Source organism: Netta rufina, assembly GCF_964035555.1.
Source record: "Netta rufina genome assembly, chromosome: 1".
Taxonomy (NCBI): domain Eukaryota; kingdom Metazoa; phylum Chordata; class Aves; order Anseriformes; family Anatidae; genus Netta; species Netta rufina.
In genome coordinates, this window is record NC_140123.1 from 109,140,094 (window position 1) to 109,428,451 (window position 288,358).

Genomic DNA, 288,358 nt, shown 5'->3' on the forward strand with positions numbered 1-288,358 from the left:
CAATAGAACTACTTTTTTATACTTATTGCTGAGAACCTGGCTTTCAAAATCCAGTCTCATTTTCAATTACAGCTCTTGAATTCTGAATTTCATTCTATTGTCAGCTCAAGTAAGAATAAAATATACTTTATTCATTTTTCCATCTGAGCTTATTCTTTTTTGTTTTATTTTTTATTTTTTTTTTTAAATTAAAAAGGTATCAAAAGGAGCTTCATCATTGCCTCTTATCCCTTTTCCCTTGTAGAACACTCATTCATATTTTGTACCAACTGTTTAGAGATAATATGGCTTTTCTTTTCTAGTGAACAAGTCATTGCTGTAATATTCCAATGAGTCTTTATCAAGGAGTGTAGTGATAGGACCAGGGGTAATGGTTTTACACTAGAAGAGGTTAGATTTAAATTAGATACAAGGAAGAATTTTTTTTTCTGTGAGGTTCATGAGGCACTGGAACAGGTTGCACAGGAAAGCTGTGGTTGCCCCACCACTGGAAGTGTTCGAGGCCACGTTGGATGGGCCTTTGGGCAACCTGGTCTAGTGGGACTTTTCCTCCCCTGCAGGGGTTTGGAACTCGGTGGTTTTAAAGTCCCTTCCAACCCAAGCCATTCTATAATTCTATATAACCAGGATAATATTTTAGCATGCCATTAAAGATAACAAAAAATGTTTTTATAAATACATCAACACAAAAAGGAGGACTAAGGAGAATCTCCATCCTTTACTGGATGCAGGGGGAAACTTAGTTATAAGAGATGAGGAAAAGCTGGAGGTGCTTAATGCCTTCTTCACCTCAGTCTTTAGCGGCAATACCGGTTGTCCTCTGGATACTCAGTACCCTGAGCTGGTGGAAGAGGATGGGGAGCAGGATGTGGCCCTCACTATCAACGAAGAAATAGTTGGTGACCTGCTACGGCACTTGGATGTACGCAAGTCGATGGGGCCAGATGGGATCCACCCAAGGGTACTGAGAGAACTGGCAGAGGAGCTGGCCAAGCCACTTACCATCATTTATCAACAGTCCTGGCGATCGGGGGAGGTCCCAGTTGACTGGCGGCTAGCAAATGTGACGCCCATCTACAAGAAGGGCCAGAGGGCAGACCCGGCAAACTACAGGCCTGTCAGTTTGACTTCAGTGCCAGGGAAGCTCATGGAGCAGATCCTCCTGAGAGTCATCATGCGGCACTTGCAGGGCAAGCAGGCAATCAGGCCCAGTCAGCATGGGTTTATGAAAGGCAGATCCTGCTTGATGAACCTGATCTCCTTCTATGACAACGTGACGCGCTGGGTGGACGAGGGAAAGGCTGTGGATGTGGTCTACCTTGACTTCAGCAAGGCTTTTGACACCGTCTCCCACAGCATTCTCCTCAAGAAACTGGCTGCTCTTGGCTTGGACTGGCGCACGCTTCGTTGGGTTAGAAACTGGCTGGAGAGCCGGGCCCAAAGAGTCATGGTGAATGGAGTCAAATCCAGTTGGAGGCCGGTTACTAGTGGCATTCCCCAGGGCTCGGTGCTGGTGCCTGTCCTCTTTAATATCTTCATTGATGATCTGGACGAGGGCATCGAGTGCACCCTCATTAAGTTCGCAGATGACACCAAGTTAGGTGCGTGTGTCGATCTGCTTGAGGGTAGGAAAGCTCTGCAGGAGGATCTGGATAGGCTGCACCGATGGGCTGAGGTCAACTGCATGAAGTTCAACAAGGCCAAGTGCCGGGTCCTGCACCTGGGGCGCAATAACCCCAAGCAGAGCTACAGGCTGGGAGATGAGTGGTCGGAGAGCTGCCAGGCAGAGAAGGACCTGGGAGTGATGGTTGATAGTCAGCTGAATATGAGCCAGCAGTGTGCTCAGGTGGCCAAGAAGGCCAACAGCATCCTGGCTTTCTTAAGAAATAGTGTGGCCAGCAGGGCTAGGGAAGTGATCGTCTCCCTGTACTCGGCTCTGGTGAGGCCGCACCTCGAGTGCTGTGTTCAGTTTTGGGCCCCTTGCTACAAGAATGACATCGAGATGCTTGAGCGGATGCAGAGAAGGGCGACGAAGCTGGTGAGGGGCCTGGAGAACAAGTCCTACGAGGAGCGGCTGAGGGAGCTGGGCTTTTTCAGCCTGGAGAAAAGGAGGCTCAGGGGTGACCTTATTGCTCGTTACAGATACCTTAAAGGAGGCTGTAGCGAGGTGGGGGTTGGTCTGTTCTCCCACATGCCTGGTGACAGAACGAGGGGAAATTGGCTAAAGTTGCGCCAGGGGAGTTTTAGGTTGGATCTTAGGAAGAACTTCTTTACCAAAAGGGTTGTTAGACATTGGAACAGGCTGCCCAGGGAAGTGGTGGAGTCACCATCCCTGGAAGTCTTTAAAAGACGTTTAGATGTAGAGCTTAGGGATATGGTTTAGTGGAGGACTGTTGGTGTTAGGTCAGAGGTTGGACTCGATGATCTCGAGGTCTCTTCCAACCTAGAAATTCTGTGATTCTGTGATTCATTATTATTTTAAGTGAATAAAAGCTTCATAATTATATGGACCATTTTATTTTCTTATGATATAAATTTCCTTATGATTTGTCACTAAAGCTTACTAAAGTCTATACAAGAATGTAACATAACTCAGTGAGGATATTTGAAAAGTTTATTGCTCAAATTTGAATTGCTTGCTATAATTCTACTATTGCTCAGCTTTACTGAATGTTGTTTATAGTTTGTTCCACTTTTATTGTATTCTTTCATCATAAATGTGATGACTGTTGTCACTTTCAGGATTAAAAGTACTAAAAGTAGACAAATTATGTTAGCAATGACAGAAGACCTGGAGCTGTAAAGGTTTTTGTGACTCAGTTATCGTCTTTGGGTAGGATGTGTTTAGTTGTGTTTTTTTTTTTTTTTTTTTTTTTTTCATCTTTTTATTATTATTATTATTATTTTTTAGAACTTTAATATTTCAAGCTTATTCACATGTCTTCATGTTCATACAGTGATAACAAGTTGTCATCAGTATGAGAAAATATTTGTATGATGTACCTGTTGTGGTGGTTTTACCGTGCTGGGCAGCTAAACCCCACAACCGCTCTCACTCCCCCTCTTTTTAGATGAGGAGGGGGAGAAGTAAAGCAAAGAACAACTCACGGGTTGAGATAAGGATAATTTAATTAAAAGGAAAGAATAATAATAATCAAATAAAGATTATTATGAACTAAACAATTTAACTAAAGGGAAATAAAAAGGGAAAGGGGAAAAGGGAGGGGGAAAGGGGAAAAAAAAAAAAAGGAGGAAAACAAATAAAATGAAGGCTATGTGGAAGTGCAGAGGAAATAAATTACTCTCTATTTCCCACAAATAAGCGATGATTGACCACGTCCTTGAAGCAGGGCCTCAACACACGTAGCCAGTATTCAGGAGGAGGACCGACGTTTTCCCAACGAGAGCCCACCCCTCCCCTCTTCTTCCTGTTTCCACCTTTTATTGCTGAGTGTGACATCACATGGTATGGAATATCCCTTTGGTTGGTTTAGGTCAGCTGCCCTAGTGATGTTTCTCTCCTCACTTTTTGCCCACCCCCTAGGAGGGTTAGAGAAAGGCCCAATGCTGTGCCAGTGCTGCTCAGCAGTAGACACAACACTGGTGTGATAACACTGCTGTTCCAACTACAAGTGCAGAGTACGGCACTGTATGGGCTGCTGCAGGGAAAGTTAACATTACAGCCAGACCCAGTACAACCTAAAAAGACCAACATAGCTGGCTTGGACCTTACACTCTACTGTTAACTAGCTGTCAAAATGCCTGCTTCACAGTTCACTTGGATTAAGAATGAAGGCTATTTCATAGGCTTTTCCAAAGTTTTATTCTTTCTATGGTATGAATGGTACTAATGTACATCAGTTGAAAATGTTGGTCCTGGATGCACTCAGGAACAACGACTTCATTCTTTTTTAATGATTTCAATGACTTTTATGTTATCAGTCAATTAAACTAGTGTGACTCGTTATAACTTTATGATAGTAGCAGCCATTGTTTTGACAGAAATACTTGCTTATAAATAAAGAGAATATAGGAATATTTTCAATTTATCCTTCTTAATTGAGTACTCTGCACCCTCATTTATCATCTGTACTGAATTTAAGCTAGCTTCCAACATTTGTTTATTTAAAGATGAGATAAAGTTATAGTTCTACAAAACAAAATTCTGGAGGGACTATACAAATTCAGGTATTCTGTCTTCATAAATACACAAACAGTCTAATATTAATATGAAGTGCAAAAAGAGCTGCCCTTCCTCCTTTTTGAAGATAGCTCAAAAAATATTTTAACTCATTTGTATACTTCTTTAAAAGTCCCCACAATGATGATTAACAGGAGTGTGAAATTTAAGTTAACTGGTGTTGCCAAAATGAAAATACCAGCTCATATGGCATCTCTTCCTCTGCTATTAAGAGTTGCGACACTTTCTGAAAGTGCTATTTTGGTCAAAGGCAAGGACAATGCAGAATTATAAACTGGTCATGGAAAGCAGTATCCCTTTCCTTTTTGTTTGTTGTACATGGAGCAGTTTCCAGCTCAAGCATCTCTGCTTATTCCAACCCTGTGTCTAAAGATACACTGCATCAACTGTCTACATCCTATAAACTTGAGATCTGTGTGGCTCAAAACTGCATCCTTTCTCTCATATGGAGATTAGCATAATATGGAGAATAGCTAACAAACAAGGGGATTCCCCAACAGTTAAGAGCAATCCAGGTTAGGATTTCCAAAGTAAATCAAGTGCAGATTTATTCAGTATGATGCTGGTTCCTCCTTAACCTCCTTTTAACGTGTATGTATCATACCTTTGAAGCATAATTTTAGCATAACCGGTATCAATGAGTAAATATTGTGAAGTCTATACTGCAGAATAGTATGTAAAAAAGCCCCATCCTTTCATATTGTTTCTTCACGATCTCTTGGACTGCAACCTGCAAGACTGAGAAAGCCTTTTAGCTCCCTCTATTCTACTAGAAGGTGCAATCCTGGTGACATTATCTCAGTGCTCCTCTAAGTGTTCTGCCTCCTCAGTTCTACCTTCCTGGAGCTACAAAGACAGGAGCTCTGCATTCGGGTCCTAATCCAAAGAACAGGTAAGGTATTTGGCGTCAGAAGTTAAACTAAGCAAGATGTTAAAGTTTTGCTGAATGCTCTTCATGTAAAATGCCACTGTGCTGAGTGAGTAGATTTTTGTCATTGTCACTGATGTTAATAACAAAAACTGGAGCAAAGGTATTCGTAAATTAATAGGAGTCACATGTCCAGAGTTTGTACCTCTCGATGCAGTAAAATAGTGTAGTTATACAGCTTGTGGGAGGCAGCAGTTTCAAATTTTCTGAAGATTTGTATCAGTGGTGTGTTACACATCCCTGGACCTTGAATTCCCCATTCTTTGGGAAAGGTCTGGAGATACGGGCCAAACATCCAATTTGCTTGCTAAGGGGGTTATATAGGAGCTAGGAAAGTGACTGTGAGCTTCTTCATCCCGACTGTCATGGTCTTCCCTAGCAATTAAGCTGCTCTCTTACAGTAATTGTACCAAAGGCAATTTTTTCCCATAAAAAGTAGATTTAGGGAATATGAAAAGAATTCATTGTTTCTCTTCCCACGTTGTGGAGCACTTCATACAAGAGAATGAAGAGATGCTAACATATGCATCAAATGTCACCTCTATTTCACTTCTCCCATCTGCTTGATGCATAATACTTATCATTATAGAAATCATTAGGGAAAGGGTTGAATGTGTTGAGATGGACTTTTTCATCTTCTTTCATTTGGCAATGTGGAGCATGAATGCTTGATGCCCAAGTGTGTCATTCATTTGACAGTTTTTGCTGACATAGAACGAATCAAGGCTGTTTTTTCACAAAAGGATTTTAGAGGACAGTAGATCATTCACTGTTCTGTAGTTCCAGTGTTTTCTTTAATCACATTCCTCATTCATGCATTTGTGTAATAGGTGTATATGATAGACCATCCGGGAGTCTGATGCGGATTTCTGTCACCATAGTCCGTCTGTCAGTATGACATGACTTGAGGCGACTACACAATTCATCTGTGAGAATGACTATCGATTCTTGACCCCATCTTTTTTGCATAAATTATACAATTTGTCTTGTGATGTCTTATTTTAAAGAACCATAGGCACAAGAAAAATTGTATTATATCAAGTAATTTTCTTTGATGATCTTAGGCCAACTGCAGCCTAAGTTGAGGGTATACAAAAGCAAAAAGATTTTTATGCCATTACGAGACACTCTTGTGAGGTTTGGTAAGACTAAATACTTTGTTCACACAAATTTAACAGTTTGGTATTCAGATAAAAGATAATGAATCTCTTGCTTCTTTGAAGATCACCTCATTTCTGGTTCAAGATTCTTCTTTTTTGGATATAGTTTCCTAGCATTTTCTTCAGTTTAATTTTGAAAGTTATTTACAAAATATTATCTTTTTTTTTGTTTGTTTGTTTTTTTGGTTTTTTTTTTTGTACAGAGACCGTTCTGTTGTCAGATTCACTTTGCTTTTAGGAAAACTTTTATTCTTGCATATGCTAAATATATAGTTCTTCCAAGTAAACAGTTCTCTTTTCAACAATGGTTAGCTGAAACAAAGAACTAGCATCTATCTGTCTGTCTGTCTGTCTATCTGTCTATCCACGCAGATTACAGTGAGAGAGACATTATCAGTTGGTCATTTCATACAATCTCAGTGTCATCAATCAAAAAAGACATCCATTATCACACATAATGCCTTGTGTATTGTGGACTTAGGAAAACAGACTGAAGAATCAGCTGAAAATGCATCACTTTACCAGAAGGCCTGCTGAGCCCATCAATTCTTACACAATTGTGGAGACAAGCAAATATTTTAAGGGAGTGAATATGAAACAAGTGTTTATTTTTACTCTAATAGAGGAAGTCTAATTTATTTCTGATTAAATTATGCCTGATTGAGTCAATAAGAAAAATCCGATGTGATTGGCCCAGAACATTTCAAAGATAGCGTGTTATGATGCAAGATTTTATTTTCATATGCTCAGTATGTTCCAGTAAATTGAAGGTGTCATTTGTTAATAAGAGTTTTATTAAAAAAAAAAAAAAAAAAAAAAAAGTTAAAAGGTTGCAGGGGGTTATTTATGATTTTGTTATAGAGAATGCTTTTTGTCTTTTTTCTAATATACTTAAACTCCATAAAGAAACAAAAAGAACAATTTGACAGAACATGCTGTTTTCATGACATAACATAATTGCATAACAATCACAGAACAGGAAGAACTAATTAGATTACTAGAATAAGTATCATCAGAAATAAGAAACTTGTCAATTCTCATAACATCTTGAGAGTAACTTTAAAAAAAAAAAAAAAGAGAAAAAATGTTAAATACAAGAGAGAACTGGGATTTTGCCTCCCACAGTTATTCTGAATTCTGATGGGAACTATGGAGTCATAACAGTAACAAAATAATTATCATCAGAAAAATAATAGCTGGGAACCTGTAGTCAAAAAAACTAAATCAACTGTTTCTGTAAAGTGATTAATACTTTTTTTTTTTTTCTTCATGATTTGCTAGCTTAAATACGGATTGTGGAATTGTACCTCTGAGATGGTGTTATTTTGTTATTGAAAAACAGAATAAAGAATGTGCTACTTCAGCTGCAACTTCATATTTATGTATAGACATAACTGAATTACTTGTCACTCAGTTTTCTTTTCATGTCTACATGAGGTCTGATCCATGTACACAAATTATTTAATGCGCAGCCTAGAACTGAAGTGTATTTGGAGGGGAAAGGGAGGGAAGGAGAAGGACAGGAGGGAGAAAGCATTCATTAAAACACCTGCCATGCAATGATTTACCCCCATTCTTGTTGCCAAATAGCTAATTCTTGGCTTTTGTTAATTCTGAAATGAGGCGGTTTTAGGGAACAAATTTTGTTTGTTTGTTTGTTTATTTATTTATTTATTTATAAGTAATATTAGCTATATCTCTTTAAAGAGAAAAGTCATCATTAACACAGGTCTACCAGTTGCATACTTCCACAGGGAGCAGGAAACTGTCTTCCCTTATTGTGACATCACTCTGTCCACATCTCATGTAGGCAGTGTGACAATGATTGCAGTACTCCATAACCTTCCTATAGCATGTAAGAAGAAACATCTTCTTACATGCATTCAGATTAACATCTGAAAGCATGCAGTTTAAATTCCATCTGAGCATGTGTTAAAGACTATTTCCATTAATTTGTATTTTCAAAATAAGTAATAAAATAAAGGGGGGGAAAAGCATGTGAAAGTATGACGACAAAGAGGCAGGAGAGCTGAGAGATGACAGGTTATACGTTCTTCAAATATTTTTAATATTTAATGCAAGTATCTTAAGAATCTTGTGGAGTAATTTACTATTTAGTTCTCTTCATGATATCTTTTCTTGTAATGTGTCTATCATCCTGGTGTGCTCAAACAGCAGTCTGCAGTTTATTTAGGAGGGAATGTAAGCCATGACCATCATTGCGTAGTAAAGCAGGAAAAAGTTTACAGGTCTTACAATGATTAGTACAAAGAAAAGGCTAATGGAACAATATTCACTCCTGGTTATAATGAGATGTTGGAAGCACAATTGAATAATTACCTTGTTACTACAGAAATAAAAAATAAAAAATAAAAAAATCTGAACCCAGATTTACTGTCTATTCATTCCCCCTTACATTCAGACACACTTCTTAGAATGCGTGGTAGCTTCACTCTTACTGTGTACTTCAGCATACCATAACAATACACAGATGTGAAAGAAGACAAAGGGGAAAACAAAGGAATAAAAACTTGAATGCAAAAAAAAGACAGCATAAAAACCAGACTAGTAAAACTCTGTAAAACAAAGTGCATTTATGAAGTAAAGTGACGTACGAAATGCAAAGAGAATGAAAACATAAGACAAGAAAACAGTATGTGAAAGGGAATCTTGCAACAACAGAAATAATCATAAATTTTTTAGGGCTTGATTTATCAAACCCGAAATGGTGTGCAAGCTACAGAAAGAAAAGAGTAATAGGAGAAGGAGCTTCATTATTCAAGAAGAAAGTAACTTGAAAGATTTTGAGCAGCATAAATTGGACTGGAGTAGAACAGGACTGCACTAAGTTTATTGATAAAGGATTTTATGTCACTGACTTCCTATTCAATGAAAATATTATAGCCTAGTATACCTCTGAGATGTGTTTTGGAAAGTTTTTGTTTGTTTGTTTTGTTTTTTTGTTTTGTTTTGTTGTGTTGTTTTTTTTTTTTCAAAATCAGTGGTACACCAATAATTTATGTGAACTGTGAAAGTCATGACAATAACTTCAAAAAAACAAGTTGTTGAATACACCTACAAATATTTGAGTGTTTTTGTTTTGTTTTGTTTTTAATGTATTTATAAACCATCTGAGAGATTTCATGTCTACCATGCCTTACAGTTGGAAAGATAATGTCATGTATACTCTTGGTTTTCTCTCCGAAGTGTACTGTCTGCTACAGCAGACCTGCAAATTTGCATTGCACAGGTCTCTTTCTCAGATACAAACTAGATAGATCTTGCAATTCTCTTTGTTCATCAGTTATTCTAATTACAACTCATTATTATGGTGCCCTTGTCCTAACCATAATAGAAATGATGCAGTCTTCTCAGTAAGTTTACTACTTCCTTTTGGCTCAAGAAAGGAGGACATAATCTTGGCAGCCACATGAAGATCTACATAGGCTCCCATAACCATCATGTCTAAGTAAATGTCTACTTGCCCCATCTCTGCTTCTCTGTAAGCTAGGTTAAGAAAGGGAAAATCATACACAAAGCTACCTGTCATGGTTCTGAAAGGAAAAGGGATTGGCTACTAGTCCTTGAAAATAGAAGTTTTCTGAAGTACCATATTCTCCTGAATGAAGGCATCCCTCTGAGTCAAATTGTGGCTCTCTTGGACTGAAGACTATCACAGTCTGGAATTGCCTAGTAATTGATTGCACTGGGGCTTCCAGCCGATTAAGACAGTTCTCAGTGTGAATAATAGTGACAGATGCTGTCTTGACTGAGAAAGAGTTTCACTGTAAATCTCAGATGTTGGTTTTAAAGGGCTCTTACTAATCCTACTCTTTCACCAGACCTAATAATGTGAAGTAAAAAGACACCTGTTGTAACAGTGCTAATTCTGGAATTGTTACATTCGGTAACGTGCCTATGTCTGGTAGAATTTTTGTAAAACAACCATGTCTGAGCTACAGTATTGCAGCAATCAGTTCTGTCTGCTCATGTCAGGTCACTATGAGACCTGTCTTGTTATTTCATAGAACTGTTTTCTTTCCCCTTTGAAAAGTAATTAAGTTTATCTGTGATATGTATTCTGTGGGCCAAACAATCTTTTATGGTGGATTGACTCTGGTAGTCTGATTTCACTAAAGCATCATCTTGCAATGAAAAAAAGAAAAAAGAAAATTTCTATTTTATATTTCTGCTTATAAAGTTAAGAGCCACTTTTTATTCTCTCAATAAAAAGAACTTACTCAAAGAATTCAACTCCCAGTATGACTTGCAGGCATAATGAGCACAGGATAACTGCTTAAATATAGAGTAAATATCTCAGTAGGTGAACACTACATACTGATCAAATATTAACCTATCAATGGTTCTGTAAGTCATTACTGTGAATTCTGATGCCCTCTTACTATTCCTGATGGACAAATCGTTATTATCCAACTTCGTAACGGGATCGTATAGTATGCAAGGTAAAAATTGCCCTTAACAAGTTACACCTTATAAATTAAAAGAATGAAAAAAATCTCCATTTTGTCTCTTTTGTTGTTGTTTTGTTTTAACAATCAATGTGCTAGGAAAATCAGGTTCATCTCAGTTGATAGAAAAAACTTGGTAACTTCCCACGGACAATTTCAGCATGGCTATGTTAGGGAAAAATGCTGCTTTTAGATCACTGAACACCAACAAAAAGTTAGCAAGAAGTATTGAAAAATATCTGCATCTCTATCAGTATTTAGAAATAGTGATTGAGACAAGCAGCCAAGCAAACTACTGTGCAGAAATACCAGCATAGGACCCCGGAGTAGCATAGCCACATCATTGTTCTTACATTGCTGGTTCTGCACCCAGCTAATGCAGTTGTACAGGTTTCAGATAGCTCTGCACTATGCCATTAGATGAATGCTAGTCCTCTTATGGTCCACATTATCCAATGCAGAATCACCTTTTGGGATAACTATTCTTCTATTCCTTATTACAACGCACACTTTGTGGCACTTTACTTTGAGAGAAAAGATCGTTAGTTCAAATAATGACTACCAAGAAAACATTTGCATATAGAAGTGCATTTTCATTGTGCTTTATATTCTGTTTCCACTTAATTTCTGGATAGAGCTTAACCTAGCTTTCTTTTTAGTTCAGCTTCCCACTGTGACATCCAGCTATGTTCAGTGAGATCCTGCACTTGCAGTGGGTGTCCTCCGTGTGTATCCATATGGGATCTTGAGATGGTATGTGGTTTGGCCAGATAACAAAGTGACAAACTTCTTCTCATGTGATGTTCCTTCAAGGTCATCACCATCTCATTATTTTGGGGGATTTCACATACCAAACCTGCCCAAACTGTTCAACAACTGTTCTCTGGGACTATGAGTATATGCTATGGGTAGGAAGCAGAAGATAGCTGTTCCACCAAGTACAGATGGGTTGCTCAGATTTAACAGCACTATGCAAGTCTGTGGCACCAACCATTGAATACTGGAATACGGATGTTGCCCATGGCTGTGGAAACAAATCCCAGTTTTTGTTAGAAAAATAATAGATTTGCAAATCCTTAATGCTAAATTGTATTTTGTCTTCCATCTTTCTATTTTGACCTGTGAAAAAAATAAAATGTAGAACTCTGAGATGAATCTGGTGCTATTATTCTGTCTACTTAGAGATTGTTCTTGCTAATTTATTTGATTTAAAATGTAGGATTTTATTAATAATTCTGTTATTTATTAGTGAACTCAGTAACTCTGTGCTATTGCTAACTATCATCTGCATTTCTGAAATAAAAGGTGAAAACTTTACCTGTATTATCCAAGAGGGGGAAAAAAAAAAAAAAGAGGTTTATATGAATTCTGTGGTATGCATCTGTGATTCCTGCCTGCTAGACCTCTTGCTCATATCTTATTTTTCTCTAAGATTTTTTTTTTTTGTCCAGTTAAGAGCTATTCTCTTGCCAGAACCAGTGTGTTTTTTTTTTTTGTTTTTTTTTTTTTTTTTTTTGTCTGTAGCATGTGACTGTAAGTGTATAATTTACATTTACTATCTTAAAGTTGTGAGCATATTACTTCGGCAAAGCACTTAAAATTTTAAGGTAGAAATTTAACTGATCCAGTGTCATCTGATAATCTGTTTGCAGCTAGGAGTGTTTTAGAGCAGGAATTACATCTGAGGAGTTCTGAGTGCTTTCCTTCATTGTTACTTCAGTCAAGATCATACTCTTTTATAGTCAGAATATAGCTACTTTGACAGGAGGCTGACATTAGGGTTTTAAGAACATAGTGCTTTTAGGACGTCTTATAGTACTTTTAGGCTGCCCTTGAAACCATAAATTTGTTTAAATACCTCCATGTAATTGTTGCCGATTTTCAGTATGGAGTGCAGCATGGAGAGAGGAGCAATGACTGTATATTTAAGTGACAGTAAATGTGTCATATTACTGGTTTAAATATACCAGACTGAAATGATACTATGTTATTGGATGATTTTTATTACACTGTTAACACTAGCAAGAAGTCACTATTTTCTGAGAAAAAAAAAAATCAGACAAAAAAAGAGCAGATTTTTGTATTAACATGCAACGATTTCTATATAAAATTTCTAGGTAAAAGGTACTGATCACTTTAAGAAGGTTAACAGCAATGCTGCATTAGGGAGCAGCTGTTCAGCTAATGCACACTTCAGTAAATAGAAAACCCACGTCTATTCCACTCATATTTAATTCACATATTTTACTCTTATCCTGCCCCAAGGAAGACAAGATGGCTGAAACACTGGCAGATTCCTGCTACTGAAATTATAATAAATTACTCTGTTATCACCGGAAACACGTGAGTGAAATGGAGGGCACAGGAAAGGAAGAAGTGATACCTGCTGCTAAGTTCACTGGCTAGACAGCTTTTTTATATTACTCAAGTAATAAGACATGATAGGGTGGACATTTCTGAGCTTTTGGGGGATTCAGATACTAAGACGTGATGCCAAATCTGTCTCCCATGTTTTTAATAACACAGACTTACCCATTGAATTGCTCTGTAGAAATCTCAAAAATACTTCGTTCATTTGAGGTTGTTTTGTACAAACTTATTCCTACAGAGTAACCTGGGCAATAACCAAGTAAGTTACTTGTTTTCACCACTTCCTCACTACGGACTGTTCCTTGTTCTCTTTCTTTGTAGATTTCTAAGATTAATGTGCTAGAATTAAATGACGCTGCTTTAGTATTACGCTCTGTGTAGACCTGTGTCATTTTCCATTTTTAGTAGATACAGCGAGGTGCATTTAGGCTTTGTTTCCTAAGAGAGCTAGCATTAAAATGTTTCATAATATTGCATTATCCACTGTGATAATATCTAAGGGATTATGCAAAACTTTTTTGTTGTTTATTTTGTTTTTTTCTGACACTTGTCCAGAAGCTGATACTGTTAATAAATTACTAGAACAATGCAGTATCAGCAATTATAACTACTAATCATGAATTTTAAAAAGCAATGATAGCTTTAAGAAAGTTATATCAAAAGTTTGAGAAAGACCACAAAGGTAATGCAGAAAAAGCAATAACAAATAAGCCACCCCTAAAACCATCAATACATTTTTCAAACAGAGTGCAAACCATATGTCTAGGTCTGTGCCCATGTCTTCTCTGTCAATCACCAACCTCCTTTTATTAGTCTTAGATAGAAGATAAACAACAAGACTGACAGCTTTGTGTCCTTTGGCATTTTTGTGTCACCATCACAGAGTAAGAGGGTATTATGTCATCACTCAAGTCTGTCAGGTTTAGTTTAGTCTGCTGCTTGTCTTAACGATTGTTTTCCTCATTTTTTCTCCTAAGTTGATACACATACCCAGTATAGATTGTATATTGTTGATGTTACCAGAATCCATTTTTCAGACTGAGAGATGTCTTTAATTTCAACCATGGAAATGTCACCCTTTTTGCCTGTACACCAAAACAGAAATTACAAAACTAAGTGTGCTTTTCACTTGGCCAGTTTCAGGCTACGTAGAACTTTTCATACCTCATACATTCAAACATAAGTCGCATCAATATTGCAAGTAACAAGAACAATGAAAGATTTTTATTTTTTAAAAAAAGCTTTGTTTAAGTAGATTCACTATGTGCACCTCTTTTCTAAAAGCTGTATAGATTTTGGCACTGTGCATTGATAATTAGTACATGGTACCTAGCTTTAAATATATAATTTATTATATGATGAAATAAAAGAGCATTTTACCTAGTGTTTGGCTTCTGAAAAGAGTCTAGTAGATGTGATGGAATGTTGAAGAGACAAAACTTGACTTTTGTTTAGTGGCATATCATCGCTTAATGAAAACTGTGGTTTTTACTCACTTTGGAAGCAACAGGCTGGCTCCACAAAGACACAGGAACTTATATGAAATGCTTGCCTCAAATTAGCCTTTAAAGCTGCCTAAGAAATATCTGGAAACTGCAAAACAAATTAGAGTCAGGTTCTCCAAAGACAGCAAGCTGAAGCAGCAAATAGCTAAACTAACTATTAGGAAATCCTAATGCAAGGGAGTAGAGACTGGAAGAACAACTTTAGGCTAAAGTGAGGTATTTATTATTTATTGGGATTCTTCACGTCTTCTCTCTAAAAGATGGCATTTCAGCCAAATCAGAACTTCCTCATACCAAAACAGACACAAATGGAAGAACAGCGAAGAAGTTGCTTATTCATATAGCTAGTAATCAGGCAGTTAGAGCAGTCAACACTGAGGGGTGGATAAGGGAGAGACATTTTTTAACTGCCACAGTCTATAATATGAGCCTTTGGTCTACCAACCTTCTCAGAGAAGGTTGTGCTTTTTTTCACATATTCACTTACTGAAGCTATTCCACTGCAAATATTCACAGTTGGTAGCAAAAGAAAGAAAGAAAAAAATGTTTACTTTATGACCTACTGGAGAGGCAAGATTATTGTTCAGTTGTCTTTGCTTCAATTAAGGTGTGTTTATATGTCCATAGGGTGTATGCATACAAAATAGGATGCCTTCAAAGGAGACTTTTTTTTTTTTTTTTTTTTTTTTTTTTTTTTTTTTTTGCAAATGCCCAAACATCCAGTAGCTAGGTTATGTAGCTAATCAACTGAGTTGGAAATTGTGGTGTCTCCTACTTCTGAGGAGGACTCTCTAACCAGAAGTTTGGGGGTGACAGTGAATATGCAGGTTTGGGGGAATGACAGTTTGCCTGCACTTCTTGTAATAGAGGAAATCTAGTAAATAACTATGCCTAGTGGATTGGGCTCAAGAGTAAAATAGATGGGGGACCTTGTTTGTGAATTGCCCTGATGTAGACAGTATCCCAGCAACCAGGCAGTTAAATGACACAGGAGAATTCAGGCAGTTGCCCTTATGTATCTATAGGTCCTGAAAGACTTTAACTCAGCAACTCAGCTAGGTATCTGTCATTGCATAATTGAAGGGTTTCAGCAGCACCCAAATGTTTTCCTTGGGCACAAGGATTCATGTTTATGATGTTCACTATAATTTTATGTGGTAAGTTCACACACAACTAGAGGTAGGCACTGTTCCTTAGTAAATTGACAGAAATTTCAAAGACCAAATAGTGCAGAATGCCAGTGAACTTCCCTGGTACTGTTTTGGCACTTTTGACATGTCTGACTTAGCTGCCAAATTTATTCCAGCAACGATCACCTTACAAGATGACACTTGATTTACGTTATCTGATTTGTTCCTAATGGGGAAGATCAGAGTAGAGTCCTTGATTTCATTTTCACAGGGAACAATATATCTTTAATTTTAAAATGGATGATCAGCGACTACATTCATAGAATAATTTAGGCCTTTACTTTGGCTACATCAGTTCACATTGCAGAGCAGCGTAATCATCATTCTTGTCCTACTTTGTCTGTCTCAGTCAGTAATGTTTCATCTAGGCTCTTCTGTAGCTGTCTGTCTTGGATCTAGACAGACACGCACAGTCTGTACAGAAGTACACAGTCTTCCTCCCTCCTCCTTTTTCTCTGAATATTAGCAGTCTCCAAGGAACTTCATCCTCTGAAGTGCACATCAGAGAGACAAAGACTTTTTTGCCCCTCCTTGGTTTATAGCCACTTAACATTTCTTGTCTGTAAGTAGAATTGGGAAGACAGATTTTCTTATGAGAATTTCATTTTTTCTTCTTCCCCTGGAGATCCACCTGGTTGCAGACTACGCTAATTATTGGTGTAAAGTTCATAATCTAAATTTTATAGTAGGATCTTCCCTATGGTCTCCTACAGAACTTTGCCGTATCACTGAGTTATTCATTCATAAATTCTGATTACCCTCTTCTGCCTGACTATAAAGTAAAATCTGTATTCTTATATTAATAGGATTGGATTATAGTTTTCTGTGAGAGAACTCTGTTGATCCTTCCTTCCTTCCTTCCTTCCTTCCTTCCTTCCTTCCTTCCTTCCTTCCTTCCTTCCTTCCTTCCTTCCTTCCTTCCTTCCTTCCTTCCTTCCTTCCTTCCTTCCGTAAAGATGATAGGAGATTATTTTTCTGTCACTGTTTCCAGGATTCAGCTTAAAAAATAAAACTACAATGAAAGGTTCAAATTCAGCAAACACTAAAAAATGTACTGTCTCTAAGCATTTTTCTACAAAATTATTGTGGCTTTTTGTTTGTTTGTTTTTAATTCAGATTTTTATATGGCGGTTAATAAGTGCTTTATGATCCAATCTTCTCTTTCTTGCTCTTGGAATGGATATTTTGGAAATAAAGCAATTCAGTACGATTCTTTTCTATTAGGCATAGAGGGTTCAAAAGCGTGACGTGAAAGTTAGCATTTGTAGGTACTTCATGACTACATCTTTAATAACTGGATTATAGAGCTCATATTTGTTCACTTGGGATTTTCTTAAATATATTTATTTGGCTCTAGCTCAATCACAAACACAAAGGGATCGCTGGTCAGAGGCAGAAACATTTTAAGCAGCTGTCCAACAATAACAGGCTTTCTCAGTGAGGAAATAAATCTTCAGAGGTAATTTGTTGGGCTTTTCCATAACTCTGAAGATCTAAGTTGCCTGAGGTCCCAAAAATGTATCACTTATTTCTGAATAGGATGCTGTAATTCAGGGTTGATGTGAAAGTTTTCTTGGGGAGACTCAATCTTGTAATATCCTACTGTTAACAAAAGCAGATAAGAACAGATCACAACCACACAGAACATGACTCAGGAGAATTTGCTCTTGCATCCATACCTTCTAGGAACTTCTGGCAGGCTCCATTCTCTCCAGCTCTTCCCTTTCTGTTGTTCTAACAAGAAACATTTTCATTGATGTAATCAAAGATTTTTCAATTCCTAGGTGTTCTGGGAAAATACATGTTAATGGGAAGGTCTACTTGTAATAGCACTTGTTTCCAGAGGAGCTCACTTTAATTTGTCAAGATTTTAACAATACCAGACAAGAATTATCTCTATGGACTGATAGTCCTTGAACAATTGTATTCAGTACGGTTCAGCAGACCACTGTTCTGGACATCAGTTGCTAATTATAAGAAAATTTAAAAGCCAAAAAGAAGAAAGCTTGGAAACTATTTTTTTCTTTTATTTTTCTATGATATTATGACACAGGTAAAATCAGCATGAATCAGAGAATCACCAAATAGCTAAGGTTGGAAGGGACCTCTGGAGATCCACTTTCCCTGTTCTAGGAGGGGCAGCCAAACCAGGCTCCTTCAGACTGCATCCAGTTGGGTATTGAATATCTCCAAGGACAGAGTTCTACAACCTCTCTGGGCAGAATTGAACATGGTACTTCAGGTGTAGTCTTACCCATGCTGAGAGATGAGGAAGAGTCAACTTCCTCCACCTTCTGGTGATGTTCTTCCTAATACAGCCCGTGAGGCTGATAAATGTAAAGTAATTTACATTAGCAATTACTAATTTGTACATTTCTGTTAAAGAAAAAGTGAAGCGTGCTTTAGAATTTATGGTAGAAAATGTAAGTGTTAATTAGTTTTATGTGTTCTTTCCTTTTAAAGAGTCAATAAATCGATATTCCTGTCAATTAAATCAATATTCCTGATATACATTTCACACTTAATTCATTTAGCCCATTCTTATTTTCTAATTTGTTTCAGTGGCCTCTTTCTCATAGATAAATTATGTCACACAGAGGAAACAAAATTATTTACTATAGGAAATGGGAAACATGTTACAAAGAGAGATGCAAACAGGTGTTCTTATGAATTAAAGATTGATGGGGAGAGGAGTAAGAGAGAGTAGACAGAGGATCAAATGGATTCAAAGTTTATTCCAAGGGTGGTTGACACCTACATATGTATGTAGTCAGGAAAGATTTCAAAGGATAAGAAGGAAGAAGAAAAATAAGAGGAATAAAGAATGAGGAAAGGGTGGGATGAGTGAGGCAGGAAAAATATCAATTGGAAAATAAAAGTACGTGGAGTAAATCAAATGCTGTTATTGGGAAAATAAATTAAATAAAGAATTTGTTTTAGCAAGTTTTTATTGAAGAATTTGACAACAGCCTGATTACAGAAGGGTAAGATCTTACAAATGCATCAAACTTGTCTGAGTTTGCAAGTAAAAATGGAAAACAGAAGAAAAATACTATATTTATTGAAAATGATAGTGCTATTATTTTGTACCAGAGGATGGGGATTTGATTGCTGGAAATTTTCCAGAACTATTGAGTCTACGAGATGAATAAGATGAGATAGGAGATTCAGGTGTATGGACAAAAGCTTCATTTTTCTAAATACTTTTAAAAATTGAGGCACCTTTTGTGCCTGTAGAAGGAGACAAAGTAGTTGAATGCTAAGTAAAAAGGAGTTAAGCAGATCATCTCTGAAGTTAAGGGAGAGGAAAGAGAAAGAGGAATCAAGGACAGTACAATTAAAAACTGGATATTAAAAAAGGAACCAATGCTGCAGTAACAATCTGCAACACTGAATACATGAATGTTTTGGTACCAACAGCACCACTTATTACATCTGATGTTGTGAAGATATTATCATCCAAATGTACAATTAATGTCCTTTCACAAGCACTTTGCTGATAAGTCTAGGAAACAGTATAGTTGCATTCCCTACCCTGAAGGCCAAATACCTCCTTTGCTTGTGCCATGTCTAAGGCAACTTGAGAAGCAGAATTGGAAGTCATTCTTGATCCATCATATACAATTCAATAGTACAAGGTAAATACAGAAGTTGTTCTTAGACTGCATCTCCAATATTTAAGTGATTTAAAGTCTATTAAAAGCAACCACAAAAAGCAGTCAACATTGGAACAGCTTGATTTTTTTTTTTTAAATGTTCAATACTTCTTTCATTTGAAAATCATGATATGCAAATCTGTCCTTCAAACATAATTGAAGACAGGTTAGTTATAGAGGTATCTTAGTGAGTTTTCAAACTATACCAGTTAAGAAAAGTGCAGAATAGAAACCACTATTACTATTTATCTATTGCTAGTGTGATGGGTAAATAGCATTCTCTCTAGCTATGTAGCTTTAAATTGTATTTACTGTTTATTCTGAAGAACTCCAATCAGAAGCCCCCATGAGGGACAAAATTACTTAGGAAAAGCTAAAGAAAAATGTTTGTGAATATCCACCAAAGTTTTATTGTTGTTGTTCTATATTGATCACATTCATGAATTTTGTGATATGCAGATTCTTAACGAAAAAATGTCCAGAATCATGAATCACAAAATCTTTCACATAAGAGACCTCCAGAGACCTCTGGAGGTCTCTTAGTCCAACCTTGTTCTCCAAGTATGCCCAGCTAGAGAACATTGCTCAGAAAATGAGAGGTTTAGAAAGTTGTTCTGCATGATTTTTTTTTATTTTTTATTTTTTTAATTTGGATTAAGTTTGTATTTTGCCTTGTCTTCATGATAAACACTGCCAGCTCTGTTAGCTCCTACATGTATCGGAGATGTTCCAATCCCTTAGTTATCTATTTCCATCACCATTTCTCACTGATGATGTTCTTCAAAGCACACCTGCATCTGGAAAACTAAGGGTAATCCCACAAAAGAGGAAGCATCTGTGTACTTGTGGTTCAGAGGCAGGATATCTGCTGGAAGGCTATGTGAGAGACATCTTAAAACTTTAAAGAGCTCTGTCATAAAAGCTGTTAAAACCACCAAAGAGCAGTCCTCTCTGGAATTGTACCAGACTCATCCCAGATCTCTCCTGATACTTCGTTCCATATTTCAGCTCCCTCAATAGTGAAATCTGCAAGTCACCACTAATCTTCAGTGTTGACATAGACATTAGGATTTGACTTTGCAGTGGTACTGGAATCAATTGCTAGATTGATTTCAGATACAATCATCAGTCATTGATGATTTCTTTGTTGTTTTGCTCAGGTTCTGCAATATTTTCAAGGCAATGACCTGCTCTTAATTGATGTCTGGAGGAAGCTGTCTTGTTCCACTGGCTGAAGCAGAATTTTAGGTAGTCTGAGTTCGTAATATAGTTAGGAAGAATGAGTATTCCTACTGCACATCTAGTCAATGTAGCCATCTGCTTCAAGAAGGATGATGTTAATTTATGTATCTACATGAATGATCGAGAAGTACAGAAAGATAACAGGGGCATCTTAGAGCTGTTCTCACATTTATATCATTAGTAAGTGAGAAAGTCTCCAAATTCTCCTGAATATGTTTGCACGCAACAAAACTCTTTAGAAATTATAAGACTGTGACTGTACAAGAAAGATGAAGCAGTACTATTAATATAGCTCTACCACAATGTATTGCTCACTTGTATCGCTAAAAACATTTTCAATATGATGGAATCAGTAACGTAGCCAATGAATGAGCAAAATTAGATTTACTGTCTATGAGGTTAGAGAAATACAGGTGTCATTCAGTTCAATGGCTTCATTAAGACATGGTCAGTTGCAGACACATGGATTGCATGTTTCATATGGACAGGTTTTCAGAGAAATTAAGTTTCCATCTGTGCTAACAGTGTAAATTTTGGCCAAGTTGTTCTAAGTTCCCTACCCTTGCAACCAAAGCTGACTAAAGGCAGTGCATGAAGGTCACCAGCGGTGACTGTGAAAGATCAGTCTCTTGAAGAGGAGGAAGTGGGTATACTGTAACTGATGTTCTTTGAAATACATAGACTGTCTTGGTAAATCTCTGTGCTGTTTGGCTAGGCAGTTTTCAAATTGTAGCCGAGCTTAACACTGTCATGGTCAGCAATCATTTAAACAGTGTTGACATAATGATTAATATCAACATCAGTAGCATGAGAAATTGCCTGGTCTGGTCTTCACAAAAGAACAAACTTGAAAATCTGTGTATCTTTGTTGTAGTGTACTTTAATAATGTCATTTGGTCTGAAATATACTGTTGTATTTTCAGTATTACCCCTGTAGAAAAAAGAAATTATTTTTCTGGCTTCTATTAGTATTTTGTTGGGTAGGTGTGGACTGTTATTACAGCTCTCCATTATATTATTTTCATTTTTATAGAATTACTTATGCAGTACTATTCCATCAGTAGACCTTCAGAAATTACCTCCCCAACTGAGAGCCTGTTCCTATCTGTAATTTACAATATATGGCACAGTGTGATATATGTAGTTCTGGACTACCATATCATTATTTTTTCCTTTTACCATAATTGACAATATCAGTAAAACCCAGAATAAGATTCATCTTTTTGGAGTGGTTCTGCATTTGAACATACAGTTAAATAATTTCCTCTGTAATCCTCTGTTGTCGACGGAAGGAAGACACAGACGCTCAATATGAGTGAACAGTGAACTTCAACTTTAATGGATAGCTCAGTCGCCTTTTATCTAGTTCGAACATAATCAACTCATACATATTGCAAAAACTAAGCTTAGGATTGGCTAACACTGCCCGCTCTTTTCAGTTAGTTCCTCCTTCTTTTAGCTACCGTCCTGCCTTAGGGACTTTCCCAATCGCTCAAGGGCATCATGTCCTTGAGCCTGATTGGCTCTCAGCCAGCTGCGTACGTGCCCAGACTCATGTGAGTTGAGTACGGTACTTCACTAGCCCATTGCCTCCTAACTGCCCAACATCCACATGTCCTATTTCACTTAACCATTCCTCCACAATCCTCAGAGCTTCTTTCCTACATTGCTGTTTCAAAATATAGGTCTTCAACTTGGTATATAAGATAATCATTTCTATCAATTACTTGTGTCCATTGAATCTCATTTATTTTAACTGTGACCACCTGTAACCTTGCCAGATGATTTTGCAATTTTAATTTTTGCAGCTGCATATTTGAGAAGTAAGATTTTTAAAGATTTTCAAGGCTACCGTGCTGTGGCACATGTCTAGTTGCATTAGTATAATAGGAAATCTTCTAATTCCCCAGTGCAGAAGGAACCAGATGAGCAGATCTTGTAAGATAACAGTTCATCCTGACTAATGTGATTTTAGTTTTATTTTTTGGAGGTACAGTTAAACGTTTTTCCAATATCATAAAATATCTTCATCATTCCAAGCCTGTATGTTTTGGAAGGATTTGATATTTATATTTCTTGTTTGAAAATGAGGGAGTCCTCATACTTCTTAAGATATTAGAACTTATCCTTATGATTCTGGACAGAGAAGCAGACCATACATACAGTGTCTCTTTAATACCAGAGATAGGCATTGTAAACACCCTAGAAGGCAAGTTGTTCTCTTTTAGCATATTGCCATGTTTCTTGAATGCCCTGAAAAAGATAAACTGAAGAGAATACAGAAAATGATTGTGAGATAAAATGTAGCTCAGTGCAGCAAATCTGGCAAAGAAAGTTTTACGGTATTTATTTAATTCATGAAGGTCATGTAATCATCCAGGCCTTCTATTGTCAGGTGGCAACAGCTGGCAAAACCAAACTAACAGATGTTCTCAATATTGTAAGTCCTTGTAAGTCACCTTAAACTGTCTTTATCCTGTTCAGAATGCAGGTAACTGAGAATTGTAGTAGTTTCACTGAAGAAATTACCTAGCTGTTTGGATGCTTCTTATAAGCATCTAAGACTTGATCTTAAGATGCAGCTGACTTGGATAAATAATAGATAATGTTGTACTGGTAGTTTCTGGGTCCCAACTTCTTCAGCCTTTTCAAGGCATTAAGCAAGCACAGAGAAAATGCCTCTGTTAGTGAGACTGTCAACAGCTCTAATAATGGAGTTTGCTCTACTTCTTGGCACATGCATTATCCAAAGGGCAAGAAATCTGAAAAATGTAAAAAGTCAAAAGCAGCTTGCTATTGAGCATTGTTCTCTAAGTAAGCTAATCAAATACCTTTGCAGTATTTCTCAGCTGAAAACGATCTAGTCTTTTCTTGTTAGATTGCAAGCCAGAGCATGAAGGAGAGTAGTTATGACTGATTCTGGAAGATGACCAGATGATTAAAGGTAGAAGAAGTGTATTTCTACTGACACCATTGTTTCTTCCTTTGATTTGCTTTAGCAGGGTTCAAAGAGAAATAGAAATGCACTGGAATGAAGGTAAAACTAATCTCCAAGGATTGTTACATTTTTCTTCCATTTTAGAAACCTTACTAAGCACATTCTATGAAATCCAATGATACCTGAATTTATTCTATAATTACATTAATAGGTTGGAAATTCAGCGAAGTTGAATTATCCACAGCATCTATGTGACACAGATGTGAAAGATGCTGCTTAAGATGTCTTTTTGAACTGATCCATGTTGCTAATTGCTTTATCAATGTGAAATAAAATCAACATGTATCTGTAAATTGGCTAGAATACTGTTCCCCAGCCAATTAGCCAAAGTTTCATCTACAGTATTGTGACCTTCAGATTTTGTTATTTGCTATAATTTTACTGAGAAATTATGTTATCTTTAAAGGACTCCAACTGATAAATACATCGGCAAATCTAATATGTTATAATCTATATGGTAACTACTAATGTGTTACCAAGTTCTTTTCTCTGCATATTTAGCATTACCTGTGAAAGTAGACTCAATTTCACTGTTTCTGACCTGGTACTGAAGTCTATCAGGATTTCAGACTAATTAAGAGATCATCTTTCTTTCTGACCTATGGACCGTGTTGGAATCATGACCAGCTAGTGATAAGAGCAGGAGTGATAGTTTGACAGAAGCAAAACTATGGAATTAATTTCCAGTGAGAGGAAAAAATGGCCTCACCACATGCAGAAATAGAAATAGAAAATGTGTGATTTCGAAATATCCACAGTGCCACCCTAGCCTCCTATCCATTCTTGTATGAAGGTAATCAAATTGCATGACTCGGAAGAAGAAACATGATTCTCTTTCCACATACGAATAATAGAGATTTTGTAAATTATTAGACCAGATACCATGTTAGGTACCTAGTAGATAGGTCAGGCATCAATAGAATTGATGTGCCAGTTGAGAAATGGGCAAACTATTAATACAGTAACAGACTAATGAGTACAGAGATCTTTCAAAAGAAATACAAGGAAAATGTTTTGAAACGGAGTATGAAGGCTGAGAAAACTAGACAAAGACAAGTGACTCATTTAACAAGAATAGTTTGTGGGTTTTGTGTTTGTGTTTTGTTTTGTCGTTTTCATTTGCTCCCTTACAGATTTGTATGCACAACTGTTGGCAAGTGATGTAGATAATCTCTGCAGCATTTTGGTATATTAATTTCATTAAGAACAAAGCAAAAGGCCTTCTCAATTATATCCAAAAACAAATTCCCATTAAATCTGTTTCAGATTTGATGATATTTGATGACATATACTGCATTCAGAAAGTTGGAATCTGAAAATCAGAAGGATTGTTTTGGTTTCATACGTATTCAATTTCTGGGAGTTTAGCATGACCTGTAGAGTACGAGACATCTTTCTGGTTCCAACTAGCAGTTGCATTATTCCCACGACAGAGAGAATAACTCTAACATAAGGAAGAAAATGTTGTTGAGTGAATCTCAGGATGGCAGCAGATGTCAAGTTAGTGTTGTCAAAACATCTGCAAACTACTCTGGAGGATTTGTTTTTTTGTTGTTGTTGTTTGTTTTTTTCTCTGTTCTTCAAATATTTGACTCCAAACACTGGTAAGATGTAGTCACTTTAGAGAAATAAGATTAGAGATGCTGCAGTCTGTCTACTTTACTGAAGTGGTCCAACTGTCCCTTTTCCCCCAGTGTGAAATGTGGATATTTCTTCCACAACAGTGTAAATTTTTAAATTTCTTTTCTCTCTTTGATTATTATTTAAAGTTTTTGTTGCATGATTACATATGGTCATTGCATTGTTTTATAGGAAAAAAAAAAAAAAAAAAACTTTCTGTGAAGCTTTCTGTGACTGTGCAATGAGACAACTTTACTCCAATGGTCACCAGCCTCAACAATTGCTAATGAATGTAGCTGAAATACATTAATTGTCTTTTACTCATAATAACCTAAAATATGCAAAATATCAAGGTTGCCTGTTTCTGAGTCAGAAAACATTCTGAAAGGAAATCTTTTCCATTGAAAGAGAGAATGACAGGTAAACGAAGTGTGTCTGCTTAGAAACAAGTATTTTGTGCATATTTTTTTCATATGTTGCAAATTAACTACATCATATTTGCTTGGAAATTACAGAAAACTGAAATACTGTACTTAGGGCATATTGGAATTTACAATGCAATTATTTTTCTTGCTGCATTTTTATAAGTGCTTGCAAGGTAAGAGTGCAGGAAGGAGATGCCAGTGGTAGTATTCTTTGTTACTGTTTTGACATATGTTTATTTCCCAGAAGTCAAATATATATTCTGCTTATTTACTGTTCTGGCATCCCTATACCATGCAAAAATGTAAGCATTCATACTGTTGAGAAGGTAGTGATTCTGTAAGGAGGGTGAAAATTCCCAAGAAGAAGCCCAAAAGGTCTGCTGGGCTTCTTAAAAAGTGAAACAGAAAAAAAGGAAGAGCATCTGGGGAAGGTTCTGAAAGAGAAGGCAGAGGTAGGAGTGGGGCTAGGAAATGATGCTAGTGAGGAAAGAATATGTAGAGTCCACAGGGGCAAAACTATCTTTTCTGTATGCACCTAGGCTGTCTGCCCACGGCAATACAACTAATAAATAGTACTCAGAAGCTACCCGTGGAATACAAAATGCAGCTTAGTATAACCTTCTTAAAAAGTAGAGGAATAAATACCATCGGCTTGAGTGCAATACTGTAGCTGTATGAGATGCTTTAAACAGAAGCCTGTTAACTCCTGTGGGGAGCTAGAAATATTTACTGCTGTATGTATTGAACAATGCTTGGACATTTCAGTATATAGAAGTCTGTTTGTTAGTGTGTACCAAATTGCAAATTCATGCAGTTCTACTTTTTGTTTTCAGCAATTAATTGAATAAGAGAGAACATTTTATGTTTTACTTTTTGATACTTTATTTCCACCACTGCGGTAGAACCTCCGGTTAGTTTGAAACTGGTAAAATTGCCCTGTTTGGGGCAATTCTGACTGCAAAGCAAAACCAATCAAAAATCTTATAAAAAGCTTTTGAAGTTCATATCCTATAAGTAGAAAATAATAAAGTAGATGAGCTCACTCTTCACAGGTAGAACTCAGATCTGCTGAAATGTATTGAATACAGTGTTTTGTAAATAAATCACCTTCCTTTCCACACTAGCTCTTTGAGGAGTGTCTTCTCCTTCAAGCTTTTGCTTTCCAGTTTGATCCCTTCCAGTAGCTGGCTTCTGTTCAGACTTCACGGGCTTCTTGGCTCAGCCAGGCTTGGCAAAGTTTACTTTGCCACTCAAGAGACCACTGCTCCACTCAGTCTGTGTGCCTGGAGATTGCTGGCTGGCTACCAAGACTGCTGCCTTCTCCCATGCTGCAGCTTGCTCATTTGCTCTCTGAGGGAGCAGTCACCCTCTCCCAGAAGGTTTCTCCTGACTCAGAGTGCAAGAGCCAGGACTATACAGTCTGGCAGCCTTCCTTTCTCTGATCCAACTTCACCCTTTTAACTATATGTAATGAACAGAAATGGAAACAAACCAATTCTGGCATACAACACAGCTATCAATTTCACAGGAGCAGTTTGTGGCTTTCTAAACAGGTATAGATAAAGATATAGATGGAGATGGAGATAGAAGAATGGACTTTGAAAGTAAGAATCTAAAAAATCTCCATGTATGTGCTAGCCTTGTCTAAACAGCAGTGGTACTTTTTTATTTATTATTATTATTTTATTTATTTGCTCTCCAGTCTGTGTAGATTTGAAATTTATGGCACAGGTTATCACTTGCATTTAGACTTAGTACCTATAAAAATGGCAAACAGCTATCCTTCAAAAGAGTATTATGTTGGTGCTATTTTTGTAGCATTTTTTTTGCAAAGTCTCCATGTTGGTATTTCCATTACAAACTTCTTTTCCATGCTTTCAATAAATATTCACTCCAGGCTGCAACAAGGGATATCTGATCTCAGCTCTCAATCAGTGGTTATTTTTACCCATTTTCCAGAAAATTGATTGAGCTGATGATTTCACGTTGTACAAAGGTTAAAAAAGGTGTGGAGGGGAAAAAAAGAGGGAGGGTAACAGTAGGAATTTAATCCATCCAGTTGGTTTGTATTTCAATTGCTGCTTTTTCTCTACCAGTAGATTAGAAGTGGTTTGCTACTGGCATCATCTGTAGACTGTGCTCTAGTGGAATTCATCACACTTCTTTTCAGTGCCTGAGATTCTGCATATCACCCCATCTGTAGGAAAATATTTTAACAGTGAATCTTTATCATGAGGCAATGGCAATTGAAAATCACAACAAAATAAAATGTTATGTAAGATGATATACTGCATTATTTTTTACACAATTTCTGCCTCAGGGAGGCAGAAGTCACAGCTTTCAAATTATGGAAGGCTAACGTACTTTTTTGTTTTGTTTTTAATTTCCTATTCTATTTTCCAAATGATGGGTGTGGGAATCAAACTATTTGGAAGCATTGGGTCATTTTGAAAGTAATTTTTTTTGGAAAGGTCAGTAATGTGAAATGAACTACCATTTTATGTCTGCTCAGCTTGCATCTGACTAGGATTGAAATGCTGATAAATGAATTCTGAGTTTCTGTCTACTTCCTCAAAGATAGCAACAGCTTCACTGTTGTGGCTAGTAAAGCCACAGTCATCAGCTTTGCCTGCTATTCTGCATTGATAGGAGCTTGCTTCTGTGTATTTCTAGTTTTCTTGAGCATCTTTTCCTTGGTTGTTATATCTGCATATTGGCAATACATAGTTTTTCATTTTGTGGCTTTTGTTTTGCCTGCCTGTTTGTTTAATATTGCCCCTGCTTTTCATCATTACATGCATTTTTTATTACATATTAAATAATTATTTACTTCTGCTATGATTGGCCAGAAGATGTCTCAGATATGTTTGGAATGTGTCCATTACACACAATCTCAATCACTTTGATGTGCCCTGGAGCAGTGCATTGCATGCTTGTGTGTCAGGTCTGCTTAAGCTGTCGCCTTTCAGTCATCAGACCCTGCAGAAAGTAAGTCAAGCTTTAGGTGACCTACCCTGAAACAACCAATAAATTCATCTTGAAGTCATTGTAAAGAAACCTGAATAGTAGCCTTAGAAGACAACCAATTTAAGTGACATTTTTGCTGAATCTCTGCTGTAGCAGCTTATTTTGGTGTAAATCTTCCTTTGTTGACAGTACTTGGGGAGTCTTGCAATGGGTCAGAAACATCCAGATTTAGTAGCAGAAGAAACACAGTAAAGCTTCATTTTTTATCATTGGACAGATATAAATGGTAGATGAAACAAATTTAAGAGCCTTTGGGGACTTTTGAAAGAGGCGAATGAAAACAGCCTTAGGGACTGTGCATCTTGGTTCTTCTCACAAATCAAAGCATAGGTCTCCTGGTAATTATAACAGTCCCATTTTACTTTGACTATTAAAGACTTACTATAAAAATAGACAGGAGATTCAAACACCGTCAGGTCAAAGATTTGAGTCTAGCAGAACTTCCTGAGTTATAGAGGCTTTTGTATTGTTCATGTAGGAGAATTACAGTGTTTACTTCTGATAATAGTATTCTTGTGCTGCAGAAAGAATTAATTAATATATGTGGATTCCTGAAACAGCTTTATTCCAAATAAATTGAATGTTTAGACATGTTTTGACTGTTTGCAAATAGGAAATGTGGGTTAATCTAAATACGAGCATTAAAATAGTTAAGAATTAAAAGCTTTAGCTGAAGTGTCATTTTGAATTGAAGTAATCTCTCTGTTGTTCTTCCCGCTGTGGTTTCAGGCAAACAGCATTTTGTTAGGAATGGTTTTCTGATAGAAGATCAGATTTCTAGCCATGATAAAAAAGTATAACCACTATACTCAACCACCTCAAATAAAATAGAAAATATAGTTTGTTAGTAGATGAAACAGATATTCATATTCTCAATATGAATCCAAGTTTTTAAATACTTGCAACAATACTTTTAGAAAGGAGTCATTTTAGGCACTGAACAAAGCTACCAGGTGGCAGAAATCAGTTATTTTTGTCAGAGGGAGACCAAAGGTAACTGTTAAGTCCCTTCGATTTTCAGGTTTATATGTATTACAAGTAAGTCAGTTCACAATTCAGAAACTTGCTAAACTCTTGTGCATTGTTCCATAAAGAAAACAAATTACTATGCATAAAGATAACTGTGTTCATATCTCTGTATTATTTAGTGTGACTTCACTAGGATAGTTTACAGAGCTTCTTGTGTAATATACCAAGCTTTGCTAACGTTCTGCTTTATACCTTATAATATTCATTTCTGTTTTTCAGCTCTGAGGGACAACAGAATTGAGCTGGTTCGAGCTTCATGGCATGAACTGAGTATCAGTGTCAGTGATGTGTCTCTGTCAGATGAAGGGCAGTACACCTGCTCTTTATTTACTATGCCTGTCAAAACCTCCAAGGCTTTTCTTACCGTTCTTGGTAAGTATAAATAAGCAAGCATATCCACGTTAAAGAAGCAAGTGGTAAACTTCTAAGGCTATGACCAATAATGATAAGAATGAACTCTTCTAAAGCTTTGCAGAAGAGATATGTAAATATCTGATCTTGTGTCCCTGAAACTTATAGTTTCATATGGCTATGCTGAAAAATAACATGCATCTTACTGTTTGTGCTGGGTCAGGATAATGAATTAATGAGCACACAAATACCACAGTATGAGTGTCCCTCAAAATGGATTCAAACTCTACATTCCAAGCACCATAAGTGTGAAGAAAGCACATATGTTCATCTCCTACTTTATAGGGCAAAGGGAAGAAAATGAAAAAGCATGAAATTAAAACAGGCTTTAGAGTTTTATAGTCTTTTCCTGAGTTGTGCATTTTCTTAGCTTGCTCTGCTTTTTTTTTTTTTTTTTTTTTTTTTTTGCCACATAGAGCATATTTTCACTGGGTTTGCTGCTTGTTTTATGCTTTATCCTCTAAATGCTCTGCTGTTTTCCCCAAAGGTTATAGATACACATAGAAAAGCAATAGATATCTAGAGATGCCCAGGAAATAAAGTTTCTGCTTGAAGCTTTATATGATTGTATGAATGTCAGTAGCCCAATCAGCCAAAATTGCTATTGTTCATTGAAACACACCTGCGTACCTAAGAGGTTATATGATTTTAGAGATTGACTTTATTCTTTTTTCCTTTTTCTGTCTCTGAACTTGACTCTTTTTTTCTTTTTGTTTTAATTTTATATATAGACAGGCACACAGCTGAATTTAATAGGACTAACGTAAGATGGTCTCTGTACCAGTAATATTCACATTAATCCAGCCAGGGAATTGGTTTTGTGCATAGGATCTGAAATACATCTCCTTTTTGGTCCCTGTGAGACTGTTTTACAAAAATCTTCACAAGTTTGTCGTTAAGGACAAAAAATACACTCAGAACAGAATAGCAGAATATTCTGGAATAACAGCTGCTTGAGGTTAATCTTCATTTCTTTAGAGAGGCATCTCATGATCTAAACAACAGATGAGTAGACCGGTTCAAACTTTTAAATGCTCAAAAGACATAAAAATGCATTACAAGGGCAGAACAAACATATAGCCCTCTTTTATTAACCAGAGTAACTTGATCTTCCATGGTGTGTAATTACATTTTCCCAGCATCAGACACTTTCCTTCCAAGATGCCTGTCTTTTTTCATTTTAGAATTGTAATTTTCTGTTTTGAAGTAACATTTTAAAGTCTTTCCACCTGAGAATTATATATTTTCCATTGAAATGTATCCTTCTAATTGTTTTAATCAGATAAACTATCTTTTTATGTACTAATAATCTCGTTATTTATTTAGTGTCAAGGTATTATAGTAGACACCACTTTGTGTCCTGAAAGATTGGAGTGGATTTATTACAGAAATGTACTCTGTGATAGGTACTGCTGCTTGGTTTTTATGTACATAATCTGTCATTTTGGAAAAGAGATGTAAACAAGCCAAATTGTGAAATACAGGGCACAGGATCAGGTACTGTGACTGATCCTTTTATCTAGCCACTAATATGAATGCATCAAAGTGCTTCAGATGCAAGTTACAACAATGACATTTTCAGAGATTTTAAAATTGTACTCATCAGTATCATTTTAAAGTAGGTTGTTCTTGTGTTTTTGCAAAGTCAAATGGATTTATACATATAGTGATGATTTTTTTTTTCTAAATGCTATTCATAAATTTGTTTTAAATTTTCTATGATTGATTGAAAAACAACCACTTCCAAATTAGTATGATGTATATAGTATTTTGCGATCCTAAGATCTTGGATTCAGCTAAAGAATTCTCCATAGCCAATGGACTTGTGATTATACCTGGGTTTTTTATTTTGTTAGTATGTTTTCTGAAAATAAAATAACTACTGTGTTTATTTTCATCTTCCTTTTTCCCTGGATTTTGTATTAAAATCTTCATAATTCATGCCTAAACATCAGTTCTGAACTTAGATCAGTTCAGCTTTTTGTTGACCTGTTTTTGGAGTTGTACTGCCAATGTACTTTAGCATCCTGCTTACTGTGCAGACCAGTTTAAACCTTGTAATAAGTCAGACTAGACCTGTATGCAGAATATATTTAGATAAGATACAAATGATCTTCTTTCCTTAGAAAGATTGATGCTTTCTTGCTATTTATTTATTTATATATTTATTATCAACTAAAGGTCATGTTGGTATTTTATTTACATTAAGAAACACTGGCATTCAGTTTTGATAAAAGGCAACTAATTACTCTATTATCAGAATTTAGAGTACATGAAAAAAATAAGTTTGAAGTGGTCATATATTTATGTTAGCAGTTGAAAATATCAGAAACATTTTGCTTGTTTGCTTGTTAGGTGTACCTGAGAAGCCACAAATTACTGGATTTACTTCACCAGTTATGGAGGGAGAGAGGATGCAGCTAACTTGCAAGACATCTGGTAGTAAGCCAGCAGCTGATATCAGATGGTTCAAGAATGACAAAGAAGTTAAAGGTATTTGAAAGGACTCCCATGTAATTTGATCCAATTGTCAAAACTATACATTGTTTAAAATTATATTTTTAATTTATATTTGTAAAAATAGTTTAATAGTTTAATATTTAACTGTCAAATGAATTAGTGATAGTATGTAGATAAGGAATTGATTATGAATTACTGTAGTGGACATATAATCAACATTTTATTTGTATCTTCCAGTGGTAAAAAATGATGTATTGGGTTGCTCTGAACTCTGTTCAGCATGTTAAACTTAATGTAAATGTTTCATAGACAAATGTTTTATGTAATTACTGTTGTCACAACAGTAACACTCACCTCAGATATTTTACCTTTTCATTTCTTTTTACCTTTGTCATATGACATATGTCTGATTTAGTCAGTTGCCAGTTTTATGTTATACTACCCTAAGTGACTGGGTGAGGCAGAACTGTCTGGAGGAGATGGGAAAGTGTACTTCCCATGGGGAGTTATGGAGTCTGCTCAGGTAAGGAGTTGTAGCCGTTCTTAGCAGTCACTGGGAAATTTGAAGAAATTGCTATATTATATTTGCTATATTATATTTTAAATCTGTTGTAAAAACTTTGCCTTTCTCTCAAATGACGTGTATTTGAAGCTAAACCAGCAATGTGGCCATTTGGCTCCTTAACTAATTTGCTCTTCTCAGCAGATCCTAAATGGATGTTTGTTTCTTTTTAAAGAGGGGCTGGGGAAGGAACAATGTTGATGTATGAAAAAGAATGGTGAAAAGGAAAAAACAGAAATAAGAGGAAAGCATTGAGCACATTCATTTCAGTTTAGTTTTCTAGGTCTTCTGAAGAGCACATTGCCATTTCACAAAGGTTAGAAATAAAATAACCTAACCAGTTTGCAGTGGCATCAGCAGAAGTTACATTAGCTTTGTGCACTGTAAAAGGTGAAATGATAAATCTGAGAAAAAGATATGAAATTATATGCTAATGCAGCTGACATTAAAGGTTAGGAGTTCGTCTGTCTAGCACCAGTAAATCCAATTGTGTTACAGTGTATTATACATGGTGCAAAAGAATATAAATGATGCCTTGAGTTCAGAGTTGCACCAAAGGGGAAAAAGGCATTCTAAAATTGTAGCTCTATTGCTATTACTCAAAAAAGGAATCATCATGTGGTAAAAGAATACTGTTTCATAGAGTAAGTGCTAGTAATAAGAGAGAGTGAATGTGAAGCACTGAGTATTGTACTTTTTATGTTAGCATTCTGTCTCTCATGTGCACCAAATTAACAAAAGAATCTGCAGTTTAGCATTCTAGTTACCTTTCTAGAAGGAGACTATTAAAAACACAAATATGGGAGAAGCTAAGTATGCATTTTTTTGTATAAAACATACATTTTTTCAATAAAATTAATTGCATGCTATATACAATATTATGAAAAATATTTATTTTTAAGTTTCAGGAATATTTTTATGTATTTTCTTTCTTTTTCTAGGAAAATTGAGTTTCAAAAATAAATAAGATAATAACAGTTCATTTTGTCTCAACAGATTAAGATATTTTGAATTAGTTTATATATGTTAATATACACAAAGTATCTACAAAGGCATTGAACATTTTGTCTTCATAAACCTATAGTCAGAAGCTGGAAGTTTTTTAGATAGCAAAGCCAATTCATAGTAGAAGTTGATTTTAAAAGTAAACAAAAATTATATTTGCCTTGTAAAACAGCAGAATTTTCACTTTAAAAGATCTGTGTTCCTATATGAATGCTGTAAGCATGCACTCTTATAAATGACTGACAATGAACAATGTATGACAGACATTCTAACACTTTCTTTTATTATTTTCATTATCAAACATCTATACCTATGAGCTATAAACTAGTGTTAGATAATCTGAGTGTGTCTGTATGTATGCCTATCTGATAGACATAGAAGGGCCCCATAGTAGGCTTTTAGAGATCAGATGACCCAACCTCTGTTCAAAAGTTAGATCAGGTTGCAAAAGGTCTTGCCCGATTTGGTTTTGAAAAGTGTGCAAGACAGATTCCAGTCTGTAAGTATTTGAAAGTCTTTACTGGGGATAATTTTCATTATATCTAGATATTTCATGAAGCATGATCAGAATTTGCTGTAGTGTAACTTGTGTTCACTGCCCCTCAATTTTTGCTGTATATGTCCAAGAAGATTTGGTATTTTTGTTCTCTATTACTATGCATTAAGTATTTGAAGATAGCAATTTGTCTTCTATTCATCAGGTTGAATGAACCCAACTGTCTCCAACCTCTCCTTATACGTTGTCTGCTTCAGCCACTGACCATCTCTGTGGCTCTTGACTGAACCCACTCCAGCTGGTTGATACATCTTCTTAACCTGTAAAGCCCAATTTGGGTGTCTTACTGTAGATGCAGCCACACAAGTACTGAACAAAGAAGAATAACCATTTCCCTTGCCTTCTTGGCTATGCTATGTGTAGTGCAAAGCAGTCTCTTTTTAGCCTTCAACCCTGTATAGACACACTGTTGACTAATTTTCAACCTGTACTCACTACCCCCAGTTCCTCTTCTCTAAAGCTACTTTCTGTCTAGGCATCCCCGAACCCATTTGGTTATAATCATAATCAGAAAAGGTTCCTTTGTAGTGGAATTTTTTAGCCTTTTTTAAGGAGAGGAGTAGCAAGAAAACAAGTGAAATAGGCTACAATAGACATATTTACAAATTATTTTAAAACCCTATTACTAGGGTTTAGTTAAAAAACAAATTATTCAAAAGCCCTAGGTAAGTATTTTGAAAGCTAGCATGCAGTAACATGCCCACTGCTTGATCTCCACTGCTATTTATATGGGCTTACATTGTTAGCATATGTTACAATCACACCTTCATCTTAGTATGAAGAAACACCCAAGAAGATACAGCTGGTAAAGTGGACAAGCTAAGTAGTTCTGTTGATGAGGTTGTCAACAGTTTATAGAATAGTTGCACCATCTTTTTTACAGAGGTAATTAAGGGTTTAATGCCTCCAAATAAGAGGTGTCCAGAGAAATTCTTATAAACATCCACTTAGGAAATCAACTGTTTTTGTTTTTCTGAAGGATTAAGCATCCACAGCCTCTCACTGAAATGAAAGCTGTTGATGTTTTCAGGAGCTGTCTGTCCTCTCTCTGAAGTCAGTAAGCAGTGGCGTGTGTACATTACTTAAAAACAGAAAGCTATCTATATACATGTAGGTGGTTTTTATTCCATTTTGAAACCTAACTCTTGGAACAAAATCTCATATGTGTGCTTCAAAAACTAGTGAAGACATTTGTTTTTTTGGTTTTAATAATTTTGCTTTAGTCCTGGTCAATATTTCTCTCACCTTCTGATCTCTAAATATTAATTGCCACCTTGGCAGAAATTGAATCTCTTACAGCTTAGCAACCAACTAACAAACAAAATGCTTGTATGCAGGAAATTTCTTAGGGAAAAACAAACGAAAACAACATAACCAAACAAAAAAAGAAATTTTGTAACTATGTGATGTCTTCATTTTTCTGGAGACAATGACAAAAGGCCATCTTTCTGATTTCAGAGGTATTTTTAATCTAGAAGAAACCTAAGCCATTTAAGATTTGTTTTCTAAAATTGATCTTTCATGGAAATTTTATGTAGGTCATCTTCTTCTCTAATGGGATTTAGTATAATTTATAAAACTGAAACCTCTCACGTTTTGTTTTTCATTTTTTTAGGACACAGAGGACATATGCAATCTCGATGTAATTTAAGATATATATTTATGTATTTACACATTAAATACTAAGAGGTGCTCTATTTCTATTTTTTTCTATCAATGTTAGTATCTATACTTTGGTTTAGTTTAATTCATTAATTAGCATAATTCTAGCCAAACAGAATAAACAATGAATAAAGTAAGCACAGGATTAATGCAGGCAATCCTTAGTTCACATGGCTTTAGTAATATTCATATGTTGCATTACTATGAAAGATTATAAGCACTGGCATAGAAAATTTAATATTTAGTGACACTGCGAATACATAAGGAAAGCAGGGGTGGGAGGAGACTGCACTTTTCTGAAGAACTGCAGGGACAGTTTATATCAGATTTGGACCTAAACAAATGAGAGAATGGTGAAAGAAATTGCCCTCTGAGTGCAGTATCATGTTACCAGTTTTGAAATTTTTGATTTCAATGTGTATCTCCTCCTCTGATAATAGAAGAAAATTGTGGAATAACTGCAGTCTAATTACTTGTGGTTTAAAGGGATCAATATAGATAGAAAAGGTATGTTTTTTCAACAAGTGTGATAGACAATGTAACTGTCTGATGTTGGACTGTTTTTTTTTCTGAAAATACTCAAAACAAAAATGTTTGCTTGTTTTCTCTTTCAGATGTTAAATATTTAAAAGAAGAAGATGCAAATCGTAAAACATTTACAGTCAGCAGTACACTGGATTTCCTTGCAGATCGCAATGATGATGGTGCAGTTGTAAGTTGCAGAGTAGATCATGAGTCCCTAAACTCTACACCTCAGATAGCAATGCAGGTTCTAGAAATACACTGTAAGTAATACACATTATATATGCTTGCCTTTATAGCTTCGTTTTGTTTTAGAGTTTCTATTGTAGGAAAATTATAAAAATCTCTGATACAGTGAGTACTGATAACATCTTTATGCCACTTTTTTTTTTTTTTTTTTTTTTTTTTAATTTCAGGAGTAACTCTAAAGATGTTAGTGAGTGTTTACTAGTGAAAATACCAGGAGCTAAGTTCCTGGTTTGCTTTGAAAGATGGTAGAGAGGAAATGCATTTGTCTTTCTTTGTTTATCATTGTAGCAATATCAAAGAGGGCTTTAACATCGATCATAGTAGTCCAAGACTACCCTTGAAAATATCTGAAAACTTGAAACAAGGGTATGAAAAGAAGCAAGTTTTCAGCCAGACTGCTTCAGGAACTTTGAATCCTGCTAATGAAACTCTATGTAATTCTGGAATAGCAAAAGTCTAGGAGGAAGAGCCCTTTAAAATGTATTTTTAGGACTTGTCTATATAGGATACTGATGTAGATATGCTCAAAGTTTGAATGAGTCTGCCTATGTATCTGTGTGCACTACTAGAAAGTCGTGTTGTCCTTCAAGTCACTTTTCTCACTTATAAATTATGAGACACTCAGGAGAACATCTTTTTCACCATCAGATGACATTTTCATATTCACTTGCATTATATCAACCATTCTGCAGTGTACTGTTACATGGGCTTCTGTAGAACACCTGTACTTGTTTGTCAGCTGAAAGAGACATTTGCAAAATATTGTCAGAACAAGTGATGGGGAGAGACCTTTCATAGATCTGTTTCTAGGGTAGGTGTAACCAAAGGAACCTATTATAAAGCAGACAAGCTTGTCCATAAGGCAGACAAGTTTCCAGTAGTTCCCAAGACACCATGTCAAGGACTGCTGGCATGTATAACTTATTTCTAAACAGAGGAATAGTTCTGTAAGTGTCTAAGACTTGTAGCATACATAAAATGTGATGGCAAAAACACTCCATGCATAGAAGCTGACAGCATTGCTAAAAATGCCATCTGCAAGAAGTCTGAAATGATGCAGATGTGGATTAGTATCCATAAGTATGTGTACTGAAAATAACTATTTTCTGATACATTCTGTGCATCACTTTACTGAGGGAGATCAAAGCCTTTCTTCACCAAATGACTGTTAAGCACCTGCCTCTCCTAAAATGTTTTAATGACATCTGTACTAGAGACGTGAATCCTTAACAGCTTTATTTCCATGAATTCTAAATGCCATCACCATCAGCCACTGATCTGGTGCATGCTATCACATCCAAATTGCTAGCTCTTCTTCCAGTGCCCTGCTCAAGATGTTGGCTCTACAGGAGATCTACCAAATCGAATGACACAGTAGATACAGAAAACAGTATGGTACAGTATAATGATACAGTAGATACACAGGGGGTTTATAGGGGGTTTAAACTGAGTCACAGTGGCTGCAGTATAATGTGATTCAAGGTAAAGGAAAGCTTCTGATTTATGTGAGTAACATAAGGCAGAAAAGCCTTTCTGTCATATACAAAAGTCATATACAAAATTTCCTGAATATACACTGTTTTTCCCTTTGCACCCTAGGCAGCAAGATGCTATCTTACTAAACACCAACAGGGAGCATCTTTCCCTTTGCCTGTTGCTTCTTTTTTTGAACAAGACCCTTCTCTGTTTTCTGCACATTCACTGAAGTTCTTCAACAAGGACAAACTGCACAGGGTGTTTACAATCCCTGATATTCTTTATGTGCTATGCTGCCCCCTCAGAATGACAACTTACCAAAAGCCATAAGGCACAATTAATTATTCTCTATCCTTCCTGGTTGCTTCATTAATTTTCCACTAACCAATTTAATGCTCTCCAGAACTAGTATAGAATCATTACACATTACACATAAGTGAGAAATGTGCCAAAATATGCTTAGGTTTAGAAGAGAGGGTAGGAATGCCATATAAAACCATGGAGAAAGCAGTATTTTATTACTGGTGACAAGGAGACTAAGAACAGTCTATTGTCCTTTTCCTTACCACTTACAACTTCATGGTCAACATCTCAGCAGTCTTACCTGGGACAAGGTTTTAAAAGAAATTTTAGGAAAAGAGAAAGATGATGTGGTTCAGCAGAGAGCCTTGAAGGAAAAGGTACAGAAGGGTGATTTGCTAGAGCAATCACAAAGACCTTGAATGGCTTACATAGCACTGGAACTGTGGTCTTTGATTTTATTCTCCTGCTTGTCCTCCTCTATTGCTCACCCTCACAGCTGTGGTACTGCAGTCACTGGAAGCTGATTTTTACCCATCAATTCATAAGATACAAACATGGTAGAGATATCCTACTTGTATTAATAAGAGTCATGCTCACAGGACCCAATGTGTGAGATGATCCAATATATCCTCAATACCAGCTGACAGCAGTTCAAAAATAGTGCTGACAAAACAGATGAATTAACAGGACAACATGCGAAACATCATAAGAATTTGTTAATTTGAAGTCCTCTAGTTCCAAAAGTCACGCTGCCTAAAATCACAAGTAGTGTGGCATTGCTCCATAGGGCATTTGTTCCAAATGTTCCAGTGTACTTCAAATGAGGAGACAGCTTGGAAATAGTATGATAAGCAAGTATCTTAAATGGGTGAAACAGAATGGTACAGATGGATGTTAGTTTGCCAAAGAATGAACACAAAATTGATTTGGTATCACCTGCTAGAACTGCACTTGGTTTTTAAACACCTTTCTAAAATCTGAGGAATTCTATCTGTAGATAGCTCCTTACCAGTGCATCATGACAGGTTAGAAAAAAAGGGCAATAATAAATTGCCTACCTATTTCTGTTGTTTTCTGCCCTGTATAATTATGCTTGAAAGTAAATAATAATGATAATAATAAAAATCTTCTTTGTTTCAAGCAACTATCCCCTGATAGTGGGCAAAACAAATGTGGCTTCATCAAAATGCAAAAAAGATAAATATAAAAAATAAAAGCAAATTAAAAAACAGTAGGAACTGCAGTATTGTGTTTGTATCCAGTAGGTTAAAAAAAAAAAAAAAGGCAACATAATGTTTGGAATGACAGGCTTTTTTTTTTATTTATTTTTATCTACTGAATGATAGAATAAAATTAAATCTGTCTTAGGCAATCAGACTATATGAAACAGGTATTTATAATGAGTCCACAGAGGTCTAGATGCTTTTGAATCCACACAACTGCTTAACTGCTTTTGTCTTTAATAGGAAGTACACTTAAGAATACTAAAGCCAGTAATGCTATCAGCAGTTATGCAATGCTATCAATATGCAATATACTTCCCCTCACACAATCTTGTTGTTGTTTTTTTTTTTTTAGTGTGATAGAGCAATCAAATCAGCTTTCACCAGTAGTATGACTGTACATTAAATTGAGCTGAGAAGTGAACTTAAGAAAAAAAAGGTGGTAGTGGTAGTGTTTTTTTTTATTATATATGTGTGTATTTGCATATATGCATATGTAATAGTAATACTTTCTGAGTCTTTCTGCTGCTCTTTTATTTTTTTAATAGTCTGGTCCAGAACTGGAGATTATCTATATTACTTACAGCTTGACCAAAAGAAAGGTATCTTAAAGGAAATTGGGATCAGTTCTTGTTTTCACAGGTCTTTTCAAATTAATTTTGCAGACTTCAGATCTTAAAATAATATCAATGCTATTGGGGTGAGCATGCTCTACCCCAGTCCAGACTGTGAGATAATTAGCTTCTCCAATCTATTGAGCTTTATTTATCAGTAATTTGTGTTATGTCTCACTTGTGCTTAAGCCTGTTCATCTGTATGTCATGCTCTGTGCACTGCAGGGCAGCCCAATGGCCCAATTGTTTCTCTTGTGCTGAAAGGTTCAGCCATAATTTACTTTCTGCTTGGCCAGCAGAGGTTTGTGGTAGCATGACACTGCTTGCTGAGTTTATTTTTCCTCTGACCCTTACTGTCAACAGTAAGCCTAAAATAGACTCGTATCCCCTGCGGCTTTGCTCTGAAGTTTGCTTGTCAGCCTAGCTGCCACTGATTATTAGGAGGTGCTTCTTGTAAGTGGTAAATACAAATCTCAGAGGGATGTTTTGTTTCATTGTTTACTTCTGCTTTCAAACTAAAATAAGGTGTTCTTCATTCCTGTATTAAGGAATCACAGGTGCAGCACTTGAATTTTGAAAGCTTCTCAGTGCAATATTTACAGGATTGTATACTGTAAGTCCTCATGCACACTCCTAAAAAGACACTTTGACGGCAAATACAACTTCTGGTCCAGATCTGGGAAGTGAGTGACTTCTGCTCATCCTTCCTCATTGTCTCAGAAGCAGCATCTTCATTTTCCTCTGGGTCTTTTCCAAGCAGAAGCCAGCCAACATGTTACTTCCTACTGAACAGAGTGCCATAAAATTACCCAGTGGTAATTACCTTACCTTAGTAAAAATCCTCTGACTACAGTAAATTACCCAGCAGACCTCAGTAAAAATTAATTGTGTAAGTCTGCCCCAGAGGCTACTTTGAAACTTTAAAGTGAAATCAAATCATTTGAACTTCAAACCTAATCATCGTAATTCTAAAATGGCATCTGTGATGCGATTTGTGCTGACGGACACAGGGAAATTTTGCTCTAAAACTGACCACACTCCCAGATGACAGCACTAATAAGCTAAATATGTGTTATGTAAAGAAGTGTCTAGAGAAGCAATTTTGAGTAAATTCTATATTGGCAGACACAGATGTGCAGTGAATTGTCAGTCTGACAAGTCTATAGCCATAGTTAACTTGTTTCTATAGGCTATTCTAATGATATTTGTGTGATAGGCTGTTCCTTCATTTGTGGGTTGTTATTAGATTCTTTTGCAATGAACGTCTGAACTTGGCTTTAAAATTAGGCAGCTATTCCAAGAGATTGTTGGCTATTGTCTGGGAAATACAGCTATTGATTTTGCATTAAATAAACAAAGCACTTCAAATGCAGGAGGCCACAGATAAGCAAATCAGCAATGTACTTGTGCAGCCATGTAGAAAATTGTGTGTGCGCATCCGTGTGTGTGTTCAACGACAGGGTATTACTGTGATTTCTAGTGTATTAACAAATGGAGGTTTCTCTGACAACAGGATTGGTTTAAAATTTTTGCTGGTGTAAGGCAGAGTAATCTTATCAAAGAGGTACATTAGCTGATGCTCACTAAGAGAGTTATTCTCTCACTAAGAGAAACTGTTATTTTTACTTGGCTGGTTTCGTTTTGTTTGTTTGTTTTGTTTTGTTTTCTTGTTGTTGGAACGCTATTTCTACTATTTTGCATTCAGAAAGGAAGGTGTTAAGTGAAAATATAAGATATGATTTATACATATTATAATATGCAATATATGAAGTATATATGAAATGAGTTATTATTTCATAATACTATATGAAAATATTTCATAAGTACTATATGAAATAAGTTATTACTTTTTAAAAGGCAAGAAAATGGTCATACATGGTGGTCATGACTGTTAGACCCTTTGTCTATGGGGAATGACTAAGAGACAGTTCCACGTGAGAACAGTCTATTGAAAGAGGGGAAAAAAAAAAAAGAAAAAAAAAAAGAAAAAAAGCTTTTTTAGATCTTACTGTTTAATTCTGATGAATTAGTTACATTTTTAAAAATCTTTGGTGACTGTTCAGGGTGACCATATCAACTATGGACTTGCTGTTTTTTTTGTAATTCAGAAGAGGCAGTTGTGTGCTCACACAAAAGCACATGAAGTTGGACATCTCTTAGCTATGATAAATTCTGAGGGGAGATGGACATTTTTCCCGGTTAACTACATCTGGTCTGTATTGTAAATGGGTAGAATATGTCCCATCTTCATTTTATTTCAGCCAAGTGGTGGCTGAGGTATAATTTGAGTGTTTGGGAATTGTGGTACATCAGAGACCTGTGGAACTTGAAGCAGGTAGCCAATATCTCAAGCTTAAGCCTTCTTTCAGGAATACCAAGATGGCACAGATAAAGCAGAATGTTCTTTGGCACGGCCCATCCTATTGCACAATATAACATATGTCAAGGAGACTGAGCACATGGCTGAGGAAATTTCCCATTGAAGCAGCAGAGTTGTCCACAAATGGGTGTACTCCTAATGCCTTCATTGGCTTTAATACTTCCTTCTTCAGAGTTCTTAGATTCAGCTCTGAGAACCATATATATTTATGATGGGTTTTTGTTTGTTTTGTTTTGTTTTGTTTTGTTTGTTTTTAAAATCCTTCTAAGCTCATATTGGAAAAGCTACACACATACCTGAGTCTGATCCATCTTTCTGACAGAGAAGGACTGTCTCTCACAATGATAGAATAGTCCTATCCTTTGGAGGTCAACTCTTCTCCTGGAGAGATGTTCCTTCTTTTCTCTTTCAGTTAAGAAATTCTGCTAGATTCCTGTTTTCTTGAGAATGATAAAATTTTGAGGTCTTAAAGTTGACTCCCTGTTCTTCTGAGACAAGTTCAGTCTTTGTACACCTTCAGGTTTCCACAAAAGACTCACCTGTGATGACATATTCTTCTGATGTTTACCCTAAACAGTTTTCTTTGTTTGTTTGTTATGTTTTTGTTTGTTTGTTTGTTTTCCATAAATCACAGTGTGAACAGTAATGTGGACAATATAGCATCTCAGTGGTATTTCAGTACTGTGGTGACCAACCTTCCATTCTGTCTCCCTTAAAGGAATGATATTTCCATACTTGACAATGTAAAAGACAGTTTTAAAAATAGTAATAATAACAATGCAAACTGAAAGATGTAGCATTCCCTACAAGTACAGCTCTTCATATTGAATGAAAAGTAAATAAGAAGTTATTCTATTTAATTATTTAGCTCAATAATTATGTAAACACTATGTTAAAAAGCTAAATTATCTTGTTTGAGCTTTTTGTATTAATGAATGTGTGAAACAAATGAAACATAAAGGATAGCTATGGTAAACAGTAAAGAATAATATCTATGAACAAGAAAGTTCAGTGCCACAATTTACATTTTTAAATGAGATCAATTAGGTTAATGATGGATGAAAATAAGAAATCCATTATTTAAATGCAAAATAATTCAAAAACTTGTGGGTCCATTTACTACCAAACTTTCATCTTTCAAAGGGGATATCTAGTTCAAAGGGTTAATGTACAATCCTGACCTTTCCCATCTGGAGGCTTATGTTCAAATATGGTTTACAAGTGAAATCTAATCTCACATAATTTATTTCTCGCTAAAATCTTTTATAGGGAAATCCACTGAGTTGCTCATATATTCTGCATAGAGATTTTAAAAATATGATGTGGGCAGGTTATTCCACTTCACTGTAGATTGTTTAAGGGAGGCTCAAGAATGTTTGAAAGGAAGTTTGGGAGGGAATGTTTAATAAAAGTAGTATGTTCAGCAAATAAACATTAAATATAATTGTTTCAGAAGAATAATCTTTTAGGCACAGGAAAGAGACAACTTGTGGGAAAGGACTGAAAAGACAGAGAAAATGACTACACCGGGAAGAGGAGCACAGGAAGGTCACCTCTGAACCAGTTACAAATAAATATTTGAACAGCATAGTACTTTGTATGTGGAGATGGTAGCTTGGGTCAGTGTGGTGACATTCTGGAGTTAATGAGCACTGGTGGGCTAACAACTTTTGTCTCTCTGGAAGGGCTAGAACCTTATAGAGCACACTATAGGCTTTTGAGGTTGTGTGGTCAATTTGTTCATGTCTGGCCATGAGCTATTGCCATCAGTAGAAATGCCCACAATGACTCAGTCAAGCCACTGAAGAATATTCTTTGGTGATCATAAAAAAAAAAAAGTTAGTTCATCTAACAGGTTTTTGAAGCTCCTAATCTAAGCAATGATCAGTCACTGAAAAGTAGTTAAAAACTAAATAATTTATCTGCATTGTATTTCATAGGATTAATGCCTATATGGATGTAATTTATATTAGATGATCTGTGTAAGAAATATGTAGTGGAAGATTGAATTTACAGAAAAAACTAAAAGCAAGTTTTTAAATACATTTATTTTAACTGCTTTATGTTGCATTGCACTAATAAGACAATAAAGACTGAGTGGCTGAATGATGACAATGCAGTGTCTGAGAAGCTCCAAATCAGGTCTCAATTTCAGAAAGAATTTTTCATGTACATGACTAAGAAAAATTAAGCCCCATGCATCCTTCAAAATATACTTAAGATATCTTCTTTGTTCTTTTCTAGCTTAGACTAGGTATTATTTCAAATGGTATCATCTTGGAAGGAGACTGAAAATTACACCATCTTTATAGCTCAAACCCCATGTTACAACCCATCTCACTGTAACCTAGTGACAGAAAGTCAAAGAAGTCCTTCCCTATTGAAGAGTTTGTAGGGGTAGTTTATTTCCAAAATTAATGACTAGCAAGCAGGTGAGACAGCTTGGAAGAAACATGTATAGAGGTTATTAGTAGGACTTTCCAAAGGAGAGAAGCTTGCCCTTCTTCAAAACATGATATATATTTATAAGAAACGAGTCAGATTTTCATGTCCTGATACTAACACTTAGTGATTTTTTATAGATTAAAATTTTACAGTGCCCACTGTCTGATAGAAATGTCAGAAAAAGGCTTGAAGGGGGATGCTGAACATCCAGAGCTCTTATTTATTCCTTCAACAGTTTTGAATGTGCTGCAATTCTCAAGCCATATTCAAGATAATTTAAGTCAAATGCGAGAGAAAGCTGAAGGCAGTAAGGAAAAGAAACTGAGGACACAGAAGAGAAAGTTATATCAAAAGGTCATACACTGACTCAGACTCAGGCATTTCTTGAAAGTTCTTGATTTTAGAAGGTTGGTGGTTTTTTTTTGTTGTTGTTTTTGTTGTTGTTTGTTTGTTTTTGTTTTGTTTTGTTTTCTCTAGCTTCTTCCTTTATTTCTCTTAGGTGACATTAAAAAATTGAGAAAACGGATACATGTGAGTAAGTTGAAGGGAGTTATCTTTGTAAGATAATAAAGATCTTAAAGGGAACAAAGGTGTATGTCTGAAGAGGTGAGCAAAATGGGGATTACTTGGTCTTAAGAAGTGGCATAACAGAAATAATTAAACAAAATAAAAGTTGTGAAACTAAGCTTCATCACTTGAGTTCCAAAGTTCACTTGATCACTGAAGAAAACAGAACAGAGTTGCCAATGACAATATAATTTCTGCCTTGTCATTCCTGTGTGTATGGGACTTAAAGGATAACTAAGAACCCAGTGACCCCATTCTGCAAAACCATACAGTGGGGAAATAACACAGGTAGTGCTACTGGTATTATTTTCATGAAGTGGCACACGCGTATAACTGTGGTGAGAGTACCTCTCTTTCTATCACTTAGCTCAGCAGGGTCTCCCAATATAGCCAACATTACGCTCACATTTCTCTCTCAGTTTTAAGACCAACTACAAAGCAGGTAAGAACGATCAGTGTTGTCTTTACATGACAACAGGAAGTATAAGGTTTTAACAAATTTTAAGTGGAATGGAGAGGAGCTGATGAGTTTTGGTAGTGTACCTCCATCTGCTCTTTCACCTTCACAAAACTGCAAGCCATGCATTATGCTCTATCACATATTAATCTTTTTTTTTTTTTTTTTTAGCAATTGTGGTGAATGATTATGATATGACTGATAGCTGAGATGTTGAAAGAGGTACTATGAATATTTCTAACAAAGTACCAGATAATCAATTTTTATGGAATTAGTAACTTAAAGGGTTTCCTGCCAGGTTGGTACTTGAGTTCAGGCACTCATGAATTACAAGTGTCAAGAGGGAATATTTCACTGATCAAGCATTTTTTTTTTTTTTCCTCCACACTGGCATTTGGCTTGTTGTTTTGTATCTAGGAGAGAGTTTTTATAGTTTTCTGGTGCAAGCTGTTACTACTTTCTTCTTCAACAAGCATTGTTTTAAACTAAATTGAAAGAGATGAGATAAAGGATGACATAATAGTCATCAAAGAATCTCAGATAACAAAGGGACTATATGCTGGTTCTAGTCTTGCTTGACTGTAGAGTGACTTTTAAAGGAGTAAAAAAAGAAGGTATGGGAATATCCATGCAGATATGATATGAAGTATTCACCTTTATCAAAGCAAAGTATTTCAAAAAATATCTTAAAGCTTGATTTTGTAGTGTTGTTGAACAGATTTATTGAAATGAAATGCAATTGCCATGACACAAGACACATTTGATCTAGATCGTCTTTCCCACAAATACTACTAATAAAATAAAGTCAGATGCAAAATACTTCTTTCATCTCTTTAAGCAAGGAGTAATTCATTATATTCTGAAGGAGAGCATTGAAGATACTGTATTTCCCAGGGTAATTTACAAAAGTTTATCAATGCAGATTTGCTTTGTGAGTGCCTATTACAAAGCAATAAGGCACAAGCAGAAGCCACGCTACTTGTCATTTACAAAAGAAGCCCAATTTGGAAGAATGCTGATTCACAGCTGTAGGATACAAGCAGCTGTTAAGTGTAAAAGCTATTAAAAATGGTGAGTACTTTCACAGAGCTGATTAGAGTACTCCTCTCTCTTCCTTCAGATCTCATTTGGGATAGCCAATTTTATGTTTATTTTTGTATGTACTAGAGTGGTTTGTCCTTGGAAATTTCTTTAAATTTCTCTTTTTTTAATTTTTTTTTCTAAGTCTAATTTCTTAGGTTTGTTGTAGTTGTTTTAGAAATGGGAATAAAATTGTGTAAAAATACTGAATTTTTAAAGTTTTGTGATTACCATCCATATATGAAATAGATGATCTCACAGTTTCTGACAAAAAAAAAAAAAAAAAAAAGATACCTTGGATACCTTAAGGATCCTATGCTTTCTCCAGTCCTAATTAATCAGTGAATCACAGAATCTTCATCATCTTCAGAGATATCTGCTTATTTTGTCTTTACATCATGGAAATGATGGAAAGTTTCCAAGGAAATAATAGAGAAAAAGCACTATGAAAAACGAAGAGGTCTGTGATATGTGAAAACACGCTTTTTTTTTTTTTTTAAAAAAAAAAAAAAAAAAAAACAGACACAATCAAGTACAAAACAAATGAATTAGTTTCTCAGGAAATACTTTAAAAATCATCTCGCAGTCATTTATTACCAGGTAGCAATAATCTTTTATTATTGCACTGTTAGATTTTTATAACATTTTTAAAATGATAGCACTAGAACTGTTGTTGTTCACTGACATGATAAAATGTCCAATCAATTTATATAAGTTTTTAAATATTCAGAAGGTTTGCAATCATTAAATAACACTACAAGGTAAAGATATGCTGTAGGTAGATAGCAATTTAGTTAAACATATAGGAAGAAAAGTGTGTTGTAATGAATCAGTCATACTAATTTGAAATATGGCACAAAGAGAAAATGGTGGTTATTGTACAAAAAGATTGAGCATAAATAATGATTGAGTAAAATTGAGCATTATAGATATTTGCAGAATATGCTTCTACACACATTTATATATGAGAACTTAGAGTGGTCTGAGAGTGATCCTGAGAGTGAACAGGAAGGTGGGGTGCTAATCGAGTACCTCGAGTACTGTGTTCAGTTTTGGGCCCCTCGCTACAAGAAGGATATGGAGGTGCTTGAGCGAGTCCAGAGGAGGGTGACCAAGCTGGTGAGGAGTCTGGAGAACAAGTCTTATGAGGAGTGGCTGAGGGAGCTGGGCTTGTTCAGCCTGCAGAAAAGAGGAGGCTCAGGGGCAACTCTACAGGTACCTTAAAAGAGGCTGTAGCGAGGTGGGGGTTGGTCTGTTCTCCCACGTGCCTGGTGACAGGACGAGGAGGAATGGGCTAAAGTTGCACCAGGGGAGTTTTAGGTTGGATGTTAGGAAGAACTTCTTTACCGAAAGGGTTGTTAGGCATTGGAACGGGCTACCCAGGGAAGTGGTTGAGTCACGATCCCTGGTGGTCTTTAAAAGACATTTAGATGTAGAGCTTAGTGATATGGTTTAGTGGAGGACTTGTTAGGGTTAGGTGAGAGGTTGGACTCAATGATCTTGAGGTCTCTTCCAACCTAGAAATTATGTGATTCTGTGATTGTGTAATACATTTTTATCCCTTTTAGTGACAAAGGAAAACACATGAGCTTTTCTGGGCAGTGGCAATTGCTGGCAATGAAGACAGCTTTAAATAGTAGCCCTTGGTGAGAAAAACCTATCTATTCATCTGGACAGGACTATAATATTATGATCCATTCCTGTTGGGATTTTTGTTAAAAATAATGCAGCAAGTTAAGGCAAGAGGAGGAGAATGCAGTGAGCCTCATGAACCAACCAAAGCATATTTTTTTACATGGCATAAAAGCACAACTCATTTGCTGAGAAGGTGAGAATTCTGTTATTCCTATAAATCACAACAAAATTTCCTCTGGAGGAGTCAAGAAACCTCCTTCCTGTGCCTCTGCCAAATGATCTGGCAACCATGATATGGATGTTATACCATTGTGGAACACTGTATTTTTTAATGTGAGCTATCTGGAGGTTACACGAATGTTTTCTGAACTGAAGAGTAGTTAAGACATGCTCCTGGTGTTGCTTAGGGTTCATGAAAGTAAATACTGGCATTCTTGGGAAGCTCATTGATCACAATGGGAAGCGTGGCTCTGTTACACAAGCATAGATCTCTTCCTAAATTGATACAATGGCATCATTTATATTAATGGATCTGCTGCAGAATTACATTGTTAAACAAAGCCTAGTAGTACTTTTAAAGCTTTTTAAATAATCTGTAGAAGAAATAACTTCTAGTTAACTTCTAGTCAACTTCTAACAAGTGATTTACTCTTCCCTTTCTTTACTGGTGTCTTACTTATTACTGCTAACAGAATTTGCACACAGACAAAAGTCCAAGAAGGATCACAGAACTCATTACAATAAACTCAGATTCTTAGTGCAGATGGAGAGACTTTCATAAGAGCATAAGCTACAGAGAGAGAATCACCTTCAAAGAAAACACGTATAAGAATCAAAGTATTCCAGTGGAGGCCTAGGGTCAAATGATGTTAATGGGATGTTTTCAATTATTTAGAACATGAATAGGGAAAGGATTGCATTTCCCCTGTTTTTGAAATAGGCACTTGATAATTTGGTTCCATGGAAACTAATCAGATAGGAGGTGCTTGCTTTGGAGGCTTATTAATGTTTGTTGTAGTCTTATGTTGTATAGGAGGTGTGCATTTATATTGGCAAATAATGTTTGAACTTCTGTGCCTCCCTTTCTTTCCATCATTTTAATTAGGTCCAGCTCTTTTAGTACTGGCCACTCTTCTAAGTTCAAACAGTGTGAAAATAAAACAAACACAAAATCCCCATATTGTTTAAGAAACAGAGATTTAGGCAGCATATATCATACTGATGTGTACCATGAATAGAGGAAAAAACCTCCCCCATGGATCTTTTTGAACCTCCAAGGAGTCATAAACTAAAATAATTCAAGGTATTAATCTTTCACTATGCACCTTGTATATACTGAAGCTTATATGTTACTGTCAGAAAATGTGATAATTTTTCTATGCCAGGACTTTCAATATCCTAAAGACCAATATATATATATATATCCTCTGATTAAGAACAACATTGGAAACCAAGAGAAATGTGTTTTCTTCTTGACACTTTCATCCATTTCCATAGAATGATGTGAACCAACCTTTATTCCCTAAACCATAAGTTGAGAACAATAATACTTCAAGTACTGATTGTTACTTGAGCAGCACATAGCTTATATCTATTATTGGACTGCTTTCATCAAAACAAAAGCATGGTAGGCAGGTACAAAGAGAAGATCCAAACATTTTACAAAATCACTGTATAGCATGCAAAACCATTAAGGGAAATTATTACAGGAAATTGTCATGGAAGTTTTGTACATCCAACATTTTCTGTTATACCATTTAGCATGGGAAGTAGGAATTACAGAGTTCTTGCAATAAACACATTTAAAAATCTAACGACTTGAAGGTACGCTACACTTCGTATGAAACAACAATCACAGAATCACAGAATTTCACAGAATTTCTAGGTTGGAAGAGACCTCAAGATCATCAAGAGACCTCAAGAAACATTAGGTCCAACCTCTGACCTAATGCTAGCAGTCCCCACTAAACCATATCCCTAAGCTCTACATCTAAACGTCTTTTGAAGACTTCCAGGGATGGTGACTCCACCACTTCCCTGGGCAGCCTGTTCCAATGCCTCACAACCCTTTCAGTAAAGAAGTTCTTCCTAACATCTAACCTAAAACTCCCCTGGCTCAACTTAAGCCCATTCCTCCTCGTCCTGTCACCAGGCACGTGGGAGAACAGACCAACCCCCACCTCGCTACAGCCTCCCTTGAGGTACCTATAGAGAGCGATAAGGTCGCCCCTGAGCCTCCTCTTCTCCAGGCTGAACAAGCCCAGCTCCCTCAGCCGCTCCTCGTAGGACTTGTTCTCCAGGCCCCTCACCAGCTTCGTTGCCCTTCTCTGCACCCGCTCAAGCACCTCGATGTCCTTCTTGTAGCGAGGGGCCCAAAACTGAACACAGTACTCGAGGTGCGGCCTCACCAGAGCTGAGTACAGGGGGACGATCACCTCCCTAGCCCTGCTGGCCACACTGTTCCTGATACAAGCCAGGATGCCGTTGGCCTTCTTGGCCACCTGAGCACACTGCTGGCTCATATTCAGCTGACTATCCACCATCACTCCCAGGTCCTTCTCTGCCTGGCAGCTCTCCAACCATTCCTCTCCCAGCCTGTAGCTCTGCTTGGGGTTATTGCGCCCCAGGTGCAGGACCCGGCACTTGGCCTTGTTGAACTTCATGCAGTTGACCTCAGCCCATCGGTGCAGCCTATCCAGATCCTCCTGCAGAGCCTTCCTACCCTCAAGCAGATCGACACACGCACCTAACTTGGTGTCATCTGCAAGTGCACTCTGAGGGTGCACTCGATGCCCTCATCCAGATCATCAATGAAGATATTAAAGAGGACTGGCCCCAGCACCGAGCCCTGGGGGACGCCACTAGTGACCGGCCTCCAACTGGACTTGACTCCATTCACCACGACTCTTTGGGCCCGGCTATCCAGCCAGTTTCTAACCCAACGAAGCGTGCGCCAGTCCAAGCCAAGGGCAGCAAGTTTCTTGAGGAGAATGCTGTGGGAGACGGTGTCAAAAGCCTTGCTGAAGTCAAGGTAGACCACATCCACAGCCTTTCCCTCATCCACCCAGCATGTCACGTTGTCATAGAAGGAGATCAGGTTCGTCAAGCAGGACCTGCCTTTCATAAACCCATGCTGACTGGGCCTGATCGCCTGCTTGCCCTGCAAGTGCTAATGTGCAAACATAAATGCTCTAGTTGAGTATATCTCCATCACCAGTTTGGAAAAGATATTTTTAATATAAGGCTGGTACTGGTAAAATATCTAATACCTGCTTTTGTCATTCTCGTTGTATTTAGTATTTTCTTTAATTTTTGTAAAATGTTTTAAATTGTTTCAACATTGAAAATTTTGCCATCTTTGACAAGTAAGAAAGATACTCCCAGGGCAACAACTTAAAGGTCTTTGGAAACATTTCAGCAACATCTTATTACTTAAAGCGTACGAATGGATGTACCAGAGACATTTGATGCTAAGTGTTGACAGTACTTTCAGTTAAGCATCCTAGGAAATATGTAGGGAATATTAAAGTTTTACAGATTTTTCTTTTTAAGAGCATCCTAATCTAACTTTAGAAACTTTTTTTTTTTTTTTTAACGTAAGCTAGATCAATGGTATATTCCATATTATGTTGGTACTAAATGTAAATAGGGACAATTGTACAGAACTTGTAGAATTACTTGTAGAAATATAACTTGTGAATTAGACTGAATTAAGAATTTGCTAATACCTTTTCCTTTTTGGTGTGTCAGAAAGTCATGATTTGTCCAAACTAGGACATAGGTAAGGAAAAGGCATCTTCAACTTCAAAGTGAAATCCTAGTTCAAAACCAGAGTAGAAGAAGGACCTTAGAATACATGGTGGAATTCTGCTATTTCATGATAGGTAGAGGTGTCATTGTGCTCTTTGACTCATAGCAGACTTTTTATCCAGACTCTGAAGGGCTGAATACTCTAATCACTATGTTACTGTCAAATAAGTATTTTGCTGTATCTTACGTAATTAATGTGAATACTTCAATACTCAGCAGAATGAGGGACTTTTTTTTTTTTTTTTTTTCTCTCTCAAAGATTACTGTATGTACCTTAATAGCTCATTTAAAGAAATAGTCTTAGTAGGCTGGTTAACATTCCCGGTAAAAATCAAGTTACCTGTAAGTGAGACCATATAGAAGTGGATTCCTAAGACTTGGGGATTTACAGTCCTCCATGATACAAAATGTGGAAGAACGGGACCCTTCCTCAGGAAGTAATAATACTCTCTCTGTAAAGAAAAAGAAAGAAAAAGAGACATTCTTGTTCTGTTCTGCTTCCTGAAATTTTAGCCATATTGAAAGGTATTTTGGGCACTGAACTTAAATTTTGTAGTAAGTTGTTGCATTTATTTTTAAAAAATCTGTAATTCAACAGAGAATCAAGAACTATGACTTAGATCTGCATAGCTGATATAATATTCCTTTGTAAGTTCCTGCAGAGAAGAACCAATAAGAACTTTTCTGTTAATCCTCCTTTCATTGGAAGTGCAAGGACGGCTACACTTTAAACAGTATAGAGATCTGCCTCTTAACAAAATGTTCAGTGAACTGTAGTGGCAAGTATTGTTCATATTACAATTAAACATATATTTCAGTGCTCTGGAAAAAAAGACTGTGATGCACATGTCTTGCATGAATTGGTGCATTTCCAGCACCATTTTAATTCTAGTGACTAGAAGATAATTAACACTTCTACTCCTGTATTTACCTTCCAATATTCATTTCTTAAAGTCTTATCAAAAATTTTAAATTTTTCTATTACTCACACCATACCAAGTAAGGAGATGGTCTTATTTTCTAAGACTTTAGTTCCATTAACTGAAGATTGTTACATTAGGGAGCGACTGTATGATATCATAGAATAATGTTACCATATAATCGCCATATTACTCTTTTTAGAAAATTATTTTTCTTCTGAAATCTGATTATTCCTACATAGCTTTTACTGATTAATACCTTAAGATGAATAGGGATCATACTTTATTTTAGTTACTCACCCAGTAACTGGAAGTTCCATCAAAAAGTATCCACAGAAGCTCTGGTAGTCCAGCTAGCTAAGGTCTAAAGAAAACAAGGACTTATGAAGTTAGGTAGAAAAAACAAGCCACACTACTTTTAATGATCTTGGGACCAAAAAGAAGCATGCATGATTCATTTTCTGATTTAGATGATGACCTGCTTTATGATCTTAAACAAATTTCCTTTCTTTTATGCATTCAGTTTTGGCTTTTACTCTGTGGCTGTCAAGGACTTGCACATATGCTTTAACATAATATACAGGAATCTTCCAGTGCCTTCTATGCGATTACATTCCAGTCAGCATGGGTTTATGAAAGGCAGGTCCTGCTTGACGAACCTGATCTCCTTCTATGACAAAGTGACGCGCTGGGTGGACGAGGGAAAGGCTGTGGATGTGGTCTACCTTGACTTCAGCAAGGCTTTTGACACCGTCTCCCACAGCATTCTCCTCAAGAAACTGGCTGCCCTTGGCTTGGACTGGCGCACGCTTCGTTGGGTTAGAAACTGGCTGGATAGCCGGGCCCAAAGAGTCGTGGTGAATGGAGTCAAGTCCAGTTGGAGGCCGGTCACTAGTGGCGTCCCCCAGGGCTCGGTGCTGGGGCCGGTCCTCTTTAATATCTTCATCGATGATCTGGACGAGGGCATCGAGTGCACCCTCAGAGTGCACTTGCAGATGACACCAAGTTAGGTGCGTGTGTCGATCTGCTTGAGGGTAGGAAGGCTCTGCAGGAGGATCTGGATAGGCTGCACCGATGGGCTGAGGTCAACTGCATGAAGTTCAACAAGGCCAAGTGCCGGGTCCTGCACCTGGGGCGCAATAACCCCAAGCAGAGCTACAGGCTGGGAGAGGAATGGTTGGAGAGCTGCCAGGCAGAGAAGGACCTGGGAGTGATGGTGGATAGTCAGCTGAATATGAGCCAGCAGTGTGCTCAGGTGGCCAAGAAGGCCAACAGCATCCTGGCTTGTATCAGGAACAGTGTGGCCAGCAGGGCTAGGGAGGTGATCGTCCCCCTGTACTCAGCTCTGGTGAGGCCGCACCTCGAGTACTGTGTTCAGTTTTGGGCCCCTCGCTACAAGAAGGACATCGAGGTGCTTGAGCGGATGCAGAGAAGGGCGACGAAGCTGGTGAGGGGCCTGGAGAAGAAGTCCTACGAGGAGCGGCTGAGGGAGCTGGGCTTGTTCAGCCTGGAGAAGAGGAGGCTCAGGGGCGACCTTATCGCTCTCTATAGGTACCTCAAGGGAGGCTGTAGCGAGGTGGGGGTTGGTCTGTTCTCCCACGTGCCTGGTGACAGGACGAGGAGGAATGGGCTTAAGTTGAGCCAGGGGAGTTTTAGGTTAGATGTTAGGAAGAACTTCTTTACTGAAAGGGTTGTGAGGCATTGGAACAGGCTGCCCAGGGAAGTGGTGGAGTCACCATCCCTGGAAGTCTTCAAAAGACGTTTAGATGTAGAGCTTAGGGATATGGTTTAGTGGGGACTGTTAGCGTTAGGTCAGAGGTTGGACTCGATGATCTTGAGGTCTCTTCCAACCTAGAAATTCTGTGATTCTGTGATTCTGTGGTTATCTGAAGAAATTTATATGAAATAATTTGTATGAAGATAAATAAAACTGCATGCAACCTTATAAGGGCTTTAGCTAATTAATTCTTTAGGGGTATAACATATATATGCACACATATATATGTATAAACCCACATAATTAATTCTTTCTTACTTCAAACCATGTAAAATATCAAGTGCATTTTGAACAACAACGAAAAAAAAAAAAAGTATTGGTGATCAGATTAACTGCAAAGGTCTGGTGAGTGATAAGAATTGCCTTTATTTTGAAATAGTTTCAAAGAGATTAAATCAATCACAAAAGTAGTTCTGTAAGGTATTAAAGTTGCCATTAATTATTGCTAAGAGGAAAACAAAAATCATGTGCTGAAGCGTTTAATTTGTTCACGTATCAGATAACATTCATTACCTGAATAACTGAAATCAGTTTTCCACATGTATTCACTGATTTTGTATGTGGCTGAATAAAGATGATATTGCCTGATTAAAAGATAGATAAGTCTTCCAAAGCTTTGAAATGACTTCTCAGGTCTTGTGCAATGAGATGTGCCTAGATCCTAGAAAGAAAAGAAATAGAATCACTCAGTGAAAATATTGCCTTTAGTCTGCTGAAACAAGAAAGAATGTATCTGGAAACCCCATTCCATAGTTTTTATCTGTAATCAGTCTTAAACTGTTATTTCTAGTAAAAGGGCAGATTCTTCGCACATGGGGGGTAGAAGATATCTTGCCATGTGTCTAACGATATGTTTGAGCCTCAGTTCACACTGGTGGTAACAATCAATTGCAGCTCATAAGTACCTCATTATTCAAGCTCAAGACTGTAGGGCCAAACAGCTTTCACACTGTTGCTTGTGAATAAATGAGTCACTGGGGAGTGAATCAAGTGTGTTCTATTGCGAAGTCTTGCTACACTCATATGAAACACTTTTTTTTTTTATTAAAAAAAAAAAAATACGGTTGGATTTTCCCAGTACCTACTATTTTTGGAATATTTATCTCCCACATACTGTCCTTAGAGCTCAAGAAAAGAAAGCAGTTTTAATCACTAGTCCCAGAATTCTGCTTTAAATACTCAACTACAATATTTTACTACAATGAAATTACTGGGCCAAATCCTAAAAAAAAAAAAAAGATGCAAATTATTAAAGTTTAAACAGGTGTAAATTGATACTCTTTTATTAACTTTAGAGAAAAAGCTCTGACCCACAATAAAACCAAACCCTACAACCTACTCCATTTGTTTTGTTTGGGTACAAAAATAGAGTTTTTAGACATGCTTACAAATAACAAGCTGATGGGCATATTTGAAAATAAGCCAACATTTTACTGCAAACCCTACAGTATTGCAGGGTTTTTTGTTGGTTTGTTTTGGTTTTCTTTCTTTAAACTTTGTTTTCTACTGGTGGAGGTGTTTTCTGAATATTAGGTGATATTCATGTTGTTGTGATTAATGCTTCTGGGTGTGACAGGTTAAGGCCCAGTGTGTTGATAGAATACATTTATACTTGTCAAATATATTTAAAAGAAGTAGTTCTAGCAGGAGGTAGTATTTTGTAATAGAATGGTGGAAATATATCAGTCAGCAAGGGTTTATTATCTTTTTTAAAATAACATTTTAAGATTAGTTTTTTATGCAATTTATTATTTTTTTTCTCATTTTAAATATAGATGTGAAAGTAGAGGGCTTGGTCTTAAGTTTTCTCCTTATAAGTGTATACTTTAATTCTGGAGAGAAATCAAGGGCAGCATAAAAAGAAAAATGGAAACAGCTACACTGAAAATGAAGAACCCAAAAAAGAATATCATCTGTAAAGGACTGATAATAAAATACAGACATTGTGAATCATAAGTTTCCCTAAAAATTATGTACTGGATTAATTGCCGTATTTCCTGTTTTAAAGTAACAAGTAAGTAATGTAAAAGTAAATCAGGAGGGAAAAGCACAAAGGAATATATTTCTTACGCTATCTTACTGTGTGTTAGAAGCATAAGACCTTTCCTATCCTAGTAGTAAGCTCGTTTTTGGAAGTGCATGAAGAACAGAACATTGTCTGGACATTGAATAAAACAGGTGTGGGAACTCCAAGTTGGGGAAAGTGTCACTGCATTGATCCATGCAAATCCAAGTTTAATTGTCTGAAATCCCCTCTTCTATTAGGGTCATTTACAGTAATGTGTAACATAACATGCTGATCATCTCTTAAATATTTAAGCCAGTAATGCTGCCTAGATGGGCCTTTCATTTCTCTCTTCACTTGTGGCTATCATGATTACTTCCATCAAAGTTTAGTTCCTTTTTCATATTTCTCTGGAAACCTCTTGATCTCATCGCATTAGTTGTTTCCCTCCCTCTGTTAAATTCTTCATGTATTCCTATCTGATACTAATTTCTTCCTCTGGTCCAATGCATAGTCAAGAAAGTAATTTATTCATCTCCAGTAATTTATTCATCTACTGAAATCAGAGAAGTACTTGATGGCCTGATTTATTAAGGCACTTGAGGTCAGTGCCTTAAGTATGTGCTAAAAATGAAGCAAATGCCTGCATGACCTGCAAAGGATTAGTCACCTGCATAATGGTTTCCAGGGTCCTTAAAAATGTGAACTTGTGGAGCAGATTTGCTACTGGTGTAAGGTTAGAGTAGCTGTATTGAAATCTAAATGATGCTGACAATGCTTTCAGTGGCATTATGACAAATCTACACCAAGCCTTTCCCTTTTCTTGTCTTGTGCCATGCTGATACATTGTGATATGCCAAAAATAAAAATCAAAGGTAGGAAAAAGCTTTTACCATTTTCAGATGTTTATATGCAACTTAGTGATTAATAGGACTATTAGCATCTCAATAAAAAAAAAAAAGTACAATAACAGCATATCTTTTTTTTTTTTTTTTTTTTTTTTGAATTTGATTTTGTAGTGTCATACTGTCATGCTCTTTCACATTTGCTTGATAATAGGGTATCTGTGGTGTCACTGCTAACGCAAATAGGAATTTCAAATCAGATTAAATAAAACTTGAGTAACCCTAGGTTTGCAGGTTAAATCATTTCATATGCTATAGATGATGTGTGTTTTGTATTAGGCAACTGCAAGAAACAAGGAGTCGTATTTTCCTTTCCTCACTATGACTGTGACCAGTCTTTCTTCTTCCTGAGGAGAAAAATGTTTTGTGTACAGGTGTTTCTTTCTGTGTATAGGTGTTTCTTTCTTGTTTCTCCTTGTAAGTGGTGCCCCTTCCATTCATGTAAAATAGTTTGATTATGAGGGTATATCTTGGCTGGTAAAATGTTCTGAAAATTAAAGATCTCCTGCAAATACTTCATTCTGCATGAATTCATAATTTTTATATTGTATATCTTTTTAAAGTCATAACCAGAAAGTTAATTCCAGAATACAGGAAAATATTTTTAAGTTTTTAGGATGTATTACAGGCTTTTCTATAGGGCTTTTCAATTATATTTAAAACATTCTCTTTGACTTTTTTTTTTTTTCTAAAGAAAGTTCTGTTTTAGGGGCAGCATTATTGCATTTCAGAAATAATATCCTGTAAAATGCCTATAACAAGTTATTTTAACTGAAAGCCCATTGTAGCTTTCTTATTATGATTTCAAGCTTCTGCAACAATAAAAGTGTTCTTATTCAAATGTATATCATTGCATTCATACCTTTAATAGCAGCATTCCATCATATCAACCTATAAATAGGCAAAGAAACAATTGCACAGAGTACTTGTTATTCATCTTCAATATTTTTTATTTCATTGTTAGGTATCAGACTTTGAAATACTCTTATGGAGTATCTGCATTGAATAGAGAAGAAAAAAGTTATTTCCTTGGAGCTTACACATACTTTCTATCTGTATTTTCTTGTGATATAAAAATTTATAGTTTTAGTTCCATTGGTCATTTTTATTGCCTTCTTGAAGACAATGAAAATCGCACAAGGCTTCAAATAAAAGCATCTCCAAGCGTAAATTAAATCTAGGGTGTAGTCTTTTGTAAGCAGAGAAGAATGTACTCTTAGATAATACATCTTTTTTTTTACTGTATATCAATAAGATGTCTATTTTCTTTTCTTCCTAGATACACCTTTAGTTAAAATCATTTCTTCCAATTCATGGCCCGAAGAAGGACAATCTATAATTTTGACTTGTGAATCCAAAGGAAAACCAGTGTAAGTGATTTAACAAGTAATATGTTTTGTTATTTTCTTTATTCTGCTGTGATTGCAATCTTCAGCTGCAGAAATCTGCTGTTTTTGTCTCGTCCTGGGGTGTAATGTAATCTCTGGGATAGAAATCCCCTTGAAGCCTGTCTTCATTAAATGTCTATAGAAGATTGGTCTTTTACTTTGTCATTTATTTTAGTTTTCAGGAAGAATTCCAGCTGTGATTTTTTTTTTTATTATTATTGTTTTTTTTCAGTCATGTGTATCAACCTGAAAGGAGTACAGGCTTAATCAGTCACTGTTTACATCACTGAACTGATGGTAGGAGAGAGAATGTCTCATGAAAATCTTCCCACATCAAGTAGTCTCAGAGAAAATATATTGAACCTTCTTGAACCTTCTTTAGCTGTCGTTTACAAGGGAATTTGAAGTTTAATGACATGTGCAAGTTGGCTACTTGTTTCTGCTGGAGTTTTAAAAGATGTAGTCTGCTTTAAGAGTAAAAACTGTTTTACTTGGAATTTAACATCTCTGCCACCAATATTTTTAAAGGCAGATCTGCAGAGATAAACTCTTGCATAGAATCTACTGTTTAAATAGACATCTCTTGCTAAAATAGCATCTCTGATGAGCTGTTATGCATTTACCCATGAAGAAACATAAATAACCATGTTGCTTAATAAGAATGGAATTTCTTAAACATGAACCTACTGCTAAAAAGATTAATATGGTAATGGTGATCTGCAGCTTTAGAATGATCTCAAAAATAATAGTGCAAACGTGTTTTATTTCTGGAAAGGGTGCAAATTATGTGCCCAAAATCACGTCACTTGAGGAAGATTTTCTCATTGGTATAATTTTATTGACTTCATAGAATTAATATAGGTAGCTTAATATAGGTATCTTAAGTCAGATTTAGGTAGAATCAGGCATTTAACTCTGAAATTTCTATTTTGAAATCATTTAAACTCCCTAAGTACCTTTCTTTTATAGATGATATGCCTGTATCATTTTAAAGTAACTCTTGATTTTGACTGAGCTGATAAACACAGCATCCTGATCATGCTTCTACCCTACCTGAGACAAGAACACTAAGGTTCCTTCATAGTAGGTCTTATATGGTGCTTAATGCAATTGGTCTTCAGTGTACCTATGTGCTTCTGAGTTACTGTGTGTTTCTGAGATACCTATATAGGTATCTCACAAAATTCATATGCAACCACCTTTTGTCTTTAGTGTATACTTGAAGGAGAAAGAATTTATCTTTGAATATTCCCCTAAGTATCAGGGGATACAGAGTTGGTGAACCTATTACTTTCAAATTTAGTGGAAGATATGCAAGAGTTTAATTTTAGGAAAAAAAATCAGCCCTGATTGCCCTGAGTTGCAATTTGGTAGGTAGTATTTAGGGTTTTCCCTATCTCAGTGTTTTCCACATGACTTAACAGGTGACAACTACATGCTGAGTTCTCTGTTTGGCACATTGACTTCAGGGATCCTAGGTTCAGGAGTTTGATTTTCGCTATTGATTTAACATTCACAATAGGGGTAAAAACTTAGAAGTAAGGCGGCCATTACAAACTTTTAATTACCTGTTGTTTGTTTCAGGGGAGGGCCAGTTTGGCCCTTTACACTTGGAGTCTTTAAATACTAAGGAAGTGTGGACGTTATCTGTTGTTTTCTTCATTTTGGAATGTATAGTTTTGTGAGACAGATAGCTGGATGATTGGACAAATGGATGAAACTGGGGGGTGGGGGGAAAGGGGGTGTGGCTGTGGAGATCAGGTACATAGTAACAACTAAGTGTTCTAGTCCTCCATTTTCACTTACCTCTGAGTACTGGAACAAAGAGGCATGATGCTTTTCAGTTTCTGAGGGTGTGGAAACTATCTCAACTATCTTTAAACATCTGTACAGTACATATTTGCATCTGAGCTGCTCACATGGGCTTCTGCTACTTTTTCTCTGCTGACTACATGGAGTTTAGATGCTAACTTAGTCAGATTTCTACCTCTGTATTTTGGGATACCAAAGATAGATGTCTAAATATAGATATCTATATCTATATCAAATTTAATATCTATGTTTATTTTTGGTTAGCTTAATCTTGCTCTTTATCTACGACTTATAACCACATTTTCATAATCTTTACTGAAAATGGGCTAATATTTTTTCACTTTATTTTTTTTTTAACAATAATGCTATTGTTAAAAAGAGGCAATTAATTTTCTCACATATTAGATTTTCTTCAAGACACCAGTGTTTGTGACTCATTTCTGAAGGCAGTAAAGAACTATGAAACTTGTATGTTTTAGCTTGACATACAATATTCTGTATTTAGTACAGTAATATTGTAGATATTTTTATATGTTATCATTAGGAGATACTAACTGAAACACCATAATTAAAAAGCATCTTCAATTGAGATGAATACTGAGTTTTTTATTATTTTTTAATATTAATTTAGAAGAAAATATTTTAGAAGAAAACTTAGTTGCAGCCTTAATGGATTCAACTAAAATATTACATATGGTTGTGAAAGGGGAGCCAAATAAAATTCTGCACCTCTCAAGGCAGGGCACCTCTATACAGTAGCTTTTGGAGCCCAAATATTTGTGCCCATACATGCACCTCTGATTGTCCATTTCACAAGAACTGCCTACATCAGCTGTTCTGTATTGCTTCAGCCTTTCATGGAGCAAAGCCAGTAAAAAATAAGCATCCTCCTGGGAGCAGTTTGCAGTTGCTTAGCATGAGAAACAGCAATGTCATTCTCCCAGTCTACATTATGATTAACTTCTGGTAAGATATTGGAGAGGTCCACAGAGCCCAAATACTTCAGTGTCAGAAGATAAGTGATGAGCTGTAGGCTTCATGGAGAGCTCAGAGCCAGCTGTGGTCCTTCATAGCCATTTACACACCATGGGTTAATATCTGTCCACTGTCTACTATCCACTCTCCTGTTTCCTGTAAGTAGCAGTGACTCATACCATTAAGCGAACATTTACTATAGGTACACTTCTCTCTATCTCAGAGCAGTTTTCAGAGTGTTAGAGATGAAAATGGAGAAAGAGTGAAACTGGCTTGTAGCTGTTGTGACATTCATGATACAGATGGCTGCTGCAGAGTACTTCTTTTACAAAAGGGAAAGGCAGAATGAGGCTATAGCTGGAGTATACTCACCACATCTTTGCCTTTTGCCAAGCCCTTCCTGGCAATGATTCTGTCCTTCATGCTATGTGCATCATGGATTCCTTCATACTGCCTTTCAAAGCTACAACACAGTTCTAAGGAAAAGCCCTACCTAACTTAATGCCTTGTAGCAGGGATTGGGAGGGAAGCCTTATTCACACTAACATCTCTAGGAAATCAGCTGCCCTCTGCATCCCCTTTCAAAACAAAATCATCCAGAGATTTATCAGAGAAATGGGAAACAACAGTCTACAATGTGTAAGAATTGGAGAACTAAGGCTTCAGGGTATAAGTTTTGGGTTGACCAGCTGGTGGCCATGGCTTTGACAGAGATTTTAAAAAAAAAAAAAAAAGTCTCAGTCACTTGGATGTGCTGTAATGTGTTTAGACAGGCTCCCAGATTCTGAGGCTTCTTGCTGCTATGTGTGGAAGTGCTTCTCCTCACATTTCTGGTCTTTGACCAGATAGAGAGTTGTTGGAACAGGAGTGCTGAGAGTGGGCTGAGGGGGGAAAGAGAAGTGGGGGTGTAGGAGAAGGAGTGGAGAAGGAAGATAAAAAGGCAAATGAACCATTTTGAATGAGCCAGTGAGGCAACATGAGAGAGGGTAAGAGGAGATCTTCAAGGTCTGTGACTGTGCTGTTTTTCCTCTCTGCTTATCACTGTGAGGATGAAGACAGCTCTGATTCTGATCGTGGTCCTATGCTTATTAGTATTAGGGGAATTACATTGGAGGCAAGAGTTGTTCTTCTGGGTAAGCACTGGATTACTATTATAGCAGAGTGGTGATACCAGTAAAAAGATTGGGACAGGTTTCCTGCCTGTTTTGTAACAATTTTCCAGAGGCAGGCTGTGTGGTGGATTACTAAAGTGTCGCAGATTGTTATATGCTCTGGCACAGTTCCCTCTGGTATACGTGTTGTGGCTGGTGAGACTTCAAGCAGAGGCAGGATGCCTCAGAGGTGACAGGGAAGTTACTGCTAGATCTGTTAGTCTTTGGGTTTGCCTTTTTGGCCTCTGAGGTGACATGTTTCATAACACCAGTCCCACATGGCGTGGATGACTTTACTGTTCACAATATCAGAATGGGAATGGTAAGGTGGTGAAGTGGCTTCCTTACACAGTGTCTTTGAAAAGGTCTCTTGCTTCTGTGTGCAACTCTGGCTAAGTTTATTCCCTTCAGGATCTACTGTCAAAACCTGAGTGTTCTCTAAAAATTTCAGGTTGCACACATGGGTTTAGACCTCATTGTTTGATGTTCGGGCACCAGTTATAGACAGCTGTGGAAGGCTGTTTTGGGGAATATTATATGTATAAGGAGACAACATTCTCAATTAAAATGTTGTGATGGTGGAAAGGAAAAAAGAAAATAACAACTGTTACTTTACCACAAAGACTATTTTTTAAACAGACCTTATAAACATAACTCACTATGGAAACGTAATATTTGAAGTGAAATTTAGCTAGCATTTGTGAGGATTGTTGTCTGTTTGATGTCCAGCTGGCAGACCAAATTTGAAAGTTTTATTTTGAAAAAAAATTCAAAATTGAAAAAAAAATGCAAAAATTTGAAAAAATGTTCATTTTCCAAAGAACAAAATTTAAATCAGCTCCAGAAATAACAGATCTCCTTGTTATGAAGTCATATTCAATGTCTAGATGTTTCTGTAGACATATTGCCAGATAATATTTTATTTAAATAAAAAAAAAAAAAGCTGTAAAAATATAAACCAAAAAAAAAGGTTTCAAAAAGGTTTTGAAAAGCCTGTGCTTTTTAATTGCAAGTTATAGCTTTTACGTACAATTCTATCTGAACAGGATGGTCTAATGACTCAACACTGCTCCAAAAGTGAACTCAGGTCTTTCCAATAGTGAAAGAGAGGTTCAATATTTGATATTTTTAGTCATCATTCTCACTGAAGCATGCCTGAAATACTTTTTATTTTTATTTTTATTTTTATTTTTTTGAATCATTTCATGAAGGACCTCAAAATATAATAGAATAATTAGGTCACAGGGAACAAAGAGGGAGTTGTCTGTCTGCCATGTGCAGTTGAGGTCTTTCCATTCCGTGTAGCTCAAGGGAATCACATTATATATTGACTGACTAATGTAAAGTAAATACTTGATCTTGCTGAAATAAATAATAAATATTTTTGTTTCGGGAGAAGAATCATACATATCCCTCAGAATAATAATATTTGGAATATTGTCATGAAAAAGTTACTGAGAAAAGGACTACCAGTAGTAAACACTATTTTTTTTATATACCGAGTAATTAAAGTGTAGTCAAATAAACATTGTATTATCAGAAAAATTGATCGCTTTTAATAGTGAATGTACATTGAACTTAGAACACTCTAAGGCTTGTGTAAACAAAGTGTATGGTATCACCACAGAAAATGAAATGAAATATCTGTTTTTCCAATACCCACTTGAAAAAGACTCCCATGAGTAAGGCAAACATTTTGCAAAGTCTGATGGAAAGAAGTACTAAGACAGAGAAATACACAACACCACTCTCTCAGTGACCCCAGAGAATGGCTACTTCATTTGAGAAGGACCTGATAGGGCTCTCGGTGAAAAGAAAACTTAGAGTGAAGATAGTTGACCTGTTTTCAGTCACCTGAAAACAGCAGAGCATGGGGCTCATGCTGGTTCATGTTTAGCCTACTGTCAGCTAGGACTCCCAGCTTTTTTTCAGCCCAGGTGCTAGATTCTGAAAATATCCTTGCTGAATTTCCTCTTGTGAGGAACCTGTTGGCCTGTTTGTCCAACCTGCAGAGATCCCTCTGAATGATGGCCCTCCCCTCAATTGTGCTGAAAACAGCCTCGGTTTGGTGTCAACAACAACTCCTTAGCTACATCTTTGATATTAAACAGTAAAACAGGATAGGACATGGGAAAGACTCCTGAAGAAGTCTACTTGTAACCAGCCACAAGGCAGTGTCCCTTTAGCCCAGTCGTCCAGACAGTTTTTCACCCATTAGTAGTATATGCATCCAAGTCAGTTGTAACATCCCAGCCTAGGTATGAGGATACCATAGGAGACTGTGACCAAAATCTTACCAAGTCAAGGCAGATGACATCCCCTGGTCTTCCTTCATCTACAGATGCAGTCATTTCTTCAGAGTTTTCAGTGTCTGGTAACTAGAAATCTATTGAAACATTTACTTCATTAATTGTTTTGCCATTGACTCAAGGATAAAATGTAATATAAATAAAAGAGTAGAAAATCTCTCCTTCCTCAGAATAGTTGCCTCAATTCAAACTAATTCCAAGTGGAAAGATCTCTGAACCTAAGGAAAGTATTTGGAAAACTGCTTGAAGCAACACATTCAAATTTCCTGACTTGCATTATAATATAAGAAATGTCCAGTACTTTGTTTCCTGAAAACTTTGACGTTATGGACAGGAGATAGCCTTTGGAGATGATTCCTGACTCCTTCAGTGGAATAGTGGTTATGAATGGTAGTTACAAATTATCTGTATGACTAAGGTCTTATTTGGTGCATGCCCTCAGATCACGTAATTAAATTTTGTACATAGTTTCTAAATTTTCCACATGTGTTTCTTCCCCATAGCATCTGAGAACCTAGCAAATTATTACATGTTTATTTTTATCACAGCTGTGGACAATTAGAGTATTCAATTGCCTCCAATTTACAGATGGGAACTGAAGCAGAAAAAATCCTACAATGAAAATCAACAAAAAATATCATGTTTTTTATGACTGATGTTGAACACAGTCCCTGTTTTCCCAAGAGTATTTGATGTGACATAGCATCACAGTCAGAAGATAGCTCATCATTGGTTTGAATTGTAACACTGAGTTCTTAGCACATCTACAAATCTATGCTGAAGAGTCTGAAATCAGAGACACAGAAAATAACAGAAACCCACTTGACATTCAGCTGTTAACATTTTGGTGTAAGTAGTTTGCCAATATTGCTTTGAAACTATGTTGTAATGGCAGGGTTAGATTCTGATTCATTAGTCTAACAGCCAGCTTTTTATCCACGTACAATTCTTTCTTTACTTCTTTGACATGATAGCCTTTTCAACTTCTCTATCAGATGAGATGGAGGTTCTGTAAGCAATTACCTCATTTTCTACATAAATTCTATTCATTGCAGAATACTGTCTGGACTGTGTCATGAATACCTAGCAGCCTAGAAAGGAATGCTAGTATCAACTCCACCTGTATGAATTATTGTAATGAATCTGGAAAAGCATGCATGTTTCTCTGTTTATAAATCACCTTGCGGAATGAATCCACAGCCCAAGCTGGACTCTCAGTCAGTATCAATAAATATTAAAGATTTGGAAAATTGGATGAATTTGTCCATATCCAGTATGAAATACTATTCTAGTAAAATGTGAATGTGATATCAAAGTATTTCTGCCTTAGCTTTATGTATATTTGTTCATAAGAAATCACAAATTGTAAAAGTCTTTTTCCAGGTTTCTCTGGAAAGAATCACCTACAACTGCAATAAAGTAGGTGAAAAGAAAGAAGGAAAACTAGATACTGGACTTTCACTGTTGCATGTTTAGATTTGAATGATCTTTGTCTCAGGTGGAAAAGTGGATGGCTTTGAATTTTGTCATAACTGGTGCACTTTTAACAAACTGTGACTCTCCCCATCCTCCTTTGCCTTGATTCTAGAACTAGCACAGTCCTCTAATACCTCTCAATAAGTCAAGTATACATTTTTTCTCAGTTTTATGCCTTCTGAATACTGTAGGTTTACAGTTAAGTTTCCAGGGACACATGTTGCAGACAGCTTTGAGTGAGATTCTACAAATACATTCTTAAATAAAGGCTACCATACGAGACAAAGTATCATATCTGTGCTTCAACAAAGGTAAAAACCCCTTCTTGCAGTTCTCCGCCCTGTGTTCCTTATCAGTGTGGAACAGCTCTGAGGTTGGCTCAGGTTCTCCTATTCTTACCTTTCAACTTTGGGATTTTCTACTGAAACTTGCAACCTCTATTACTGTCTGTTCCGAGTTCTCTTTGAATTTGGCCTGATCAACAATTAGTTAGAGCCTGTCTCTTATAAATACAGGTATCTCTGTCCTCTTTCTCTCCCGTGATTTTTTTATGTTTCTTGAAAAGTTTGTCTTTTTTTTTTTTTTTTTTTAAACAGTGTTTTTTCATCTCTGTATTTAGGCTCTTTTCATATTTGTTTCTGTTTGGAGAAGTGTGAACTTCTGTTTCTCCAAGAGAAACTGTTTATATTTGAGTAGGTGATTGATTACTCATAAACAGCCTACTATTAACTTGATCTGATGCCATGTCAGCTAATCTTAATTGTTGTATCTGATGGTTATTGTTAATCACATAGAAAATTTTCATCATGAACAAAATTTGTAAGATTCTCTAAGAACTGCACTGAAATGTTATTGAACAGTTAACCATGTAGTTTCTGCACCCACACAGGCAACAGAGCATATATATAAGAAAACTGTATCAGTATTAAACAGTATATTTCAGAGCTCTTTCAGTGAGGAAGGTTCAGAGAAAATATATCATGTGCAACATAGACTAATCACTTAGCATGTGACATAGACCAGGTAAGAAGTTTTGTAGTTCATAATACGCATAACTGCTAACAGTGGTGAACCTTTTGAGTATGCAAATTCAATGACTAATTTATATTTAAAATAATTCTAGTTAATAGTCACTGATACCAGTCCAAATCTTTGTTGAAGCCAAACTTGGCAACACTGGCCAGCATTTTGTTGTAATTACTTTCTTTGGATAGTTTGCCAATTTTTAAATTATTTTCATTTTAAAGGAGTTCATTCTAATGATATCTCTTGCCTTGATTTAGTAGGCATCTGTTATATGCTGTGTTGAATGAGTGTTCATTTTCCATAAAATGTTCTAAAATCTTATGAAGAATATCATACGAACAGTAAAGAAAAATTTTCCGAGTGAAACATTCCAGAAAAGTAGTTTGGTAGGCTTTGCAACAAAAAGCCAATTATTTTAAAGGATTATGTAAATATTCAGCTTGTAACCTTTTACACCAATATTTCATTGACATTACAACTGCACTGTGGAATTATGCTGTGATATAATAGATAAAAGAGTAAGAAGCAGGTAATATTTTTGCTGAGATACAGCATGCATACCTAATAGATTAAATTTCAGTTTGTGTTAAACATCCTGACAGTGTGAGGGGATGTATCTTCATTTCACAGCTGGGACCTTTTCTTTTTTTTTTTTTTCTTTTTTTTTTAGTGTTTTGCAGGGAGTAGGGAAATTGGTGTAATAAAAAGTGTCACACAAAAAGAAACAGGTGGGAGCATTAGTGCCTGTCTAAAAATTACATTTTACAATAAAACCTCCTGCAGTGCTTAAGAACTTCCCCTTTAGTGTTCTGTAAAATGATCACATTGCATAATAGGCTCGATTCAATAATTGCCTTTCCTCTTTTTTTTTTAAATATCCATTTACTGCAGTGTTTACACATAAAATGTTGCAGATAGTACAGTGTGAAAAACAACTAAAAGCTGCATTTTTTAGTGCTCATTAAATTCATTTTGCATGCGAATGCCTTTTGAAATAATTTTGTCCTTGCTCCGAGTTGAATGCCTAGCAAAGAGCAGCTGAAGGATTTGTGTACAGTGCAAACACATTCTAAAATAAGAGGTCCATAGAATACAATAATAGATACAGTTGAAATATAGCATGTGTAATTCTAATTCAGTGCTAGACTGAAAGGTAAAATGTGAAAAGAAAAATAAAAAGTTTTGGGAGAGGCTGAAATTCTCGGTGTTTTAGATAATTTAATTTCTGTAGATAAGTGATTAACTACAGTTACAGGTAAACAACCATCAGCAGTAAACACAAGAGAACATGTTAGTATAACTCCATCAGTGCACATCATACAGTATTTGCTCTGTTACGCAACTGTTATGCAATTTAATTATTTGCATATTAATTGTGTAATTAATAGCAATTCAATTTAATTGTTATGTAAAAAAAAAAATGTTACGCAAAAACGAAACAAAACAAAAAGTTTATTCCCTCTATAGCAGATGTGATCTGGAACACTCAGCATCATGGAGAACACCAGATCATTGCGATCTGCATTTCCCCCCATGTTTAATGTAGTATAGCTCCCTGGGAAAGTGTGTGTGCTATAAGCTAACAGGGTAAAACACCATCCTTCCACAGGAATGGAAGTTTGCATTTATGGAACATAAAAACAACTTAAAATCAAATTACGATTATATGATCTCTATATATTTTCAATTTCTTCTTTCCATTTGGTATCCTTTCGTTCAAAAACTTGTCTCCTATTTCACATGGTGTTTGTATGGATGGAGAAAGTGCATGGATCTCTCCACACAGAATTTTTTGTCATTAGTCCAGCCAAGTAAGCTAGCTACTAAGGTCTGGAAAACAAAGGTTAAAAAAAAAATCCAAACAACCTTTTTAGGTGTGAAAATGTAACCTTAACACAACTCCTTAGTGTAAGAACATAGTCCCAGAACAAATTGAGATGATGAGTTAAAGGAGATTGTGGTCCTAACAGGCATGGAAGGAAGATAGGTAAGAGAATGAAAAAATTAACAGTATTTACTATTAGTGTTATTTTTTTATTATTTTTTTTTAATAGTCCTAGTCTCTCTGTATTGCAGGTAAAACCTAGGAGGTTTCTCAGTCCTGTTTTTGGCTGGTTACAATGAAATTTCCAGATTCAAGGCTTGGTACTTAAAGTACCACTGTGCACAGTTTCCAGAACCTATAGTAAAAGACCTGAGGAAAGACTGAGTCTGTTATTTGTAGTCTTTCACAGAAGAGCAAAAGTTGCAGGCAGGACGGATGCAGAACCACTTGGAGAAGAGAATTGCCAAGGAACTGCTATTGCTGTTTGCATGGTTTGTCCTTCATTTATGAACCCGCTATAAGCAGCTGAGGGGCTGAGTAGCCACTCCAGGGTTCTGAATGTGGATAACCCAGTTAGGGAATGATCTAGCTGAGACAGCGGTGTGTCTACTGCATTTTAGCTGGTAGCAATGTCAACAGAAAATTTTATGATAGACATTGCCCAGCTGTATGCATATCTGATTTTGTGCGTTATGCAACAGAGGTTGGAGAAAACAGTCTTAAACAAAGGAAGAAAGCACATGTTATTCCTTGTCAAAAAATTGCAAACAAGATGAGAGCGATTAGTGGCCATACATTGGAAAACAGAAGAAAAAAAAAAAAAAGCAAAAAAAAAAAGGAAAAAAAAAAAAGAAAAGGCAACTAACTAGCAAAGGACAGTAAAATGATATCCTGTGCATCCGCTTCCAGGCTCATCTTGAGTTGCAACATGCCCATATGTGGTGGGTTGACCTCAGCCAGCTGCCAGATGCCCACCCAGCCACTCACTCACTTGTCCTGCTCAACAGGACATGAGTCAAGATAAAGACATGGAAATCAGTTGCCAGTTACCATCACAAGCAGAACAGACTCAACTTGGGGAAAAATAATTAAATTTATTGCCAGTTAAAATAGTGTGAGATGGTGAGAAACAGAGACAAAAGCTCAAACACCTACTCCCCCACCCCATTTTTTTTCCCCCACACTCAACTTCACTCCTTCTTTCCCAACTTCTCTACCTCCCCTTTTGCTGAGCAGTGCAGGCAGACTGCGGGGCTGTGGCTGGTCTATAACAACTCCTCTCTGCCACTCCTTCCTCCTCACACTTTTCCCCACTTCAGAGTGGGTCCTTTCTATGGGCTGCAGTCCTTCAGGATAAGGCTGCTTACCCACAGGTTCTCCACAGTTCCTTCAGAGTACATTCACCTGCTCCAACATGGAGTCCTCTATGGGCTGTAGTGTGGATATGTTCCCTGGCTTTGTCCTCTCCATGGGCTGCAGGGAAATACCTGCTCTATCATAGTCTTCTTGTTAGGCATTGGAATGGGCTGTCCAGGGAAGAGGTTGAGTCACCATCCCTAGAGGTCTTCAAAAGACGTTTAGATGTAGAGCTTAGTGATGTGGTTTAGTGGAGGACTTGTTAGTCAGAGGTTGGACTCGGTGATCTTGGAGGACTCTTCCGACCCAGATGATTCTGTGATTCTTCACAGCCTGCAGGGGAATCTCTGCTCTGGCTCCTGGTGCAGCTCCCCCTGCTCCTTCCTCTCCAGTCTTGGTGTTCACAGGGCTGTTTCTCATGTTATTTTCCTCACTCCTCTCTCTGTCATGCTGCATTTTGCCCTTTCTTACCAATATTTTCCCAGAGGCTCCACGAGCTTGGCTGATGGATTCAGCTATGCTTTGTGGTGGGTCCCCTAGAACCAGCTGTTTCTAGCACAGGACCACCAATGCCCATCCCTCCACAGCCACTCCCAGCACCTTGACACCTACAACCAGTACAGCTTCTCAGTGAGTTTGGGGCAGCCAGCTAAAATCTTGCCAAGGGCTGGTGCACAGTCATACATATACACAGTCATACATATGCACAAGGATTCTGTAATGAACTTTATAATATGGAACTACTGAAAACATGAAGCAAGTTTCCATAGATACATATGTTTTGTTGTTGTTACAATTTTTTATTAATGCTTAAAACACTGTATTGATCACTTTTAAAATGAAATTACAAAACATGGGTCCCCACTCCTTGTCCCATCATGAGAGGGACATCCAGCCACATCTATAACATTAGCAGCAGACTGCTCACTCTGAAGGTGGGTGAGCTGACAAGGTAAGGGAAAGTACGGCTTCACTGGGAATGATAGAATAAAGGTAAGTGAAAGGTGGATATTTTAACTTATTATTGCTATTTTATTGTATTATCATGTTGTTTGTTTATTTATTTATTTATTTATTTATTTACTATTGCTTTGAAATATCCCTGGCCTATCTTCTTATTTCATATATGCAGTCTCTAGAATGCTCCAATTGCTCCAGTTTGTCACAGGGAATGGTAATTCAATGGAGTGCTCTGCATTATCTCAGGTCTAAGTTCAGCTAGTTCTTTAAAATGTATTTACTTGCAGTTTGCATCTAGAGGCAAAATAGGAAGTAGACAATTATATGGTAATCAACATCAAAAAGGAGAGCAATATAAAAAAACAAGGAATATTGTTAAAAAGAAGCTAAAAGGGGAAGCTAAGATAATTATTTTTTTTCCAGGGAGCCTGTGAACTGCGCTGGAAAAATAAAAAATAAAATCACAGGGTCAATACATATTACCTAGCAGAATCACTTGAGAAGGAGGAATTGGTGAGGCTAAACAGAAGAGAAAGGAAAGTAATACAAATGCTGAAGACATAATTTGAAAAGCTGAAGTTGTTTTCCAACTGAAAGAGGAGATCCTTGAATTGTTCCCTTGTTCCTTATCCTAACTCCCACCCCCCCCCAAAAAAAAAAAAAAAAAAAAAAAAGGAAGAAAGAGAACATTTGAAGAATAGCTAGCAAAGGTAATTGAAAGTAGTATTTAACCTTCCTTGAAATATATCAAGAGAAAATGTTCCAGTACATTTGTAGGATCAGCTAAGAATCAAGGTGTAAGAGAAACCCAAATGAATTTGATATATCAAATACTGTGGAAGAAACTGGGTATATTACAGACCGGGTCCTTTTATTTATTTATTTATTTATTTATTTATTTATTTATTTATTTATTTATTGAGGGGCTTATTGGCAAGTTTTTCTTAAATGGACTGAATAGGAGATGTGGAACAAATGGATATAATGCCAGGAGGACCAAGCGGTTTCACCCTGGAGTTCAAAGGAATCAAGAATGAAATAGATGAATTAAGAACAGTGACAAGAAACTTAACGCTTAAAACTATTGTGCTAACTTGGGACAAAAGGGATTCAGGAGAGATCCCAGAATGCGCAAGTCTGTAGAGCTGACATCTTGTCTTGACAATAGGAAAAACTCTATGCCAGGTGGTGGCCCACTTGATACAAGGGGAAAATATTACAGTGGTTTACAAAATTATAAATGATACAGATATATTTGATAGGGATTGCTGGTTCATTCTCTCTTCAAATAGAAAAATTAAGTGCTAAACAAAGCTAGTAAGAACCAGTTTTATAATAAAGCAAGGAGGTCATTCACACAGTGACAGAGTTTTGGAATTTGTTGTCAACAGTTAGGACAGCTGGTAAAAATGCGTCATAGTTCAAGGGAAAGCTGATAAACTTATGTATAAAAGGGAAAATGCTCAAGGTTTGCACTATGCTTGGTGTCAGAAGCACCTGAGATAGTTGTAGGTTGGAATTGTGCTTGCGGAGGCAGCATCGCTGCTTGGCCTGTTCCCTAGACATCTGCTCATCCCTGGTGTTGGAGATAAGGCACTGGGCTAGCTGAACTTTTAGTCTGATCCAGTACAGCTGTTAAGCTTTGAATGTAGACTGTTGTGGATTGCTGACACTAGATGCTAATAGAGCTGGATCCCACTGAGAGCTTGAGGATATCTCCTTTACTGTGCTAAAACTATTACCATGAAGGTACTAATGGATAATTTTCTGTGTGAGAGAAGTTTGTGTGAACTAAAGCACTCCCCTCTGTTTGAAGATAATGATACATTTGGGAAAAGAAAAACAAACTCCTCTAAGTAAATAATATTTGTCTTTTTTCCCTTTATTGTATTACAGTTTCATAAGTTATTTTTAGATGTAAAAGAAATTGACACACCACAGTATAGGACTCAGCTCTGAAATATAAATAATCATAAGTTCCCAATGTATTGTTATTAAGCTTTCATTATATTCTCTTGAAGGCATGAAGCATTTCATTATTTATTGTGATCTAATGCAGTGTGCTTCAACATCAGCTATTTTCTAGAGCTTTTTGACACCACTGAAAAAATGTAACCAATGTACAAAAATATTACAGCATATTTCCACTCCTTTGATGTTCCAATAACTGTTATATATATTTGGTACTTATTGAGAAGAATCCATATTTCAACTAAACAACATAAAAGTCATTGCTATGGCTAGTTATTAAAGGTCTCTTGTCTAATGAAAAGAAGATCTTCTGCTACATCTCTCAAACTTCATGATGAGCAGTGTTCTTACATGCACTGAAAACCAAGAAGCGCATAGCTTGGTTAATGAGGATTGGTACTGAAGACTTTGTATAGTTCTTGCTTACTGTTAAAGTTGCAGCACTGGTACTTTTATCAGCTCTCTGGGTGCTGTTGCTGCATCTCAAATGCATCAAGGAATTTTAGTTTAATGAGGCTTCTCCTTGACTGTGGCTTACATCAATAGCCACAAGATTTTAAACAAGTACTATTTGGATGAGCAAGTAACTCTGAATCAGATTTTCAACTGTTTACTTAATGGAAAAAGCGGAAGTGAATCAGCCATTCTTCATTTTCCTCTTTGATTCTTGTGCCAGCAAACATTTGACCCTAGCCCAGAAATGCAGCTGGTGTTTCTTAGATGGGATTTCTCAGCTTACTTGTAATAATAGTGACATGGCTTCTTACGAGTACTGGGACACAGCTCTTATTGAAAACAGTGCAAGTTAGGCATATGAATGTCCCTTAGTGTCTCAGCCTGAAATATCTGAGCAGTCTAAAATCTTGACTCCTCAAAGGAAAAAAAAAAAAAAAAAAAAAGCTCATAATAATCTTTGCTCATTGATATCTTGATATACACTTCTGTCCTCAACTGGTAGTGGGGATATCACCATGAGACATACTGTTGATTAAAGAAAAAGAAAAAACGGAACTGAGAATGTTGTGTGACAGAAGTTACCTCCTGTTTCCTCCTTGCAGTCTCTACCAATACCTTTACCTATAGAGTTGCATGAAAAGTGGCACTTTGGCTTGACCTATGCTAGTCTTTGTCTCTTAGCCAAACTGGATTTAGAAAGTATACATTCTTTTTAATCTTATAATATGAAAATGTAAAGTATTTAACACAAATCATGGTGAATTTCTCATCTATTTATTTAATTAGTTATTTTTGTTATTTCTGATTAACTGGTATTTTCCTCAGGTCTTGGTACTCTGGCTTGGGATTGCAATGTACTTGTAAACTTTTGTGAAGAACACAATGTTATAAAATGATCTGAAGACATACTAGATGAGAGGATGTTATTTTCCTGTGTTCTATGAAATGCATAGCAACTAAGGTGTGCTCATCCTGTCATTATGCTTTGCTGCTGCTTTCCTATCCTCAGCAGTACTTCATTAGCATTAAGAGCATAGTTCCTGGTTAATCCCAGTAATTTTCAGATGCCATTCTGAGGTATCCACTTGAGCAACATATTATCGTAATACTGCTGACATTTGCATGTCTTTGAAATACATTTTTTTTGGCTATTGTCCATTTAATCCACGGCAGTTTCTATTATCCTTTGTTCTTATAGTCATGATTTACTTATAGCTGATGAAAAAGAATAATCTACTAATTTCTCAATAGCTCTTAAAGGTTAAGAAGGAATCAACAAGGTGTAAACAGCAGTATAAGAAGCCCGAAGATTTAGCTGTTTGAATACAGACTACATAATTAGAAACCTATAGAACTAGAATTATAACTAAACCAGGCCCTTAAGATTTCTATGTTTAATCAACGTTTTTTCATGTGAATGAAGTTCTTACATGCCATTTATCATCTCAACTGTACTCTGACAGAAAAGAAAAAAACCCTAAGAACAGCAATAAAACATTTAAACAAGGTGTGACAATTTTTCTTTATATTCACTTATCTCTGTGTAGCTTCCCCTCTTCTTTTTTCCCCTTTTATCTGAGTGTATGTCTTAGATTATAAATCTGAAAGGAAAGAAATTTGACTTTCTAATTTGCACATCAATAAATGGCACCAATACCAGGCACAACCGGGGAAGGGAGTATATTACAGACATGCTCAGCATTGAGCCAGGGTAGTTCAAGCTCTGAAATTTTAAAGGAGCTTTCAGGGCATCTCTGTTTCTCTTCTTCATCATTCCCCAGCTGAAGTAATGTTATTGTAGCCCTGAATGGATGTTGCTTTTTCACTGTGTGAGGCTACCTGGCCACTAGTCTGAAGCTTGGTCTCTGTTGACTTTTCATTCTCTAGAGGAGCTTGCAGCTTCACTGAACCTGCATTCCTCTCTGCCTGCAGCAATAAGGGAGATGCACTTGACAGGAGAGATTTCTCCCCCTTCACTGCTTGCACAATCTCTTAGAAGCAAGGCTGTCGCCTGTTCTTAATTATTGATATGTTGTTAGGGATATCTTATCCATTGCTTGTGAGAGCTGCTATATGACTGTGTAGCAGATAATATATTGTGCTTCCACCTGAACAGCTTGTTGTTGTGCAATCTGTCTATAGCAGGCCTTCAGTGCAAGACTTTTGATACAAAAGCAGCGTCTTTGCTACTTCATAAAATTGGAAAACACCTTATCTAATCTATGGTTGAGTCAAACCAACCCACAGATATTCCCTGCAAAATATTTCCTGGTATTTTGGCCTTGAGCTAGTGGCAGTTCCTGACAGTGGCAGTAGTACCTACACACCTCTGCAAGGTCCCCATTCCCCTGAAAGTAAGGCAGGATTTACGACATGAGATTTTAAATGTATTTTTTTTCTTTGCTGCTGTTGTACTGGCTTACACCTCTTATTGCCTTTTTAGCCTCAGGAATCCTTTTGAAAGAGATATTAGACTTGTGGAGGACTTTTTTTTTTTTTTTTTTTTTCCCCTGGTTGAAATTTAAAAGAAATATAAATTATTTATAAACTGACAACACAAAATGAACAGTATAGGCAAACATACTGCAGACATTGTTTTCTATAGACAGAATTTTTTTAAGTGCACTTTTTATGAAAGCTGTTTGTAAACTGTAAAAGGTATAGTGCTTTCTCTGAACTTAAGTTTTAAGCCTCAGACTTTAATGTTCATATAAAAAAGCATGGTTAAGAGGTGTCTACAAAAAAAGCTTCTAAAATACTACTTATTTTGATTTGAGGTACTAAAAATGCATTAAAATATCCATCTCTTTTTCAGAATAAATCTGAAAAGAAAAAAAAATAATAATGAATTCAGTGCTTATTCCCTGACCTTCTAATGGTGTATTTAAAAAAGATTTACCTTTTTGTTTATGATATACATCAGCGTGACTATATTTTTCAGTTCTCTGCTTGCTCCCAAGTGATATTCTGGCACTGAAAGCTGGGAAATTTGGCAGGCTCCTTTTCCCTTCTGTCTTTTCTGTTTCCATTTCTACTGAAAGGTAGAAAGTCATTTAGCAAATTTTGCCTTTCATGGGAGTAATTACCTACAATGTCTCAAGACTTAAGAAAGGAGTAGAAATGTCCACCCTGTTGTTTGAGAAGCTGGTCAGATCCAGAGGGGAGAGAGAAAACAAACAAACAAACAAACAAAAAACAAAACAAAACAAAAAAAAACAACAGAATGGGCTTGGAGTCAGACACCATTTTGCATGTAGGTAGAGTATATGACAAATGTGGGAGAGATTTGAGCAAAACTGAAAAACAGAAGGCAAGGTAATGGTATGGCAGTATATGGACCATGTAGCCAAAATGACTTACTGTTCTCTTCTATTAAAAAACAAACAAACATTAAAATGAATAAATCTGCAGTGCTCACAGAGTAGCTCCCACTTTCTGACTAAGGAATTAGCAGAAGTGGATGCCCAAGTGAAAAGATGAAGATAACAGTCTCTTAGAAAGCATGCAATGTTTCTAATCTTCAGATATGTCAAGGTTGAAGGGTATACGTAAAAGGATTTGTTTTTTCTTTTTTTTTTTTTTTTTTAAACTGTGTTCAGTTGTGTGTGTGTAAGATTGTGTAGCTCTGGTGCAAGAGAAACTCTGCAAAACCTTTTTGTATCTGTATTTTTTTACTTTTTATTTTTCTCCAAGACTGGCCTAAAAAGCTTACTGACAATGTCCCAGTAGTGTATGAATAAAAGCTGCTGTGGAAAACAAACTGGCAGCTTTCTCCTAAACATTGTGTAAGCATGCAGTACATACTACACATCGAAGGTAGAGTGTACCTATTTTTACAGTACCGATCTGACTGTTCAGGAAGAAAGCAATTTTGAATTTAAGAGCTCCAGCCACAGGTACATTTGCAGGGCCTGGTAAGTGTAGGAAATTGTGGATGGATTTAAATATAGAGAAGAGAGAAAGAAGGAAAGAGAAATAGAGGAAGAGAGAGAGAGAGGAGATAACAAGAACAGTGAGATGTTATACTGGGTGTGGCTGGGACAGAGTTAATTCTCACCAAAACAGGCCATATACAGGTTTAGCTTTGGGACCAAAACAATGCTGATAGAACACAGGTGTGTTAGCTGTGTCTGAATGCAAGCTGTGCAGTGCCAAGGCCTTCTGTGTTTCTCGTTTCATCCCCCCGGTGAGTAGGTGGGCAGTGCACAAGAGGCTGAGGGAGGACACAGCCAAGCAGATTACTCGAATTAACCAAAGAGATACTCTATCCCATATAACAACGTCATGCTCAGCAACAAAAAAGGGAAGGGTTTAGGGAAGGTGGCCATCTTTCCTCTTGCCTTTACACTGCTTATTTTGTTTTCTTTCTCTCTTCTTCCACTTCTCTGTCACTTACTAAACAAATTTTCTCTTGCCCCATGTTTTCTTTCTTTCATTTTTCCTTTCCTTTCTGCCAACCCAGAGAGAGAGTGATGGGGGGAGTGAGAAAGTGGCCTTGGGGTCCTGAGTTACCTACTTGGGTTAACCCACCCACAAAAGATTTGAATTCCTCAAAGAAAATTAGTCACAAGATCTAGCACTTCGATGAAGAAGCTGTTCCATTAAAGAAATTAGCAAGTTGGTTGGATATCAACAACAGTATAACAGTAACAGCAATAAACACTTCAAGACTGTAAGAAACTTTGCAAATCATCTAAAGAGCTGAAGAGTTCAGATCTAAAATAAATAAATAAATAAATAAATAAATAAATAAATTGAAAAACATTTTGGTAAAGAAAGTACAGCTATAGAGATGTACCAGGCTTGTATGAATGCTAAAGGTATACTTGCAGGAATATTTAGTATCACAAGAAAATGTTTTAAAACAATTAAGAAAGGTTTTATGATGAGACTCAACCTGACAGTATTGTTAATCAAAATAATAAACTCAGAAATACTTTTCAGTTCTTTTATTATATGCAAGTGGTAAAACTGGAGTGTCTTATAAGAATATTATTTGGATTTATTTCTTGCTTTAAAGTACAAACTTCAAAATGAAGTCTGAAATGATTCAGAGATTTCTTTGTACCAAAATAAGACTGGCAATCAGTAAGCAATTAAACATACTTAAAACAGCTACAAAATCTGAAATACACTTTATACTTCCATGAGAGTTAAAAATATTTTTGTACAGCTTATCCTGAAACACAGATGTCTGAACCTACGCTAGGTTGAGAGGATTGGATGTTTGGAATACTTTAAAGATTTGCTTTCTCCAGAACTTGCTATTAGAAAATATGTATTATGTTTTGGAGTGATAATAAAGTATTAAGATCCTGCATTACTGCAAAAAGAATGGTAGCTGAAGTAGGCAACTATCACAGAAACTAGAGGACTTTTGTTCTTGATGATATTGATCCTTAACTGCAGTTTAAATATGGTTCTGTGGTTTTAAGACTTTAAAAGCAAACAGTATTCTGCAAGTGGCTTGTTGTTAAGTACTAACAAAAAGGTGAAATGAGTGAAAACTTAATATTTCAGATTTCATATATAGTCACACTTGGTGTTTATTCATTTCAGTACTGTTGAGTCATTATGGTAGTTCTTGGATTACTTTTTGATTCTGACAAGGACAGAGTTTTTCACTGATCAATGAACAGAATATTATTTTTCATATCAATCAGAAAGGGCTCCACTTGGCATTTATACTCAATTTGGATGGTGAGGATTTTAATGGTTTTACATATTTTGCTATATAGTCTGAGCTGGAATGTCACAGAATTCCTAGAATCAGAAAATAAGGAATACTATAGTACAATAACTTTTAGAAACGTTTCTCAGTATGGCATATTCAAAGGAAAACTTTTTGCAGAAATTAAAATTGCTGAATAATATCAGGTAACAGAATACAGAAAAATCACCTGATTATTTAAAAACACATGGTGAATAATTTGAATAATCAGCATGAACTCTAAGCCTTAAGCAACAGCAGATGCCTGTCAGTCCTGATCTCACTTTACACACTGGCACACAGTTAAGACCTTTTGTGAATAGTTCAAGAGTCTATAGTTAAATTCTATTTAAATGTTGGAAAGTTACGGCTTATAAGCCTCCAAAAGACATAAATTTTGAATTTGTTCACTCTACAGGAGATCCATGTGATTTGTCAAGTATGAACATTGCAAAAATGTTTCATTTCTTATGTAAATTAAAGAGAATAGCATTTATTTTGCTAATCAAAGGAGAAAAAGGTAAGCTTTCCCCCTTATAAAGTGCATTTTAGCAAATAAACTAATATATGGATTTGAAGCTATTAATTTCAATTAGCCAAGCTGACTTTCTGAGGGTCTCTGCAATCTTAATGTTATCAAAACAAGATTTAGCTGTCTGTCACAACGGAAAAGTAGATCAGGATCTCCCGGTATTTCTGCTAATGGCCTAAGTAATAGGGGGCTGCAAGGGAAGTAGGAGATTTGTAGCCAGACCTGGCTTCCTTGATCATTTGACAGCCAAGCCTAACCTCGTATTGAGTAGCTTCTAATAGAAGAGGAAGGAAAGCGGGGCAGAGTGGAAAAAATGTCAGGTTGAAAAATACAAAATCAACTATTTCTCTCCCAAATCAAGAGGATAGTCTTGCTAAAACTAAAAATATATATATTTCTAGTTTATTGTGACAATGAGGAACTTTTAGTAGACGTCTCCTTCAGGACTCATAAAAAAAAAAAAAAAAAAAAAAGAATAAAAAAAGAGGCACCATGTTTTGTCTAAATTCTTTAAAGACTGGTGATAGTTGTAAGAGGTTAGCAAGTTATTTTTATGGTATTCAGTGGTAATTTCACTGCTAGGTGAGTTTAATATCTCTAAGACAAAAAGGAGATTCCTTCTGGCTAATAAAGAAGAAAGAAGGTAAGATGTTCAGATAAAAGCCTTAGAAGAAATTAATGCCATTAGGACCAGCACTGTTGAAACTGGCAAAGCAAAACCTGAATGTGTAACCTGAATGATTATGGTACTTTCTTAAGAACTTTTTGTAACGAGCAGTTTTTAAGAAAATGCATTTTTTAGGTAAATGTTTGCCTTAGTGTGAGTATAATTAGAGGTATTTGGGGCAGTGAATGAAGTTAGCAACCAGCTGTGCACAGTTTGATTTCAAGTCTTACTGCATTTATTCTTAGTTGTCTATTTGCATGCTCTAATACTGGGGGCATAAGAAATCAAATAAATAGCTGTGTTATCAGATACTTTAGTGATGGGTTCCTATGCATTCCACTATTGAGAAAAATCTGCTTATTTGACCTCAGTTTTGATGTATAGCACAATGGCATCATGAAACTTTTTCTGACATCGTCCCATCAGCGATACAGCACTTTTGTGAGCTCTCTGATTTTGCATTTCCTTCAAAGCTGAACAGACTAGCAGTGCTAGCATAACTAAACTAACCCTGACAAAGCATTGCTTTTCCTACACATACCCCATGCCTACTGATAATGAATTATAACTCTGAACTACTTTTTCACTTCTAATGTGAATCATGGAAAGAGAGTGGATCACTCACAGCAGTGAGCATGCTAATTTGATGCCCTGTCTTTGCCCCCATGTTTAACTTACCTTATGGAGGATGGTATTTCATGAACAAGCTTAAGGGACTCCCCCACATCTACATTCATGTGGCAATGGCTTTTGAGTTATTTAACATGAAATTCTGGACTGCATCCCTATGGCATCTTCCCCACAGAGGGTTTTTTTTTTTTGAGAAAATCTTTTTTGTACATCTCTTGCCTCCCTGCTGATTACAATAGGAGAATATAAGGGCTATTTCTGTTGCAACTCACTGATAAGGTATCTTCTGATTTCACATAATTTCTCTTGTTGATCTCTCTTATGACTATGAGAACGCCAATCTCTCCAATGTTATTCATAGCAGGTTTTTATACTTTTGTGGTAACATTATGAATAATAATGGAACTAGGTAAAAGCTCCATATATACATATATATGATATATACATTTTTCAGAGTATTTATTAGATATTGTCTTGCCTTCTTGAGAAAGACTAAAATAAAGGAAATATTGGTGAGGAATACATAAAAGGCAACAGGAGAAACTACAGGTAAATATTTTCATTATAGTTAACATAATAATGGCTTGATAATCTATTGGGAAAAAGCTATCGAGACACAGAGCAGCATCATTACACAGCTGTACTAAGGGTAGAAAACCTTAGGTCAGAGATATGAAAGGATAAAGGTAAATGGATTATCAGCCTGATGACAGGGAGATATAGCATGAAAGAGAATTATGGCAGAAAGAGAATAGTCAGGTTCTTATGGCTAAAGGTGCATATTAACTGACCTGAAATGAACCTTTAAAAAAATAGTTGCAAGGAAAGATTATGGTATAGATAGGGGAAAATTTGAAAACATACTCTTTTTCTCCCTTCACAATCTATGTTTTGTATTTTTGAGCAACAGAAAAAATACCTTTGCTTTGAAAAGACTTTTCCTGAGTCACTTTAATCAGTTGCTGTCACAGCCTTGTTCAGGATAAGGATTTTCAGCTGCAAATTTAGTCTATCATATCACCATGGTAAGCAAGTGTAACCCAAAGAATCAGTCTGAAGGTAAGAGGACTGCCTGTTTTATCCAAGGAAAGCTACAGGCAGGAAGTCCTGTCACCCCACTGCATTTGTGATGGATAAAAGAAAGGTTTTATCTGTAACCAGAACAGAAGATAAGGGATGAAGGGTTTTTGTTTGCTTTGGTTTGCTTGTTTTCTTCCCTTTTCTGCTATCTTTTTTTTTTTTTTTTTTTTTACTATAAGTGATGAATACTAACATCATTTAATATTCTTGTCACCTCTTTAAATTTAGGCAACTTTTCCAAAAGCATAATACACCACAACTTTCTTTAACATTTCTTGTTGTTCCTGTTGTTTTCATAGCTGTGAATTCCTGACAAATGTTTGTAAAGTAGAAAGCAGAAATTTATATTTTATTGCCACCTCATTTTTAACATACATTTGGAATTTATTTCTTAGCCATTTTAAAAACACTGGTATAAGGCATCATAAATGTTCTTAGGCTGTGTTATGCCTTCTGAGATGCTTGAAAGATAAAAGCATAGACTGAATAGTTATGGTGAATAGGAAATTCACATGTTCAAAGCTTCCTTCCTAATAAAAAGAGAACTTTATAAAAGATACTTAGGACATTTTTGACTAATTCTTTTGGGGAGTTAAATACCCTATGAAGGTTACTCAAGCTCTGCAAAGATACAAAATCATGGAGAGTTCTTATCTGATAAAATAAAAAACATTTATCTGAGCCTTTTATGAAAGGCTATGGACTGAGAGTATTGATGTTTTTGATAGATGAAATGCTCCCGAACCAGCTCATCCCAATATGACTCATCAGAGTGAGACTTTGTACAAACAAGAAGTTCCCTCGGGCTTTAAACTTTCAACTGGGTGATTAACTGACAAATCTAAAATCCAGATTCTCAACATAGAGAAACTCTGTAAGGTCAAATTAATGAAGCAACCATTCCCTTAGATTGCTTTTAATGTTAAACCAGCATTTCAACAAAAATGCTCTGATAAAAGTGGCAGTGCCTTTTCCATTACTCATTTGAACACTTTCACTAGTATGTGTTTTTTATGGACTTCAGAGAAAATAAGTGTGCCCCTGCTTGGAGAATTAAAAGTTCATGAGGGCCATGCTCAAAATAATGAATTTACTTCTCTTGTTAGTGTTCCACAAATACTTATATCTTTCCTATTTTTATTCACGCTGACTACAAAGTCTTGAAGGGATCTTTAGGTACCCAAATGAATGATAATATGCTTAGTGAGACTGAGGATGTAAACAGCTGGCATGTTTTGTTTTGTTTGTTTTTTGTCTGTTGTGTGAGTGAGATCTTGTGGATGTGAAAAGGTTATCTGGTGGTAGAATTATAGGCCATTAAGGTCTCTGAGCATTTGAGATCAAAGTCTTAATGAAGAACACTTTTGCCATGACCTTTCTGTATACAGAAATCAGAAAAGGGTAACAAAAATGCAGAGAGCCAAGAACTTCCAGGTGAAAATGGATTGTGTTAAGTTCACTGTATTCAGAAAGAAGAGCTGATACAGTAGCTGCATGTATTATTTAAATTACGATAAATTTAATGTTTATATATCAAAAAGTATCACTAGAAGAGAGAATTATTGCAAACTCTGAAGCATCGTAGGACTTTGGTTAAGGGTGGGGAAAGAGGTCAAAAATTAAAGAACTTGTTTTAAAATAATGCTGTGTGACTTTTAAAGGCCTAGATTATCAAATACATTAAAGTGAACTTAAATCCTGTTGACGTAGGTGTTATGTAAACACTTGTTTAAAAGTCAAGTCTGTGCCTAAATGCTTTTTTCCAACTAAATCAATGTTTTCTAAAACATTTTTTTTTCAACACATTCCAGTTCATCCTTAGCTTTCTCTCTGATTTGTTTTAGAAGAAAAGATTTCTTAGCATCAGGATTAAGAAATACTTTATCTGGATTCATAAATTCTTTGTGAAGTTGCTTGAAAGAAAATTTTGGTTCCACATTATGAAACCTGAATCCCTCTGGAATATGGTAACAGTTTTAATTCCCTCATTGCAGTCCCATCTCAGTTTGTCTGGGAAAGAATACCAAACTACGTTGCTTTTTATGTCACATTTGAAGGCTAACATAAAGACAGTTGACAAATTTATTTATTAATACCAAAAAACAGTTCACTTTTGCAAGTCAGTTTCTGAAAGCTTCTGGGCATATTAGGATTAAATATAAATAATACCAAAGTCTAAATCTGATTAGCAGTTTTTCAGGGAAGGTATAGAATTTAAGCTTATTTTAGGGGGTTGGCAAAAGAGTCATTGGCCATAATCATTATTAGTATCTCTAGCTTCTTTTAGAATACTGCAATCCCAATGGTGTTACTGTGGGCATCAGCACACAAAACTAAATTAGTAAAGACTGTACATGCTAGCCAAAAAACTAGCATGATCTGTCTGTCACATCTGAGCTGTCTTTGAAAGAATTTCTTCAACGCAGCATACTTAATTTGTATGTTTTTGTTTTAAAAGGTGTCATGCTGAGAGCAAATTAGAATAGGTGAGGCCAGAGGCAGAGCTGTGTTTTGGAGAAGAAAACAACATCTTGGTGCCTCAGCTCTGCTGCCTCTCCCAGCCCAATGAAGGGGCTCAGTGGTAGCACAGCTCATTTCCACATACCCACGTCCACCTGGGAGGGATTAAGCTAGGGATATAGACAACATCTGTTGCCCCATATTTGGTCCTTGGGTGACTGCCTCATTATCAGCAGGCTGCATGTTTCTGTTAGGACAGAGCAGGTTGGTGAGCTTGTTTGTGCTGTGAAATGTGCAAAGGTAGAATACAACTGTATTAGTTGCCGCTGTGCTCATTCCAATTTTATAGCCATTGTGCTCCAAGAAATACTTTTTTCGGGGTTGCCTGAGAAAGTGTGGGGTCAACTGATAAGCGTGATTCAACATGAAGTAATCACAAATGCAAGGCTCAGAGATACCCTGTTTGTTCCAGTCCTATCAATAGCCTCATGGCAATTTGTTAATATGTGAACGAAAGGTAAAGTTCTTCAATATTAGAGACCTAGGCAATAGAGAGAAATATGCGTTAATAGAAGTGTACACGTTTGCCTGATATTTTAGGATATCCAACCTAAATATCCCCCAGCTGAGCTGGAACACTTTCAAAATGTTGGGTGAAAAATGAACCTCTGTATATATACATCCATGAACACTCTTCAATAAAATAAATTATAGAAAAATTACAGTTTAGTGTGTCTTGTGACACAGAAGAGGAGTTTCTTCACTGATCTTCCAACTGCATTTGGGCTTTTGACAATTAATTTGCTAAAGCTCTTATCAAGGAGTGGCCAATGTTTTCTAAATTTAGACTATCTGTTTTCTTATATAGGGGTGTTGCTGTTTTTTCCTGCCAGTAATCTCAGACTGTATCAAGTTCAAACAAGTAGAGAAAAGAAGGGGGAGATAGTAGAAGAAAATTCTACTAAATACAGGTCTGTCATAATTAATAGTGAGGCTATAATATGCAGAACTGTTACCAAACTCTGTTACCATAATTCGTTGCAACGGCTCAGAGATCAGTACAAGACAGATAAAAGTACAAAAAAGTAAGCATTTACACAGCAGGTAGGGAACGTTTTTGAATTCATTGCCACAGAAGTCTGGTTTGGCAGTGTAAGCAGATTCAAAAAAATTTGAGAAATTTATGGGCAACAGATCCAAAGACTGCATAGACACTAAAGAGAACAAGAGACGTGCCCTCCAGCATCCCCATGGGATGATTATGGCTGGTGGCGGAGCACAGGGATGGACTATGGGCAGTGGCCATGCTCATGTGCTTTCCCTGAGCAGCCAGTCCAGTTGTTGCTGTCAGCAGCAGCATGCTGGCCTGGGTGTTTGAGCATGTCTCATGTTCTTAACTCACTTCTGCCTGACTAATAAATTGTTTAGACCAGAGTGTCTCAAAGCTTTTCAGCAGTGAAGGCAAGATTTAGTTCTGCAGCTGTGACAGTTGCTGCTTTAGGCAGCATTCTCCCGAGACTGGTGAGATGGAGCAAGGTCTGCGCCCAGCCACCACGATGTGCTGACCACAGGCCAGCTGCCCAGGTATGGCTGTGCTGCTGCTGCTGAGCCCACACAGGGCGGATCTGTTAATTAAGGGATGGTTTCTGTGCTGCCACCTTGTCACCCAGAGGATGTAGACCTGCCTCTCTAACTGCTCTGCGTAGGACTGCCGTTGGTATACCAAGATGTGACAAAGCTCCTTGAATAATTTAGATCTAAGGCTCCATTTCCTAGTTATTTGTTATCCTATGGGTTTTTCTCTAGGATATGCCATCTAAGTTCAATTTAAAATGTACGTTTCATAAATTACCACTGCACAGAAGTTGCTTTAATGTGCCATTTATGAAGGTAATGGTTTACATTGTAGCAGAAGTGTTTCAGAGTTTCCACTCCTGGGATTACGGATTCACAGTAAAGTGGTAAACGGGGAACAATGAGGAGTTTGCTAGAAAATTGAACACATCCACTTTAACAAATCAAAGCAAATCACACCTTAATATTGTGAATTGTGTGGGACAATTTTTCTGCAACAATGTGGACATCTAGATTTCCTGCTAGTGTTAAGCAGAAAGGAGGTATGTGTATTGTGTGTACATGTCTATTTAGATATCAGTGCTTGAAAGCACACTTAGGAAGAATACTGTGACATATTTACAGTTAAATATAAATAAGGCCCATTACACCAATAGTTCTTAATCCATGATTTAAAATTATGTGAATGTTGTAATATTCCCTGACTAGGGAAGAGATTGTCCTCTTGTACTGGGCACTGGTGAGGCTGTACCTCAAGTATGGCGTTCTGTTTTGAGCACCTTACTACAAGAAGGAAGTCAAGCTGCTGGAATGCATTCGGAGAAGAGCAAGGAAGCTGATGAAGGGAATAGAAAACAAGATACATAAGGAGCATCTGAGAGAACTAGGGTCATTTAGTAGAGAAAAGGAGGCTGAGTGGAGACCTTACCACTTTCTGTTACTACCTGAAAGGCAGTTGCAGTAAGAAGGGTGTCAGTCTTTTTTCTCAGGTGACCAGTCATAGAATGTGAGGCAATGGCCTCAACTTGTGCCAAGGGAGGTTTAGATTAGGTATCAGGAAGTATCTCTTTATGGAGAGGGTTGTGAGGCATTGGAATAGGCTGCCCAGAGAAGTGGTAGAGTCCCCGTCTCTGGAGGTGCTTAAGAGCATGTGGTGCTGAGGGACATGGTTTAGTGATGGACTTGGAAACATTAGGCGATGGTTGGGCTTGATGGTTTTAAGGATCTTTTCCAACTTAAATGATTCTATGATTCTGTGTGATTTATTATTTATTTTTAAGTTATTAAAGTCAGTGTCAGAGAACAGCCAACAGTAACAAGTACAGTAATAATTTAATAAGTTGTCATCCAAATGTTACTGAAATCTATATAGAACTCTGGTGCTTCTCAAGAGAAAAATAATGTCTGGCCTTTTTACCAAAGAAAAATAGTAATAGAAGACAAATAGCAGTGAGTGCATTTCAGAAAATTTCGCTTTGTCTGTACGTTGTATAATTAAAAAATAAAATAAAATAAAATAAAATAAAATAAAATAAAATAAAATAAAATAAAATAAAATAAAATAAAATAAAATAAAAATGTTGTTGCAGGTATTAGGCCTATTCCGTGTGTAAGGCTGCATTTTAGCAAAATGTCTCTGTTTGGGTATTTAGACTTAATTCTTATTCTTAACACTCATATTTAATAGGTTGTAGACACCTTAAATTAATCAAATTAAATATTTCTTCAGTAAGACTAGAAACTAAGTAGGCATTTGATGATTTTTATAAAAGTACTTCATATTTGTTTTATTATTTAGTCATAAAAGTGCATACTTTGATAAGAAAAAAAAAAAAAAAAGTAACATTCTGCTACCAAATAAATTGTAAATCTAGAACTGCTACTGACTGAAATTACTTAAGTAGTGCAGCCGAAAGAAAGGAATCGATATTTGGGTTGTAATGTACCAAGCTACCAGATAGAAGAAGCATAACTGAATCTGCAGGCTGTGTATATCTTGCTTTAGTGACTAGTATCTAAAGACCTGGGATGCTACATCTGTTTGTGAGATGGGATTCAGTAAGCCATCTTTTCATTTCTAATCGTGGACTTATCCTTTTGGTGGTTTCCCTCACGTAAATTTGAAAGTGCAATTTGTTACATACAGGCAAAGACTGTGTACAAGAAATACATACTTGCTGCTGTCTTAGGAAAATCTTTTGAACTGGAGAGCTTCTTGAGAATTTTTGGGAAAGAGTTAAATACCGGTTGCCAGTGGAAAGATGTATGGGAAGCTATAAGACAGTCATTTCCCTTCTCTGCTGTATCCTTAACTTGGCTAACAGGTTATCGCTGTCAGTGCTTTGCCTTTGGTCTGACGTGAGGTCACCAGGTAAAAGAGGAAAGGTTTCACTGAAAGGAAGTCCAGGATTTTAAGTCAAATCTTATATTGCTTGTGATAATGTGTGTAAAATAAACAATTATTCAAGGGAAGCATGCAGAAAGGGTGGAAAAGGGGATGAGCTGTGACACAGTGCAGCAACAGAAATAAATTTAGATTGTGCGTAAGATGCATTACTTTGCAACTGACATGCCTGGTTCAGGAAAAGCACTCAGTACATGCAAGTACACTTGTGAATGTGAATAGCCTAAATAATTTAAGAATCCATTTACAAACCACTTACATCCACCTCAGCCTGCTCGCATGATTTCTGTTGCCTGTCAGGTGCACAAGACTGTGCTACTCATCACACAGAGAGCTGTTTTCACACAGCTTGCCAAATGTCTTGCCAAACTGTGTACCCTGAAATATCATTAGCACTTTTGTTTATGTATTTATTTAGGGAAGACCTTGGCCTTTTCCAATACCATTCTGTTTTCTTATTTGTTCCTCTTCTTTTTCCTGCCTGTTCCTGCGCTTCAGTAGTTCATGTCTGGTACTAGACGGTAAAGTTGCAATAGATGCTTGTTATATCCAGTAACTCAAATGATTACTAAGTATTCTGTGATAACAGAGTATCATCCACAAGTTACTGTTGCTGATACATAATATTTCACATACATACTATATGTATCTGATTAAATGTATTGCTTTGGATCCAACAGGCCAGAACCAGTATTGTGGACAAAGGATGGTGGAGAACTACCAGATCCCGAGAGAATGGTTGTCAACGGCAGGGTCCTAAGCATCAGTTTCCTAAACAAAACAGACAATGGCACATACCGATGTGAAGCAAAAAATCCCATTGGCCGAAACAGCACAGAATATGTCCTGATAGTACATGGTGAGTGTATTCCCTTTAGTTCTTTGGTGCATGTTACACATATGTAGCATTTCAGGAAAATAGAATTGGTTGCTTACGATCATTAAGGAAAGAACATCGGGAAAAAGGTGGAAGTATAAGTGCACTTTTATTGATGCTATTCTCTAGTTGTTGTTAGTATGTTTACTTCCTTCTTTTGGCATGCCTCTCTTCATACAGGTTAAACAAAATATGTTCACTAAGGTTGTGAACTTTTTACTAAATAAACATCTGTAAAAATATTTTGTTATACTTTGTGGGAGACAGAGGGATTTGGCCAACCTCTTTTCAGTGGTTTGTGCGGACAGGACAAGGGGTAATGGCGACAAAATTGAGCACAGGAAGTTCCACACCAACATGTGAAAGAACTTCTTCACAGTGAGGGTGATGGAGCCCTGGAACAGGCTGCCCAGGGAGGTTATGGAGTCTCCTTCTCTGGAGATATTCAAGGCCTACCTAGACAGCCTGCCCTAAGGAACCTACTTTGGCAGGGCGGTTGGACCTGATGATCTTTCGAGGTCCCTTCCAACCCCTACAATTCTGTGATTCTGTGTTATGTTATGTAGTGTTTTATAAATACTTGCCTCGGGCACATATTGTTCAGCTAAAAGTGTTTATAAAAGGCTATATGAAGGGAAATTTGAAAATACCAGACAGAAGCCTTTTGACTTTTTTTTGTATAGACCACCAAAGACAGATTGTCAGATACTTCTCTTCACATAATTTATAGCTTGCTACTGATGAAATTCAGCTTATACAAGTTAGCTGATCATAGCATCTGGCTTAATTTTATAATCAATCCTCTTTTGAGAACATGTTCTGTCCTAAATTCAAGATACTTCTTCAAATGAAATTGATAATAGGAAGGTTCACATTAAATTTCAATTGATTTATTTTCCTTGATTAATTAGTGAACAGTATGTGTCACACTAAAAGAATACCAGGCTTTTATTTAAACAAGAAATAATTTGATATAACTCAGGCATAGGAGAAACTACAATAAAATGCTATCATTTAGCCTTAAGAAAACTTTATAAGATCTTAGCAGTCTCAAAACATAAAGTTTGTCTTATCACAGATGTAACTATGATAATTCCTTGAAAATTAAGTTCTATAGTTTGAATTTTAACCTAACTGAATAAAGAGGTAAAGCTGCACTGCAATTCATCACAGTACTTTTTTCCCCTAGTTTTTACACAAAATCAACTTTTTATAACTATGGCAAAAATTAAGTGAAACAATCTAATACAAATTATAGTCTGTAAACTGAAATGGGAAGTACATAGGTTTTATTCTGCTCAGAGTTACTTCAGGCATAACAAATATATGTTTTTTGGTGTTTGCAAGCTCTCAAAAATATTTTTCACTTAAAGGCTTAACCTGACTCTTGGTATTTGGCAGAAAACTTCTAATAAATGCTACCTTCGTCTTTCAGTAATGAGATATTTCTTAGTGCTGTTGATGTGTGATTTATCAAAAGAACCCTCTAGATTACTTTTCATTTCTCTTAAACTTCACTATTAGTTTATGTAGCAGTAGTGACACAAGTAAGAAGGAAGCCTTTGAATGTGGACCATTGAGCCTGTACTGCTGTGTGAGTATTTCTCTATTAAAGACAAACAGAAAAACTAAACTCCCTAACATCTACTTACATTTATTACTACCAAAAAATATATATATTTTACATCCAAGAAATGGTGCTGTATTGTTTGTTGGCTGCATGCACTAGGTGCACTGCCTTAGATGAAGTAATGGCTTCCTTGCTTACCAAACACTGAAATTTCTATCATTTGTGTTTTGCACCCAATTTATTTATGTGATAATTTTTGGAAACATGGCCTTTTATAATGGTAGATTTTCCATCAGTGGTGACTTTGCAGTGGACCCTTATCAAAGACTATTTCAGAATATCCTATGCGTCTTTCACGTAGTGGCATGCCCCTGTTGATCTGATTATTTTGCAACAACTTCATGGCAGTCAGTAAAGTCATTCATTATCGGGAAAGCATTCTGTTACGTGTGGCAGCACATTAGGTATGTTACCAGGTTTAGCTTGAACACTGCTGACCTTTTCTGTTATGAGTACCAGCGTTTTCCTAATTGCATTTCTGCAATTCTGGTGTTAGAACTACAGAAGATAAATGTCAGGTGCTTCCTAGATTTCTGTAACAATGAGAGTAGTGTGACAGAGTATGTGATGGTGTTTAGAGCTTAACAGCTAACTGTGTTTCAGAGTTTATAAGTTTGTTTTAAGCACGGTAGAGACTGACACAATTATTTTATCAATTTAGGCAGTCTTATCCTTTCTTTTGTTCATTGGATTCCTGAATGTCCCCAGTGAAAAATAATCCTCCTAAACCAATTCATTATTATTATTCTCTTTCCCACTCTGCTAGGAAAACCACTTTTTAACACTTCCTGAGATGCATTCTTCCATTTAATAGAGGATATATTTTCTCTTTTTCTTCGTAAATATATCTGGAAGCAGCATGGTTTCCTTACCCTTTCCTCGTGCCTAATGTGTTGACTTAATTTTTTGGACCTGCTCCTTTTGGTACAGCTGATGGTCAAAGCTGACTTTGGTACAGTATAAGTGAGCCTTCTCACCTTGAGTCTTTGGTTTCTAATACAAGCACATGCCAGGTTTAACATTAAGGGGTGGTACGTCTACAAAGAAATAGGAGAGGAGAGGGAAGAATCTGCATGATGAGAGAAGCTCCCTTCACAAGAGATTCTTTGAAGATGCAAGTCAGGGAAGTAAGGTAAAAGTAACCTACCAAATCCATATGGAGTTAGTCATAAATGCCCTGAGTGATAGTAGTCATTGTGCTGAATAAGCCTCTGGAAGTCCAACTCCACAGATTTCAAAAAACAGGTGGTGGTGGTTTTTTTTTTCCAGGCAACTCCAGAGCTCAGAGAAGTTAAAGTGTAGGAGAGAAACAATGATAATCATATCCCCAGGCTTAGAGAGATACTATGGCTGATTTAGTTTTGCCAGGCTAGTTTGTTTGAGAAGGCATCAATGGAAGGTATCCTCTGCAGAGGAAATCTGCTTTACAGTTTGTTTGTTTGTTTTAAATCTCTGTTTTGATTCCCTCTACATCACTTCTACAGATTTTCTGTCTTCTGTTCATTAAGGTTACAAAAGTTCTATGTGGCTTTTCCTTTATTTCTATTTTTTTACTATTCCTTTTTTTTTTTTTTTTTTTTCCCCATAAAATCCCCCTCTCAGTGGGACTCTATCTACTAATTCCCTCAATTCCTGAAGTTATGTTCCTTACTCAGAAGAGATTTAGACAACTCTAGCATGGAGAGAAGCTTGCCTAAAAATGAAAGGTGTAGTTTATCATAATTAGAGATTAAGGGTAAGGAAACTTTATATACGTATTAATTATGCAAACCAAGAAAAGACTGTTACATGCCTTTAGCTGGATCAACCTTGACAAAATATTATACATAAAAATAATGTGTTTTTTTTTCCATGTAAACAAATATGAGGTAGTGCTGTTTAGGTGTGAGTTGATGGCAGTGGAAATAAATACTACTATAAGCAAATGAATGACAATGTCTAGCATAGTTGGCATCTGATAACATAAAAAATCTTTTTAGATATGTAGTGTAATTAAAGAAATCAGACTTCAAAGAAAGGGAATGTATTTAAATCAGATAAAAGGTATCGACCATTAAATATGCTCATGCTGCTTTGCTGAATCAATATGACTGCTACTTTCATTTTTCTTAACTTTTATTATTAATAATAAATGTCAAGAAAACACTTCATGAAGCCGGAAGGTGGGCACAAAGTCGGAGTTTATAGGCAGCAGTACAAAAGCAAGACATGTAGTTTGCTCAGACATTTGTCTCTTGCAATAACAAAGGCACAAGCTTTAATGCCCGTAGCTGTTGTCATTTCCGTATTCTAATTGGTGAGCTTAGTGCTTTAGAAGTGCACATTCTGGCTAGATATATTACATCCTTCCTTTGGTAATGTCCTGCAGGCAATTTTCAGTCTCTTTCAATTTATTAAGAATTTTTGTATACCTTTGTTCAAATACTAGTCATTAATCATCAGTAAACAGAGCTAACTCTCAAACTTGTGATGCTCAACCTAAAAGCAGGTTGTACTTGCAAAGCTTAGGTAATAACTGCGTTGATTTAGCTGGAGTTGAGAAAGGATGTGGTCCATCACAGTGAAACTGAAGGCACAGCTACTATGTATGTAACTGTAGTTAATGATCTCTGGAGGTCACCACTGAAGACATAGTTCAATTATATTGAGTAGGTAACAGAAGTACATGGCATTAGGAGAACTTCCTACTGGAAGGAGCAGCATTTGATAGTTTTAGAGACCTACTTGAAATGAAGTAATTGGGTGAAATATCCTGATTTGCTAATTTTAAGCCATGTATTCAATTAATAGAAATACTCTAAGCTATAATACATCATGTATCAATTATCCATCCAAGAAATATTGTAATTGACATGAATAGGCTTCTGTGGATGTTCATAGGCAGTCCTTACTTGCAAATTATACATAAAGAGATTGAGCCAAAACTCGGTATGTCTGGAGAATAGAAAGTGGCATAACATATTCCCTTGACTTCATCCTCTCAAATATTTTTTTCTTAGACAAGATATTTCTTTGCAAATAAAGGCAAGTGAATTACTGAATTATATCCTCATTAGTATTTTGAAATGTAATTTCAAACAAGATCTTCTACAATGTGTGGGACCAAAGGTCCCACTGCACCTTTCCTTTGGACTCTGATATATTTATCTTCCATGAATACCCAGTCCTATTTCAAAACATTTATCATCTTGGCTTTCACAATAACCTGTGGCAACAAGTTTTGAATTGAATTATGTGCTTTGAGGGAAAAGTGTTTACTTTTGTTTGTTTAAACCCTTCTGGTTGAGTTCTTCATTTCTTAACTTTCCAATCTACTTGGCCTCTTTTGCTGTTGGTGCTGTAAAGTATTGAAGTATTGAAAATCTCGCTGGGATGGCTGTTCATGTTTGCATTGATGGCATTCCTTCATTCTTCTTACCATCACCTCCATATTTTCTTTCAGTTCCCAGTATGTCTCCTATTGTTTCCCATCTAGACCAGTGGCTTAGATCTTTTTCTAAGTCCCACAGCCATTCTTATCACTGTAATGCTCTCATTTCCACTTTTATTTTGCCATTTCCAGTTGGATCACTGTCTTGCGGTTAAAATCACTTTCATTTTCATGTGGCTTCCCTTCTCTAGTTTCTCAAGAATTTTCACCTTGCTGTCAGTGTCTCACTAATTATGATCTTAGCCTCTTTGCGTTTCTTGGATTCCTGTCCTTTATATCCAGACTCTCCCTTCACAGTCTCTTTCTTATCGTTTTCTTCATTTTCTTTCTGGTAGTAAATCTGTTTGATCTTTCCACGTCTAGAACAAGTCTATGCCAAATTTACACCAGACATCTAAGTTTTTTACCTCCACTTCCATATATATACCAATTCCTACCTCCACATACATTTATTACAAAAATTCACCTTCTGAGGCCACCTGTAATTCCAGTACCATGCACTTTTTCTTTTACACAAGTTTATTTTTAAATTAGTAGAAACTCTGTGGAATCCAAAACACATCTGAAATCGAAAAACTCCATTACCTCTATCTGCTCTAAGCTATCCCTGTCTGTTCATTTGTCCACTATAAAATTTTTACTACATTTAATTTCTGCCTTGAAGTTCTCATAGGAGCCCCTCACCTTCCTTTATTTCTGTAACTCACTTGTGCACATCTCTCACTCTATGAAAGTAAACACCGAGTGAAACAGTAATTTGAAGAAAGTGGAAATGGAGGTTATGAATGAAAATGGAGGTTATCAGATGGGCAATAGAGCTCCTGGCTTGCAAAAAAAATTCAGTGAAGACCTTTGATAAAACTTGTAGACTGTTTTTGGACACCTTTTCCTAACATCCCTCCAAAAACAGAAAAATTATTCACTGCAAGGCAGGGAGAAGCGGCAAGGAAAGAAAGGAATGAGAGACTTTATATGGAGGTCTTGTATAGAGCAGCAGACTTGGCAGTAATCTAGTTGCCCTCCATTTTGGTGTTAAGATCCCAGATATTGGTAGATGATAGCCCAGGTAACTGGACAGTTTCTGAAGTTGCCTCCTTTATAGTTCCTGAGATGAAACATCTCACTCACATATGTGTCTCAGAGAAGAGAATTTCCTTGACTGTGGGAAAATCCTACCCTTTGACCGAACAAAGCTTCTGAAAAGAGAATTGAGCAGACCTGTGATGTAATGGAACAATAAAGCAATAATAGAGGGTGTTTTTACAAGAGAAAAAAAAAAAAAAAAAAAAAAAAAAAAACTTTGCTTCCACAGCAATCGAGGCTTATCAAGAATATGAGGCTCAGAAGACCACTCAGAACTTAATTTGAAATTCTGTGCATGTGATTATCTATACTGCTTGGTTTTGAGATTTTTTTTTTCTGTGTTTGAATTAAAAGAAAGAGGGTCCCTCAGTTCTGAGTCATTAAAACAGAGGTGAAAATAACAGTCTCTCCTACTTTCATCTTTTAAAAAATAAAGTATAAAAATGTAAAGGAAACGACTCATTGACAGAGGAATCTGAGCTTTCAGCTGAAAAATAAATAAAAAAAATGCTCCTGAAGACTTGTCATCATAACCCCAAACTGAGTCTCCTTTACCCCAAAGTTTTTTGTTTGTTTGTTTTAGTTTTTATTTTACTTTTCCATGTTTTTTTGTGTAGAAGCCGAGGTATGTAGGAGTTAGGTTGCACAGTCCTGAGAAAGTAGCTCAATAAACCCTTTATTAAAGGTTTAAACACAGTAAATGGTATTCACATGATATTCTGCAAAGTATAGCCCTTCAAATTGTGTTTAATTATTTTGATTTTGTATACACATCAACTTTGTGTAGTGACATCAAGGTATTAAGTCACTTTCATAGTGTTAAAGTTAACTTCTTCTGAAGACTTTTAGCTGCACTAAAACAGGTGGCCCAAACCTAAAAGAACAGTTTTGTTGGAATCCTGCATAATCAGATGAATTAAGAAAACATTGTGTAATATAGGTTTTATTATTGGACTAAAGAAATATAATGCTTATTTATGTTTCCAGGTATGAGAAGTCTGTCAAGAAACTTACGGTGGAATTGTTGGCTTAATTTTATGGATGAATTGGCCAGCTATTATCCCTGAACACTTGCAAGGCAGCTACTTTGAAATTGCTTTTTGTTGATAAATACTTGCACAGTAGGGTCTATAGTTGAGCTGTATGAACTGATATTTCTTCATTTATGGTTACTTTAGAAAAGTAAGATGCTTTCTTTTATTTCTTTCAGATAAGCTCAAAATTATTTTGTAAAGGTCAAGAAAATAACATTCTAAACCACAGAAATGCTTTAGCAGAATGTTTTACATTTAAGTACTGTTTTGGATGAAAGAAAGGTTTAAAATAAAGTGATTTTTTTTTTTTTTAGATAACATTAATTTTTTTTTTTTTTTTTGAATGGAGTACTTGCTGGAATTACTGAATCCAGGGTCTTTCAGTTGACTTAAATTTGAATTTGTCCTGCTTTTACTTCCCTCTCCCCCCCAGTCCCCAGCAGCAGATGCTGTCTTGAGTGCCAATTTTTAACTACCTATTCCAACACATCTAGCACATATAGCTCATTCCTATTTAAATATGTTAGAAATGTACTTATTCTAAAAACCTGTAGCTTTGGATCATGTCACACAGTAAGTGAAGAAATTCAATTTTCTATGTTCATGTGTAATTGGCTAATGAGATAGTTCTTGATTTGGGCTCCCTATGTGATTTCTGAAAAGGAAAAGATTGCATACTAGGTTTGATTTATAATGAGGTTTTCTGTCCATACACAGTAATTGCATAAAATTAATATTTTGGATGCTTGTATACAGGTAGATCACCTACAGTAAAGTACTTTTTGAGTAACTTATACTAGATATAGTGTTGTTGCTCTTTGGAACATAACTCTTAAATGATCTTCAGTGAGCTGTACTTCTCAAATAATACTGTTGAGTTTATTATCGCTCTGATTTGCTTTAGTAGCACAGCTTGCTCTCTAATTTTTCTGGACTTCAAGCTTTGCTATTGCTTACCTCTTACATTCTTGAACTTTATTTCGATCATGCCTTTTTGGGTGAGGGGTCAGAGTGCAAAATTACCTTGTCTATGAATATCACATGCAGTCTTCATGAAGAAAATAAGGCTGTTAACACAATGATTTCACTAGTGACTGATGACAAAGTTAGTCAAACAGTTGTTAATGATTTTCTGTTTCCATGAAGACCATTTATTATTCAAACACACACACACAAAACCATAATGAAATTATTAAATTAACTTAGTAATTTTTCTAAATTGCAATCTTTCCAGCACCATTAGGAGCTACTTTGAATGCAAGTGAGGGTCTCCTGTCTCTGTCATTCTGATATGGTGCTTCTATAATTTACCTTTCTTTTGAGAATAGGTTGCTCATCTTTTCACTCAATTCAGGAAAGGAAAATGATATGCTGTGCAGTGATTATACTTAGAATGTCAATTGGTGATGGTCTTCTGGTGATACATTAGTACCATGTGTTGCTCCAACTGAGATTACGAAGTTTGGGAAAGTAGCACAAGTCATTGGTTCTGAGCAAATAGAGATAGTTTGGAGACAGATATAATTGCTTTAGGGAGATTGCACACAGCATCCTGAGTCTTTAGCTTACCCCTGAGTGTGGGGAAGCCTCTGTAAAAATGTTGCATCTTTGTTAGAGATCTATGAGAAGTTTGGTATCTAAGGTCTTTGATCAAGGATAGAGTGTCAGAGAGAATTAAATACTTTTGAATATGCTTATCTCTAACCATCTCTAATATCCTTAATTTGGCATTAGTAATTATTTGTTCTGATTATTCTATTTTTGCTATTTGTAATAGAAAAAAATATTGCTTGCAAGTATGAATGTAAATCTATCAAAGTTGATGAAGTTGGTTGGAATACCTGGCGCTGTCTGAGTATCTCCCACTATATCCTGATTTCCTGCAGAAGGCTGTGGTTACCTCACAAGAATAAAGTTTTAATCCCTTTTGAAGAAACTTACCTAGCAAGTGACTGTGGACAGGTCTCCAAATACCTGATGTCACTGATGGAAATGATGTAAGATGATCTGTTATTTGTGAGAAAAACAGTCCGAACAACTTTCAGTGAAGGTTACTTTTCTTTTGTTAGAAGGACTTGAGATTGAAGTATGAAAGATTTTATTTATTTTTTTCTGTATCTTTTTTATACTCTAGTCTGCATTTCCTTTACTTTTTCTTCACCTGTATCCATACAACTCATTTAGTCCCCAAATACACCTTTGTTTTTGCTTGGTAACTTCATGCCTGGGGAGGGTATATCTTTCAGTTGAAACTTCTTATTTCTCCTGGCAAGTGAAGAAGAAACCAAACCAAATGAGAGGAGGAGGGATATGAAATCTCCTTCATATCCCTCCACAGGGTAAACTCTTTTTTCCTTTAGGTATTGCTGTGGGTCATCGCAGTAGTAGATTGTTTTCGCCCTCTGTGATTTTTTATTTTTATTTTTTAGTATATATTTTCTACAGGTTCTCAAGTCCTTGATTGGTAGGAAGCAGTTGACAAGGTTGATACATGATGATAGTATTCATTTGCTGCTTGATTGAAGAGAGCTCTGGAAGGCTTTCATCATTCACAAGCAGAAACTGAAATCTCTTTGCAATGATTTGTAAATCTGTTTGTTTGAGATAAATTAGCAGATCTGATCAGGCTTCTTTTATAACAAATATTTTGGCATTCTATTGGAATGGTCCTTGTCCTATTTGATGGCTTAGAGAGAAAGCTACCAAATATCTGTCTGCATGAACAAAAGATGGGTAATTGTAATAAAATCGAGTCTTGACTTTATTGCATATGTTCCAGCATTCATAGTAGCATGTTATACAAAGCCATTGTATAACATTGTATATAGACATATATACATATAGACACTGTATATTCCTCAAAGTCATTGAGGAATTCAGCTAGATGAATAGTACTCTTTGGAACAAAAAAATACAGAGCATAAAGATTGACAATTAAAATGATAGGAGTTTGTTCTCTCAGGTAATGCACTATGGTAAAAAGAATGTCAGTATTAAGTTTATTAATCAAAGACGGTGCAAAGAAGTGCAATAAACTGTATTTTTCTTGCAAAGATCCCATTAACTTGTCCAAGCTAATTTTCAATGGGATACAGCTATCCCACTGTGACAAAGCATTTCAGATTAGTGTTAGACCCCTCTGATTTTATTTTGAAATAAAGTCATTCAAATAATGTTCTCTGTTATGCCTTTATTGTAACCTTAAAATTATTGGAGTGAATTTTGAGTTGTTTAAGAAATTTCATTGTTTTGTCCTGTATTCTGTATTTCTCAGAGAAGTTAAAGCAGCAACCATAGTGAAATAGAGATCAGCCTTCTGTTTACCTCCATTTAGTTTCAGCTCTTTTCTCCCTACTAGGAAAATTTTAGAGAATTCTCCTTGACCTCTTTCTTTTTCCAACTGTAGTTCTGGCTGAACTTTTTGATTTTTTTATTATTTATTTTTTTTCACAGAAAGAGTCAAGTGTCATTCTGAGAAAACTGTCATCTTTGTTCAAGGCTGCTAGTATCTGAATTTGTATTGTACATTAGCTTTTCTGTATAGGTTTTCAAGGGCCAGATGCTGGTATTTTATTTCATTTAATTTTGAATACTTCTATTTTTATGGCTTGAAGAAACAAGGAAATATGGCTTGTCTGTTTACTTAAAAAATAAAAATAAAAAATGAACATCACAGCTTTAATGTGATCTTTAAGCAGTGGTGATGGGCCTAAAATACCATATTAATAATGATAGAATACAGTGCTTCTGTGACAAGTCATGCTGGCTTTGTTCTTGTAAGATGGTGGCTTTTGTGGTAACAGTTTGTCTTGAATGCAGTAAAATTGGCACTGCAGGCATAAGGACAATTGCTTTTAAAATACAATTTTAAGAGTTTTTTTTTTTCTTTGATTTTTTTTTTTCCTCCATAGAGTATTAAAGTGGGACTCAGGAGATTCATTCTGAACTCCCCTATCATGATCAGAGGTCTGTAAAATATAAGACGTTCCATTTAATACTTCTGTGTTCATTTTCCCAGCAGTGAAATGGAACTGATGCTACCTCCTTTTCACTTATATTTTGTCTCTACTGTCTAAGTAATGATCTTACAGAGGCAGAGATCCATTTTGCATATATGTTCCAGAGTGCATATATGTTTCTTAATCAAGAGTGGTAAAAAAATCAGGACATGTATAGATGCCTTTTTTACAAGTAAAGCTGCTTCATTTGAGGCTGCATTCTCAAACAGTGTTTTAAAACACTTTTTATTAGAACATTAAATCACAAAATTCTTCTTCTTAGCCTTCTCCTTGCTCTGCAAATTTTACGTAAGATCTTTCAGGCAAGTTGCATAAGCTTCACTGATGTGCTCAGTGCAGTATTCGTAACTGCTTCAAATAAAAAGGTGTACAAGATAGAATGGTTACATTCAACAAAATAAAAGGTTTTTATTAATATTACCACCATAAAATGTGAAAGATTTTTTCTTAACTACTGGAAAAATGTAAGGTATCTTTGGGAATGCTTAGGTCTTGCACAGTATATATTTGGAGTAGTCTAAAGTATTGTATTCATATGACTCCAAAATATTGAAGATTAATTTTTCTGTGGAATACCTATCTTAATTTTTCCTTGGAGGTACATTTATGCTAATAACATTATTAAAGTAAAACTTAGAGCACTTGAAAACAAATTCTTTAGTACTAAAGAGTTTGTCCACTTGAGAATTTATATTGTTGTGTTAAGATAATCTTCAATATCTACTCATCAGAATAAGTTGTTAACTTGTCAGATTTATCCTTTTATGTTCTCTGTATATCACCTGGTTTTAGCACAAGTAGAAATTAAGAAATGCTACATTACAACCTATTCATTTTCTTCAATACAGTAGTTGTAATTCCTATAATCTGCGCCACCCAAACTGCGATGTATTGCGTAGGTATATTGTGAGATATTACATTATGTCACCTTTTATTCTTCTGCTTCACAAAGAGCAAAAATGGTGAGCTTTTCAGATGACTAGAATGGTGATAAGCAATGAGTGGACAATGAAATGTGAGTGTTCCAGCATCATAGGACTTCCTTTGCAAATTTCTTTGTTTCAAGGGAGCAGCAGCTGGACAGCTTTTGCTGATCACAAATTCAGTGGAGTGGTGTGGAGATCAAGATGATCCCTGAAGTAAGCACTCAGGGCTTCCAAGGTCAAACTCTTCATTTTAAAAGTTATCAGTCACTAGCACAACACTTAAATATTCACATTAGATGCTTTCCTGTGAAATACTTGATTCAATGGTCCTATGGTCCCTATGTGCATCTCCACCTACTGTGAGTGCTATGAACTGCTTTGTTCTCCAGATAAGAAAGCCATATTTGTGGTAACATTTGTGCTATGTGGAAAGGTCATGCTTTGCTAGCCAGATACTGCTGAAAAGTTTTTTTTTTGGGGGGTGTTTACTGTAGCTCTCTGAATTTTACTGAGCATTTGTGAGCACTACAAAAAGCATAGAGCCAGCAAATCCCAAATGCTGTTCTGTGTGGTGGAAGAGGTTGAAGAGGAACCATGGGGGCTGCCCCACTCAGCAAGCTCTGCTCCTCAGAGTCCCTGTGGAAAGTGGTAGAGGTGGTTTTTAAGTATTCCAGTGAAAAGGGTGAGGCCACTTCCTTCCCATGCTTTCTTGTCATGTGTGCAAGAGTCACAGCTTCTTGTTTTCTGGCAGCTCCTACACCTGCCTGTGCCTGATCCAGCTTTACTGGTGGAATATCAGAATTTTCCACACCCTTGCAAGTCTTGCTGTTGCTGTAGCACTCAAAGTGAAAGCACTCAGTAGAGGAATTGTTTAAGACAATTAAGGACAATTAACTTATTTTTTTTTTTTTCTTCATAACTCAATGTCAACCTCCTACTGCACTTTGTTTACTCGTATTCATCATACTTTTAATTTTGTCATAACCTCTTCTGGTCAGAGCATGTCTCTGAAAATATGCCATGATATGATATCAGGTCCTCACTTTAAAGGACACACCTCTAAGTAGTTTGGGCGATACCTTGCTGCCAACACTGAGTATAAATACTGATGTGTGTTTGGTTCTTTGCAGTTATATTCTTACCTTTCTAAGGATAGAATTTGGACCAGAGATGTGCAAATACTGATATTTTTGCTTGACTCTCTGAAAGCAGAAGAAGGAGGCATTGTCTTTTTTGTAACACTTTGTCCTCCTTTGTTTGCTGCTGAAAAAGGGCGAGCAGGAAGGGCAGAGCGCTCCCCCTACACACAAACAACACCTCGTTAACAACAGCCGTAGCTAGGCGATAATGGTCGCCACCAGGCACGGCGCGCTCTCCAGGAAGTCGGTACACACGCAGACCGACTACCCGTTAAAAAATGCCGCAGTTCAGGTCACCGGATGCAAGGAGTGTCTGAGCCTGTTGCTGCCATCGGCGGGAGGCAGAGAAACTGCGTGCGTGAGGTGCGAGCAGGTGGATGATCTGGTCCGCATGGTGGCGGAGCTCAAGGAGGAGGTGGAGAGGTTGAGGGCCATCAGGGAGTGTGAGCGGGAGATAGACTTCTGGAGTAACTCCCTGCAGGGCCTCAAGGGGAGGTGCCGAGGTGAGACTCCTCAAATGGGGGCGGACCCCCTGCCCTGTCCCCGTCGGGCAGAGGGAGGGGATCTGGGAGCTGAGGAGGAATGGAAACAAGTCCCTGCTCAACATCGCAGGTGATCCCCTCCCCTTCCGGCCCCACCCTCCCAGGTGCCCTTACACAACAGGTTTGAGGCCCTAGAGATTGAGAGGCCGGTGTGTGAGGAAGAGGTAGCAAATGTTCCCAGGAGGATGCCTGGGGCGAGGAGGTCAACTCCGCGCCTCAGGACTGCCTCCACCAAGAAAGACAGGAGAGTTATTGTTGTTGGTGACTCGATTCTTAGGGGAACAGAGGGCCCTATTTGTCGGCCTGACCCTACCCGTAGGGAAGTCTGCTGTCTCCCTGGGGCCAGGGTCAGGGACATTGCCAAGAAGCTTCCTAACCTGGTACGCCCCTCTGACTATTACCCCCTTTTGATAGTCCAGGCGGGCAGTGATAACATCGAAGAGAGAAGCCTCAAGGCTATCAAAAGAGACTTTAGGGGACTGGGTCGGTTAGTGGATGGAGCGGGAGTGCAGGTGGTGTTTTCATCCATCCCTATGGTGGCAGGGAGGGGTTCAGAGAGGACACGGAAAGCCCACCTGTTAAACACGTGGCTCCGGGACTGGTGCCAACGCAGAAATCTTGGGTTTTTTGATCATGGGGCACTTTACTCAGCACCTGGCCTGATGGCCGCAGACGGGTCCCTATCTTTTAGGGGAAAAAGGATCCTGGGCCAGGAGCTGGCAGGGCTCATTGAGAGGGCTTTAAACTAGGTAGGAAGGGGGATGGGGCTGAGGCTAGGATTGTTGAGGCTGTGCCAGGGGGAACAATGGCAAGGCCGGAGGATAAGGCTATGGCCCAGCTGAAGTGCATCTACACCAATGCACGCAGCATGGGTAACAAACAGGAGGAGCTGGAAGCCATTGTGCGGCAGGCAGGCTACGACTTGGTTGCCATCACGGAGACGTGGTGGGACCAGTCTCATGACTGGAGTGCTACAATGCCTGGCTATAAGCTCTATAGAAGGGACAGGCAGCATAGAAGGGGTGGTGGTGTGGCTCTCTATATTAGAGAGTCTTTCGAGGTTGTAGAACTCGAGGTTGGGAATGACAAGGTCGAGTCCCTTTGGGTTAGGATCGGCAGGGACAACAAGGCTAGTGTCCTGGTCGGGGTCTGCTATAGACCGCCGAACCAGGATGAGGAGACGGATGAGGAATTCTACAGGCAGCTGACAGAGGTTGCAAAATCATCAGCTCTTGTACTCGTGGGGGACTTCAACTTCCCTGACATATCCTGGAAGCACAACACAGCCCTGAGAAAGCAGTCTAGGAGGTTTCTGGAGAGCGTGGAAGATAGCTTCCTGACGCAGCTGGTTAGTGAACCTACCAGGGGTGGTGCCCCGCTAGACCTTCTCTTCACAAACAGAGAAGGACTGGTGGAGGACGTGATCGTCAGGAGCTGTCTTGGGCAGAGTGACCACGCAATGGTGGAGTTCACTATTCTTGGCGAGGCCAGGAAGGGGACCAGTAAAACCGCTGTATTGGACTTTCGAAGGGCTGACTTTGAGCTGCTCAGGACACTAGTTGGTGGAGTCCCTTGGGAGGTGGTTCTGAAGGGCAGAGGGGTCCAGGAAGGCTGGGCGCTCTTCAAGAGGGAAGTCTTAATGGCGCAGGAACGGTCTGTCCCCACGTGCCCAAAGACGAGCTGGCGGGGAAGAAGACCGGCCTGGCTCAACAGAGAATTGTGGCTTGATCTTAGGAGGAAAAAGAGGGTTTATAAGCTTTGGAAAAGTGGGCAGGCCACTAAGGAGGACTTTAAAGAAGTAGCGAGGCTGTGCAGGGACAAAATTAGGAAGGCCAAAGCTCATCTGGAGCTCAATCTGGCTACTGCCGTTAAAGATGACAAAAAACGTTTCTATAAATACATCAACACAAAAAGGAGGACTAAGGAGAATCTCCATCCTTTACTGGATGCGGGGGGAAACTTAGTTACAAGAGATGAGGAAAAGGCGGAGGTGCTCAATGCCTTCTTCGCCTCAGTCTTTAGCGGCAATACCGGATGTTCTCTGGATACTCAGTACCCTGAGCTGGTGGAAGGCGATGGGGAGCAGGATGTGGCCCTCATTATCCATGAAGAACTGGTTGGTGACCTGCTACGGCACTTAGATATGCACAAGTCGATGGGGCCGGATGGGATCCACCCAAGGGTACTGAGGGAACTGGCAGAGGAGCTGGCCAAGCCACTTTCCATCATTTATCAACAGTCCTGGCTATCAGGGGAGGTTCCAATCGACTGGCGGCTAGCAAACGTGACGCCCATCTACAAGAAGGGCCGGAGGGCAGACCCGGGAAACTACAGGCCTGTCAGTTTGACCTCAGTGCCAGGAAAGCTCATGGAGCAGATCCTCCTGAGAGTCATCATGCAGCAATTGCAGGGGAAGCAGGCGATCAGGCCCAGTCAGCATGGCTTTATGAAAGGCAGGTCATGCCTGACGAACCTGATCTCCTTCTATGACAGAGTGACACGCTGGGTGGATGAGGGAAAGGCTGTGGATGTGGTCTACCTTGACTTCAGCAAGGCTTTTGACACCGTCTCCCACAGCATTCTCCTCAAGAAACTGGCTGCTCTTGGCTTGGACTGGCGCACGCTTCACTGGGTTAGAAACTGGCTGGATAGCCGGGCCCAAAGAGTCGTGGTGAATGGAGCCAAGTCCAGTTGGAGGCCAGTCACTAGTGGCGTCCCCCAGGGCTCGGTGCTGGGGCCAGTCCTCTTTAATATCTTCATCGATGATCTGGACCAGGGCATCGAGTGCACCCTCAGTAAGTTCGCAGATGACACCAAGTTAGGTGCGTGTGTCGATCTGCTCGAGGGTAGGAAAGCTCTGCAGGAGGATCTGGATAGGCTGCACCGATGGGCTGAGGTCAACTGCATGAAGTTCAACAAGGCCAAGTGCCGGGTCCTGCACCTGGGGCGCAATAACCCCAAGCAGAGCTACAGACTGGGAGAGGAATGGTTGGAGAGCTGCCAGGCAGAGAAGGACCTGGGAGTAATGGTGGATAGTCGGCTGAATATGAGCCAGCAGTGCGCTCAGGTGGCCAAGAAGGCCAACGGCATCCTGGCTTGTATCAGGAACAGTGTGACCAGCAGGGCTAGGGAGGTGATCGTCCCCCTGTACTCAGCTCTGGTGAGGCCGCACCTCGAGTACTGTGTTCAGTTTTGGGCCCCTCGCTACAAGAAGGACATCGAGGTGCTTGAGCGGGTGCAGAGAAGGGCGACGAAGCTGGTGAGGGGCCTGGAGAACAAGTCCTACGAGGAGCGGCTGAGGGAGCTGGGCTTGTTCAGCCTGGAGAAGAGGAGGCTCAGGGGTGACCTTATCGCTCTTTTTAGGTACCTCAAGGGAGGCTGGAGCGAGGTGGGGGTTGGCCTGTTCTCCCACGTGCCTGGTGACAGGACGAGGGGGAATGGGCTTAAGTTGAGCCAGGGGAGTTTTAGGTTAGATGTTAGGAAGAACTTCTTCACTGAAAGGGTTGTTAGACATTGGAACAGGCTGCCCAGGGAAGTGGTGGAGTCACCATCCCTGGAAGTCTTCAAAAGACGTTTAGATGTAGAGCTTAGGGATATGGTTTAGTGGAGGGCTGTTAGCGTTAGGTTGGAGGTTGGACTCGATGACCTTGAGGTCTCTTCCAACCTAGAAATTCTGTGATTCTGTGAAACCTCTTACTTTCAAAATAGAAAACAAAACAAATACAACAAACAAACAAAAAACTATCAAAGTTTCTATAACAAGTGAGAGAACTCCCAATGACATCAAAACCCTGTTATCTCTTAAGACTTCTTTTTTTTTTTCCTCTGTCCTGACTGTGCAGCCAAACTGTGTTAAATAAAACCTTAACAAGTTCCCACAGCTTCCAACATCTGATGTCACCTACAGACCCATGAAACATCTCAGAATTATGATACTCTGTGAATTTATTTTCTATTCTTCCTAAGTTGCTTAAAATTTTAGCCCAGTTGTATATCTTGCATTATGAACTCATCCACCAGGAGTCTCTAATTGTTTTAACTAAGGATCTAGATCTACATGAGGCTTTTATTAAAAGGTTTTGGATTTTTTTTAATGACATCTGATTTGCTAGCAAAAATGTCAAGCACATAATTGCCATTTCAGAGTTTCATAAATCTGAATCAATTAGTAAAGAGAACCCCTTGACCTCATGTCCATGAGGCTTCATGATCATTCAGTCTAAGTGCTAAGGAGCTATTGGCACATGGTATTCAAGCTGAATGATCCCTTTGTTCAATTCTGTTTTCTGGGAGCAACGTTAAATGCATCTCCCTTTGAATTTAAAACCTTCCTAAATTATTTAGTACTACATACCATGGACTCTGATTAAATTTTGCACAGAGTAGTGAGATTGTTTCCCAGGTAGGTCATCACTCAGTTCAGTTTACTACTCAGAATTTCTTTCGTTCTCAGTCAAAACATAGCAAGGGCCATCCATCATTATCAGTTTGTCCTTTAATTTTTCTGTCAGCCTTTGTCAAGCTTGAAACAAAGCCTTTACATTTTTATCAACTACAGCCAGTGTTGTCTGAATTGTGCTCAGTCATTTCAGAATATTAGTTGTGTTTTCACCAAACAAGTCAAATATTTTCAATAGGTCAGATCTATCTTTCACGTAAGCCTGTTAAACCAAACAGAACCATTTCTCATTTCTTTGGAAATAGAGAGTAAAAATGCTTAGGGCCAAATCTGCAGTGAGAGTAAATTGTCCAGTCTCCCTACACTTAAATGGATGAATGTCGTCTGCCACAATAAGAAGAATGCAGCATCAGTTCAAGAAAGAAGGAGAGGAAAGCACAAAATTATGGTCGGGCAGTGCTTGCCAGTGTTTTTCAGCTGATCTTGCACAACGCTATTCTGCTACTTGTAAACAGACTAGATATGTGCCTGTTCTAAAGAGCAGCCTCCCAAAAGAGCCAAGCACTACATGCTCCTCTTTTTAGCATCCACAATCAGCCATCAGCTAACCTGCTGTCTGCCTTCACCTTGCCACTGCTAGTGCAGTTTAAAGGCATGTTAACATGCAATAGTGGCCCTTGAAGCATGCAGGTAAAACCTTCCCCGTACTTCTCTATGCATCCACTGTACTGTGACACTACTTCGGGTCTTAAAAGAGAGAGTCCTCCTAGTATTTGCAGCTCTTCTGAAACCCTGCTTGTGCTGCTAGACAGAGGTTAGAAGCCTCTCTCTTTCACTGAAAATCTAGATCAGGTCTTATATATAACCTTAGGGAAATTCATGTAAAAGAGTTTTGACTAAAGTCAGTAAGTCCTCTCTATGTGACATCTAACCCGTTTTCAATTTCCAGAAGCTATTATGGCAACAATCAGTTCTTGGTGAATCACTTGTATTTCAGAGGTAGTAAAGTGATGAAATGAATACCAGGTTAAGTATGTTACTGATTTTTTGGCTAAATATCTTCCACCAGAAGTTCATTTCAGTAGTGAGACTTGAAACCTAACAGTGACAATTATTACTTGACTTCTAGATCTCTAAGTATGGCTTTTCTATGTTTGGTTCCACATCTGCAAAATATGGCTATTTTCTGCTTCACAGGAGGCTAAGGGTTAATACTTTAGTATTATGGAAACAGTGATCAGGTGTATTAATTTAGGTATGATTACCTGAATTAAAAAGTTCCACTTTGCATGGTCTCTTGATCATAATTACCATCAGTAATTAGGGGTGTGGGAGTCATAAACAAAAATTTGGTTTTGGCTGAACGTTTTGTACAACCAGATTCAGAAACTGCAAGGCCAGAAAATAGAATGAAGTATCTCTGCAACATGCATTTATTATGCAGAAACCTGCCAGTCCGCACTATTAAGGTACTTCTTTGCAGAGGGCTCAAGAGGTCAAATCTGTATAACATCTTTGATAACGTTTCTCTCAAAAACTGTTAAAGAGGAAGCTGTGATTAACATGTCTGCCTCGCTAGTAGCCTGATAGGTGTACCCCAAAGTGAAAGCAGTGACAGAAAATCCTACAGAACTAGCAACAGTCAAATTATAATTCCCTCTTCTGGCATGTAAATGAAACAGCATACCCTCTTTAGAATACTGGATGAGATTAATGTGCCTTAAACAGAAGAAGCCTGTGCAGTTGAGTATCAATCAGTTTATATTTGCAATGTGTCTGATTTTGCGAGCTACCAACCCCACTCACCTCCTACATGTCCAATAAATGAGGATAGAATGAGGGGCACTGCATTCTTTATTTTGAAGTCCATGATTTGCATTCTGTCATTAAAAAAAATAAAATAAAAAATTATCAAGACTGGTAGGGTTTTTGCAAGAACCAGTAGATCTTCCTAGAAGAAATGAGGAGCCTTTCTGTCAGGAAACTCAGTAGGACTGGTGGGCCCAAATATTCAAGTCTTTTGAATGTGGGACTTTGAGTACATTTCAGACTGCTAATCTATATCTAGACTTGGGCTGCCAAAATAGGTTTTAAGGGTGAAATATGGTCCAGGAGTTCCAAAACCTGTTGTCTGTAGAGTGGTGTCCTGGTTTCAGTTAGAACAGAATTAATTTTCTTCCTAGTAGCTGGTGGAATGCTGTGTTTTGGCTTAGGATGAGAAGAGTGCTGATAACACCCCGATGTTTTAATTGTTGCAGAGCAGTGCTTATACCAAGCCAAGGACATCTCAGCCTTTTGCTCTGTCCTGCCAACAGGCAGGCTGGGGGTGCAGTAAGAGCTGGGAGGGGACAGACCCAGGACAGGTGACCCAAACTAGCCAAAGGGGTATTCCATACCATCTGACGTCATGCTAAACAATATATAGGGGTGGCTAGCCGGGGGGAGGGGGCCGGACTGCTCGGTTAGGCTGGGCATCGGTCAGCGGGTGGTGAGCAATTGCATTGTGCATCACTTGTTTGTACATATTATTATTACTTTCCTATTATCACCATTGTATTATTATTATTATTATTGTTATTATTACTTTTGTTATTATTATTTTCCTGTCTTATTAAACTGTCTTTATCTCAACTCACGGGCTTCACTTTCCATTTCTCTCCCCCGTCCCAGAGAGGGAGGGGGAGGGTGAGCGAACGGCTGCGTGGTGTTTAGCTGCCGGCCGGGTTAAACCACAACAAGTGGTTAGCTGTTTTGTCACTTCACACATACCTTCCCATAACACACAAACATAGTCAAAGAAGAGATTCTATTATGTAGAGCCAAGGCATCCCCAGAATGCAGAGTAAACTTAGATTTCATTGGCCAATGAAAGGCTCATCAGGATGATTCCTGGTTCTTATCTTGTACTTCAGTTATTGAGAGCAAGTAATGGTAATGCTATGAGCAAAGCAGACCAACTACAGTCATTTGCATGGTGAATTTCTCCTTACTCTAGTAAGAAAGAAACAAAGCCAGTCCTAGTCCTCGCATTTATGTTTCCTTTGAGAACGTGTTTGTCTCTGAGGCTTCTGAAAAGCTGCTGCACTGATGTTTGGCATTACAGTTAGTGACTCTGATAAGGAAACTAATTTCTGCATAAGTTTTCATTGTTCTTGATGTGATCAGAAAAGATGAACCTACATATCTGTATTAAAACACTTATCTCCTAGTCCTTGTTAATCAGTCTCAGTTTCCTATGTGGGCTTTCTTTTAATATAAGAATTCTTGCTGGAAATACTTCAGTCAGAAGAGAAACCAGAAAACAATGAGCTTCTAAATTCACCAGTGATTCGTTTATGACAGTGTTTTGCACACGGAGTAGACAATGTGCTCTTAGAACAAAAAGCACTGTCGTAAAACCATAGCTGTCTTTTCCAGTTGCAGCTGAATTGCCTTTGCATAGTCTTAAGTAAATGACATATTTAAGAAAGGTAACCAAGAGAACCATAAGTCATGTTAATTATTTTTTTATTTACAAGACTTATTTATAAAGCTTTTCTAATAAACAAGGCTTTGCTTTCCTTATGAAGGAGGTAGGGATTTTTTTTTTCCTGTTAAATTTCATTTTTACCAGATACTTATCTAAAAAGGAGTTTCCCATTATGAGAAATAATTGCATAGATCAGTACATATGGCACGTATCTTTTTAACATTAATGTAATTCTAATGCTTGTTAAACTCAGTGGTGTTAAATTATTGTGGTACTTGCATCCAGATAATGTTTCAGGTTTTTTCCTGATGATTAATGTAGTTATGCTGGCTTTTTTGAAAAGCCTGGTTTAATTTTTCTGGTTTGGGAATATTTTATATTGTAAAACAGATGTAAATGTCAGTGTACAGCAGATGAAAGAGAGATCTCATGCAGATCATGATCTGATGGTTTCCAAAGTGGGAAAACCCACAGGTATAGGTTCTGGAGAGAATAGTGCTGGTGTTCATCAACACCAAAGGAGTACAGGACACAGTAGGTGACTCATAGGTATTTACAGACAAAGAGACTTTTTAAGTGTCAAAGCAATCTGTCATCCATTATGAAAATAAGGCAAACATTTTAAATTGAAGTCTTAAGAGTATAATTATACCATGCTGAACTCAAGGGCCCTGTCTCTAAAATGTCTTCTGTTGAGCCCAATATTGTAAAGAGCTGAGCTGCTTTAGCTTCCATTGATTTTAGTCAGAATTGATGGTACTCAGAGACCAATTGAATTTCCTTCCACAGCAAGAGAAGATAGATCATGGGTCAGATTTTTGCTCCTTTATTGCATTGAATAGCACCCTTCAGAAATGTTTTTACTGAAATCAGTGTGGAATGGCTTACTCATGAACAACTGATGAGAAACTAGTCCTTTCCTTCTAAAGCTGTGGTATAAATCATCTGAAAAACATCAGATGCTTTTTACTTCCTCACAGAAGTGCTTTTCTGTAGTTCTCTTCAGGGCTTTTGTTTGTTTGTTCTTTAAAACCTGCAATCACCTTATAAGCAAAGTGATACTGGTCTTTATTGCTTCTGGCAGTGTAATCAAAGTATTTTCAATCTGTATATCTGGTTATGTTCTGCTCTGTACTGGAATGTTTTGCAACAGAGATTGTTCGTTCCTCTGCAAGGAAGTGGCAGCTGTAAGCTTGGCATACCTGCACTTGATAAGAATCTGAAGGGTTTTGTAGCATACTCTTCATCAGGGCTTTGCATCTTTTCTGATTTGTACATTTACTAACAACAATATTATTGGCCTTTCTGATTTTTCAGTTCTAAGGCATATATTAATGATAACCTGTAAGTATTAAGGATGATTGCAAGATGACTTTGCTTGATAATTAGGGTAAAGATTTTGAAATATACTCTGCTCTGGATCTTAGCAGACAACTGTGTCTTAAACGAATGTGTGGGAAGAAGAAAAGCAATCCGGAAAAAGCAGCTCTTATAGTTAGTAGCATTTTCTCCCCTTTTTCCTTCCATTGAGTCTGTCTGAAAGTGGGTGTTTTTAACATACAGCCATTTCTCGTTAACATGTGTGTGTTTATTTTAGCATGATGGTGTTGTTTTTTCATCTCCCACTCTGACACAGCATGTTTCATCTTTATATGGTTTCTACTATATGAGACATTTAAAATGGCTCAGTGAAGAAATGGATTCTTGTCACTTAAACATTCACTCTCCAGATCTGTGGAAACTCAGTCATTTTAACAGTGTTTTAAATTCTGTATGCTAGCAGATTGACTATAAAAATTGAGAGTGATATAATGTCAAGAATTTAAAGGTACGCTGTTGTACCGGTAATAATTTATGTTAATCATGTTTTAATTTAGTCATTTTCGACATACTTGTATTTACAAATTAAACCGCTATTATGGTTCTCCTTTGTTTGCATGATATGATTTTATTTTATATTTTTTTTTCCACTCACCAGATGTTTTCAACACTTTGCTTCCCACTACTGTCATCCCCTCCCTTACCACTGCAACAGTCACAACCACTGTAGCCTTAACAACCAGCACAACCACATCGGCAACAGCCAACAGCACCAGAGGTACAGTATGCTTCTTTGTTATGGCCTGAAAAACACGTTATAAATAGGAAATTATAGGCTTGATTTTCTTTTTTTTTTTAAAAAAAAAAAAGAAATTGACATTTGAGTTCAATATACATTTAACAGAATAATCCACATGATGGTACATGGTTAAGAAAGATTTCATATGACCTTGAATATTTTCATAGCTCTAGCGGTATGTATGTGAACTTTGACAGGATGCTTAAATTATTTGTATACATTTGCATTTAATTTTTTTAAGGTTAGTAAATTAACTTTAATGTAAAATGCAAGCAAGCTATTTTTAAATAAACATGACCTTTTAAGACTGGTTATTTTGGGTGCTAATGTTTAAAACAAGATAAGTGTCTTGGCATTGGAATTACTGTTGATGAAATCCTGCCTGGTAACAAAGAGACATCACATCTTAGTCTTGTTAGTTTTTTATAATTTAAGGTATTCCTAACTTAGGGGTGTCTTTTTCTTACTGTAACTTTTTCTTACTGTAAATGAGCTGAAATTTCTCTATACTGATTTGCTAGAATTGTTGTTGGTGTTTTTTTTGTTTGTTGTTGTTTTTGTGTGTGTGTGTGTGTTTCTAGTATTGCTTTTCTTTGTTATGAGCAAAATATAAAGCTTAATTTTACTGTCATATTTAATGACTAATAAATAGTGCACATGCGTTTGCAAGGTTTCACAGGTAATCATAATCTGGGTAAGGAATAGTTAGTAATCTCTCACAGTGTATGAAATGGGAGAAGGTTCCTATGTGGTCTGTTGATGGCTTTTGTTGTACAAGGAGAGAGGAAATAATACTCAGTTATCACAGCACAATATTCATATGATGAGTTACAATTATCCCAAGAAAGCTGAGACAGTCACGAAATCTTTTCTTTCTGGAAGGACTGCTAAGAATCAGTTGTAGTGACCTGCCTAACTTGCAAGAATAAGCTGAGCTAAATGCAAGTCCATTGTATAAAGATTATGATGGTGTCAGATCACCCAGCTTCTTCCTCCATAGGGCATTGGTATTTTAATGTTGTGGCCTTCATGTAATAAACTGACATCAAACCTGAAATTACATTTTTAAGCTTTAATATTAGAGTGTGAAAATATGTCTTAGCAAAAAGGAAAAAGAAAAAGAATACTATAACAGTTCTTTCCTCAAGGAAAAAAAATAAATAAAGGAGAGACCATGGAAGACAGCCCAATGCTCCAACGGTTGAATAGTAGCAAGAGGAGTATGTTTTGAAAAGGAACAGAGAGGTAGGGATGAGCATGCTTTTATAGAGAGTATTTTGAGTGAAGCAGCAAAAGCTTCTCAGCTTTCTGAGGGCATTTCTCTGGAAGGACAAAGTGCTTGGTGTGTTCCATGTTAGTTGTCTTTAATTGTTTTCTTCTTGTTGTTAGATGATCATGACTATCCTATATCTCTGATATGATTGTATATTTAGTGTACCACTGTTATTAAAATATTCTGTTGCCTCCTAAGTGTCGGTTAGTACCTCATTTTCCATTACTCTTAAGTGTTCATTTTCACTACCTAATCACTGGCATTAAGAGGAAGAGCTGGGAAAGAGGACCCTCTTCTAAGCTTCAGCTCTATTACACATTAGAAAGTATGCTATTTGATGCTACAGTAGCAAAGAGATACTACTTATGAGAGAGTAAAAGAGCAAGGAAATCTGGGTGAAAGTGATCAATCAGTAAAAGATCAGAGCTCACTTTTTCTGGAAAAAGAAGGGAATGCAGCAAAATGACTGAGAAGATGAGGCTGTTTCAAACCCTTTCAAGGAAGTGGTAAAGTCTCTTGGCCAGAAAATCTAAAGAACCTAGGAAGTGAGGAAAGCTGTTTCTGGAATAGTTTGTATTGGAAAAAGATAATACATAAAAAAATGACAGTCTACCCAAAGCAGAGGAAAAATAGGACATACTATTTTTGTAGGATTAGTGAAGTACTGTCTAACAATTTAAGAAATCAAAAACCACAAAAATATGAAAACAGAAGAGAGAATTACTGTAAGTGTAAGTTACAGTGTAAGACAATCACAGGAAACCAGGAATAAATTCAGAAACAAGATGCAAAACTAACTGCAACAAGCAAGGTATGAGAAATGAAACAGCAAAAGGGTATAAAAATACATTAGATGAAAGACAAAAATAAAGAAATTCAGTGATCCTGTTCGTGAATGATTAGGACAAAGCAGAAGTAATTTGTGTTTTATCCAAGCAATGGATGACAACTTGAGTGCTGTTTTTAATAGGGGTGTTGCACTGGAAGATGACCACAGATAGAGACAGACCAAAGAACAAGAACATAAGGTTTAAAAATATAATCTGTGAGGAAGCTGAAGGCACCGATTTGTTTGGTTTTGCTCCCCCCCCCCCAAAAAAAAAAAAGTCAATAGGACTGTGATGAGCAGTTATTTTTTGAGCTCAATGGGGAAAATAAATCCACTGAATTAGTGGCAAAAGCATTTAATGGGGAAACTGTCAAAATATACAGGAAGCAGTGACGCAGTGTAGCTATCAAAATTTTAGGATTTCCTTCATTAGAGTTGCTTTCTTTCAATGTATTTGATTGCCATGGCCGAGGGAAATGGACAAGATGCTCTCCTTAGGTCTCTTCCTCCCCTGTCTGTCTTGGACTTATAAACAAATAATGTTCATAAACCTACAGTGAATGTTGTGAGGGCTGTGTTCTGCCATTTCTCTTCATCCTGAAATGCTAGACTGAACCTTGTCTAGATTGGCAAAGCACCTACACAGCTGAAATACAGGTTGCATAAGAACCAACCTGGAGAGGATCACATTTTCAGTAGTATCTTCTTCTGGCTGAGCAAGAAGTACCATATAAACATATTTTCCTTTGGCACTTCTGCTTCTTAGTCAGTCAGAGTTCTGACTTGAAGGAGTGCATAAAATCATGAAGTTGATACACTATTCATATATTTTCATCCTACAGACCAATTTATCTTTTTATATATATTTATTGTGCTTTCCAGGTAGGTTGGAAGCAGCATTTTTCTTTCTTGTAGTCTGTTGGTTCTTGTTTGATCATTCCTTAAAGAAGAAGTTTGTTCCACATCATAGGGTAGTACATGCTAGATAATTGTATCTTTGAACTGGATTTCTAACACATGAGAGTCTTTCCACTGGATTTGCAACAGCTGACATAATATTCCTGCTGAGAACATTTCACTAGTTATCATAGATACTTTTGAATGACCTTAGGTAAATTTTACAGGATGTTCCTCTATTCTACAAGACCCTTACACAGTCCACCTTGAGGATATGTTACTGCACATCAGTCACAGGAAATGCCATTATAGGAATATAATACAGGGTATAAAAAGCCCAGAATCTGTAGATCTAAGGCCTTTTACATTATGTTAACTGCACCTCTTCATTACTAAAAGCCTGAATTAATGGGGGGGGGCGGATGAAATCATCAGTTATTTCTGGAACAGTGTGACCCATCTCTGTCTTAATCTGCACGGAGTTTAGTAAACAGCATAAAAAAAGCTACTGACCCAGTTGAATAATAACATGGTGATTCATAAACATCCTCTTTTGTCAAACTTTTCACTTTCTGAGACAAACATATGCTTGATTTTGTACTCAGTCCTTCAGGAATTAATTATTCTTTTACTGGTATATTACCAACTAACTCAGAAGTCTAAACACAGTTAGATGTCAGAGGAAAGTATTGTTTTTTATATATTTGTCAGGAGTATCTTAAAGCCTAATAAGAATGCAAAGAAATGTACGACAAAATAAGAATAAAATGTATCAGAAGAAAAGATTCTAGGGGACTAAAGAAGGAATAACTATATGAGTAGTTTCCCTTCTATCAGGTTTATGTTACATTATCTGTGAAAACTGTGCATAGATCCATACTATTGTTCCTTTTTTATGACTGGGAAGAGGCACAAAAAGACTGTGGATTTGCCCATAGTAGGGGAAAGGGGATCCCTCTCTTGGGGAGATCCTTTGTTAGTATAAAGTTAATTTAGATGGACCTCCTTCAAAGTCCTATAGGTGAAGAGAGACTGGTAGGTAGTGTAGGAAAAGTCACCTCAACTCAGAATAACTCTTCATGTTTCTGGATTCGCAGAAGAGAAAAGCTTGTGCTCGTAGCATTTAAACACACAAATGTACACAAAACCCTCTCTAGGCTGCAGTGATTAACACAATGTTAATCCTTCCCTCAACTTTTAGTTTGTTTGTTTGTTTTAATTTTAAACCCTTTCATAGCAATGTAAAAAAAAAAAAAAAGTCAGATTATGAAAACTGGGTAATTCTGACTTCTTTTTATTGAAGACTGAAGTCTCACAACTCCCTATCACCACGACCCACATACAAATAGGTATAAAAGTAACACTGCAAGATCATTCCAAAGTCAAAAGATAGATCCATTCAGTTCTATTGCATGTATCTGTCTGAGTCAGTCCCAGCTGACTCACTTGTATGATGACTGTGCCAGAATGTTCACAGCTTTATATAGCAATGCCTAAAAACATCTCCAAAAGTCATTGCACATAAGAGATATGAGGTTACTCCCAGGCAGCTGCACTACAAAGTCCAAGAGTTTGTTTAACAGTCAGGGTGTCCAGATAGTGAATGAATACACGCATTCATTTAAAAAAAATAAATAAATAAAATCTCTGCTCTATTATAATTCTCTTTGATTTTATTGTTTTGGGCTCTGGGGTAAAAGAAAGATTTCTTAGAAGAGATACAGAGATACAGATACTAAATTTAGAAGACTTTACAATGGATTAAGGAAAGATTTGAAGGTATGATCATTTTGATAAACTATTATAAATTCAAAGTATGAATATTTCCACTTAATAGCATGCATTTCAACAATCTTAGCTAGAAAATTACCTTCTTTTTGTTCCATTTTTGGAATTTACATAAGAAAAAAAAAATAAAGAGCAATCTGATTATGGGTAGTTAAAATGCAGGAATTATTTGGGCAATACTTCTATTTCTCAGTTTGGTTCATATCAAAAGAATGTTAAGCATTACCAGTTTTTTGCTTGTAACTTCATTTTTCTTTTGTGTCATCTGATTAAGGTCACTTGGTTCTTTGAGGTACTGACAGAGAGAGAAACAACAAAGTCAGGAAAATATTCAGAATATGTGAGGGACAAGGGAAACAAGGATAGAGTTATAACAAGTACAGTTGCTTATACTAGCATTCAGCTCTGCTAATAAAACAATTGTTGTCTAATGTTAAAAGCAGTATTGTATGACAGCATGCTAAAAGCTAGTTGTTTTATATACTACTTATAGCTGTAGCAGTAGCATAAAAATTAATTTTGTCTGTTTTCACTCAAACCAGATAAGAAAAGTACAACTTTCCAGTTTTTTATTTCTTCCTTCTCATCTTCCCTTCTCTTATAATAATCTTTTACTAACTTATGCAACTTCTAGACTTCCCAATAGACCAAAAAAAAAAAAAAAAAGAGAGATTCAAAGCAGGACTATACAAAGCAAGAGTTTTTCCCCATCAGACTTTCAAATAAGCCTTTAGTTCCCCTCTTGCAAGAACTGTTACCTCTTGATCTTATAATGACTTCATTAAATACTTTTATTTTTTATTTTGCTCATTGCCCAGCCGTTTAGAAGGGATGCTAGTAAAGCATGGTAAACCTAAGTTAGACCATGATGAAAGTCCAAATCTGTTTTACAGGCCTCTCTACCTAAGTTCAAAACTTTCGGAGCTTTCTCTGGTCAGAACTAATATCTGTTACCCAGAAAAAAACATCAAGCTACAGGTGATCAGTAGCTGGGAAACCTTCCCAAATAAGCATCTCCTACCAGATGACAGAGTGATCAGGAACAGAAAGTGCTCTTTCATTCCTTTCCACTATTATGAGCAAAGTAGAGGAGACTAGGGACAGAAATGGTACCCAATCTTCTGAGGTTCACTACTAGCCGACAGGTGCAGATGGGAGATGCAGGAATATAACACTGTCTGCATCCTTTTCATTGCTTTTCATTGGCAGGCATTTGCCTCCTTGGAAAAATCCTATGCTTCCATGCAACAGGGATGACAAACCCTGGAGAACCCCAAAGCAGGTATCTAATGTACCTAGAGAGCAAGAGGACAAAATTTGAGAGAAGTTGGTTTTGGATTATGGTTGTTTCACACTTGACAGTTAGCTGAACTCAATCACATTGCTCTTTCACTCCTCAAGAGAACAGAGGGAGAAAATATGATGAAAAAAGGCTCACAGGTTGAGATATGGACAGGGAGATCCTTCACCAATTACTGTCATGGGCAAAGCAGACTCAGCATAGGGAGATTAAGGTAATTTATTGTCTATTGCTAGTAACAGACTAGAGCAGTGAGAAAACAAAAGCAAACTAAAAACACCTTCCTCCCCATCTACACTCTTCTACCTCTTCTCCCAAAGAGGCACAGGGGAACAAAGAATGAGGGTTGGGATCAGTTGATGACAGTCCATCGCTGCTGCTCCTTTGTGGTCGCTCCCTGCCCCTGCTCCATGTGGGGTCCCTCCCATGGGATGCCGTCCTTCCCAAACTGATCATATATGGGCTTTCCACAGGCATCAGCTCTTCAAGAGCTGCTCCAATATGGGTCCATCCTTCAGGAACATACTCCTCCAACATGGGTCCCATACAGGCAGCAGGTCCCACCAGATCACCTGCTCTCATGTGGGCTCCTTTCTATGGGCCTAGAGTCTGCTCTACTGGGTGCTCTTCCACAGGCTGCAGCATGGAGATCTGCTCTATGTGGGATCCATGGGCTGCAGGGGGACAGCCTGCTCCTCCAGGGGCCTCTGCACAGGCCACAGGGGAACTGCTGCTGCATGCCTGGAGCACCTCCTGCCCTCCTGCTGCACTCACCTTGGGGGCTGCAGGGCTGATTCTCTCACATTTCTCCATTTTCTCTCCCAGTTGCTGTCATGCAGATTTATTTTTTTTTCTCCTTCCTTAACTCTGCTCCCCCAGAGACCCAACCAGAGTCACTCCCAGACAGCTCTGGCCAGCAGCAGGTCCCTTTTGGAGCTGGCTGGATCTGGCTGTGATCTGACATGGGGCAGCTGCTGAGCTCTGCTCACAGAGGCCACCTCTGCTGCCAAAACCTTGGCACGTAAACCCAATACAAGGATTGAACAGTTGAACATATTATATCAAAATATGCCTTTTGTAGTGAGATTCAAGCCTGATGTTTATGGAAATATAAAGAAATTAGAACCAAAAGGGAAAAAAAAAATGATTAGATAGTCCTGTGCTCCTCTCTTCTGTGGTACTTGATGGGTACAAAAGAACTGTCCTATATGATGGGAAGTACAAGATACTTTTGCCCAGCATGAGCTAGGAAGGTGAATTCTTGCAAGTTGTCTGTTTCTTCATAGATCCCCAAACGTTTCTCCCAACTCCTTCAGTATATGTAGCTCACTTGGTTTCACTTGCTGTTTAAGTTGTGTGATTCTTACTAGTTTCTAGACTTTCTGGAACAAGAAAAAAGAAATAGATTAAAATAGGTACAAGAAAAATAGCTCTATAATGTTGATGCTTAAGTCTGTTCTGCCAGCTTTTTACCAAGAAAATCATCTGTCATGTACCTGTGCAGTTGTCACGTGCGTCTGTGCCTTCTCTGTGTCCTCGTGAATTGAACAGGACTTGCAATTTTTAAAGCTTCTAAAGTATATTTTCAACAGGCTAGTAGTCCACAGTGCCAATTTTAGGGGACACAGATTGATTGTTCCCTTGCCTAAACAACATTTAATTAGTGTTTCATCCTGCTAGCCAAACCTAGTGTTACAATTAATACTGTGAATTCTCAAGGCTCACAAAATTAGGATTGACAAAGGCGATTGTAACACCTGTTCTAACTCAAAGTACTCTTTGTTTTTTAGGTTTGATAGATATGCAGCCAGTAAAAGCCTTTTTCTAATACCATAAAAGTGGCTTTTAAGAATGTTAGTGCAGTCGATCATGTACACAGATTTGATATATAAAATAAAATGAAAATCAGGAATCCTCAGGTGTTCCTGTTACACTTTAGCTTCATGGTACAAGGTATCTATCTCCCCGTACCAACCAAACATTAAAAAAATATATATATATATATTACTTTGCTGGTTAGATTCCTATAGATTTCTAAGTATATCCACTGAGAATTAAAATCATGACAAAACAGTACATGCTCATATGTGTGGTGATTTTAGAACAAGCACGTTAGCTTCAAGCCAGTGGCTGTACAAAAATGACATGAAAATAATTTTTCTTTTTAGAAAAATGTTAGGAATTTTGGATATTGCATCCACAGAAGATGTCTTATGGCTCACAGAAGACAGGACAATGGGATAGTGAGTAGCCTAGGTTTGTAGTTATGAAATGAAGGACCTTTTCATGCAGTATGAAACTAAATATGAACCTCCATTATCACTGCACACTAAAAAATGGAAATATCCTGAAGTCTATATTATGAACAGACAAAAAAACAAAAACAAGTGTTTCTTTGTGGAGTTCCCTGTTCTCAAATAGTGTTAAAAGAGGCTTTACAGCTGTAATATCAACTGAAGAGTAATCTTGTGGTCAACAGGCACTGCACTAAAGCATTCTAGCCACAAATGAAAATTATGGCAACATGATCCACATCATACTAGTTACCTTGATTGCCATGAAATATATTTGTTCTCTTTTCTTTTGTTTTTTCCATTTTTGTATCTTGCACAAGCTAAAGCAAAAATATCTGGAATTTAGAGAATTGTAGTTTTCTATGCTTAACAGTTATCATGATAAAAGATGAAGGTTATTGCCATGTTATTTGGTCATGTTATTCACGAAATGAGCCCATTGCATTCCAGCACAAATAAAGATAGATTTCATACTGTTAATACTTTGCCACATAAATGAACATTATGAACATGAAATGTGAATTACAAACAGTCACAGTGAAGACATGAGGGAAAGGAAATATCACAATATTCTATATTAACAACCTGCTCTTTGTGTCTGGAACAAATATTTTTAGTGCTAACAAATCCATCCAGCTGTCAGCTTGCTGTAATGAAGTATGCAACTTTAAAAGTACACAGCGATTTCCAGCCTTGATGGATTATCACTTAACCCAAAATGCAACAGTGTACAGATAAGTATCACAATTGGTTGATGGTCTGATAAAGATTCCATTATATAGCTGAGCTCCTAAGAGGCTTCAGCAATGCGACAGAAATTCAACCATTCCCAACCTGAGCTCTGATCGCGCTGTTTTTTTTTCCTACTCCAGATGAATTATGCAGTCTAACAGTCTCTATTGTAAGCTAACAGTGCTAGAGAATTTCCAAATTAAGAGTCTCTCATGTTGGAAGCATGCTCGCTCTCTGTAAGGAGAATCCTTGGCTCAGAATTCATCCTGAGACTTCACCTCAGGTGCCACCAACAGCAGGGACTTGGCACTGCTTCTGCCCAACTTCCCTGTGCAGCAAGGAGGCACACACAAAACTACATGGAAAGGGCTGAAGGCATCCGTATCAGCATAAAACATAATGTTCAAGACCAAGTATACCAAAAACTGCAACTGTACTGACCATTTCTATCTGAGCTCTGAGAGCTGATCTCAGTTGCAACATTTCCTACGTTTATGAATATGTAGGCATTTTCAGTAGTCAGATGTAAAGGAGGCAAGAAACTTAAATTATTCATGGTAACTTCATACTCTAGCAGAGCTTGTGATTTCTAATACACCAGTGATCTTGTTGCTTCCAAAATAATTCAAATTTTTTAAAGATATTTTTACCTCATACCCACTGCTCTAAGAACCAGAATTCCATTGATTTCAAGTGACTTTTGGCATGAAATATTTACAGTTCTACAAGCAGTTTGACTTGCAAATTGGTTAAATGAGTTTATTTTGCTTAGCTGACAGGTAGTCTTGAGGTTTGGAGCAGATTTGTGAAGAATTTCTTCTACAGGAGAACAGACTATAGTATCCTTTCTTGTACGTAATACGCTACATATACAGGAACTCTTTAATTTTCAGTGGGACTATGTGCACTTTCATGTGTTATTCATAGATCAGGATCTGTGATCTACTGAGTCCAGAGGAAGCCACTAGATCAGTCAACCTAAATTCTTCTATAGATTCACCTGAAATTTATAATGAGGACCAGAAACCTTTATTTTGTAAAACAATGTCCACCAGAACATTTCTAGACTTAGTTTAAGACCTAAAGAACTGGAGAATCCACAATTTCCCTTGGTGTTTTTCTTCAGCAGTCCGCTACCCTCATTGTTATAAAATTAAGATTTCTTTCTCTGACAAATTTTCCTGATGTTACCAGCCATACATTGGTTCTTGTTAAACTTTTATTCAATAAAATGTCTTCTCATTCCATACATTTTCTCCTCTCAGAATTGAATGTTTATTGTAGAAAAGACCCACAAATATGCTTCAAAATTTGTTTATAAAAATTGTCTTTGTGGAGCTTATTAAAACTTCTATTTGATTTGGTTTGTTGTAAAGACATCTATGCTTTCAAGCATATCTTCAGTGACGAATTTTAAGAGAAGTATAGTACATTCCTTTTAACAGGGAGAAAGATTAGTCAAATAGCTTCTGTTGAATGTGTTTAATTGTTTCTCCATTAGAACTGTAGCAAAGCACATGGCTAACAGTTTTAGATGTACTTTTTTTTTTTTTCTTTCTTTTTTTTCTTTTTTTTTTTCTTTTTTTTTCTTATGGAGAGATTTACAGGGTACATAATGACAGTACCAGCAAAACATGAGGTCTGTTGTTCTGAAGTTACTGTGTAAGGAAAATTTGGTATAGTCTATGCTGTGAGAATACTAATGAAATGCTTAACTAATAAAAGCTAAAGTGTACAACTAGGCATCATTGCAGTTAACAGGAAGGGCAACTAAAGGAAATGTTTCAGTGTCATATACAATGTTAAAAAAAAAAAAAAAAAGACTGAAACTGCAGACAAGGTCTAAAAATGAGGAAAGGGAGGAAAAACAGAGAAAAAATACTTCTAGTTTCAAATTTATTGCTAACACCTTTAATAACAAATGCACGTCGTTCTCACTAACCAGTGAACTAAAGTCATCAACTGTGACTTTGAAGCTGAAAAGATTACTCTCTCTGCCCTTGCTTTCTCTGACACTCCACTTGAAACACAGCTAATAACTTCCAGTGTGAGCCTCACAAAATACAGAATTGATACTAATTATATTAAGTTTGTTGGATGAAAGATGACCTTGGTGAAACTGGAAGCTACAGCATTCCCCAGAACAATAAAATAAAGGTAAAATCTACACAGAATGACTTTGGAGATGATTCAATCTGACCTATTAATTTTCTTCCTATAAAATTATGTCAGACTGTGCACCTCAGTTGTTTTTTTGTTTTTTGTTTTTTGTTTTTTTTTTTTTTTAATCTAAAATGGATTTATGAGTCCATAATAAATGTGATGTTTTACCTGATTTTTAAACCATCAGCATAAAAGCCTGCACAAAGTGAAGTTATTCAAATAGTGAATACAGAAGAGGGTATTCTTGAAGGTAATATTTTAACAATATTTAGAACACCAAAATCAAATGTCTAACCATCCCTTTTTGTGGCATTAGTGATTTTAGTTGTCTGTTCTGTATTGCCTTTGGAGTCCACACCATAGGGAAAACTGAGCATGGTGGCAGCCAGTGAGGTTGGATTGTGTGTATGAGGTATACAAGTGTATACAGCACTGAAATGGCTGAGTTGCAGCACACCAAAGAAGTGTTTGCAGGACAGGATGCTAAAGATATGTGTTGCATGTCTCCAGGAGGCCACCGTGTGAAAACACTGAAGGGCAAGTCTTGCTGTAACACTGCTGGAGCTGGTAGTGGTTCATGTTTTTTAGCTGAACTGTGCTTCAGATAGTAGGGTTAAAATGTATTTCTTTGTTACAATTGAGAGAGAGAGATTAGAAATACATAGAGAATATTGCTATAGGTCTATTACTTTAAGACAAAAATCTTTGGAGGCTAGTGTGTTACTGCAGTGTGTCTGTCAGATCAGGTGCAAAAAAGCAGAGTCAATTAAGCTTAAATGAAAAAGGCAACAACAAAAAAAAAATGACTATCAATGTTTTAAAAGACTAGATGAAAACACGTCCTATAGGAAAGAAGCAAAAAGGAAGTCTGGTTTGAAGGATACAGTATTGTAAATGGCTGCACCTAATCACAGCTCAGTTCATTTTTTATTTTTTTTTTTCATTATAAAAATTGAGAGAGAGACAGAATTACAAACTCATCTACTCTGAGAAATACAGGGTGGAAAACCTTATTCAGTAACACTTGACTCACTGTTTGGCAGAGTATAAAAGAGTGAACGGGAAAGCACAAATGGAAGTGACTGAAAAAATGAAATTCAGAACCAACACAAGGAAGTACTTTTCACTCAAAGAGAAATACAATTTTTCAATAGCCTACTGAGCCAAGTTTGGAATTGGAGGCGCTGAGGTCATTAAAGAAGAAGGGAGATACTATTCTGGAGGAACTGTGTTAACCAAGATGACTTGCAAAGGGCTGAATGGCCTTTTCCTTTTCCCCAAATTTATGTTCTTTTTGAAAAACTTTGATTACAAGTCATCCTGCTGTGATTTAGATAGTATGAATTTGAAAAGAATGTATCAAATCCTTTCAATCAAGATGCTTGGGTTTCTTTCCAGCCTGAATTCTTGTAAGCCTATAATAGAAAACCATCAGTCAAGGGAAAAAAAGTATCAGGAGTAGCAATTTACGTTAATGTACAATTTCCTTTTCCAGCATAAAGGGTAAGAGACAAGGATCCAGGGCAACAAAGGCCAGAATATAAATCTTTATGCGAATATGTTATGTTAAAAAAAAAAAATAAATCCCCAAGACTGATGATTTAAGGAAGCCATTTTATTTATTTTATATACGTCTTTTCTCGTGGTTAACAAGTTTCTAAAATATACACATCAGGTCATGAACTGCATTCAGCACCCTTCAGAGAAGAGACAACTTTGATTTTAATGAATTCAAAGTGCCCTATCAGTCTTTAGCATTGACTTTGGGATATGTCCCTGGACGTACTTGATAGTAGCCAGCTTTTATGACTATTTTAATTTGTTAAAGAAAGTGATCGGATAGGGTTAATATATAATGCCTTTCCACTTTTTTTTTTTTTCTTTCCCCTGGGTGTAGTTTTAAGTAGAGACCAAAGAGAAACCTGTCTAATTAGGCTTGAATTTTCCTCAGTTATTGTCTCCACTGTCCCTGGTCTGGATTGCATTCTTGAGCACATTTTTAGACTCTTTCACACAATTCCTGCTACCAATCCTGTTCATGTTTACCTACCACAGTGCAATTTTGGTAGTCTGTGCTGGTGTGCTATTGTATTGTGTCAGATTATCTTCTGTATCTTTTTTTTTTTTTTTTAGATCAGCTACACCTTTTACAAAACAATAGGGGCTCTGGGTTATTTGAGCTTCTAAGGGTTGCTTAATTCTGGAGTCCTATTCTTCCAGTTCATCTCTGAGGCATCAGTTTCTAGTATTTCCAGACTTAGTAATGTTAAGAGGAAATTCGTCTTTTATTTCAGTCAGGTTGGCTCTCCTCTGCTGCGTGACCTTGTGCCAAGTAATTTGTGAGTGGATTGCCAGTCCCAAATTACTGTCAATTTTGGGACTTTTTTTTTGTTGTTATTTTAAGTCCTTGTATTATAGTATGACTATGGGAAAGTGTACTAATTGCTTTTGTGTGATCAAAACGTACACTCTTTTGCTTCCTGGTGCATTTGAGTGGTGTCCACTAATTCTTACCAAGTCATTTCTGCATTGGCTGCAAATTGCTGCTATGGCTCTCAGAGATTTTAGTTTGGATTTTCCATGCAGAATTTGCTTCTCTATGTTTATTATGGAATGTGAGTGAACTGTAGGGTTTTTACATAATTCTAAATCCTTCTCAGTCAAATAGACAGTCAGGGAAGCAATTCATACACAAAGGAAATTCATAGCAGGGTGTGGTTACTTTCAGCACTATAGTAAAATTGGGTAGTTCTATGCTGTGTAAAGCATCTTGCTCTTGGTATAATTTGTAGTGTTACAGAGAAATTAAGAACATCATGAAAGTTCAAGGGCAGGAAAGTTTTTCTTCCTTTTTTTATAGAAAATGCTCAGCACTTGTGTATACTAACAGAATAAATGATGTTCATAATATGGACAACACATGGGTCAGAGTAAAAGGCATTTTATCATTTGTCTTGTGTAAAAAAAAAAAAAAAGCTGAACTGTTAAGCCATCTGTTCTAAAGAATGAGAACATGATGAGCAGACTAAAGCTTTGGATGTTAATGCTGCTCAAATACTTTCAGGATTTTTTATTTATTTATTTTTACTGTTGAAAATGTGTCTGAGTTGTTGTATGTTATAGTCTACTAACCCTGTTTATTTCTGTGTCCCAGTTTCTAGTCTGTCTGAAAATCTTTCAAAATACTAGCATAGTAAACCATTTTGTGAAGAATTCTCTGAATTTATGGTGGATATACGACAGCATTTGAACATAGTACAAGCACATAGCATTTGAACATATTCAAGCACAAACCTAAATCATTTTTTCATCTGAATGTAGAAGACAAAGAAACATATATTCAAGAGCTAGCATGTGCTTTAAATAGACACCGTATAAAATACTGCATTAGTTCCCTTTGGGTTCATATGATTAGGGTTTTGTAGCATTACACATATTTGAAACCATTCTCTCTCTTTTGATTTGATGGCTGCAGAATGGTGCTGCTAATCCTTCATGCTTTTACAGACTTCACTGGAGAACCCAGACTAAACTTTTGATGAGTGTTTAAAATCACTGGTGTCTAAAACTGAACGTGTCTGTCTGTGTCCAAACAGGTGGTTGAGGAAGGCAATAGGACAAACAAAGCTAGAGAATTGAGAGGAAATGTATGTCTTCATATTTGTGAAAATCATGTGCATAATAACCTTTCCAAGTTCCACATTGATTATTTGCAGGTGTCCAGTTCAGCCATATATTCCTTTATCACATTTTCTGTTTATATCACACATTCCTTATTAATGTTGATTTTATTATTGATTAGCCAATTAAAAAAGGATGTAATTTACTCGGGGAAGTATTTTAGATATTCCTGTATTTAAGTTGCTCTATTTGTTCAGAGTGTTAGAATTAGCATTAACTCGTCCTTAAGATTTATATCCTAGTGGCCACAGTAGATTGTTGTCAATATTTAAATAGCTGCTGTTCAACTATAACTCCCAAACTTCCAGTTGAAATAGATTCCTGGAAAGATTGACATTTTACATTTAATATCACACGTGAAAATCTAGGTCATTTTTAGCTCCAAATAAGGTATAATAAAAAGATTCAAGTGAGTAAAGAATATAGTATTAAAAAACAAAACCCACAAACATTTAGAAGTGTTACCATCATAGGTTTCATCATCTGTTGCTGGATTTTTTAAATATATGGCTATTTAATGCTTCCAAACAAGTTATTATAATTCTCTTTGTAAGGGTTGGAAGGTGATCATTTATACTGTGTTCAAAAGACTAATGTTGAAAAAGTGCAGTTATTTTAGTCAAATTTGCAGTATGCTAACTGGAATTCTGCTAGAAAAGGGAAGAATGAGAATGCAGTCAAATGTTCTCAGAGTTAATCTCACTCAGTTCCAAGAGTTGCAAAAATCATCCTTATCAATCCTGAAGTTGAACCAAAACCTAACTTCTAACTTCAGATCCTGGTCAGAAATCAGAGTAGGTGATTTATTTTCTTAGTGACTCTACTATATCTCGGAATTTTCAGAGATGATTACCATGAGAATGAATGTTTTCCCTTGTCTGCCATAAGCCCCAGTTCTTTATTTATTTTTTAATTAATTTTCCATTGCCAATAAAATGATTCTTTCATCACTATCTTATTTTTCAAGATTCATTTTTTTTCTCAGTTTTATCCTCTGATATTTCATCAGCATGAACTACTGCCTTTGCATTGCCTGTATCTTGCTGAAAGGTGTGTGTTTAGCTTTGAATGTGTATAAAATACAGCTAAAATATAAAAATAAATGTACATAGCACTGGAAAAGGTCTTTTCTTGAATTGTGTCAGTAAGTGCCATAAAGTACATGCTGTCCCACTAGCATTTTAGGAATGTGAGCTAATCCTGTCTGTATTCCACAGCTAGTTGTTCAGCAATCAGAAACAAAAGGCTATATCAGCAGCAGAGCTGTGCTGCATTGGAAGCATTTCTTACATACTTAGTAGGGCAAAAGCATTGGAAAGAACGGGGCCCACAGAAGTAGCAGTGTGTTAATCAGTCTAAACTTTATTGATGGTACCTTTTTTTCAGGCTGAAATCTTAAGTTTTCATCAGTTTTACATAGCATTAAACATACATGTATGTTGCAATTTCATGTTAATGGAATTAGCTTGTGACTACATCATTGCAGAGTGTGTTATTGGCATAAGTGTCTTCCTGTGGTCTGCCATTTGTGTCTTCTGGATACACTTCTTACCCAGGCTGTAGGTGCCATCCCAATCTTGCTTGCACACACACTGGGTGAATGTTATGAGCAATCCCACAGAAATTAGTGAAGCTACCCTGTATTTGAAGTCTTTGGGAGATCAGGACCATGTTTAACATTAGGGGTAGATTCCTTTCTTTCAGCTTCATTTAAGAAAGTTTATTTGGACCATTGCAGAGCAGGCGCTGCAACATAATCATGCCCAGATATTCGATTCACTTGATTTTATTTTTTACTTATTCTTTGCATACTGAGACAAAGGGAATATAAATTAGATTTTTGGTTTGTTTGTTTGTTTTTCTTGGCACTCAGTCTGTGTTATTGTAGATAAATATTTCTCATGATAAGTTTACAACGTTTATATTGTTATGCACTTATCAAGCATTTACTCTATTTGCTTGTTATGTAACACTTCATAACTTTGATAACACGCGAATTTTAAGATAAGACCCGATTTCTGTCTGAAGTGTCCGCAAAACCCACTTGAAAATAAGAAAAAGTAATGGGACTTTAAATTTGTGTTTGTTTTCAGAATGCATATCTGAACATCTGCAGCACCATAGTAGATAACGCTAAATATTACTGCCACGAGGCAGCAGTAGTATAGCTCCATTTTTATGTCAGAAATTTAAAATAAATTAAAAACATGTACTCATACATGCTGAACACTCCCCATTCCCGTTTCACAAATCATTTATGTAGCAAAAGTACATGAAAAAAAAAAATACACAATTACCTTGTCAATTCACATAGCCTTTGAAATCACTACTACAAACCAAAAGTTTCATCATTTTCATTGCAGGAGTATTTATAGGCATCTATCAGACATTATCCATATTTTCCTTTCACATACAGAAGGGATAATCCCCCCTACCCCTCCTACCTAGTACCCAGTATTTGCAGGCCACTTGCAAAACACCTTGAGAAATTTTACAAGTGTGAATAACACAAAAGACGCACATTTGTTTTCTGAAGTCCTAATCATCTCAGTACCAAAACACAAGTCATGAGCCATCCTGTGCCATGGATGTAAGTAGGGTGGGTTTCATCGTGTTGAATGCTTTCCTGCACTTTACCTGGGAAAGAAAAGATGTGGAGTGCTAAGCAGAGAGAGGAGGAGGAAGAAAGAGCTGGGTGGGATTGTGCAGGGGAGGTGCAATACTCCATAAGGAGATATGGGAAGCATTGTAGCCAGTTCTTTGAAAACACATCAGGATTCAGTGACCAGACAGTGAGGCAAGTAGAATGGGGACACAGGAGGAGAGGAGGAGAAAGATAAACAGCAATCATTACCACATTGTTGCATCAATCTGTGGTGTACCTTATGTAGCATGCCTTACAGTGTGCCTTACATGCTTAATGCTGCACTTCTGCATTTGAAATACTGCATGAAGTTCTGGTTATCCAGCATCAAAAAGATCTGATAGGAATGAGAAAGAGGCAGTGAGAAGGATGACTAGTGTTTTACAATGGTCTCTGTGTTAAGAGAGATTAAAGAGACCAGTGGTCTCCAGCTTGGAAATGAGATAGCAGGAAGAGGAGATGATAGAGGTTCATAAATGAGAAAGGACGTGAAAAAAGTGAATGATGTGAATAGTCACCAATGCAAAAAATTTCTAGACCGTGGAGTCAGAAAATTGGTGGGTGAACAAGTGGAACTTTATGTATTGTATGTTTCATTTGGATATGAAGGAAATTGGAATAGATGGCGTTGCCTTCTGATCTACTACAGCCTATGTTCCTATGTTCTAAGATTTTTCTGCACAGGGAGATAATTGCAAACCTCATATTGATCATCATTTGAATGAACAAAAGTATGCTGATCACAAATCATAGCTTTAGTTATTTTTTAAAATATCTGTTAAATCAAACTAGTTCTATATAACTATTAGGCTATTCACTAAGATATCCTTTGACTACAAGGCTATTTTTTGTTGGAGAGTGAAGAAAAGTAAATTGGAATATATTCATGTTAAAACCGCAGATAAAAATATTAAAATTTGCAAAATGACTAAATCACAACTGTAATATCTCTCTACCTTACTCCAGTTTATTTAAGACAAATCTTTTACCAGTACATTTTGCTAGTAAAACCTTAGTGATTTAAAAAAACAAGTGAATATATTACTATCCACACCAGAGTTTATTTATGACAGCAAACATAGGAAAAATCATTTGATACAATTCTTATGAAATCAGAGTAAGCCAGTGATAAATACACAAGTGATCAAAACTTTCAAGAACAACGTTATCCCTTTTTCTCATAAACTGACCATTCAGAAATTTTATTGATTTGTGGTAGCCTTAGAAGAGGCTTTTTTTTTTCTTTTTTTTTTTTTTTTTTTCTAAATGAGGTTTAGCAAGGAGTAGCAAAGTCTGCTGGATAAACTCTTGAAGCAACACAAGAACATTTTTTGTTTTCCTGCCCTATGTGGATCTGGTTGTACCTGGAAAATGTGTCTGTGATTTCAGCACATTTTTTTGTGGGGAATTCTAAACCAAAAAAAAATCATTGCTCTCACAGTCTGAGAAAAGGAAAAGCATTTATAGTTTCAACAGAAGTCTGTTTGGCTATAAATTAATAAAGCCAGATTAATTAAGTAGACTATAATGTTAGGATTACTGTTACATAGCTACATTTATCTACCTGTGTAGAATTTAAAGACTAGGACAGGGTTGACTCTGAAGCCTTTTGAAAAACAGCAAATACTGGAACTCTTTGCCACTGAAAATGATTTTTAAAGATGTCATAGTGTGTTTTAATTAGGCCTCAACCCTGAAAACATAAAACCAAATTGGCAACTTATTATGCATGTACTCATATAACATTAAAGTATTGCATGCTTCCCTGAAAGATGTCTTTGAATAAAGTGTTTTACTGTTACAGAAGTTGCATGTTTTTTCCCTCAAATCTAAGATTTTATTTGTAAGTAAGCCCATTAAAAGTCTAATCATGATGGAGACAGAGATGCTTAAAAGTGCAACTCAATTCCATCATTATTGCCGTGAATGATAGTGATGTAACACATCTTAACAAAATGAATTACAAATTCAGACTCTTTACTGTCAAGTCCTATAGTTTCAATGGAATTATAAAATAATAAAAAACAAGTTAAGACTTTTCCTCCTTCCCAATAAAGCAAATATAAATTACAGATGAAAAAGGCATTTATGCATCCTGCTATATAATTTGCTTTGGTAAAAAAAATGATACAGAACACAACACAGAGCATGCTCATCAGATTTGACTCTTACTGCTCTAAGAGAAAAAATAATGGTTCTCAGTTTGAGATCTATATGTCTCCAATTGCATGTATGGTTAAAGAAATATGTTGGAGGGGCTCAAGTTTGTAATAACAGTAATGGTTTCACAATTAACCAAATAGTAATGGAAGCCTGAAAGCCCTGTATTGTAACATGGTAGAAATATGGAAATAAAACAAATAAAGGAGTTTGCAAATTCAAGTGTAGTACAAAAGAGGATATATGTTTATATGAACATGAAGTACATCATGAGTGATTTATTCATGTGTGTTGTCTTTCCCACCCCAAATCCTCATGTTTCTATATTCAAAAGTTAGAAAATCCACAAATCAATCCATAAAAAAATAGATGTTATAAAATGGATAAAAACAAATGAATTATTTTTTTTTGTGATTGTTTGTTTGTTTTGGGGGGGGTTGGTTTTGGTTTGGTTTGGTTGGGAAAAGGAGCTATGTAGTTAGAGACTTTTCTTTGGCCTTTTTTATTCTGGTGATGTACATAAAATTCAGGTTGATTTCATATTCAGAAACACTCCTATGAAGACCAGGTAACAAAACTATTGTATTACAGAGTTGCTGCTCACTGAAAATTGCAGAAATCATGCAGAAAAGGTGATGATGTTCAGACCTGAGGTGCATCCACAAAGCTCTTATAGCTTTTTGCCTATAAAGGCTTGAGTAGATGAAATTGGTACCCAGGTCAAGCTGTATTCTAGTAGTTTCCACAGAGAGGCACATTCCTTTCTAAGTACCAAGCTGTACCCTCTACTACAGAGCAGCAATTAAGCTGTTGCAGTTCTTGTTAGATGCATGCTATTTTTCTAGTTTTGCTTTTACTGAAATGATGGGTATTAAAATCTAGTTGCCAAGAAGATACATATCCTGCTCAGTTCACACTACTCCTTCTGATACCTGGGCAGGAGAAAGTACAGTTAATTCACATGCAGTTGTAAATCAGAAATGTTTGCTTTTAGCTCTGAAAATTTTAAAGCAGCTGGATTTTACTCTCCTTGGTCAATACTTTCCTATTTATGAGTGAGTGAAGAATCACTGGAAACAACTAGAGCGGCATCATCAGGTAGAAGTTAATGATCTGTGTAGGCATTTTCATCAGAATGACCTTTTTCTACAAACCCTGATCAGGCTCCTTGCTTCTACACATCACTGAAGGTTGTCAAATAACAGTAGCTTATAGTGCCCAAGCCCTGTGAGTGTAACCTAGTAACTCCATCAATGAAATACTGTGCACAGTATGTTGAATATGTGGGGGAACATTCAGGGTTGGTTTGTTCTGGAGAGCTGGGGTGGGTAGCTAGGACAGGTATTGAGTTGATTCCTGGCCCATCCATTGTACACCCTAATTATGTCTTCTTTTGCTAAAGAAAATGAAAAAAAAAAAAAAAAAGAGAAAAAGAAAAAGAAAGGAAAAAAAAAAAAAAGACTGATACTGCAGATTAATACAGTGCAGCAACTGGAATAATACGTGACATGCTTTAAGTATGTTAAGAAGTATAAAGTGACCATATAACAACACTTCTGTTCCACTAGCTAGCGCAGAGAAGACTTTACCCCATATGTATATTCAACCAATTGAATGAACTATATGCTCTGAAAGCATATTTTTGTTTGCAAAAGGGATGTTAAAGTTTCATTTCAACAGAGTCTCTTATGTGCTTCAGGCAGAAATTGGAATCCTGGCTTGGTCCCAGCAACTTGAAAAGAATTTGATGCCTATACAAATATACATAATGGCAATCTTAATCATTAGGAATTATGTTATTTTTCTGTTTCTCCAGTAATGCTTCATAATGAATCAAAATGAGCTAGATGGTTCACTAGTAGTTTGAATACTAATTAATGGAGACCTTCAGCAGCTTGTGACCACTTCTAATGCTTCTAATTTCTGTCTGTTTACATTTTTGTTTATCAGTGAGTCTTGTGTTGTAGAAAGCCACAGCATAACAGAAGAATCCTAATTTCTCTCTCTCTCTCGTTCTCTCTCAATCTTTTTAAGTCAAACTTCCAAATCTACAGTAAAGTCTTCCTGCTCAGACATCAGTGCAACTCAGAGTATGCCAACAGGGTTTTCATCTCCCTGAAGTAGGGATTCAGAATATTAAGCAGTTCAGAGTAGGATTTACAAGGATTTTACCTGCCTAGCTGCCCCATCATTTTCTCACTTCTTTTCTTCAGTTTTGCTTCAATGGACAGAAAATTCTTTGAAAACAAAAGGAATTCAGCAGCAACAAAGCAACCAACTAATTGGGGGGGGGAAAAAAAAAAAAAAAAAGAGAATAAGATCCTAAAGTATGTATTGTTTGCCATCTTTTTCCTTTGCTAATCACACAAAAGTGAATAGAGCATTGGCTAGTATTCTGGCTTGAAATCTGGTTTTGCTAGTTGAAATTTCCTGCTGACTTAGTAGGGACTGAGTTTTACTGTTGTAGCTATTCCTGCCCTTAATCCTCTCCAAGAAGATGTCATTTCCTGTCTCTGAGTCCCATTTTTAATAACCTTCAGTAATTGGGAAAACACGCGAAATATGAAGCAGTGAAATATGCATATGAAATATGAAATATGAAATATAAGCTCAGTTGCGCCATGGCTGTTTCCTCTGTTATTACTGATGGATAGGGAAAAGCTCAGCACTGGTTCCCTTCTCAGAGGAAGCAGCACTTGCAGTGTGGGGAAGGGACCCAGAAGGCACACCAGAAGAAACAGGAACATTTCCTAAAGCTCAGTCTTTCCTTTAACAATGCATATGTGAAAAAAAAAAAACAAAAACAAAAAAAAAAAAACAAACACAAACAAAAACAAACAAACAAACAAAAAAAAAAAAAACACAGGGATGTACAGTCAGGTATTTTATTTCTCTGTTGATATGCTTCTGTTCATAAGAATTTCATAAGAATGGAAATGGACAGTAGTGCAATCCAGAGAAAGATTTATCTTATTTCCTAGCTCCATTTAAAGAATTCCTCAAAATTTCTTTTAAATGATGTATATAGAGATATAATTTGGAGTAACAAGCACAGGATCAGATTATAACACTATTTCTAAATTCTCTCGATGATGGAGAGAAATAAGTATGAAACATAGAAGTGGTACTCTTACTCCTGCTGCTATGAATAACAGCACTAACCAGGGAAAGATCATGCTCATTTTTATTCATTATTCTTCTAAGGAACCTCTGAAACTCTGTGTTTCCTTTCCCCATGCCAACTACCTGCAGAGAACAAATGTATCCAATGCTTTTTCTTGGTGCTGGTAGTTTCATCCAAAGACACAATAACCCTTTCCACTGAATTTTGGAGCATTCCGTTCTGCAGGAAATACCACAAATCAGAGAGTGTGGATGCATTTCAGTGTTTCAACATTGTCTAAGAACAAAGTGAATGAAATGGGGAAAATGGAAGGAAAGAGCTTTGTGTGCATAGGCCAGATTCTTTTCTCTCTTTCCCACTCCTTCCAAGCTATTCTGATTCTTTAAAATTTCTTAAAATATCTTATCTATGTCCTTGTGCATAAGTACATATTGCTTTAAAGAAAAACATGCCTTTATTTTTTCTAAAATTTCCACAACCAGCGTAACATGTCTTTCCTTATAATAGATTTTCAATTTTGTTTAAAATGTTTCACAAGACGTAACCTATTGAAATGAGTCATCTAGTTTTCAGGGTGTTCTGGGAATAAAGGGTTCCTGTACAATTTAGGTGTAAAAACACTATTAAAATGTTAGCACTAAAATAACTCTCCCTAAATGTGTTGAAAATGAGGTTTGATGTTTTGATTTAAAAGAACAGTTCAGCTCACCATCAATTACACTCAACTCATTATGTTTGTTCTGTTATAATTATCAGTCCTTTTATGTCTTAGGTCTTTCTTGTAGCTCTTTGGAAGACTATTTTGGTTTTGATGCACAGCTGCTTATTTTGTGCAGATTCTACCTCAAAAAGGAAGATCTGATATCAAAATGCAGTTGTCAGCTCTGTAAAGCAATGACAAGCACCATTTTTAATGTTTCCTCAGAAGGTGCATATGAGACATGTCAAAGTGTTGTGTGGGGGTGTTTCACAACATTGCTTTTGTTCTCTTTAACAGCCCCTGAATTAGTACTTTTGATGTGGCATGGATCCCTTACATGTTGCTGCTGCTTTGAGGGACAGTACTCTGAAGTTCCTATACTGTGCACTCTTTTACTTTTACTGAAGTAATCCTATCCATATTACTGTTCACATACAAAGAGGTAGAGTAATTCGAAGTCAGATTCTTTTCTGTAGTCTTTTCTGTGTGCGAGTCTGTGGACTAAGCAGATCTAGTTTGTTACTCTCTTTTACGTGTTGGCATGTTAAACAAAGATTTCTGTAACAGTTGATTATAAAACTTATCTCTAAAAGATCACCTGTCTGTTAAAAATAAATAAATAAATAACTTCACAACACCAACCTTATACCAAAATATGCAATTTTCAATAGTATATATTACTCTTCCTGAAATTGTCCTGTTTGGGCACAGCCACTAGTGTTGTACCAGCACAAGTGCTATTCTTCCCAGCCAGGCTACACCTACTTCCTCAAGTTTGTTTACTACTCTGTGATGAGGTGGCCAACTTCCATTAAAAATTATGGACTTGATTCAAGAAATCTTCCTGGTAATACTTTATTTAAATATACTGCAGGTCAGGAGATAAATACATGCATGAGATAAATTATTGTTCAGTGCTCTTTAGAATGGTTTCTGTATTCTTTGTATAAGGAGGAAACATGTCTTTGGCTACCCTGCACACAAAGACAGTCCCAAAGGTAATCTCTACTGGCCAAGAAATATCTCCGTCTGCCAACAACAATTAGTAGTAGTTTTGTTTAAAATATTTAAAAACTTGAAATGTGCATTGAGTCTAATGGGAAAAAGACTGCATCCTCAGATCCTGAAGTAAAGCAAGCATGAAGCATACACAATGTTTAACTGTAACTGTTTATAGTTAAGCCTCTGATGAGGGGCTCAATCATGATACTACTTATTTTAAGGGTTGTATGGTCTGGTTCTTCATGGACATAATGGTAAACTAAAGCAATTGCTTTGTCTGGACAACTTTTGTTTCCAGAATGTGTCAGGAAAGGGTGAATATCTTTTTTTTTTTTTTTTTTTTTTTTTTTTTTTTTTTTTCTCTGCAGCTGTTCTGTGAAATGACAGGCATCTGTTATGGAGGAAAAAAAAAAAAAAAAAAAGTCCTAGAGTAATTTGTCTGATTAACACTGTACAGGTAAATAAAGTTTTGAAAGAACAGATGTGTTGTTGCTAGGACAGATTTAAGTGACACTAGACAATGCAGTATACATTTAACTGTGCTTCATAACTTCTACACATTTTCTTTTAATAACTAGAAAATAAATTGTGCAAAAAAAGCAGTACTTAGAAGAAAACTTTCCAACAAGATTACACGTGCAATGTTTACTTATATGTTCTCATAAAAATGTTATCAGTATATAAAATTAGTCAATGAACTATAAATTCATGTCAGAAGATGCTAAAAATGAGTTGTTTAAACTGAATAATCGTGAACATGACTAATGTACCCTATCAACTAAATGCAAATGTGCCTAAAAACATTATGTTCCAATCACCTGCTGTGCAAAAATTCCCCACTTCTGAAGAGAGACAGGAGGTGTATACGTGTGTATGTATATATATATATATATAAAATATATATTTAATTGAGCCTCTGTATTTGATCTATCATATTGTCAGGAATCAAACTGATCATTACAGAAAGTTGCTGAACATTTTAGTGACACCATGTTATTTATATGTGATGAATTCAAATATGACATTCCAGTTTATTCATAGAAAAGGTATTGTTGAAGAACTACCCAGTTGATAGTAGTTTGTATTTCATGAGGAGTGCTGGAATATTTTGATCGTGCCCAAGGCCAAATAATATCACTGCTGGTCAGCATACACTTGTTTGTGCATGAGAGAAAGATGAGGGAAGGGAGCTGTCATTGCATCCATCTTATGAGTTATTTGCCTAGGAGCAATTTATTTTTTTAAGGACACCAAGTCAACAGAGAATCAGGCAAAGGAAGAGACAACCTGCTACTTGGTCCTTGATGTTAGGCAGTCAGCTACAGAAGAGGTCAGTGCTGAATTAGGCATTTCAAACTGTTCTTTGGGTGCAATAACTCCTGTGTTCATTTTACATATGCTCCAAGCCAGCACCATGAAAAAGTGGTATTTTCTTAAATCGAGGTCACAAACTCTATCTCTCAGATAACATGCCTGTTAGCTTCTGGGGACTTCATTTCTGTCTTACAGTGCAAAGGTTGTCATGTCCATAGCATGCAGTTTTGTTGTGATGATGCCCTTAACGATTTGCAGAGGGTTTCACATGCTTTCACATCAGCCAGAATTGTATTTAGTGTAATATTCCCTGTTAATCTTAACTTTCACAGTGAAACATGGTGATTCTGCACCTCTTCATGTCGCATCTTGAATAAAATTTTCTGTAGCTAGTGCAACTTGATTTGAATTCAGTGTTTTCAAGTGTGTATTTAACATTCTTGAAGTAAAACAAATCAATTGGGCCCTGAGGCAACTTAGGGCTAGAGACACCTACTTTGTGAATTTAAAACAACTTTATGGCGGAGGCAGGTACCTAGATGATCAGTTCAGCCAAAACAGTGGTGCCTGTAGGCATGCACAGTACAGCATGTTAGCTATCCAAGGATGTATTTGTCAGGGACACATTTGTCTCGCTATCCTTTAAATGGCTTAAGTCACGCTTTTGTGAACATATTTCAAGACTCCGTTTCTCAAATTTGTCCTAAGATGCTTTAAAAATATTTAAATATGCATTTGGATTTCATCCTGAGTACACAATAACATCAAATAGAAAAAAAGTGCAGCAGTCTCATGGAACTTACTATTGAGACAAGAACTTCTGCTTCATTTACAAAGCAGTAGCAGGAAATGGCGACAACACAGTAACAAGGCAGTAACAGAATTTGTGCAGCTGCTTGTTACACTGGGAAACTCATTTTAAATTACAGATTTAATGAGGCTGAGTATGAGCATCTTTCATGAAAGTAACTCCAGAGAAGGATGGTGCTAGAACTGTGGAGGGCAGGATATGCAGAAAATTCTGTGGAAACACACAGCTAAGTATAATAGGGATACTCTATCATTGATAGATTTCCTGAGAATTTTCCTCTCCCAGAGTTGCATTACCAAAGAGGAGAGGACTGGGGAGAACCGGAGGAAGGGAGGAATGCTAAAAGCACTCCAGACCATTTTCCTTTAGAATATGGGGGCATTTTGGAGTGGAGAAATTTCAAAAGAGAATTTTTGCAGTAGGATTTTATCTCACCAGGTTTCTGGAGAAGATTTGGACCATATATTTAGATGTCATATTGTTAGATGAGGGCTTTGGTGTGGTAGCCCCATCAGAATCCTTGCTGCGTTTGTGGCCTACAGTGTATTTTGCAAGATGCATGCTCACTGTTATTACATGGAGATAAGCTGCAGTATATTTTTATCTATGAAATGTTTTGTGCATTGAATATCAAGTCTGACAGGCTGAAAAGCAATTTTTGCAGTTGCTGGTTCTTACCCCCTGCTATTACAGAGAAACAACACCATCCAGAGTTTTACTTGCATAACAATTTCTCTAGTGAGTAAAGAGATACAACGAGATTTCAAATGAGTTGACCTTGCTATAAATAAACCTAGCTATACCTGGGAAAAACAGAATTACACTAGTTTTCTCAAGTTGGTCATAAAGCTGAAATCCCCTAAGTAAAAATACTGCAATTGCCACAGGAAGCTGAAATGTCAGCTCATTTCTTTGCAAATCTAACCTCTCAGTAATTGTAAACGTAATTTGATGGAAAGACCATTGGAACAATTTGGTGATCTTTGACATTCATATTATGTATAATGCTTTGTAAAACACTATCTGAAATAATCTAGTATGGAACTTATTTATTTATTTATTTATTTATTTATTTATTCAGAAAGGCTGATGTGACCCTGTTTTTCAGATAAAGAATAAATTTTATTTCAAGAAAAATAAATTATTATAGGAAGACAAAGCCCTTGATATCGCATAGGGTATTTTTTTTCTGCCAATGTAGAGCTCCCTTCTGTGGTATCATTTCTAAGAGATTATGTGAACCCCTGCTCCTTGATTCAAGTGTGTCCGTTACTAGAAGGCAGGAGAAAAGTAATTGGAGAGCCTCTTGAATTTTTGACACTATGGATATAGCAGTGATGGCAACAATTTAAGACAATACAAAGAACAGAGCATCTTAAAGCAGTAGTATAATCTTAGCATCCATCTGCAGGTTGCTGGTGTAATATTAATTCAGTGTTTGTATTAAGATGCAAAAATAGAGAACCTCTTTATTTATTTTTTGGTATTTTTTCATGTATTTTTAGTTTTTATGGATTATCATCCATTTCCTAGAATTGTTCAATAATTTACAGTGGAAAAGTTCTCTGGTGATCAACTGGTTCAAAGCAAGCTTAGAGCAGGGCCACCATACATTGGGTTTTTCAGGGCTTCATTCGGGTGAGTTTTACATTATGTTCAGGGTGGGAGAACACAGAGCTTCTCTGGGTGACCCGCCCCAGTGTGTGACCATCCTTGTGATGAAAGAAATTTCTTAATATCTAGTTGGAATTTCCTATGTTCCAGATTGTGTCCATTGCCTCTCTTCTCTGCACACCTCCAGTAAGAGTCTGGCTCAATCTTCTTTCCTCCTTCCCAGGTGATAGTATTTGATAATATTTTAGTAGTATTTGATAATATTTTCTCCTTTAGCTTTCTCTGCATAAGACTGAACAAATGTCACTCATACTTTGTGCACTCCAGTGGCCATGCCAATGGCCATGGTGACGCTTACTGTCCTTAAGTGGAAACAGCCACTACTAACTAGCTTACCTTTGCAGAGTCTGAATTTGGTGCTCTCTTTATTTTTGTGTATTATTCACCATGATTGTTATGTTTGACATGTGCAAAATAAATGATAGTATGTTTTATATTTGCAGAGGCAGCCTTGGTAATTTTTGAAAAAATCTAAGTTTATAGCACCATGAAGATTTAATCACTTTTACTGGCAATGAAAGGCACAAATGTCCTTTGAAATCATCCTTGTGGGTCCCTTCCAACTTGGGATATTCTATGAAATATCTAACATGTTTGTGTATTTGAACAACTGTGTGCACGTACACAATTTTAAAACAGTGGCATTGTGTGGCTTTTTTGTTGTGATTGTTGTGATAGCTTCTGTTGCTCAGTTATCACAAAAATGGTAGAATTAGCTTGTAATACCATTTATTGAAACCTTAACATACATATTTACTTGCTTCCTTTAATTTTAAAGTTACAAACTGTATAGTTGTATTTAATTAGCATAAAGGTAAAGGAACTAACCTTTATAATATGTTCCCTGAGATTTTAGGAAGTTAGTCTAACTAAATATCAAGAAGTTTTAATCATAATTTTGTAAGTTTTACTATACTGCATAAATTATTAGCACTGATGTGACAGTAGACATTATTGGCATGAAAAAGAAAACTGAAGCCAGGGGACTGTAGCTGTTCATTTTTCTAGACATTAATTCCCTACAATGTTCTCGTAGCAGCTGACCTACATCGTCAATGATTCTAATATTAAAATGGAACAATTTTTCCTCTTAAATTCAAGGTTATTTGTGAACTGAAGGCTTCATGTCTGTTTAACAGCATTTAACAACATTTCTAATACTTTTCTGTTTGTTACCATAATCTGGAAGTTGATTCATCCTGTTTCTGGCTTATTCCCATATTTCTACTTATTTTTATCTATATCAGTTACCTGGTGTGAATTACATATTGTAGTGTAACTGCCTAAGGTTATCTTGTTCAGTCTCATCTCTGAGATTAAAAAAAAAAAAAAAAAAAAAAAGACAAAAAAGACAGCTATTAATTTCTTCATTATGGAAACATATAACAATAGATGCTCAGTTTCCTTTTATCCTGAGATAAAAATATATCCAACAAAAGCTTAGCAAAAATTAAAATCACAAGAATCCATTTCAGATATCTCAATATAACTCTTATATTGGATATCACTTGTAAGAATAGGTTAAGTACCTGCCTTATAGCTACTACTGCAGTATCTCAGAATCATTCTTTGTTCTGTGAGTCATTCTATGAGTCAAAGTAATTAGTTGCTCAAGTTATTTTAGGGGAACTGAGGCACAGCTAAAGAAAACACGTTGTCAAAACTCATGCAAATTTTTTGTTGCATGGAAAAGATTTAAACCAGCATTTTTCATAATTATCTCTGGAAAACTAACTTTCATTTCAAGGTGCATCACGAGCAGGTGATGCACTCAGTTCTGGAGGGACAGCTCACCAGCTTGCAGGCATTGTGTGGTTGTGAGCAGACTATGTCATCACTAGGCAGGGCAAGTATAACATGTTATGATTTTGCTGGCTTGCAAAACATTTCAAATAAATAAATAAATAAATAAATAAATAAAAACAAAGAAAACCATTTCACCTAAGGTACCAAAATAGATTTTGCAGGAAAAGGCCACATGCTGCCTCCTTGGCCCAGGTGGCAAGAGTAGGGTTTTTGATGAGGGGCTGCTGCCAGCCAGGGGGTTTCTCTGATTATGGGCTGCCCAGCACCACAGGCTGACGGTGCCAGACTCAGCCATCCTGGTGGCAGAGAGAAGCTGTCGTGACGGGCTCTGAATTTGTGAATTTCACCTCTGCAGGAATAGGAGCAGCTTGCTGAAGTTTTAGAGTCCTTATACTTACAGTTTTATGCTTAAGTTTAAAGGGTTTATACCTAAAGTTTTTTAAGTTGGGCCAGAGACACTGTTTTTCACTGCTAAAGCAGTCCAAAGCTCCTCTTTTAGTTTGTGTCTCGTAGGTAGTCTTGAGGTAGTTGGTGTCTCGTAAACTGAAGCTAGGATCTGACACTCCAGTTCCAACTGAACTAAAGTACTTAACTATGCTTAAAGTCCTGTTTATTCCATACTTACTTGCTTTACTGAATCAAGGATATATAGCATTGGAAAACTTGAAATATCCACATTTTGTTTAATAAGCTCAGCCTTTTAGAACGAATCCCTGTTTTTCAGCTGTATGTATTATCTACTGGTTTCATTTCAAGAATGAGATTGTCACAGGTGTTAGCGAGATGGTTGCAACTAACATTGTGCTGACTACATTGCATAGAGGGTTATAATGAGAAGAATCACATTTTTAGGAGTACATCATCTTTATTTTTAATGAGTTTAAGCTCATAGAATACTTCAGAGAGAAACATCATGTCCCTTACATAGCTGTAATGTGAAGGGAACAGACTAGGAAAGAAGGAAGGAAGGGAAGAAGAAACTACACAATGAAAAGCTGCTCAGTAGTGTCCTTCGGGAGAGTTGTGCTAGTTCCTGCTTTGTTTGGAACCTTCTTTTTTTCTTTCACATTTTGTGTCTCTGCTTTCCTAGAGAGAGAACAAAGTTTTTAAGACCTTTTAAGAGGAAGTGTAATTTATGAACCACTTCAGTTAAGATTGGATGCTGAGTGTTGGGCTAATAAGGCAATTCAGGGTGAAAAAACTATATGGAATCCCTCGTGCAATTAAAATAGAATGAGAATTGAACAGGGGAAGGAAGGGAAAGTTATTTCTTGGAGTCACCAAATGAGAGATAAAAAGAATATTTTTAGAGTCAAAAATGTCATGAATGCTTCCAAGCATTTTTTTCCAGATCTGTGACTAGAAGGAAATCAGTTTTAACTTTCCTTTCAAGACCTGTAGAGAAACAAGGGAGTTCTGGGCTTTACAACAAGGATTTGGAGGGCCAAAGCTCTCCTTAGACAGTGCCTTGATTTCCACAGTGTCCTGGTACACCTAGTGGGCAAAATGGATGTTCAACAAGGACAAATATAATCTTGTAGACAATAAATATCCATTGTTTGGCCAGGAGAGGAGTTTTATCTTTTAAATTAAGCAGTTGTATTTTTGATTTAGAATTAATTTTGTTGTTTTTCTAAGAGTTGTAAATCTCAAGGAGCTATAAGTCATAAGAAAGAATTACCACAAGTAGTTGATCTATGAATATCCCCCCATTTTTTTTCCAGCCTTTCTTTCATACCATAAGCTCTTTAAAAGGCCTCCAGTAATGTGGTGAATTACTGTTTTACACATATTGCAAGTACAACTGCAAGGAGATGTGCACACTAATTGGAGAAATGGTAGTGTCATTTTCTGGTTTTCCACTGGAATTTCTGTTTCTTTGTTGGATACCTGCTTGGGGTTTTTCTTTATCGAAAGGCCCTGAATCTCAGAGTTTCTCTCTAGGAAGAGGCTTACATTTTGTCAGCAGATGGCATATAGTTTGAAGCTATTGACATATTTTGTAGGATGTTTTTTTTTTTTTTTTTTTTTTTTTTTGAGTTCTTCTCAAGAACTGTTTCAGCACACCGCTTACACTTATTTCCCCAGCTGCAGACCTTTTACAGCTTTTCAACATCAGGAACATAATTCAGGCTATGATTAAATTGGGTTTGCCATCTTCAAATAGTGTGAGCACAATTGCCATTTAGTAAAAAAAACATGGCCCCATTATTTCTTAATGCCTTGCTTAACAACTTTAAGATTAGCCCACGTCTCCCATGCTCCCAACAGGCAGCACTTAAGCAGTGAGTAATATTTCTGTCTGCCGTAGTCAAGTAATCCCAAATGTAAGTAATTTACAGGATGGCATTTGGGACTGTTACAAGAGACATATTGTAATATGTCACTGAAAATCAGCCTGCCTTTGCACGTTTGATCAACAGCCAGATGGAGGCTTTTATCGCATTTATTTAATCTGAAATATACATAGTAATTACATTGGACCTCTGATTTTTTCAGTCCTTGTGGCTGTCTCAAGAGAAGGTAGGAAATGAATCTGTCAGATGCAAACTAGTGTGGATGTGACCCCCATGGTAGAATCCGGATGTATTGCAGCTAGCAGTGCTGACAACTGAGATCACGAATGCTGCTAGAAATGAATGCTTGTTGCTGAGTTCCAAAAAATACGCCCATAAACCCCAAACTGCATAGCTTTATCTTTTTATGAATACAGAAAGCCTTTAGGAAAACAATGATCGACCTTATTTGCAGCAAATCCATTACCGATCAATGGTAGTAAGAGCAAACAGTCTCTTACTAATAGCTGGATGGTATTTAACTTTAAGGCATCTGAAAACAACAAAGTCTTAATGTTCCCAGTGGAGAATTTGGTTAAGATATTGAATTCCATCAAGCATGTCATTATTAAATGAGGAAAATATTGTTGTTTCCATTAGTACAGAGTTGTCATAAAGAATGGATAACATTCAATTAAACCACAGGCAAAAATTCAGACAAATTCCAGGTATGTTTTTATCTTGGACGGAAACTTCACTAATGGATATTGCCATTGTCCCAAAGAATTTACATAGGATTTTATGCCCTAATTAAAATGGCTATAACAGATGCCTTAAATGTTAACAGGAATACTTGCCTTCCTATCAATAATTTACTCGTCTTTTCTGTTACTCTGTGCATTACAAGAGACTGTCTCTGCTAATGTCTCTCACATCTAAGTTTCTGAGATGAGCTGGGTCAGTCAACAGCCTCCTTTGGATCAGTTACCCTAACCGCAAGCATAATCTTTTAGAGAAAGGCTAATCTTCTAGAGAGATATTGACAGATAAAATATGCTATTAACTGCCAAAGAGGAAATTCTGTTACAATTACTCATACTGAGTAGTCCCACGACAGATTAAATTGCTCTTCAGCATGAGTAAGGTGTCAGATTCTGGCTGTAAGTGGCTGGTTTACTGGGGTGTTTTGATGTCGTTATAGGCTTATAATTATTCTAATCTGATTTGGTAAGGAAAAATTAGTATGACAAGCATAAAGATTTCATTTGAACAATAGGCTTTCTTCCACCACAGAGTAAGTTTTAATTAGAGCTGTACTTCAATTAAATTGAAGCTGCCCTTCTTGTTTTTAAAACTCATGAACAGATTCAGTACAATGTACCTTGTGCAACTGTGAATCCGCTCATGCTTCTGATCCTTATACAACCATGAATGTTCACTGCTAACTTTGTCTGTTTCTCTGCCTTACTGGTGAGAAAGTCTTCTGCTCTCCAGCTTCTGCCAGCAGGAACAGCTTTGTCTCTACCTGCATTTTAATGAACTTCTCCATTTGTTTAGTATCATTCCTCGACTGAAAGCATATCTTCCTTGCATTGCTTTTTTGGGCTAGTGTATATTATTTGAGCTGTACACTGGTACTGGTTGGCCCTGAGAATCAATCTGTGATGGAGTCTGTATAAAAGACAGCATAAATCAAGATGGCAAAAAAGTCACCTTGGAAACCTTTATGCTGCTTTCTAGTAAGCTTGAGCTCCTGGGACTTCCTCAAGGTTAGCAGAATTAAAATCTTAAATGCTTTGATTATCTTTTAATAACCTCTCCATAGTTAGTGATGAGTAGTTGTGACAATGTGTTGCTTCTCATGGTCAGTGAAAGCTAAGAGTAGAAGAGACCAGGAGAGACCCTGGACCCAGCCCTGCAGCAGCAAAAGGTGCCTGTGTCAGAACGCTCTGCTGAGCACCCACTCGACACACCCCTTCCCACACAGGCATCTGCATGTTTTGCCTAGCAGACTTAAATCTGTAGGCAGTGACCAAAGGCCACAACTGTAAGGTACTACAAGGAGAGAGCAGTAAAGTTCATTGGCACCTCTTGTCTCTGTGTTAATTAGAGAATGGTTCATTATTTATATAGATAATTAACTTCTGATGACAGGAGAAGGAGTTGTGCACATACACACACCTACTCCAGCTGGTGCCTGTCCTGTTTTGTTGATGAAGAAAACAGAAAAGAGTAGGGGGGGTGTCCTCCTGTATCTATTGATGGAAAGTCATCAGGGGAAAGATGACACAAAATGCAATTTTCTCAAAAAATAGGAAGTCATGCATCTTTGACTTTCTAAGTAGGGTTGGCACTTTCTTTCTCTGTCTCTCTTTTTTTTTTTTTTTTAAGTAACTGATAGACTGCAGTTTCCAAACTTCAATATGCGTATTTTCTTCATAATGCATTGTTTTTTTGTTGTTGTTGTTGTTGTTGTTGTTGTTGTTTTTTTTTTTTCATTAAGACAAAGTCTGAAGCAATTAATGAGTTTATTGAAGGACAAAAATACCATGTTGTCAATAAGAGAATTCTGCTATGTGCTGTAATTGGAGGAACTGTTCCCTTCAGGAAACTGGAGCTTTTAAAGAAACACTAAGAAAAAAAAAAATAAATTAAAAACTGTGTCAGTGAAGCAAAATACAAGACACAAAATCTGGAACAAGGCTCTGAGGACCCTGAAAAATATCATTAAACTTTTCATGTCTTAACCAGTGTAGATATACAACTCTCTTATTAGCATTACATTGCAAAAACAAATATACAAACAAACAAACAAAACAACACATATTTGCAAAGTAATAGATGTGGGTAATGTTTGTATTTACCTTGGATAAGGGCCCCTTCTTTACAGATACAGCCAAGAAAACCTTGCTCTTTTTATTTCCACTGAAAGAAATCTTAGATTCATGAGAACATGAACTCTCAAAAGGAGATGTAGATTCAGCTGCTGAAACATTAGTGTGGGACTTTTATCCTTCTGGGATGTGGGCTCTTCTTAATAGGAATGTATATATAATTCAATACTTTGAAAAAAAAAAAAAAAAAAAAAAAAAAAACACTCAGAGGCAAAATGTGCCAAATATGCTACTGCAGTAATGTGTGGGAAGAAAAGGCTATAAATTCTTTTGAAAGTTTACAAGTAAACTTTTTTTTTTTCTGCATGTCTTCTCTATGGTTGATGATGTCCTCCTATTAAAATAGCAGTTTATATATGCTGTATATTAGCACACTGTTTTGTTCTTCTTTGCTTCAGGCACTGAAGGAAAAAGAAGGCTGTCACATATTTTAAGTTCAGAATTGGTTAATAACAAAACACATTTTCAAGAAATTTCACAACCCTTGGGCAGCTACTCTTTGCAATTTAAATGAAGGTTTAGAAACTTTCTTTTCCCCCTTAACAATACTTTCACAAGTTTCAAGTATATGTATTGTAGTGGTTAGTGGCATATTACAAAATGAGATTAAAAATACCTGTTTCAGCACTCCAGGCCAGGCAAGGGAAATTGAACTGTGTGGTACCCAAATTAAGATGCTAAAATGGGTAAAATCTACTCACCAGCATTTATCACAGACAGCACCACTGCCACTATTTCTAAATCAAATACCTTGTCAACTGTCAGTCCAGTTCTCTCTCTTATCCATATTTGTGAGTAAATTCCTATCTTGGTCTTTTTTTTTTTTTTTTTTTTTTTTTTTTTTTTCCCTGATCAGGTTAGACTAAGCATTGAGGAATTATGTATGTATTTACTTACTTGTTTTCCCCAAAGCTTACATGTATGGAACAATAAAAAAATTATGCAGCCCTATGGTTGAAACTGGTGAATGATATTAGCCTAATTACATTTTAAAAATGCAAGTTTATTCTATAGGCTGCTGCAAGAAATTATCTCTAGTTTCCAATGGGATCATGCCTCATGGTTGACTGACTTTAAACTGAGTTATCCAAATGCTACAGTGTGAGCTGACCCATTATGAGAGAAGAAGGAATAGAAGTATCACAGAATCACAGAATTTTCTAGGTTGGAAGAGACCTCAAGGTCATCGAGTCCAACCTCTGACCTAACGCTAACAGTCCCCACTAAACCATTTCCCTAAGCTCTACATCTAAACGTCTTTTGAAGACTTCCAGGGATGGTGACTCCACCACTTCCCTGGGCAGCCTGTTCCAGTGCCTCACAACCCTTTCAGTGAAGAAGTTCTTCCTAACATCTAACCTAAAACTCCCCTGGCTCAACTTAAGCCCATTCCCCCTCGTCCTGTCACCAGGCACGTGGGAGAACAGGCCAACCCCCACCTCGCTACAGCCTCCCTTGAGGTACCTATAAAGAGCGATAAGGTCACCCCTGAGCCTCCTCTTCTCCAGGCTGAACAAGCCCAGCTCCCTCAGCCGCTCCTCGTAGGACTTGTTCTCCAGGCCCCTCACCAGCTTCGTCGCCCTTCTCTGCATCCGCTCAAGCACCTCGATGTCCTTCTTGCAGGGAGGGGCCCAAAACTGAACACAGTACGCGAGGTGCGGCCTCACCAGAGCTGAGTACAGGGGGACGATCACCTCCCTAGCCCTGCTGGTCACACTGTTCCTGATACAAGCCAGGATGCCGTTGGCCTTCTTGGCCACCTGAGCACACTGCTGGCTCATATTCAGCCAACTATCCACCATCACTCCCAGGTCCTTCTCTGCCTGGCAGCTCTCCAACCATTCCTCTCCCAGCCTGTAGCTCTGCTTGGGGTTATTGCGCCCCAGGTGCAGGACCCGGCACTTGGCCTTGTTGAACTTCATGCAGTTGACCTCAGCCCATCGGTGCAGCCTATCCAGATCCTCCTGCAGAGCTTTCCTACCCTCAAGCAGATAAGTAGGGAGGGTAGGTAGAGAGGGAAGGAGAAAAAGGTGATGTGGGAAGGGCTGAGATGTTACAAATGGCTCCTAAACAAGTGAAAAGCTTCAAAAGGTATCTGTGCCTTATTAGACACCAAAAAACTCACAATGGAGAGAAACCTTTATTGAAAAAATGATTCTTGGGCACAGATTTTGGATGAAGCTTTTGTCTCTATTCGGGTTTTTCCTTCCTGTATGTTCTCTGATATCTGATGAGGTTTGAGCTCCTGCAGCAGTCTTTTCAGGACAGTTACAGGAAAACAATGATCTTGAGATCTATACTGTCTCTTAAAATTAGTTGTAATTGATCCATGGTTTTTAAGTAAGTAATTTGAAGAGAGTGAAAGAGCATGATCACACGAGCGCTCTCTCCTTAGGAAACCAAGCTGAAATGCAGATAAATGGGGGATATTTCTAGTATAATATTTCTAATTTAACTTATATTTAGTGGTGAGCTTCAGAGAACCCAAAAATGGAAGAGGCAGAGTTCCCTGTCCATTACTTGCTTGTTTTTGCATTATATTGTCCTGTCACTTAGGTACTTCAAAATATTCATTGGCTTCCACCACACATTCTCACCCTGCCCTTATCTACAGCAATTTACCAGCTCGTCAAGTAGGGCAGAGCTTTTGCCTTTTTTTTTTTTTTTTTTTTTTTTGGGGGGGGGGGAGGGTGGGAGTGCTTTTAAGATGTCTCCACCCCTAAATACACACTGCTTTACTGATCTGATTTTGAGCCAGGCCCTTCAAACAATGGCTTTGTCTAAAGCATGAAGAGTTGGCAAAGTGATAATAAGCCCCTGAATCTGGGGAAAGAAGGAGTCACTTGAAGAGATTTTGCTGCCATAATTGTGACGTGCTCCTAGATTCCCTAGGATCTCTTGATGGAACAGTTCTCTTTTGCCTGAGTAATGGATTGTTCAAGAAATTAGTAAAACTAACTGTAGTCTGCTGGTTTCAGCACTTGTCTGAGAAATGGGACATTCCTGTTCTTTTTTCCAGCCTTAAGGAACAATAATTTACAAATAATATGTCTGCTTAATATGACTTCATTTTGTGAATGCTGTTTAAGCTCCAGAGCAAATTAGGGCCTTTATTTCTGATTTTTATTTTAGTAGTAAATGGTCAGTTTAAATAATTATTTTGGATCCCTCAAAACTAGGTATGTCATATTCAAAGTGATTTTTGTGTAACTGTTCTAGTTTAACACCAGCGCCAAAAATACGCAAAAATAAAGTTTTACAGTAAAGGGGACTACTTGAGCATAGCCCCCTAAATCAGCAACTATTTCAGCATTCACAGATGTGCCTGTTCTCCCATGGCTCGGGAAAAGGTTATCTGACCCTTTCCTGCAGCCTGCCCAGTTAAGTCAACTATGCATAAATAAGAAGGAAACTTATGCAGGAAGAAAATGAAATTAGATGAATAATTACCATATACTTTATGCAAAAGCATGAAAAAATGTTTCAGCATTTCTCTGCTTAACTGATGTGTGAAATCACATAAAAATATTTTACACTGAAACTTAGTCATCAGGTCACAAAATGCACTTATCTACTTACTTAATAGGTGTAAGGTTTATCTGATGTTTTACTCCTTAATGAACAATCCATTATTTTTCTCTTACTCATTTTAAATATATCTCTGTAAATCTGTGAACAAACATTAAATCCCAGAAGCTGAAAACAGATGGAATTTCACAATATAAGCAATCAGTATTATGAAGGTACTTCCTACGTTTAGGACAGAAACAAACAAACAAACAAACAAACAAAAATAGTTATGAGCTTTTCTGTCATTTTCTACTACAAAATTTTCTTAATCTCTTCAATAATTGAAAAACAAAACAAAAGAGAGGAAAAAAAAAAAAAGATCTTTGAAGACATAGTCTGATAAGAAATTTGAAGTTCATTGTCTCAGTCCATGAGTATTGTTGCTTCCTGTGCTCATGCAGTAATAAACAGTCTATATTTTTAAAAGGAACAGACTGATTTGTTGTTTTTCCTGGAAACAGCTGAATTATAAGTATTTATTGCATAATTAAGATTTCATTTACTAGATACATGTATGTGGCAGGCTAAGATTTACATGGTAAAGCTCATGAAGCTTATAATGATAATCTAAAAATAATAAAAATAATTGTTTTTGTTTTTGTGAAGCAAACTTTGCAGTGGTCAGTACCCAAATACATACTTAACACTTTCACCAACTCCAGTGGGAGTTGGTAATGAAAATGCCCAGAATACTTGGATAATTGTATTTCTTCACTATATAAATACCTAAAATACAAAATGACATATTTTCTAAACTGCTGTACCTTTCAGATACCATTCAGGCACTTTTTGACATAGTAATTATTTATGAGATGGTAGATAGTCTCAGATCTATAATTCACTCATGGGGCTTAGGTCATTTCATGAATGGCAAATGTATAGTGCATTACTCTGTATGCATAATGTAGGGCATATTTATATTTAATGTTAACATTATGTTTCTATGAGGATAATATTTCTATGAGGAGCTCTTTCTGTTTATAGTATTGTTTATGTTGTGCAGATTTTCATTTTGCTATGAAAGAATGCTTGTTTCTCAAGAAAATGTTGGACGCTTTTGCGGATCTTTCTTTATTTTCTTTCCTTCCATCTGTTTTATCATTATTTTTTTTAAATAAATGATATTTTTTTCAGTGGTAATACTGGAAAAAAGATGTATTTGTGGACAAACTTGTGTGACAGTATTTATCAATATAATCTTTCTTTCATACCAATGTTAAGAGATTTTACCAGAAATACAACACTACCTTTGCATTCCAATTAAAAGGTAAAATTAATTTTAAAGTTAAAAATGTCAACCAACAGAAACAGTAGAATGTCATTAACCTTCATTTATATGTGGGGAACCTTATATTTATGCTAGCTTCAGGTAGTCCATTGAATTGCATATGTCAGAGGAGGAGTGAGGTCCTATATATATGAAATCACCTGAGGAAGAAAACACAGAGGCATATTCATCACAGTGTACTGTGAGCATTTTTATCTGTAATGTTTATTAAAGCTCACAGAAGAGAGATGTGTAAATCTGAGTATTGAGCTTGTATACTTCAATCAGCTTTTCAAAAAATGCCTCCAGATAAAGTGCCGTGCTAGTCCTTCTTTGGATTATACTCTGCATCAGGAAGTATATTATCGCTCAAAATACCTCCTTTAATTCATTAATTTTACTGCTAGTATATTAGCAAGTATATAGGACTATTAGTGAGAAAACAAGTTCATATTGTTCCTGGCCTGGTGCTGAGGAAGAGCATCTCCTGCAGCTTGCATGCAGCACCTGGGGACGTTGCTGCTCCTGAGTGCCCAAATTTGTGCTGCCTTATTGCCGCAGGGAGCAGGTTTACAGCAACTTTGCCACAGGCACCACAGAAGGAGGAATTTGCTAGATGGCTCTAGCAGGCTGACAGTTCTGCAGCAAGCCGTCACCTTCCATTTTCTTAAGTGAGCGATCACCTCCTTACTCGCCATGGAAAGCAGAGCCTCTGCAAGTCTTGGGGAAGGATGGCTCTAAGCTGTGGCTTTGGGGTGATGAGACTTCAGCCTTCTTGTTTCTTTCCACAAGGCTGCTGGCATACGAAGCTCAGGGTCACTTTTGATCACCAAAATAGAGCCGATGGCCTTTCGAACTGATCCTCCATACTCAGCATAGTGAACCGACAGTAGCATCATACCAAGAGGCTCATAGGGACAGAGGAGGAGGCAGGTACAGCTATGAAGTGTTTCTAGCTTTCTTGAGGCCCCTAACAAGTTTGCTGTCATGTCTGCAGAATTGCTGTAGGCATTTCCCCCCAAAGTCTTCTTAGCAGCCAGAAGAGAAACAGCTGGGAGTTGTGAAGCCAGCAATAAGTGGAGAAGCCATGTCTCATGGATTCAGTGACTGTGAAGAGCAGAACAGTGTCTATAACCATGGACCACACTGCTCTGTGTTCCAGCAAACCTGAAAGTGCAGTTTCAGTCTGCCTGACAGTTTGCAAAAGGAGGGAAAAGCATGCTTCTTTCATTTCATCTATATAATGCTTATATAATGCATCTATATAATTCATTTATATACAGTGATACTGGTCAGCAGAATGTAGTTATGGTATCACAAAATCGCAGTTCCTAGATGTTATCAGAGACCATTTAATCATCTTTACAGGGTTGCCCTCTTTTCTGTGTAAATATTTTTCCTGCCTTTCTCTTTTGCAAAACAAAGAAGTTGTTTGCAAACTGTTTGTAGAATATAAATAGTTCCTATGAGGGAAATGCCCTTGAAGCAATGTGTGTAGACTGACGGCAACATAGAGAACATGCTAATAGCATTTTGAGAGAATTACTATTACTTTGTAGCAGTGGCATTTTCACAAAAACAGCAATCTTAGCAGGAACCTTAGATTGATTTTTTTTTATTATTATTTCTTTTGCATATTTCAGATGAGTCAACAGTCAAAGGTTGCTGGTTCATTGTTCAAAAGCTCCAAAGAATTACTCATCCCTAAGTAGTGTCGTTTCTCCATGATTGCCCTTTTGCAACTTCTGTAAAGCACCAGCTAACTGAACAGACAAATGACCAGCAGAGAAGCTTGAATCTGACAGTATTTGCAGTAGCACCCTGCCCAGAGTTAGTAAAATGAAGCTGCTAGTACTCTGTTGTATATATTGCATCTTGTTCAGTTTGGGGATTAATAGAGTATTCACAGTAAATTCTCAAACTGAGGATTGAGAGTGAATGATGATCTTTCAGGCTGCCTGATACCTTTATCTGACCAAATTCATGCAGACTCAGCCATGTGCAGAGGAACTTGGCAAGGCTGCACTTTATCTGCCTTTTTATTTCTGGTGCAATAGGATAGGAATGAGAGGAAGAGAATATATAAGGGTTCCCCACTGAGAATCAAGTCTATAAATTATGTATTATGCAGACACTATTCTGCTGATGCTATCTGATCCCCAATTCTCAGCTCCTTGTTTTTCCATCTATAAATAGCTGTGGCCAGGTTTTCAGTTGTAAAATGACGAGGACAAAACCAAAAACCTTTCCCATTTAATAACCTCTGCCAAAGAAGAGGAAGGTAATATTTTTTGTAACTGTGATATCCTCAGGGTTTTAACGATCTGGGAATACAAGCAGCACTATGTTGTTGATAAGATACTGGTAGTAAAAATGGGAATAACCATGCTGAATGTTAAACAGAGAAATGCCCTATTTTCAGGATGATCAGTATAAAACTTGGTATTGTGAAATTTCCTGTCATTTTTGTCTGTATAGGACCACTTTTGGTTTTTGTTTCTCCCTCTAGATCCAAATGCTTTGGCTGGACAGACCGGACCTGACCATGCTCTTATAGGAGGAATAGTGGCTGTAGTTGTCTTTGTAACGCTATGTTCTATAATTCTCCTTGGTCGATACCTGGCAAGACATAAAGGTAGGATAGATTTAGTGAAACTTCAGTCCCTTTTGAAAGCAAGGCATGATTTCACCTGGGAATGCTGTTCCCTTTCACCTTCCCCTTCTACTGAATTATTTGGACAAGCAAGCTCAGTTAACACTCTAGTCATGAGTGAAGTTCCTGAATTTTTATCCAGTTTTTCACTGGACTAAGGCAAAGGATATTTAGTTATATGCCCATATAATTAGTCAGTGATTTAGAGAGACTGAGAGACAAGATTGCCTCTTGGTTTTAGCCTTTAGCTATAGGCTCTTGATTAAACAATTTCATGATTTTAACTAGTAGATCAACTCAGCAGTATATATATATATATATATATATATATATATATATATATATATATATATAAAATAAGATAATAATACATCAGTATTTAATAATATATAATTATATTACATATAACAAGATTTTTTGCTGATACTTTAAATATTCTTTTAAAAGATAATTTGAAATACTGATTGGGAATTTTCAGATCAGTGACTCCTCTACTAATAGTCCTACCAGAACAAGGGTATCATTCCTGGGTCAAGCTTTACTTTAGTCAGATATTCTACCTTAAGAACTCTGTTCCCTTCATTTTGAATCTTCACCACCATTAGAGATAAGAGGGATAGAGTGACACTGACTTCTGACTAAGCCTCTCTATGATCCCATTTTGACCTAGTTAATTCCAAAATCGTTTTTTGAGGTTTAACCTCTGAATGGCTTGCAGACCACTTGTTAAAACTCAGTTGATTCCCATACCCCCCCTCCCCCAAAAAAAAAAAAAAAAACTATGAAGAAAGGATTAGTGTTGGCATTAACTCATTAAATTTCACTTTAGGTAGGATAATCATATGGTAAGCAGACCTAAGATGATAAAAATACCATTTTAATTTGATTGGACTATGTGGGGGAAAAATAAGCTAGTGAAAATGTGTCTCTTTTGATTACTTTTCTGAATGAAAACATATGCATCTTATGCCACCATAAATCATACTTTCATAAAGGAAAAAGGCAACTGTGCACAATTATTTTTATTCATACCCTGAGCATATGAATGTCTGTGATAGTATAATATGAGTGGGTTTAATTAAAGAAACTACCTCAGTTTTGTAATTTTTGGAAATGACTGTGATACAATTCAATAAAATTAAAGTAAAATTAAAGCATGGATAAGATCATGTGAAATAAAAGTACAAAAAACAGTGGCTATTAAAAATAAAGCATTTATGAATATCTAAATCTCCAAGGTTGGTTTGATTGTTATGGGTACCCATTCATCAAAATAACCAAGTTTTTATCATTTATTGTATAATTGCAAAATATATTGCATATTACTGTAGCTAGATACGATGGACTTTTCTTAAGATATTTCCTTAATTTAATGTGGATATATGTGAATGTGTGTATGTGGATTACCAGTGTTAATACTATAAATATTTCTTAGACAAATTAGAAACTTGAGCATACTTGTATTATTCACATTAAAATTGTATAATAATATTTGTCCATTCATAAGGCAATTGGAGTATTGTTAGGAATTACTTCCTATAATATAGTGTAAAACTAAACAAACAAACAAACAAACAAACAACTAATCTTTTTTTTTTTTTTTTTTTTTTTCTTGTGCTGATTCCTGTAGGAACATATTTAACAAATGAAGCAAAAGGAGCTGAAGATGCACCTGATGCCGACACAGCCATTATCAATGCAGAAGGCAGCCAAGTCAATGCAGAGGAGAAAAAAGAGTATTTCATTTAGATGCAGAGCTAGAATCTTGGGAGTTTTACTTATCAGTCTGACTGCTGGATAAAACTGGCTATCATTTTTCAGAATTCATTTCTGCCATCTTCTGCTATCTCTATTAACTTGCATACCTGCTATAAGTAGCCAGTTTATGCCAACAATCAGCTGTTGACATCCTCATTCTATAATTACAGTATCATGCATAAAGCAGGACGTTTCTTATTGCCTAAAATTCATATCCACTGCTCTCTTAACATACAGTGCTTGAATATACAGCCTTAACAATGTTAATCATCATCTTAATCCAAGTTTTCTGTATTTTTAAGTGTTATGCAGCTTTCTTCTTTTTCAGTTTTCTTTTACCATGGTCCCTACTAGTGTGTCATAGAACAATATTCATAACAAATACTAATAATTTACTTACAGAAAAAGTTAAGTCTAAGATTAGAGGTTTACAAAAAATGTTTTATACATGTCAAAGAGCAACTTGTTTTTGAGACATATGCCCTAGGAAATACAAACAGAAATCTTTGTAGAATAGTTTCTTGTATGCTTGGATTTGGTGGGAAGAAAAAAAAAGAAACAAAAACCAACCAACCAAACAAAAAAAACTGTCCACTGATTTTTTTTGTTTTGTTTTGCTTTGCTTTGTTATGTTTTAAATGGTACCTTGACAACAGTGCCATGGTAAAACATACTGAATAGCTATACAAATTCTGCAAAATTAGATAATAGTGCTTGATTTGAAACAAATTTGTCCTGCCCTTATGCTTTTTGGAATCACAAAGATTAGAGGTTGTTTTGAGTAATTTTTGTTTTTATAATTTATTTGCTTCACATGGACTCACCTGCCTACTCAAATTTGAAGTGTTCATGGGGCACAACTGCAAGACATTTTAGTATCTGTATATAGTGCATATAATAAATTCAATTAAACATTATTTGATACATATTTAACTTTTCTGGCAGTAGCTAAGTCAGTCACAAGTAAGCATTTTCTAATGTCCATTATATCCCTTTAAATATGACTCAAATCAATATTCTGAGTAGATAACATGTATAAGTATTTTTTTTTGTCTGTATGTCCTAGCACTGTTCAGCAGCAAACTTTTCTAGTTCTTGTTAATTTTTTCTTTGTTATACAATGGAAGCACAATGTTATATGGAAAGGTAGTTTTAAGCTAACAACCAGTGCACAGCCTCAGGTTTTAAATTACAACCACATTTGATTACTATCCTTAAAAAATACTATTGAGTTGCAAAAATTCTCGGTTTTTAATTTGGCAGTTCCAGAGCTGCTTCTCTATGTTGGTTTGCCAAAAAAAAAAAAAAAAAAAAAAAAAGGGGAAAAAAAGGGAAAAAAAAAAAAGAAAAAAATAGAAGTGTTAAAACAAAAGATATATGTTTTGTGTATACAGTAAATGGACTAATTCTTTATATTAAATTCCTGTCTATGCATTTTGTGAGGTACAAACTTATGTCACCGTGAATGATAGAGAATTCCTGCCATGCTTTTAGCTCCACAGTGAAAGTCTCTGTTTGGATTATTTCTGAATTTTTTTGTGTAATTAACAGCTGAAAAATTACATGCTCTTAACTATGACAACAAAACACTATAAGCCCATTGGCTTATTTCCTCTTCCAATGAAGCAACAAGGTTGCCATATCAGCTCTTGGTAATGATTCTACACTGGAGAATGCAAGTTAGTCTCAATGGAGTTTGTTGTACTCCTAAGTTTTGCACCTTTGACAGAAGAATATTTCTCTCTGGTTGCTGTACTTGTGAAGCCTAAAAGCATGATGGTCTGCTGTAAAAGACCTTCTCCTGGGATTTTATTTTTGTGTGGGAAAAGGAGAGTTTGGAATATGACATCATGTAGTATGGTAAAATGGAAGATAAAGGTGCTGTCAGATTATTTATCAGAAGAGTATAAACCTTTTAAGGACAATATTAGAGTATTTTAATTGTTTTTGTTGAAGCATTTATCTTGTTGATTTCTAAGAAAAAAGGGTGACGTCAATCAAAGCAGCACTTTTTTTCAAAATATACAGACATAAATAATATGATGTGGTTGAGTGTTAACATAATAAATCATATACAGTATGACATTTTAAAGAAATAAGTCTGCATTGATGTGATTGCATGCTTGTTTTTACAGTTCACTCCATACCCATCTGTGGAAAAATGCAATAATATGTTAATATAATATGGTAGTTTGAGAGAACCAGGTAGGTGCTACTAGACACATTGAAAACTAGTATAGGTTTACAAGATATTCATGTCTTTCAAAACATATACATATAAGAAGGCTGGCAAAGGAAGTCATTCTATTTAGTACCAAAAATATGGGTTCTTGACACAACTGTAAGTCCCATTAGCTACAGTACAATATCATATACTGCAAGGTTTTATTTCAGGACCTGGGGCCCAGCTCAGCTAAGCATCTAAGTACATGCTCAGCGTCAGGCATGGGAGAAGTTCCATTGAACTGTAAGGCACTATTCTAATGCGTAAAAAGAAGTGCTTCCCTGGACAAGGGCCTTATTTGCTCAAGTGGAATTCCCCACAGGTGTGGTATTGATGCCTTTTTTTTCATTCTTCCTAGTTCCAGCTTGCTTGAATAGCAGGGTTATTACTTGAACCATTACCCAACCAAGGTAAGGCAAGATTGCCCTAGGGGTAACTGTTTTGAACCATTTTCTCCAGTGGCATAAAAACAGCATTTAAATTTTGCAAAAACAGATATAAATTGGCCTGTTGAAATGGAATATTTCATTGGTTTTCAACTGCAATTTCTCACATGTGCGGGTTTTTAATGCAGTTGATCTTCTGTTAGCTTGTATCTTGTGATGTCGCTTACATCTGTGCAAAGCAGATGCAGAAAACACCACAACAAGCAGTCATAAATGACAAATTCTGACTGGGTAGCACTTTACAAGCCTATCTAGTCCTCACAGATTTAAATTACTACACCAGGTGTGAAGAGGCATCATTCTCTTGTAAGCAGAACCATGACTCAAAGCTAAGGATATTCAGTAGGCTGCTTTTTAACCAGTTGTCTGTTTCATTCATTCAAGATCCCATTCTGAAAGTCCCCTTTGATGATGGTTTCAAGGTATCTAGCAAATGCATAAAATGGAGGCTCTGAATGGGAACCACCTTAGATAAAATGTTTGTGACTTCTTCTCCCACATGCACATGCAGAGTAGTTTTCTCAAGACCAGGTAGCTAGTTTCTGCCAGTGTACTGTTTACAGTGTCGATTGCTGATTATTTCTACATTTTTAATGTTTGTTTTTGTTTTTAATTTAATGTTTTTCCTAATGCTTCAAGAACAAGAAAGTGATGCATCAGAAGACAAGGGGTGCATCCTCCCACTCTTTTAGTGTCAACTGACAAAGCAAGAAACGGTTTAAGGAACCTGATGTTTAACTTGAGGCTCAGAATTTAAGCTAGAACACTTTAAAAAGCTTTCACATTACTTAAGGATGGTTCATCTTGCACTGAGATTCCCTCTATAAAGGAATACGTGAAGAAAACCAACTTTTCTAAATAAGACATGAAAGTTAACATCTTGTGTATTTTCATTACAGTATAATATATATATATATATCTATTTCAATTAAAAAAAAAAAAGGACAGATTCATCTGTAATTATGTAATTCATGATTGTAACAGCACTGAAGTTACCATGTACGCACATGTACAGTAGCTATATCAACAGTTACAGCGTAGTTACATGTACTTCCCTGTAACATAGCCGTAATAGTGTAATTTAGTGCCACTTATTGTAAAGTGTTACCAAAAGGAAAGCAGAGTTCTTACCTTTACAATTCCATTCAAATTAAAGGTAAGTTTATAAAATCAGCACCATAAATCTGATACTACATTTCTTAATTAAGAAGGTGATTTAAATCTTCATGTTCACGCTGCAGCTTCCCCCACCGCTTATCCAGACTCCTCCAAGTGTCTGATCTCTACACTCCTAGGAACTGGTAATCTGTGATGAACATACCAAAAATCCATCTACTTCAACTCTAATTGAATAAGCTGCCTAATAGAGAAAAAGGAAACAAAAAATATGTGAGTAATGCTTTTTATTAAGTGGCACAAAGTACACACTAAAAACTATGCAAAAATATAGGTAAATACAGTGTACTTACATGTAAGTATCTTGTACTTGCTGTGTATGGATATTGGAAAACCATGTAATTATAATATGCATTTTGATTATTTCAAGCAGGAGACAACCCCTAACAGTCACAAGGAATACCTGAAAGGTACATATACAAGCAGTTGATATCCTAATGCAATATGTGTAATTCCTCTACAACTAATTTATAAAAATGCTTATACCACTAGCTCTAATTTCCACCTCTTTAAGGTCCATTAAATACCACTGAAACATCTTTAGGCAAAGTAAGACACTGACTCTGCTAACAACTTTGCTGCCAGTATTCCACGTGTCTGGCAACACTGTTGAGTAATCTATTTCTGGCTCAACAGCACAAATTTCCTCTTCTTTTCTGTCCTCAAGGGAGCCTAGTATGTTAAAATGCTGAAATATGCTACCATATGCCCTGGTATTTTTAGCAGGAACAGAGAAAGAGAGCGAGAACTGCGTTCTCCTGACCCCTATTTTGCTGAATCACCTCACCTGGAATTTCCACTACTTGCTCAGTAACGCCAGGGAATCTTAAGTTGTAAGTACCAAATGCTTCCATCAGAGCAAAGAGGATGCCTTTAATGATAAAACTAACGTTTTGTAAACGTGGAGTTTTGTATTACTGATCATTTTTATTCTTGCCACTTTTCTATCAGACCCTACTAGAAAGAATGCACTGAAAGACAGATAGATGCAAATAACATAGAATAGCAAAAGAAGAAAAGAATATTGTAAGCCTTTTTTTTTTTCTTTTCTTTTTTTTTTTTTTTCTGCCATTACTATAACCCTCCTTTGTGTTACATGTAACAGGCAAATAGATGCATTTAGCAATTACCATTAGCATCACTCCGCACTGTACTGTTCCTAGAATATGACATCTACCTCTTAGTCTAAATACTATCTATGAGATATTTATTTACATTTTAAATTACTACTGAGTGTTTGATGTAGTCTTGAAATAAGATAATTAAATATATATATAGTTGTTGTTGTTGTTGTTTTTGTTTTGTTTTTGTTTTTTTTTTTTTGTTTGTTTGTTTGTTTTTTTTCCTGCTAAAAATAGAAAGAAAATATTGCCTGGGTTCATGATATGATACTTGCCCTATTCTTTACTAACTTTGGGATATTATGAGACTATAACAGGGCATAAGGACACAGCCTCAGCTGGTATAAATCAGCTTCACTCTATTGCCTTAAATGTGTGGCCAATTTACACTGGCTGGGGATTCATCCCAAACAGCTTAAAAATAAACTGCTATAACACATCAATATTTAGTCGGTACTAGACAATGACATGCAATCCAACTGCAACACGTTTCTTTCCAGTAAAAGGCATGCAATTTTGAAGATAAACTTTTTTAAAGCACATGCAAGCTTTTGAATTAAATATGCAATACCAATACTGTTGAGATATTCTGGGATGTCTCTTACTTGTATTTAAACATAATATTGCTGGAGCATGTTTACATTAAAACATTCAATGCATGGGGGACAGGGAAGGACTATTGGAAACAATATGAGAAAATTAAATGGACAGAGAAGCTTTTGATGTCAACAGAGCTGAGTAGAAACTCTTACCAGAAGTGGCACTTCCTACATGATTTCCTACATGATTGTTCAGAGTGGGTCTGACCTGTTACTTCTAATGCAAATGAGAGATGTCTACTTAGTGCTGACAGAAGCTAGCACAGTTCCTTCCTCTGTCGATGAATCTCACCCAGCACTCTGCACTAGCTTTATCTCAGGAGGAAATAAGGGTACAAACATGGTTTAACAGCACACTTCTGTATCGCTCCACATTTTTGGGATGCTCTAAGCTTCATGCGCTTCTAGCAGCCCTTAAGGGAATTATTCCAGCATCTAGGAATCACCTTATTTCCATACCATGCTCATTTTCTTCAGCACTGTTTAATGTACTCACAACCAGACAGAAAGTAGTGTAGAGCCAGTACAGTATCTTTGCAGTACTAGGGGATTCCTGTAGCAGGGTTTCTTTCAGCAGATGGGAGGAAAAAAAATTTTTTTTTACTTCCGTGTTTACCATAGATCATCCCTCCTTGTTCTGTGTCTTAAGTCATTTATTCTCCGCTGGCTAAAAGCAGCAGTCTGATTGGAATGGAGGTATAAAACAAAGTCTCCCTTCTGAAAGGAGCAGTCTGTGTTACTATTGGAAAAAAGTTTGAGGATTAATTTTTATTTATTTATTTTTTTAAGATTTCAGATGTACAGCCAAGCCTGTTGGGGTCAGCACTTCAGCACTTTCCCTGTGTTCAGGGTTAAGACAGCAGTGTTTCGTGTGTGAGCTCTGATCTCACATTTCAGCACAAACTACACACAGCCTTACCCTGCTCTTATGCATAGTGCTGAAAATCACTGATACTATTTTCTTCTAGATACACTCATTTTCTTAGTCCTAGTCTATAATGAAACCATTGAAGGGTCTTCATAATACATTCAAAAGGAGGGTTTTTATAAAGAAAATAATAGTGAACATCATAAACTGTCAGTGTTGATTATTAAGAGGAGAAAAAATTTTAATTGCTTGACTGAATTCTTTAGCACTCCCTCTTTCCTTCTTTCTGTGAATATTAATTAATGTTAGTAAATACATAGTTGCACATACTATCCTTTTTCAGTAAAAGCAGATTTCCTTATACCCCTATATAACATCCATAGGAATATGCAAATATGACCTACAGTCATCTGCTTCTGCCTCTGCAGTGAGCCAAGAGTGAACTCATGGGTTACTGGATTCATATACGTCTTGCTTCCTTATAAGTTGGATACAATATGCCTATTGATTTCGAAAGAATGAGGCTCAAATCCTTAATGCCTGTTTGAGTTGCTATTTAGTTCTTCAGGAACAGAATTATAAAGCATTCATTGTGCATCCTCTTCTTTTAGCCCAGGTATTTTATAACGACCAAACAAACAAACAAATAAATAAAATCAGTTCAGCAGGAACTTTTCTAAAATAAATAAAAAGGCATAATTTGTGAAATTACTCTAACAACTTGATGTGTTCATACTCAGTATAAGTCTATTTTCTTAAGAAGACCGATATACTCTGTCCTTATACTGGCAGTTTATGGCCTTTGGAAGGATACATTTTAACGGTTCAAAAATACAAACACTAACCTTTAAAAAAAAAAAAACACGGGAATTAAACATATTGCACTGCTGATGGAGACACATTTACTATATTTAATTTCCTCATTAACAACTTTAAGCAGACAAAATGCATATTGTAATGTTAGGTACATGACACTTGCATGTTGCTATGCCTATATACTTACAAAGTATTCAATGTGTACTTAGTGGCGCTTAAAAAATGTCATGTACAATTCTTCTAAACATTCTTACAGGGTTCCCATTTGCACTTCATCTTTCAGAAAAGTCTTGTCAGAAAAATGTCTGATGAATATTATTGAAAAAAAAAATAAAATTTCAATTTTAGTTATCTGTTGGACATTTCTGAATTGTCTATTCATTTACTACATTTCCTGATGCTTGCCAGTTTGGCAGTGGAGTTGATTTAGACCAGTGGCTGTACACACAGACTGTTTGCTGAGCCATTTTTGCTGTTTCTGATAGAATTTTTATAATCATATACTTCTTTAAATATTAATCCTGAGATTATAAGAAATTATCTAAGAAAATAATCTGTGAGAGTGGTGTTTTTCAGATAATTATAAATTATATCATTTAATGTTTGTAGACTATTTACTATGTACTGTTTTATAGTTTCTTCTGACTGACAAAGTAACAACTTTTAGATGCTGTCCTCACTGTAGGAGAAACTCATGCTTCTGAAGAGGTCAAGTGCTGAAATGCACAGGCATTTGAGTGTGTAGGACTTGAATGGTGGCTCATCCCCCTGAAGGAGAGAAAGAATTCATGCAAGGTTTTCTATACCACTTACCATGCTTGAATTGATGCTGTAAAGGACAACAAGGCCACTGGGGTCAAAGGAAGAGAGACAAATATAATGTGAAGAGGAAATTTTGAGAGTGTCCATGTTTATGAAAAAGAAACAAATCCCAGATGTAGAGGGGGACACTAGTATAAATTAGTGCCTCTGTGCAAAGAGCACTAGTACCAGTGCTATTGTGCCTGTGCTATTGTGCATCTCTGATGGCAATTTTCCTATGACCCAAAGTAAGCCTGCATTTGAGAACTATACCGACTTATTGCATTCGTCAGATTTGTCCTTATTATTTCTTTTTACTAAACGAAAATATGTTCCCTTAAGCAATTTATAATGTGCAATACCATGCTTTTTAAATCCAACAGCTGTGCAGAATTCAAGATAAGTTATTTGCCCATGAGTTAAGGCAATGCAGGTTGAAAATTGTCAGTGTACCTACAGAAAAAGACACTGTCCGCCAAATGGCACAATCCACCAGTGCACTTACACTTTTCTGCATTCAAGCTGTTCTTTTATAACTGTCCTTTTCTCCTTCTTCAGCCAAAAGTTTCATGAGAGATAACTGTATTTTGTTCTGTGCCTTTCTGGATCTCGGAGTAGATTCTTGCATTGATTACCCTAACCCAATACACCCCTCACATGAATCTCTTAAAAAATAGAAAAATAGGAGCCCTAAATCCGTGAATGTTTCTTTTATCAACAGCTAAAAAATACCTGCCTTCCCTTTACCCCAAAGTATTAAAAGACAGCATTTCTGTTTTGTTTGGATTTGTTTCATTTTGCTTTGTTTTGCTTCAATGGGAATACTACAAGTGAAAACAAACATTTCTTTTAAACTATAAAGGTTGCTTGAAATTTATAAAGGTTGCTTGAAATTTCATTGAATACAGTTTCTGTACCATGCTGTCATGTTATGCATGGATGCAGAAGACAGACCACTCACCTCTTTTAATAGTTATCAGTCATCTATATGAAGATACACCACCTTCAAAAGTAGTGTTACAGAACAACACCTGGCCAAGCTCTGCTGGTAAGTGCAAGGTGAAGGTAAGTGCAATTAAGGAAATTCAGAGATAATGAAGGGGGGATAATGGTCATGGTTCCTTGCTTGACAAAAGAGTCATGCGACGTTGCTTTCTGGTTCTGCTTTAAGCACTTGGCAACATCCTGAGCCACGGGAAGGCACTTTTGATTAGCTCTGGGCTACTTACTTACCTTAGCTTTTGCTTCTGCTGAGTTTGTCACAACAGCTTCTCTGCTGCTTAAGACTAAGAGGCTAGGGCCTTATTGATTCTGCAGTCTGCTTGGAGGAAAAAACAAGACAGTGTTTTTAAGCAAGCCGGAAAGATTTTTAGAAAGAACCCTCTTCTTTATTCTGTGGCATCTTACAGGAAATTAGCACTGATGTCAGCTGGTAAGGATAGGAACCATCCCTGCTTGGTGTATTGTTGAGGAGCACGTCCTCCAAGTCATGCCAGCTGGCTGGGTGGAGGAGGGAGGACACATGGAGAGGAGGAAAAGCTGTGCCCATGCCAGGAGCTTGGGAGACAGGTGTGTGCCTCTGCAGGTGTAGGACCAAAGGGGAGCCTGACAGGCTGCTGCTATTCTTTTCAGTCTGTATTCAGTTCTAGAGCCTCAGCTACGAGGGGTAAAAAAAGAAACTGCTCCAACCAGCAGAGTCACAGAGCTACTGAACAGCAAGAAAGGTTTTCTAAAACACTGATGCCAACACACCCAGCAAACCTGTCAACCCTGCCATTTTTGGAGACTTTAGGTTGATGAGACTTATGGAAAGATAGGTGTATGTAAGATATGAAGAGAGGAAGAAGAAGAAACAAGCAAATCAAAATTCAAACTTGGAAAGTTTAATTTGAACAGGAAGTACAGAGAATTAAAAGGGGAAGTATACCTTCTGTAAGGGCTTTTAGTTTTGTAGCAAAGTATTACCCAGCTCTGTCTCAGGAAAAAGAAAATATTCCTTATAATATTGCAGTTGTCCCAGTGTGTTTTTATTTTTTCTGGAGTATCTAATGCTCACCTTGGAGACAAAAGTGCATATACTATGATGTGATTCACTTAAAGCACATCATTATATTGCACTCGGTAATGTAGTATGAGATTACCCTCCAGAACAGCAGTAAGCAACATGACTAAGAGCCGTCATATTTATTTTCTCATCCACTCCCCGCAGAGGAGTATGTGTGCAATGAAGCATTGTGTCTTATTTATTCATTTATTTTGATATTTTCCCTGTGTTTATGTAAAAAGTGTAGATTAAAAAAAATAAAAAACTTTGTCCTTGGAGAATAAACTAGTAGTTTGTGATGGTCACTTCTTCCTGTGGGATTCAATGTTCCAGTCTTAGGTTGTTCTCCTAATAAAACCCTCATTGTGCTAGAATAATAAAGTTACTGATGATGGTCTAAGCTTAAGAGCTTTATGGAGTCTTTCAGCTGCTCCCAAATCCAGCCTTTGTAGGCCTTTAAAATAAAGAGCAGGACCCTGGACTAAATTCAAAAACAAACAAACAAACAAACAAACAAAAAAACATAGAAAGCCAATGTAGCCTGTGGAGAGCAGGCTGAGCCTGCTTGTTGCTAAGAAAATGCAGCCAAGTTTTGCACACCTTTGAGGGTGCTGCTGTACACCACCTGAGAAGTCATATAGATGAAGAATTGCTGCCACTGCCTTCGGGTATCTTGCCTCAAGATGCAATGGTCACAGCTGCTGTTGTAGAGAAGGGCAGCAGTACTCCTGTTGGGAGGGTAGCAATATGGCTGTGTCAGCTTGGGAGTTGTTATTGGCCTTCCACAGAGGCACAGCAATGCACAAATCAGGATGTTAATCAGGATGCAACTGAGACTTGCACCCTCTTCTTTCAGCTAGCATGTGAATGTAGCACATCTGATAGGTTAGCTCCCTGTTTGCATGTGGATGCTGAAGTTGATCTAGGTGAGAAGTAATCCTGTGGGACTGGACAGTTCTGAGATTGAGCTATGGTTTCCCATAACCACTCCTTTGGTGCCTTGAGCCAGAAAAAAAAAACAACAATGTTAGTATCTTCCCCCTTTACAACAACCCTTATACAGCAGATGAAATCCTCTTTGAGCACTACATCTTTTCACTGAGTAAAAGGGAAGAAGGTCACTAGGTCATTACAGAGACTGATTTACACATCATAAGCCTCTCCTCTGACAGGTGGTTAAGGGAGCATAAGAAAGCTTACTGAAATGTGTTATGCGTTATGTTCAGTAACACAGGTTACTGAAACGTGAATGCAGGGTTGTGGTTCTGTAAGAAATTTGCAGTGCGCTATAATTTAGGGGTTTTGTTCTTCAGGTTGCATGAGCTCACACATTGGCAGAAGTGCAAAGACATGTAGACGTGAACACATATAGAGACGGTACTTATGTCATGAATTCTTCCATGCCTTGTCCTCACCCCAGTAGGTAGCTTGTTCTACTGTTCCAAGCTCATGATTTCATACCTACTGTGGTCTCTCAGGATATAGCTTTCTCTTTTCCACATTTGTTTTACACATGTACAGCTGCTACTGATGCTTTGTGCAGCACAGGTAAACTCACACTCAGTTTACTCATTGATAAGCAATTTTTGTTGAACAGTTCTCTCCAGGAGGCATATTCAGGCTTTCTAAGGAATGCCCTAGTTTATCAAAAGCGGGTGAGGGAAAACAGTTTGGATTTGCCCACCATGCTCTGCTAGGCCATACTTAGTCAAGTGGAAGAGAGATTCAACATCAGTCCCTGAAGTTGCCATTTGCTGCCCCTGGGATGTTGGCTGTGCTGCTGTTCCTCGGCTGCACTGCAGCTTGGCAGAGTGCTGGTGTCAGCAGGAGCACCAGATCACTGTATGATTTGACCACCAAATCACATACTTTTCTCTGCCAACATCATTTTTTATTTCCTTCCGAGTGGAAGGGAAATATAGTGTAGCTAGTTTCAATTCCCTTGGGGCCTTGAATCTAAGTTTTCATTCAGGAAATGAATCATGACAATCCTGTCTTGTCGTAGGGCAAAAACAGACAGTAAGGTATTTCCCTTTAATGCACAAAGCTAACAAATAAATGCTCCTGTGAGGAACTGGGAATAGAGGGAAGAGAACTATATAGGCTGGGTGGGATGGGAAAGAACAAGAAATATGACAGAAGTAAGGAAAAGAAAACTGATGGCAGGAGGAAGTGCTTCAATGCTACCTCACACAGCAGTGCAAGCCTCATGAGGTTCACAATTAAAGAAAGGGGATGTAGCCAAAGATTCAGATAAGATGACAAAAAGTCCTGAGAGCTTAAGAAAGGAATGAAATGGAAATTTCAAAGCAAAGGCAGAGAAAGAAAAAGGCCTCTGAAAGAGAAGATGATGGCAGACTGACAGTGTCACTCGGTGCTACTGATATGCCTTAAAGTCCCCAGAGCTGGGACTGAGGAGGCATCACATCAGGTTCCTGGCAGAAAGGACTTGTAATGTCACTCACAGGCGGCCTTCAAACTGATCAAAGAGTACCACTGAAAACACACACAAAAGTAAGGAGTCCAGGAGACAGCGGGTCGCCTACAGGCAACACCTTCAGCATAAAATATACAGTAGACCACAAAGCAAAAGGCTTGAGGTTTCTGTAGCCACAAGAGACATCCTCTCCATAACTAACAAGAAATTATGACACTGTCTAAGCTCTCCTTATTCTTCTGGGGTATAACTATACTAGCAGCTTCAATTAGAACTAGCATATTTAATATAAATATTTGCATCTGCATAATTCCCCTCCCTAACCATACTGGAGACATAAGGAACTCAGCAGCAATTGCTTCAGGCCAGGGCTTTGCTTCAGCTTTCACAAGAAAATGGCAAGTACAGTTGCAGCCTTTGTAACCAGCTGCCACCCACTTACTCGGGTGCTTGCCAAAAAGAATAGAAAAAAAGTGACTCCCAGACATCCTCACTTCTTTATTAGCTAAAAGGCACTTTAAACCCTTCTATTAAATTCATACAGAAAGAAGCTAAACCTTGGTACATTATTAATATGCTCAAGAGAAAAAAACTTGGCAATCTGTCACCTTCTTATATATCCAGGGCAGGAATTTCCTTCCCTGAAATAGTCTCCTTTACAACAAGGCAATGAAATTTGTTACAATTAACCAAAAGAAAGGAGGGAGGATCAATGTCAGAATTTCATGAGCCACAGAGTTCATTGTACTAGTCATGAAATTCTCTTGCAAATGGAAATGAAGTATTCTGTAGAAACTCGGATCATTGCAAATGAATAAAGGACAGCCCTTGCCACCCCGTATCACTGATGAGTGAGCTAATTTATAGTTTGATTTATTTTTTTCTAATAAAGAACCAACAATGATTCAGCAAACATCATGTATATACTAAACAAGGTGAAAGAGAGAACCTCAGAAATAAATTCAACTTCTATTAAAGCTAGCTCACTTCAAAATCTGCCTGACTCTCTGGACTTCTGTGAAATTACTCCTGATACAGATGGACGTAAGGAAACACAGAACCCAATTACTGCTGTTTCAAAAGGATTGGATGTAGTGTCATTCTGGGCAAGGAGTGAAGAAGAGTTTAGTTTGGGGTTTGTTATTGTCCTCCTCACCCCTCAGTGCAAATGACCTCTTATGTCAAAGTTCTCATCAGGCAGCATCCGAGCCATCTGAAAAAAAAAATGGAAGAAGCATTCCAGTCTTGCTGACTGTCCCACATCTTGTCTAGCCTAGGAAAAAATTAGTATCATGTTAATGCATTTATGAGTTCTTCAAAGACACAAGCTATAAAGCTAATGCCTAGAAATTTGGAGTGGTATTATAGTGGGAAGGATGAGTGTCTGGCATAGTCATGTACCAGTAGTGAAATGCTTCAAGTTAGAAAATGTGCAATTACAGCTGGGCAGGAAAAAAAATAATGGAGCATATTTGTTTACTGGAATTTATGGGATGTTTTGTGATAGACTACAGGAGAATTTGGCTAATATGACAGAGGAAAATCATGAGTAGATATTGCTGAGAAGTAGTTATGTGAGAGAGTTGTGGGAATGCAGGAAAAGGTATGGGAATTAAACATCCTTATAAAATTCCCCAAGTAGAGCTGCTCTCAGTAGCTGCGCTAAGCTCCAAGAAATGCATATGACTGATTTCTAAAGAATGCAGTGCCCAGCACAGTGTGACTAACCTGCATTCCGTTGCTTCTTGGTGGCCAAACGGCCACTCAAATGCACAGTTTGCTGTGAAAAACAAAATCCTTGGCAGGCACTGAGCTGGCACCAAGATCCAGCTAAGTCTTGTGTGATGGGACTGCTCTAACAGCTTCGTCTAGCTGGCTGGTGTGGATTACAGCACCAGTTCCTTAACAGTGAACCAGACTTCAAACTGAATGCAGAAGTGTCTCGGCAAGACTCTTGCGTGAGAGGTCCCTTTGCTCATCATCTCTCACCAGGAGATTTTCCTTTTCCTATGCACAGAAAATAAAAGCTTAAAAAATTCTTGAGGTTATCCTTTAGATTCTTGATATGCCGTATTCTTTTCTAAATTGACATGTATCAGACAACACACTTTGAAAATGACCAGTATTGAAAAATCCAAGGAAAACATTAAGAAACAAAGGACTGCAAAAGTTTTACTTTTTTTTTTCTTTAAAAAAAAAAAAAAAAAAAAAAAAAAGGCCTGGAAGTACCTGGGTTTCTTATCATTTCCTACTGTAATGAATCTGAAAGCCTATTCACACAGACGAAATGCATATTGCAAAATGACATCTCAGAGGGGTCTTGAGCTGTGATGAATGAGGCTGAGGATTGCCTCACTTACTAAAGTTCCTTTGCTTCTTTTTAACCAAAAATCCCACAGCAGCTAGGCTAGAGAATACATATCTATATCCGACCTGATAAAAATTTGAGATATATGCACTGATTTCTCTAAATATATTTGTTTAAGTGCCTAGACTTCTCTGAAACATTTTTTTTTTTTTTTTTGTTCTCTCTTTCTGTATGTATGCATATACATTTTGGGTCAACCTGTTTTTCTGAGGGGGGTGAAGTTACTTTTGGGGGTGTTTTCTTCAAAGCTTTTCAACCGACAGAAGCAAAATCAGGACTTCTAGGTTTTTCTGTTTTTTTGTTGTTGTTTGTTTGTTTTTTAATCAAGTCTGGTATCCATTCCACACCACACTTTCGATTCTATAAAATTGAGGTAATATTTAAGACACCCTTTTAAAGCACTTTGAGATTCTCATGTTAAAAATCAGCCATTGCTGCTTACTTAGGCATTAGTTTAGCACCTTTAATAAGTCCTATTTGATTTGCCTTTATGTTAAGGTGGTATCAGGAAGACAAAAATCTGCAACAATCACTTATATATAAATCAACTGAATTCAGCAGGATCTACTGAATTTATTAATAACCCCAGTTCAAATATCTGACAGAGTTGGAACTATAATGCCTAGTTTGGAAATAAGCAGGAACCTCTGAATCCTGCGACCAGAAAAAACATGTCTTCCACAGGACTCATCTCCTGCTGTAATATCAGCACCTTTACCTTGTGTCTTCAGCAATGTAAAGGCAAAACAACTTTGGAAGCAGATGGGCGGTGTGACAGTCAGATGTGTCAATATCCTGACTCAAGAGAATATGAGGTCATAATTAAGGTTTTGCTTTAGAGCACGAGTTTTAATAGCATAGCTATCGTTCTTGTTATTTGTTTCAAATAGAAATCAATAACTTGGAGGGAACTGACAGTAGTGACAGGTATTGAAATAACAAAAACTGCTGGAGACTTTCTTCTAACTTTTGCTTTTCTGTTATAAGAGGTTTGGATAGTCTCAGTGTATCATAACACAACCCAGCCAAGAAAGATGAAGCAACATGCAAACCAATTAATAATAATAATAAAGATATTAAGGATGCTGCATGATGTTAATATACAACCTATTTGCACAATACATGTTTTCCTGTACAGATTTCATTTCCTCTGTTTTTTTTTTTGTTTGTTTTGGTTTGGTTTGGTTTGGTTTGGTTTGGTTTTGTTTGTTTGTTGGTTTGTTTTTCACTTCAGCTGCTCACTGCTTTATTTAGAAGTAGTCAATTTCTACTTTTTTTCCCCATTCTTTCTGTGTTTCTGATATGGGTGAAACAGTAAGTATTACTAGAAGATGTGGGAATATAACAATACATCTTTACTGGAGCTGCTGCAGAGTTAGAGACCTTTAAACTCTTAGAATTTAAAACCAGTGCTTCAGCTTGTACGGTTAGTTCAAAAGACTGCAAATGTGAAGTTTACAGAAGTATATGACAGTGATATATTTGCCAGTAGCAAATTAGTCCAAGTGAGTTGTAAAGCCTGCACTGACAAATATAATTCTTAGCAGGTTTCGAACTGTCTCCTCTAGGCTATGATTAATTTCATTTGATATTCTTAAAGTTAAGGGAAAAAAAGTGTAATAAGGCACTCTGTCAATCATAAGTTCTAGAACAACAACAACAAATAAAAATCAGATTAAGTGATCTTTCCATACTGTGGATGTGATTCTCATCTCACTGACATGAGAATGGTTGTGCTCTACTCATAATCCGTACAAGTGGATGAAGACTTAATTTTAATGCTAGGTACTGAAATTACACTCTGAGGTATGTATCTCAAATGATCTTTTCCAAAGTGGAGGCTATGTAATAATGTGTTTTAAATTTACCTGTTCCCAAATAATACAAAATACCATATAAATGAAGAAATTATGTGCCTGTAGTAAATTCCACTGCATAGTTAATATGCAAGACTATGAGTATTGTGCAATAAAGAGTATTTATGCCATAAATGAAAGATTAAAATGGTAATTTACAGCTAGAATTCTACATTGTTATGGTCAAGTTATGAAGCAAATTGATTCATTCATCATAAAGATCAATTTTATGTGGGAAGGCAACTTCCAACCTAAGTACCTAATAATAGCAAACATCATTAAGTTGGCCCAATTGGATAATGACAATGGGAGTTTCATTAATCCTTGGTGATTAACTTTTTTTTTTTTTTTTTTTTTGCTCGTGATGATTCCATCACAGATTTGAATTCTTCAGTTCAGCTTCACCTTCTGATAGCAATAATACTTTTTTAAAGAGAGGAAGTCACAATTTGGGCACCATTTCTTTTTTCTGGTAATGCTTTGTCCTTCCTTTTCCTTGCTTTCCTTCCACACAGATTTTGCATGTCACTTTCTCATTTGGCTGATTGGCTTCTCAGGTGGGGACACTTAGCCTTGCCTTTACTGTGGCATTGACTGTCATTGACCTCAGCTTCTGTCCTTCACAGCTGGCTTACTTGGGAGACATGGGGGTAAAGAGAGAAAGGGGAGGAGGTGGTAGTTATTTATTTTGTGCTTACGCATGAAGTCTTCTGTTTTTTTAAGGTTCTGCTCATTACAGTTTTCTATGTATTTTTGTTTATTTGTGCCTCACTCAGGCTTGTGTCTTTTTTCATTTTTACATTAGTAGTGTATCATCAGTGTGCTTTTTTATTTTTTTTTCCCCATTTTGTTTCTGAGTCTTGGCCTTCTTGACTAATGGGTTCTAGTCTTGCTTCCAGCACTCTGTGATCATACCTCTGAAGACAGACAACTGAAGCCCAGCAGTATGACAGTGAGTATAGCTAACCTCAGCTTGGTGCAGCAGCCAACTTTTCTCACCGATTACTGTTTCTATTTTTAAAGGAGGCCTGTGTGAAGGGGTGAGTAGTGTTCTCATGTTATGGAAAGGAGTCTGAAGGCAAAGGGATGGACTGGTAAAAGAATGTAAAGATTAAAGGGATATGTTGATGTGACCTTTGGTGCCTACGTCCCAGAGAGACATTTAGAGCTCAAGGCTAGTGCCAGTCAGGTGGATCTGGATGCCTGGGACATAGTCCTCAGCCCTCTGACAACAGACACATTTTAAAAAATCAATGTGGTGAGTTAGATAGCAGGAAATGCTTTTAAAAGGGATATGTCTGAACTTCCACCCTTCTCTGGAGCTTTGCCAAATTAGTTGAGCCTATAATAAATCAACAATTCATTTGGGCTCAGTACTGGAGCCTTCTACCTGAACCTCTTCCAGAAAGCAGGTCAGACAGCAGATTTACCAGGAAGGGTAATGGGGTTGTGTGTTCCCCAGTGTCAGTCTTCTCAGTTCTGGCACAAGTGCTCTTCTGTAAAGTGGTATGGCTCCACAGGCACCCACGTTTGCTTCAGGGTCTGTTTGTCACTGCTGCCAGCTCTTGGATAAATAAAATTGCAGTTTCACTGGGTCAATGATGATGAGAATAACTTCAGGTTAACAGCTAGGGACCCGCTGTTTCTTCTGCAAAGTCAAATAACTTGAAAAAGCAGGGAGAAAAGCACTCCTCCTACTATTCTGGACTGCTTTTGTTTCAGTTGTGCTGGCTGCACAGGTGCTGCAAGCTGTGGTCTCTGAATTGCCCCAGGTGGACTGGCCTTCTCCCAGATCTGAGGTGAAATAAGATCTCCTCCATGGCATGCCAGTTCTTTACCCAGCTAGACTTATGCGAGGCACCGTTGCTGCTGTTTACTGTCTGATTTTGAGACAAAATGAGGTCTGTCGCTGTTTCTGGATCTCGGCAAAATGCACAAAGCATGAGGCCATCCATTCTCATGGCATCGGATGGCCATCTCAGAGCTGAATAGCTTATGGGTGACCAGAGTACTTCTTGCTGAGAAGGGAATTTTATACACCCAGCTAAAGCAGTGCAATTTTCCACTTGGCACGGCTCTCCTAGGAGTTGCCACAAGTGCCAGCATCTATGTGGGGGCTGGCTCAGGAAAGGGACAGTACTTCATGTAGCCATGTGCAACCCCCTTCAAGCCTTCCTCATCACAGCAGATCTCTTCCAGTCATCCATGGATGTTGTCACATGGGTAACAATACAAACTAATACATTTAGTAATTCTTCTAATTTCCGTGTAGGTTTATAGTGCAGTGGGAAAGGAAGAGCTAACAGAAATGGCTTGAGCAGGCGAAGGGGATTTGGGCTCTTTGCCGCTTTCTCACTATAGCTCCTCTGATGCCTCTTGCTTCTGCTTTGCAATAACCCCTGCTACTCCCATCACACGAATCCTGATTGGAGTCTGTCTGTCATGGCTTCAATGTGCCAGCTGTTACGTTGCATTATGCCAAATGTAGCCTGAACTGAGTACAAGTCTGACTTGCTATCAAACAGTCTTTCTCCTGTGAATCAAACAAGATTTAAAAAAAAAAAAAAAAAAAAAAAGGGGGGGGGGGGTACCAAGTGTGTTTATGTAGATATGGCTGCTTTGTATGTTGATCGTCTTTTGGCTTAGCTCCCTACACATGTTAAAAAGCAGTATATTTACTAACCTTTTTTTTTTTTTTTTTTTTTCCACAAGTTAACAGTGAGTAGCCTCAAATAATACAAGTGGAAAATAGCTTGAAAAGATTTTTTTTTTTTTTCTGTTGTAAAAGTGCATGGATTTTTGGGGTTGTCTGGAGCAATTTCACAGAAACAAGAGCAGATTAAAGAAGGTAATGACATGTTTGTAATTTCGTTCCTAAGGCTCACAGTGTCCTTGCCTCTGTCTAGTTTTCAGCCTGGAGATAAATCAAGGGCTTCAATTTCCAAATCTGTCATAGCAGCTTCACAAATAAAAATGCTGACAAAAAATATCTGCTTTTAAATGGCTACTTGCAAGCACTGACAACTAGCAGTCTATACATCTTTCACCTTACAGGGAAGAGAAGCAGTGTGTATTGCCAGGAAAAATGAAGAGGAGAAAGGCAGTGCTCCTAAAGTTAAAGTAATCTAAAAGTATGACAACAATAAACCACTTACAGTCATGTTCTGAATGCTAGATGAAAATAGATTTCAGGCGGTGTATTAACAGAGCCTCACAGCTGCCTGGCATGGAAAAAATGGCTGTGGAGTTAAATATGAAGTAGAGAGACCATGTGGACAAGCACAACTCCTTCCCCTGCTTGCTCCCCAGCTGCCCTTGCAGCTGCTGTGGCTGCTCCATTTGTGCTCCACAGCGCCCACTAAGAGGGCTTGTGCGTGACTGGGGAGGAGCTGGAAACGGGCACCATGAAAACTAGCACAGATTAGGTTGGTTAATGCTGAATATGTTAGCTGCAGGCTCTTGCTTTTGCAGGGTATGAATTCCAATTAAATGGAATTGAGCAGTAGATAGCAATAGGTAAGTGATGCCGGTTACTTGCCAGAACCAGGGGTGATGCAGAGCTGAAATGGCAGCTAGGGGATGCTGCAGCTGGCAGCACTGCAGCCTCCCTCAACTCCCTGAGCCCCTAGCCATGGCCTCGTGCGGTGTCCTACCACTGGCACTGGTGTTTTGGTTACACCTAGTGCCTCCTTTATGTAAGTCATTGAATTTAGTACTGAGCCTGCAGAGCCACATTGTGCTCCTGAATGTCTGTCTCCCTGTAGCCTTGCTGCTATTAGACGCAGGATAAAAGCATGAGCTGAACCACATCCACTGTGCCCAGGCTATCTGGCGTCACGAGAGATCTGACCTGCTTCAGCATGAAGATTAGAGGATAACTTGGTGTGTTTGGTGTGGTGCTTTGGGGCTCCAGCCTGAGTGCAACATCTGAACTAATGTAACTGACTAAAGGTGACCACCCACCCCACACTCTTTCCAGAGGAGCAATGGCTTGTTATTCCCTGCTAAAGTCTGTACTTGGTGCCTTCCAGTTACCAAATCTTGACCCCTTAAGGCCTGGGGAATCCTGGAGAGGTATGTCCAGAAGCTACCAGTCCCAGGGAAGGAACAGTGCATGCCATAGGCAGTTAGTTGACATGCTCTAGGTAGATTTGTTGTATGCATAAACATGTCATCCATACAGCCCCTAGGGTTCACCTGTGTACATGCTATGAGCAGGATCTGGTGGCTGCAGTCCCTGGTTGAGCAGGAACCATGCTAGTGTGCTACACAGCAGGCAAATAGCCAAATGCTGCTGGGATGTGATCTGGCATTGCTGAAGCCTTTGTCAGTAGGCTGGATTCAAAAACAATCTGTGGAAGGTATATGCTCTCATCTTGCGCTTCACAACTTGTGCTTTCAGGTCAAGCAAGCCTGTGAACCTCATGAGTCTATTTAGGCTTTTAGTTATATCACAGTTGTCAAATGAAGGGTTAGGAAAAGTTTTTTTTTTTTTTTTTTTTTTTTACTTGTACTTGCCACCTTGGAGCAATTGAGAGACGTGCCTCAGTAAATAGCTCCTGCTGAATTTTTATATCAGGGAAAGTTTTAGAAAATGAATGCTTTAATCTATGGATCTGTAAAGTAATCTGTGAATAAGGGCAAAAAGGTTTAGTATTTTTAGGACACGTATGTTCAAAGGACTGTGCACAGTGCTAATGCTCAGCCATTAACAAATTGATCTTTGCCCCTTGTGTGCAGTTAAGTAGGAAAGTTTTATGCTCCACATTTTACAGATGGAAAGACTGAGACAAAATGCCTTGCTCGAGGCTGCCCAGTGACAGAGCTGGCTTTAGAGCTCAGCATCTCCCCTTTTCCTGTGTTGTTCCTCCAGACAGCACTACTGAACAGAAGAAAAAAAAAAAAAAAAAAAAAAAGAATTGGAGATACCTTTTTGTGAGGCTTTAAAGGAATGACCATGGAATAAATATAAGTCAAAACAAAATGCAACCCCAACAGTTCCACTGCATTTTGAGTGTGCTGGGGTCTGCAGAGCAAGACCACTGCTATTTAGGTAAAACTAACAACAAAGACATTAAGTTTTATTATCAATATCAGATCATTGGCTGTCTCTGTAATCGCTGGACTGTGTGTCTGATAAAAGAACATTTGAGAACTACTAGGATGTTATTATATATAATTGCTCTTTACAATGACTGGATATCTCTAGTGAAAATGAATCAGTGATCTACACTGTAGCAGAATCTATTAAATAATTGGAGAGCATGGCCAGTATCTTTGATGCTGAAAGGAAGAAATTCAATAAGCAGTCTCATCAGGCTTTTTAACGCAGCAGAAAAAAAGGGCTGCAGGCAGGAACATACTGACACTACAGGTCAGTGAAGGTTTATGGATTTGTATGCCTTAGAAAGGAGACAGAACCTCTCTGTACAGGGCTGTTGAACCATTAGCTACCTCAGGGGGTGTCAGAGTATTGTTGTGTAGCCTTCTAAAAATATAAATGGTAGGGCCAGACATCAAATGTTTCTCCCCTGCCCAGATTTTATGAGAATATCATGCATCCTGAGGAGATGTCGGAACTGTGTTTCAGCTGTTTTGCTGCTTGACACTGGCACATTATCCTTGGAAGATTCATTTTCACATTTATTAACCCATTTCTACCTCACAGAATCACATCTTTCCATCAAAGAAGTGCCTGTTTGTCTTTTAGTTAATAGCTTAGATGTATATGGTGGCCTTCATTACGGAAAAAGCATTGAGCTTCCCCTGCTAGATGGAAGACAGCTGGCAGGTACTTAGTGCATTGCCCTGGGAGAAGAGCGCTTGGCTGAAGAAAGCAGAAAAAGTCCTTATTCTCTTCCAACAAGAGGTACCCTGGGACCTCTAATGTGACCATGGGGCTCTTTTCATCAGCTCTTTGGTGAGTTGGGGGAGGGAGGGAACAACAACAACAAAAAAACCCTGCACACAACACACATCATGGTGTGCTATTTATTGGGAAGGCTAAAGGAGGAAAGGGATCAAGGGGCTAAGGGGCTTTGGGAGGTTATACCTCCCTAATATTTGTGCTGGCCTGTGCTCTTTCTGCATCTTTTCCTGTAGAACAAATACTTACAGGAATAGTTAAAAGGATTGGATTAGTCATGTCCTCTGTAAAGACGCATAGTACGAGTGTGAAGCACCCCAGCTGCAGGGTTACTGCTTCTGCAGTACCCTGGGGTCAGGTGATATGTGATGGTGGGACAGTGTCAGAGTCAGCACCCCACTGTGGTGTGGTGGCCAGTTTGTGCAGCACAGCTAATGCCTCCCAAACGCCCTGAGGAATGAGTCAGCCCAATTGAAGGAAACTGGCTGGGAGAAAGCACAAATACTGTTCCTGGAAGGTAGGAAACCTGGCAGGAAAGGCACATGTGGTAACTCAGAGAAATCCCTTGGGCAGAAAGCTGGCCTGGTGTGTCATGCTGCTCAGTGCTCAGGGTAAGTGGCAAAGCAGTGAGAAAGGAGGCTGTTGCCAGGGTTTGTGAGCAAGAAGGTGGTCTGCTGGAGAAGCTGGGGGGACCTTGGTCTCAATCTGAAATCCCTCTGTTGGTCCTGAAGCTGTGTGGCGTGGGTTTGGGCGCAAAGAACAGAATGGAGTCACGCCAGTGCCTTCACAGACAGATGTCTGAATCCTTCTGAGCTGCAGGCTATTTGTAAAGCTACCGTCTGTTCTTTTGCTTGATATGGCATTGAAAATACTATGGAGAATGTTATGTACTATCCAGATTTATCATGCAATGTCTGCAATATGTCTCAAGGAGTTGCATTACTGCTGTTCGATAGCAGTCCATGTCTCATACTTTATTCCTCTCAGAAGTCTTAACTACAGGGCTAACATTAGCTGTAAATTTTGCAATTGTAAGTTTTTAATTAGTAATTTTATTCAAAAGACTGTCACCTTTAGTGAGACACATCTCCTGTATAACATAATCTAAGTGATTCAAGGGACATGTTAATATAAAATATCTTATTTTTGTTTTTGTGTTAAACCATACGAGTGTGGGGAAATTATAAAAGAGACAGATCTATAGTATAGAAGTTAATGCTTTTCAGAAGTCTCAAATGAAACTGGATTAATGTGAAATCATTTCTCTCCTAAAACCTTGTCTTCCTTGTCCACCTTCTTCAAGCTGAAGCAAATTAAATAATGAAGTTGCACACAGATCAAAGAGAATGTTAAACCATAACTTTCTTGACTTTCTCTTTTAGGATCAGTGACTTTTCATCTCACATGTAGTGCCTTGATTAGCTTGTTCTAACCTCTATGCTATGCTGCAGTATTTCAATTAAAATTGATTTGCAGATTCATAACTCCCCAAAACAGTGAGGAGCTGAAGCCTCCATGTTGTAGAAATGGACCTTTGCTTAGGCTAGGTGATTAAAAAGGGCAAACAGGTACAGGAAAGTGAGATAATCCAAAAGGGCATATAAAACTTCAAATATTGATCCATGCTTTACATGCTTCTTAAAGCATCCCTTGCTAGTGTTGGGTTTTCTAAGAAGATGATGAAAGGCTTTTATTTATCCTTATACTTTGCATTTGAAATTTGCTGATGAATGCTCAGACACAACAGAGAGGAGGATCTTTGTTCAAGTATGGTTGTGGGTGTGTCTGTCTGGAATTTAGAGCTTGCAGTTCCTTAGGGAGTTCTTGAGGTCTGAGGCTTCAAATCTTGTCTGATCGGAGAGTGTGTGCAAGCTGACCATCAGGCAGGAAACGGGTCTGTCTGGCAGTGGGCTGCTGATTCCTTGCGCCAGTTTGTTTGTAGAGGTGATCCTCACTACTATGCAAAATGTTCCAATTGCTCTCCAAATAGCATGCCTCAATTATCTCTTCATATTTTTATTGCCTCTCCTGTGTCTTTTAGTCAAAATAAAAATAGTGGTATTTAGTTACTAATATACATTTAGGTATGTATTTTTTTCTTTGATGAAAGGCAATGAATGATTGATTTCTTATGAATCCCTACTTATGAATACCTTTAAATAAAAAAAAAGTCTTGGTTCCCATTTTTACCTGTGTCACTTTTATGTCATTAAATGCCTGCAGCTGTCTGGCCTGGTGGTCCCATCAGTGCTGATATGAGGGTCCTTGCTTCCTCTGCAGTTTCTGCAGGAGGCACACTGTTGTGAGCATGGTCAAGGAAGAGGCCTCACTCCTGCTCTGGCATTCTGCCACCATGGTACATTGGAAGCCATGTGGTTATTGCCACTTAGAACATGCTTGAATCTCTGTTTTAAGGATTAGAAAAATGGTGTGATTGAAGGCTGCTGTTGCTTGCTTCTGTGGCTCAGCTGCATGCAGCTATTTTGCTAAAAAGGCAGACTGAGGCCCTCAACACCCTGGTGTATGGAAACAATGGCTAAGTGTAACATGACTTTTCCTTCCTTGGAATAGACACTCTACGCAGTAATTATTTGGACAGTTTCTTAGAGGTACCTTCTCTAAAAACCTGTGCTCTCAGTATTTAAGATATGCATTGAAGTGTTGGTGAGATAAAAAGCAAAGATCTTCAAGGCTTTAAATTGTCTCATTTTATGTTTATGAAGATTTTCTATATTTTATAAAATAGTCAATTAGAAAGCTTACTGGTATATACTGATACTTCAAAAGCAGTAGAGAGATGTACGTTTCAGACAGTCAGGACTCCTGGGTGAGTTAGTTTTAATATTTTGACAGGGAGAAGTTCTATTAAGTTCATGTAATTAGCACCAAAGAAAGGTTTTCTTATTTATTAGAGAACCTTAACATTTTATTGCCCCATTTTTGTCTGAAGTCTTCTATACTACTTTTAGTCTTGAATGTCTGATCTTTGCCATATTCTCCTGTTGTAAAGTTAATGTTCCCTCCCTATTTATCACAAAGCACCTTGTATTTTCCAGTCTAAGTTCCTGTGCTACACTTGGTTCCCTTGTTGAGACTTCATGGTTCTTTCTTTTTCCTTTTCAGATTACCGAGTTTTAAGGACTATATAGTATATGTGAGATTAATAATTTACAGTCACTTCATGTTAGTTTATTAAAATACATGGAAAATGAAGTATCTTCACTACTCTAGCAGGATATCTTTCTAAAAATGAAATAACATGAGTTGACCTTGCTAACGAGCTGACCTTGGCAACTTTCTGAATGCCATGTAACCAGTCCTATGGCAGTGATGGATTTCCGTTGGAGTGAAAAACATGGAGCTGAAATATTATGTGCTCAGTTGATTCCTAGTTCACTGGTATGGTAACCTCAGCTGTTCTAGCTGTCATGAAGTGATCCTGTAGCTCCTACGAATTAACCAGTCAGGGTGGGAAACACTTGGACCTGGGAATGCTTTAAGATAAAAGGAGGCAGAGAGGCAACTTTAAGCCCCAAGCAATTAAGAATTTGATTTTAGACAAATATGATATACAAGATAAGAGTAGAATTGTAAGATAAGATGCTATACTGACAGCATTTAGAGCACTACTGTCAATCTTAGTGAAATGTAAGTTATATGGAGGGATTTGAAGCAAGAGAATGAGAGCCTCTTGCTGACAAGAGGAAGAAGGATTTTTAAATGTGATAACTTTGCCTTGGAGAAGATAGTAAGTTTGAAGAAGATAGTAAGAGAAGGAATAGACAGAAAAAAGGAGGATATCTGAACAGTGGTTTTATGCTGATGCTAATATCTGTAGTGTTTAAGAAATAATGAGCCTAATGACACATGTGAAAACTCTTTTAGAAAAGTATTGCAGGGAGACCTAACAACGTATTTTTCCATGGTTATCAGCCCCTAAACCCTACTCTGTGCCCCAGAGCTTGCTTTAATTGATTACAGAATGAGCTATTGCCCTGAATGTATTTGGAGTTTAAACAGAAAGTAATGATCAAATAGCACTTAAAGAGGAAAGGAAAAAGGAAAGGTATTTTAGAAATCACTTTTAGATTCATATTTTCAAGCTAGTTAAATATGGTACTGTATGAAAGCGATATGCCCTTGCTACTTCGTGGAATTTACCATATTTGTTTGTTTTACTGATTAAGTTTAAATTCTCTCAGGTTAGATCTGTAAATTAAGGAACAAGAATTGTCTTTACCCTACTATTTTATCAGAACGCTAAGCAGTTCTTTATTTGCTGTTTTATTTAAGAAGTCTCTTGGTTGCATTTACTTATGCTATTTCTGTTTTATGCATCGTCATGGGTAACATGGTCAAAGATTATTGTAAATATGTGAGCTAGAAATACTTCTGAGTGTGGTGAGAAATCCTTATGAGAGAACTGGGGTGTTCTGGAAAGTCAGTTTTATGAGTGCCATTTAACTGTTAAGATGCTTCATATCGTACCTTTGTATACAATGTCTAGATCTGTCTCCGCTTGTTCAGGGAGAGACTTATTCTGGCTTCGTCTCCTCCAGCCCAGCCAGGTGTTACTTACTGAGGAACTTATTCATGCTGTAAAGTCTAATGAAATATCTTCAATTGCTAGGAATGTCTAAAAGCTGAGAGCATGTTAAAAGGGGGCAACAGATGCATGTAAACTGGGAAAGCTGAGGACTCAGTGTCCTGTTGAGGATTTCTCTGTGCATCAGAGCTCTTTAAAACCTCTCAGCTCTTTCTGGTAGACTGGTGTAATGAAAAGTGAGGCCAAAGCTTTGCAGCTCGAGTTAAATGCACGCTGCTCTTCTATGCTCATAAGACAATCATTATATCTTAATGGCATATAACAGCCAGGACTGTTTTCAGTTGTTCAGCAGTTCCTGTTGGGGGTTAGAGGACTGCAGAGAGAACCCAGGCAGAAGCAAACCTCTGAGGAATACAAATAACTTAATCAAGGCTGTTTGCTGCCTGCTGAGTTCAGTGGCTAGTGCAGAATAAAGGACTGGTGTTAGAGCCCTACATTACTCCTAAGCAGCCTCTCCTTTAGGGATTTTTTTCAAGGAAAAGAGGGTTGTAAACAGAGGGCAATGAGAACATCCTGTTAATTTTGCAGGGATGCAGAAGTTCATTTCCAGGAAACTAGTCAGCCAAAAAAAAATGGGAGCCTGACTTGTTTTGAAGACCTGAATTTTGCAGAGATAAAAACAGTGGACATTTTTGCAGTGATTTCTGTTAGCATGTTTTACTGATTACTCCGATCTAATAGCTACCTGATATTCGGTGCTTTAATTTTCCTGTGTATAGAATAATGATTGTGATATTAATAATATTTATAGCTTGTTTCCTATTAATATATCCTTGGTATTTGATATTGAAGATATCAATTATTTTCATTCACTTCTATGTTTCAGAAAGTACGTTTGTGTCTAGATACGGTTGAGACCATATCTATGTGGGAATAAGTTGAAGAGCAGTGGAAAGCATTTTCTTGATACAGTCCCACTTTTTGGAACAACACAATAAATATATTTCTGAGAAGTTTACATATGAAACATTTCTGACTTTGGAAAAGAAACTAGGTCAATTAATATAGCTCAACAGCTTTGTAATGCATCTGTGACAATCTAATTACATGAACAAGCACACCAGAACTTCTAGAAACCCACAGGATTTTAAAAAATCAAATATTTTATTTTTAAGTGATGTTCCTTGAAGCAGGTTGACATATTTTCCTAGTCCTAAATGGATGCTCAGACACAGTCTCATTTTCTTTCCTCTGAATGTGAGGGCTAGTCTACTCAGACCTTGAAACTAGAACAGTGACTTTAATAATTTTGTTCAAATTTAAGTTAACTCCTTTGTATCAAGAGTTCCATAGTGACCTCTTCAAGCCATGTATTCCATATCTGACTTTCCTAATCAGGAAACTTTCCTCTTTTTAGCTTAGCCTTATTCATATTCATTATTCTGAGACTAAGTTCTCCTCTTGACAATGTTGACTGAGCCTGCAGTTTCCTCACAATAGATTGCCCGAACTACCTGATTAATCTTCAATTTCTCTTCAAGGAATCTTATCTCCCAGCAATGACCTGAATTCCCAATATTTTTTACTCCACAAATGAGCTGAGGGCTAAGTGATTAGGTTGTACAGAACCATCTATGCATCCTGGAGCCTCTTAAAATTGGCATGTTGGACATGTAACTGCCTTTTACTAGCAAATAGAAACCTCAGATGATATGAGCAAGCCTTATGTCCAGCCCTTCTGTGCTACATATGTACCTGAGGGAGCAAGCATGATAATCTGTATGCAAAACATGAAGTCCCACTTCCTCAAACCTTTAGTTTATAACCCTCAACTAAGAGCACTCTTCTAAAAGGCATCCACTAGAAGGTGATGTGGAAGAAGAGAATTTTATCACTCCCGTACTATCTAATAATATAGTGTTCATTGTCTCTTCTGTCTGATGAAATGAAAACTGATGCCTACCCCTCTACCTGAATGCAGCTCTAATCCTAGCTCTTCCTTTCAGATTCTTTTCCACATGACTCCAAAATCACATAGGATGGTGGCAGAGAAGCCCTGACAGTTTGAGAAAGTTTCCTGGGTATGTAAATACCTACGCTCCTGGTCAGAGTCTGATTGCAGTTTGATTTATATCATAGGAAATATAAAAATGTTTTGAGGAAATATTGTAATAAATTATTATAGTCTTTCCTCTTCATCCACTGCAAAAAACACATGGTGCTCAAGTGTCATCACGTATGAGCATTAGAGGACAGAGTACTGTTTATTTGTAATTCTCCCAGTCCTTGATTCCAAGTACTACATTCCAACTGGTGTCTCAGGTTCTGCCTACTCCTTGCTAAGAGCCTAGTGTTTAGGACACTTTTTAGTCAAACAGCAGACTTTACTTTTACCTTTTGAAAGTAGGCCACAGAAGCATTTCTTTCATGTTTTAACTACTAATCTAGTGCATCTCTGCCCATTTCCTTCTTTAATAAAAGAGAAGTTACATTTTTTTTTTTTAAGTCTTCTTACCAACATAGACAAAATTGATTGCTAATACCAAAAGAGGAAGGTAGCTGCTGCTTCATGTTTCCATGTTCAGCCTTTGTGTCTCTCCAAACCACCACTGATCTGGCTTTGAGCAGAAACTTGTAAATTTTGCTCTTCATGTCCTATGTGCATTGCTGTGAGAATAGTCTTCATTCCAGACTGGTCTTTGTCAGTGATGCTTCCTTGGGACTGCATCACCCCCTTGCCTCTTCCACAGGGACCTATCATCCTGCTTTTCTTTGGCCTCCTCAGCACCCACAGTACTTACTTTCTTTGCATCACTACCAGCACAGGTGACCTATCCTCATCTCAGGTGGTGGCAGGGTGGATGTACAAAGCCATGGCAGAAAATGCAGGGGAAGGTTTCTATCTGCAGAGGAATAATGGTCAGAGGCAGCACAGGCATGTGGGACAGTGGCTGCTTTCTTTGGAGCATAGGAAACTGCTCAGTCACTTGGCAAGGATCATCCTCAAATAGAGCTGTTGCTTTATCAATATTGTATGTTATATCTAAAATTAGAGTTCAAGAAGTTTAAAAAGCATGATCTTAATTACTCTAATATAGAGACCTGCATATTTGGATGACTTTTGAGTGCTGGATTTCAGGGCTGTGTTTTGGGTTCTTTAACGATTTCTTTCTACTTTCTTTAGACTTTTACTGATTCTTTTCTCTGGCAATTACTTATTCAAAGCAGGAAATACAGATCATGTATTTATTTGGCCTCACAAACTATTTTGTCTGCCTATAAATATTGTTCCATCTATATAACCTGACTTTCTGTTCTTGAAACTTGATGCATTCATGACATTCTGAGGATGGTATTTTAAAGTAACGATTGTAAAAAAACAGACCTATAACAAAATAGAAGTGAAGTCTTAATAAAAAACATTCCCTTTTTAACTTGTTCAAGTTTAGCTAGTTTTATTTTATAGAAGTGAAACAAAGAGCAGGGATTTATTGAGTAAACGTGTTGTTAAGCTCCTACAGCTTAAGGATATATCTGATGTATGCTGTGTTGACCAATTTGTTCTGGCAGCTCTAATTCTCATGTTGTAGGGTATTTTGGCTTTACCCTTTGGAGGAAAAGCTAGGGCATAAAGGCTTACATCTTGTGTATGGTCAGTAAATATCAATTAAAATTATTCTTGAAGACTTTTGACATTTGTTGTACACCCTTGGCAACCAGATTGACATGAGAGACTATAATAGCTCCTGAGCAGCTGTTAAATTCCATTGTATCAATGATCTGTGAACTAAACAGAAGTTGACTGATAGATTGTAGCTTGCTTTGAAGAAACCATCATGGGTCATTGGGTCAAAAATGGCCTTTTGAGAAGGGGCCTAAGTATAAATCCACAACACCTTGAAAGGAAAATTAAATAGCCTCAGGGCTATTTGGATTCTATATCAAAACTTTAAATGCATTTCAGGATACAAGCCCTTAGAGAAGGGGCTTAGACTTAATGTATGTCTGTAAAGCATAAGGCACACCTAGAGGTGAATAATCACCATTATTCTGATGGTATATGAGTGTACATCTACAGCTCTGAGTAAGAGGGACTAGTCCCTTACCTGAAGGCCCTATGGTATGCAGCAGTTCATGTCCAGACTGAATGAGCAGATGGGCCAAATTTGCACTTAGGAAATCTACACTTAACAGTCCTTGAACCCGGGATTCCTTTGGGTCTCCAAAACTGCTCTGTTATAAAATATTTTAGGTGCCGTCCTCAGTTCAAAATACTTTAGACTATGTCAAAGACTTTGAAGCCTAGCAAAGTGATTGTCCCTTACCACAAACCTGGTTAGTAATAAACAATTGTTCAGACATAATCCAAATCCTGAGAAGTCTCATCCGTCATGTCTGGAGTGAGCTATATCTCTAAATGGTCTCAGGCACTGTGGTGGGGAAGGGTTGTAGAGTAGTCAAAAGAGCATCAGGGAAAAGAACTAGGCAACAGCCAGTCTTGGATGGTCAGTGTCCAGTGCCTAAACTTGCTTTCTGGTCCCCTTAGTGAATGTTGGAATCACAGCTATGCATCTCTGCCACCTCTCCTACCTGCACAGCAGAAGCAAAACAAAACAAAAAAGTTTGGAAGCCTGCATTATCACTTTTTTCCTTGTTTGTTTCTCTAAACTAGCGAGTGTCTGCTGTCATATTCTCTCCACACCTGGCCTATTGCATTTTGAGCCAGCTAATAAAATCCACGTGCAGGGCTCTCTTGGGGAGCTGCAGAAAGGAAACAGCTGCTTGTGACAGAGTGTTTTGTGCACTTTTGGAAGGTGCTGTGCATTACAGAAATACAAGGCTTGTATGAAAATGTTGGATCAGATGCAAAATATTTGACATGTGAAGATGTCAAAAAAAAAAAAAAAAAAATTGCTTCTGTGTTGCAGTAGTCCTTTAAATATATAAAATAAACCAGTGGTAGGCCCCTTGAAACTGACAGCAGGGTTCTGTGACAGTCATTGTTATAATACTGGGAACCTCAAGCCAGCGTAGCAGTAATAGGCCTGAAGGCACACTATAATGTACTTAAGCAAGTGCTCTCCACCCCTAACAAAAATAAGGAATTATTTTCTGCCTTGTTGCTTCTCACTATTGTATATCCTGACATCAGCTGAGCTGGAAAGCATGTATGTGAGATCAGTGAAGAAGTTCCTACTGCCATGCTACAGGTGCAATTTAAATTACTGCGGCTGTCTTTAATCCAGACACTTGAACTGGGTTCTTTTACGTGTGGTTTGTACTGGTTATAGAGAATGCACTTTCCATGCTCTAACGGTTCATCTGAAAAGGGATCTCTTGGTCAAGGCTGGAACAAGAATTGTCCAAAAAAAGAAAAAAAAAAAAAACCAAACAAAAACTTATTTCCAAGTATTTCCAAGTAATTGAAGTGAATTAGTAGGAAAAAGTCAGTAAGATTAATAGTCTTAATTACCCACTATAATTAATAATCACAGGGAAGTTTCCCTTAGCTACTTGCATAAATTGTTTTCAAAGTACAGAAGATCTCTCCATAATGCTAATTGGTTATGAGTTTATGCATTTAGAGTTGCTCATCCTTGAACCTGTAATGAAATTGCATCTGTGTTGAAAAGTGGAGCAAGCACTTCCTTTTTATAGTAGATCCACGTAAAACTTATGAATAGTTGGTGATTTGCTTATGAAAATACTCTGAAGTACAATTGCCAAGTGAAACTTTTCTTGTCTAGTCGCATAGAGAAATCTAGGAGCAGTGAATACATGTTTTTGTTTATGACAAAGTATTAAAAAAGGAAGTTGCTGAATCCTGAGACCAATTTTCTTCTGAAGATATACAGAGAAAGCTGACAAATGCCAAATGGATTTTTGTGTAATAATGAGATGAGGAAAAAGCTAACAGCTACAGTGTAGATGGTTTGCCCTATGCTTATTAAAATTTATAGAGGAGAAACTAATTGTTCACTTGCGGAAACTCAGTCAATGGGCCAAAGATATTTGCATGATTATGAATACTCTGGAGCATGTGGTGTTAGTATACATTGCTTGGTTAGTCTAAGTATCTTGCCTAGCTGACAGTTTGCCAAAAGGAGGGATGCAACTGTTTTTGCTCTTGGTTATGCAGAGATACTCTATGAGCACCTCACAAAAAGGCCATTTTATTAGCAGATACCACTTGCTGCTTGGCTGAGTTAGAGCAGTATGAAAGCATAATGATACTTAAGAGTTCCAAGCTGAAGAACAGCGAAACAGTTGATTTATATTGGATTTATGCAGCTCTATTTAACTGATACTGCTAAAGAGTTTGACCAGGCAGGGGGAAAATATGTATTTCACAAAAATTGTTGGAACTCTTTGTTGCTGTGGGTTTGACACTGAAAATTTTTGCATGTATCTCTGATATTAAAAGCACTGCAGACTACAGCAGAGATGTGTCAGATGAGAAACAAGGATTGCTGGAGATGAAAGAGCATGATGGAAAGCTGAGTCCTGCCTGCAGTGTTCCTCCTTGCCTTCATCTTTTAAAACAGCCTGGATTTGACTTCCCTGGCCTGTGGTAGATCTGTAACTTCAGGGGAGGCATTAAGTGATTTAAGAGCTGAAGTTTATCTTTTTCTGTGTAATATTTACTTCTTAATTCAGGGGTACCTGCTCAAAGTCTTTTGCTTGTTCACAATCTATTTGGGACTATGAGGGAGGATATTGCTTTTTCACTCTGTGCTGTGTATTTTGGGAAGAGGCAGGAGTGGGAGGCAGGTGCCTGGTGCTAGCTCTGGCCTGGGTGCAGTGCCAAGTGTTGGGAGGATCTTTTTTTTGGAAGAAGGGAGGGATGGAGGCTGTGCCCAGGTTGCAGTAGGGAAGGAAATAGTGTGTAGAGGGCAGAAGAAGAAAGCAGAAAAAGGCAGGGGGATCAGAAGCACAGTTGAGCTAACAGCCCAGCCTAAGAGGATGTAATTTGCAGAAAAAGCAAGTAATAAAATGACAAATGACTTGCAAACAAACAGATCTGAGTTTTTAGAGCTAGCATTTGCTCAGAAAACTTCTTTTTTTAAGAGAAGAGGGATTCATACCTTAAAACTCTGGTTAACTTAGGAAGTGCTTGAACTCTTGCAGACATAGACTGCATTTGGGAGATAAAAATTATATATATAATTTTATTTATTTATTTATTTTCCTGTTAAAGCTAATGGAAGGCATATTCCTCCATGGTTCAGGAACTCCTTTTCAGGCCCTTATCCCAACTATTCCAGTAATGCATAGGACTTCAGGGAGGAAAAAGTAGAAAACAAAAACTTATCAAAAAGTGAAGGAGAATCACACTGCCTATTTCTTATGAGAATTCTGCGTGCTAGCTCAGGACTAGCCTGTTCCAGAGTAAAGGAACTCCATCACTTTCACCCAAGATTATCCTCTTTATTTCAGATAACTAATCAGGCTGTGTAGCCAGCAAAGGGATGTGTTGTGGCTCAGCTGTCTGGTAGGGCAGTGCCTACTATTCGGATGTAAAATCTGCAAGAACAGTGGTTATAATAGTTTGATCACTACCTGGTCATAAATACATGGATTGTGTAACGAAAACAAGTAGATCACAAATACTACTGCTTTTCAGACATACTCAGCTGCCCTTAAAGATGCATTGGCTTTACACGTGTATCTGCTTTTTTTTTTTTTTCCCCTTGCTAAAAACTAGATTTATATAAGGCACAGCCCATCCCTCCCTTTGCCAATCTAACCCACATTTTCAAAGCCCCTCTAATATACATTCCAGCAAGGTCACACATTGCACTTCTTGGTTCCCTTTCACATACACTGAAATGGGCATTTCCATGCAGAGTTCATATATGTAACTTAATTTCCATTTTTGGTTTAGAAGCTGCATTTAAATCTGAAGGCATTTTTTTTTTTCCGTGCCTGCATTTGAATTTCTAGAAGAAACTGTATCCACTGAACTGGGGTCACTCCTCCCTTATTCTTCCATCTGTGTCTGTTCAAAAGTATGTAAAGAGAACTGCATCAGGAGAAGCCTGTAATCCAAGCCCCATCACAGAAATATTCACAGTCAATCTCATTCTAGGCAGGTCTTCGTATTTGACCATTTATTTCCTTTATTCCTCTTCCCGAAATAACACATAATGGATGCACCTGTCCAGTCATGCAGAGAAAATGAGGGCACTGCATGTAAGTTAAGTAATGACTCTCTAGCCATAAATGTTTCCCCTAGCACTCTGGTCCCCAGCATGTAGTAGTACATATTTTTTTGTCTTTCTTTTGAAGCAAGACTCAATTTAATTCTCTTCAAAGTGTCAGCTGCTGTGATTGCTTTATTGCAGTCTTATGCCATTCATAGCTTATCAGATTTTAAATTACCATATAAATCTACATAGTTAGACAATATAAGAAACATCATTTTAAATGTATCTAATCTCATTTTCCAAGTTAGATAAGAAACAACACTTTAGAATGAAAGTGATACCCCTAAGCTAGGGAATGGGAGCCTAACAAAATTATCTACACTAATCATCATTAACTGTAATAATACTTGCAAAAAAAAACAAAAAACAAACAAAAAAAAAAAAACCAACACTGGTGTAATTAATTGTAACACCTAGAGGGTGAAAAGAATGAGACAAAAAAAAAATCCAGATTACACATTGTTTTTTAATTCTACAACATGGTAGTAAATGGATTGCTAGTTATATATGCTAATATTGCTTAAGGTTTAGCAGAATAATTGTAATGCACTGTGTGTACAATAATGCAGAAGATATGACATAACCTCTGTGAATTTTGAACTCTCTAAGTGGAGAAGAAAATTAAGCTAGCAACAGTGCTTGGCTGGAGATCTGTGTATGATTAGTTTGCGGTCAGCAAAAAGAAAACCTGCTGCAATGACAGACCTGGGAGTAATGCCTTATTAATATAAGGGAGGAAGATACTTTGGGAAAAACTTCTGTGTGTCTTAGAATGGGAGCTTTGGCAAGAGTTTGAGAGGGAATATTGTACCAGTGAAACAAATCAGGGAGACCTGTTTTGAATTTTATTAGTCATCTGAAAGTAAGCTCTCGGAAGTCCTATTACTGAGGAAGTGTTTAGTCTGATTGAAAATTGAAAACAGGATTTTCTTCTGCAAAGTTAAAATACTGGCACTTAGAAGCTATACAGTCTGTATGATAAAGGAGAAAAACCTGCTGGGATGTATACAGGGAAAATATTCAAATAGTTTTGCTGATGCTCCAGAAAAGATCAGCTTGTGCTTAGCTGGTGTGGCCTTCTGAATCCTGGGAGCTGGAGTAGAGAGTGCAGATGCTGATTTTAGCTGGTGACCAGGTGGAGGTCTAAGTTCTGGTGTTTCTTGCAGTGGTCCTGGGCATTGTCATAGAGCAGCTGCAGCACAGGACAGGGTATCAGGAAAGGGGAACACTCATATCTTGGGGCAGCTTAATCCTCGGGCAATTAGAGAAGCCACGTTGGGCAAAAACAACTTGTTCTTCCTTGTTCTCCCAACTTACTCCTGTAGTTGTGCCACAGAATGAGATACCAGGCATCCGCTCATGCTGCTGGGTGATGGTCAAGGCTGACAGCAGAGGATGTGCAGTGCAGCACCTGGGTTCCTTGCTCTCCTCTGTGGACAAGCCTCACTGACTGCCCTGCGAGCTGCTATTGGTGAGGGTGGGAGAAATTTCTGTGCGTGTGTGGGGAAAGTCAGTAGGCTTTTCAGTCCCACCCCTCCTTTCTTTCTATACTTGACCAAGTGACAATACTGGATGATTTTGGGAAAATCCTTGTGAGGACATCACTGAGCCTCTAAAGTTAATTAGAAAATCCTTTCTGGTGGATGCAGCATAAGACAAAGTCCCTAGCATCTGTAAATTCATTTAGCTTTATTGGCTCACTTGGAGCTGTGATGGTTTATCTGATCAGGTGAACTAATTCAAATGTAGTGTTCAAAGCTCAGATCACTAGTTTTGTAAACAAATGGAAAGCACCAGGTACTCATGGTGGAAGATATCTTAATGATTTTTAGTAGCAGCATCTGAGAACCAATGCTTTGTGTTTTAGCCATTTTTTTTCTCATCTTACCAGCACTTCCAAGTCTAGTCTATCTGCCCTCTTGTCCTCTTGTTTCACAGAGATGAGCATAGTTATATGAAAATATTACAGAACTGAATACGAGGAAGTCTTAGTGTACTTTTTCCAAAGCAAGGAGAGCCTGTATTTTTTTTTTCCTTATTTATTTTTTCCTTATAATGGAAATTCTACATATAACTTGCTGTTCTACAAAAATAATTCTGGCTGACTCCATTTTCTCACATGATTATGCACTGTTTGAAAATGCAAAACTACTACAAAGTGAACAGGAAGCTGGGCACTTCTCACTTTGATGCTAGCTCTGCTTTTTGAAAAACTTGCAGAACATGAAACTCAATCTGTCTAACAAATGCAGTGCAATATAGGTATAAACTTGTATAAGTTTTCTACTGAAGTCTACTTATGCACTGCAAACTGGTCAGCCTAGTTTCTCTTCTCTAAATATCAAAGTTGATTTTACATTCTCAGATAAAAAGTAGAGGGCATGTATACTTCATTTAATGGAAAGAAAAAAGTTATAAGAGTGACGGTGTCAATAGCATATTGTAGGATAAAACTTATTTGAAGATTGGATGTCTGGCATGTCTACACTTTGGCTCCTGATAAATGTTTCATTTGCATCTTGTTCTCCATCTCTCTGACTGTCATGGGTCATCAGACTTTTTTTTTTTTTTTTTTTTTTTTTTTAATATATTTTGTCCCCTTTTCTGTTCTGGCTAGTTCTGATGACCAGTCTTAGAATTTAGGAGAGGAGGAAAACCTATGAAATATATTGTTCTAGTTGCTTCTAGTCTATATTATGACAGATTTTCTTTCTGATATTCATTTTCCTTCTGACATCTTATCAGATTATAGCAATTTATTTTTAGGCTGGGAAATTGAATGAAACGTTGAAGCTGGTGTATGAAGTAGGCTTGCTTTTATTGATAGTAGATGGAAGAGGCACTTTCTATGGTGTAACTAATGTAAGCTGCCTCTGCTGCAAAGACACTTTCTAGCCCCACAGTGTGTATTGTTGCCTGGTGTCATTCTGTCCCAGATGCAGATAATTCCATTTGCCCTTGTTGAACCTACTGAGTCTTCCTATTGGTCCTTTCTCTGGGCTTGTCAAGGCCCCTCTGGATGGCAGTCCTGTCTTTCAGTGTGTCAGCCTCCTTCCCTTCTGCTGTCTGGTGCCATCCACAAACTTACTGAAGTGTGCCCCCTACCACCATTGACCAGATCACAGGTGAAGATGTCTCAAATCATTAACTCCAACATCAAACCGGAAGAAATACCAGTCATTTAAAAAACAAAATTATGACTGTCAATTTGACTTTAAAGTGTTGACCCTGAAAGTGTAGACAGTGTTTCACCCACCTTAGTCCACTTACTTATTTCCAGTCACTCTGACTTATCTGTCTGATGACACTAGTGAAAGTCTTTAGAAAGCAAAAGTAGATGACATTCTCTACTTTTCCCTGGTTCAGAGCCAGTCATTTCATCATAATAGGTAATCACACTGCTCAAATGCAATTCTGTAAATCTGCACTGGCTGTTCCCAATTACCTTTCTGTCCTTCACATGCATCGACATGTCTCATGAGGACTTGTAAATAATTTGCTCAGGCAATTAAGGGTGCCCAAATGGCTTATAGAATGGCAAGGCTAGGATGCAGGGAATTAAGTGGCTTTTTTGTTTTTCTTTTAGTTGGGGTTAAATTGTGTGGTGTATTTTTTCCTTTAAGATGGCAATAATGTTTGCTTTCTTCTACTTGTTGAGGACCAAAAGAGTTACCACAGCCTTTTGAAGATGATACAAGTGGTCTCATGGTGATGCTGGCTAGCATGCTTAGGTATGCTTTGTCCAGTTCTGTGGACCAGTGCATATTGGGCTTACTCAAGTATTCCATAATTTGACTCCCCTGTGTGTGGTAGATCCTGTCTATCTCAAACTTTGTTAGGTGACAAGGGGACCTGAGAGCAGACCGAAGTAAAGACTGATGCAAAGAAGGTCTTTAAATACCTTTAAATACCTTGGCCTCTTCTATATTTCTCATATATGGGTTGATTCCCTATTCATTAACAGGCTCACATTTTTCCTATGTTTTTGTTCTGCCACTGATGTACTTTCAGACACTCTGTTGCTCTGCTCAGGTCTCAACTGCAACTCCAGAATAGCTTTGCCTATTCTGAGTCCAACCTTGCACATGGGTGACTTGTCCTTGTCTCTGCTCCCCCCCCCTTCCTCTTCCTGGCTTTTTGTGTCTGGACTCCCTCAGGATTTACCAGTTCAGGCAGGGTGTTCCTATCCTGCTTTGTCAGGGCGCATCTTGCCAGTTCCCACCAGTCCTCACTATTCAGAGAAAATTGTTAATTTTTTCATGAGTCCAAATTCTGAAAAAAAATGGGAGCAGTAGAATCTATCCTTGGATGCAATGGAGAAGTCCATGCAGAAGCCTGAACACTGTTGAAATTAGAGTATGGCAGAAGGGGCCTTGTAAGCTGACTCTGAATGTAAGTATTCAGAAGCTGGTAGTATCTGTGCAAAGAAATTTTCCTGTTGCTTGACTCTATTTTATTGATTTGGTTGAGAAATTATGGTTTCATACCTTCATGGGTGTGAAAGAATTGTATTTTAATTTTCCTCCAACCACCTGTTCATTTTGTGTGCTATACCCCTTTTTTGGTGGTTATTAGGTTACCACAGGTTATTAAGTCTCTGTTCTGCTCAGGTGAAGTGGGACTGAAGTTTGATATCAGCATCCCTAGCAGGAAAGATGACTGGGTTAGTTTGTTAATGTACTTTTGCTGTTCTCAGTTACTAAAGTCTGTTAGTGGTCACTGATGCTTGGACACAAACTAGGGCAATTCCCAACAATGTTCAACAAGAAAGGAGAGCAAACGAAGTAATACCTGAGGCTGATAAATAGGGGCTCAAAACTGTTTTTTTCTCCATGCTTTTTTCACTCATATTATGAAGTCCCATGTAGCTGTCACAACATGTTTTTCAAGAGGTAAGGATGAATGTAACTGAACAAATTTAAAAGTACAAAGGACTTTTTTTTCTTCATAATATGAAAACATGTGAGAAGATGGTATATAAAATTGAATATAATGCAGGGAAAACATTTTCTGGTAAGCTTGTAGAATTACGGATTTAGGAATTCCTAGGTCCAGAGTTACCATCCAGGTACAATTACTACCATGTAAAACATTACTGTTTTTTTCCTGCCTGCAGTGTGTATTTTAGCAGTACTTCATTTCCAGATACAGATTTTTATTCATTAGTTTTTCTAGTTGTGCAGAACCTTTTCCGATTAATGTGTGCATGCTCATGTTACAGGAAGTTCAGACTGTCTCCTGTATGTAGGGGATTTTACTTGTGCAATTCTATGCCTACCTAGGTTAAAAGTACTGCAGGAAAAAAAAAAAAATCAAGTAGCCCTGCTACTGTTGTTGTTTCCTCTTTTCTACTTCAGAGAGGACATTTGGATTATTAATACTAACACGTCTAAAAGACAAGTATTTTCATGTTGGGCTTTATGGAAAAAAGTTGTTACTTTGTTCTTTGCAATCAGTATATAGTTTTTTTTGTACACAGAAACGTGGCTGGTCTTTCAGCATGGCCATTGTCTTGCTGACTTCAAAGTGCCAGTGATAAGGGTCTCTTGTTGACTCCAGCCAACTGTGACATATAGATTTTTTTTTAAAGATTATATGCTACGGCCATGTGAAAAGCAAAAATGTTTTTCTGCTTTTACCTTTACATCTGTTCCTTGAGGTTGATGGACAAATCCTTGCTACCATTAGCTTGGCGACTTGGTTGGGATTTGTTATTCTGAAGACAGAATTGCTGAGAGAGGGAACAAAATATCCACTTCCATGGAAACGGGGAAGTTGTCTTTCCTCACAGTGGCATACACCAATAGATCTTAAAGCCGTTATGAGGTCCAGGCCTCAGTGCTGGTAATATGGCAAACTGTTGCCCTCTGTCACATCTTTGTAAATTGCTAAGACAATTCTGCCTGGACAAAGATCTTTTTTGAATTACCTTAATTTCCCTGCCTCAATAAATGTGTGGAAAGACCTGTTGGAGAATGACACGTTTTATTAGCTTTGCAATTATGGGGCAAAACTAAAATGTTTTGCTGATTCCTTTAGACCTGTGGATAATTTGTGGATGGCTCTTACTACTTGTATGTGGGTAGGTGCTAGTGCAGGCTTTGCTTTAGCTTAAGTTGAGTGATTGCCTTTCTGATAGCTTTGTATTCTTATCTTCTTGAGAAAGTATAAAAGCAACTGTGAGCAAGATTCACTCTTCACCCTCTTCCCCAAATCCTCTCTCAAGGTGTTACAGCAGAATGTATCTTGCTAGAGATACATGCTGTAGAAAGCTTCAAGAGGAGACATGGAAAGAGAATATGCAAATTCATGTAGTTGGGCTAACAGAATAAACTAGTGTCCAAATGAAGCTTTAGATAGAAGATTAACTAGCCAAAATTTAATCTTTGGGGACTCTCATAATGTTGTGTGCTACTGTCTGGGTGCTTGCATAACCCTGGAGGCTTTCAACCAGAGGATAGAATTCCTCAAATCAAGCCAAAGTGTACTGGCCTTTATTTCCACACATCTGCCCTATGTCTCATAGGTGTTTAGAGAAACAAACAGCAAGTGAAAAAAGGTGCAAAAGACAAAGCCAGAATGAACTGCCATTTAGATCATTTGCAACATTTTATATTTGAGTTAAAATTTCTAGTCTCATTTTTCTGTGTTACTGTATATGATGTTCACGAGGTCTTCAAAGTATATCAATAAACCTTTTTGTTAAGAGGAATTCAGTCATCTTGGCTTCAAATTAAGTAGCCAAACATTTAATTTTGAATTGCCATATTCCTAGCCAAAAGGAAACATGAGACCCTACTATTTCTGCAGTGTGTAGGCATTCCAGATGAGGCTCTACTAGTCTTTCATCTTTTCTGTGAGTGTTAATATGACTACAATACTTTTTCCCAGCATGGAAACATGAATGAAAAATTAGGCATATATTTTCACTGGTTTAAAAAACAGGAGACCTTGTATGCTAAATGTACCAATATTTTCACTTCTGCCTTGCCGGATGACAACTGCAATGTTTGTTCTACAAGCTGACTTTGAATAATAAGCCTTTGTGCCTTTATTTGTAGGTTAAATGTTAATGTACTCTGTGACTGTACCTTGAAGTCATTTCCAGGCCTGTTTGGGTAATATTGATCACTCTGTCCATATCTAAAGACTTATCTAGAATTATGTCAACTAGTTTGATTTTAAAGTTTAAGCTAAGCTTCTAAAACTTAATGCATTTTTTGTTTTCTTTTGTATTGAAAATAGCAGAAAATAGGGAGATCTTGATAGACCTGAGATGTGACAAACAATACCAACTTTTCAGGAACCGTTATCATTCCTTGTGTCGATGCAAACAAAGAATGATTAGTCCAAGGATGAAAGTTATGGAACACTCTTATCTGTCATCTCAACATGTATTTTCATATTTAAAAATATTGTGCAGCATTAGCAAACTGTTGTACTGAATAACAAATATTGTGGAGAAAGTCACTACTGTACACAGTAACTGGCTGTGGAGATTTAGTTCTTCTTATCTCATAACAGAAATTAGAAGCAGTGACCTGTAGAATCTGTCCCCCCAATCTTCTTAAGTGTGTTGTTAATAAAAAAAATAATAATAATAATAATAAAATTAAAAAAAAAAAAAAAAACACTCAACCAGGAAAGAATATGCAAGTTCGAGACAGAATTCTGCATCACAGATTGAGTAAATAAGGAAAAGAGGCAAACATTCCTTGTAGCAAAGAGATGAATCTTACCAGTGTTTCACACCTGCTTTCACTTTATTGTGCAAATAAGCATAATGAAATTGCTTACAAATTTCAAAATATGGCAAAGACATATGCCCACTCAATCTCTTCAGTTACTTCTGGCATCTCAATAACAACCTCAAACTTTTTGATGGTTAGAATTTATAAGACTCCTTATTAAATTGAAATCAAAGAACATATCTGTCTTAGTTCAAGAAAGTATCAATGGCATTTATCTAAATGTTTAGTGAATAGCAACCACATTTTAAGAATAACCTAAAATACTGTATGACTAAGGAGGTCCAGGAATCATTGTGAACGAGATAATTCTCTGAACCATTTTTCATCCTTCTTGCTTGGAGAAGGGAAGAATTTACTGCTACCATATTGTAGTAAATAGACATTTTTCCCCCTCAGCTCCTGTTGGCTCAGCTACTTCCATCAGTGAGTTGGAGACGGGAAGCAGAAGGCACAGTTGACAAGTTGTCAATTCTCTTCCTGGACATACTAATAAGCCAGGTAGCCTGGGCGTTATTTCCCTTTTCTGACTGTACAACCTGAGACAGAAGTAATTCTGGCTAGAAGCAGAATATCCTTATTGTCACTTTAATTCATTTTTTATTTTATTATTTTTTTAAAAAAAAAAAAAAGACTTGAGAAATTTGGAGGATATTGATTAGGATACCTATTGATTTTTTTTTTTCTTTCCCCTGTTAGGAAAAAAAAACTCTTTTGCAACTATATGCAGCTGTAGGAAAAGAACTATAAAGATGTTTGTCATAATACTTTCAACACTTTCAAGTCGTTGCTTCAGCTGCATGAATTCTTATCCATTTCATGATTGCAGCTGGCTAGCTAGTGTTAGTATTGTCTGACCTTTGCATAGATAACATTGGTATTTCACAAACCACTATGTATCAGTGGATTTTGGCTAAAATGCTTATAGATACTAAGTAGGATACATTACACAATCAATAGGCACCTGGATCACTAGTGCGCTACAAGATTTTTTTTCTTATCCTTTTTAAGACAGCCATGTTTTAGCCCTACCTACTTATTTTTATTTATTTGTGTCATGGCCTCTAGTTTGTTCCTATTCAATCTCCCAAACATTGTAATTTTCTCTTAGAATAACTTTAAATAAAAAAAAAAAAAGTGAAGATGGGGAAAGGCCTTCTTCAGCTCTCTCAAACATGTTCATGATCTGTTGGTGTTGGTAAGCTTTGTCTTATTTTCTTTTCCCAAATTTCACCCTTTACCTTCAAGAGCTTAATTCTCATCTATGTTTCCCTTTATTCTCACCCAGTCCATCTTTCTTTCTCTGTCCTAAAGGTCTCTGCTCTTTCCACTTACTGTCCTTCCCCTGCCCTCAATCTCATCTTTCCCTCAGGATTTCCCCCCTTGCAGGCTCAATGCCCGTGTTTCCACATGGATGCTGACCTACTGCAGGTGTTCATGGGGAGAAGATCCTGCACCTGCTGCATAAGCAGGTGGAGGGGGAGCTGAGAGAAAGCACAGATTGTATGGCAAAGCACTTTCTTTGCAGATGTTTCCAGCTCCTCAGCATAGCAGCCCCTCTGTAGCTCAGGTGGGAAGAAAGACTGGCTCAGTTCATTCATCCCACAGACTCTATTTCCCTGCTGTATCCCTCTCTTTACTTCACAGCAAGCAGGAGATGGAAGTAGGCATTCTTGCCCTTGAAGTAGAAAAGGGTATGTGGGTAGAAGAAAGAGCATTGTTCCTCAGCCTGACTCCCCCCTGTAACGTTGAGCTCTTAATGTTTTTTTTTTTTTTTTCCATAATAACTAGTACGCAATTCTTGGAGGGAGAGAAGAACCATGAATTCATTATTTTTAAGTTTCCTGGGGCAGGGTTTGTCTTCTATTGTTTCTCTAGAGCATTGTGAATATGTGATACAACGTGGGGAATAACTTCTCAAATAAACACAAATTATTTCTTTGTTAGATTCTTGGCTGAGAACTGGCTGGCTGAGGAGAATGTGCCACTCTTTCACTTATAAGTGTATGCCTCCAGCTGCACAGGAAAGTAACCTTTGCTGTACTAATTTTGTGGAAAGATAAAGGACCTCACTTTTCAAGAGCTTTTATGATTACTTAAGAGTTTCAGAATCTGAAAGAAAAACAAAAGATTAAATAAATCTGAAGGGAATGGAAACAGAAGGAAAATAGGTGGTATGTTTTCCTAGTTGCCAGACTGTACAGTGTGTAGGTAGCATAGATAGCTGTATCATAGGATTTTGTGTTCCCTGCTGCCCCTCACCCCTGAAAAGTAGAAAATTACTAAGAGTTAAGTGAAACATACACTAAATACTGATTCTAATTAGCCATTGAGAGATTTGCTTTTGAATTTTGCAGCACCAGAATTTCCCACTGTGTGCTTCAGCACAGGAGCAGACCTTCCAGAGCCCTGGGGAGGGACCACAGGGACTAGAGGCTTTCTAGATGTGGAGGAAAACAGAAAAGAGAACAGAATTGTTATATATTGGGAACCATGCCTATGGGAGGTGCCCAAAGCATTGTGGAGGTGGAGGAGTGGTGCCTAGATGTTCCTAGCTCCGACACAATGGGATTTTTCTTGCTGGCCAGGTGGATCGGGTGTTTTTAGCATCTGCCAGGCAGCATCCCTGTAGAACTGGGTAAGATGGATTCTGAGCTCTAACAGGATACCATCAGCAGGATATCATATCAAAACAGGATATCATTGGTAGTGTTTGGTATCAGAATGCTGATTGATGCATGTGAAGAGTAGAGGGTCAGTTGTCTCACCTGGGACAATAAGCCCTAGAATTGACATAACATGCCTTTCCCTGGTGGAGCTGAGACTCTGTCCCCAAACAGGTGGTAGCTGTTGGACCTGCAGGGACTTGGTGGGCATCAAGGCTACTGCTAAATTTTAGGTACAGCTGTATCACACTGGAAAGCTGTGAACCAAAAGTGTAATTTGCCATATAGTATATACAGTGCCACTTCAAACACTGCACAGGGAAAGAACAGCAGAGCAAAGTGTTGTATCTCCTAAAAGGTTGCTGCAGAAATCTCTGCCATGTGGGTGTCTCAGACTGCACTCCAATAAATCAAATCTGGCTCTCTTTTTCTAAGAGTTGAAGCTTTCTTTGGGAATTAATACGTTTTTACCTCTGTTTTTAAAACAGCATGTGGCCCTTTGGGCAGAGGAGAAAGACAAGATAAGACATCATACAGAACTCAGTCCTGAGGCCAAGAGTGGTGATACTGGATGAATCCTAGATTTCTTAAAAGGCTAAATCGATGGGAATGCTTGATCCTAAATGTATGATCCCACCTCAGTGAAAATGGATGTAAGCAGCTGAATGAAACCTGTCAGACTGTTTTTTCTTTTTGTCTGAATAATGTATTAAAACAGAAGAACCACATAGACAGTGGCCATACTTTTTATTTTTATTATTTCTGTGAGGAAAGACCTGATAAAATACAAAGGGAAACAAGATGAAGGAAAGCACAGGGTTTTTCTTCCATTAAAGGGGCATCTCCTTTGCATCTTTTCTGTTCATTCTGGGCATTAAAATAAAAAAGCTTCTGGCTTTAGACAGTTCTGGTACTTTGAAAATTACTCACTAAAAAAAACCTAAACCAAGAAATCTAATGAAGGCTCAGTAAGCTAAACTCCCTCTCCTTCTTCACCTTTAAAAAAAAAAAAAAAAAAAAAAAAAGAGGAAAAAAAAAACTTACCAAAGTTTTTCAAGAATTATATGGAGAACACTCCATTTGCAGCTCTGTGGATTTTCTTTGTTCCAAGAGTTTCCATGTAGGAGTTCTTCTGAAATAGTCCTAGAAAAGGTTTGCCCTTATATGAATTTATCATAGAATACTATTGAACCCAGGAAAGAAATGCTTTCATAAGCACCCCACTGCCTTTCATTTTAAGTTCTTCCTTTGTGTATTATGGACATGGGTCACAACACCTGCTGAAAGCAAAGGTGCTGCAGTTTGAATATTTCCTGCTAGCACCTGTGAAGGCCACTGACTTTTGAAGAGAGCACAAAGCTCTGAATTAAATCTTCTCACTTTAGCTCATGACATGTCAACAACTGGCAAAGAGAGACAGAGGAAGAAAGTAACATTTACATTTTCTCACTAATTTAATGAGAAATGAAGAGATGAGAGAGGGGTTGGTTAATTTTCCATTCAGCATTGACTTCAAAGCTTTTACAAGGACAGGCAGGGAGATGTACAGTATAATAAATCTAGAGCTGCTTGGGTGGCCGGGAGAGGATGCTGCTGTGCTGAGTTCTGGGAATGTAATCCCATAATTCAGTGGTTCTAGCCTAGTGAGTGCCACGCTTCTTTCCACTGAGCTCATTTATGATCCCAAGCAGTTTCTTACTGTCAGTTCCTATTTGCATCTTCTCCTTCCCTGTTTTTTTTTCCCTTGCTCTGAAATCTTCCTTGTCACATCTCATCTTAATTCTGATTTCTTGTCATCTTTCCTTGAGCTGTTTCAACTTACATTTTTCCTGCTATCGCCCACCATTTCTATCATTGGGAGGTTAATGAAGCAAACCACCTCTAGACCCAGCACAGTCGCCAGCTCAAAGCTTTTCTCATTTGCTCTTTCTCAGAGCAAGTACAGGTTCTTTATACACTTGCTGTCTATGATACTCCTAACTGCAGCTAAACTAGAGGCTCTGCTTCTTTCTCACACCAAGCCTCTGCTTGAAAAGCCTCGGCTTGAAGATGGACTCTTTGTAGGGTGGTGAGTCAGTGGAGCACCACAACCCCAGTGTAGGCTGACATCAGCAGAACTAATAGTGGCTTTGGATATAGGCAATTTCAGTTGCAGTTTGATTTTTTTGTGATCTCCCTCTTCCGTTTAATGCGTTTACATTCTTAAAGTAGCCAGATTAATCTTCATCTTTGTTTTTCTTGTCTACAAAATGTCATGAGATGAGAAACTCATCTCAAATAGATCTTAATCTTGGTACCTGTGGGTTACTGTTTGGCTCCATCTTTTATATATAAGTAATAAATAGCTGATATTTTTCTGAGCCTCCATCTTGAACAGGTGTGTGCAATTGCTGTCTTCCCTAATTTCCTGCTAGTTTAACACTGTTCCTCTTGAGCAAATTCCATTCCCATCACAGCATTAGTCATGCGTAATCTTATAGCCATGAAACTTTCCTGTTGTTTGGCCAGTGACCCAGCCATCTAATTCTCCTTGGCAATCCTGTCACTCACTGTTTCAGCAACCATATCGTTTCAGCAAATACATTCTTTTGTCAGCGTTTGCCAGTGTTGTTCCACCACATCTCATTGGTTTCACAGATTTTCACGTTTTCTCATCCCAGTCCAGTTGTCAGTACCTTTGCTGTCCTGATGAGTTTTTTTTTTTCCATGTCTTTGCACTCCAGCAGCCTTTGTGTGCTGTAAGATGCCATGAGGTACAGCAACATCAAAAAAGCAGAGTTTTCTTTCCAGTAGAGATGTCCTTTCTCCAGAACCACTGTGGGATTTGAGGGGCCAGAGGCAGGGTCTATGGATCCTGATGGTTCCTTTGCCCTAGCTGAAGAACTGCTCAGTTTTTTTGTTTGTTTGTTTTAGTAATTAACACTAGGATCAGGAATTCTCTTCATGTAGGACTGCACTGTTTTCAGGACCTTTTCTGAAATGCTTGCCTATCAATGACCAGTGTAAGGAACTTCTCAGTAGCCGGATGTCATCCTGGCGTCATCTTATATGGCTCAAAACAGTTACTATACTGACACAGGTAGGCTTAAAAATTTGCAAATTCATCTATTACATTTGTAACTGAATATGAACACGGTGTTCTCATTTCTTTTCAGCACATCCACACATGCTCCAGGTTCAAACCCAGTCTTTTAAATATCTAAGTTTCACCACATCACTTCTTTTGGGCAGAACAAAATATTTTGTTACAGTGAAATGGAATTTTTTTATTGTTGATGTTCAAGTGTTTCTGAAGATTTTTACAATCATGTAATTGAAAGGAAACTTTGCACCTACAAGGTGTTTTTTTTAATGTTAGAGGGAGGGATTTGGGGGATGTTACATGCTGATGTTGCTGATTATATATAATCTTCACATTCCTGTGAAGCATTGTGTGAGAGAAATTTGTCCAGAACATATAAATTCAGGAATTCTATAAAAACAAATATACAGTATCTGCTCTTACATGAAAGAGATTCATTCTTGTGCAGAGAGCTAACCATGTTCTTCTTAGAACTCTTTAGATTTTCTTTTTATATAAGAAATATCTTGGATCAGATAAAATCTCCAGAAACTTTTACCAGTGTGTATTGAGACAACCTTGAGGGGGTAGGGGTGTAGAGTGACACAGACCGATATGCTGGTAATAAAAAACAATGTTAATATTCAGAAGCCATGAGTGCAAAAACTAAAACTAATTACAAAAAAAAGGAATTAAAATTTGTAAATATTAATAAATTGTCTACATACGGAAATACAAAATGCAAATAAGATAGCAGGGGAAAGTGGTATTTTTTTCCTTCTAAGTCTTACTCTAAAGATTTTAAAATAAAATTCAAAGGAAGGCTTCTAGCCATGTAAACAGCTCACTTTCTAAGGAGCAAGAGATATTTTGGTTTTGTTTACTTGTCAAACTGGCTGTTACAAAGCTGTTGGGTTCTTTTAGGTGCTACCCAGCCCATATGCAGTGCTAAGACAGTCAGTGATCACAGCAGGCCTTGGGAGGAGGGGTGGGGATGTGCTGGTGGGAGCTGAGTTGAGCCAGTGTCACCTGGGAACCAGCAGCGGTGTTGGACCTCTTCTAGTACTGCCTGCTTCTTGTATTCCCTGCAAGAACAAGACTGGGAAACTTGGTGCAGTAAGATGGAATTGTTGTTTTTATATATTCTTCTTTGACCCTAAAAATAAATAAATAAAATAAATAAATCAGAAGATTTGCAGATGATCAAGAGATTTTAATATTGTCATCCAGTCTGTTTCCCAACCCTCCCACTTTAAATGAATGTCTTAAAAAAAAAAAAAAAAAAAAAAAAAGGCAGTTACTATTTCAACTTAAATGATAGGAAAGAGCAAATATGCTCCCACATACCCAATGCTGCTGTGACTATATGAAATATTTATGACTGTAGGGAGATTACTATAGGATGGAACCCAGGAGAATTTATTTAAATCACAATAAAAATAATAAATATTGTTTATATCATATATTACTCCCTGCAACAGAAAACAGATGTAGTTACAGGAGGTGAAAGGACCAATGTCTTACCTTTGTCAGGAGTAGAAAGCATTCTGAGGTCAGCTTATACTGTGTTTTTTTTGCCTTTATGAAAGTTTTTTTTTTTTTTTTTAACTAGAAAATGCCACACTAGAAATTGGAACTCTTTATCATGAACAGACTATAGATCTTAGTACTGCTTCTTGCAAATACTGTCACATCTGTCAATCATACTAATTAGAATAGCAACCAAAAACTATAACTTTTTCAAAAAATATTTTCACCATTCACCACATTCTTTCAGGATAGTAACAGGAAATAGTGTAACTTACAGAATATTTTGAATGGGCAGGGAATTGACTTCAAATCATGGATTATAGGGTTAAAGGTAAGTTTAGGATGCCTTGAAGGAAGATACAGAAGGAAATGACAAGACAAAGTTTGTCTGTATTTCCTGAAAAATGCTTATTTTGCATATACTTAGAAATTTCTGGTGATAGAAAGTGGATTTTCCTGGCTGCTGTTTTAGTCTGTTCTTTTTTCTTTTCCTTCATGGACATTGAGGATAAATCATTCCTTCTATCTCTGCAAAAGCTTGTAATATACTTGAAGAATTTCAGTTAGCAATCCCAATTTGTTCAAGCTTTCCTTGTACGTTTTGTATCTTAGACCTCAGATCCTCAGGAGCCTCTGCAAGTAACACACGTTTCTGGTGGGCAGTCCCCAAGGCTGAACCCATTGCTACAGCAAAATAGATGAGTGCTATGAAACACAGAGGCAGTAGAGTTCATGTCGCTATCTATAATCCTGCTTTGATGGCCACTTTTTGCTAGAGAATGACACTGTTGATTCATGTTTTTTCTGTGATCCCCTGTTATATCACATTTTTCTGCAGAGAAGCTTTTTAGTAGTTGGTTCTCCACCCTGTATTTGTGCAACCATCATTTTTCCTAACTGTTGCTGACTGTGTGGAATGATTTTCTTAAAAAGAAAACAAACAAAAAAAACCACCACCCTTCCAATATACAAGATGATTAAGATAATTTTAAATCATATTCTCTTGTATTGTGCTTTCTGCCTTTTCCATATATTATATTCCATATATTATAATATTCCAGGAGACCTGCTCCATTCTGTCACTCAGAAACTACTGGAAGTGTTAGTAATGGGTAAGTACTATGAAGACAGTTCAATAAACGTATGTGTTGATCTATCTAGACTGTTTCCCTTAAACTGATTCCTCCAACTTCCTCAAAAGCAGCACAGGGCAGTGTGTGTCATTTGCTAGTGTCCCACTCACAGAAGGGTTAAGGTTAGAAGACGTATCAAACTATTAAAAAAAAAAAAAAAAAGTATAGATGTGATGTAACTGGTTCTTCACGGTTACTCATATTCTTGGTTTCCTGATAATTCTGAAAAATTGATTGTGTTGGTAGTTTTTAGGGACTAGGTTAAGGCTGCTGTATAACTTCTACTAAATTGACTCAACGATAATATGCTATATTTCATCTTTTCCAATTTTCTGGAGTTTGTACCAAATTTCTAGACATGCTCAAAAACAAACGTTAATGTGAACCAACTTTTAAATGTTTTAAATTCCACAAAATTATCAGGTTCATGCAGTTTGTAAACAAAGCACAAGTTTCTCTAAGTTTTTCCTTCCCAGATCCAGCCTTCTTATGCTGACATCAATTCTCAATTTTTTTCTAGTGAAGACTAAAGCCAAAGAAGATATGTGAGACGTTAGCTTTCTGAGCACCTTCTGTCACTATTTCTCCTCTCTGAAGAAGCAGTTGTTTGGTTTTGTGTTTTTGTTTCTGTTTTTGTTTTTTTTGCCTTACTCCTCTTAGTGTACTTCTAGAATGTATTCTTGTTATTGTTTGTGCTCTTGGCTAGTGAACTGTTTCTTGTTGCTTGTATATACGCTAATGCTATCCTTTTATTCCCATCCTTAGCAATTGAGTCTGGCTTCATCTAAAATGAGGTCAATAAAGAGCTTGTGATTTAGCCAACAGGGGTCTAATTAATTTTTTTTGTCCTTCCTTTACATTGGGTTAGTTTCCTTTTGTTCCTTTGTTAGAGTTTCTTTAAGGAACTCTTAGCTCTCCAGAGCTGCTTCAGGTTTATCTCCCCCCTGTAAGGCCTTCCAGTTCTCTGAATATATTAGTCTCGTTCATGAAATTCATTCTTTTTATTTTGTTGTACTTTATCCCTTTATCCCTCCTTGTCTAAGAATAGACAATCCTGACAGTTATGGTCTGGCTTACCAGTTTTTCCCTTCCTGAAAAGACATGTATTTAAAACAATCAACAGTTCAGTTGTTCTCTACTTTGTGATGAGTGGTGGGAGGTGGAGGGAATCTCAAAAGTAAATTTCAAAAGCATACTGATCTCTCTTAATACGCAGCAGCTCACAGGGTTCAATGCCAAGCTGCATATTCAGTTTCTCAGGCTTTGATAAATTTCTTGTGTCTGAAAAGAATACCAAAGACCCCAAGCAAAGCACAGCCCGTGGCCTTCGCGGTTTGACATCATATTACCAAGCAGAGATCCTACAAGACAAAGATTTTTTTTTTTTTTTTTTTTACATTTTAACACAGTCATTGTACATGGTATTCTTATTTTATTCTGTATATTCTTTTATTTGGAAGAGTTTATGAAATTATGTTATCTGATCTTAAAACTAGTAAGTCATGTAGTGACATCTACAAATTTGTACAGTCCCAATTGAAAATTTCCATGTGTATTCCCTACATACACTTACTGAAGATAAGATATTTTTTCTTGCTTGCTTTACTCATGTACACACATGTATCATCCTATCCAGTCTTCAATAGAAATGGGTCAGTGGTGAGGACAGAAGCAATAAATTTTTATCTCTGGCTTTTATGGAAGCAGCACCTTTTAAAATGTTTTTTCTCTTGACTTCTTTCATGCTAGGTTGCCAACTGATTTAGGCAGTGGAGCACTGTGGTCAATTGAATCCCCCAAACTCCAATGTTAAAAGACAAAAGGAAAGGACCTTTGGGGGCAGCAGACTGAAGTGTTCAGGAATCACCAGTAATTCTTCCTCAAGAAAGCAGAAAAATGCATTTATCGTCTTATTTTCTGTCTGTGCTCATTACAGACTTCCCTTCATTAATCTTACAGCATTTTGGTTGCAAAGATGGTGCCTAATTTTTTCTAGATGCTTTTGATTCAGAAACGCACTGAAAAAACACACCTGATCTGTTCTTTTGTTATTTAAGGATATTATTTTTCCTCATACAAAAAGAAAAACCATAACAATCACAGAATCACAGAATTTCTAGGTTGGAAGAGACCTCAAGATCATTGAGTCCAACCTCTGACCTAACGCTAACAGTCCCCACTAAACCATATCCCTAAGCTCTGTATCTAAACGTCTTTTGAAGACTTCCAGGGATGGTGACTCCACCACTTCCCTGGGCAGCCTGTCAGCAATGCCTGACAACCCTTTCAGTAAAGAAGTTCTTCCTAACATCTAACCTAAAACTCCCCTGGCGCAACTTCAGCCCATTCCCCCTCGTCCTGTCACCAGGCACGTGGGAGAACAGACCAATCCCCACCTCGCTACAGCCTCCCTTGAGGTACCTATAGAGAGCGATAAGGTCGCCCCTGAGCCTCCTCTTCTCCAGGCTGAACAAGTGCTTAAATGAAAATGAATTTATCAGAGATGTTAATAAAACTAAAACAGTGGTCAGCATCAGAAAGCACTTTAGTTCATTGATTGAATTGTAAGTATAGTTTCAACTTATTGCTGAAATTTCCCTGTCCTTTCTCTCTAGATTTTCCCTCTAGACGTACTGACGGCATAATATAGTAAAGGGTTGTTCATGTCTGGTAGGCTCTTTAGAATTTGTTGGTCAATTTTTTGGCGGATAGATTTTTCATGTGGATATTATACAGCCAGCACACATGCCAATCTTGTTTTATATTGAATTTTGACATTGTAAAAGCTTCTTACTTTAATATGGACACTTCTAAAGGTGTTCCTATACAGACAAAATAACCTCTGAATGACTCAGCACAAAAGCTTCTAACTTCTGACTAGCTTTACATCAAAAAATGTTTCATTTCTGCTACATCAAAAAGTGTTTAATTTCTCCTTATTCATCTCAGAGAGAAAAAGTAAGCTTGGAGAGCTTTTCTTATGCATTTCCCCTAATGCATAAGAAATTGCTCATGAACAAGTGAGGTCTCTGCACTTCTAGTTTTGTTTTATTTTATTTTTTTTTTTTTTTTTACTTCTAGATATTAACAGGACAGTTGAATGTATTTTTACATTTTTTACATTTCCATAAGACTTTCTCATAACTTCTGCAGAGGCTTTACATGGCTTCCACCCCTTCCCCCCTGCCCCATTTTGGTCTGATTGTCTTCAGTGCTAGTCATAGTACCACAAATTGCTATTCTGGAATTAATAATTAATTCCTTACTTCCTTGTAAATCTTGGTCCATATTATAAATATGCTTTTATGTTAATGCTTAAAACATAATATTTTTAAATGGTAGAAGTGATTATGACAAGTGCTTCCTATGTTGGAGAGATGTAATAGTATAGGATGCGTGTTTCCTGCAGGCACTGAAACACATGCTTTGACGCACCAAGGCTGCAGTTTATAGAAGTTTTGCACTAACCCAAAGTTTCCAGGAGATAATTTCTCTCTGTGACCCTAGTGCAGAGTGCAGATACCTTCTGATGCTTTTTTCAAGTCCATGTGCATCAGATGAGAATAAGGGAATATGTGATGACTTCCCTTGAAACTCCATCCTATTTATAAGCCCAATAAATGGAATGAGTTTTCAGACAGGCCATCCCAAATCCTTTAAGATGAAGCACCATGTTGTAAAGGCAGTGTCTATACCTGTCTAATCCTGAAAATGATAAAGCATAATATGAAGTGTATGAGTATTCTTTTTCCCTACAGTCAGTAACTGCTGACTCAAGACACGAATAAGAAGTACCCCTTTTCAAATGTATATGAACAGAAGCTTTATTTCCATTCATCCTTAATATGCTCTTTGTCTATGCCAGTGCTTTCTTGTAGCAAAGGCATCCTGTTTAGCCACAGCTCTGCAGTGGCAATGTGGAAGCATTGGGAGGCCCTTTCTTTTTATGGGAAGTCTCAGAGGTTGTGTTTTGGGGATAACTAATTCCGAAACCTAACCTCTCTGAGGCTTCCACTAGTGAGGAAAGGCTTCACTATGTCATGTAGGAAATGAATTCTAGGGCACCCTTGAGCAAGAATGGAAAGTGTCTTTTTGCATGCTCTCAAGTACAACCCTCCTTTCCTCTTAGGTAGCTGACTGTGCTCTAGAAGTAGATGGGGGCAGCTTCAATGGCTTTGCTCCTGCCTCTCTACAAATGCAGAGCTTGCAGCTGTGACTTCCTTTGCATGAAGGGAGCACACAGGGGGTTCGTGCCTTTCCATGCTCTTCTGCCTCCCTTCATCTAGGACAAGACTCATTTGAGGGCCGCTTACACTCTGGTTCATATGATTCACTTACAGAGATATGCTCCAAGCATCTAGGTGCTGTATTTGTGCATGCTAGAGAATTATAGTTATGCATTACAGCAGATGTTTTATGGTAGTTCTGTAATTAGCACTCTGCACTATTATGCCAGAGGCACAGATTTGATCTCTTGCTCTCTGAGCTGGCAGGGGATGGGAGTGCTGCTTAGGCAGTGTGCAAAACCCCAGATGGGCAGGGAAAAGGAATGCTTTTCCATTGCTCTGCAGTGGCCCTTACAGCTAATGATGATGCTATTTTGTGCTCTTATGCCTTTCATTTAAGGATCTCCAAGTGCTTTACAAACATTAAGTAAGACATGCTGTACCCAAGTGAAAAAGCCAGGATGGGATAGTGAGGGATCACTTCATCACTTACCTCTGGGCCATAACACAGCAGCTGTTCAGCCGTGCAGGGCAGAATTACTCGACATTTTAGGATGGACAGTAAACAGCATAGCTCTCAATTAAAACCACAGGGAAAACTAGGGTAGGCAGAATGAAATGGTACTTGCACTTAGCCAGGGTGCTTCGTCCAATGTATCTATTTTGAAGAATAATTGCCGGGTTTCTTAATCCAAACACACGTCTTCCATCAACACCAGCCCCTCCCTGCCCCTGACACGATGATGGGTCATTGGCTTAGTGATGTAGTGGGAAAGGTGCCATTCACTGACTGATTGGAAGTCTACAAGCTGGCACTGTGAATTGCAAAAGAGCCAGACAATCTGAATCTACCATTTAAGACTTGCAACAATAAATGTAGATTAAGGCCTCTGTGCTGTGGACATCAGTTCAAGATTCCAGATCCATTTAGGAGCTCTTAGCAGGACTCTGTATTTTTTTTTTTTTTTTTGTTGTTGTTGACTGCTTCTGATGTTTCCTTCAGACAGTTTAGTCCTATAATATGCTTCCTGTGCTCAAATTAGCAGTCTTCTGATCTCAAACATTCAATAGCGTTTGCTTGGTAAACAGAAAATCTAAAGGCATTTGTTAAGCCTCTTAAGCTAAAAGTTGTATCCAGGTTTTTGATTTCCCTTTTCTTTAATTTATCACATTCTTCTCTAATCTCTTCGGTGTCTGTCTTAATTTCTTTCCTCAGTTAATTTTTTTTTCTTGTATAGGTTATTTTATTGCAACTTGTTATGTTCCTCTTTAGATATAAGGCCAAAATAATTCACTTTGTTCTGATCTGGGATCAATGCAGAGACCTGTATTTTATATTTTTTAATATCAGAAACAGATTTAGTGGCTGTGTTTATGTAACTGTGTATGTTGTACTCTTCCATGATTCACACTTTTTATGCTATTCCATATTTCTCTATAAAAACTCCATAAAATTTTAAGCTTTTTTTTTATGGTCAGGGCAACATGTATGACACTTAGGTGTGGATACAAACACAAAATCTTTTAAATCTTTCTTTTTGTTATCTGTGCTGTTCAGCAAGTGCAGTAACTGCAAGCAGGTTGGCATTTCCATCCTAAATGCTTGAAATCCAACTCAAGCTGTAGCTTGAAAAGCTCTTTATTTAGTGAAGTTGTTGACTAATTCTACAGAAACAATCAACAATTACAGGGCATGGCAGAATTTGAGCCTGGGAACTCTGAATACTAAATGACGAATGTAGCCATTCAGCACAGCACAGCAGAATCATATTCCCATTGGCTACCACCAAATTTTTCTCTTGCGTGTATAAAGCCTGGTTAGGTGATCCAAATTGTCCATGCTTGATTTGTTTTGATTATAATATGAACTAATATCAGGCTTGCTTTCTTCTGAAATAGCCTTGTTGTCTTCAGTGCAACACGATGATGCTACAGCTTTTCCTTTATTTGGCACCTAGCTTACTAGCATCATGGCCTGGTGAAAACAGAACACAGATGCTTTCTTTGCACATGGATGAGTTGGGAATAACTCCACTGGAACCTCCTGTCAATTTTTCCAGATCACATCAACAATTGTACCAACAGCAAAAGTTTCTCTGCCAGGCTCTCGTGCAGAACAAACAAACACACGCCACTGTGACACTTTAACCTTTCCTTTCTGTAGTTTTCCAGTTGTATGGTGCAGAGAGATTAGTGCTCCTTTTTTCCACCCCTCTGTATGTGGCTATGAATGCATTTCTCTGTAAGGTGACGTGATGTTGTAATACTACAATGGCAGCATATTTGCAGTTCTCTCCTTTCTTAGGAGTAGTGGTACAATTACCTGGCAAAGTCTTGCCATATCTTTGCAAAAATATTTATAGACCACTCTGAATGCAGGTATATTTCATTGTCCTGTCTTTATCATGTTATTTTTTTCAGCAAAACAACTAAAAGAACAAAACCTGAAACTGCCAATTAATATATTGCCATACAGTGTATGAGCACATCCTTCCCATTATTTCTCTCTGCTGTCTCCAACTGGAAAGCAGTAATCCAATAATTATAAAATGTTTACATGTCTATCCTCTGATCATATCATGTGGAACAAACACTACGCTGGCTGGGTGGTAATTGCTCTTCTGTTTTTGTCTTATGTATCAATTCAAAATATTCCCTATTGAATGTAAATGAAGCTAGTGTATTTGTACTTTTTTTCCTCTCCTTCATTACAACACCTTTTGGTTCATTGGTTACACAATTCCATACCTAATTATTAGATATAATCACCACATGTCCCATGCAAACACATCTGCAAAAGAGATGCTAGTTAAGGCCTGTTTCCATGGATAGTGGATTATTTTCAAAATAACGCTATTGCTCTGGTTGAAGTTCTTCAGTTTGGGAAAACTGCTAGCATTTTGTTGTCTTTGAAAGGGATAAGAGCAGCAGCTTTTCTGGGAAGGTGTAACCCAGTTGTGCTCTGCTACAAAGGTCTGATTCAACTTTACAGGGTCTGCTCATCAAGGCAGAGTATTTATGGAGGCCATGGGACTGGAACTAGTGAGCAGCTGTTTAGTGTCTACCAGCAGAGACCTCTCCTGCAGGTGGGCTAGCATGTTCTCATTCCTGTCCTAAAGATTAAGTAGATATTCTCGGTTTCTGGAGGCTATAAATTGATATCAAAGACTGTCATGCTATCAAAGGCTTTGTGGTGAGAAAAAATGACAAAATTTCTTGTCAATACTCAGAAATTCAATACATCGACCCATATACCTCAGGGCTCTCATGGACTCTGCTGTGTAAAAGTGAGCCATGTTACATGGGGGAAAAAAGTGACCGGTATATTAATATATGTGTATTTACTGTTTCATTGGTGCTATCTTTGAAGTGCTATAAAGAAATCTGTTGCAATTTTTTTTCTGACTTGTAAAATGGCTTTTTTAAAGGTAATATAAATAACTAGACAATTAAGGGTTAAACAGAATAAATGCGGTTTTTATATCTTTCAAGTTACCCATCTATTTGATTTCTCTCATGTTATTCTTTCACTTCCTTCCATGTTTATTTATATCTGGCTTAGAAGCCAGAGCTTTGGTGTTCTGGGCATTGCACAAATACAGAACAAAGGCAGAGCCCCTGTGACAGAGGCTTTGCTTTTTTCATCTATTTACTGTAGCCTGTTATGGAAAGGCTGCCTTGTGACAGCAGAAGACAAAGATGTGTGTGCACCTGGAAATTAAATGGAAACTTAAGTTTTCCCTTTCCCCTTTCAGCCATATCCAAAATAATTTGCTTTAACTTCAGCTGTAAAGAGAACAAACTTTCTTGGCATTTTTCAAATTCAATTATACAAGACATTCCATTCTCTTGTTTGCTTTTAGAAGAAAATAATTAGCAGACATTTCTGTTTTCCACATGGATCTTAGTATTCTGCAAAGATGATGACATTATACCTAGGTAAACAGCAGAGTGATTATCAAAACAAAGTCAAATAAAACAAAGGAGACTTTGCTGTTAGAAACTTCTGGTACTCTGTACCATTTCATGTGTAACAATCTTTTCTTCTCAGATTAATTTCTGTTATTGTACATGTGGCTAAACATAGAGTAATCGAAGTAGTCTTAAGACTAGTAATTTATTTACGATAATTTTATTGGCCTTAATTCCCTTGTGATTGCTTTGGGTTTAATTTATACTAGAGCAGCCTGCATGTAGAAAAATAGGTTTAATGATTTTTTTGTTATGGAGCTTTATTCTGCAGTATGCTTTGTTCTTCACTATTTGGCAACAACTGCCCCTCCTATTTCTACAGTTTGATTTAAGCTTCAAGTAGTTATTTAGAGAGATCTGATTAAAAAAAAAAAAAAAAAAAAAATCACCTCTGTAGGTGCTGGCTGCTGATGAAGAGAACGATAGGTTTCAATAGAGACTAGTCTTAACTCAGGAGGGAAAATTCAGGAGGGGAAAAGCAATCTGCTCTTCAGTGACAGATCGCTGACAATTTACTTCCACTAGCCACCTCTCTCTTCCTGCCTAAACTGTCAGAGTGCCGTGGGAGAAAAAGCCCTTTGTGCCTGTGTGCAGAAAGTGACTGTCATCACTGTTATGAATGGTATTTTACATAGGGCTTGTAAAGATCAGCAATTACTTCATCCTTCCTGCCTCTTCTTTGTAGTGGCTTCTCTTCATGCTGCAACCAGCTGAAGTTAGGCCCATAGGTCATCTGCTTCCCTGCCAAGGAAGTACCTCTAATTGGTTGACTCTCACTCCATCTCCTTAGCCGTAGCCGTCTTCCCAAATTTGTGGGGGAGAACAGCTTTCCCTTCTCTCATGGGACTGAGGTTTGTAACTCTCTTTTACTTGGAGCCCTAACTCAGGCTAAGATGCAGCTGCAGTTGCTGACTGCGCTGCTACAACCCACTTCAAACCCCATGAAGCCCTGCTGGGAACTGAGAGTAGGTGGGTGAGAGAAGTGAACAGATAGTCTTGTGGGGGGGGGAAGGGGGGAACAGAAAAGGAAAAGAAAAGGATGGGTGTATTAAGGAGTCTTGTGAATGTGAGAGGCAAGAAAGTTGGGTGGGAACTGAAGTTGTGTGAAAGGATTTGAAAATCTGTTATTTCAACATTTCCTTTCTCTCTGGATAGAGGGTGGGGGAATAAAAATATTCGTAAAATGGAAAGTTTTAAAAAAGCAAAACAGCAAAACCCACACAACAAAACAATTGAACTTTCAAATGCTTTTAAGTAGATGTATTGTAATAGCTGGTCTGAGTGGGACCATAGTGCCTTGTGAAAACTGAAATTCAGTGCTTGGTCTCCTTTGATTGGAGATGGGTTCAAATTACATCCTCCATCAGCCACTGTAGTCTTGAGTCTCAGTTGGTATATTTAATATTTAACAATTTAATTGGAGGGGTGGCTGTGGTGTATAAATGTAGATGCAGTTCAACAGGGAAAAGGCAAGCTCTGGAAGAAGGAAGCTACTTGATCCCATGAGGTGTCATGGCAGCTCAGGAAGGCAGTAGTGGTGGATACAGCCCAAAATGCAGTGACATGATTTGGTTTAAAAAGGCAACGATGTTCTGTTTGAGATCAAGTGGCCTCCAAAGTAAACCTTCCATCCTGAAACAAGAATATATAAAACATTGGCATAATTGAGATTTTCCTGTATAAAGCAACCTAGTTAGGAAAGATACTTTGATTTCCACTGAATATGCTTGCCACAGTAAAATTCCTGGTCCTTGCTAGTCAGTGAGTCAGACAAGTGAGATGAATAGGGGTGAGTCAGGGTTTTTGTGACAAAGCAGTGAGTGAAGATTGATGTGATGTAGCTATCTCTGGTGGGTGAACTAGGTGTAAAATGAGTTCGTGTAGATAAAGTGCGTTGTGAAAAATATATGTGCCTGATTGACACCAGGAATGGCTTTTGATAGGACAATACTTGTGCACATTCAGCAAGGATTGTAATTGCCCACGTTCCTAACTAGCACCTTCTCACATCTATTTTAAACCTTATGAGTTTTAAGCTAACAAGCTTGTCTGGATGCAACAGCCAGATTTCTGGTTTAGGTAGAACAGGAGTTTGTGTGTAGTTTGTTTTCCTTGTTTCCCGCAGTTTATAACATGACACGAAAAAATAATTTACAAGAGTCTCTGTACTAGAAACGGGAGATATTAACTCAGATTATCATATGAGTTTATTAAGAATTATACAGATCAGAAAGCAGCATAGTGGACTTTATAGTGATAGGTGATGGTTGGACTTGACTTTATGGGTCTTTTCCAACCTAAGTGATTCTGTGTAATAAAGCCAAAGGATAACATTTATTTAAAACGATAAGCACCTCTGGGTTCAATTGCCTCAGATTAGAACTGTGAGATGTTAGCATAAGTCATGTTGTTCACCTAAAAGAATTATGATGAAAAAGGAGATTTAGCTACTGCTTCTTGCTGTTTTTCTGCTATTATAGTGAATGTTCTCAATCCTATTGTTCTTTCCTTCATTTGCCTTGTATCTCTTTATGTTCTGTATATATTGCATCTACTCTATGATGTTTCTCATTCCCTCTTTAATCATTTTAGTAATTGTCCTTCTAAATGTTATTGTTTTAATTTCTCCAGAATTGTTTAATGTTGGTGTCCATGTTCTTAACTTGTTGTTTCCAAGGAGACATTTGGTTTCAGTCTGCTACAAACTTCCTGAATCTTACTAATGTGTAATACAGATATAATTCTTTCAGAAGTCTTACAGCAGCTGAAACTGATTTTCTTTAATAAAAAAAAAAAAAAAAGCTAAATGAATGTTCACTTCTATAAAATACAATGACTACTTCTCTGCAGCAATGGCAAACATACTATGAAATCTGGAGGTGGTGGGAGGACATCTTAAGCCCTCTCAACAAGCAATTTTTTTTCCCTTGAGAACAATAGGAAAACAAAATTATTTTTTGTATACTATTTTTAATAAAGCAGAGTTTCTGCAACCAGCAAAAGATGCACTTGTAGTACATACAAAACAGATGCAAGTATGAGAAAACTGGTGACACTTTTGGTCTAAAATAAGTTTTACTGCCTGTTCAAAAAATGCATGAACCAACTTAGTTGCAAAACACATGCCCCTGTGTTAAATTTTAGTGTCGTCTGAGATACAGCACTGAGGATGTACCTGTTCTGTCAGAATTGGCTCTACATGAGCCAACTCCAAAGTCAGAAGAGTTGGGGTTACTGTGTCTCCAAACTGGTGTCTAGAAGCACTATAGCTATGTTTCCTCACTTGGGTACAGTGTCCAGGGCATTAATTAATTGCAGTTGAACCTGAGGTGCTATAATCCTGCCTTGTCTTGTGCCATCTGGGGTTACTGACATCAGTGGGTGTTAACTGGAAAGTCTTCGCACCGTGCTCTGCTACATGGTGTTGACATAAGGAGGAAGAGGTGTGTGAAGGTGCCTCGAAACTGTGTTGGGGTGCAACACCTCGTTTTCTCCTATAAAACTCTGTATTTTCTCACTTGCCATTTCTCAGTGCGTGCTATCTCCTGTACCAACTGCTACCTCCTAAAAGAAGTAACAGATATTATTTCTTCAGGGAATATTGACTCCATGTCTGAAGCAAAAGGCTGAGAGATTGAGACAGCATTTTCACTCCCAGTCAGCAGGTGATAAACCAGAAGACCTTTAGTTCCAAGTCTTTTTTGTTTTTTATTGACTCTATGATTTTGGGCAAAGCACTAATCTCTCTATCATAAAGTTTTAGTCTGCAAAACTTAGAAGACTAATAATGTCTTTCTGAAGCTTGGGGGATTCTTCTTTTTGAGGGAAGTATGACTATTTTATGTTGTGTCATACATTCCTATAAGTTCTGACTGTTTATTGCAATAACAGCAGGTCTCATGATATTTCATATTTCTTTCTATCTTAACATTCCAGCTCTTGCAGACACATGACTGAATAAAAATTTCAGTTTTAGCTGAAATAAGATTCTAGTTCTTGTGGTTGTAAAGAAAGAAAACCTTGTAAAAGCACTCCCTGAAGACCCTAAGAAAACTAGGACAGAAATGAAAAGGGCCTGAACTATGTTACTTCTTAAAATGAATAATATCTTGGAGTCTAAGCCATGATGTCTGAATGCCAGGCTTGGCAGTATTACATGTATAATCTGCAAGATGGGACTGTAAATGTTGAATATGTACTGCCAGGTTGATAATTGTCAACTGTTTGTCTTAAACTCAGAGGCAACATTTCTTGATCAGAGTGTAGCTGAAGAAAGTTGCAAGCAAGGGAAGCAAGCATTAAAAATGCTGCCACTCCCCCCTTCTCCTTCTGTCTCTCCACTTAGCATATTGTATCAGGTTAGATGTAATGCTTTCTCGCCCCCCCCCCTCCTTTTTTTTTTTTTAATTGCAGTTGTTCACTCTTCCTGCTAATTAGAAATTAGTAGCATTAGTTTATCTTCAGCATTTAAAAATCTTTAATGTACAGGCACATTATTCTAAAACTGCATTTATATATTCAGGGTGGAGTTTGAAACCTTGCAAATAGGAAAGCCACTGTACCTGTCTTGTGGGTGTCAAAGAAGCAGCTATAGTAATATGGTCTTCATGGCATCGTTATTTTTTGGTTTTCCATTCTTTTTCAACCTTTTGTCTAGATTAGATCTCATGTTTTTAGGTGATAAGTCACAAAAATGCCTCTTTCTCTTCCACACTTCTGTGTCCTATGTATTATTAATATGTCTATGGAAAATCTTACCAAAACTTTAGCTGGGACTCATTTAAAAAAAACAAACAAACAAACAAAAAAAAAAAAACAAAAAAAAAACAACCCCAACCCACTTCTTGCATACTTTGTTAAAAAGTAAAGTATAAATGCTTTTGTAACATTACCTTTTTAAGTATTTTAATTTAAAGGGACAAATCCCCACGTAAAATAAATTGAGCATGTCCCCATTTAGATCAATGGGGCTACACAGATTTCAAGCCATTTGGTACCTGTCTCTCTATTAGAAATGCTAGATTAAGTTGGAAAGATATGTTCCTGAGATCAGTTCATTTCTAAAGCATGATTTTCGTTTGGGAATCTGTAATGACCCTAAAAAAATCTGAAATACTCCCCAAAATGTGATTTGCATAAAGAAAAAAAAAATTCTTTATATCTTGGTTTTGCTTTTACCTGAGAAGATATACATGAAGTAGTTTTCAAAATGACTGAAGCAAATCTGAAATTTATCATAATTGAAAGTGTCTTAGGAAAATGTCTTGGAGGCTCAATTTCCTGCTGAGGAAGGGAATGTCACTGTTGTCAGTGACCTGTGGCTGTAAGAGGCACATGATCAAGACTTATTAATTACAACATTAAATGCCAAATATATGAGATACCACAGACATTTTATTGGATGTGGGAACTAATCAACTTGCTACTGAAGTAATTCAATTCTGTGCAGGTTTATTATTCAAGCACTTTAAAGCACAAGGAATGACAGCTGATATATATGAGGGAAAACTAAGAGAGACAGCAATAGTTCCTTTTAATTGTATTTATTGTATTGAATAAAAGTGATATACAGCTTTCTTCTTTAGTATGGAAGTGATTTGTCTCAAACTTAATTATCATTTAAGTATCAATGACCAGAATAGAAAAACAACAGCCATCCCCAAAAAACATAGTAATCTTCAGTGAACTTTTGCTCTGCAGGCATCCAAGTGAGTAGTCTGCAAGGTAAAGGTATTATGCTAGACACCTCCATTACCTGCAAGCTTTTATAGCAAGCTCAGGCTGGTCTACCTTGCTGAGCAAGGAAGCTGGTGAGACGAAGTGTGTCCCCCCTGTGCTGTCCTAAGCAGAAGCTGTCCTGGTTCCATCCCAGACAGAACTCCCTCCCCACCCCCTGTTGTACAGTGATTGGATCCATGTGCTGAATGAACCCGTTGGTCTGGCAAGCTGGAGCTCCCTTTGTCAGATGAAACTGTTTTCCATGGTCTATATGGTGAAGCACATTGGGTTGCATCAGTTACAAATGGCAAAAAACCTTTTCAATTGTGATTCTCTGCAGGTACAAAGATAATTTGTTAACAGAGGACAAATGACCATTTTAGTAGCACAGGATTCCCGATGCTAGACTTGTTACAGAAATGCATTCCTTGGCACGTGTGAGAAAATGTATTTTAATGAATGAAAATTGAAAGACTTTCATGTTTTTTGAGTGATGAAATAGATGGTCTCTACAGATGATACATCTCCCTCAAATGGAAATATTATGACTTTAGGATAGACTAAACAAGAAAAATAGGTGCCTCCTCGCTTGTCAGGAGCTAGATGGTTATGATTTGAATTAGTTAAAAACTATTTTATTTGTATTTGAAGTTTGAAAGCAAGATACGCCCTTGGCTTGGGAAAGAAACTTAGCAGGAGAATACACATCTACTGAGCCACTAAGGCTAATTTTTTTCCTCGGAATTTTGTTTTTGAATTTGAAATGCAGATTTCACTTATGTGTACCTTGAGTACCTTGAGTTGTCAATGAACATATTGATACAAGTATTAAAACTATTGTTATAGAGTCAGTTTGGGGTCTTTTCTTACAGTAACTTGAAAATATCCTTATTATTTGTCTAGTAGGACTGATGTATTTTCAATTATTATGAAGTTGTAGTGAACCCAGCAATACCAATGAAATCAATTTATTTTATTTTTATTAACACTATGGCTGTTCAGATTTATTCAGATAGAATGTCCACTTGCTTTCTGGCCAAATGTTTTCTAAAACAAAAAAGTGCTCTTTTTTAGTGGTTTTTTTTTTTTTTTTTTTTTTTTTACTGTTTTCAAACTGGCTTGAATCTTAACACCTCTTTAGAGCATTTGCACTCCTGCTTGTGTGTACAATGGATTTCTGACTCATTCCTTGTGTTAGTATCTGAAGCCTTGACTGTGAATCAGGTAAGACTTGGGAAAGATGACGTGTTCACAGCAGCATTTACAGTTGAATAAAATTCTTGTGACAGTTGAGTCATGCTTGCACAGATTATCAGTAAGGGAAAAACTAGAGAACAATTTTAACTTTTTACATTTATTTTCTAACCAGAAGAAATAAAGTGCTAGCATAATTAGATAAGCATTTCACCTGTAGTTAACATGATAAACACAGAGATACCAACTAAATTTGATGCAATATGATAGCAGGGGGAAGTGTGCCTACAGGGATATTTGCTGTTACTTGTTCCTAATGGGGCTTTGCTTAGATAAAGCAACTGATGTCATCTTCATAGAATGCCTTCTGGCTAGAACTAGCAATAAAAATACACAATAGATTTAATGTGGCTTGGCTGTCCTCTGACCAGTAAGTTATTCTGCCAGTTGGCTATAGACAGGGGTGAAGAGTACATTGAGCTTCTTCAGTCTTGCTCTTAAGCCTTTTAGTCCCTTAACATTATGGAGAACTTGGCATAAATTAGTCTGCAGATGACTCACTGAACCTATGAAAATGCAGAACTGAGTGATAATGGTAAAAGCACAGGCATCACTAGTAATGTAAGCAATCTTGCACTAAATTTAAGAATGTTTTCCTAAACATATTTTCAGCATTGATAATCTAATGCATTAATATTAAAGATATGGTTATATACTACACAAGATTTTCCTTTTTAAACCTGTTGTGTTTAAGTAACTTCTAGGCAAGGACAGTACTGGTAGGCTGATGATAGTGTTATGGAGAATCCTATTATCAAGCAAAAGTTTGTTTTGTGGTTCACTATAGCACTTTAATGTGTAAGGTTATTTTTAAATGCAATATTTCCTTACAGCTTAGATGCTTGGGTGAAGCAAATTACTAGAGAATTTCATCTTTACAGCAATCTCTGGCAATAAATTCTTTAAATTCCAACTATCAGCATCTAATAAGTAAATTGCAAATTGAATTTGAATGAAGCAGACAGACATGGGTCACTCATGCAATCCAAAATCCCTCTGTAAGACCAGCATCAGAACCAATGAGTGCTATTTCATACAGTGTTAGTTTCCTTTAAGCAGAAGTAATTTCTGATTTATGCTGGTAATTTCTTGAGCAGGTTTGTACCCGTTCGCTTACCTGGCTTACAAGAGGTGTACATGTATTTCTCCTCTGGGCCAAATGTTTTACTCCCTGTAAAACAAAGGTTATGGCGCTAACATAAGCTGTTTTCTTGAGACCAAATTCTACCTATAATTTCTTGAATGCAAATCACTGGCATTACACATGGGTAAGTGAAAACTGAATTTACCCTTTAGTGCTCAGTTCAGTTTAAATTATTTTGCAGCTTCCGTGCTGATGGCTAAGAAACCATCCAACCCCAGTAGTATAGCTACCATGTATACTGCATTCCCTCCACAAATGTAATATGAGGGTTGTTTATAAGTATACATGCTTTAGTTTACAATTCCTGACAAAATTTGCTGTTTTATATGTTACAGGTATACTGAAAGCAATATCTGAAAGCTCATAATTAACCAATCCTTTTGTTCAGAGAATGCAAAGTGGGATAAATTTTCAGATAACAAGATATTGTATCTGAGTTGTTTTCTGCAATTTTTCACACAAATGTGACTGGTTTATGGCAGAGCTATGCTAGTTAACATTCCTGCTTATCATCATTATTGCCAATGTATTAAATGTCTTGCGCTTCAGATCCAATCCTGCCTTGCTCTGAGCGCAAATAATTCAACTCCCCACTGTAAATCCTTTCTAATTAGGTTATTTTTGTCTTTTAATCTCTTACTCTGAGAGCCATTAATGATTTTGAACTGGGACATGTATAATTTGTAATAATTTAGCTTATCTGGCTTTAAAAGACCATTTGTTTTCCTTTTAATCTTTAACAACCCTGTTTGGATTTAAGACCGTGTGCAGTGAATGCCAAAGGTAAAGACAATTTTGGTTACATTATGCAATTCTTAAAATGGTGTAGAGGCCTCCAGCGGTAAAGTTGATGATACCACCCATAAATGAATTCCAAAAAGACAATCCCATACTAAAAGAAAAAGCCCAGAGGGAATAGATGATAATGGTATGGTATGTTCATTTGTTCATTAATTGCTATGCTGCTGTACCAAATACCAAACTTTCTTTTATTATCTTGCCTATTTGAACTGCTAGCTTCATTTTCATTTTGATTGTCAGTGATGAAACGTCTCAGATTTTTGAGAATTTATTGAATCTAAGCTTTCAGAAATCACTGTCAACTGCAGAATAAACTTAACAATTTGCTCGTAATTTACCTGGTATGATTAACTAAGCATAAATTTGTTTTAGTAGAAAACAATAGTGAATTCCTTCAATTGCATATAAGAATATGATTGGTACATCAGACAGTAACTGGCAGTCTTAGTAGAAAAGCCAAGGATTTAATTAATTCTCAAGATCCTTTCACATCGGGTTGTTAGATGTGGAATTCCTCTACAATGTGGAATATGCATACAGCAGTCAAATAGGGCTAAAAGTCCTTGTATATCTGTCAGGTGTTTTTAAATGCCTTGTAGAATGATTTTTCTATTTATCGTCAACCTATATATTTAAATGAAAAACTGTATGTCCTTTGAAACTTTCTGGAAAACAGTTTTCAGTGAAGAAAATGAGTCCTTTATTAGAGTTTGTTATTTTACTCAGTAACCTCTGTAAAAAAAACCTTGGGGAATTATTACTTTTTTAGATGCATAGGAAGAAGTGATACAAAACTGTTCACTGCCAACACTTGCTAATTGTTAATTTATTTTTGCTGCTAGTTGGAATCAGACATTAACAGGAACTTGGAATATGTTATGTGTTGCAGTATTGTTATTCCATATCTGGGATCTTACCAGACTGGGTTTTGGTTAATCAATCTTTTATGGGAAGATAGGGTCATTTAAATAAGGTGGAAAAATATCCTCCATATGGATGATTCGCTACTAAAATAAGTTGAAGTGTCCTCACAGCAATGTCAAAATCAGCCAAGTAAATAATTGTTGATTAAAGATTTGGTTATATTTAAATGGAGTTTTTTTTCTGCTGTTAAACACAAAAATAAAAAATTGAATATTTTTTGGTTTTAGTTTTCCAACCACTTCTGCTCTATAAAGACACAACTACATACATATGAGACTTTGAGAGCTACAAAGGGTGCCAGTTTACATAAAACAGCACTTAAACATATGTTCAATCCCAACAGAGTTCAAGTCCAGCATGTGCTGAGAGCATATTGTTTTGAGAATGAGCTGTTTTCTGTTGTATTTGCCCATGACTTCTTGGAAAGGATAACTATACACACCAGTCCAGTAGAAAGGATAAATCCAGAGCACCTTAATTACTTTTGATGTTATTTTTCTTAATGACCTATTTATGTTCATCTGTGGAGAATTACATTGATTTCTTAACATTGTAGGCATCACTGGTAGTCATCACTGGATATGTGAGATAAGTAGATAATAAATACCTTGCAAATAGGTGAATGCAGGTTTAGATATTTACACTGTGTGTAAAACCAGATTTAACTGTAATGGAAAACAACTTTTTTTTTTTTTTTTTCTTTTTAAGAAAACAGGGGGGAGAGATATAACCTATTACAAATCTGCCAAGTGTGGACCTGGCTTAAATTCAAGATGCTGTTAATTTCATAAATGGCTTTGAAATATGGTGAGTTTGAACAGTGCATGGGATGTGACTGCTAGCAGCACCACAGTGGGGCCCTGGGGATGAGGGTGACAGAAATCCTTGGGCTGCAGGGCAGTGTGGAGCCTCCCTAATGATCAGCTCTGTCCTGGAGCCCCAACAAGGTGGTCCAGGCTGGGGATGGTGATAGGAGACTGACACAGCCCAGCCACCCCCAGGCACTGCCATAGGCCCCAGACCTTGCAGTATCTGGTCAGGCCCAGCTCAGAGCAGGGGTCCTAACAAAAAGGCCTCTCCAGAGCCAAGGGGCCACAGGTGCATGAGGGACCTGGATGAGGCACATTCCTAGTCTTTTTCTGTTTAGCTGTTTACAGAAAGTCTTCTCCGAGGTTATGTCAGTGTACTGTGTTGGAGCACACCCTGGTCGCTCTGGTTGTTTCCTGCCCAACAAAATAATCTCAGGTGTCTACTGACTCCTTCCCAGTTAGCATGCACAGCATAATGATTTGTCTGACCACAAGCCATTTTCCATGCAAAACTGGAAAGCTGGAAACTGTGTTAGAGTGACTTTCTGTGCTGGGAAAGGCTGGGAGAAAATGTTTGTAGAAGAACAAGTGGATCTTTTACTTGTTGCTGTTTGCAAGTATAACCACAAAACAGAAATTGTCTCTAACCTTAAATCCATGTTCTTACAATCTTCCACTGGATAGCAAAACTGTAAGCTATTGTGCCAATCAATTTCTTTGATTTCCATGACTTTGGAATAGGAAAGTGGGACAAGTTGAAACAGAAGTGAGCAAGTTGTCAACAGAGGAGCCTGATGATTCTGGTTCATTACGGTGAAGAGATGGAACACATGGGCACAGGGCTAGCTGTATATCCCAGCATTGGAGATCTGCTATGAACTTTGAGGTAGAGAGGTTATGTTCTTCATGCTTGACAGTCCAGAGAAATTGAGCTGTGTTTGTGACATCAATAGATTTTTAGCCCTTCCAGCAGTCTTGCATGCACCAAAAGGGTACAATGGTTCCTCTGCCACCACAGGCAATACCTTCTCCTTCTAAGAGGATAGATGTCCTCTTAAACAGCAGCCTTTACCCTACTTGAAATCTGAGAAGAGGCTTAACTACTACCTTCTGTTCTCAGTAACTTAAAGAAATCAAGTCTGGTTCTGAAAATCTCCTTCTGATGCATGTTAAAGTCCTCTGGCTTAATGATTATCTTTTGGTCAGAGCTTAGTGTGTAAATTTGGTGAAAATAAGCCGAAAGGCCTTTCTTTAAAATAGGAAGAAAGGTGGCTTAAAAAGTAGACCTTAATATTCTAGAGTCCTTTTTTTATTAACTTCACATTTGAGAAAAAAAATCTTATGACTTATGTCAGGATCTTTTGTTCACTTAATGAATTTTTCAAGGTATTAAAAATAATTTGTGCAATCTGATGCCTGTTAAGCTACTAGGTGAGGGTGGGAGTAGAATATAATTTCAATTAATATCCCATCTGAAATAAAAAGAACTGTTCCCAAAGATTTGAAAAAAAAAAAAAAAAATTTCCACTGATTCAGTAAAGAACCTCATCTTTGCTTGAAGCTAAGCCATGTGACATGACAAGAACAGCTCCATAGAAGAGAGAGTAGAAAGTATATTCAAAACCGGTCTTTTAATTTCCTACTTTGGAGAATGAACCTCAGTGAAGCTACCAGACAGCCCTGCTCCTCATATACATGCACATCTATCTATCTGTAGATATCCTCCCCATCTTGGTAACTTCTGTGGGTGTTATGATTACAGACCAAATAAAGATTAAACCTCAGAGCACAGCCACACGGTGGCTCTAAGCAAGTTTACTTTGGAATTGTTAAATCTGTGAAGTAATCTTCAATATATGCAAATTAAAAGCTTCTGGGAGTACTGTGCATGCAATGAAAAGAAAATATAGCCTTCTGCAGATGGAAGAAGCAAGCTTATTAGGAATTAATAACTGTCTTAGTCCTAGGGAAATAAGAGAAAATGGTGCATCTAATTCTTACTATAGCAAAATATAATTAACAGGAAGGTCAGAGGGCAAGGACATAGTATACAATTAAGTTGTCTTCAATCTTGCACTACACAGGTAAACACAATACAAGTTTAATAATGAACAAATCCTCTGGCACCTAGCACACATTTTTAGAACTCTCATCTACATGAACTCTGTGGGGATCTTATTTCTTGCTATAGCATGTTTTGTACTTCTGTATGGAAAATGCAGGAAGACTCCCTAAAGACATTTTCTTCACATCATGCTTTAGGTTTTCTCTGACTCCCCTTACCACTGAAGCATTACCATAGTTCATTTTTCTGCATGTTACTTGAGATTTACTGCTAATCCAGATAAGGCAAAGCTGTAACAAGGCTGCTGCGAACATGCGAAAGCTGTGCTTTGAAGTGATAGTGTAATGAATACCTATGTTAGTTACTGCTAGATATATTCTTTACCTTTTGGATGTCAAGCTATTTCAGTAGGTAATGTGTTTTCTTTTTCCCCTCAATCTAGGACACGTGATTGAAGATACAGATTCATTACGTGACTGTTCATAAAGTATATAGAGAACAGATACTTCTAGTCTGGATTCAGTGCTGATCCTTCTCTGAGCAGGAGGTTGGAGTAGATGACCTCCCAAGGTCACTTCCAAACTGCATTAGTCTATAAACTTAAGAATTGTATGCAGATATCTGTTTGGTTTTATAGTTCTTTTAAGAAAACAAAATATTTCAGCTACACATTGGATTTTACCTGCAGTATATTAAAGTTCTCAGAAGTGCTCTGATTTCTATTCATGCCCTTCTGCCACCACTTTACTTTTTCTTCTCTTGTTTTCTGTCAAGAGCCTCCAGACTTGCCCTTGGTTTCTGCCCTATAGCAAATCTAACTAACAAAGACCCACTTCCCTTTCTGCTTTTGCTTTCCAAACTTTCTTTTCTCCATGCCTCTGAGCCCACGGAGTAATGTTTAAAATGCTACAAGCTGTAACACAGAGAAATAGGATGCAGTTTTACACAACTAACAGCGGTGGAAGGGACTTGTTAGGCAGCATCTGCTAAGATTTATGCTAAGGGGGCTATCTATACTCAGAAACCTAAGGAAACATATCAAAAGGGGCAAATTCATACACTAAATCATCCACTAACCCTTCATGTCAGACCTTCCAACCCTATACCATGTATAACTGTGAATGACAAGCTAACAATCTGAGAACTGTTTAGTCACCATCAGAACAAGTGCAAAAGTGATCTGCTTTATTTATTTATTTATTTATTAATCCATTGAGTTGATTCTATGAATGTTATAGGATTTTTTTTCCATAGGCAGGATTCCTTGTGACCAGAATGACAACTGAAGTGAAGGGTGAATGCCTTTATCACAGACAATCTGTGAAAATCCAAACTGAGTTAGCTGAAAAGAGGGAAGGGGGAAGAAAAAAAAAAGGGGGGGGGGGCAAGGGGTGGAGAGTGAAGGAGAATGGGAACTAGAGAAAGAGATGATATCGACTAATTAGAAAATTGGAGCAGAGAAAATAGTTTTGCCAGGATATACTCCATGTTTTTTGGGCTTTTGTTCTGTAACTGTTGTAAAACAGCAAGCAATCATTTATAAATTGGGGGAATTTCTGTTCCATCTAAAATCTTACAAAGGAAGGAATAAAAGCCTCTGCAGAAACAGTTTTGGTCCTGAATAAGATAGAAACCAAGACTCGAGAAGAAAGTAATTTTTTTCTCCTTAGGGAAAGACAAGTCTGAAATTCAGGTAGTAGGTCCTTTTCAGTGAGATGTGTGAGATGCAAAGCAACAGAAGTGTGTGTGAGATTCCAGCTTGCTCTCCGCCTCCTTTAAAAAAAAAAAAAAAAAAAAAAAGCTTGGATACGAACTGGATTTCATGCACTCAGCTGCTTAATTTTTTATTTATTTTTGTATTTTTTACTCTAAGATAGTCATACCTTTTATTGCATTGAAGCAAGGTGAAATAACCAACATACTAACCTGTGAGGAGAAGTGCAGGAGGTGTCTGGACAAGGATGTGGTGTTTGCTGGTTGAGAAAAAGGCATGTCTACCATGTGCAATGGGGTTCTGCTGCAACCTGCTTTTGCAGCCTTGCACCTGCCTGTGCTCTCTTGGCTTTTGTGGGGGCCCTTGCATTCTGTATAGTCAATTAACAATTGGGGCTGTTGCTGCAAGCTCCCTCATTGCTTGTGAAAGTTGCACCCTGCCAATGACTCTTCCTGAAATGAAGGATGGGTGATGAGGTTGCAAGGGTTTCAGAAGGCGCATAACAACTCAAAGAATATGACCCTAATTAGGCAACAGCTCAGTAAAATGTTCCTTTCTTTCTCAGCTTTAAAACTCATTTACCCTTTTCATATGTGTCAAAACATGCCAGATATTATGAGCATGATCTCTTGAGATCAAGCGAATTCATGACTTGGTTAATCTCACAGCTCTTTTTATTGAATGATTGTGGTATATTTTATATTCATTTTTCGCTCACTCTCTCTGGTATAAGGTGAGGTTATGTTTGTTTTCAGGGATATGACTATATTTTGTCTGACAAAAAATATGTGGTTAGTTTGAAATATCTGTTATTCTGTGCTTCCTCCCTTTTTCCTAGTGAATAACAGGGAAGTAGATGATGATCATACTGCAGTGTTTGCATTGACAGAGGAAACATTGTAGATATTTTTGATTTATTGAACATACTGCATATTGTAAGGACAAGAAAAAAGGCAGATGAATCAGAATTAACTCCCAAACAAAATCATAGTAAAATAACTGAGTTTGAACAACCCTAAGAAGGTAGTACAGATTCAGTATTTTCAGGTATATATGAATGTTTCCTTAAACTTTTGGATTTGGTTGAGAGGAGTTTCTTTAATGTTAATAATACCTATGTAGCTCCTTAGAACAAATGGTGATTTGAAAAATAATCTTACTATATTCAGTAGTGCATATACTGAGGCTGATATTTACAGTTCTTCAGTTCTTATATTAATTATATAATATATATTATATAATATAATTGTATATAATATAATTATATTAACGTAATTCTATATTAATTTTACAGAGGAGGCTTTGTCCACTTTTTTCCCCTTTGTGTTGGTGTTGGCAATTTAATATGATTACAAGGAGCAAACCGAAGCTCCTGCCTTTATGGTTTTTCTTGCATATCTCATAGCTAAAGAAAGATGGTGGTGAGATGACTTTTTTTTTTTTTTTTTTCCACACAAGCAAGGCTCAGTTTTAGCCATCTTAACTTACAAAAGGGAAAATTAGGAAAAATATTATCTTCATTATGCTTCAGACATCAGTCTGAGATATCTATACAGAAATGTACTGCACTCCTTATCTAAATGCGGAGTCAATAAATCCATTAATACTAACTGATCATTTTTCTTCATATAGTAACTAAGTGGTTTGTGCCTTTGTTATATCAGGAAAAAGAAAAAAAAAAAAAAAAAAAAAAGAAAAATCACACACAAAAAAAGTGCTACTGACTTAGGTAGGAATTTTGCCTGAACAAAGATGACAGGCTGTAGCCCAAATGATACTCTTCTCAGTGCATATCTGCTTCATTTTATAAAGCTTCTATTTTTTGATAGCACATATGGGAATGGCTTATATTTGGATTTTGAATTGCTTCAATTGGAGACAAAGCTGCTGTGGCGATGTCGGGTTGTTATGCATTTGTTAAGGTTGTGTTTTGTTGCCTACCTGAATGACTTTGAAGGTGCTAGTGCTATCTGCAGTCCAGACAGCAACAGAGAGGAGGAAAAATAACTACTTCATTCGTATAAAGTTTTTCTTTACATGAGTGCATCCATTCACAACAGCCACCCTCCATCCTGGGTGGACAAAGGTCTCGCTAATGCAGCTCCTATCCAATATACTGAAGGCCTTGGGCATGCTACACAGCTGCAGGTTGGCAGGGGCATGACACTATTAACCAAAGCTGTCTCTCAAATCTCAACTGACCTTAATACCAAAGCGGAACTTGCCAGAGAGTCTTTACTCCCTTCAGGCATTGATCAGTTCTTTTTAAATGAATGGGAATGTAGGGTTTCAGGCTTTTATCACAATTTAAACATTCTGTATGTATAATGCATAATTTTGTATGTACCCAGTATGTAGAAATTGAAGAGAACTGTACAAAATGATAGAAAGACTTCATGTCTCAGCTATTAAATATGGTCTTTTAATGTCTGTATTTTTAAGTGTGTGAACATACATTATGTATATGTATAGGTGTTTCTGGCATATCAAACTCTGGTTTATGCAAATCTTGGCAGAAGATATTAAAAATGTCTGTTCAAAAATGCAAATAGCTGAAGCAGGTATTTGCTTTACCATTACTCCACCTACTGGTATAGTGCTAAACTGACTGAGATATCAGAGTTTAGAATAAAGAAAAAAAGGGGAATAAAACTTCCCAAAGCATTGGTATCAAGTGACTAGTTAAACAACAAAAATGGCAATTGTGGGGAATGATAGTTTTAAGGAATTAATAAAGGTAATTTTGGATGGGTTGGGGCTGAATTGCTTCTTTCTGCTCATAAGTACATATTAGTGGTATACCTACTGTTTTAAATATCTAAAACTTAAATTGAGAGGAGTCAATATTTTAATGGACGTGTTTGTATACTTTATTACAAAACCACGTGCACATACTCTATTTGAATAACAGAGTAAAATTGTCTTGGAACAGTAAAATATCAATTAATGTCTTTCAAAAGCTACCACAATATGAGTAAATAGGGTATGACACTGTCTGAAAAATTACACTGGAGAAAACAAACACTGTCACAACTGGACCACATCAGTTACTTTGGGCTGAAGTTTACAATATATGATTCCTTTTTACAGTGTAATTGCTGGAGAAGCCCAAGCTCCAAGAAGGGCTTCCCCTTCTTGGGGGATACCCCAACATACCCTTGTGGAAGCTGTCCATTCTGCATGTGATGCAGCCCTTGTTCAAGGGCTGTGGATGCTTGAGACATGTAAATGAAGTTCATATACATCAAACCCAAGCGCAGGACTAAAATAGGTTATGCTGCAGAAAGAAAAGAGAAAAACAAAACAAAAACAAAAACAAACAAACAAAACAAAACAAAACAACAGTTTATTGCTTTTGGAGGGCCTAAGGGTCTATAGCCCCGAGTCAGCTTTGTGGTTGCCTGGTTTCTCACTCTTTCCACCTTTACGGCATTAATATCATTTTGCTATGACTATCACAAGATTTCATAAAATTTACCATGCTGTGAGATCTGTGAGAAGGCTCTTCATCAGAGAATTCCATGGGCCATGGTTATCTGACAACTTATTTTGTTAATATTAAAATGAAAGACAGTGATGAACTGAGTCTGTTATTTAGATTCTCGCATGCAGTTTACATATATGTCATACAAATCCTTTCATTTACATTTCCTTTTTTGGTTACCTTTTTTTTTTGTTGTTGTTGCATTTTCTTAAGTACTAAGAAAGGATGTTAGTTTTTTAGCAAATTTTACAACAAAACTATGAAAACCATTTTTTTTTTTTTTTTTTTTTTTTTACTTATGTGGCATTGCTCCTTTCAAAGGTCTTATAGTGAACCTTTTCCCCTGCTTTTGTAATTGAAAGGGTAATAAGGGCACAGTCACCTTTTGTTGTCATACCTGCTGACATCAACTTGAAAAGGATCTTTTTAGTAGTTGTTTAAAGACTACTTATCTTCCTTTTCTTCAGAGGGCCACATGCCCACAAAAGCAAGGTAAAACCTGATACCTCCATCAAGGGGATTTATAATCCATGATGGATTTAATCTGTTAGATGACTCCAGGTAATCCATTAGATCTAGACTCCTCAGCTATGCCTAGATGAAGGGTGAAGAGAAGGGATGTTTTCATAATCGTGTGTCTGCCTTTTGCATTCTGATTAACAGTAGAGACATACAGATATGTCAGTACGTGGTAGGCACATCATGTCTGCACAACAGAATCACTAAGACCCTGGAACATGTTGTGGTGCATGGCTGTCATCCAGTCCTGTCATGATCTGTGTTTCTGCTGTGCATGCTGAACCTCTTTAAATAATCATATAGCTGGATGTGTAGACATATATCTTCCTAGCTGCTAATGCCTTTTCTTTAGATAACGTAACTGAAAGCTTATGACAAGAGCTGGTACGGAAAGCCACCCAAGGGTTTAGGAAGAGAGCGATGTAAGGCGTATGCAATCACTCATTTGAACTGGTAAAAGATACCTTTTTCATCTGGGGGAGGTAGGAAAGAATAGTTAGTGGGAAGACTGTAGACTGAGAGCTGAGGTGGGAGCACTGCATTGAAAAATGTAATGCTCCCAGGTGCTTATATATATAAGCTCCCAGGTGCTTATAGTGCTTATAGGAAGAAGTGTAGAGGGGTAATTAGGTGAATTTGCCCCTGCTCTGTACTGTAGCGCTGAATACAGTGCTTAATCTCAGCAGTGCAAAGGTTAAGAGATGCAGGTCTAAATGGTCATCCAGGGCTATGCAATTAGCTTTCATACTGAGCAAAGCCAAAGCCAGAGAGCTTGCACCTGTGGATTCTTGATGGAAAAAACACTCTTGACTGAGCATAGTCTAAAGTGAGATCTTTTTTCTGCAGAGCACAGAAAGGCTGTGCGCTGAATACAAGAGGATCAACACAGCTGGTTGCTAGCATCTTGATTAGGGATGGATGAACTGGTTTGGATAAAACAACAACTGGTCTGGCTGTGTACAGAGCTCCAGCTGAGCCTGAATTTGGAAGGGGCAAAACAATACAAAGCTGATATTGTTATTTTCACGCTTACACATTAACATTTTTCTGTACATCCTGGTTGCATGAAAACAGATGGAAGACAATGCAAGAATGGCACATTTCCTGCCTTGCTGGAAAGACAGGCAGTCTCTTGATCTCTTATTATCACCAGACGTGTTTCAGAAGAAAAGAGACATGTTCCTCTGAACCAGTCACAGAGTATACCCATTTCCTCACCTCTATTTCAGACTATTCAACCTGCAGCAGTTGAGAGAAAACTGTTAGTAACATTCCTATCTCTGAACAGCTTTTCTGAAGTGTTTTTGAAATTTTAGCAGAGGAGGTTAGTTTGGAGCACTGAAAATTGCCATGTGTGCAAGTGTCAGTGTTCTTTGTTTTGTGTTTGGATGCCTGCATAAGCTTGGTAGTGTGGCCACTTTGTACGTCATAGACAAAGGAGGTGGTACTCTTGCTCAGTCATATAGATGATATGTTGGCAGTGCTTAGCATTAAGACTTTGTGGGAACACTGTGGAAATATTTGCATTCTGATATAAAGTGAGGTTCCCCCTGGCAGTTGTGTCAGAACATGCACTCTATTTTTTTTGAAAATGCATTTCAGCGTTTTACATCCCAAAATGTAGCTTTGTCCAAGCGGTCTCTTAATGTGCAGTTATAAATAAATTAGTGTTCGGTCTTCTTGTTGAATATATTCACATAGGCCTTTTTCAGCCTTCTTTAATTTCATGAAGATAGAACATAGAAAATTACATTCTGTGGCCACTAATTCAAATCATGGCTAATCTTTGGAGAGCTATATTTTCCAGTGAAAGATGTTATTTAATATACATAATGTTTTTTTTTTTTTTTTATATATATATATAATTGCACAGAAGGGATTGTTTCCAGTAAATTAAAATTTCTTTGACACCAATTATTTTTGCAATATGAAGATGTAGTATTTTACCTTCATTTCATTTTCTCTAAATTAATCTGATGATGATTAGATTTAAATAATAAAAATAATGAGCTATGTTTCCTTCTGTAAATTACTTCTTTGTCATGTGTGCTTCCCTTTGTATTGAACTTGGTGACTTATTTGCTTTTAGGAGTTCTGAAATATTCTGACACTAATTACATTTTGAAATATAACCTTCCAACTATGTTGCTTCTGTTTTTTACTCTTTTCAGATTAGAAGCATTGGCTTGTTATTTTATTGCTGAATATTGAAGCTGAGAGCCATATTACATATATCAGTGTGCTTTCTTTTCCATCTTTAGCTATGTTAATTAAATTCTGTATTCTCTATATCAGTCATGATTTGTAATGTCTGTTGCCAAATCCCAGGCTCTGCAATGTGAAATCTATTCAATATAAATATTTTATTTGTCCAACTGTTTTTGAAACTAGTTCAGCCATAGTCTCTAGTATTTTCTTTCATTGTTGTGTACTAAATGGCCATTGCAGTATATAATAAAAACAAAGGAAAATGTTCTGGCATGTTCCATGCAAAAATAATAGATTAAGAATATATTTCTCCTGCTGCTAGGAAAAAAATGCAAAGGTCTGTCATCAAAGTTGCTGGTCTAAATGTGACAAAAAGGTAGCCTATTATCGACTCAATCACAGCAGGTGAGTCCAGTGCTCTACCTGGTCGAACACTGGACATGAGACAGACCCCAGTACCAGGAATGTAAGAGGAAGTTACAAATAACTTTGTGTTCATCAGTGATATATTTGATCTTTAGGGGAAAAGATTAATGTGTTGCAGGTGGTACTTGCCTTATGTCTTAAAGCTATAAACACATAAAGATGATCACAGTGGGTCAGACCAAAGATCTATCTGACTCTGTATTCTGACTCCTACAGAATCTGCACATGAATATTTAGGAAGGAGTAAAACTAAAGAAAGCATATAGGATGCTTCCCTTCTACGTTTTTACCATATCTGACTGTTTCCATCTCAGGGAATTTTATATACTGAGTCTAACTTCCCTTTGCTTAGGTTATGCAAGACCTAACAAGGTCTTTGAATACATGTATATCTTCTATTATTCTGTCTCCACTTGAACCCAGGTAAGATTCTGCATCCCACAGCATCATGGGTATTCCAGATAGAGAATCAGTTCCTTTTTTGTGTGTGAAGCCTGCCTCCTGCTATCTTAATTTAATGTCCCCTAGTTCTGCTACTATAGAAGAGAAAATGAGCAGGTCATCCCTAACTACATTTTTACGTACCAGTTATGAATTTGTATTTTTCTCATTTCTTCCCTCAGTTGCTTCTTTCGCATGTCAGATATTTGTTGATTCTTGTACAAAAGCTGCCCTACACCTTTGGTTTCCTTCTCATTTTCTCTGTGTGTATTTTATGCTACTCTATCCCTTCTGAGATTAAGAAATAAACAATATTTAAGATATGGGTGTACCATGGATTTATATAATGCCATAATGAAGTTTCAATTTTATTCTCTATTGATTTCTAACATATGCTTAGTCCTTTTCAACTACTACTGAGTACTGAGCGACCGTATTCATAGAACTGTAGATCATAATCCAAAGATCAGGCTCTGAAGCTGTAATGCAGCTCAGCAGCCGTGACTTTAAAAGTGGAATTGTGATTGTTTCTTCCATCTAACTGTACTTTTACCTATATTGAACAACATCTGACATTTTATTACTCAGACTCTTAGTTTCATAAGATCCTTCTGCAATTTTTCACGACTCTTGTCCTTCCTACTTTAATAACTCAGTGTTGTCAGCAAACTTTGCCAGCTCATTCCTTTTGTGAGGTTATATTTATGACTATATAGGCCAGCAGGGGTCCTGGTGATACTCTGCTGATTATTTTCTTTCACTGTTTGAGAACTGGTCATAGTTACCTTCTTTCCCCATAGTTTAGCAAATTAACTAGCCAGAGTGTGTGTGTGTATGTTTTTTTTTTTTTTTTTTTTTTTTTTTTTTTTTTTTCCTCTTGCATATGGTAGTCTAGTTCTTACAAAGCTTTTAGTGAAAGAATTTTTTGAAACCTTTGTGGAAAGCCAAGTAGATTATACCAAGATGATGATCTGTATCTAGTTTCTTGTTGAAATCCAACACTGAGAGCTCCAATAGATTTTCAAGGCTGCACTTCCCTTTTGAACAGACACATTTTCTTTTTCCAATAGATAATGCTTATCCTAGTTTTCATTCAATCTGTCTTTTATTAAGGCTTTTACTAACTGGCCTGAAATAAGAATCAGGCTTTGCATCTAACCCCTTAGGAATCCTTTCCTACCTTTATTTTATCACTTTTATTTTATTTTAATGACACGCCATCTTTTATTTTTGGATACCAGCTCAATTTAGGCAGGAATTTATACATCACTGTTTGTCTCCTTCATCCTCAAGCTCCTTTGGAACTCCTGGGTGGGCACCATCTGGTCCTGTTGAGCTCCTACTCTTCAATTTGTCCATTTGTGTCAATATTTTTTGACAATGATTTCAATTCTGGAAGGATCCTCTGACAAGTCTTCTAGGCAGAGAGATTGTATGAGAGAGTATGGGAGTCTCTCCAGTTCTTTCCATAGCGAACAGCAGTGTTAAAAATAAATAAATAATAAAAGAAAATCTGTCTGCTGTACTTGCATTTTCTCTGAGGGCACTTTTTATAGCCTTATCATTAATTGGCTGTGCAGGCTTTTTGTTGGCTTCTTGTGTATGTTAGAGGAAGGATTTTTTAGTTTTTATTACATTTTTGTATTATTTGTCATTTGGACTTCAGTGGTGGTGGTATTTTCATGAATAGGGCTCTTTCTCTTTGAAGGATATCTTAGGATATCTCTAAATGAACTGTTTAAATATTTTGGCGTCTTCCTTCTCTTTTAGAGACGTTTGTTAAGAGAGTTTATATGATCTTCAGAAAAATGTGTTTGCATTGTCATCATCTTTGGATATTTGTGAAGTCTAGTTTGTTTGTTATCTAGTTGCAATGATTATTCTGTTGACAAATTCTGAACACAATTCTAAGTCTTTCATCAGATATATACAGTATCTTTTAACTGCTATTTTGTGTTGCTCTTTTTTTTTTCATGTGTAGTAAAGCTAGTGAAAAGTATCTAGAATTCTGATTAGCTGATTTCTTTTTAAATTTGAGTCTATTTTAAAAAAAAAAAAAAAAAAAAAAAAGGCTTTAAATGAAAAGGGATATGGAAATTATTCAGCAAGTGAGACCCACAGAGATTTCTATGATTGCTATAAACATGAGGGATTCCAGATGGGGTTCCCCACAGGACCTAACGTATGGAAACCTGAACATTTTTCAGATTCTTTTAAAAACTCAGTAGATCAAAAATGCTATTTTTCCTCTGTTGCTTACCCATCATATTGTATATTAATAAATGAATAAAAAGATAAAAGATAGTAAGAGGATAAATATTGTCAAAGTTATATTCCTGTCTCATCATTACCGAAAAATTATCAAGCACATCTGACAGCCCCATATAATACCTTTTTTTTTTCCCCTATCGGATATGCAGTGTGTATTGAGGACATACTGTGGGCAGTCTTTCCCACTGCCTTACATTTTGAGGAATATTGTGAACTGGAATATTGCATTACGTTGTCATTTGAAGAACTTGGTCAAGATTTCTCAGGTGTGCAAATGAAGTTCTGTTTTGTGATTTTTGATTCCAGAAGAGGGAATGGGAAAGGGAGATAGGAAGAAGTCATGTGGAATCTGGGGATGAGATGAGGCTGTGGAAGCAAAATTTCTAGGAAGGTTCCTGGAGAAGAGGGTAGGGGGAAGAGAAGATGAACTGGGAAGAATGGGAGAGAAGATTGCCCTATCCCTTCTGGGAAAAGAGAGATGAAGAGCTGGCCCAAGGATTTTGAGAACAGCATTGTTAATGAGTAAAAGGAAGACAGTAGATGTGGCAACAGCACCCACCCCGTGTATCTACTGCTGATGTGCTTCAGAAAAGTGTATGAGGAGATTGTTCAGAGTCCTTTAACTTTGAATCAAATTAGTACGTCTTACCTGATTTGAATGGTTAAGTCTGAAAACCAGATGTTTCCTTCAATCCAGCCATGAATGCTTCCACAATCACAGCCTGAGACTTGCTTAGTTTGTTCATTTACTTGGCTTGTTCTCTTACACAGAATAGAGGAAAGATACTTTACAAGCATTTGAATAGGGAATTTACTCAATGAGAAATGAATTCATAAACTTTTACTGAGTAAACAATGGCATCAATTACTCATTTTGGATATGTTGATTATTGAACGCCCAAGTATGTCAAAATCCTGGCTTTGGGATGTAGATGAGAACTCACATGTCTACGAAGAAGCAAATTCACCTTGAAAAACAGATATCTCATATTTTGGCATTCAGTAAGTTATAAGTCCCATGTTTGAGACTGTCAATGGACACCATGCATACCACACAGCATGGAAAAAAAAATAAAGATGATCTACAGAGTTCTCAGCTATGGAATAAGTAAATAAGTGATGTTATGTTTGATTTTTGTACCTGTTATGTTTTCTGTGTATGGTGGCTACCACCAGCATTATGAGGTTTGTCACTGGAGCTATAGAACTTTTTTTTTTTTTAAGACTTTATAGAAGCCTTAACTGTCTCATAATTAATTCCTACCAGAGCATCTCTTTGTTGCTCTGACAAGAAAAGCTAAGCAGCATTAATACCTAACCTGGAAATTAGCACTGAAATAGGTCTAAAAAGCATGTGTATTTGTTGGTTAAGGTCACAAATTTTCTGCTTTCTAATGTATCTCTGGCAAAGTTTCCTGGATCTCTCCATTGGCAATGCTACTATGAAGGAGCCTGGAATTAACAGGGAAAAAAAGGAAGGGAAGGAACTGGGATACCAGAGCAAAACAGTTTACAGCCTTCTTTCATGCACACACTAGCACAAATAATAGAAGAGGATTAAATTTAATCTGCTTAGAAAGGGAGTCAAAATTTAAATAAGGTAAAACTCAGAGAGAAGGAAAAGAGACAGAAGCAGGATCGCTCTTAAGGCAGTTAGTCAGCAAAGTGCCCATTAGTTAACTGCTAACATGGCACAAGACACAGCATTGTATTGATTTTACTTTATTTTATTGGTAAAGGGAAGCCTTATATATGTGTGTAAACTGCATTTCTGCAGGTTAATCTTAGCGACATATTTCTACAACATAATTAATGCGAGCATTTGTGAACGATTTAAAATCAGAAGAAATACAGATATTTCATAGAGAGTAATTCTACTCCAGTCCTCTGCTATTCAAGAGATAAGAGCTGAAATGCAGCTTGGAGAGAGACCCAGGGGAATAACGTGCATTGGAACTTTATGTACAGAAGCAAGAATGAGTCCCCTTTCAATGGAAAGTCCTCTTACAAGGTTATGTTGAAGAATAAGGTCATTTCACATTTATTCCAGTTAGAAGAACACTCCAAAACTCCTGAAGAATATGAAGTATAAGAATTAATTAAAATACGAGGGAAAGGTGCTTCTGTCTGGAAGAAAAATAGTGCAACTGGTGATGCTTATGCAGGGGCAGCAGTAGACAGGCTGTCAATTTCTACTTGGAAAAATAGTTTTCTCTGCTTTTCTAACTTTCTTTATAAGTAACTGTGGTAACTGCAAAAGTAGAACAGCACACAGCAGCATACACAGATGCCTGCCTATAATGCTGTGTTTGTATACATTCAGAACACCCACGTACCCTGTGCTAATAATGTGTTGATTTGTAGTTTAAGCTGGCATTAGGCAGCCATTGGATTTCATGCGTAGATAATGAGGAATTCAGAGAATTGGCAGCTAACAGAGATAACACTACAGTTCATCTGAAAGGGACTCTTTTGGCACTGCTGCTTGGCAAACAGTACTTCTTTGGTAGAGAAAGGGTGCTCATCTGAAGTATGGCCTCAGGTCTCTTGCTCTTATGGCAGAATTCACGTGCTTTTGGGATGACCTGCAACTATGAAAATCAAGTTCTGAGGTTTCACTAATGATGTTTGCTCAGTGCTCCAATATGATCTCCTGCCCAGGCTTCTGACAGGCTTCAGAGGATGTTGCTTATCAACTTTCCCAGCAAAAAGAAGACAGATTTTATGTTCATACGGACCTAAATTTTTGTAGATGCCAGAGGAAGAGGGGTGGAAGGAGAGCAAGTTCTTATGTTACCTTCATATAGCATGTTGATTAGGATAGGCTACTCATGGCTAAGAAGCCACGGTAGTCTTTTCTGGATTATCCCAGAAAAGTTGCTATTCCTTTTTTCATCTAAGATTATACATGAGATTACCGAATAATAATCTAAGCCTCCTCAAACTGAGATGTGAACGAAAATCACTGTGGTGATTAGAAGATGATTAGAAAACACTGTATTCCTATATTCCTAATCTGTTGCAAAGAGAGAGGTAAAAGCTTGGAGAGTCTAGATTTCAACTGAAGAAAAGACATCGTTTCTTCCCATCTAGAAAATAGTATGTAGACTAGAAGCTCTTAAGAATAGTTTGGGGCTTAGCAGTACTTGTTCTCAGCACTGATTTCAACTAGCTTCTCATATATTTGGCTGGAAAATGAAGCCAATAAATGAGTTTTGATAACATTTAAAACAGTAATTCAAGTTTGCTACTATCATTTCTGGAAATAGGACAAACATAATAATGGCCAAAAAAAAAAAAAAAAAAGAAGCACTGTCAAGTTAAATACATGCCTAATGTTGAAGAGGAATCATCCATGATTTTGTGGGGGCTCCCTTCTCCTAAAAAGCACCTTCTCTCCTCTTAAACAGGAAAGCCCCAATCTATATGGGTTGAAATGTTTATAAGTAATCCCCAATTTATACAGTCTGAAACTGCTGTAATGGTGTTCTACTACTGAGGTCATGCATCAGGCTATGAGCTTCTCAGAGATTTAATGTATTGATCCTTCTTTGTTCAATTTTCCCTTATCCAATATCTTTAGCACAATCACTAATTATTTATTTTAGTAAAAACCCAAATGCTCCAGTGATCATTGCCAACCGTTCAGCACTAATGAGCAGCTCTCTTGTAACTAACCATTGTGTGCATTCAATACAAGAAAGCAAATCGGTAAGGAAAAAAGCTACAAGCAATGTTCTGTTACAGATAGTAGTGAAGAGTAAAAGAAAAAATGATCTTTGTAATTATTAAAAAGTTTGACTATCATCTTGAATAGTGAATCTTATTGAGTTATAAGTTATCAAAAACAACCAATGAACATGAAAAATAGTCACATAGTCACATATCCCACACATCTTCCATTTGATATGCTTAACATTTCTACATTTATCATTAATTCCTCATCTAAATAATTATTAATTTTAGGCAAATTTTCCTGTTTCCTTTTTCTGTTTGCTTCACATTTAGTCAATACAGAACTTGTATAACATCACAGCTTTATTCAGAAGAATATCTTATTTTAGTCAAGTGACAAACACTAATGTCTGAAAGCAGTGCAACCTTTATATAAAGGTCCTCCTGTGAAAATCTTTACTTTCTTTGGTCGTTTGTTTAGCCTAAATATTAGTGGATGCATCTTGTACTGATTTCTGATGCTAAAGTTGCTCTGTAGATGGTTTCATGCTTCTTTCATGCTGGCTCAGAAATGCCAGAAGTCACTTGCAGGCAGTAGAAAGATTCCCATGGATTCAGAAAAGCTGTGTATCAAACCCTTTGCACACTGTAGCTATAACTATCAGGGTGTATCACTTGTTTTCATTTTATTTATTAGTTACAGCATAATACATATGTTCCATAGGGTTGACTCCATCGTGCTTACAAATTTACAGTAAGCTTGTTTGGAGCAGTGTGTGAATATATTGTTGAAGGATAATAGTGGAGAACAGGAAATGGAAATTAGGAAGTTTTAAAGGATTCCATGTTTTCATGAAACAGCTTTGCAGATTTGTGCTGGTAATGCACTTTGCTTCTTTCTTGCAAATTACATTTCTAGAGATGATGTAGGAAGGTTTTTTTTTTTTTTTTTTTTTTTAAATTAACTAATTTTTCTTATTTTGTTCTTCTTTATTCTTTCTTTATTTTTTTTTCATTCCACACTACCAAAAAGAAATCACAAAATCAAAATAATAAGCCCCACAATCTCTGTGAGAGCACTGAGCAACCTTAAGATAAAGAGAGATTTGTTTATTCTGCTGAATTACTGTATGGCAGAAGTGACTCCCAGCATGAGCCAGCCCCTTCCTGTATATCATCACAGCTGCAGTGTGTGCTTTAGCCACATAATCTCTCTGGGTCTTGGGCATCATTGTGGTTCAGCTGGCACTCAGCCATGCTCATACAGTGAGTGAAAACAGAGAAATCAGACTGTTCAATCAAAACAATGAATTATAATGGTCTAGGGTAGGTGCTGATGCTGTGATTTCTGTCTGCTGTCACTAGTGTCAAGGTAGGGAAATATATTTACACAATACTGAGTAGATGTTGTAATTCAGGAAAGTGAAACTTAAGCATGACTTGAGAAAAGAGAATTGATTCTTATTTCGTTCACACCTGTACACTTTAGGAAGGTCATTGGGGCAGTGCTAACATAAAGGAGATTACCATAAGATTTGGATTAATTTTGCAAGTCATACAATACCAGATAATATCAACCATGTTTTCTAGGCATAAAAAATAGTTTCTGTGATGCAAGTAGTTTTTCTTCCACATTGTCTTCGCACAACTTACTGAATGTTCCTAGTAAAAACAGTTAAGAGACTCTATCATGTTCTGTTAAATAAATATTTTCTTAATTTAATTATAGTGTGATGTCATCTTATTGAAGCTGTTGCTGTGGAATGTCTGGAATTGAAGAGGAATTCTTGGTTACATTAGGCAAAGAGGAATAACGTAGGTTTTCCTCCCAGCTCAGATCCAGCATCTGTTAGTAACTCTGACATAGACAATGGTATCTGAAATGGACATTGAAATAGAAAAGCAGAGTTGGATGTTTCTAGGCCAAGTGAGGATAAAGAAATCTTTCTCTGGTCTTTTCTCATGCTTCTAGTCCACTGAGGATTTTTAACCAAAACAGCTCCTCTGTTCTGTTCAGCTTCACATTAAAATAACCCTGAAGCAAAAGTATTGCAAGGAAACGATGTCCCTTTGTTAAAGACAGTTCCTGCTGAGGAACAGTCTGGCTCACTTCCTCTGGTAGCTTCTACAGACACATATTAATGGAAGCACTCCCTCATGTATGAATGGTGTGAAAGTGCAGCACAGGAAGACAGCAGTCTTCCCACCCTCCTCAACCCCTCACTTGGTGTGCTCACCCACCACCAACTGACAGAAGACCTCTCAGGGCATTTTTTTAACTTGGCGGATAAGAGGGCTCTTTTTCACTGATGAAGCTCAAATCCATTTTTTGTAGAGTTTCTGTTCTGTCTCATCTGTTACTGTAAGATTTTCTGTCTTTCCTAGATTATAGACATTATTGAGAAGCTTTTTTCTCTGTGCTGGGTTAGGGACGGTGAAAGCATGTGTTGGGTGCAAAAACTTCCCCTGTGACTCATGAAGAGCCTCTTCACACAGGCTAATCATATAGTTTTTCTTGTATGCTATGGGGTGAAGGCTGCCACTGGAAGCATCTATATCTGAGGGGGAGTCCATGCTGATCTACTGGTCAGCAGCTGACTGTTGTTGTGTGCTGCAATAGCACCTCTGTGGCTCTTTCCATGATGAGGGCAGGGATCCCTCTTGGGAGGATAGCATCACGTCAAGCTGCAGAAAGTTGCATGAGTCTATGATCCCTGTTACTGTGGGAGGTTATCCTGGCAGGAAGTGTAAAGAAGGGAGGGGAGAAGAGGAGGACAGAGAAGTGCAGTCCCTTGAGCCTTTTTGCAGATCTGCTAATGATAGTGATACTTGCTGCAGTCAGTAATATCAAGGCAAAGAAAGTTGGGAAACTTCTTTCCAAATATTTGTACCAGATATGGAAGAATTTCAATTCCTTTTCAGCCTGAACAAATTCAATTCCATGTTTTTCATCTCCCTGAGGTGAGTCAGGTCTGATGATCTGCTCTGAAATGAAACCACACTACATTCTTAATGGTGAACCTGTTTTGATTTTCAGATAAAATTACAAGATTTGTTGAACCACAGAGAGAAAGAGAATGGCAGGAGCATGACTATACAACCTATTGGTTAGGCATTCCAATGACAGAAGACAGATATAGGTTTTAGTCCTTGCTTCACAGAATATTGCTGTATTTCCTGATAATGTAAAATAGATTAAGAACCAAATCTTGGAGATGAACCATTTGTTTCTAGTCAAGATAATTGACCCTGGAAGTCTGAAGCTAAGAATGTACAGGGTTAATTGTTGATGTGGCAAGAACTGCTGAGATTTTTCATATTAATATTTTAGGCTTGTCTTTAAGTCAGCAGCATTTAAAGAGATATAGCACTATTGCAAAGGCATGAGACCGCCATGACAAATGTTTCTGGAGGAACTTTCTAAGGCTTGGCACAGTGCTCTGTTAGTTTTACAATATTTCTTTCTGTAATACTTCTTTCTTCCCAAAAAGATTCCTTTCACATTGTTTATCTGGCCAAGAGTATTTCCTCACATGGAAATATTTACCTGCATTTTGGCAGTGTGGGAGCCTAACGTGGAGGCTCTTTTAAGATGCATGCCTTTCTTAAGATGCATGTCTTTCTCCATTGAGTATGTAGGAAGCTGAGGAAGATTACAGTTTCACATCATCTAATTTCAGGTTTCTACAATATGTAGATCTGTGCTAGTTTTCTAGACCCCATTTATCATCCAGGGAAAGAAATTTCACTATAAGAAATTATTTGATTCATTCTGAGTGACAGAAACTGGATCAGAGGAGCTACTGCCTTGGAAGTAAATGCTTCTCTACAGTGACTGTGAATATCTCATCTTTGCGTAGAGCTGTACTGAGGTATAATTCATTGCCAAGTAACTGTGTTTGTACACAAGCATATGAGGCTTAGCTGCATGCCTGCTGTTGCACTGACTGGTTTCAAGAATCTTCAATGATGTAGAATGCGGTGAAACAATGTAAATGGCTTGGAAACTAGTTAATGAGATGCTACTGTATGTAACAATACTACGCTGTAAAATACTACAGTGCATTTTGTTACCAATTGGCCATACTGACTCTGAAGTGTAATGTAATGACACTGATAGGATGGTCGCACAGAAACAAGCTGAATGTTGTCTCTAATCTTTGACTCTAAAACAGTCACTGTTTGTCCTGTTTGTCTGTTTATTTGGATTGTTACAAATATATAGTGTGTCTCCTTTTAACACTTGGTGGTTCACGTGCATATTCCTTTACAAGACAGTGGGAGGAGATTGGTGTTTCCAGTACAGTATGAAAGGAGTGTGACTTGAGCATAAAACTAGAAGCTTTATTACTGATGTCTCACTGGGAGCTTTTCTTCTGTTTTCCCATTTGATTGGCAAGTGTGGGGCTGGACAGCAATGTTTTCAGTCAGGGGAAAGGGGAGAGGATATAGTTACCAGCTTAATGAGAGTCACAGCCTTGCACAGGAGCACATGCTGACTTTTGTTAGGAAAAGTGACAGCTCCCCATGTACAGGAACTCATTAGAAACTAGGAGCCAGGAGAGGCTGTTTCTTGTAGAATAAAATGCTGTTAATCAGCAGTTCTCTGTGTAGCCAGCTTCACTGTGCCCAGAGTAGCTCAGGAGGTCTCTAACTCTTATCTAGCTGTCTCTGTGCAAAACAGTGATTTTCCCTTAGTTTCTTTGGGCATTTTTCTCATCCTTAAAATATGGTAGTCCTGGAATGGCTCAAATTATTTTATTTTGTTTTATGTGTTTATTTTAAGTTAGTGGCATTGAATGCTTCAGTATGTGTTGAGCAAAGTGGAGATCTACGAGAGTTGAAACTGTAGGCCAAGATCTGATTTTTAATGTTATTCTGTGCTCTTGCTGCAGCCTGTTATTTGGTTGAAGACAATTGGTTCCCTTCCATGTCTAGCGCTTAGGCTGAGGACATATGAAGTATGTACATTCATAACTTTTTGAGGTTCTCTGGACAGCTTGACAGACTTGCACTGCATGTCCTGAACTAGCTTTAGGAAGCCAACATGTGGCATGGTACTCTGCAAAGATACTCACTGGGCTTCCCAACACCCAGCAGCTGTCACAGGCACACTGACTAATAAACCTTTCTTTTTCATAGGATTAATTTTTGTGCTACCTGTTCTGTGCATCTAGGGTAGCATGGTTTCCAGTTGCATACCTTACTATGGTTATTGCAAACATACCTATGTCTGCACTATGCTCCACTGTGTGGTTCATGTGACATTTTCACAGTTAGTTTCATTTTAAGTCACAATGAAACTAGGTAGAATTACTGCCAGGGGCATTCAAATATTGTTTTCAAAGCTCCAGAAAACACAGGAGACTGTATAACCAGTCTTTGGTTTGTGCATGCATTTTTAGGTTGAAATATCATTATTAAAGTGCTGATTGTGAGAATGATTTTAGAAAATACCAAACAGGAAAGAAAGATGAAGCCTAAATTCCATGTTACAGTGGTATAGTGTGAATAAAGTAGACAAAGCATCTGAATTCAAATAAGGAAGATAGAAATGGAATCTCATGGAGTGGTAAATTTAAATGTGCATCAAAAGAAGAGATGAAAAAAATACGGACTAAAGCCTCCCTAGAAACAGGTGCTGTAAATCATAGAGTCCTTTTGATAGCATCAGTTCAATAACTACAATAACATAAAAGATTATTTTTTAATAACTTGGTCTCCAACTAGGTCAGTACCTCGTAAAATCAAGAGAATGACTGACAGACGCAAATATCTTTCAAAAGAGACAGAGTCCCTTTTTAATAATGCAAGTTTAACTAAATTATAAATAATTTCATGGTCTTTGCCCAGAGAAATCCCATGTCACAGGCCTCACTGATAGTAGTCCATAGGTCAACAGCTGTGATACCAAAACAGCTGCTCAGATACAAGCCTTCTCTTTCTGTGCGTGCAATTTCCCCTTCATTTTTCCCTCTGTCAGTTTAATTGCTTGGAGACCAGATTCCAGTTCAGATAGACCCTATGGACAAATATAAAGAAGTGATACTATTGGTTTAGGAATTGAAGTCACGGGAACTTCTCACAAGAATTATTCTTGTTTCTTAGGATCACTTTAAAAGTTTATCAAATTGCCTTTAGGTCTTAGGTATGCTATTAAGAGAAGTACGTACAGGTGAAAGGAGCATTAACCTGATATATTGTTCAAGTAAGGTCAGCCACAACCTCTGTACTTGACAAAGAGCAGGGGTTCCTCCATCTAAATAGCATTCTGTTGCCAAAGGGCATTGGGACTCTTTATGCCTTTCATACATTCTCTTCAGTCACTAGGGACCGAATGAGAGGGTTTTCCTCTCAACTCTTCTGTCTTTCTCTACCGTTCTTCTGTACTGTTACTTACTGGCTATACTAAGACTGCCAGTACAGCAGCCTACTATGGCCTTTTCTGCTTTACAAAACCAGCTTCAGAAGAGCTAGCATTCACTCTTCTTCCTCAGTTCATGCTTAAAATGCTGTCAGAGAGGTTCAGTAAGTGGAAGAAAGATATGCCAGCCTTTTCTTTGAGCCTGTTGCCCCATTTAAGGAAAATGAGGATGTGGAAGAGCACCTCCTTATGTACTGTTGCTGGCAACATAGGAACTTGTGTCAGTTCTGATATCCTGCAGTATATTAAACAAAAAAGTAAGATTCTTTCTGGGCACAAGGCTACCAGATGAAGGCGTGATAGTACAGATAGCTGACTGTAAGATAATTAATGAGTAGTTTTACATACCGCAAGTATTCTAAAATCTTGAGAATACCTCAAAAAAGTTTTTTTTTTTTAATGATTTTATTGTGTTTTTTGTTACTTTCTGTTGTTTGTTTGCTAGATGGTCATTTTTATTTTTATTCTCAAAAATATATAGGCTGGAAATTTTTTTAAAGGAAAATCAAGTGAACAGATATATTCACATATTCTGATGATTCTGGCATCAAGATCTACTTGGAGGAATAAAACTCAACAAATCAACCAATCTACAAACCAACCAACCAAATAGAGCAGTACTCTGAGACAACCAAGTTGCTAAGATTGCCAGTCTTAACCGAGCTCTTTCATCTTATCTTTCATCTTATATTTCTGGAACCTCTTCCTAATTTCATGAAAATGTTGCTTAACAATAAAAAAAGAACGTCACTTCTTTAGCTAGCCAGTGCTTGCAATAGCATGTCACTGATAAAATCTTTCTTACCACCATTCCTTTTTTCCCCCTCTCTATAACTGATCTCATGACTTACATATTTACATATTCAGCTCCCCTTCATACGTTTTAATGAAATTAAGCATTTTCAGCTGTAGTTGCCATGCTGAACAGAAACATTTTGCTGCAATGACAGGCTTTGACCCTATTTTTGCTGGAGCCCCTAAGATTAAGGTATCTTTTTTCTATCCTCAGTTGAGATCTGCAATAGGGTGGAACTTCCTCAGCTGGGTTAGTTTATTCAACTATATTTAAACCCTGTTTGTGTTTGTTTGAGAATGTAAATATTATATGGTATACAACTGTTAACACATGCTTAAAGAAATTTAAAAACCAGAGACATTAAAGATCTCAAAAGGATAGTTTGTTCTGAGGGCTTCTGCAAGGTTTATGCCTTTGTAAAATATGGTCTTGTGGAAATAAATAAAAATAATAATAATAATAAAAAATAAAAAAAAAGGAAAAAGCCACCCTGGAAATTTAGTGCTATTGCCTGGCTTATATAGGAAAAAAAGATATAGTGAGGTACTATATTCCCCTAGCCAGCACATGTTTCTGAAATGTTTCTAGTGGGTAATAGTTTGTTAGTGGGATGATGTATGTTACCTTGTGGAGGCAACAGTGTACTGTCATTTCTGTGGTTTGTCCAAAGAATTCTTGCCAACCATCCTATTTTTCTGAACAAAACACAGCTACCCATTCCACTCTGACATAGCAGGATATGCTGATATAAATCACATTGTGGTTTCTAAGCTCCGATGAATCTCATAAAATGAGAGGATAGCCTGCTGTAATTAAATTGTGGAGCAATCCCTATAGAAAAACATACTTCCCTTAAGGTATAATATGTTTTTAATAAAAAGGATAGATCTCAATGCAACGTATTCCATTCCAGCTCCCTGATGGTACTTAGGTATGCAAGATGTTAAATCAAACCCTTGCAATAATAAAATTTGAATTATGAGATGCTGTATTTTTTTGATGAGGAACTAATTGTACCATATCATTGACATACTGAAGAAATGTTGCTTAAAGATCATGCTCCAACATCAGTAAGCACTTTCTGAAGTCATGTACTTTCAACTATGAGAAGAGGACTTGTCAATTTTATTAGGTAGTAATCTTAAAAATGAAACCCAAAAGAAGTCTGTTGGAGTAGCAACTGGAAGTATGTTGGTATTTTCAGTTCCGACTGTTTTACTTAATCATTTTAAATTTCATTATACAGTATACAGAATTACTAAAGATGGCTGATATAATATAGTTCTCATAAAGCAACTCAGCCAATTAAGAGATGTGAAAATTCTACATTCAAACTGCCTAGCCAATATCTATCAGGATCAGAGGACTTCATTTACGAAAAAGAAGCCCTCCAGTGAAGTTTCAGTAGAGGCTGTCTAAGTGGACTGTTTAATTTAATTGTCTCCTTTGGGAGTTCTTCAGTTTTATTAATGAACACTGCTCTACCACCTGGAAATGTGTGTGCATGTTTCTGCACCCACACACGTGAGAAAGCTTCACTTGAAATAATACATTAGACTTGGTTTTGCTCCCTGGAAACAACACATAGAACTATATAGTCAGGCATGGCTTTCCTTTCTTTCATAAAGGCTAAGATAATAGTCAACTTTTCAAATGGGAATTTTGTATTTTGGTAGGCACAATTATTTTTTTTTTCTTTCCCAACAAGACAGTAAAGGGTTGATTCATTCTTAATAAATTTTCTGAAATGTAAACTATTCAAGGATACTTTTCTTGTGTGTGAGAGTATGTTTTAAGAGACAGCACTGACTCATTTGTTCTGCAGTTGGCTGGTCAGACTGCCAATTTATTACAAATTGTAAACACAAGATCAAGATGAACCTGTCTATTTGGGGGATGATTTTCAGCTTGGCTAGCCACTTTCTTCTCTCTTTCTTTTTTTTTTTTTTTTTTCTTTTTTTTTTTCATGGATGCTCTCCTGAGCAGTTCCAGCTAGCATAGGGAGATGGACACTTAGGAACAAAGAACACTATATTTCTCTCTTTACCATAACTATGTGATGCCCTACCATTAACATGATGTCAGCAATTCCCCTTTCTACTACAGTTATCTTCGCAAAGTTTGGGTAGGAAGGAACATCTCTGTTATCTGTGTTTTAGTGATGAATGCTGAGAACTGGGCTTAGATGTGTGTGCATATCTACATGTGTTTGCTAGGGCTTTCACGTAGAAGTGCAATGGCTAAAGCACTTGAATGGGAAATTCAGCCTGATGAGGCTGAATTATCACTTTTTAGTTCTTCTGGGAGATCTGTAAAGGCAACACTAACAGCTGGGCTGAGACAGGAAAGGGGACTCTGTCCCTCTCGGGAGAGGTGACAGTGCAGTGCAGAGTGAAAGATTCAATGTGCTAAGAAAAGATATTAAGAAGAAGGTAACCTAATGTTATAACCAAATGAGGACTAGTCTTCCTCAGAGGTGTGTTTAGGTGTGTGGACCATGCTCCAGGAACTAACTGCACATGAATTTTTCAGTTTGAGCATCATGGAGTGAAATTTGTAAGTTGATCTGGTTGCAGTGCTGTGAAGCTGGGATGGCTATACATGACTCTTTTGAAAAAGGTAAAATTAGGGTGAGTAGAATCAAAGCTAAGTCAGGAGTGTGCCACTTAGAAGAAGGACTGCTTGTGACTTAGTTTTCTGACAGCCTTCATCAAGGCAATGATTGAAGAGGAGGGCGCTATTACTTCATCTTTGATGTTGGTTTGTTCATGTGGTTTTAAACAGGAATCCCTGCAGTCTTAAAGACAGAGCTGCAATGCCATTCAGTGAAGATCAGAAAAGCCTCAAACAGCAAAAGGTCAAACCATATTAGATACTGAACAAGTCAAGAAGAATTCAGCAAAACTCCTGAGCAATGGCTTGTGAATATTCATCCCTGCTTTGCCCTTTCCCTCTGGTTTTCCAGCTGACTGGAAAGACTGCTCAAGCACTCCAGGGCTATGTGTGCCACTGTGCAACAGCAGTGTTCATGTACCAATATCCTAGGGACACAGTCCTATTGAGTTTCATAATCTAAAGCAGCAGGCTTTGGGGGTTGAATAAATAGATATGAGACTAGCAAGAAAAACAAAAATGTTGTTGATGACTTGATAACTACCATTGTTTTGGGGGACTTATTGAAGTCAATACCTTACATCATGCCCAGAACACAGACTATGTATGTGACTAGGCTGTTACCTCTTACATGAGAGAGAAGCTGTATTTCAGTGAAGGAATATTGAGTTCAATCTCATCCGACTTTTCACAACATAGTAATAGGCTAAAATAGAATCCTGCCTGTTTGATTATTTGCTTTTGATCTGCTCAGTTTACAATGGGTTGCATTTTCTTTAATTGGGTGGGGACCTAAAGTCGCAGACACATCAGTGTGAGTTCACAAACCCCAGGCATTTAATTTCCACTGATACAGTGTCTATGAAGCTGCAGCATTTTTCATCCTTTTCCTGTACTCATGTGCAGTAATCTTCTGTGTTGCTAAAGAGCTTTGGAGACTCATTGAATCCGTGTCTGCATTTTAATGATAAGTGAAATGATCCTTGACTGCAGTTTGTTAAATACTTTGACAACCTTTTGAACTAAAGGTGCTATAGAAATGTAGGATCATCATGTGGTCTTAGATTCCCAAACATCTCCAAAATATATTTGAATATTGATAAGCCCATGGCATAAAAATGCTGCAGTTGCAACTTCAGAAATTTCTTCTGTTCCAGTTTGCTTAACCAAAGCTTGTTTAACATTAAATATTTAATATTTTTCTTTCTTCAGAGTAGCATACTCATTAATAACTTAAAATATAAACTACCATACATTAAACATGCAAATCAGACATTTTATTCAAACTGGGTCCTCATTCTCCTACATATAGTATGATAAGTAACACCTTCTGCAGTGAGTCACAGCACTGTTTCTGTCAAAATTGCTCCCTGAGAAATAAGCAAGGCAGAGGCAGCAGAGTTTGGCTCTGCCTTTGGCCTGTACAGCATACCTTTGGGATTTTGGCCTTTGCTTTCCTGTTAAAATACTCTGACAATAAATTATATTTTATGGTGTCTTCACATGGGGAAAGTGTGATAACTTTTGTTAATGTGCTGTTTTGGCAGCTTGATCCGTGGCACGTGGACCTAATTATTGCCACAGAGTATCTTCTCCATTTTAGGAGCAGTGGAAGCTGAAGACCAGCCAGCCTGGTTTGAGCTATAGATTTGTAACAGAAAGTGAGGCTGGAATATGTAGATGTCTGGGAAAATACTCTCTGTTTCATTATGCTATAACACTGCTTTCCAGGTATACACGTATAAGGCAAGCTTAGGTCATACAGGGTCCTGTACCTGGGGCACAACAACCCCAAGCAGCGCTACAGGCGGGGAGATGAGTGGTTAGAAAGCTGCCTGGCAAAGAAGGACCTGGAAGTATTGATTGATAGTCAGCTGAATATGAGCCAGCAGTGTGCTCAGGTGGTCAAGAAGGCCAACAGCATCCTGGCCTGCATAAGAAGCAGTGTGGCCAGAAGGTCTAGGGAAGCAATTGTCCCCCTGTACTCGGCTCTGTTGAGGCTGCACCTCGAGTACTGTGTTCAGTTTTGGGCCCCTCGCTACAAGAAGGACATCGAGGTGCTTGAGCGAGTTCAGAGAAGGGCAACAAAGCTGGTGAGGGGTCTGGAGAACAAGTCTTACGAGGAGCGGCTGAGGGAGCTGGGCTTGTTCAGCCTGGAGAAAAGGAGGCTCAGGGGTGACCTTATTGCTCTCTACAGATACCTTAAAGGAGGCTGTAGTGAGGTGGGGATTGGTCTATTCTCCCATGTGCCTGGAGACAGGACAAGGGGGAATGGGCTAAAGTTGCACCAGGGATGTTTTAGGTTGGATATTAGGAAAAACTTCTTTACCAAAAGGGTTGTTAGGCATTGGAATGGCCTGCCTGGGGAAGTGGTTGAATCACCAGCCCTGGAGGTCTTCAAAAGATGTAGATGTAGAGCTTATTGGTATGGTTTAGTGGAGGACTGGTTAGTGTTAGGTCAGAGGCTGGACTAGGTGATCCTGGAGGTCTCTTCCATCCTAGAAGATTCTGTGATATCAACCTCTTGTGGAACTTGGAAGGTTCACAGTGAAATATAAGCAAAAAGCTATAGAGAAAATTATCTCTGGGTGAAGAATTTTTGATGGGTTTTTGAGAAGGGTTCCCAAAGGAATTCTTTATCAATCTGAAGCATTGATAAAGACTACCAAAACTATTGAACTCCTGGGAGGACTGGAGGCTGATGAAAATAGAAATATGTGTTGGGTGATGTTGACTTTGAAATTAGCTACTGTTTTATGTAAACAAGGCAGATCCTGGAAGTAGAAAATAATTGCATACAAGTTTAAATACTTAAATAAAAAATAATTAGTCTTTGTAGGGGAAAAAAGTTTGAAAAGATAATTCATACAGCCTACACACTTGATGTCTTTTTGGCAAGGGAAACTGAGATTTTATATTCTCCTGAAGTGGACAAGCTCTTGTGGTTGGGTTGAGAGCTTTTTTTTTTTTTTTTTTTTTTTTTTTTTGTGCTTTAATTTTTTAAATTAATTTAAATTATTTTTTTAATTTTTATTGTGCTTTAAACCCCATCATAATGCTGAGCTTTCAGATCACATCAGGATTTAACAGGCATGCTGCTACTCTGCCTTCTGCACAGTAGTTCTGCTTGTGTTCATTGCCAGCATGCCAATGGTGAACATACTGCAATTTCTTGCACTTTTTGTCTCCAAATAAATATATAAATAAAATTCATAGATAAACTTTTTGACTCAAGATGAAAAAAATAATTTTAAGGATTTTTAAACAAGAATTACCTTTGAAAACTAAGGTGGTTTGAAAGCTTTGAAAGTATTTTGTTCTGAAAATGAAATGCTTTTGTTATTTGTTTTAGTTGATGCTCTGTGATTTGATAAAATCCTTATTTGCAGAAATTTTTTCAGCAGCCATAGTCAGTGCTGCATCATACCTCCTATTTCAATTTATGTTTAAACTTGTAGGGCCCAGGTTATGAGACTGTGTGATATTTATTAATATAGAAAGGGTCTGAACCCTTCAACTTTCAGAGTGTTTGGCTAAATATCTATACACTGCAGGTTGCGTTTTGTTTTAACTTATTTGTATTGCATCTGAGTATAGAAGCTCTTCAGTGCATTACAGCCATCTGAAAACTGGTGTTTTCTTTAATTCTTTATATGCCTTCCATCCTCACTGATTACCACCTCAGTCAGAATTTATCAGCACCGCTTTGTGCACTGGACTGTATGACCTAAATTTTATGACCTTGCATCCAAAATATAATTCTCTGGTACACAAACTCATGTTTCTCTGTTGATCTTTTAAAGACACTTTTCTCATTAGCATCACAGAAAAACATGGAAGATAAGTGAAACAATATGCAATTTTGACTTATATTCAAATTCCTTGCTGCAGTGCACTCAACTAACTTTCTATTAAAATTGTATTTTCTTCCCATACCCTTGTTTTTTTTTTTCTTTATCAAACAAATAATCTATCAGTGCTAAGGAGTAGTTTATTTTGTCTGCCTTTGACAAAAGTTAGCTACCTGTTAGCTTACCTGTTAGCTACCACCCTTCAATTTGGCCATTTTCCTGTGCCTACTCAGGGAACCACAGTGTTAGCAAAACCCTTCCAGGATATTCAATAAATAAATAAATAAATAAACAGAGAAACTAACAAACAAACAACAAAAAACCACAACAGCTCTGTTTCCAATGATGTAACGATATCTTTATTTAAAATTGTTATAGGAACAAGAAATTATACGCAATATTGCAATATTAACAAGAAATGACATTTAATAAGAAAATAAATTCCTTGGTATAAAGTCAACTTTTAAACCATAAATTGTTATTCTGGACAAGAAATATCCACTACTTTGAACATCTGTGGTAATAGGAGATCATCAAAGAGAAATAGGAAATGTGGAAAATTAAATCACAAAGCTCTAATGCCATCAAGAAATTTGTGTAGAAATCAAATAAGTCCTTGTGAGTAGCATTTTTTTTTTTTTAATTATTATTTATTTATTTTCTACAATAATTTAGATCTCTTCCTGGCATCTATATATCCATTCTTAGGCAAAGAAAAATATTTGTACATAGCAATCATTACTAGTTTTTTGATCATGTCATGAGGTTTTCTAAACCGCAATCAATGATGAAAAAATAGGTTTTCTACTCAGTGTATGAGTATGTGTAGGTGGTAATAAAACAAAAAAGGATGAAGGTAATCTAATATATTTTATGGCATATAGAATCATAGAATCATAGAATATCCTGAGTTGGAAGGGACCCTTAAGGATCATCAAGTCCAACTCTTGACACCGCACAGGTCTACCCAAAAGTTCAGACCATGTGCCTAAGTTCACAGTCCAATCTCTTCTTAAATTCAGACAGGCTCGGTGCAGTGACCACTTCCCTGGGGAGCCTGTTCCATGCTCATGTAGAGACATTTTTGCTTTTATTTGGTGAATTTACTGATTCCATTTAATGTCAAAATAAGTGACACAGTGCTCTCAGAAACACTGACCAAGGAACAAGGTGTTACTTCCTAGTTTTGTGTTCATCTTTAAGATATTGTCTGACCCTGGAATATAACATAAACTGGATCCAAGTTGTGTTCCCACTCTATATGCTGTGGTTAACAGGAACCAATCACAGGTGAAATTTTTGTTCTTATTTGTATAAGGAGACCACTCTACTTGTGATGTGGTATATGATATACTACATATTAAGTGAGTGGCTGGTGAAATGATTAATATTAGAGCTACTTGATGGAATGGAGGGAATGCTCTGATAAGGAGGTGTTTAAGAACATGTCATTAAGGGACATGATTTAGTGATGGACTCAGTAGGTCAGGTTGATGGTTGGACTTGATGGTCTTGAAGGTAATTTCCAATCTATGTGATCCTATAAAAATGAGTTATGTTCACACATTTCTATGTTTTCAGTTATGAAGAACTGGTAGATCTTGAAGTTCTTCAAGAACACACTTCACAGGGCAGTGAAGTGCTTTTCTAATCATTAAAAAAGAATAGTTTTGTGGAGCTGCAAAATTACGAAATCCTAAAGCACAGACTATTTTTTTTTTTTATCCTTCTGTTTGCCACTATTAAAATATATATAGCTTTACCAGTTTCAGAGAAACCCTTTGGTCTTCGTATTATGTGATAGCTTGATTAAGTACTTAACATCCTGCTAAATGCATCGACTCTTGCTGAGTTAGGAAGGGTATACTTGTGCATGTGCTGAACAGGATACCTGTGTCTTTTTTTTCCTTCTTCTAGCAAAGAAGCTCAGTGTTCCAAAAATGTTCTGTCTCTCATAGGTGGCCAAAACTCATTCTGTGTTCTCTGTCAAAAGTGGTCTGGGACACCCCAGTTCCCATCACTTTTCTTTTCTAGATATGACCCTTAAGTATCTCACCATCAGGAAAACCCCAGCAATCTATACATAGCCCCACAGTGACCAAATGCAAAAAGCAGTTCAACTGAAACACATTGAGATCACAATTCAAAAATGTCTTTTCAGTCTTAAGAATGAAAATATCTAATTTTGAAATAATTGCATACTGAAACATTCAAAACACAGATGATAGTGAGACAAAGTGTGGTACTTGCTATAGCAATGTGAGTTATAAAGCCAGCAATACAGTAATGATGCTTCCGAAGAGAAAAATGTGGAATTGTTCTGGAAGGCAGATTGGAGACAGCTGGTGAATCCCAAAGTAGAAAGATAGTGCAAATCCATATAGACAGCACTTTTAATGTTGGTGTAAGGGAAACTGAAATCATCATGTGGCCACATTACAGATTCTACTGCTGTGTTTAGTTATATATGCACTGCTACCTTCTTCCATTTCAGGAAATTATTCTTTCTCTAGTCAAAATGGTGCAGAATGGCTTGCATCCACACTAGTTAAGGATGTCTCAGCACTACTTGGCACTTCATCCAGACCTCCCCCGGACCCTAGCTTTATACTTGTAGTAAAGTTACTTTTTCGGGTGTGGCTTTTTGCCTTATTTAAATATCTGAAGTGGTGTGAAGGCAGATAAGGAAGTACATTTTTGCTAGCATGAGAGCCAAGGGTCTGTATTACATCATTTGGAACACAAAATGAAAATATGTAGAGAGATTTTAAGATGCAGAAGATGCTGTGGTAATATTGTGGGACTATACAAGGTGAAGGGAACTGAAGGGAACCAAACCAACTGTCTTATCCACAGTGCGTAAGGGCTATAGTCCCTGAAGTGAAGTACTTGGGACCACTCAGTTTTGGTTTGGTGGATACTGGTTGGTGACTTCAAAAAAAGAACCTAGAATTGAATTAGTTTGTATATAGCTTTGACAAGCAGGGTACTAGGACTTTAGGGATGAACCACAGAGTGAAGCTGATAACAGAGAAGATAGATCCTTTGTTGTGTTTACTTTATGTTCAGTGGTTGAAAGAAAGCATTTGGATGTCTTTACATGAAATTCAGTCTAAGTATTACATTCCCAGGAGGAAACATTTGTAAATGTTTTTATAAGCCTGTGGAGAAATCAAAGGCCAAAGGATATCAGAAGCTTCTGATGTATCTTTTATAACCTTTAGGGCCACAGTGCATTGAGTGACAATAACAAAATATTTCAAAACCAGATAACATCAGATTAAGACTTTGTGTTGCAAAAGAGAGAGTTGAACAAGTCAGATCATTCTGGTAGCTGAATGATCAGAACTTTGTTCATGTGTTGACTAGTGTTGTGTGTCAGTAAGACTTGAAGTAGTATTGTCAGAGCCCATCTGTTACTACAGATAATGTAGTTAACATGCTGACTGCAATTAAAGTAGCAGAGCTGTCCTCTCATGTTAGATGTTTTACATACACTCTAAGTTCAGTCACTGAAAAGGTTTGAAATGTGTACCAGGTGAACAATGTTTGCATCATTTTTTTCCAAGATCTACACTGTAAGTACTGTGCTGGGGAAAAAAAAAAAAAAAAAAAAAAAAAGAAAAAAGCAGGTCCTGTTGGCTGTTTCCCAATGTAAATTAATAGCAGATGTTTGAACAAAGTTATGACATGTTATCTAGATAGTTAGAGCAACAATCAGCTGTTAGTGCCACATTATTGTCAAAACAGGTCTGAAGGAATGGATAAGACCCCATGGCTTCTTTGAAGGTGATTTGACAGCGGTTGAAAATGTCATCAAGATCCTAGAGTCTTTGCAAACTGTTGTTACAGTTCTCTGTAGAAAAAAAAAAAAAAAAAAAATATGCTCACAGTTTCAGTGATCTGACCGTGTTATGAAATGATGCATGTCATTGAAAGTTGCCAAGCCTTGTTTGGCAGCTCTTTGGCAATAACAGTTAAAACTTTTTCAGTGGTTAAACATCCAGATTTAGCTACAAACAAGATGTCAGGTTTTATTGTTTTATTTGTGGAGGTAGGGGTGGGGTGAAAAGGAATGTCAGGGTGGTGAAGGGGAGGAAAAGATGTTCGTTTTCTGCAGGGAGTCTGCAAGGAGCTGTGCAGTGGGTTCCAGATATAAGATATGTTCCCATAGTGAACTAGGATTTATGATAGATTCTGTAATTCTAGATCTATGGTATTGCATAGACAGAGATGCACAAGTAGGGGGTAACTGTGCTTCTGATAAACCTTTAGAAGGTAAATCCTTGTAATTTACCCCCTGCCTGTGAAGTACTCAAGTGCAAAGATTCCAAAATGTGTGCTTGGGAAGATATTAGTGGGTGTTCTGGTACAAGTCAAGAGGGTATTAAATACGCTCATGTATGAGATTACCAGCTGAAAATTGAAGACAGTAAGATGTGATTCCCCCATGTGGTTGAATCTGTGCAAACCCAGGTATTCATTACTGTCAGCACTAGCAAAGGAATACGTGACATGTTCCAGCAATTTCAAGTAGTTAGTGACAGAATCTGCTCAGCTGCAGGTGATATTATCAGTGTTCAGAAGTCTGCTTCTCTGGGGAGTATGTCAATCAACTCATTATCATTAAAAAAAGAAGCAGAGAGAAAAGTTTAAAGCATGTATTCTGCTACCCTGAATTTATGGTGTTTTTGACATATTCCTCATTCATTAGAAATGATTGATCTGCTTTTGTTAGAGCTGATTTAATTTTGAAACTGTGGCAAATATCTTGCTTTCCTTAGCAGTACATACCTTAAACATGCAGTATGTATAATGTTGCAGAGAATGCTTTTCTCATTCCTCTTTACTAATTACCTTAAATAAACTGCAAAATTCACAAGTTTAGCTAGATTGTGACTATTTTAAAAAACAAGTTATCCAAAGCAAAGTTAAGAGGTGTGGTAATTGGTAGAAAATGTCATTAAAGGAAAGAACAACTGATGATTCCCAAAAGGAAGAAAGAAGAATGGTATATACAAGTGTATGTGTATGTTTCATGAAAGCTTGCTTGACAAACTTTAGCTATAAATCCACAAGATTAGGATACTTTAAAATGTGATATTTAGAAAAGAGAGTTACAATGTTAAATATACGACAGCACTCGTATCTCTAGAATTCATTTCTCAGTCATAGTAAGCAACATACATTAGATTTCATGATTACTTAAAAAAACACTTTGTGGCTTATACTTTGCAGACATAGCACTTAAGATATGCTGTCATTCATATATTATAGTATGCAAGCTAAGAATCACATAAAAATCGTACATCTATTGCATAGAAAATCATCCAGGAAGCTTAACAGTAAGGATCATGTTAAGATGTCAAAGGGAGCTGTGTTCAAGGATCCTTTGCAGTTTTTTTTGTTTTGTTTTGTTTTGTTTTGTTTTTTTCCAACTTTACATAATAGACATACGATGGTCATTGGCCTTAATCTTTCCATACCTCACTTCTTAGGGGATGGAAGTAGTGCTAAAACAAAATGAGAAGTAGTAACAGCTGTATGAGCACAGATTATCCAAGTCTTAAGCAAAGATGATGTGCATCTGCTAGATTAACATCCTTGATGAGGGACAGTAGGTACTACACAGGCTTTTAATTAACATCTCCAGACACTTGTTAAAACATTGTTGATAATAAAAATACAAGGAGAGTTTCTATTTGTAACTTTTCCTTATGAAGGAACACACAGAGAAATAAAAGTAATAAGAATGAAAAGAAACAAAACAAGGTCTTTTTCTCAGTTGCAATTGTAAATGACTTAAACACTCTAAATGGATGTTTCATAAGAGATGGTGATGATTCCCTAGAAAATTATGTCTAGATAATTACCTATGCAGAAGGAAAGAGTGGGAGAAAAAACAAACAAACAACCACCACCTTATTTTGTATAGTTTAGGCATAACTCTGTAGAGGGAGGAAGAAGTAGTGCCACAGGGAGAGCAGCCAGTCCTCTATTGTTAGTGTTTATATAGTGTTTTACAGGTGTAAAGGACAATGGAGTGAACAATCTGTATTTATTAAAGCTGCTTTAACTGGACTGCTGGATAATGTTGATACATGCTACATTTTTTACGTTGTTATCATGTTTTGCTTTGTTTGCTGCTTGAGTGTATTTTTTTCTTGTTCCTGCAAAACTATAATCTCTTCAACAATCAACCATATGTAATTATCTTGATCCATTTTACTGGAAGTATTTTTTTAAGATCTCATGTCTGAGTAGTAACCTATGAAGACACCCTGACTGGCTCTTGCTCATGGAAAGTACAGTCTATAATTTTTTCCTTCTGTCTTCTAGGGTCTACCAACAAAATTCTATCACCGTTTCACACTGCAGTAGTAACTTATGATGGATTTGGAGCTGTTTGGTAAGAGTTATGGGGTGGGTTTGGACCTATTTTGCAGTAATTTATTAATTCAGACAGGAAACTGGAACCTTTTCTGTTTGATAAGAAAGCGTAACTTCAGCTTCTCCTAACAGAAGGCACTGTAATGGTCCATGACTCTGATTTTTTTGAAAACATCCATTTTTAGTCTATTGTTTTTTTGTTTTGTTTTGTTTTGCTTTGCTTTGCTTTGTTTTGGTCAGCACAGAGAGGCTTTTTCACAGGAGCATATAAATCACTGCTTTTTTTACTGCATGTCCCATCTCTTACGACTTGTTTAGTTGTAAAATTGTATTTACTAATATTTTTAAGACCATCATCTATTTGACTCTTTCTTCATGTTTATATGTTGACTTTAGCCCAAGAGTGGCAAAATGCATTCATTCTGCTGTTTGCTTGTTTGCTTCATTTCTGCTGATGACAAACCTACTGATATGTGCCTGTTACACTAAATTTTGTGTTAGTATGGCAGTTCTTTAATTTCATTATCTTCTTTCCTTAAATTTTAGTTGGAACTAGTTCTAGTTCTCATTGTCTTTTCCAGCTTCTCATCCTGAAGGTCCTATCTGTTTAATTCCTTTTCTTCTCTGTTAACTCTCCTTCAGTATTGTATTGCTAGCAATCTCTCTCATTCCTGTCCAGAAGTATGTCCTCTATACCTTGGCTGGTCAGTGAACAAATCATGTCCAGTATCTCCTCTAGTACTTTGATGTATTTGAATATCAGCTGCATCTCCAGACCTAGTGAATTCTCTTCCATGAAATCAATTAAGGAATAGTTTTTACACAGTTGCAGAATATTTCCAATCATGTATGCTACCATGTGATAGCAGGTGATTTTTTAATTTTTTTTTTCCAAAGCTGTGCATCCATCTTCAGGCTATTCGGTCTCTCTCATCTAATGCATTTAATTAGAAAACCTCCTTTGTATTTGCAAAAGTAAAACCAAATATTTTAGCATAATCTTCAACAAGCTAATATTTAAAAGAAGACTAGTGAAGCTCTGCTACTTATGGTGAGTTTCACAGTACTCATGGCTTCCCCTAGTGACATAGGGCTAGATTTAGCAGACAGCTTTAAAATCTCAACTGTAATTTTGAATTCAAATGAAAGCTTTTTTTTTTTTTCTGAATCTGGCCTTAGGCAAAATGAATTCTTTCTCAACCTTGTTACAGGGTCAAGAGGTCTAAGACAAAAGTCTAAGTAAAATTTCCTCCTCACATAAATTTCATCAGAATTATTTGTACCGTGTGTACTGTACAGAAGGTGGTATCAGACCTGAGACTTTAAATCTCTGTGAAGTGCATTTCTGGATAGCTATGCCTTAATTTGTATAGAGAGATGGTTTCTGTAGAGTATAAGGCTCTTGTGTATTTATGAAAGGTGGCAACTCTGTTGGTTTAAATCCCTTGAAAACTACAAAGCAAGCCAGGTGACACAAAACAAGCTATTCCTATGTAAAAGTTTCCTTTTAGATTAAAAGCAACTTTGTGTTTTTGTAGCCAAAAAACAAACAAACAAATAAAACTTGGAGAAGACCTTTTTCCCCAACAAGGAGTGGTCATTTGGGGCTTTAAAGCTATTTTCACATTGCAGTTCTGAAGCCATGTCATGTTTCAAACCATGACTATATACCTTTGTTTTTACTTGGGGAATGACATTCTCCTTCAGTTTTGAACTACTGTTCCTTTTTCCAGTGCTAATACTGTACAGCCTCCATATGTTCTAAATAGTTTTGTGTTTATATGTCTAACTTGAGACAAAAGGATCCTTTGGCAGGTGTCTGTCAATAAAAACATGAGTGATACTCCAAACTGTACCAAAAAAACAGGACTGTGGATAGTGGAAGTGTGTGTAATCACTCAGTATTTCACAAGTTTGAAAACTGCTGGGGTTTGCACGCTATAGAGAGAGCTTTTCAAAGATATTTAGCACTGAACTAGCTCAACTCCCTTTTGCTACTGAGAGCTTTTTTTCCATTCATTTGAAGTAGTGCTCAGTCAATACAGAGTACCTTTGAAAGCATCGTCTGTTCCATATGCACCACTACTCTCACAGCTCCCGAATTTTTATTTTTTTTTCCGTTTATGTTTTCTAGTACATTCTGATATGCATTTCTCTTATTCAGTGTCTTATTAATAAGATGGTGTTCAGAGTTAGTAACTTATGTGATGATAGCTGGAATCAGTTTTTCCACATCTGGGGACTTTCAGTCTGATCAAGTTTACTTTATCTGTATCAAATCCATCCTTCCTTCCTTCTTCTGTTTGTGTGTAGACAACATTCAGCAATAACATGCTGTTGATACACTTAACATTGATTGTCTCTGACTTACTGTTTTTTTATTGAAGAGATATATCTGCAAAGACAGAGAATCTTCTAAAAATGTTTATGAAATCTCAGAGACTGTGAAATTCAAAACTGGGTACATTACTTCTATGTACAATTATATATTTTTTGCATGTACAAAGGTACAAAACTTTTTGTGGCAGGTTGAAGATAATGAGCCCTCACATAAGTGTCTACATATAATATAGCAGCAAATTACTTTGATTTATTGCACTCTGATTGTATAGAAAGCCCATGAATTGATATGTTTTACGCTCAAAGTAATACAATTTAACTAGAACAATTATGTAGCTAAGTAGAATTAGAACTTGATTGCTAGTCTATAATAACTTTCCAGAACAGAATAGTTTCTTGTTTTCCTTATTTTAACAAGGTATATTTTTTCTTATTGTTCTTGTTCAGTCCCAACATGGAACTCCAATCCTCATATTGTCCCTCCAAAATTCTCTGATATGACCTGAACAGACAAATCATCTTGTGCCACTTTAATGCAAGGGTTGTACTTAACAGGTACAAGAGTCAAGAATGTGATGATGTGAACAACGTGTTGTGGAAAACTTGGTACCAGTTTGCTTACAACTGCAAGTCATTGTTGGACTTTGCATCGATGGAGATAAGCCAAGATAACTTCTTCTAACAGTGGTAGACCCTTACCAGGTGTCAACACACCTGGTAAGGTTCACTAGGTTCACTAGCAAATAAGCTTAGTCTTATTAGTCCAAATTTTGTGTTCTGACAAAGAAAGGAAGTGAATGTCAGGAAAAGCAGTATGGCTAAAATGGGAGACTCATAGGGACCTAATTAACTCCTGCTTTACCTTACTGTGATGTTAACTTTTGCTACTTTTGGCTACACCTCTGGTGCTAATTTCTGAATTATGGTGTGCTGCTGTGTTAGGAGAAAAACAGGTTGCAATTATTCACAGCTATTTTCCAGAATACACATCTAACACTATTTGAAAGGTGTAGAGTCCCTACTGATGTGCCAGATATATTCTACAGCCCATAGCATCAATTTTTAGGCTGGTATTGTGCCTTATGTATTACCTCAGTAGATCTTGAGACTGCTGCTGGTGGAGAAGGGTCTGGGTCTTGACGCAGTCTGAAGTGCAATGTCCTTGATTATGTATCTTATGTTGCAAAGGAATGTATTTCACCCTTTACTCATGGTAGAAAGTCCAGGAGCAAGGTTTTTTTTTTTTTTTTTTTTTTCTCCAGGCAGTGAAACAGGGAGATATACTCATTATTGTATTCCTGTACCCAGAAGTGCAATGGTCCAGCATCATTCTCAATATCAGCAAAACAAACATAAGAGAGACCTTCTGCCAGTACATTCCCACTGAGCCAGTAGGGTAGGAAGGAAACAATTAACTGACATGTACTGCCAATAATAGCTGCTTTAGGCAGCACATTAAGCAGTGCATTAATTGATGTATTAATTGATTTATAAACAGCAACTTCCTGATTAGCTCGATTATTGCCATCGTATTGGGATGAGGAGGATGGTGGGGGGGATAACAAGCCTTAGTGACAGTATAATTAAACATTTCTTTTGTTGTATACTCTGTGAAATTCACTGAGGCAGTGCAGATATGGTACATTTTTCTCTGCTTGGATTCATTAGAGCAAACTTTGCAATGTTCAGAGATGCATTAGTGTTTTCTGAATTACAACTTAACTGTAAAAGGTGGTGGTTTAGTGAAACAAAAAAAGAAGAATTTTGGGGGACTGTAAGGCAGAGAAGGGTTAAGAACCAGATAATTAGCTATAATAAAGTGTGTAAGGAAAGCTGTTTTGCTCACTGTCACATCTTAGACCTTAGAGGATAGTCTATCCGAGGAGGAGGAGTTTTCCAGATCCCTTTCCTGACAGGGAAACTTCAGGCTTTAAATACTCATAAGGAACTAAATTATGACTGTTTTGCTTAGCAAAGCAGCTAGGTTAACTGTGCAGTGGTTGTCCCCTGCTGGCTACACTTTTGTTTACAGGGAAGGTGCTGTTCCCCCATGCTCTGGATATTTCCACTGGTAATGGGCAAAGAGAAAGCTCTGAGAAACAAGGCGGCTTTGCATCCCCGACTGGTCTTTCCCTTATGCTAGACATAGCTGTCAGTGCAAGAATGTAAATTGCACCCTTCAAGGGCCACAGGAGAGGATATATGTGACACAGCTCAGCTACATGTTTCTTCTTGACAGAGGATGTACCTGAAAGTTCAGGCTGACCCAAGCCTCATCTCTTTTGCTGCAGCCTCTTCCATACTATCTGTCTCCAAAGCCTGCTCCTCTCTTCCCAGTAGATCAGCTAGAGCTCTGACTCATTCTACATCTCATATTGAAACTCAGAACAATATTTAATCCCTTGACATCCCCCTCAAGTTGTTAATGGACTCTGTTTCTTCTCCTTTTGCCCTCTCATCACAGAGGGGGCAGAGAAGCATCTCTGGGGTCTGTCAACACTTTGCTCAGTCAGTTGATTGGGCATTGCTTCTGTGTCAGCAGTAGGAATTAGAGAACTGTGAGTGTAGGGAGCAAATCTGTTCCAGCTTTGAAGCAGTGCAGTGTTACAGTTTATGATACAGATGCTGCTCCTTGCATAGATGGGGTGTTATGGAATCATCGCTAAGTAGATGCCATGGGAAATCAAAAAAAAATTATACACATGCACCCCCTCCCTCACATGCCATTTCAAACATTCCATTGACTGTTTTTAAGGTGAAAAGGTTTGTCATTGCCTGAAGCACAATGATGTAGAGAATCATAAGCTGCAATAGAAACACAGAATAATAATATTTATGCAAACAAAAACTTTATTCCAGATGTTTCTCTGCTTACCTTTTCAGTTATATATCTTAACACTATTTGTTAGCTGTTCAAGATGCATGATTTCCATGGAAATGAAGATCTAGTTAGTGATCATGCTCTATATTTGTTATGAGCCAAAAGTGTTGCCTTTACTGATGATTTTTTTTCTTGTAGGTATTGATGTATTCTCCCTCTATGCACAAAAGCTTGAGGGCATCTTAGTGGTCAGGGCATGAAATTGATGTTCTTCCATGTTGGAAATGGTATTTCTATCTGGGCTGTGAAGGACACTACTAAACCTAATTGTACCCTGGGAAATACTGCAGATATTTGTAATCTAGGTAGAAATCTGGTGAAAAGAATGCCTTAGACTTAATGGAGAGAGTGAAAAGCAACTAGGAGCAAAAGTCCCATTAGTTTTAGTGAAATCTGTGTTGCTGAAATCACTTCAATATTCTTGAAAATCCCTTTCTAGCTTGACTAGAAATGTAGGAGGATGAAACACAAGATATATTTCTGTACTAAATAATTCTTTGGAGTCTTTCTTTCCCTGTTGATTGCAACTGACAGTGAGTCTTCTTTTGTTGTTTGGGTCATTGGCACTGTCTGAATAATATGGGGCAAGAAACAGAATAACTTTAATAATGTTTATCTTTTACTTAACTTGTATAGAAGCTTTCCCAAAAGAACTGCAGCTGAAGTAAGAGTCTGTTTCTTCTTTACAGCAGTGCCATTAGCATCCTGCTGGTGGAACAAGGGATCTGGATACAGAGGCAAGGAGGTTGGGAACTGAGGTTCGCAGGCTAATGCAATGGTTCAGCTTGAAATAGAAGCATGGGGATGATTCTGTGTTCTGTTTGCCATTTTGCTCACCTTCACATCTCAGCTATTTTTTGTACATGCTCTATATTACTTTTTTTTACATTAATAAAAAAGAAATAGCTGAAGAGCAATACAACCATGCGTAAATGTGCCATGACCCTCTTATATTACAAATGAATAAAACACAGAACAAATCTAATGTAGCTCAATACCTTACAGGAGGGCATCTCATTTCTAGTCAGTTTGTTTCTATCTCTTATCAGTGAGACAGCTCATCTGGCTAGTCCTTTTCCATAATAGTATTTTCCTGTAATAAATGGTAACTCTGGTCTCCAACTGCACATGAAATTTGTGGATGAAAACATGTTTATTCTTTAGAAATGCCCAGAAGATAGTATTAAGATAAGTTAAATCCCCTCATATTTTACCACATACTGTTTTTATCCTAAATGCTCCAGAGGTACTGAATTTGGGCCTTCTAATACAGCTGGAAAGGCTTACATTGTATTATTTCTAATCATTCATTAATACATTGTTTGACTGATAATGTCACTTTAGAGCGGCAATCTTTATGACTTTGGAGGTGTGTGCAAAATCTGATCAGCAGCTACAGACAGGTACTGTGTATTAGCTGTTATTACAGAGATATGACATGGATATATCAGTGTTGTTGAGTATTTTTCATTTAAGTCTCTTAAATCGAATGATTTATACACTGTACTGCTACCTACAACTAGCTACTGCTACTACCTACAATGTCCTACTGCTACTTCTACAACTAGCAAAGGAATAGTAAAAGATACTATGCATATTTTGTAGGGAGTAATGCACCTAAACTGATGCCTTTTAATGAGGTGTAAACTGATGCTTTTTAATACGGTGACTGTTTATGCATTGCTACTCTGCATTTGCTGTACAGGAAGCCATGCCTATCCACTCTGGATAACTGACTCATTCAGGGGGTTCTTGAATTTGATGCTGTAGTAATCACAAAATCTGCTTTAACCTTCTCAGCAAATGGTCTTATATGATGCAAAATATTATTTCTGAAAATGTGGATTGTAACTCTTCCTTACCTTCTGTGGAGCACAAATGATCAGATTAAATATTGTCAGGCACTCAGAGATGGTGGAAATAGGCTAAGTGTCTCAGATATTTCTAGAAGAGTGTCATATATTTCTCCCCTGCTACTGGGGATTAGCATCAGTGGCATGCATTAGCACCTATTCTATAAGTTCATTTTGACCACACAACAGTTACTGTGATTCTGGGGAGAGAGAGGTCTGGAGAGGAGAGGGTTAGGACTGTGGTCTAGCTTCCAAGAACAGCTTCTACTGGTAATGCTCCTCTTGGCTCTGCTGGCTTTCTGCCATTTGTGTGGCAGAGCAGTTACTTACATGAGCTGTCCTGTGCTCTTAATCAACAGCAACACTGTTAATATTTCAGGGTGATATTTCAAAGATAATGGTGATTCTTTGGCCCACTGGACATATTAGTATGTTTTCTGATTTGTTTCACGATAACACCTAGTGCCTCCAATTGCAAATCAGGTGTTGCCCTGAGCTGCCCTCAAGTGGAAGGCAGCCTCCTCTGCCAAATAGTATGCTCAGAAAACTTTGGCCCTGAAGACATCAGAGAAGGATTTTCTCAGAGGATGTTTCCCAGTGCCATTAGTGACAAGAGGCATTAGATTGACATGAAGAGAGGGAGTCGTCTAGTAGCAGATACAGGAAAAAACTACTGAAGTCATAAATGATCTTCTCTAGATTATATGGGTGTTAGATCAGGTACTCTTTGAGAGGTAAACAGGAAAGACTGAAGGTTCCTGACTATGTCACACCTGGTTTTGTGGCTTCCTCTAAATCATCACCATTGCTACGTTCAGATATTCTCAGTCATGAAAAGATTTGAAAACAGGAAGATTCAAGAGGGTTCATTGGTACTGAAATTTATGCTGGCATTTTAAGTTTCCATTCTCTTGGCTAGTGATGCAGTATTGGAGAACAAAAAAATGTCAGTTTAAGACATATAGCTCCAAATACCCACTCTTCTGTAAGGTTGGGTAAAGCAATATAATGAAATTACTGCTAATACAGTGAATTATATTATATTATTATATTATAATACAGTGAATAATACAGTGAATTATGAACACTAAAATGATTAGTGTTCACAGACAATGTCTGTTGATCTTTTATTCTTTTTTTTTTCTTATTTTTTCCTGTAAGAGAGGCATTATTTTTTTTTTCAGCTCTAGTACCCTCTAATAGACTCTTTTTTAAGGTCTCTGCTAAACTAAATGTATGGGTAACTATCTTTGATCTTTACTTGATTTATGGTCCATAGATGACCAAGCAAAGATTTGCAAAACTACTTTGTACTAAAGAATGGTTACAAAACCTACTTTCCCATCAGAATGAATTTTGTTAGTCTGAAGATTGTAGTAGAAAAAAACTTGGTATCATGCTCACCAGATAATAAATTATCTGCAACCTTTCCCAGTCTGCAATCAATATGTTATTCACTATCTATTTCCCAATTTTAATCAAATCTAGAGACAGAAAACTCAGAAAAGCCAAGCCAGGACAAAACTGATGATAACAATGACATTTATTGACATTTCTGAGGCAGAAGGAGATTTAAATGAAGTTAAAATACCTTTCAGCAAATGACAAGGGGTGTAATGAAAACCCAGTGAACACAATAAAATATGCACTGCCAGCTGCATGCAGGTCAAAGACAGAATTTACATAAAAGGAGGATAACTTTGCTTCTGTGTCATTTTATCTTGCTGCTAGACAACTGACTGGTTGTTGCAAGCCACAGCATCTTACTGCATTGTTCATAAATGCTTCTGATTATACAAAAGAGAAGGAAACATTAAAAAGGGATGAGAGACAGAGACCATCCATCAGCTAAAACTTGAAGACCTTTAGGTACCATTTAAGTCATTTATGACATGTGCATATTTAATCAGATTTTGATTTGCTAGCAGACAGATTTGTTTATTTGTATTTCTGATTGTGGTGGATATATGCATCTTGACATCCCAACGTGTTTGGCCCTTGCATTTCTGATACATTTTGTCCTGTTTCACCAGGTCTTCTGCATATACAGCCCTTACCAAGACCAGTTTCAACTGTTTGTTGCTTTTCCCAGTCTTAGTGGGGAGCATAGCTATATAACATTACTTTGCACTGTACAAGACCTTCAAAATATCTGAAAGGTTCCCTCCTAGCAGTCACCTATGATTTTGTGATCACCTTGGCCCTAACCTGCAGAGACAGAAGGGTATGTTGTAGCAGATCACTCTAGGTACCATGGTACCATTCAGCTGATTTGCTGTGAGGCTAAGTAAATGAAAACCTGCTGAAATCTACCTGAACTGCCATATTCAGCTCATCCATAAAACAAGTATTATCTCTGCAAGTTGCAGTTCTGATGCAAACATCTGTAATCTAAAGAACTTGAGTTTCTGTTGCAAGTCACTCATTAGAACAATTTCATGCTGCTATTAAAATATCTGATACTGAAGACAAAAGCAGTAGAGAGAGAGGAGACAATGGTGAACAGCCATTACTGCTGTAGTTGAAAGCAGGAAAGGCAGCAGTAGGCTCATGGACTATGAAGTGTTGACTATGTGTATCTTTCTATCTATACAGATGTGTGTATGTACTTAGACACATATATCTACACGTAAACAGACATAGACACATACACGTTTTGGGTTAGTGATGGCCTTGAAGCTGCTTCACATCACTCTTACCTGCTTTTCACACTAACAGAGGCAGCCTTAAGAATGCCTGTGAGATCTTGCAGACCACATGAGTCCCATGGCATGTTTAGTGCCACCACACCCACTTTCCTCTCTGTGGACATAAAATATGTAGGACAGTAAGCTTGCAGCACTTTCAGCTGTTCAGGAGGACATTTTCAGAGAGTGGGGTTGCACCATGAACAAAGTGCAATAGAAATGTACAGACCTTCGGTGTCAGTTTATAGACCCTTCAGACCAGAAACTGTTTATTCTCCTGGCATATAGAAGTGTTACAAGTAATAGTCTAGCAGTGTGGAAGGATGGAGAAGGGTATAAACTTTGGTCATAGCATATTATGGTGGCCTGCCCTATAACCATAGGAGATGTTCAAATGAAATATTTTTTGGAAGCAGAAGGATAGTCCAAAACTCAAAGCAGCATTTAAATAAAACAGATACAGATGATTTTGCAGGGGTATTCATATATCTGCAAATTACATATCATAAGACTCTGTCAAACTTTGCAATGCTTTTGGAGAACTGCACAGTGAGTGTTTGATTAGAGTCTCCCCAAACTACTTTTTAATGTCTCAGAGATAGTTCTTTAAGTCCAAAGGGAAGTTAAAAAGTAAAACTAAAAACTGGGAGTAACTCCAGTTTTCTTGGTCCTATCATGGATGATCAGAGAGATTCAAGTTATTCTTTAGAACTGTGATTGTGATTAGAACAGAGGCACTGCAGCTGCATACTTGGATTTCACATTAAAACATCCCATACAGACAGTAAAATAAAACCAGGTATTTGCCTGTTTTTTAAATTCAAAATCACAATAAAATAGAGGCAATATTATGAGATTATATTGGTACCTAATGAAAAAAGACATCCAGTGGACTTTTTGAGCACTGGGTCAGGCCCTTGGTACATACATACAGACATTGTAAATAGTTTACCAACCTATGCACTGCCAATAGCTGGGATACTGAGTCTGTTATTCTGTTAGTATCCCTATTGCATGAGTACATAAGACAACATAAATATAATTACTCCTTTACAATAATAGAAAACAGCAAAAAGCATATGATCAAGCAAAACTTCAAATTCAAACTTGTATTTTACTTTTTTTTTTTTTTTTTTCTTTACTTGACTGGCATAAACTCTGTGATATTGTCTTTTATAAGGCACGTTTTTAATATTTTTCCATACAGAGAAATAAAACTGATGTGCTGCTGTGATAAAATTACAGCTTCTAAAGGACTATTTCTGTTTGTTTAATTCATAAAATCATAGAACATCTTTGGTTGGAAGGGACTTCAAAGACCATTCAGCTCCAACCTTCTGCCATGGGGCAGGAACACCTCCCACCAGACCAGGTTGCTCGAAGCTTCATCAAACCTGGCCTTGAACACTTCCAGGGATGGGATATCCACAGCATCTCTAGGCAAAGTAGTCCAGTGCCTCACCATCCTCTGAGTGAAAAAATTCCTCATTATATCTAATCTAAATCTACCCTCTTTTAGTTTAAAGCTGTTTAATTCTGCCATTTAAATCTTTCTTATTTTATGGGTGATGATTTGCTTTTAAAACTCTTGCTTTATGTGAATTGCATAAATATCTTTAGTGTTCAGGGCATCTGCTGAAATATCTGGTTCTGAAGGGCAGAGGGGTCCAGGAAGGCTGGGCGCTCTTCAAGAGGGAAGTCTTAATGGCGCAGGAACGGTCTGTCCCCACGTGCCCAAAGACGAGCTGGCGGGGAAGAAGACCGGCCTGGCTCAACAGAGAATTGTGGCTTGATCTTAGGAGGAAAAAGAGGGTTTATAAGCTTTGGAAAAGTGGGCAGGCCACTAAGGAGGACTTTAAAGAAGTAGCGAGGCTGTGCAGGGACAAAATTAGGAAGGCCAAAGCTCATCTGGAGCTCAATCTGGCTACTGCCGTTAAAGATAACAAAAAACGTTTCTATAAATACATCAACACAAAAAGGAGGACTAAGGAGAATCTCCATCCTTTACTGGATGCGGGGGGAAACTTAGTTACAAGAGATGAGGAAAAGGCGGAGGTGCTCAATGCCTTCTTTGCCTCAGTCTTTAGCGGCAATACCGGATGTTCTCTGGATACTCAGTACCCTGAGCTGGTGGAAGGCGATGGGGAGCAGGATGTGGCCCTCATTATCCATGAAGAACTGGTTGGTGACCTGCTACGGCACTTAGCTGTGCACAAGTCGATGGGACCGGATGGGATCCACCCAAGGGTACTGAGGGAACTGGCAGAGGAGCTGGCCAAGCCACTTTCCATCATTTATCAACAGTCCTGGCTATCAGGGGAGGTTCCAATCGACTGGCGGCTAGCAAACGTGACGCCCATCTACAAGAAGGGCCGGAGGGCAGACCCGGGAAACTACAGGCCTGTCAGTTTGACCTCAGTGCCAGGAAAGCTCATGGAGCAGATCCTCCTGAGAGTCATCATGCAGCAATTGCAGGGGAAGCAGGCGATCAGGCCCAGTCAGCATGGGTTTATGAAAGGCAGGTCATGCCTGACGAACCTGATCTCCTTCTATGACAGAGTGACGCGCTGGGTAGATGAGGGAAAGGCTGTGGATGTGGTCTACCTTGACTTCAGCAAGGCTTTTGACACCGTCTCCCACAGCATTCTCCTCAAGAAACTGGCTGCTCTTGGCTTGGACTGGCGCACGCTTCGCTGGGTTAGAAACTGGCTGGATAGCCGGGCCCAAAGAGTCGTGGTGAATGGAGCCAAGTCCAGTTGGAGGCCAGTCACTAGTGGCGTCCCCCAGGGCTCGGTGCTGGGGCCGGTCCTCTTTAATATCTTCATTGATGATCTGGACGAGGGCATTGAGTGCACCCTCAGTAAGTTCGCAGATGACACCAAGTTAGGTGCGTGTGTCGATCTGCTCGAGGGTAGGAAAGCTCTGCAGGAGGATCTGGATAGGCTGCACCGATGGGCTGAGGTCAACTGCATGAAGTTCAACAAAGCCAAGTGCCGGGTCCTGCACCTGGGGCGCAATAACCCCAAGCAGAGCTACAGACTGGGAGAGGAATGGTTGGAGAGCTGCCAGGCAGAGAAGGACCTGGGAGTGATGGTGGATAGTCAGCTGAATATGAGCCAGCAGTGTGCTCAGGTGGCCAAGAAGGCCAATGGCATCCTGGCTTGTATCAGGAACAGCGTGACCAGCAGGGCGAGGGAGGTGATCGTCCCCCTGTACTCAGCTCTGGTGAGGCCGCACCTCGAGTACTGTGTTCAGTTTTGGGCCCCTCGCTACAAGAAGGACATCGAGGTGCTTGAGCGGGTGCAGAGAAGGGCGACGAAGCTGGTGAGGGGCCTGGAGAACAAGTCCTACGAGGAGCGGCTGAGGGAGCTGGGCTTGTTCAGCCTGGAGAAGAGGAGGCTCAAGGGTGACCTTATCGCTCTCTATAGGTACCTCAAGGGAGGCTGTAGCGAGGTGGGGGTTGGCCTGTTCTCCCACGTGCCTGGTGACAGGACGAGGGGGAATGGGCTTAAGTTGAGCCAGGGGAGTTTTAGGTTAGATGTTAGGAAGAATTTCTTCACTGAAAGGGTTGTTAGACATTGGAACAGGCTGCCCAGGGAAGTGGTGGAGTCACCATCCCTGGAAGTCTTCAAAAGACGTTTAGATGTAGAGCTTAGGGATATGGTTTAGTGGAGGGCTGTCAGCGTTAGGTTGGAGGTTGGACTCGATGACCTTGAGGTCTCTTCCAACCTAGAAATTCTGTGATTCTGTGATTCTGTGATTCTGTGATCTTTACAGTTAGGCAGCTAAAAGCTTGTATTTCATCATATACTGGGTATTTGTATTTGTCTTTGCTACTTCATGTTCTCTTGTGATCCCTTTCTGTCCTGATAAGGTTGAAATCACAATCAATTGAAATTTATTTTGTTTGTTTGTTTGTTTGTTTTTTATATTTATACACGTCATCCCACATCATACAGCTTGTCAAGTAAGTGTCTGTAGTGCTGCTGCTGTTGTATCCGTTAAAGTCATTATACCATAGTTCCATTGTACTGTTTTATGAGACTATATTCTGCTTCCTTATAAGGCAACTAGATTAGTGCCTCATAAAAACGGCAAAACCACAACTATTACTGTTCTACAAATTTGTGTTACTGAATTTTATCATTATTACTGTTGTTCTACCTTTAGTGTAGCCTACCGGTTGTAGTTAGCTGTGCTAAGGTGTAGTTAGCAGCCATTATTTTTTGTCAAAAGAAACTCACTACCTAGTATAACTCCTGTTTTCTCTGTGAGATTTGGAAGGAGTACATGCCCAGACTGCAGACATGTTTATGATACTGTTGATGGAGACACGTGATGCTAAAGAACTTTGTAAATTTGACTTTTAAGTAGGGTGAAATAGTTGACTGTAAAACTGTTGAAGTGATAAAAGGGAGATACATACCTCCGTGCACTTATTTAAATACCTGTAGTGATATGTGAATGCTAAACTTCTATTGCTTATGGAGCTATAGATGTTACGGAGCCCCTTAAATACCCATACTTACCACTTTCGAGACACAAGTTCATTGGCACATATCAGTACTTTCAAAATTAGAGCTATTTTTTGAATGTGTCTGTTTCTGGATGATGGAGTAGACAGCAGCAGTCATTAACATGCTGAACTGTTACAAAAGGGGGTGGTTTTGCTTTTAATTGGGGACAAGCAAATAGACTGATACCCATCTGGAAATTCCCTAAGGAAACTGAGGGAGTTTTGTCTGTTTATTTACATTTATTTTTATCACTCTGGGAAAGCTATGTAAAGTCTTTATTTTCCTCTAAGTGTGCCCTCAATTTTTGAAAAGCAGGATAATCAAAGGGGCAGCAGTCTGCAAATTTTAATGATCATTTCTGCAGATGCAGAATTATGAGTTGTGTCCCTTGTGCCAGGGGGAGGAAGGGAAGTCCTCAGAGTGAGAAGGCAGGCAGTTTTCTGTTACTGCAGCTTTTGAGGGGGAAAAGACCTCTCTTTAAGAGAGTTTCTGGAGGGAAGAGCCAAAATCTTGGGAGGGCAGGTGGCAATGACCCTTGCTCCAGGCAGCCCACCTATGCCAGAAGAGAGCTCAGCGCTGACTGAAAGTCAGTTCTTGCCAGAAAGGCAAGGTGATGCAAGGACCTGTGATGGTCCACAGTAAACCATTACACTACCTGGTTGAGTCAAACCCCAAAGAACTGATATATTTCTCTGTAGCCATTTGCTTAGTGACTTGAACCTTTTAGTTACCTTTTGGTGCTGGAGCTTCTGAATCACCCAACATTTAAGACGAGAATTTTTCTTCTGTTGCATCTGATGTTTTATATCAAACATAAATTTTAAATAGAGACAAAAATAAGAATATCACTTTTGACATCACTTTTAATATATTATCATAGAGTGATTTCTGAGTGCCTGGTTAACAAAATGCTTCTATTTGTGTAGGATCATTTCCTGTTCCTTAACTTGTCAGAGAGAAGGCAATTTCAGCTTTAGACTCAATATCTTAGGTGGCCTCTTGGTTTAAATTTATTAGAAGCTGGGGAAGTTGCCCTGCTGCAGTGTAACCTTGGATGTCCTACAGGTTTTCTGGCTATGGTGTAAGGGCAATGCCCTGAGTAGATACAAATTTAACTAGACACAAGAAATTGCAAAATCTTTTATTTATTTATTTATTTATTTATTTATTATTATTATTTTTTATCACGAGCTTTCAAGTCCCTTGATTCAACCATCAGAATAAATTTTCTATGAGCTCATAACTTCAAAAGCTCACTTTGCTCCCCACTTCCCCCATCTGTTTAACCAATAACCTACTCTCACAAACACTGAAAATCACATTATGAACAAAGTTGCCTTGATTGGCCCAGAAAGAACTGTGGCTCCATGCTGCGTTAAATTATATGTATGCTGAGACTGCAGTTCAGAGTAAAAGTCATTGCTACTTTTTCTGTTCTTAAAAATAGATTTTCTGAAAAATACTTTTTAAATGGAAAAAATAATTAACTTGGGACAAATGTAGAAAACTAAAATACGATGCCTTAGTGTTGAAAAACTTTTATTATTTTTTTTTAATTTAAAAAGATAATAAATTATCAAGGAATATAAAAAGATTGTATACATTATTTTTATTTCCTAATATTTCTGACAAGCTAGAATCAAAATATGGTGACTTGTTTAGTTAGTTTCCCTAAATAATTCAAGTCAAAGTTGCCAATAATTTTATTCTCAGTAAATACACACTGAGCATCCAAGATCTGAATCCAGTTATAGGAAATGAGGTCACTGTGGGTTGTTCAGAGATGGTCATTATCACGAGGCATACCAAGATGCCTATCATTAAAAATCCAACTAGCTGGTGAAGTACAGGTGTATTAGGCAATTAAAACTTTTAGAAAGGTATTAGACCAAAGCTCCCCTAACTATTCTAAGCACTTGGAAATTAACATGGAGACAAACAGTGCCAGAACAGATTTTATGGAGGAAAAAAATGTGTCAAAACAACGTACTTCTGTGATGTGTCAGTGAAGAGCTGGATCCCTTGTGTCTTGACTTTGGGAAGTCTTCTGACCCTGTCACTCCTTATATCCTTGAAAGTAAAGGAAGCATGGTCTGCAAAGATCTGTGTCAAAGTGTGTACAAAACCATTTGAAACTTCTACATAGAAGGTAATTATCACTGTTTCCCTACCAAAACTGAGATATATATGGAGCTGCCTAGAACTGCTTGCTGTTCATTAGTGACCACCACCCTTAAGGCATTAGCACATTGAGATGAAGGAAGCTGGACTCACTGGCAGACATGAGCAGAATTCAAAATGATCTTGACAACTTGGGAAAGACAAGCTGAAATGGAATAGGGGCAAGTGTGTGGTACTTCACGTAGGCAAGCTGAATCAACTGCATAAATAAGGAATGAGGAGCAGCTGGCTAGGAAGCTGTTATACAGAAAAGGGTCAGGGGTTGTACTGAACCACAAGCTAATACATATGAGTCATGAGTTAAAAATGTCATACTGCTGTGGTGAATCCATATACCATACAGGGAGGCAGCAAAGAACTTGAGGTAATCTTTCCAATTTGCTCAGCTTTGATAAAAATTCAAGGGCCTCAAGACTAAAGGACTACACTGAATCTTGGGCCCTCACTTAACAAAAGATCTGGATCAGCTGGAGATACTTTACAGGAAAGTTACAAGAGTAGTAAGATCTCTAGAAACCATGATCTGACAGCAGAGACAAAACTGAAATTACATAGCCCAAACAAGAAGAAGGGAAAAAAAAAAAAAAAAAAAAAAAGCACATGATATTGTAAATTAAAGTCAAGAAATTCTGTGGAAGGAGGGAAAAAATTGATCTATTTTATACATTTCTAGGGAGAACCCATAGTCTTTAGTGTTCTAAAACTGCAGCAGGATAAATTCAAATTCAGTTTATTGGAAGATGCAGGAAGAATAGAATGAGGGCTTTGGGAAGGGGGAGATTTCAGAAGACTCTTGGCTAACTGTAAGTGAGGTTCAGGAATCTTTGGAATATCAAACAAAAGGTGGCATAACATCACTGGCAGGCAATTAAGAAGGGGGGATGGTCTTTACCAGATGTTTTTAATTTCCAGGTACATTTCTGCTGATGTGTAGAAAATTGGTGCTGGCAATTTAGATGGAGACAAGAAAGAAAATTTGACAAGGAACAAATTGCTAGGTCAAACTGATCTGGAAAACAGGAAGAATAAAGGAAAGATCTTACAGGAAGGAAAAAGAAGCTCTGCTTTGGGATGTTGCTACTTCATATACATCAAATATTTTTTCATGCAAAATTTATATTTCTTCCTGCTTTAAAAGAGAAGGAATTAAAGTACTTCATTTGAAGTTTTAGGAGGTTGAAGATGGTCAGGAGGTGCTAGACCAGTCTTTGACAACCTGACAGACCTTACTCTATCCAAAAGAGCAGTCAATATACAATCGAATGCGCCTAAAAACACTCTAGGAAACATCTGCACCTACTTTGTCTGCCACTGCATGATGAAATGCACACAATCAATGCTGTATAACTCTCACTGTACTAGGAAGAGTGACTAGCAAGGATGATGTTGGCACTTAGTAAAATTATACCTTTGTTTTGCTTTGTAGACATGCCATGTGATGCAAAAGTCTTATAGGGTGCTTATGGGCTTTGAAGGATGAGGCTAATTCCAGTGCATAGAAATGGAGTACTAGTCAAATGTCATCTTTAATTTAGATCCCACTTGAAAAACACAATCTGTCTCTTGGATAGTATTAAAATAACTGCTTAAGTCAGGACGTGAAGTAAAAACCGCAGGTTACACTATAAAAAATAAAATAAAATAAAATTCTAACGTTCTGATAGAAAGTAAAAGAAAACAAAATCGCATATGACTGATGCAACAACACATTTATGACTCTTTACCTGACTAGATAGAAGTGAGATGAAGGAAGGAAGAAAGATGGAAGAGGGAGCAGAAGATATGCTATCTATGTCTATTTAGGGCTTTGGCTATCACATTAGGGAAAAGAATTCGGGCTATGCCAGTGAAAAAGGGGATGTTTTGGTGTGACAGACATACTTGCTTGTGAGATCTTTTCTTTGCTGTTTGCTTTTGTGAGTGGGAGGGATGTTTCTTTGTTCAGTTATTGATAATCTATCTGCAAGCTTGACAGTCCACTGCTGTTCTGTGTCCAATGCTGTTCTTTCTAAGGCTCAGAGAAAAAATAAAATCAGTCAGGCCAGGTTAAGATTGGTAGACATACCAATTGCTAAAGCTGGTGTAGCCATCAGGGATGCTTTTACAGAGCTAGGTTGAGCAGATCTGACCCAAAGAGTCTTCAAACCTGTGTAAATTTTTAGTTCATTCCTATAGCCACGTAGGCTTTGGAATTACTTGTTTGTTCGTTCTTTACTGAGATTTTTAAAAAACTGTGTTACTTTAAAGTGCCTGGGCTCTGCACATATCCATAAAAACAGCATTCTCAGTGAGATGAAGAAAGCTTTACAGTCTCCTAAAATAGTGTCTGAATTCTGAGCATGAAAAACAGAGAAAAAAAAAAAAAAAAAGTATCTTTCACTTCCTTTAGATTGTAAGGCTATTTATCATTCTATCATTAATCTTCTTATTCTGGGGAAAGATTATGGGAAAAGTGGTAGCTCTTCACTTACTTCATTATCTCTTTAGCCATGTGTCTTCTGAGAAACTTCAGTGTTTTTCTGACCCAAACATAGCAGTGAGATAACCTCGCTTCTTATTAACGTTGACAGAGGTACCTTGTCTCAACAAACTCCATAGATCTCTCTTCCTTTGGCATTGTACATCACAGAGTCCTTGTAGGAACATCTCAAGGATACGCAGTAGCTGGGTTTGCAGCTGTGTCCTTTAATGCTTTTCAATCTTTCATATCACTCCCCCCAACCTTTAGAAATGATGTGTTATCCAATTCTGCACATTAAGAATTTACCATTCCCTGGGATACCATGCTGGCATCCATTCCCTGTAGCACTTAAAAAGACAGCAGTATTTCATAGCTTTTTTCAGTGTAAAAGTAGCCTAGTTTTCCACCCACATTTAAATAGAATTGCTCTTAGAACTTTGGAGTGAGCTTTAACAATTGCTTGAACTCACCCCAGGACCTGAATATTCACATTCCTGTCACACCCATCCATTTAGATCCAATGATGTCATAACAGATTTGGGGGAGGCTCAGGCAAGTGGCTTTTCAGCTTAAGTATTTTTGCAGAATTCTTTCTTCATAAAAGCTAAAGCATGTTAAATCCCCATAGAGCAGGAGCATGGCAAGGTTACTCTGTGTGCTTAAAACAGATATTCGGCATTGAAAATGCACTGGAAAGAGGAGAGGAGAGGAGGTTTGTAAACTGATTATACCCCTGGAGCTGGCAAAATGGTGTTCAGGATTTTTTCTCAGTCATATGAGGTAGAGATCTTGTAGTGGTAAAGTTCAGAGTAGTTATCCAGTCTTTTTACCGTACATAAATCCTAAGAAACAAGAAATAAGGTATATAACAGGGAGGTGCAGCAAAATAATGGAGGACAAATAAATGAAATAACTTAATTCTTTCTCTTTTTAATACCTATATCCTGCCATTTGATTATGCAGTGTCAGTTCACTTCACTGCCATACTAGTAATTTTGTTTCCTTTTTTGAGCATTGTATTTCTGTGGCTTATTGCAGACTGCATTCTGCCATCTGAGTTGCTACTGTATAGCTCACATTCTGCCCTCCCAGTTACAGTAGGAATATAAAGGGAGTAAAAGACTAATCAGAGTGAGCACAAAAGGAGAGAGAATGCGTCCCTGAATGCTTAAACTCATCAAGAGAAGGCCTGCTGCCTTTTCTATTTTGAATGCACAGTTTGTTCCCAATATCAAATACTTTTATTTTGGTAGTAAGGTCTATGGCTGCTAGTACTGAAAGCATTATGATCTAAGTATTAATTTTAATTCTCCACTCTATTTCACAAAACATTGTTAGTTCATGTCTTTAGGCTTATGCACCCATGATCTAATTTTAAGCAGACCTTTCTGACACCTGAAGGAAACCTAGATTCCTGCATGGATTTAAGGGGCTGAACTGATGTTTCCACAAGACAGAACTGAAAAGAGGGATATTCAGGCCAACAGCATTGTAGAGATAGTAATCAAAGGCCAAAAAATGTGAGTTGTATCAGCAAGATAAGGTGAAAGACCTCTTGCAGGCCTACCAGAAGGTGGAGGACACCAGGATAGCATCTGCTATCTCTCTGTTGATCTCCTCCTATATAAGTGTATGTACAAAGGAAGAAGTAAATTTGTGTATCAGTATGTGTACAGCAAGTTATGTATGCATGCATATTTGCACGTGCAAAAGAAGAAACTTGCTTATCTTGGATGCTGTAAATACACAAAATATACCACCAAAAGACAGCTTCAGCAGACGTTAGGATGAAGAAGTACATGGAATACAATCCGGACTCTGTTACACATCTATAGTGCTCTGAAATTCTGCAGGATTGGAAGTAGGGAAGCCAGAAAAAGCCCAATTAAGGAGGAAGTTCGGATTGAGATAACATATATGATTTATTTTTTTTCCAGCTCTTTTGATTTTTAACATCTTTTCCATTCAAAGAAGGTATTCATTTCATGTCCAAAAGAGAGACTTTTTTTAAAAAAAAAAACAAACAGAACAAAACAAAAAAAAACACTCTTCATTTTAAGGCCTACGAATAAAACAAAAAAAGAGCCATTTGTTATCTACCATGTCTTAATATCAGTGATAGGATTTAAACTGTCATAAGGGAGCAACATCAGAAAACATAAATCATGGCAACAACAACAACAAAAATCAACAGGTCTAGGTATGCAACTAAAATAAAACGGACTGCATCAAGCTATGTTTTGCAAACAGCAATGACAATTCAGTCAGAGGTCCCAGCTTTTAAGAGTAAATTCTCATTTACCTAGGAAATGTAAA

At 37.3% G+C, this 288,358-nt stretch overlaps 1 protein-coding gene across 2 annotated transcripts; it reads left to right on the forward strand.

Moving 5' to 3' along the window:
* Positions 1-30,152: 30,152 nt before the first annotated feature.
* On the forward strand, positions 30,153-159,875 carry CADM2 (cell adhesion molecule 2; the record flags this gene model as incomplete). 2 transcript variants are annotated; one of them, XM_084281674.1, is made up of 8 exons in its annotated part: positions 30,153-30,192; positions 32,587-32,724; positions 37,091-37,261; positions 60,124-60,214; positions 91,288-91,466; positions 115,134-115,253; positions 157,983-158,108; positions 159,757-159,875. In XM_084281674.1, the coding sequence occupies 8 exons, from the start codon at positions 30,153-30,155 to the stop codon at positions 159,873-159,875; spliced, it is 984 nt and encodes a 327-aa protein (XP_084137800.1). The 2 variants fall into 2 exon arrangements, with proteins under 2 accessions (XP_084137800.1, XP_084137801.1); XM_084281675.1 differs by lacking the exon at positions 115,134-115,253.
* Positions 159,876-288,358: the final 128,483 nt, after the last annotated feature.